The 267,756-nt window shown below is 41.1% G+C and overlaps 1 protein-coding gene across 2 annotated transcripts; it reads left to right on the top strand.

The window, feature by feature from the left end:
* The first annotated feature begins 52,505 nt into the window (after positions 1-52,505).
* On the top strand, positions 52,506-247,386 carry LOC128705227 (uncharacterized). 2 transcript variants are annotated; one of them, XM_070102046.1, is made up of 6 exons: positions 52,506-53,370; positions 116,237-119,788; positions 160,295-160,464; positions 197,984-198,128; positions 200,135-200,313; positions 246,077-247,386. In XM_070102046.1, exons 2-6 carry the CDS (start codon positions 116,916-116,918, stop codon positions 246,145-246,147), a joined length of 3,438 nt encoding a protein of 1,145 aa, XP_069958147.1. In that variant the 5' UTR covers positions 52,506-53,370; positions 116,237-116,915; the 3' UTR covers positions 246,148-247,386. The 2 variants fall into 2 exon arrangements, with proteins under 2 accessions (XP_069958147.1, XP_069958148.1); XM_070102047.1 differs by having other exon boundaries at positions 52,507-53,370; positions 200,135-200,326; positions 246,077-247,385.
* Positions 247,387-267,756: the final 20,370 nt, after the last annotated feature.

Genomic DNA, 267,756 nt, shown 5'->3' with positions numbered 1-267,756 from the left:
AGCAGGAGGCCAGGGTAAGGAGGGCAAAAAGATACAAAACATCCAGACCATTGGAAAACCTGGGTAGCCACAGCCACTCAAGAGGGAGATTTAAACAGATTAAACAACTATAGGCCAATATCAAACTTACCATTGCTATCCAAAATCTTTGAGAAACTCGTGCACAGGAGACTATATTCATTTATAACAGCACAAAACATACTCAACCCCTGCCAATTTGGATTCAGGAAAATGAAAGCACTAATGATGCAATTATAAAAATGCTATGGTATAAGAGGCCATGCGCTTGCATTTTTTTTATATAGTACAATAAATTGCTCAACTTATTATCTATAACAAATCAGATCTTACTCCCAAATCAATATTATATCATAATGACTATCTGTCAATTTAACTTTGTTTACCATTACTTAATTTAGTCCCTTATATATTTTTCTCCTTTATTTTAGCTTTATATAACAACCTTAGTTCACATATTCACAATTGTTAAAATAATCAAGGTGCTATTCTCAGGTGCTAAAGTGTAATAAGTTCATTATTTTTGACATTATATTCATTTATTTGATTACCACCTTATTTGTTCACCACAAATTATTTTATTCCCTTTTATATTGTCTCATTTATTTTAGCTTTAAAGAACTACCTTAGCTCATATTTTTACGTTTGTTAAAATAATTCAGGTGCTATTTTGTAGCTTTAGAATATTTACTTTGTCTTATACTTAATTCTAACTATAGATTCGCTATAAATCTTATGATAACAAGCATTGATCCTGATACCAATATACTATATACTACTCAGACCAACTAGAATGTATCACTAATACTTGCACGAGGGGTGAACATGATGCATGTTGCTACCAACAGTAACAAAACCTATAAGAGTTACAGAGACTAGTGTTTCCCTACTAGACCACATCTGGACCAACACCATATCCCCCTTAAGATCAGGCATAATCACAGATAATACCACAGACCACTACCCTACCTTCCTCATAACAAACCTTGGCAAATTTCCCCTAGCACTACTAAAGTCACTTTCAGACTTCACAATGAGGCAGCTATTAATAACTTCACAGCAGCAGTGACAAATATTGACTGGCACACTGAGCTAGAAATCTATACAGATATTGACGAATGTATTAATAATTTTCTAAAAAAGACTCAATACCTCTATAACAAGCACTGCCCTAAAAAAACTAAACAGATGACAGCTAAGAAACTGAACAGTCCCTGGCTAACACCCAGGATCCTCAAATCCATAAATACAAAGCACCTATACGAAAAACAGTACAGAATGGGCCACATAACCAGAGACCAAACAAAACGTTACTCGACAATCCTAACCAGCCTAATAAGAAGGGCTAAAAAATTGTATTATGAGAACATATTATCCAACGTACGAGGTCATATAAAAATGACCTGGAAAACCCAATCAGAAATTCTAGGAACAAAAAAAATGACACGAAATAGCGAAATTGTATTAACAAAACCAGATGAACCCCATCTCCCACCTACTGAAACAGCAAACAGACTCAATGATTCCTTCTCCACTATAGGAAAAAACCTTGCCAATAAAATCCCAAGCTAAGATACCCCACCCAATGACTACCTCACTGGTAACTACCCGAACACACTGTTTCTAGTTCCTACTAACCCAACTGAAGTCTCCCTTATTATCAACACACTATAAAACAAGACAGGAGATTTAAATACCTTACAACCCTTTATATACAAAAAGGTGTCACAGGTGCTATCACCAATCATTGCAACACTCTTTAACAAATCCATTGAATCCTCTACCTTCCCTACAGTTCTCAAAATAGCAAGGGTCACCCCGATCCATAAAGGAGACCACACAGACTTGAATAACTATAGGCCAATATCCAACTTACACCCTCTCTCTAAAATCTTTGAAAAATTAATTCATAAGCATAACTATTCTTACCTCATCTCCCACAACATACTCAACCCCTGTCAGTTTGGGTTCAGGCCTAATAAAAATACTAATGATGCTATTATTCACATGCTAGAACATATTTACACTGCAATAGAAAAAAAAGAAGTCCCACTTGGGATCTTCATTGACTTATGTAAAGCTTTTGATACAGTTGACCATGACTTGCTCCACATAAAATTGTCACACTATGGTATAAGAGGGCACTCCCTCAACTACCTAAAGTCATACCTCAGCAACAGAAGCCAATATGTGTACACAAATTGGGCAAACTCTTCTGCAGCCAATTACAGTTGGTGTCCCACAGGGAAGTGTCATAGGCCCTCTTCTCTTTCTCATATACATAAATGACCTACAAATGCATCGCACCTACTCAAACCCACACTATTTACAGATGACACTACTTACGTCTTCTCTCACCCGAGCCCAGTCATGCTAGCCAATACTGTAAATACCGAATTACAGAAAATGTAAACCTGGATGAGGACCAACAAACTTACTCTAAATATTGACAAAACCTACTTCATTCAGTTTGGTAACAGAGTTACAGATGTCCCTCTTAACATAATGATAAATGGATCACCTATCACAAAATTCACAGAGGGAAAATTCTTAGGAATCCACCTTGATAATAGACTCAAATTTCAAACACATATACAACAAATTTCCAAAAAAATTTCCAAGACCGTAGGCATTCTATCGAAGATACGGTACTATGTTCCACTGTCATCCCTCCTGGTCCTATATCACTCACTTATTTACCCCTATCTCACCTATGGAATTTGTGCATGGGGCTCAACAAAAATAAACCATCTCAGACCACTAATTACCCAACAAAAGGCTGCAATCAGAATGATAACAAATTCCCACTACAGGGAGCACACTCCACCAATATTCAAAACTCGAAACCTACTCACCATACAAAACATCAGTACTTATTACTGCACCTACTACATACATAAAACACTTAACTCTGATATAAACCCTCCCCTCAAACGTCTCCTCATCAACCTCAACAGAACACATGACCATAACACAAGGCACAGATCACTCTTTGATGTTCCTCGTGTCCATCTCATGCTATGCAAAAACTCAATGCACATAAAAGGCCCGAAAATCTGGAATTCATTACCTGTGAATATAAAAGAAACATTGTCTGTTTATAAATTCAAGTCTTTTCTCAAAAATCACTTACTCACCCACAACTAAATAAATACTGAAAAATTGTATCTCATAAATTGTATCTCATAAATGTTTCTCATTATTGTATCTCATAAATGTCAACCTGTGTCCCAATCAAACTTTGTTACTTTTTAACTTCACTACCTAACAGAATACTCCATTCTACTGATTACACAGCAACACAGTAAATGACCATATGACCTGTCTTTGTTATACTCATTTGTACTAAATTGTTATCTGTTTACAATAATTTTTGTACCACTGAATATATCATTGCTTAGTTAATCTTAAGTTAATTTTAAGCCTGCCCATAATGCTCTGCATACAAGGGGCTTTGGCATGCTGCACTTTAAAAATTGTATTCCTTGTGCTTCTCTGTATCATGTTCAAATTAATAATAAAATGAATAAATAAATAAATATTTCAAATCCTACCTTACTAATAGGTATCAGTATGTCACCATTAAAGACACAGCATCAGCAACACGGCCACTTGATACTGGAGTTCCGCAGGGAAGTGTCCTTGGTCCCCTGCTCTTCCTCATATACATCAATGATCTTCCAAACGTATCCCAACACCTGAACCCCATTCTCTTTGCTGACGACACGACTTATGTCATCTCTCTCCCTAATCTTACCACCCTCAACACCATTGTTAACGAGGAGCTGATCAAAATAACGACTTGGATGACAGCCAATAAACTTACGCTTGACACTGACAAAACCTACTATATTATGTTTGGTAGCAGAGCAGGAGTTGCGCAAATTAACATTAAGATCGACAACACTCTAATTGCCAGACATAATAAGGGCAAATTTCTAGGCCTATACCTCGACAACAACCTGAATTTCAGCACCCATATCCAAAACATAACCAAAAAAGTATCCAAAACGGTTGGGATCCTCTCCAAGATACGATACTACGAGCCGCAAAATGCCCTTCTCACACTATACCACTCACTTATTTATCCATACCTCACCTATGCTATTTGTGCTTGGGGATCAACTGCAGCAACACACCTAAAGCCAATAATAACCCAACAAAAAGCCGCAGTAAGAATAATCACTAAATCCCATCCCTGGCAACCCCCCCTCCCCCACTCTTCATAGATCTAAACTTACTCCCTGTTCAGTACATCCACACTTACTACTGTGCAATCTACATCTACAGGACCTTAAATTCCAATATTAACCTTGACCTAAAATGCTTTCTTGATAGTTGTGACAGAACTCACAGGCATAACACCAGACACAAACATCTCTATGACATTCCCCGTGTCCGACTAAACCTTTACAAAAATTCAATGTATGTCAAAGGCCCTAAAATCTGGAACACCCTACCTGAAAACTCTAGAACTGCAGACACATTCATCACCTTCAAAACTATCATTAGAAAGCATCTTATCTCCCTGATACACCCCGTCAACTAACTACACGAATACCACCTGGTGGTTCAAACTTTCACTCACTCACCCATTTGACCATAAACACAGAAATACCAATCTTAATCTTAAAATAGTGAATCCTAACTAGTCAAAAGTTGGCCTGTGATACTCCAATACTGAAACTATGTATTGTGCCAAAACAAAAGCATTCACATTGCTAAACTCACAAACTAGTATTTAGTCACTTAGCCATAATACCAACTTACCTCAAACTTTGTAATATTTTAAAGTTAAGAATTAATCTATGTCTGCCCGAAATGCCTAGCCATGCTAGGTGTTCTAGTGGCCCTCTCTGTAATCAGTATTTTACTACATGTAAACCACACAATAACCAAATTCTGTAAACTCAGCATTGTAATCCTTATAGAGAATAAACTTGATTTGATTTGATTTGATTTGAAGTTCAGTGACGATAACCGAGCCAATGTTTGACGAAAAAATGTTAAGATTTCCCAAAATTATGATAACCGATGACTACGAAATGTGGAGGTCCACTGTACGAGTAGTGTAATACTATTCTTATTGTTAATGAAGTCAGCAACAGGTTAGTCATCTGTTAGGCCAAGGTTGATGTTGAAGTCTTCTGCTACTAGTAGGTGGTCCTTATTCATTTGTGTATCTGTAATCAGTGTTTTTAGTAAGAGGCAACTAAAATACCAGGAGCATGGGGCCAGTAACCCCTTCTCCTGTATACATTACTAAAGTTAAAAAAAGAAACTTTTGTTTTTCTTTTTGGGCCACACTGCTTCAGTGGGATATGGTTGGTTTGTTGAAAGAAGTTTGCAAATATATATGTTCACCATATCATCATTGAAGGATATGGTGTTGCTGCATGATAGTTCATTGGAATAATAGATGGCAGTACCCCCACAATATGTTCTGGCCTGTAGTTGTGGATTGCTGTGTATCCTGGTAGTGTGTAGATGTCTGTTGTGTCTTGCTTAAGCCAGATTTCAGTAAGACTAATACAAGAGAAGTATGTCTTTAATGAATCAAAGAGTCTACCACCCACACATAAAACTGCCCACCACATCTTCCACATAAAACTGCCCACCACACCCTCCACATAAAACTGCCCACCACATCCTCCACATAAAACTGCCCACCACACCCTCCACATAAAACTGCCCACCACACCCTCCACATAAAACTGCCCACCACACCCTCCACATAAAACTGCCCACCACATCCTCCACATAAAACTGCCCACCACACCCTCCACATAAAACTGCCCACCACACCCTCCACATAAAACTGCCCACCACACCCTCCACATAAAACTGCCCACCACACCCTCCACATAAAACTGCCCACCACACCCTCCACATAAAGCTGCCCACCACATCCTCCACATAAAACTGCCCACCACACCCTCCACATAAAACTGCCCACCACACCCTCCACATAAAACTGCCCACCACACCCTCATAAAACTGCCCACCACACCCTCCACACCCTCCACATAAAACTGCCCACCACACCCTCCACATAAAACTGCCCACCACATCCTCCACATAAAACTGCCCACCACACCCTCCACATAAAACTGCCCACAACATCCTCCACATAAAACTACCCCCACACCCCCCACATAAAACTGCCCACCACACCCTCCACATAAAACTGCCCACCACACCCTCCACATAAAACTGCCCACCACACCCTCCACATAAAACTGCCCACCACACCCTCCACATAAAACTGCCCACCACATCCTCCACATAAAACTGCCCACCACACCCTCCACTTAAAACTGCCCACCACACCCTCCACTTAAAACTGCCCATCACATCCTCCACATAAAACTGCCCACCACACCCTCCACATAAAACTGCCGACCACACCCTCCACATAAAACTGCCCATCACACCCTCCACATAAAACTGCCCACCACACCCTCCATATAAAACTGCCCACCACACCCTCCAAATAAAACTGCCCACCACACCCTCCACATAAAACTGCCCACCACACCATCCACATAAAACTGCCCACCACATCCTCCACATAAAACTGCCCACCACATCCTCCATATAAAACTGCCCACCACATCCTCCACATAAAACTGCCCACCACACCCTCCACATAAAACTGCCCATCACATCCTCCACATAAAACTGCCCACCACATCCTCCACATAAAACTGCCCACCACATCCTCCACATAAAACTGCCCACCACATCCTCAATATAAAACTGCCCACCACACCCTCCACATAAAACTGCCCACCACATCCTCCACATAAAACTGCCCACCACTTCCTCCACATAAAACTGCCCACCACATCCTCCACATAAAACTGCCCACCACACCCTCCGCATAAAACTGCCCACCACACCCTCCACATGAAACTGCACACCACACCCTACACATAAAACTGCCCACCACACCCTCCACATAAAACTACCCACCACACCCCCACATAAAACTGCCCACCACACCCTCCACATAAAACTGCCCACCACACCCTCCACATAAAACTGCCCACCACACCCTCCACATAAAACTGCCCACCACACCCTCCACATAAAACTGCCCACCACACCCTCCACATAAAACTGCCCACCACACCCTCCACTTAAAAGTGACATCACATCCTCCATATAAAACTGCCCACCACATCCTACACATAAAACTGCCCACCACATCCTCCACATAAAACTGCCCACCACATCCTCAACATAAAACTGCCCACCACACCCTCCACATAAAACTGCCCACCACATCCTCCACATAAAACTGCCCACCACATTCTCCACATAAAACTGCCCACCACATACTCCACATAAAACTTCCCAACATATCCTCCACATAAAACTGCCCACCACACCCTCCTTGTAAAACTGCCCACCACACCCTCCACATAAAACTGCCCGCCACACCCTCCACATCAAACTGCCCACCACATCCTCCACATAAAACTGCCCACCACACCCTCCATATAAAACTGCCCACCACACCCTCCATATAAAACTAACCACCACATCCTCCACATAAAACTGCCCACCACACCCTCCATATAAAACTGCCCACAACATCCTCCACATAAAACTGCCCACTACACCCTCCATATAAAACTGCCCACCACATCCTCCACATAAAACTGCCCACCACACCCTCCATATAAAACTGCCCACCACACCCTCCATATAAAACTGCCCACCCCACCCTCCACATAAAACTGCTCACCACACCCTCCATATAAAACTGCCCATCACATCCTCCACATAAAACTGCCCACCACACCCTCCACATAAAACTGCCCACCACACCCTCCACATAAAACTGCCCATCACACCCTCCACATAAAACTGCCCACCACACCCTCCATATAAAACTGCCCACCACACCCTCCAAATAAAACTGCCCACCACACCCTCCACATAAAACTGCCCACCACACCATCCACATAAAACTGCCCACCACATCCTCCACATAAAACTGCCCACCACATCCTCCACATAAAACTGCCCACCACATCCTCCACATAAAACTGCCCACCACATCCTCCACATAAAACTGCCCACCACACCCTCCACATAAATCTGCCCATCACATCCTTCACATAAAACTGCCCACCACATCCTCCACATAAAACTGCCCACCACATCCTCCATATAAAACTGCCCACCACATCCTCAATATAAAACTGGCCACCACACCCTCCACATAAAACTGCCCACCACATCCTCCACATAAAACTGCCCACCACTTCCTCCACATAAATCTGCCCACCACATCCTCCACATAAAACTGCCCACCACACCCTCCGCATAAAACTGCCCACCACACCCTCCACATGAAACTGCCCACCACACCCTCCACATAAAACTGCCCACCACACCCTCCACATAAAACTACCCACCACATCCCCACATAAAACTGCCCACCACACACTCCACATAAAACTGCCCACCACACCCTCCACATAAAACTGCCCACCACACCCTCCACATAAAACTGCCCACCACACCCTCCACATAAAACTGCCCACCACACCCTCCACATAAAACTGCCATCACATCCTCCATATAAAACTGCCCACCACATCCTACACATAAAACTGCCCACCACATCCTCCACATAAAACAGCCCACCACATCCTCAACATAAAACTGCCCACCACACCCTCCACATAAAACTGCCCACCACATCCTCCACATAAAACTGTCCACCACATACTCCACATAAAACTGCCCACCACATACTCCACATAAAACTACCCATCATATCCTCCACATAAAACTGCCCACCACACCCTCCTTGTAAAACTGCCCACCACACCCTCCACATAAAACTGCCCGCCACACCCTCCACATAAAACTGCCCACCACATCCTCCACATAAAACTGCCCACCACACCCTCCATATAAAACTGCCCACCACACCCTCCACATAAAACTGCCCACCACACCCTCCATATAAAACTGCCCACCACATCCTCCACATAAAACTGCCCACCACACCCTCCATATAAAACTGCCCACAACATCCTCCACATAAAACTGCCCACTACACCCTCCATATAAAACTGGCCACCACATCCTCCACATAAAACTGCCCACCACACCCTCCATATAAAACTGCCCACCACACCCTCCATATAAAACTGCCCACCACACCCTCCACATAAAAGTGCCCACCACATCCTCCACATAAAACTGCCCACCACTTCCTCCACATAAAGCTGCCCACCACATCCTCCACATAAAACTGCCCACCACACCCTCCGCATAAAACTGCCCACCACACCCTCCACATGAAACTGCCCACCACACCCTCCACATAAAACTGCCCACCACACCCTCCACATAAAACTACCCACCACATCCCCACATAAAACTGCCCACCACACCCTCCACATAAAACTGCCCACCACACCCTCCACATAAAACTGCCCACCACACCCTCCACATAAAACTGCCCACCACACCCTCCACATAAAACTGCCCACCACACCCTCCACATAAAACTGCCCACCACACCCTCCACATAAAACTGCCATCACATCCTCCACATAAAACTGCCCACCACATCCTACACATAAAACTGCCCACCACATCCTCCACATAAAACTGCCCACCACATCCTCAACATAAAACTGCCCACCACACCCTCCACATAAAACTGCCCACCACATCCTCCACATAAAACTGTCCACCACATCCTCCACATAAAACTGCCCACCACATACTCCACATAAAACTACCCATCATATCCTCCACATAAAACTGCCCACCACACCCTCCTTGTAAAACTGCCCACCACACCCTCCACATAAAACTGCCCGCCACACCCTCCACATAAAACTGCCCACCACATCCTCCACATAAAACTGTCCTGGGAGACAGTAATGGTGAAGCTGGAGATGCTGTCCTGGGAGACAGTAATGGGGAAGCTGGAGATGCTGTCCTGGGAGACAGTAATGGTGAAGCTGGAGATTTTGTCCAGGTAGTCGGGAATTATACGCAGGAAGGAATACATATAAATGACCTCATAGGGGACAGGAGCCATAGTAGGGAAACAAGTGTAGTCAAAGATAAGATAAAACCAATATTGCAAACTAGAAATACCGCAGGAAATAGCAAACAAGAGGACTCCACTAGCAATAGTGAGGATATATTACAAAAACAAATGGTGGGAGCTCCATTGTTTGTGCTAGGGAGGATAGAAGTAAGACAGGGAAACATGCACCAACAGGGAATACAGTCACAGAAACCCAAGGCAAACGAAAACCAAGCCTGTGCACATACTATGCACTCGGTATCTGCTGGCATGGGAAATCTGGAAAAACAGATGGGACGTGCAACTATGACCACCCTAGGAAATGCCATGCCCATATGACAACAGGAAAATGCAAACTCCCTTCCTGTAAGCTTTTTCACCCTGAACTGTGTACCTCTTCAGTACAGTAAAGACTGTGCTATAACTTAAATTGCCAGGCATACCATCTAAAGGGGACAAAAAGATACAAAACATCCAGGCCATGGGAAAACCTGGGTAGCCACAGCCACTCAAGAGGGAGAGGTTTTTTAGTGCCAGGAAGGAAAAAAAAACTGGCAGGAAATGGCAGAAATCGTACACCAATTCCAGTCATTCCTGGAGTGGAACCACAGTCGATGGCCTCCACTCCAAACCAACAGATACAGATACTAATGCCGGAAAAAAATCCCCCCCCAGTACCAACAATACCACCAGTCCGATAACATTCTTCTTTGCAAATATACAGGGTCTAAAGCCAGCAACAAACAACAAAATACCTTTCATCCGTGGACTGCTTGCAGAGGCAAAGGCAATGTTCGCGGCTTTCACTGAGATCCACATAAAGGATCACTTGGACAACGAAATATGGATCCCAGGTTACAACCTATACAGATGTGACAGAGTGAACAGGCAAAAGGGGGGGGTTGGCCTGTACATTGCAGAGTCACTTGTTTGCACAGAACTGCTAAATGCCTCAAATGATGTAGTGGAAGTTTTAGCAGTAAAGGTCGAGAACCAAAACCTAGTCATTGTGATAGTCTACAAGCCTCCGGATGCAACATCCCAGCAATTCCAGGAACAGCTGTTAAAAATTGACCACTGTCTGGAAAACCTTCCAGCTCCTGCACCCAACATCTTGCTCCTGGGGGATTTCAACTTAAGGCACCTAAAATGGAGGAATATAGCAAATAATATTGTTGCAGTAATAACACCAGGAGGCAGCTCTGATGAAAACTCACACTCACGCGAGCTTTTAAATCTCTGCACAAAATTCAATTTAAACCAGCAAATAATAGAGCCTACTAGACTGGAGAATACACTAGACCTCCTCTTCACTAACAATGATGATCTGATAAGAAATATCACCATATCAAAAACAATATACTCAGATCACAACATAATTGAGGTTCAGTCATGTATGCGCGGAGCCCCAGACCGACATAATGAGATTAGTCACGAGGGAGCATTCACCAAATTCAACTTCAATAACAAAAACATAAAGTGGGACCAAGTAAACCAAGTCCTAACCGATATAAGCTGGGAAGATATACTAAGCAACACAGACCCCAACTTATGCCTAGAACAGATTAACTCGGTGGCACTCGATGTATGCACAAGGCTTATTCCTCTAAGAAAAAGGAGGAGTAGATGTAAAACAGAAAGAGACAGGCGCTCCCTTTACAGGCGATGGAAAAGAATAACAGAGCGGCTAAAAGAGGTCAATATATCTGAAATGCGTAGGGAGACACTGGTCAGAGAAATAGCAAGCATCGAACTTAAGCTAAAAGAATCCTTTAGGAGTCAGGAATCGCGGGAAGAACTAAAAGCCATAAATGAAATCGAAAGAAACCCAAAGTATTTCTTCTCCTATGCCAAATCAAAATCGAGAACAACGTCCAGTATTGGGCCCCTACTTAAACAAGATGGGTCCTACACAGATGACAGCAAGGAAATGAGTGAGCTACTCAAGTCCCAATATGACTCAGTTTTTAGCAAGCCGCTAACCAGACTGAGAGTCGAAGATCAAAATGAATTTTTTATGAGAGAGCCACAAAATTTGATTAACACAAGCCAATCCGATGTTATCCTGACGCCAAATGACTTCGAACAGGCGATAAATGACATGCCCATGCACTCTGCCCCAGGGCCAGACTCATGGAACTCTGTGTTCATCAAGAACTGCAAGAAGCCCCTATCACGAGCCTTTTCCATCCTATGGAGAGGGAGCATGGACACGGGGGTCGTCCCACAGTTACTAAAAACAACAGACATAGCCCCACTCCACAAAGGGGGCAGTAAAGCAACAGCAAAGAACTACAGACCAATAGCACTAACATCCCATATCATAAAAATCTTTGAAAGGGTCCTAAGAAGCAAGATCACCACCCATCTAGAAACCCATCAGTTACACAACCCAGGGCAACATGGGTTTAGAACAGGTCGCTCCTGTCTGTCTCAAATATTGGACCACTACGACAAGGTCCTAAATGCACTAGAAGACAAAAAGAATGCAGATGTAATATATACAGACTTTGCAAAAGCCTTCGACAAGTGTGACCATGGCGTAATAGCGCACAAAATGCGTGCTAAAGGAATAACAGGAAAAGTCGGTCGATGGATCTATAATTTCCTCACTAACAGAACACAGAGAGTAGTCGTCAACAGAGTAAAGTCCGAGGCAGCTACGGTGAAAAGCTCTGTTCCACAAGGCACAGTACTCGCTCCCATCTTGTTCCTCATCCTTATATCCGACATAGACAAGGATGTCAGCCACAGCACCGTGTCTTCCTTTGCAGATGACACCCGAATCTGCATGACAGTGTCTTCCATTGCAGACACTGCAAAGCTCCAGGCAGACATCAACCAAATCTTTCAGTGGGCTGCAGAAAACAATATGAAGTTCAACGATGAGAAATTTCAATTACTCAGATATGGTAAACATGAGGAAATTAAATCTTCATCAGAGTACAAAACAAATTCTGGCCACAAAATAGAGCGAAACACCAACGTCAAAGACCTGGGAGTGATCATGTCGGAGGATCTCACCTTCAAGGACCATAACATTGTATCAATCGCATCTGCTAGAAAAATGACAGGATGGATAATGAGAACCTTCAGAACTAGGGAGGCCAAGCCCATGATGACATTCTTCAGGTCACTTGTTCTATCTAGGCTGGAATATTGCTGCACACTAACAGCACCTTTCAAGGCAGGTGAAATTGCCGACCTAGAAAATGTACAGAGAACTTTCACGGCACGCATAACGGAGATAAAACACCTCAATTATTGGGAGCGCTTGAGGTTCCTAAACCTGTATTCCCTGGAACGCAGGAGGGAGAGATACATGATTATATACACCTGGAAAATCCTAGAGGGACTAGTACCGAACTTGCACACGAAAATCACTCACTACGAAAGCAAAAGACTTGGCAGACGATGCACCATCCCCCCAATGAAAAGCAGGGGTGTCACTAGCACGTTAAGAGACCATACAATAAGTGTCAGGGGCCCGAGACTGTTCAACTGCCTCCCAGCACACATAAGAGGGATTACCAACAGACCCCTGGCAGTCTTCAAGCTGGCACTGGACAAGCACCTAAAGTCAGTTCCGGATCAGCCGGGCTGTGGCTCGTATGTTGGTTTGCGTGCAGCCAGCAGCAACAGCCTGGTTGATCAGGCTCTGATCCACCAGGAGGCCTGGTCTCAGACCGGGCCGCGGGGGCGTTGACCCCCGGAACTCTCTCCAGGTAAACTCCAGGTAAACACCCTCCATATAAAACTGCCCACCACACTCTCCACATAAAACTGCCCACCACACCCTCCATATAAAACTGCCCACCACATCCTCCACATAAAACTGCCCACCACACCCTCCATATAAAACTGCCCACAACATCCTCCACATAAAACTGCCCACTACACCCTCCATATAAAACTGCCCACCACATCCTCCACATAAAACTGCCCACCACACCCTCCATATAAAACTGCCCACCACACCCTCCATATAAAACTGCCCACCACACCCTCCACATAAAACTGCCCACCACACCCTCCATATAAAACTGCTCACCACATCCTCCACATAAAACTGCCCACCACACCCTCCATATAAAACTGCCCACCACATACTCCACATAAAACTGCCCGCCACACCCTCCATATAAAACTGCCCACCACATCCTCCACATAAAACTGCCCACCACACCCTCCATATGAAACTGCCCACCACACCCTCCACATAAAACTGCCCACCACACCCTCCATATAAAACTGCCCACCACATCCTCCACATAAAACTGCCCACCACACCCTCCACATAAAACTGCCCACCACACCCTCCATATAAAACTGCCCACCACACCCTCCACATAAAACTGCCCACCACATGCTCCACATAAAACTGCCCACCACATCCTCCACATAAAACTGCCCACCACACCCTCCACATAAAACTGCCCACCACATCCTCCACATAAAACTGCCCACCACACCATCCACATAAAACTGCCCACCACACCCTCCACATAAAACTGCCCACCACATCCTCCACATAAAACTGCCCACCACATTCTCCACATAAAATTGCCCACCATACCCTCCATTTAAAACTGCCCACCACACCCTCCACATAAAACTGCCCACCACATCCTCCACATAAAACTGCCCAACACATCCTCCACATAAAACTGCCCACCACACCCTCCATATAAAACTGCCCACCACATACTCCACATAAAACTGCCCACCACACTCTCCATATAAAACTGCCCACCACATCCTCCACATAAAACTGCCCACCACACCCTCCATATGAAACTGCCCAACACACCCTCCACATAAAACTGCCCACCACGCCCTCCATATAAAACTGCCCACCACATCCTCCACATAAAACTGCCCACCACACCCTCCACATAAAACTGCCCACCACATCCTCCACATAAAACTGCCCACCACATCCTCCACATAAAACTTCCCACCACACCATTCACATAAAACTGCCCACCACACCCTCCACATAAAACTGCCCACCACATCCTCCACATAAAACTGCCCACCATATCCTCCACATAAAACTGCCCACCATACCCTCCATTTAAAACTGCCCACCACACCCTCCACATAAAACTGCCCACCACATCCTCCACATAAAACTGCCCACCACATCCTCCACATAAAACTGCCCACCACATCCTCCACATAAAACTGCCCACCACACCCTCCACATAAAACTGCCCACTACACCCTCCACATAAAACTGCCCACCACATCCTCCACATAAAACTGCCCACCACACCCTCCACATAAAACTGCCCACCACATCCTCCACATAAAACTGCCCACCACACCCTCCACATAAAACTGCCCACCACATCCTCCACATAAAACTGCCCACCACACCCTCCACATAAAACTGCCCACCACATCCTCCACATAAAACTGCCCACCACACCCAACATAAGAACATAAGAAAGGAGGAACACTGCAGGAGGCCTGCGGGCCCATACTTGGCAGGTCCTTTACAATTCATCCCACTAACAAAACATTTGCCCAACCCAATTTTCAATGCCACCCAAGAAATAAGCTCTGATGTGAAAGTCCCACTCAAATCCAACCCCTCCCACTCATGTACTTATCCAACCTAGATTTGAAACTACCCATCATCAATATACAGCGGCAGCGGCAACAGGAACCTTGTCCTCTATTTTTACTTCTACCTGAGGTTCCCAGCAGCCCAGTGATGACCTAATCAAGACCCGCATAACACTAACATGTGTGGATACCCTGAATGATATAAAGCAACTGCAGAAATCACCCAAAAGTTCACAAATTACCAACTAATAGGACTCGTTCTAGCAACTCCTACCCCGCTGCCACTGAAGTGATACTCCACAACATTCACCCAACACCCATCGCCTACTATTCACCCGAAGCCACAGCCAATGGACAAGGGTCAGAACAATAAAAGAAGATCCAGTAACCAGCTAAGGACTCCTAACATCAAAGGTGAGAGCAGTAATAACACGAGGAAAACTTGTGGTACTGCCAACCAGGACACAACCCTCATCACCCACCGACACCATCACAACACACGACAGACGACAACAAACATGGCCTCTGCTACAGTCCAAGATAACTCCTTCCCAGTATTTGATGTCTGTGAAGGCTTACTCAGCCCTGTAACAACTTCAGACAGTATTACTCAGGCTGGCTCCTCCTCAGGAAAATTAATGAATAGAAAAAGAAATAATAATTCACAAAGATAAACACTATTTATTAAATCAAACATAAAACAATAAAACATGAAAGGTATATCCTATTTGAAAGAAAAATGAAAAATGAAATGAATAAAATAACATTTGAACTCAACACTAATATCTACAATGGTGTCTGGTGTTGGTGACACTGTTGTTGAAACCGTAGCCGTTGCTGATGATAAGGGGGGGGGGTCGCAGGTGTTGGTGACCATCCACTGGCTAGTTCTTCACAGTATACCAGTGAGTATTCTATCCCGAAGACAGGAAAGCAGGTTCTTTACCGCTGCAATGCTGTGGAGTTACGTCCTGCAATTTCATACAGGTGCACAGGTACTTCAATACAAAATGGAGAAGTCTCTGGACGTTAGTCCTTCTCCTGTTCTACTCGTTGATTGCCAGGTGACCCTCTCTGACATCCAAGCTGGAAAGATAGACAGGTTACCCACTGCTTAAATAATCACTCTTCATGGTAGTGTACAATATTCAAAAGACGTGGTGATTATTACAACAGTCAACCTAGAGCAAGACTGAAAGGACTAAGTTTATTATTGGTCAAAAGTGAAGCTTTCAACCAATAAATCCACTAGAATACAAGGCAGGCATGTACTTACAGTAGAGTTGGGAGCTGTGAGTCTAGTGATTTACTGTTTAACCAGAGCCCCACACGTCACCTTTCGGGGGGGGGGAGAAGAGGGAGGGGAAGGGATAGCGGGAGCTAGACTGACCCTACCTTAACAAGTAGCCGGCAGACAAACTATCAATTTCAGGGAGGGGGAGAAAAGGCGGGAAAAACGGGAGATTGACTTACCCTACCTTAACTAGAAGCCGGCAGTGAAACTACTGATACTATATATATTCCCTCTACACCTATCTATTGAACTTTTCCCTCACACTCCCCCATGCCAAGACTTATAGTCAAGGAGTATAAGAAGAATAGGCGAGGAAAAAGTTCTAACATGTGGAAGTCGTGTAAGGCAACAAATCTTCTACTGACTGTCACGACTTAACCAGTCAGAGAAATAATTGGATGAACCATTGATATACACAATATGGAACTTAAAAGCCTGGAGTGCCAATGTCCACCTCAAGAGGCGACTGTTGGTTCCCTTAAAAGTTTCTAGGTATATCAAAGGTTTGTGGTCCGTTTCTAAAATGAATTCTTTTCCCAACAAATAAAATTTAAGTTTGGAGATACCCCACACAAGGGCTAAACATTCCTTTTCTATTGTGGAGTATCTTGTTTCTGCGGGAAGGAGTTTCCGGCTTAGGAAGCATACAGGGAAGGGAGTACCATCATGGTATTGTAGTAACACCGCACCTAAGCCAGTATTGGAGGCATCAGTTCTCAAACAAAATGTTTTATTAATATCTGGAATCTTAAGTATAGGGTCTTTCGAAAAGATACTTTTAATCTCATTAAACTTTTCCCGAGCTACGTCGGAAAGTTCAAGAGGTTCCTTCACAGACTTTTTAAGGAAGTCCGATAAGATGCCTGTAAGATCAGCAAGATTCGGGATAAACCGTGCATAAAAATTTACAGAACCAAGAAAGCTACGCATGAGTTTCTTGGTTTTGGGGAATTTAAATTCTAATAAAGCTTTGATCTTACTGGGGAGAGGCTGCAGAGAGTTATTAGAAAGTATCAGTCCAAGATATCTAATCTTGTTATACCCAAGGAAGCATTTCTTCGGCTTGGCAGTGAGGCCATGTGAGCGTAACCTACGCAAAACTGATGTTAATGTTTGGATATGTTCGCCCCACGTAGATGTCATTACGTAAATGTTATCAAAATAAACTGAAACATTTGGCATATTACCCAAGACCTTTCTCATCAGTCTCACGTAGGTAGCACAGGCAGTTACCAAACCGAAGGGCATAGTTCTATACTGCATCAGTCCTTGGTGTGTAGGAAAAGCGGTGTACTGCTTAGAAGAAGGATCTAACATTACTTGATGATATGCCTGCGCAATATCAATCTCTGAAAAGAAGGAAGCGTCATAAAATTTGTGTAGATCGCTATCTATTAAGGGCATAGGCTCAGCATCCCACCGAGTTATAGCATTAAGGCCTCTGAAGTCAATAGCAAGTCTATATGAATTATCCTCCTTCTTAACCATGACTACTGGTGAACAATATGAAGATACTGAAGGTTCAATGATCTTTAGTTTTAATAATTTGTCTACCTCTCGGTCAAATGCATCCCTAAGGTGAACTGGAACTGGGTATAATTTCCGTTTGATAGGATTGTCCGTCACTAAGTCAATCTTATGGACTACCGTGGAGGTAACACCTGGAATATCAGTAAAGACGTCTGAAAAGTTACTCACACATTGAAGTAGTTCATGTCTCTTATGGTCATCCAAAGATTCATTAATATTAATGTTGGTTGCATCCGAGTGGTCAAGAGTCACCAAGTCATGTAGTTCTTCATCATAGTCTAAGTTAGAGGTGTCAATTACGCACACTTTACATTCTTCAGTTGTCTTATCAAGTTCGTGTGGAAAAACTAAGTCAAAGTTGTTAAGGCAGTTAACCGAATTTCTTCGGTAATATTTCTTAAGGATGTTGATATGATAAAGCTTAGGTTTCCCCTTGACTTCTATGAGGTAGTCAACTTTCCCACAAATTTTTAATACTTTATATGGACCTTTCCATGCTACTAATAATTTATTTGACTTGATAGGCAAAAGTACAAGAACTTCATCCCCTACTTTAAAACTTCTCCTCTGACTTTTGGAGTCAAAATAGGTTTTGTACTGGTCCATTGACAAGCTTAGGTTTTTCGAAACTATGTCAGAGGTCTCCTCAAGTTTGGATCTAAGGTCAAGGAGAAACTGGTAAGAAGACTGAACCTCAGCATTTACCTCCTCATTAGTCCATAAGTCATGAAGGATGGACAGTGGACCTCTGGCCTGTCTACCATAGAGAAGTTCAAAAGGTGAAAACCCCAAAGAGTCACTGGGAACTTCCCTCATGGCAAACAAAGCACAGGGTAGGTAACGATGCCACTCCTTAGGTTTAAGGGAGCAAAGTTTCCTTAAAATGGACTTGAGAATCGAATGCTGGCGCTCAATCCTCCCATTACAGCTGGGATGATAGGGTGTGGTGAAGAGAGGCTTCACTCCCAGAAGTTGGTATAGATGTTGCATTAAGTCAGATGTGAATTGTGTCCCACGGTCAGACAAAATTTCTCTAGGGATGCCCACTCTGGAGAAGATGGACAAAAGGGCTTCAGCCACCTCTGTAGTAGTTATGGTCTTTAAGGGTATGGCTTCAGGGAAACTCGAAGCATAATCAACCAATGTTAATATATATCTATGTCCCCCAGATGAAAGTGGAGATAAAGGACCAACGATGTCAATAGCTACTCTTTCAAACGGTACCGTAAAGATAGGCATTTTGACCATAGGTACTCGCCTGGTACCTCGGGAGGATGACAGTTGGCAAACTTTACACGATCTACAATAGTTAGTGACATCTGAGGACATTTTAGGCCAAAAATAGGTTTCCCTAATTTTATTTAAAGTTTTACGATGCGAGAAATGTCCGGCCACTGGCAGGTCATGAGCCATTTTAAGAACAGTCTCTCTGCAATGACTTGGAACAACTAAGATGGAATAGTCTGTCTCATCTGAATTTAATTTGAATACTGACTTGTACAAGATACCTTTTATATATTCAAATTTATATGAAAAGTTTTTCCTTTGGATAACTTGATTTTGTTTAGCGGCATTATGGCAATTCTGAAGAGAAGGGCAATTACGTTGTAACTTGACAAAGGAGTCCTTCGATATGTCTAAAGGCTTAAAGTCAGGGAAAATCAAAGGATGGACAGTAGGAGAAGCCTGGGCTTTGGTCTGAGCCCTAGTCAAGACATTTATGGTATCGGAGGTGATATCTTCACTTTCATCTAACAAGTGAACTTGTGATCCTACTTCCTTGCTTTCTAGAGTAGCATCACTGGTTTTTAATCCCACATGAATCTCGCGAGACATTGTCTCATCTGAACTTTCGAGCGGCTTCTCTGACTCTACAGGAAGAGGATCTGAAACACTTATGTCCATCTTTGGTGCTGACAGGTCAAGCTCAGAAGGAAGAATGGCACCTTTTACATTACCTATTAGTACGGAGCAAGAAGTGATGGGAGCTAGTACGGCTTCAGACCAACCTGTGAACCATTTAGACCTAATGTAACAACGGATGGTAGGAAAAGTGTCTGTACGGCCCAAGTAGTCTGAAAGTATAGCAGAGGAATGAGTTTCTTTAAGATTAGGGAACAGCTTATCAGAAATGACTATACATGTGCATCCAGTGTCTCGTAAAATGGTAGATACATTAAGTCCATTAACTGTTCCTGAACAGAAGGGTGCTTGGTCATTACAGTCTTTAAAACATCTTCCAACTTTTTGGACTTTCTTAGAAGGACAATCTGGACGTTTATGTCCCTTAACACCACACAAATGACAAACAGGAATAAAAGAAGTCATTTTACTTTCCACTAGAGGCTTTGATTTCTTAAGGTCTGATGAACCCTTGCCCTTAGGGTTCGATCCCTTTAGGTCTTTATAGGAATTGTGTGCCTCAGCATACAGGTCAGCAGCCTCAGCAACTTCCTCAGCTTTAATCAGGTTACGTTCTCTGATGAATGTTCGTATCTGGTGGGGAAGAGCTGTCAGGAACTGGTCAGCAACCATGAAGTCTCGAAGAGATTCATAACTGTGATCAATTCCTGAACTCTCTATCCAAAAGTCGAACAAACGAAAGAGTGTTACCTGTAACTGTTGAAAGTTCTGGCCAGGCTGTAAGGTGGCATACCTGAAATCTTTCCTGTAAGAATTAGTGGTTTTTTGATATGCTTTAAGGATTGCCTTCTTTAGTAGGTTATAATTACATATGATATCCTGTGACAAAGTTGCATAGATATTCAAGGCTGTACCAGAAAATAACATTCCTAACCTGGTAGCCCAGGTGTCAGCAGGCCATTCACAGAGGGTAGCGGTATTTTCAAACCTGATAATGTATGAAGTTATGTCTTCCCCCTCTGTGAATGGAGGTAAATTAGGTGTTGGAATATGTGCACTAGCTGCATGATGTTCAATTACTCCTTCCTCTAATTGTTGTTGTGTAAAAGTTAACTTTTTATTCTCTAATTCAAGGCGAGATTTTTCGAGCTCGCGATCCTTTTCTCTCTCTATTAACTCGTGTTCTCTATCCTTTGCTCTTTCCTCAAGTTCTCTTAATTTAACTTGTTCTTCACGTACTCTAGCTCTTTCCTCACGATCAAGTCTATCACGCTCTTTTTGGTCTTCTCGCTCTCTTTCTAACTGTCTTTCTCGGATTTCTCTCTCAATTCTCTCTTTCTCCTTTTTCTCTTCTCTTTCGATTCTCTCTCTCTCCTTATTCTCTTCTCTTTCTATTCTCTCTCTCTCCTTTTCTTCTTCTCTTTCCCTTTCTAACTGTCTTTCTTCTCTCTCAATTCTCTCTCTTTCAAGTCTTTCCTGGATCTTAGCACTAATGAAAGATTCTAAATTTTTCCCTGTTATTCCTAACTTACTTCCAGCATTCATCCAAAACTGGTATTCATCCATGCTTGCAAGAATAACTTAAACTATCAGGGGAAATGAAACGGGTATTAAAGAAAACGGAGGGTTCAATTCCTGCTCCGCTCAAACTGTAAATAAACCAGAGGGCTCGATCCCTGCTTCAATTAAACAATATGTATTAACGAAAACGAAGGGTTCTATGCCGGCTCTGAGCAAACAGTAAGTAGAATGGGGTCCCTTGACCATCCAATCTTCTCACCAACAAATCAAGAGTGTCCTATGACAGTTCCCTTGATACAATAAAGAGCTCAATGAAACAAGTTGTCACTGGAAAATCTCGGGTCCCTAGAGTCTAATCCTCCAAAGTGTTTCAAGCTCCAAAAAGGTGGCAGAATTAAATATTATATCCTGCCTGACTTGACTTACAATAAATTGAGACTATAACAATCACCAAATCTTTCAAATACCTGTACTGTAGTCCTACCATAGAGAATGATTACTCATGGCTGGTGGTAACCGTCTGTGGTATGCGGCGTTGAAGTTCCAATGGTAGATTCGAGATGGAGTTGAATCTTGATTCAGTAGCGTTAATCCTGGCAAGGTCGCCACTTGTGAAGGCTTACTCAGCCCTGTAACAACTTCAGACAGTATTACTCAGGCTGGCTCCTCCTCAGGAAAATTAATGAATAGAAAAAGAAATAATAATTCACAAAGATAAACACTATTTATTAAATCAAACATAAAACAACAAAACATGAAAGGTATATCCTATTTGAAAGAAAAATGAAAAATGAAATGAATAAAATAACATTTGAACTCAACACTAATATCTACAATGGTGTCTGGTGTTGGTGACACTGTTGTTGAAACCGTAGCCGTTGCTGATGATAAGGGGGGGGGGGTCGCAGGTGTTGGTGACCATCCACTGGCTAGTTCTTCACAGTATACCAGTGAGTATTCTATCCCGAAGACAGGAAAGCAGGTTCTTTACCGCTGCAATGCTGTGGAGTTACGTCCTGCAATTTCATACAGGTGCACAGGTACTTCAATACAACCTGGAGAAGTCTCTGGACGTTAGTCCTTCTCCTGTTCTACTCGTTGATTGCCAGGTGACCCTCTCTGACATCCAAGCTGGAAAGATAGACAGGTTACCCACTGCTTAAATAATCACTCTTCATGGTAGTGTACAATATTCAAAAGACGTGGTGATTATTACAACAGTCAACCTAGAGCAAGACTGAAAGGACTAAGTTTATTATTGGTCAAAAGTGAAGCTTTCAACCAATAAATCCACTAGAATACAAGGCAGGCATGTACTTACAGTAGAGTTGGGAGCTGTGAGTCTAGTGATTTACTGTTTAACCAGAGCCCCACACGTCACCTTTCGGGGGGGGGGGGAGAAGAGGGAGGGGAAGGGATAGCGGGAGCTAGACTGACCCTACCTTAACAAGTAGCCGGCAGACAAACTATCAATTTCAGGGAGGGGGAGAAAAGGCGGGAAAAACGGGAGATTGACTTACCCTACCTTAACTAGAAGCCGGCAGTGAAACTACTGATACTATATATATTCCCTCTACACCTATCTATTGAACTTTTCCCTCACACTATTATTGCCCAATTTTACTTTAAACTATATTGATCAAACTTATTGTAAACTTCTTTTATTGACCATTTTTATTCCATACTTTTTTAACCTAGTATTTTCAACTACAACTTTTATATCATCCTGTCTACCATCTTACTAGCATATTATAACCAAGTCATTGCCATTTTTATTTTTATCATTTTTTTTATTATTATTTTGCTACCTTAATTTGTGTATTTTATCCTGTCAATTTAAATCTAATTATACTCTAATTCTTGTAAACAACTTATATAAGACCTTAGTGCAATTACAATTGAGAGTCTTGTTCCTTTATTATATTATTAGATTAATCACAGTTTTACTCTAGCTCATTCTAGCTCAATACATAGTCAATACCAAATTCACTATACTAGACCATAGTGCAATTACTAGTGAGAGACTGGTGCTATTTGTAATTTGTATTTTTATATTATTAGACTAAACCTAGTTGTACTATAGCTCTTTCTAGCTCAATACATAGTCAATACCAAATTCACTATATTAGACCATAGTGCAATTACTAGTGAGAGACTGGTGCTATTTTTAATTTGTATTTTTATATTATTAGATTAAATTCAGTTGTACCATAGCTCATTCTACCTCAAGACATAGTCAATACCAAATTCACTATATTAGACCATAGTGCAATTACTAGTGAGAGACTAGTGCTATTTTTAATTTGTACTTTTATATTATTAGATTAAACCTATTGTACTTTAGCTCACTCTAGCTCAAAACATAGACTCCACAAAAGTCATTATTAGACCTTAGTGCAATTACAAGTGAGAGTCTTGTTCTATTTTTAATTTGTATTTTTATATTACTAGTTTATACCTAGTTGTACTTTAGTTCATTCCAGCACAACACATAGACAACATCAACTTCATTATGTGTAGTAGTGACTATACCCTACATGACCAAAATACTCTAGCTATATACTTGTCCAAACTTCCTACCACTACAGATATCAGTAGTAGAACTCAACACACAACTCAGGATATAAATAACCATAATTTAAACCTAGAAGATGATTGATCACGTTGACCCTGATCTAAACCTCCATAATCTGACACCCAATCAAAACCTATTGGAAAGTAACTGCCTTTATTACACAGCATCACAAGCCACCACTATCCTAAACAATGCTAAAAGTCTATCAGTACTTAACTACAACATCAGGTCCTTAAGCAAACACTATGATGACCTCCTAGCACTCCTTGAATCACTAAAGACACCCTTCTCCTGCATTATTCTTACTGAGACCTGGCTTAAGCAGGACACAATAGATATCTACCCTCTACCAGGATACACAGCAATTCACAACTGCAGAACAAACCAAGTTGGGGGTGGTATTGCAATCTATTACTCTAACCAATTATCTTGTCTTAGCACCACTTGCTTTAGTGATGAATATGGGGAATACATTTTTGCTAATTTTACTGTAAAAAACCTTAAGACGCCTATAACAATCGGTGCCATTTACCGGATACCTCACACAAACATCCCAAATTTCAGTGAGAAATTAAAGTCACTAATAACAAACAGACAAATGAATAAGCACCACCTTCTCTTAGCTGGAGACTTCAACATCAACCTTGGCTTACTAGATGATCAGCCTGTAACTGATTTCATCAACAATATGAACAACACACTTCTCATACCAACAATAACTAAACCAACCAGGCTCACTGAGACAAGTGCAACCATAATAGACCACATATGGACCAATATACTAGCCCCCCTTAAATCAGGGATAATCACAGATAGCACTACAGACCACTACCCTACCTTCCTCCTGACAAACATTAGTAAACCACCACTTGAATACAACAAAGTCTCATTTAGACTCCATGACGAGGCCTCAGTAAGGAAGTTCACAGCTGACCTAGAGACTGTTGATTGGCCTACAGAATTCTCCAAGGCCAATGGTATTGATGACTGGACAGACATTTTTCTTAACAAATTACTTAGACTATACAACAAACATTGTCCTATAAAAACAAAACAGATCACAAACAAACGGCTTGGTTGCCCATGGCTAACCAGCACCATTCTGAAATCCATTGACAAGAAACACCAATATGAAAAGCAATATAGACAGGGCTTAATACACAAAGATACTCTTAAACACTATTCATCAGCTCTCACCAAAGTAATAAAAAAAGCCAAACAACTATACTACTCCAGTAGATTCACAGACACTAGAGGAGATATAAAAAAGACCTGGAAAACACTCTCTCAGATTCTAGGGACCCACAAACTGAGAAAAACCAAGAATATTGTCCTAACTAAACCTAATGAAACACCACTACATCCCACTGACACAGCTAACAAGATAAACGACTTCTTCTCAAACATAGGATCTAATCTCGCCAGTAAAATCCCACATACCAATGCCCATGCCGGGGACTACCTAGATGGAAATTTCCCTAATTCCTTCTATCTTGCACCAACTGAGCCCACGGAAGTCATTGAGATCATAAAGTCACTTAAAAATAACTCGGGGAATCTGTCTCATGTCCCACCATTACTGTACAAGCGAGCGGCCCATGTCCTTTCGCATGCTATTTCATTACTTTTTAACAAGTCAATAGAGACTAGCACCTTCCCGAAACTACTCAAGATGGCAAGGGTTACACCAATACATAAAGGTGGTGACCCTACAGACTTAAACAACTATAGGCCAATATCTAACTTACCATTGCTATCCAAAATCTTTGAGAAACTCGTGCACAGGAGACTGTATTCATTTATAACGGCTCAAAACATACTCAACCCCTGCCAGTTTGGATTCAGGAAAAATAAAAGCACTAATGATGCAATCATAAAAATGCTAGATCTGCTTTACACAGCATTGGAAAATAAGGAATATCCACTAGGAATTTTTATTGACCTAAGAAAAGCTTTTGACACAGTAGACCACGACATCCTACTCCACAAACTTGATCACTACGGTATAAGAGGCCATGCGCTTGCTTATTTCAAATCTTACATTACTAATAGGTATCAGTACGTCACCATTAAAGACACAGCATCAGCAACACGGCCACTTGATACTGGAGTTCCGCAGGGAAGTGTCCTTGGTCCCCTGCTCTTCCTCATATACATCAATGACCTTCCAAACGTATCCCAACACCTGAAACCCATTCTCTTTGCTGATGACACGACTTATGTCATCTCTCACCCTAATCTTGCCACCCTCAACACCATTGTGAATGAGGAGCTGATTAAAATATCGACTTGGATGACAGCCAATAAACTTACGCTTAACACTGACAAAACCTACTATATTATGTTTGGTAGCAGAGCAGGAGATGCACAAATTAACATTAAGATTGACAACACTCTAATTACCAGAAATAATGGGGGAAAATTCCTAGGCTTATACCTTGACAACAACCTGAATTTCAGCACCCATATCCAGCATATAGCCAAAAAAGTATCCAAAACGGTTGGGATCCTCTCCAAGATACGATACTACGTGCCGCAAAATGCCCTTCTCACACTATACCACTCACTTATTTATCCATACCTCACCTATGCTATTTGTGCTTGGGGATCAACTGCAGCAACACACCTAAAGCCAATAATAACCCAACAAAAAGCTGCAGTAAGAATAATCACTAAATCCCATCCCTGGCAACACCCCCCCCCACTCTTCATAGATCTAAACTTACTCCCAGTTCAGTACATCCACACTTACTACTGTGCAATCTATATCTACAGGGCCTTAAACTCTAATATCAACCTTGACCTAAAACGCTTTCTTGATAGTTGTGACAGAACCCACAGGCATAACACCAGACACAAACATCTCTACGACATTCCCCGTGTCCGACTAAACCTTTACAAAAATTCAATGTATGTCAAAGGCCCTAAAATCTGGAATACCCTACCTGAGAACTCTAGAACTGCAGACACATTCATCACCTTCAAAACTACCATTAGAAAACATCTTATCTCCCTGATACACCCCGTCAACTAACTACACGAATACCACCTGGTGGTTCACACTTACACTCACTCACTCATTTGACCATAAACAGAAATATTAATCTCAGTCTTAAAATAATGAATCCTGTGATACTCCAATACTGAAACTATGTACTGTGCCAAAACAAAAGCATTCACATTGCTAAACTCACAAACTAGTATTTAGTCACTTAGCCATAATACCAACTTACCTCATAATTTGTAATATTTTACAATTAAGAATAAAACTAAGTATGCCCGAAATGCCTAGCCATGCTAAGCGTTCTAGTGGTACACTCTGTAATCACAATTTTACTACATGTAAACCAAACAATAACCAAATTTCTGTAAACTCAGCATTGTAATCCTTATAGAGAATAAACTTTGAATTTGAATTTGAATTTGAAAGTCCCAGCCTCAATAACCCAACTAGGTAGACTGTTCCACTCATCAACTACCCTATTTCCAAACCAATACTTTCCTATGTCCTTTCTAAATCTAAACTTATCTAATTTAAATCCATTACTGCGGGTTCTCTCTTGGAGAGACATCCTCAAGACCCTATTAATATCCCCTTTATTAATACCTATCTTCCACTTATACACTTCGATCAGGTCTCCCCTCATTCTTCGTCTAACAAGTGAATGTAACTTAAGAGTCTTCAATCTTTCTTCATAAGGAAGATTTCTAATGCTATGTATTAATTTAGTCATCCTACGCTGAATGTTTTCTAACGAATTTATGTCCATTTTGTAATACGGAGACCAGAACTGAGCTGCATAATCTAGGTGAGGCCTTACTAATGATGTATAAAGCTGCAGTATGACCTCTGGACTTCTGTTGCTTACACTTCTTGATATAAATCCCAGTAATCTATTTGCCTTATTACGTACGCTTAGGCATTGCTGTCTTGGTTTAAGGTTGCTGCTCACCATAACCCCCAAGTCCTTTTCGCAATCTGTATGGCTAAGTTCTACATCATTTAACTTATAAGTACTAGGGTTATGGGCACTCCCAAGCTTCAGAACCTTGCTTTTATCTACATTGAACTGCATCTGCCACTTTTCTGACCAAGAATAGAGTTTGTTTAAATCCTCCTGAAGTTCCATAACATCTACGTTTGAATCAATTATCCTACCTATCTTTGTGTCATCGGCGAATTTGCTCATATCACTAGTAATTCCCTCATCAAGATCATTGATATATATTATAAACAACAACGGGCCCAAGACTGATCCCTGTGGAACGCCACTTGTTACAGATCCCCACTCGGATTTAACCCCATTTATGGACACTCTCTGCTTCCTGTCAGTGAGCCATGACTCGATCCACGAGAGCACTTTTCCCCCAATGCCATGAGCTGCCACTTTCTTTAACAGTCTATGGTGCGGAACTCTATCAAAAGCCTTACTAAAATCTAAGTAAATAATATCAAATTCTTTATTGCGGTCAACAGCCTCAAAAGCTTTACTGAAGAAAGTTAATAAATTAGTTAGACAAGACCGGCCTCTTGTGAATCCATGCTGAGTATCATTAATCAAGCTATGCTTATCGAGATGGCTTCTTATAATCTCGGCTATAATTGACTCTAGTAATTTGCCTACAATTGAGGTCAGGCTTATTGGGCGGTAATTTGACGGTAACGACTTGTCCCCTGTTTTAAAAATAGGAATTACATTAGCCATCTTCCACATATCAGACACTACACCTGTTTGAAGAGATAAATTAAAAATATTAGTTAATGGTTCACAGAGTTCCATTTTGCATTCCTTAAGAACCCTTGAAAAAACCTCATCAGGATCCGGCGACTTATTTTGCTTCAGTCTGTCTATCTGCTTCACAACCATCTCACTAGTGACTGTGATGTTACATAATTTATCTTCTTCTAGCCCACTGTAAAAATTAATTACTGGAATATTGTTAGTGTCTTCCTGTGTAAAAACTGAGAGAAAATAATTATTTAAAATCAAGCACATTTCATTCTCTTTGTCAGTAAGGTGCCCATAGTTATTTTTAAGGGGACCTATCTTATCTCTAACTTTTGTTCTATAGCCCTGGAAAAAACTTTTTGTGTTAGTTTTAGAATCCCTAGCAACTTTAATTTCATAGTCCCTTTTAGCTTTTCTTATCCCCTTTTTAATGTCCCTCTTAATGTCAATATACTGATTCATAAGATGACCCTCATCTCTTTTGATACGCCTATAAATTCCTTTCTTATGCCCTAGTAGATATTTGAGCCTATTATTCATCCATTTTGGGTCATTTCTATTTGATCTAATTTCTTTATATGGGATAAACGCTCTTTGAGCAGCATGTATAGTGTTCAGAAAACTGTCATATTGATAGCTCTCTTCGTTACCCCAGTCAACAGATGATGAGTGTTCTCTAAGCCCATCGTAATCTGCTAAGCGAAAATCTGGGACTGTTACTGAGTTATCGCTACTATCGTACTTCCATTCAATGCTAAATGTCATTGATTTGTGGTCGCTAGCACCCAGTTCCTCTGAAATTTCTAAATTATTAACAAGGGATTCATTGTTTGCCATAACTAAGTCAAGTAGGTTATTTCCCCTTGTAGGTTCTGTCACAAACTGCTTCAAAAAACAATCCTGAACTACTTCTAAGAAATCGTATGATTCTAAATTCCCAGTCAAGAAATTCCAATCAATATGACTAAAGTTAAAGTCTCCTAGAATTTTTTTTTTTTTATATTTTATTTAAAACAATACAATACATTAAATAGATAAAAGAACACATTATCAGGTCTTAAAGTACATTACTGATGCTTTATCTGCCAACAAATGTAATAAACTTTACATGGCCATATAATACCACATACAGATATAATTATACATCATGTAACAAAAATTATCTAATGAAAACACAAACAGTAACCAAAGTAAGGAGAGAATTGATACATACTTCCGTACTAACGACAACAGAAGTAAAACAAGATATTCTGTACTATGACTGAACGTCATAAGGTACAAACTCAAAAGGGCACAGTATGTTACATACCGTAGCCCTGCAAACTAAAACCCCCCTTCCCTAGACAGAACCCCCCCTTCCCTATACAGAACCCCCCTATCTGAAAAGTACAACATAAAATCAGACCCACAAGAGTGCACAATAAATTAAGTTAACCCTAACACATCTATAATGCATATCCAAAAGTATGAATCTTACGACACGTAAGAATATGAAGCATAAAACACAATGATACATCTGTTCCCTAAACTTGTAATGGTAAAGGATATAACTGCCTCACGGCTTACAAAACAAACTGCAAGTGCAATAAGTACATTATGTAAATATAGAACAGTTTGATTTCTAACATTGGTTAGAAAGTATTTCCTATAGTCAAATTACATTGACAAGATCCGTCCACATCATAATCACACGACAAACGATGCTGTACAATATAATGGTAATACACCTACACACAAAGTATTGACGATGGTTTTATACTCAGACACAACACATTATACATTATTAAAGAACTTGTCTAACTTGGTATATATACAAATGGCAAGCACACATGGGTAAGTATATAGACTGAATAATAACGTGTTAAAAAACCCACACACACAATAACACACACACACAAGCACACTCATACACGTCAACATAGACATAGGTATTAATGGATCGACGACGAAAACATCCAATTACATGCAATATCATATATTACATGTAATAGGAAAACACGTCTATACAAATACCAATGATTGGTATACAAGAATAAAAAGGGCATCACATTGGAGACATACATACAACATTGGAGACATATATACAACATTAGAGACATACATACAATTAAACGCAGCTGACCAGCCCGTAAGATTACCCACTGAACAAACACAAATTATCTCAAATCCTTTAACTCTAACGCTCTGTATGCAGACGGGAAATCTTCCTCCCATCTCCCCTCATATACTAACTGATTTCGACACTTAGTTCTAAGAATTGTTCCCGCTAAAACCCGGATTCTGCCATTACCTTCAACATGTCTCATAGCCCATGACACATATATATAATCGGCTACGACATACGACACTGCACGTTGTACACAGATGTCGACCCCACCCACATCAAAACTCAACGCCCTAATTACAGACAAACCTCCCCCCCCTACCATTCGTAAAACCCTGCTTAACCACGCACGTACTATACCTAAATTTTCACAGAAATACACAACGTGAAACGCTGATTCGTCCTCCCCGCACACTGAACAACTCCGGTCCTCCTCTACACGCCGATTAGACAACACCACCTTGGACGGCAGAATCCCGTGCAAAAATTTAAAAACCACTTCGCGCACTCGAGGAAGGAGATGTAACTGATGAACTCGCTTCCATATATCACACCACGCGTACATGGGGAACATTCCTTGAACTCTCACCTCAACTTTCACCATACCCACTCTTTCCAAAGTACTCAATTTAACGCTCCGCACGTCTCGCATGCACAGTAACACACGTAGCATCGTATCGCACTTGATTACATCTGCCCGTCTCCACCACCTGCGCAAGTCACGATACATTTCTGTTAAACCACCATGCCTGCCACCCAGTCGGAGAAAACGACGTTTCACGTAACAAGCAATGACTCGGTCTTTTAAAGGAACAAGACCTAACCCTCCTTGACGCATTGGTGTCTCTACCACCGCTCTTGTGAGCCAGTCGCACCCTGAACCCCACAGAAATCTATAAACTCTATTTAAAAGATGTTTGATATCCCCCTTTATTAGTGGATACAGCGCAGCAACGTGCCAAACTTTACTATAAAGAAGAACATTAATTACTATCGCTCGCTGGTGTAGGGTTAAATGTCGTGGCCTTAGACTATTTAAACGCCTCAAAACATTATTTACCACCCTCCCCGAATTACATGCCCTCGTCTCATCAACCTCTCTCATATACTGTATACCACATATAGTAACACAGTCAACCACCGTCCACGTCTCTACACCTACCTCCTCTCTCGCCCAATCTCCCAACTTCATAATCTTTGATTTTTCTTTATTAACTCGCATTCCTGTTGCTCTACCAAATATATCTACAAATCTTCCTACACAACTCAACTGCTCCCTCGTACGTACTAGGACAGTTGTATCATCTACATAACCTACTATGGCAGGTCGATCACTACTCGAACCCCACGACGAATCTACACCCCGCCCACAAACTGTCCAATAAAAAGGGTCCTGCATGCAAGCAAAGAGCATTTGAGACATAGGGCATCCCTGTCGAATGCCTCTATTCAATTTGACTAAGTCTCCTAACTTCCCATTAATTTGTACTCTAAACCCAGCACCATTATACAAAGAGCGGGCCCACATAATGATCTCATTACCAAACCCCTGCCATCTCATAAACTTCCACAGCACATCTCTTTCTACACTATCAAAAGCAGCTTGCCAATCTAAAGCCAAAACACCACCCCCGCCCCTCGTTCCACATTCCTCGACAAACTCCCTGATATGCCCATGACCATCATACATTGTCCTACCTGGCACGCCTAACTGACCCTTATGTATTACCTTGTCAAACACTTTCTTAATCCTATTCATTAAAATTTTTGCATATAATTTATAATCACTACACATTAGTGATATTGGTCGGTAATCCTTGAGTGATACGGGTATGTCACATTTTTTAACACCAAAACCGCCGTACTCTGAGACATACCTAAACGACCCCCCTCCTTCATCGCATTGAGTAAACGTACCAGAAAAGTCCGTATGACCTCCCAATGTTGAATATAAAATTCACATGGAATGCCATCAATACCTGGCGCCTTACCCTTGCACATTCCCTGCAAAGCCTCCCACACCTCAGCTTCAGTTATAGGCCCACCCATGAGAAAGCGATCATTATCATTCAACTCACATCGTACATTCTGCCCCAATTCCCGTATTGCATCCACGCTTACTTCTTTATTTAGCATTTTGATATTAAACCATTTATCAACGTAATAGCTTATTCCTTCAGTTGTTGTTACAACCTGACCCTCACTATACCCTTCAACGCCATCCTGAACCACTAAACTCACGATTTCGGTCGCCTTCCTCCTTTGTGTCTGACTACGTAAGACACAAGCGGACGGCTTATCACCCCACACAGCCTCCTCAGCTCCACTCGAAATACGCGCCCCATCAAAAACCGTATTTTTCAGCTTCTGGATGTGATCTTTTAGATTGTCAATCTCGTCCACAGGGTAAATTCCAGATACCTCCCCTTGCGCATAACAGTGCTGTAAAGAACCCTCCAGGTACCTCAAAAATCCATACTCCAATCGAGAGGCCTCCTTACCCCGATGTACATAAAAATCCTTAATGCGAGGCTTCATAACCTCGTCCCATTGTCGCACTAAATCACTACCTTCCAAGGAGTCTACTCCCATAGACGTCCATAAGTGCGTGAAGAGTGTCTTATCTTCATCACTTTGAAGTAAACGAGTATTTAATTTCCAATATCCTTTAAAACGAGTCGGGAGACCTCTCCAGTCGAGCTCTACGAGAACACCGCGATGGTCGGAGAAATACACATCTAACACACGCACTTTGGTTACAACTACGCGCCGAGACACATATACCCTGTCTAAGCGCGCAGCATAGTCCTTACGCACGAAAGTGTGCTCAATCCCTAAGTCACTGCTTCCACTTACATCCACCAACCCCAGCCCAGACAACAAATCACCCAAAATAATCGAACAATAACCCGCTCCCCTCGGTTCTACGTCTTTACGGCGCACCACACAGTTCCAGTCGCCACCAACTACTGTTATATCAGGCAGAGATCTCAAATAGTACACAAGAACGTCGTTAACAAAAGTATTTTTAATATTAACATCATGTTCAGCTGGCCCATATACTCCTACAAAACCCACCCGTTGAGTACCCCACTCACCTATGACGCGTACCACGCGACCCCCCCCCCTTCCTCCCAATGTTTCGTCACGAACGGGCTGGTCGCTTTTATTAACACAGCTACACCACCTTTCAAACGACTCGAGTGAGCCATATAAACATCATAACCATCTATCGCAAACGAACTTCCAACTTTATGGTTATGTTCTTGCACGAAACATACATCTACTGCAAAGCGATGCAACCACTCATGTACCTGCACTTGCCTTCTGTTATTTTTCATACCATTAACATTTATGGTTATACACCTAACTTTGCTAACGGTGGCTTTCCTCGAGGGACCACCACACCCCTTTTCCCTTTATGTTGACTAACGCCAAAGGCGCCACCTTTACCTTGTACATTCTTTGTTATATTACTCGCTGTCCTGGAACCACGCGACGCCCCACCCGTGACTTCCGACCACGTCTTCTTCCCCGAGCGCTGACCAGGGGTCAAGACATCGTCGGAGTCGGGCGGGGTAGCCGCACGCTTCCTAGAAACAGCATCCTCAACTTTATCAGGACCTGTAATGTTCTCCTTGTGAACTTCTACCGCAACAGTATGAACTCTCGGACCTTCTACCTCACTCACGTTAATTAACTGATCGACGTCCTTTAACTGTGATCTCTCCTCATCTGAACACTCCAATGCAGGCACACACGGCACAGAATCATACTCCTGCGAAGCTAAAAGGTCGCTCAATGTCGATACAATGTTAGCGTCCATGTCAGCATCCTCTCTTGCTTGAGGGCTCTCACGTCCACCATATTCTACCACATCGTGGTTGACCGTACCAGGTAGAGTCACGCAGGATGACTCCACGGGCATGGCCCGATCCACCTCATCACTCCACGATTTCAGGCGCGGTAAGTCCTCGATTACTTCATCTGCCAAATTCCGTCGAGGAGCCTCACCATCCGGACGATGACCACTTCCTGAGGGCGGCTGGCGCTTGACGCGTTGTGCAGCAATGTGGTCCAATGCTCCGCAAAGGCGACAAGTTCGTCTCTGACCAGGATACGTAACGTACACCTGGGTACGGAACTCCTCTAGGTTTATGTACGAAGGTATTGGTTGGCGCAGGGACATTTTTAACGTAAACGACCCTTCCTGTAAACCAGCAAAGCGGCCATCAGACCACCGACACATAGTAACCTGGTGGATCGTCCCATAGCATTTGAAGGCGTCACGTATGTCAACTTCGTTAGCCTCAAAAGGCACGTTTCGCACACGTACCCATGTATAGTAATGTGAAACGTCGTGCAACTTAACTGTGACTGCTGGGGTTACTTGCTTGCTAACATCCTGATACTGGTTGACAATCTGCTCGTAGATCTTGGTATCGCAAAACTTGACGAATATCCGTGATAGTCCATTTAGGGCAACGCCACACAGGGATTCACGCTGGATGCCATATACATCACAGATGATCATCGGCACCAACACATTAATCGATGAGCTGGGGATCGTGCCCTTTATAAGGTCAATACACACAGTATTAACTCTTCTTCGATAACCCGTCGCCATTGTTGTTGTCGTCTCAAAGCTCCTCCACCAGGTGTCGGGACTGAGGAGAGACAGCTGACGACCGCTCAGCACAGCGTCTGAGCAGGGAATGATCTCCTAGAATTACTACATTATCGTGCCTTGTGGCCCTAACAATTTCCTCCCATAGTAGTCTCCCCTGGTCCCTATCTAAATTTGGGGGATGGTATATCACACCTAAAATTAATTTTTCATGTCCCTCTGAAAATTCTATCCAAACAGACTCTGTATGTGTTACTTCAGACTTAATACCCGTTTTTATGCAACAGTTCAAGCGATCTCGGACATACAATGCCACCCCACCCCCCTTCCCGATACTTCTATCTACTTGGAACAATTTAAAACCCTGAATGTGACATTCTGCAGGCATGTCCCGACTTTTTGAATTAAACCACGTCTCAGTAATGGCAAATACATCTATGTTACCTGCACTAGCAACTAGTCTCAACTCGTCCATCTTATTCCTAGCACTGCGACTATTTGTGTAATAAATATTTAATGACCCTCCTATCTCTTTACCCTTCCTGCTCCTTTCTGTTATTCCACTAAACCTATTACTGTCATTGTCAATTAGTGCCACTGGCTTTCCAATATCCTCCTCCTTTTGCCTATTACTAGTTATCCTAGTACTCATGTTACTACCCTGCGACTTCACAGTTTTCCAGCCAAAACCCATACCACTAACTATTCCTAGTTTAAAGACCTAACAGCTCCCTCCACTGCGTTGGCCAGTGCTCCCACCCCACACCTAGACAAGTGAACCCCATCCCTGGCATACATGTCATTTCTGCCATAGAAGAGGTCCCAGTTGTCAATGAATGTTACCGCATTTTCCTTACAGTATTTGTCCAGCCAGCAATTGACACCAATTGCTCTGGACAACCATTCATTTCCAACTCCTCTCCTTGGCAAAATGCCACATATGACAGGTTTCCCACCCTTCTTCCTAATTATCTCAATTGCTGACCTATATCTGCTAATCAGGTCCTCACTCCTACGTCTGCCAACATCGTTGCCTCCAGCACTGAGACAGATAATAGGATTGCTCCCATTACCTCTCATGATGTCATCCAGACGGCTAACAATATCCTTCATCCCAGCCCCAGGAAAACATACTCTCTGCCTCCTACTCCTGTCCTTCAAACAGAATGCCCTATCCATGTACCTAATCTGGCTATCCCCAACAACAACAATTTATTTTATTAACGCATCGGCCGATTCCCACTAAGGAAGAGTGGCACGAAAAAGAAAAACTTTCATCACTCACTCCATCACTGTCCTGCCAGCAGCATACTTACACTACAGTTGTAAAACTGCAACTTTAACATCCCTCCTTCAGAGTACAGACACTGTACTTCCTATCTCCAGGACTCAAGTCTGGCCTGCCGGTTTCCCTGAATCCCTTCATAAATGTTACTTTGATCAAACTCCAACAACACATCAAGTATTAAAAATCATTTGTCTCCATTCACTCCCATCAAATATGCTCACGCATGCTTGCTGGAAGTCCAAGCCCCTTACACACAAAACCTTCTTTTCCCAATCCCTCCAACCTTTCCTAAGCCAACCTCTACCCCACCTTCCCTCCACTACAGATTTATGCACTCTCAAAGTCATTCTACTTCGCTCCATCCTCTCTACATGGACGAGCCACCTCAACAACCCCTCCTCAGCCCACTGGATAATAGTTTTGGTAATCCTGCACTTCCTCCTGATTTCCAAACTACGAATTCACTCCATTATATTCACACCACACATTGATCTCACACATGACATAACTGCCTCCAGCCTTCCCCTTGTTGCAACATTCATCACCCATGCTTCATACCCATATAAGAATGTTGGTATAACTATGCTCTCATACATTCCCCTCTTTGTTTCAATGGACAAAGTTCTTTGTCTCCACAGACTCTCATGTGCATCACTCGCCCTTTTCCCCTCATCAATTCTATGTTTCACCTCATCCTTCATAGACCCATCTGCTGACACGTCTACTCCTAAATATCTGAATACATTCACTTCCTCCATACTCTCTCCCTCCAATCTAATATCCAATCTTTCATGACCTAACGTTTTTGTTATCCTCATCCTCTTTCCTATATTCACTTTTAGTTTCCTTCTCTTACATACTCTACCAAATTCATCCACCAACCTCTGCAACTTCTCTTCAGAATCTCCCAAAAGCACAGTGTCATCAGCAAAGAGCAAGTGTGACAAGTCCCACTTTGTGTTAAATTCTTTATCTTATAACTCCACGCCTCTTGCCAAGACCCTCGCATTTACTTCTCTTACAACCCCATCTATAAATATATTAAACAACCACGGTGACATCACACATCCTTGTCTAAGGCCTACTTTTATTGGGAAATAATCTCCCTCTCCCCTACATTCTCTAACTTGAGCTTCACTATCCTCGTAAAAACTCTTAACAGCTTTCAGTAACTATCTTTTACTAGCTAGTACCAACTACCTCATATACTTTTTACTTTTTTAGCGGTATTAATTGCTCAAATTTTATATTACAAGTCAAATCTTACTACTAAATATTATAACATAGTTATTATCTTTCCATTGAACTTTTTTTACTACTTCTTATTTTAGTCCCTTTTATATTTTCTCCTAAAATAGTTCTCTACATACCAATACCATACTGTCCTTTATTCAGTAATTCCTTTACTCTTAGTTTTAATAATAATTAAGGTTCTATTACAGTTGCTAAAGTGCTTTACTTTCACTGTTTTAAAATTATACTCACTAGCTCCTTCATTTTAGCTCTAAATAACTACCTTAGTTCATATATTCACCTCTATAACATGCATTGCACTAAAAAACTAAACAACCAAACAGATCACTCTAAGTGATTGAACAGTTCCTGGCTAACATTCAGCATCCTCAAATCCATAAATATAAAGCACCAGTATGAAAAACAGTACAGAATGGGCCAAATAACCAGAGACCAAACAAGACGTTACTCATGGAACGCAGGCGGGAGAGATACATGATTATATACACCTGGAAAATCCTAGAGGGACTAGTACCGAACTTGCACACGAAAATCACTCACTACGAAAGCAAAAGACTTGGCAGACGATGCACCATCCCCCCAATGAAAAGCAGGGGTGTCACTAGCACGTTAAGAGACCATACAATAAGTGTCAGGGGTCCGAGACTGTTCAACTGCCTCCCAGCATACATAAGGGGGATTACCAACAGACCCCTGGCAGTCTTCAAGCTGGCACTGGACAAGCACCTAAAGTCGGTTCCTGACCAGCCGGGCTGTGGCTCGTACGTTGGTTTGCGTGCAGCCAGCAGCAACAGCCTGGTTGATCAGGCTCTGATCCACCAGGAGGCCTGGTCACAGACCGGGCCGCGGGGGCGTTGACCCCCGGAACTCTCTCCAGGTAAACTCCAGGTATCCAGCCTGATAAGAAGGGCAAAAAAATTGTATTATGAGAACAGATTACTTAACTTAAAGGTGATATGAAAAAGACCTAAGAACTAAAAAATTACCAGGAAACAGAACACTCAAACTACCAAAACCAGATAAACCCCAACTCCCACCGACTGAAACAGCAAACAGGCTCAATATTTTCTTCTCCTCCACAGGGAAAAACTTAGCGAGCAAAATCCCAAGCTCAAACGCCCCACCTAACGACTACCTCACTGGTACCTACCCGAACACACTATTCTAAGCTCCGACCAACCCAGCAGAAGTCTCACTTGTTATCAACACACAGGAGATTTAAATACCTTACCACCCTTTATATACAGAAAAACTTCACTAGTACTGTCACCAATCTGACACCCAACCAGTTGCGTGCCTCGTTGTGCTCAGGGGTTTTTCGTGTTTTCACGGTCGCTCTTACGTGCTAGAACTTTAATTTGTGTCATCAATCCTATACGATACATCCCTCTAGCGCCTGGAACAAATCTTGGGCGGAAAACATTATATACTGAGTCAAAAAAGGAGAATTAGTGTGCACTAGCAGAGTTTACTGCCAGAGGGGAATCATAGGCCTGTCCCGTGTGGAAAAAAAATAATAATTGAACTTTTCATGTCAGAGGAAAGAAAGTCTCCCTGATAACATTGAGTATACATAGTGTATAGTGTATACTACAGTGGCTCCCTAATATATTGATGATAAAGGCTAAAGTGTCATTTGAAAACAGGTGAATTTGTAAATGAAGTGATAAGCCTATAGAGGCAGGTGCCAGAAGTCGCCAGAACTTACCACAGGTCAGCTGTTTTTTAATAATCTTCCTGGCTTGCCAGTGTACTCGCATATAATCTAGTGATACCAGTGATTAGCAGAATACAGTGTTGTAGTAGCAACTAACCAGTATTATAATGGTACTTAGTGGAGTGGAGTGACTTTCATTAGTTTCTTTTTCTTGAAATACGAGACGTTACTGTGAATTTCATATAACCTGTAGTTACCAGCAGTCGCAATATACACAACGAGAAGCAATTATTACTACAGAAAAAGCGTCCTTCCTCCAAAATTTGCACCAGTCAACTATAGTGATAATATAGCATTTATTGTGGTGGAGACGGAAAAAAAAAAAAAAAAAAAAAAAAAAAAAAAAAAAAAAAAAAAAAAAAAAAAAAAAAAAAAAAAAAAAAAAAAAAAAAAAAAAAAAAAAAACAGAAAAGCCAGATACAGCGATTGATAAACAAGGAGGTGACCGTTCGTCATTGTAGGAGCTGCCAGATATCACCGGCTCTTCAACACGCAAGTTATACTTTTGTATCAGTCAAATCACATATTACTCGGGTAGATAATTTCCAGTAGATCCTTCATGTGTTAGCTCAAATCACCGACCAGTATGTTTTAAATAAGTGACCCACTGATCAGAGCAGATCGACTGGCCCGAACCCTTGCCTGGTCCGAACCCTTGACTGGTCCGAACCCGGGACTGGTTTCAAACAGTTTCGTTGGACAATAAAGCAGACTGTAAACGGATGGGGTTGTAGGCGCCCTATAAACACAAACATTAAAAATCAGGAACGTGACGGTAAGCTGTCCAATATACAAAAAGAGTTAGAAACAGAAATACAAATAGCTAGAGCTTCATTTAAGGTTATTAATAGAATTTTCAAGAGGTTGCTAGTAGAATTGCAGTAAATCAACCATTCAAATCATTATGAAGCCCTGTGTAGTCTGTGGTCAGTCAAACAAACGGGCTTCCACATGGATAAATTGTCATTTTTGTGGAAATTGGTGTCACGCCCCTTGTGCAGATATCCCAGAACTAGCTACAAGCAGTATTAAAACAGAGAAGTGTTTTTGGGTATGCTCAAATGAGGAAAAACTGTGGACTAAAATCACAAGGGTATTAAAAGAGGACAACATCAAAGCTGCTTTCATAGAAAACCTGGAAGCTTTCTACAACAGATGGGAACATAAAATGTCTGGGCTGAATGGTACTGCCCTTGATACTGGCCATGTAGTCATAAACTGTAAGGCTGGAGGTGATGTCCTGGTAGTCAGTAAATGTGGGGCTGATAGTGCTGTCCTGGGAGACAGTAATGGTGAAGCTGGAGGTGCTGTCCTGGGAGACAGTAATGGTGAAGCTGGAGGTGCTGTCCTGGGAGACAGTAATGGTGAAGCTGGAGGTGTCCTGGGAGACAGTAATGGTGAAGCTGGAGGTGCTGTCCTGGGAGACAGAAATGGTGAAGCTGGAGATACTGTCCTGGGAGACAGAAATGGTGAAGCTGGAGGTGCTGTCCTGGGAGACAAATGGTGAAGCTGGAGATACTGTCCTGGGAGACAGTAATGGTGAAGCTGGAGGTGCTGTCCTGGGAGACAGAAATGGTGAAGCTGGAGATACTGTCCTGGGAGACAGAAATGGTGAAGCTGGAGATATTGTCCAGGAAGTCGGGAATTATACGCAGGAAGGAATACATATAAATGACCTCATAGGGGACAGGAGCCATAGTAGGGAAACAAGTGTAGTCAAAGATAAGATAAAACCAATATTGCAAACTAGAAATACCGCAGGAAATAGCAAACAAGAGGACTCCAATAGCAATAGTGAGGATAAATTACCAAAAACAACTGGTGGGAGCTCCATTGTTGGTGCTAGGGAGGATTGAAGTAAGACAGGGAAACATGCACCAACAGGGAATACAGTCACAGAAACCCAAGGCAAGCGGAAACCAAGCCTGTGCACATACTATGCACTTGGTATCTGCTGGCATGGGAAATCTGGAAAAACAGATGGGACATGCAACTATGACCACCCTAGAAAATGCCATGCCCATATGAAAACAGGAAAATGCAAACTCCCTTCCTGTAAGCTTTTTCACCCTGAAATGTGTACCTCTTCAGTACAGGAAAGACTGTGCTATAACTTAAATTGCCAGGCATACCATCTAAAGGGGACAAAAAGATACAAAACATCCAGGCCAGGGGAAAACCTGGGTAGCCACAGCCACTCAAGAGGGAGAGGTTTTTTAGTGCCAGGAAGGAAAAAAAACTGGCAGGAAATGGCAGAAATCGTACACCAAATCCAGTCATTCCTGGAGTGGAACCACAGTCGATGGCCTCCACTCCAAACCAACAGATACAGATACTAATGCCGGAAAAAAAATCCCCCCCCAGTACCAACAATACCACCAGTCCGATAACATTCTTCTTTGCAAATATACAGGGTCTAAAGCCAGCTACAAACAACAAAATACCTTTCATCCGTGGACTGCTTGCAGAGGCAAAGGCAATGTTCGCGGCTTTCACTGAGACCCACATAAAGGATCACTTGGACAACGAAGTATGGATCCCAGGTTACAACCTATACAGATGTGACAGAGTGAACAGGCAAAAGGGGGGGGTTGGCCTGTACATTGCAGAGTCACTTGTTTGCACAGAACTGCTTAATGCCTCAAATGACGTAGTGGAAGTTTTAGCAGTAAAGGTCGAGAACCAAAACCTAGTCATTGTGGTAGTCTACAAGCCTCCGGATGCAACATCCCAGCAATTCCAGGAACAGCTGTTAAAAATTGACCACTGTCTGGAAAATCTTCCAGCTCCTGCACCCAACATCTTGCTCCTGGGGGATTTCAACTTAAGGCACCTAAAATGGAGGAATATAGCAAATAATATTGTTGCAGAAATAACACCAGGAGGCAGCTCTGATGAAAACTCACACTCACACGAGCTTTTAAATCTCTGCACAAAATTCAATTTAAACCAGCAAATAATAGAGCCTACAAGACTGGAGAATACACTAGACCTCATCTTCACTAACAATGATGATCTGATAAGAAATGTCACCATATCAAAAACAATATACTCAGATCACAACATAATTGAGGTTCAGACATGTATGCATGGAGCCCCAGACCGACAAAATGAGACTAGTCATGAGGGAGCATTCACCAAATTCAACTTCAATAACAAAAACATAAAGTGGGACCAAGTAAACCAAGTCCTAACCGATATAAGCTGGGAAGATATACTAAGCAACACAGACCCAAACTTATGCCTAGAACAGATTAACTCGGTGGCACTCGATGTATGCACAAGGCTTATTCCTCTAAGAAAAAGGAGGAGTAGATGTAAAATAGAAAGAGACAGGCGCTCCCTTTACAGGCGACGGAAAAGAATAACAGAGCGGCTAAAAGAGGTCAATATATCTGAAATGCGCAGGGAGACACTGGTCAGAGAAATAGCAAGCATCGAACTTAAGCTAAAAGAATCCTTTAGGAGTCAGGAATCGCGGGAAGAACTAAAAGCCATAAATGAAATCGAAAGAAACCCAAAGTATTTCTTCTCCTATGCCAAATCAAAATCGAGAACAACGTCCAGTATTGGGCCCCTACTTAAACAAGATGGGTCCTACACAGATGACAGCAAGGAAATGAGTGAGCTACTCAAGTCCCAATATGACTCAGTTTTTAGCAAGCCGCTAACCAGACTGAGAGTCGAAGACCAAAATGAATTTTTTATGAGAGAGCCACAAAATTTGACTAACACAAGCCTATCCGATGTTATCCTGACGCCAAATGACTTCGAACAGGCGATAAATGACATGCCCATGCACTCTGCCCCAGGGCCAGACTCATGGAACTCTGTGTTCATCAAGAACTGCAAGAAGCCCCTATCACGAGCCTTTTCCATCCTATGGAGAGGGAGCATGGACACGGGGGTCGTCCCTCAGTTACTAAAAACAACAGACATAGCCCCACTCCACAAAGGGGGCAGTAAAGCAACAGCAAAGAACTACAGACCAATAGCACTAACATCCCATATCATAAAAATCTTTGAAAGGGTCCTAAGAAGCAAGATCACCACCCATCTAGAAACCCATCAGTTACACAACCCAGGGCAACATGGGTTTAGAACAGGTCGCTCCTGTCTGTCTCAACTACTGGATCACTACGACAAGGTCCTAAATGCACTAGAAGACAAAAAGAATGCAGATGTAATATATACAGACTTTGCAAAAGCCTTCGACAAGTGTGACCATGGCGTAATAGCGCACAAAATGCGCGCTAAAGGAATAACAGGAAAAGTCGGTCGATGGATCTATAATTTCCTCACTAACAGAACACAGAGAGTAGTCGTCAACAGAGTAAAGTCCGAGGCAGCTACGGTGACAAGCTCTGTCCCACAAGGCACAGTACTAGCTCCCATCTTGTTCCTCATCCTCATATCCGACATAGACAAGGATGTCAGCCACAGCACCGTGTCTTCCTTTGCAGATGACACCCGAATCTGCATGACAGTGTCTTCCATTGCAGACACTGCAAGGCTCCAGGCGGACATCAACCAAATCTTTCAGTGGGCTGCAGAAAACAATATGAAGTTCAACGATGAGAAATTTCAATTACTCAGATATGGTAAACATGAGGAAATTAAATCTTCATCAGAGTACAAAACAAATTCTGGCCACAAAATAGAGCGAAACACCAACGTCAAAGACCTAGGAGTGATTATGTCGGAGGATCTCACCTTCAAGGACCATAACATTGTATCAATCGCATCTGCTAGAAAAATGACAGGATGGATAATGAGAACCTTCAAAACTAGGGAGGCCAAGCCCATGATGACACTCTTCAGGTCACTTGTTCTATCTAGGCTGGAATATTGCTGCACTCTAACAGCACCTTTCAAGGCAGGTGAAATTGCCGACCTAGAAAATGTACAGAGAACTTTCACGGCACGCATAACGGAGATAAAACACCTCAATTACTGGGAGCGCTTGAGGTTTCTAAACCTGTATTCCACCTTAGCAACAGAAGCCAATATGTGTACACAAATGGAGCAAACTTTTCCACACAACCAATTACACTTGGTGTCCCTCTTCTTTCTCATTTACATAAACGACCTACCAAATTCATCGCAACTACTCAAACCCACACTATCTGCAGATGATACAACATACGTCTTCTCTCACCCAAGCTCAGTCATACTAGCTAATACTGTAAATACTGAATTACAGAAAATATCTGCCTGGATGATGATTAACAAACTTACTCTGCAGTTCAGTTTGGGAACAGAACTACAGATGTTCCTCTTAACATAATGATAAACGGATCACCTATCACAAAACCCACAGAGGGAAAATTCTTAGGACTCCACCTCGGCCAAGACTAAAATTTCAAACACATGTACAACACGCTGAGGTCAGTGGTCAAGTGCGGTCATACCTGCCTAAGCTCTTGGGAGTTAGCGTGGGCTGTTACCAAGCACCAAGGCTTGTTGTAGTGTTTTAGAATCTCAGGTTCAAGTGTTGAAGAAGGAGATTCTACTTCTTCAGGAGGAAAATAGGAAGCTGAAGCTTCGCATAGATGAGTTTGGGAGTGAGTGTGAGAAGGATTTAGCTGGTAAGGAAGGAATGGTCGCCAGCAGTGATAGTGGCAGCAGCTTTAAGTGGCAAGTGGTTCACAGTTCAGGAAGAAGGAAGATGAGGAGAGTTAATGGAGAAGATGTGAAGGTAGGAAATTGATTCTCTGTTCTCCAAGACGAGTGTACTTCAGTGGTTAGTGAGATTGAAGGCACCACTGATTCCCCTGCTAATCAAGGTAAGAATATTTTTTTTAATAGTAGGCGATTCTCAGGTAAGACATATGTTTAAAAGACAATATTCCAAATAAAGTTGCTAGTAATGGCAAATCAATTGATCAACAAACAAAGAGAGATAGTAGAGGGCAACGAGTGACTAGCTCCCTTAAGGTTTACTATACAAATAGTAGGAGTCTAAGAAATAAGATCGATGAGCTAAGATTATTTGCAAGTGTAGGTACTATAGATATTATTGGTATAACAGAGACCTGGTTCAACCTGAAAGATAGAGAAATGCCTTCTGAATGCAACATACAGGGTTATAAACTATTCCACACTGATAGGGTCAACAGGAAGGGTGGTGGTGTGGCGACGTATGTCAGAGAAAATTTAAATTGTTGTCTTAGACATGATATAAGATTAGAAACATCGAACACAGAATCTGTTTGGCTACAGTTTCTCGAGGAACGTGACAAATTAATTTTGGGTGTGATTTATAGGCCCCCAAACCTTGATAGGGAGGGCAGTAAGCTGTTATGGGACGAAATTCATAAGGCATCTAGATATGAAAATGCTGTGATAATGGGAGATTTTAACTTTAGACAAATTGATTGGAACAATATGATAGGAAATCTTGAGTCTTGTGACTTTTGGATACGGTTCAGGAATGCTTTTTAGAACAGGTTGTGACAGAACCAACTAGAGGAAACAATCTGCTTGACTTGGTTCTTGCCAACAAAGATTCACTAATTAATAATCTTGAGGTTAGTGATGAACTTGGGGAAAGTGATCACAAATCACTTAGTTTCAATATATCATGGAATTACCCAGATAACTGCAATCAAATCTCTGTCCCAGATTTTCGCTTGGCCGACTTCATGGGACTGAAAAATTACTTGGGTGGGCTAAATTGGGATGTCCTGACTATGGGTCAGGTAGGTGATCTTGGTTGCCAAAATGACGTTTTTCAGAGCATAGTTCTAGCTGCCCAGACAACTTTTGTTCCAAGTAGGGAAATTAGATCTAACAAAAATAATCCCAAATGGATGAACAATAGATTAAAACATCTCATTGGTCAAAAGAGAGGCATATATAGGTGTATCAAAAGAGGGGATGGGCAGTTAAGAATTCAATATATTCAATTAAAGAGAGAAATAAAGAAAGGAATAAGAAAAGCAAAAAAGGATTATGAGGCTAAGGTCGCAAGGGATTCAAAGACTAACCCAAAAGGGTTCTTTCAGGTATACAGAAGTAAGACTAGGGACAAGATTGGCCCACTTAAGAGTAACTCTGGTCGGATCACTGACAGTGATAAGGATATGTGTGAAACTCTAAATACCTACTTCCTCTCAGTTTTCTCCCAGGAAAATACTAGCGATATTCCTGAAATAATAGATTACGTAGAACAGGATGATAATAAACTATGCACGATTGTGGTAACTAGTGACATGGTCCTCAGACAAATAGAGAAACTAAAACCTAACAAATCCCCGGGCCACTGACACTTATTGTATGGTCTCTTAACGTGCTAGTGACACCCCTGCTTTTCATTGGGGGGATGGTGCATCGTCTGCCAAGTCTTTTGCTTTCGTAGTGAGTGATTTTCGTGTGCAAGTTCGGTACTAGTCCCTCTAGGATTTTCCAGGTGTATATAATCATGTATCTCTCCTGCCTGCGTTCCAGGGAATACAGTTTCAGGAACCTCAAGCGCTCCCAGTAATTGAGGTGTTTTATCTCCGTTATGCGCGCCGTGAAGGTTCTCTGTACATTTTCTAGGTCAGCAATTTCACCTGCCTTGGAAGGTGCCGTTAGTGTGCAGCAATATTCCAGCCTAGATAGAACAAATGACCTGAAGAGTGTCATCATGGGCTTGGCCTCCCTAGTTTTGAAGGTTCTCATTATCCATCCTGTCATTTTTCTAGCAGATGCGATTGATACAATGTTATGGTCCTTGAAGGTGAGATCCTCCAACATGATCACTCCCAGGTCTTTGACGTTGGTGTTTCGCTCTATTTTGTGGCCGGAATTTGTTTTGTGCTCTGATGAAGATTTAATTTCCTCGTGTTTACCATATTTCAGTAATTGAAATTTCTCATCGTTGAACTTCATATTGTTTTCTGCAGCCCACTGAAAGATTCGGTTGATGTCCGCCTGGAGCCTTGCAGTGTCTGCAATGGAAGACACTGTCATGCAGATTCGGGTGTCATCTGCATAGGAAGACACGGTGCTGTGGCTGACATCCTTGTCTATGTCGGATATGAGGATGAGGAACAAGATGGGAGCGAGTACTGTGCCTTGTGGAACAGAGCTTTTCACCGTGACTGCCTCGGACTTTACTCTGTTGACGACTACTCTCTGTGTTCTGTTAGTGAGGAAATTATAGATCCATCGACCGACTTTTCCTGTTATTCCTTTAGCACGCATTTTGTGCGCTATTACGCCATGGTCACACTTGTCGAAGGCTTTTGCAAAGTCTGTATATATTACATCTGCATTCTTTTTATGTTCTAGTGCATTTAGGACCTTGTCGTAGTGATCCAATAGTTGAGACAGACAGGAGCGACCTGTTCTAAACCCATGTTGCCCTGGGTTGTGTAAATGATGGGTTTCTAGATGGGTGGTGATCTTGCTTCTTAGGACCCTTTCGAAGATTTTTATATGGGATGTTAGTGCTATTGGTCTGTAGTTCTCTGCTGTTGTGGAGTGGGGCTATGTCTGTTGTATTTAGTAACTGTGGGACGACCCCCACGTCCATGCTCCCTCTCCATAGGATGGAAAAGGCTCGTGATAGGGGCTTCTTGCAGCTCTTGATGAACACGGAGTTCCATGAGTCTGCCCCTGGGGCAGAGTGCATGGGCATGTCATTTATCGCCTGTTCGAAGTCATTTGGCGTCAGGATAACATCGGATAGGCTTGTGTTAACCAAATTTTGTGGCTCTCTCATAAAAAATTCATTTTGATCTTCGACTCTCAGTCTGGTTAGCGGCTTGCTAAAAATTGAGTCATATTGGGATTTGAGTAGCTCACTCATTTCCTTGCTGTCATCTGTGTAGGACCCATCTTGTTTAAGTAGGGGCCCAATACTGGACGTTGTTCTCGACTTTGATTTGGCATAGAAGAAATACTTTGGGTTTCTTTCTATTTCATTTATTGCTTTTAGTTCTTCCCGAGATTCCTGACTCCTATGAGATTAATTTAGCTTAAGTTCGATGCTTACTATTTCTGTGACCAGTGTCTCCCTACGCATTTCAGATATATTGACCTCTTTTAGCCGCTCTGTTATTCTTTTCCGTCGCCTGTAAAGGGAGCGCCTGTCTCTTTCTATTTTATAGCTACTCCTCCTTTTTCTTAGAGGAATAAGCCTTGTGCATACATCGAGTGCCACCAAGTTAATCTGTTCTAGGCATAAGTTGGGGTCTGTGTTGCTTAGTATATCTTCCCAGCTTATATCGGTTAGGACTTGGTTTACTTGGTCCCACTTTATGTTTTTGTTATTGAAGTTGAATTTGGTGAATGCTCCCTCGTGACTAGTCTCATTATGTCGGTCTGGGGCTCCATGCATACATGTCTGAACCTCAATTATGTTGTGATCTGAGTATATTGTTTTTGATATGGTGACATTTCTTATCAGATCATCATTGTTAGTGAAGATGAGGTCTAGTGTATTCTCCAGTCTAGTAGGCTCTATTATTTGCTGGTTTAAATTGAATTTTGTGCAGAGATTTACAAGCTCGTGTGAGTGTGAGTTTTCATCAGAGCTGCCTACTGGTGTTATTACTGCAACAATATTATTTGCTATATTCCTCCATTTTAGGTGCCTTAAGTTGAAATCCCCCAGGAGCAAGATGTTGGGTGCAGGAGCTGAAAGATTTTCCAGACAGTGGTCAATTTTTAACAGCTGTTCCTGGAATTGCTGGGATGTTGCATCCGGAGGCTTGTAGACTACCACAATGACTAGGTTTTGGTTCTCGACCTTTACTGCTAAAACTTCCACTACATCATTTGAGGCATTTAGCAGTTCTGTGCAAACAAGTGACTCTGCAATGTACAGGCCAACCCCTCCCCCCTTTTGCCTGTTCACTCTGTCACATCTGTATAGGTTGTAACCTGGGATCCATATTTCGTTGTCCAAGTGATCCTTTATGTGGGTCTCAGTGAAAGCCGCGAACATTGCCTTTGCCTCTGCAAGCAGTCCACGGATGAAAGGTATTTTGTTGTTTGTTGCTTGCTTTAGACCCTGTATATTTGCAAAGAAGAATGTCATCGGATTGGTGGTATTGTTGGTACTGGGGGGGATTTTTTTCCGGCATTAGTATCTGTATCTGTTGGTTTGGAGTGGTGGCCATCGACTGTGGTTCCACCCCAGGAATGACTGGATTTGGTGTACGATTTCTGCCATTTCCTGCCATTTTTTTTTCCTTCCTCGCACTAAAAAACCTCTCCCTCTTGAGTGGCTGTGGCTACCCAGGTTTTCCCATGGCCTGGATGTTTTGTATCTTTTTGTACCCTTTAGATGGTGTGCCTGGCAATTAAATTATAGCACAGTCTTTCCTGTACTGAAGAGGTACACATTTCAGGGTATTATTTCTATACCTACACCAATATACCTCTTTAGGTGACCTGCAGTATTTGTAACAATTAAATGATGAAATAGTGTTACGCAGCAGTACGATAACATAGCGGGATGAAGATGAGTTGGTGGCAGCATCCAAGGTCGACGGTGTTGCCAGTGTTTCACTCCATCTTAGTGACAACACTTCACTGGGAACACAACACAGCCTACACCTTGGTGACTCTACATCTCTACCGTTGAAGTAAACAGTGTAATATTCGAAAACAAATTGGATGAATTACTGTTGATGCAGTTCAGTGAATATTATCAGAGTTTGAAGGTCATCTGAGGAAACAACAAGGTACCCACAACACTGTGTAGGGTGACAGTGAACAGCAAGGTACCCACAACACTGTGTAGGGTGACAGTGAACAGCAAGGTACCCACAACACTGTGTAGGGTGACAGTGAACAGCAAGGTACCCACAACACTGTGTAGGGTGACAGTGAACAGCAAGGTACCCACACACTGTGTAGGGTGACATAGTGAACAGCAAGGTACCCACAACACTGTGTAGGTGACACGGTGAATAGCAAGGTACCCACAACACTGTGTACGGTGACACAGTGAATAGCAAGGTACCCACAACACTGTGTACGGTGACACAGTGAACAGCAAGGTACCCACAACACTGTGTACGGTGACACAGTGAACAGCAAGGTACCCACAACACTGTGTAGGGTGACATAGTGAACAGCAAGGTACCCACAACACTGTGTAGGTGACACGGTGAATAGCAAGGTACCCACAACACTGTGTACGGTGACACAGTGAACAGCAAGGTACCTACAACACTGTGTACGGTGACACAGTGAACAGCAAGGTACCCACAACACTGTGTAGGGTGACATAGTGAACAGCAAGGTACCCACAACACTGTGTAGGTGACACGGTGAATAGCAAGGTACCCACAACACTGTGTACGGTGACACAGTGAACAGCAAGGTACCTACAACACTGTGTACGGTGACACAGTGAACAGCAAGGTACCCACAACACTGTGTAGGGTGACATAGTGAACAGCAAGGTACCCACAACACTGTGTAGGTGACAAAGTGAACAGCAAGGTACCCACAACACTGTGTAGGGTGACAGTGAACAGCAAGGTACCCACAACACTGTGTTGGTGACACAGTGAACAGCAAGGTACCCACAACACTGTGTACGGTGACACAGTGAACAGCAAGGTACCCACAACACTGTGTACGGTGACACAGTGAACAGCAAGGTACCCACAACACTGTGTACGGTGACACAGTGAACAGCAAGGTACCCACAACACTGTGTAGGTGACACAGTGAACAGCAAGGTACCCACAACACTGTGTACGGTGACACAGTGAACAGCAAGGTACCCACAACACTGTGTACGGTGACACAGTGAACAGCAAGGTACCCACGACACTGTGTACGGTGACACAGTGAACAGCAAGGTACCCACAACACTGTGTAGGTGACACAGTGAACAGCAAGGTACCCACAACACTGTGTACAGTGACACAGTGAACAGCAAGGTACCCACAACACTGTGTACGGTGACGCAGTGAACAGCAAGGTACCCACAACACTGTGTACGGTGACACAGTGAACAGCAAGGTACCCACAACACTGTGTAGGGTGACACAGTGAACAGCAAGGTACCCACAACACTGTGTAGGGTGACATAGTGAACAGCAAGGTACCCACAACACTGTGTAGGGTGACACAGTGAACAGCAAGGTACCCACAACACTGTGTACGGTGACATAGTGAACAGCAAGGTACCCACAACACTGCGTCGGGTGACACAGTGAACAGCAAGGTACCCACAACACTGTGTACGGTGACACAGTGAACAGCAAGGTACCCACACACTGTGTAGGGTGACACAGTGAACAGCAAGGTACCCACAACACTGTGTACGGTGACACAGTGAACAGCAAGGTAACCACAACACCGTGTACGGTGACACAGTGAACAGCAAGGTACCCACAACACTGTGTAGGGTGACACAGTGAACAGCAAGGTACCCACAACACTGTGTACGGTGACACAGTGAACAGCAAGGTAACCACAACACCGTGTACGGTGACACAGTGAACAGCAAGGTACCCACAACACTGTGTAGGGTGACATAATGAACAGCAAGGTACCCACACACTGTGTAGGATGACACAGTGAACAGCAAGGTACCCACAACACTGTGTAGGATGACACAGTGAACAGCAAGTTACCCACACACTGTGTAGGTGACACAGTGAACAGCAAGGTACCCACAACACTGTGTAGGTGACACAGGGAACAGCAAGGTACCCACAACACTGTGTACGGTGACACAGTGAACAGCAAGGTACCCACAACACTGTGTAGGTGACACAGTGAACAGCAAGGTACCCACAACACTGTGTACGGTGACATAGTGAACAGCAAGGTACCCACACACTGTGTACGGTGACACAGTGAACAGCAAGGTACCCACAACACTGTGTACGGTGACATAGTGAACAGCAAGGTACCCACACACTGTGTAGGGTGACATAGTGAACAGCAAGGTACCCACACACTGTGTAGGGTGACATAGTGAACAGCAAGGTACCCACACACTGTGTAGGGTGACATAGTGAACAGCAAGGTACCCACACACTGTGTAGGGTGACATAGTGAACAGCAAGGTACCCACAACACTGTGTAGGGTGACACAGTGAACAGCAAGGTACCCACAACACTGTGTACGGTGACACAGTGAACAGCAAGGTACCCACAACACTGTGTACGGTGACACAGTGAACAACAAACTACTTGTTAAGAAACAATAAGCAGCAATATCCCACTGCTCGGATACTCAACATGGTAAGACATTAAATTTTAAACATAATTATTTTCTAAATTGATGCTAGTCATTTCAGGAAAAATCTGTCCTGGTCATATGTGAATTAAATACTTGCAAGTCTTTTCCTTAGTAATTACCAGAAATAAAATCTGCCATCATGAGTAAGTTTATTCAGGTATACACAAATACAGTTACAGAGATTATCATACATAGCATCATATATGTATAGTACCCAGGATAACACAAAAAAAGTCAGACACCGTGACCTACTTCCATTGGGGTCCTTTTACCTTATTATTATAATGTATAGGTGATAATATCTTATTATTATTCTATAAAGGAGAAAAGTGCATCAGATAACGTTAGAAAGCATCATTAAGTCATCAATAGTGTTAGGCAGTGGGTTTATGTATAGCTAGTTAGTTTAATATGTTTATTATGCACCCCATACCCATCCTGTGGGCGGTAGTCAAAAGATTACAGAGGTACATAATTGGTCCAGGGACTGGACTCCAAAGTTTTGATAGCTGAGCAAGTTACAGAGGTAATGAACTCACAATTTACAAAGGTAATGAACTCACAATTTACAAAGGCAATGAACTCCAGGTAGGTCTGGTCACAATCATGACAAGTTACAAAGGTATAGCTATAAGACGAAACTAACTACCCCAAGTATAGCTAAATATTTTATTAGTTAGACTTAAATTATGTTAACCGTTTTCTATACCAAAGGATAAATAGACTTGGATAATACTCAAGGGTACATACACCCAAATGTTCATGTCTCTTAAGGGGCACGTAAGTTCCCTCGTGTTCTAATAGCATGTTCATCTTTTCCCTATAATCTACCTTGTCCATAATTATCGTATTTGCTTTGTCTGTTTCGTAAGGTGAAGTCTAGGATCTTCCCTTAATTCATGGTATAACTTAACAAATCTTTGATTCTTAGACCTCTACAACACAACTGTTATTGCAACCCCGGAATGGGTCACAATGTATATAATGTATATTATCTGTTCATTTTATTATTATTATTATCACACTGGCCGATTCCCACCAAGGCAGGGTGGCCCGAAAAAGAAAAACTTTCACCATCATTCACTCCATCACTGTCTTGCCAGAAGGGTGCTTTACACCACAGTTTTTAAACTGCAACATTAACACCCCTCCTTCAGAGTGCAGGCACTGTACTTCCCATCTCCAGGACTCAAATCAGGCCTGCCGGTTTCCATGAACCCCTTCATAAATGTTACTTTGCTCACACTCCAACAGCACATCAAGTATTAAAAACCATTTGTCTCCATTCACTGCTATCAAACACGCTCACGCATGCCTGCTGGAAGTCCAAGCCCCTCGCACACAAAACCATCTTTACCCCCTCCCTCCAACCTTTCCTAGGCCGACCCCTACTCCGCCTTCCTTCCACTACAGACTGATACACTCTTGAAGTCACTCTGATTCGCTCCATTCTTTCTACATGTCAGAACCACCTCAACAGCCCTTCCACAGCCCTCTGGACAACAGTTTTGGTAATCCCGCACCTCCTCCTAACTTCCAAACTACGAATTCTCTGCATTATATTCACACCACACATTGCCCTCAGACATGACACCTCCACTGCCTCCAGCCTTCTCCTCGCTGCAACATTCATCACCCATGCTTCACACCCATATAAGAGCGTTGGTAAAACAATACTCTCATACATTCCCCTCTTTGCCTCCAAGGACAAAGTTCTTTGTCTCCACAGACTCCTAAGTGCACCACTCACCCTTTTCCCCTCATCAATTCTATGATTCACCTCATCTTTCATAGACCCATCCGCTGACATGTCCACTCCCAAATATCTGAATACATTCACCTCCTCCATACTCTCTCCCTCCAATCTGATATCCAATCTTTCATCACCTAATCTTTTTGTTATCCTCATAACCTTACTCTTTCCTGTATTCACTTTTAATTTTCTTCTTTTGCACACCCTACCAAATTCATCCACCAATCTCTGCAACTTCTCTTCAGAATCTCCCAAGAGCATGGTGTCATCAGCAAAGAGCAACTGTGACAACTCCCAATTTATGTGTGATTCTTTATCTTTTAACTCCACGCATCTTGACAAGACCCTCGCATTTACTTCTCTTACAACCCCATCTATAAATATATTAAACAACCACGGTGACTTTACACATCCTTGTCTAAGGCCTACTTTTACTGGGAAATAATCTCCCTCTTTCCTACATACTCTAACTTGAGCCTCACTATCCTCGTAAAAACTCTTCACTGCTTTCAGTAACCTACCTCCTACACCATACACCTGCAACATCTGCCACATTGCCCCCCTGTCCACCCTGTCATACGCCTTTTCCAAATCCATAAATGCCACAAAGACCTCTTTAGCCTTATCTAAATACTGTTCACTTATATGTTTCACTGTAAACACCTGGTCCACACACCCCCTACCTTTCCTAAAGCCTCCTTGTTCATCTGCTATCCTATTCTCCATCTTACTCTTAATTCTTTCAATAATAACTCTACCATACACTTTACCAGGTACACTCAACAGACTTATCCCCCTATAATTTTTGCACTCTCTTTTGTCCCCTTTGCCTTTATACAAAGGAACTATGCAAATCCAGTCATTCCTGGAGTGGAACCACAGTCGATGGCCTCCACTCCAAACCAACAGATACAGATACTAATGCCGGAAAAAAAATCCCCCCCCAGTACCAACAATACCACCAGTCCGATGACATTCTTCTTTGCAAATATACAGGGTCTAAAGCCAGCAACAAACAACAAAATGCCTTTCATCCATGGACTGCTTGCAGAGGCAAAGGCAATGTTCGCGGCTTTCACTGAGACCCACATAAAGGATCACTTGGACAATGAAATATGGATCCCAGGTTACAACCTATACAGATGTGACAGAGTGAACAGGCAAAAGGGGGGGGGTTGGCCTGTACATTGCAGAGTCACTTGTTTGCACAGAACTGCTAAATGCCTCAAATGATGTAGTGGAAGTTTTAGCAGTAAAGGTCGAGAACCAAAACCTAGCCATTGTGGTAGTCTACAAGCCTCCGGATGCAACATCCCATCAATTCCAGGAACAGCTGTTAAAAATTGACCACTGTCTGGAAAATCTTCCAGCTCCTGCACCCAACATCTTGCTCCTGGGGGATTTCAACTTAAGGCACCTAAAATGGAGGAATATAGCAAATAATATTGTTGCAGTAATAATACCAGGAGGCAGCTCTGATGAAAACTCACACTCACACGAGCTTTTAAATCTCTGCACAAAATTCAATTTAAACCAGCAAATAATAGAGCCTACTAGACTAGAGAATACACTAGACCTCATCTTCACTAACAATGATGATCTGATAAGAAATGTCACCATATCAAAAACAATATACTCAGATCACAACATAATTGAGGTTCAGACATGTATGCATGGAGCCCCAGACCGACATAATGAGACTAGTCACGAGGTAGCATTCACCAAATTCAACTTCAATAACAAAAACACAAAGTGGGACCAAGTAAACCAAGTCCTAACCGATATAAGCTGGGAAAATATACTAAGCAACACAGACCCCAACGTATGCCTAGAACAGATTAACTTGGTGGCACTCGATGTATGCACAAGGCTTATTCCTCTAAGAAAAAGGAGGAGTAGATGTAAAATAGAAAGAGACAGGCGCTCCCTTTACAGGCGACGGAAAAGAATAACAGAGCGGCTAAAAGAGGTCAATATATCTGAAATGCGTAAGGAGACACTGGTCAGAGAAATAGCAAGCATCGAACTCAAGCTAAAGGAATCTTATAGGAGTCAGGAATCGTGGGAAGAACTAAAAGCCATAAATGAAATCGAAAGAAACCCAAAGTATTTCTTCTCCTATGCCAAATCAAAGTCGAGAACAACATCCAGTATTGGGCCCCTACTTAAACAAGATGGGTCCTACACAGATGACAGCAAGGAAATGAGTGAGCTACTCAAGTCCCAATATGACTCAGTTTTTAGCAAGCCGCTAACCAGACTGAGAGTCGAAGATCAAAACGAATTTTTTATGAGAAAGCCACAAAATTTGGTTAACACAAGCCTATCTGATGTTATCCTGACGCCAAATGACTTCGAACAGGCGATAAATGACATGCCCATGCACTCTGCCCCAGGGCCAGACTCATGGAACTCCGTGTTCATCAAGAACTGCAAGAAGCCCCTATCACGAGCCTTTTCCATCCTATGGAGAGGGAGCATGGACACGGGGGTCGTCCCACAGTTACTAAAAACAACAGACATAGTCCCACTCCACAAAGGGGGCAGTAAAGCAACAGCAAAGAACTACAGACCGATAGCACTAACATCCCATATCATAAAAATCTTTGAAAGGGTCCTAAGAAGCAAGATCACCACCCATCTAGAAACCCACCAGTTACACAACCCAGGGCAACATGGGTTTAGAACAGGTCGCTCCTGTCTGTCTCAACTATTGGATCACTACGACAAGGTCCTAAATGCACTAGAAGATAAAAAGAATGCAGATGTAATATATACAGACTTTGCAAAAGCCTTCGACAAGTGTGACCATGGCGTAATAGCGCACAAAATGCGTGCTAAAGGGATAACAGGAAAAGTCGGTCGATGGATCTATAATTTCCTCACTAACAGAACACAGAGAGTAGTCGTCAACAGAGTAAAGTCCGAGGCAGCTACGGTGAAAAGCTCTGTTCCACAAGGCACAGTACTCGCTCCCATCTTGTTCCTCATCCTCATATCCGACATAGACAAGGATGTCAGCCACAGCACTGTGTCTTCCTTTGCAGATGACACCCGAATCTGCACGACAGTGTCTTCCATTGCAGACACTGCAAGGCTCCAGGCGGACATCAACCGAATCTTTCAGTGGGCTGCAGAAAACAATATGAAGTTCAACGATGAGAAATTTCAATTACTCAGATATGGTAAACACGAGGAAATTAAATCTTCATCAGAGTATAAAACAAATTCTGGGCACAAAATAGAGCGAAACACCAACGTCAAAGACCTGGGAGTGATCATGTCGGAGGATCTCACCTTCAAGGACCATAACATTGTATCAATCGCATCTGCTAGAAAAATGACAGGATGGATAATGAGAACCTTCGAAACTAGGGAGGCCAAGCCCATGATGACACTCTTCAGGTCACTTGTTCTATCTAGGCTGGAATATTGCTGCACACTAACAGCACCTTTCAAGGCAGGTGAAATTGCTGACCTAGAAAATGTACAGAGAACCTTCACGGTGCGCATAACGGAGACAAAGCACCTCAATTACTGGGAGCGCTTGAGGTTCCTGAACCTGTATTCCCTGGAACGCAGGCGAGAGAGATACATGATTATATACACCTAGAAAATCCTAGAGGGACTAGTACCGAACTTGCACACGAAAATCACTCACTACGAAAGCAAAAGACTTGGCAGACGATGCAACATCCCCGCAATGAAAAGCAGGGGTGTCACTAGCACGTTAATAGACCATACAATAAGTGTCAGGGGCCCGAGACTGTTCAATTGCCTCCCAGCATACATAAGGGGGATTACCAACAGACCCCTGGCAGTCTTCAACCTGGCACTGGACAAGCACCTAAAGTCGGTTCCTGATCAGCCGGGCTGTGGCTCATATGTTTTTTTGCGTGCAGCCAGCAGCAACAGAATGGTTGATCAGGTTCTGATCCACCAGGAGGCCTGGTCACAGACTGGGCCGCGGGGGCGTTGAACCCCGGAACTCTCTCCAGGTAAACTCCAGGTAATGGTCTCTGCCAATCCGTAGGTACCTTATCTTCTTCCATACATTTATTAAATAATTGCACCAACCACTCCAAAACTATATCCCCACCTGCTTTTAACATTTCTATCTTTATCCCATCAATCCCGGCTGCCTTACCCCCTTTCATTTTACCTACTGCCTCACAAACTTCCCCCACACTCACAACTGGCTCTTCCTCACTCCTACAAGATGTTATTCCTCCTTGCCCTATACACGAAATTACAGCTTCCCTATCTTCATCAACATTTAACAATTCCTCAAAATATTCCCTCCATCTTCCCAATACCTCTAACTCTCCATTTAATAACTCTCCTCTCCTATTTTTAACTGACAAATCCATTTGTTCTCTAGGCTTCCTTAACTTGTTAATCTCACTCCAAAACTTTTTCTTATTTTCAACAAAATTTGTTGATAACATCTCGCCCACTCTCCCATTTGCTCTCTTTTTACATTGCTTCACCACTCTCTTAACCTCTCTCTTTTTCTCCATATACTCTTTTCTCCTTGCATCACTTATGCTTTGTAAAAACTTCTCATATTTACCTGGAGTTTACCTGGAGAGAGTTCCGGGGGTCAACGCCCCCGCGGCCCGGTCTGAGACCAGGCCTCCTGGTGGATCAGAGCCTGACTTTTTCTAACTTTTTCTCCCTTACTTCTCTCTTTACATCTTCATTCCACCAATCGCTCCTCTTCCCTCCTGCACCCACTTTCCTGTAACCACAAACTTCTGCTGAACACTCTAACACTATATTTTTAAGCCTACCCCATACATCTTCGACCCCATTGCCTATGCTCTCATTAGCCCATCTATCCTCCAATAGCTATTTATATCTTACCCTAAATGCCTCCTCTTTTAGTTTATAAACCTTCAGCCGGGCTGTGGCTCGTACGTTGGTTTGCGTGCAGCCAGCAGCAACAGCCTGGTTGATCAGGCGCTGATCCACCAGGAGGCCTGGTCACAGACCGGGCCGCGGGGGCGTTGACCCCCGAAACTCTCTCCAGGTAAACTCCAGGTAAACGTACCTCTCTCTTCCCTGATGCTTCTATTCTCCTTGTATCCTATCTACCTTTTACTCTCAGTGTAGCTACAACTAGAAAGTGATCTGATATATCTGTGGCCCCACTATAACATGTACATCCTGAAGTCTACTCAACAATCTTTTATCTACCAATACATAATCCAACAAACTACTGTCATTTCGCCCTACATCATATCTTGTATACTTATTTATCCTCTTTTTCTTAAAATATGTATTACCTATAACTAAACCCCTTTCTATACAAAGTTCAATCAAAGGGCTCCCATTATCATTTACACCTGGCACCCCAAACTTACCTACCACACCCTCTCTCCTACTTTAGCATTCAGGTCCCCTACCACAATTACTCTCTCACTTGGTTCAAAGGCTCCTATACATTCACTTAACATCTCCCAAAATCTCTCTCTCTCCTCTACATTCCTCTCTTCTCCAGGTGCATACACGCTTATTATGACCTACTTTTTGCATCCAACATTTACTTTAATCCACGTAATTCTTGAATTTACACATTCATATTCTCTTTTCTCCTTCCATAACTGATCCTTCAACATTACTGCTACCCCTTCCTTTGCTCTAACTCTCTCAGATACTCCAGATTTAATCCCATTTATTCCCCCTCACTGAAAATCCCCTACCCCCTTTAGCTTTGTTTTGCTTAGGGCCAGGACATCCAACTTCTTTTCATTCATAACGTCAGGAATCATCTGTTTCTTGTCATCTGTTTCTGTCATCTGTTCATATAATTTGATATTGCTTATATTTGCAATATATTGCTTTATATTATTGCAATATATTGCTTTATATTATTATTTGACTTAATTATATTATTAGGTAGGATGTAACATTTATATATTATTCAGTGCTCATAGTTCGAGTGTTAAGTAGCTGACAGCATTGTCTAACTATTGCTCTGCTTGTTTCCCTGCCGGCTTCTCTGTAGTTGCAGGGCAGCAGCAGTCCACGGAGAGTCTCGTGATCAGGGGGTGATCACACCTCACCAGGAGTGAAAGTCGACCTGGCCTGCGCTGACGGATTGTTGGTTTCATGTGCCTTCCAACAACATGGCTTCTCCAGCTCTCCCTTGCTGGGCCTTGTTGGAAGATCGTCTCTGTTGCTTTCTTGTTATTGGTTCTGTGTAACTCTGTTCACAGAACATAGTCTAAACTTAGTGATTTTTGACATTGTACTGAGGTTTTGTGTCTCATAGACACTCTGAGCAACTCAGGTCCTGAGCTGTAGCTTCTGACCTAATTTGTACTGGTATCCGTGTACTGTCACAGTCGGGGATATTTCTAATGCTGAACTTAGATTCAGTAGTATGGGAGTTTTGTGACTTTTGTGGAGGATCTGCAGATGGTCCCTACTTAGTGTTGTTATATTATCTCCTTGTTCCTGATTCTGTGTTGCTGTTGCTTGTTATATTGCTGTTCGGCTTAACAGTCGTTTTATTGTTCAAGCAAGCTGTTCTGATTGCCAGGTTGGTCAAGAAGTTAGTTTATGTGAGGACTTTTAGTCAGTCACTGGTTAAGTCTAGTCGAGTCTTTAGACATAGCGAACTACTTAGTGCACTTACACACATACACACAAACTTATACATATTTGTATTATGTTATTAAATGCTAACAATGTACCAGACGGTACTTAAAAACCGTAAAGGTGTGATATGTGCCGTCAGCACAATACTACTGTACACGAGAGAAGTGTAGGAACTTGTATCCTATATTATATTCAATTGACTACTATAATTTACTTTGATATTATACGCCTAGACGACTTTATTGTTATTAATAAACTTGTTAAATTTTAATTTCTTTAGTTAGTAGCCTACCAGTTGTAATCCTGAAGAACAATTGAATCTTACTAAATTCTAATGGATAATTAGACCAGCATACTAACTACTTGTTACAAAAACCCAGTAACAGGCTTCATGCTAGAAGGGCAGTTCTTTCTAGTATTCACTGGAGATCTCTATCATTATTAGATATCGCATTTTTTGTAACAACTGTCATCAAAGATTTATTAAGTTATACCATGAATTGAGGAAAGATCCTAGACTTCACCTTACGAAGCAGACAAAGCAAATACGATAATTATGGACAAGGTAGATTAAAGGGAAAAGATGAACATGTTATTAGAAGATGGGGGAACTTACCCAGGGCAAGATTACCACATAGGCAAACTAGGCATTTGCCTAGGGCCCCGCACATTTGGGGGCCCCATGGTCCAAGGGGTTCAGGGGCTCATCCAAGACTGTGCACATGGTGCAAGTGCAAAGGGGTCCCTACCTAAAAAGTTCAAGTGTTTGGAGAGTAAAATTGATTTTCAAAAATTAATCAAAACAAAAATAAATAATGAAATAAAATAAAATAAAAATAAATAAACCTAACCATAGATGGCAACACTCAACACGCCTTTGTTTACATCAGAACAGCTGTGTTTTCCCGCTAATGGGTGAGTATGGGAGATTCCTCTACAATTTTCTGTAGTAATTACACGTTATCTAGACTTGTACTGTGACAAATTAACTGAAGTGTTGTTGATAGACATTGATGTGTATGGATAAATGTTTGTTTTCGCCTCTAAATGTTAAGGGAGGTACCTGGTAGGGTTACTTGACCAGTAAAGACGCATTGACCAGTAAAGACGCATGGACCAGTAAAGACGCATTTTTGGTAAAAATACTATAAGGAAAACCCTAAAAACGCAAACTGATTTCTGTTTGTAGGTTTTAAAAGCACTTTGTCCTGTCTTTAAATCTTTGTAATTTCAATAACAGATCTCAATTGATTGATGTTCTACATCACTTCCGTCGCAAATGCTTAGTTTTCAAGTTGCGACGGAAGTGATGTAGAACATCAATTAATTTACTACATATTTCCCCAGAAACACATAAGCCACATCAGAAAATCGTTGGTTGGGTGAAACTGAAAATTGTCCCTGCATTCTTTAATTCTCATGTCCTTATCTATGGTGGTAGGCCATATATCATGCAAAACATAATGATTAGTTTAGTTATGAAAATGGCAATGTAAATACCATTGTGCATTGTTCTTGGACTCAGTATGATTTCTGTTTAAGTAAATTGGAGATCAAGGAGGATGAATTAGTAAAATATTCGTAGCCCAAATCACTAACCTAATCTATGGTAAAAGTTCTGTATATGACTCCTTTCTGGTAATGTTTTGAATTTTTAGATGCGCAGCCAGAGGAAAGGGGGCTACAAGGGCCATATCCCCCCAATTGACAGAAAAAAAAATTAATAATAATTAAAAAAATAATAATAATTGATAATGAAAAATTTGTATTTGCATGATTACAGACAGTGATACATCCTCATTATGGCATCTCGTGAACGTGATGTTGGACGTTCTTATGTGAGTGGGTCACAGAAAAGAAAGAAGAAAATTCAAGAAGAACAGAAAAAGAAAGATGTAGGAAGCTGCAGAAAGATCACAGACATGCTCACGAAAACAGTTTCTGATGTTACCAGTACAGTTGAATCTGCAGATACGTCAGATCATACAGGAAGCCCTCCCTCCATTATTTCTCAGCCAGCATCTACTTCTTTTGTGTCTCCTCTCTGTCTCAACGGACATTTCATCCACAGGATTTGTCTTAAAAGATCCTGCCTTATGGCTATATGTAATCCCAGATTCTCTACGTAATGCTTTCATTGCAGAAAACTTCAGTCAAACTCTGAACATTGACTTTAGGAAATCAGCAAGGATTTATGATGATGGAAGTCGTCGTTGTTTAAAGTCATCTATGTTTTATAGGAAGCTTGCAAATTCAGAAACTGTGAAAAGCTCATGGATGGTATACTCTGAAAGCTCAGGAAAAGTGTACTGTTCAGCATGCAAGCTATTTTCTACCAAAGAAAATACCTTCACACAGTGGTTCAATGACTGGAAAAATTCCAAGCGTTTCGAGGAACATGAAAACAGCACCACTCACAGGAGATGCATTTTAGCCAGAGTATTTCGTGCACAGAAAAAAGGCTTATTGGATTCTCATTTGGGAAATCAAACTGAAAAAGAGTGCACTTGTTGGAGAAAAGTTCTAGAAAGAGTTGTTGCTGTTGTAAAATTCTTAGCTCTAAGAGGACTTGCTTTCCGTGGAGAAAATGAGATTTTTGGTTCGGAAAACAATGGCAATTTCCTAGGGATCATAGAACTGTTAGCACAGTTCGATCCATTCTTAGTAAATCATGTGTCACGCCTTGGGAATGCAGGAAGAGGCACTGTATCTTACATGTCATCTACTATATGCAATGAATTTATTGAACTGATGACTAGGAAGGTCCTCAATAACATCATAGCAGCTGTGAAAACTGCAAAATACTTTGCAATAAGTGTAGATTCAACACCAGATATTTCACATACAGATCAATTGACATTCATTGTTCGCTTTGTCGACTCCAGTGGTAAGCCTGTAGACCGCTTTATAAAATTCATTCCTCTTTCAGGCCATGATGGAGAAACAATGATGAATGTAGTACTGGATACTCTGCTTGAACATGATCTCTCTATTATGGATTGCCGTGGCCAGAGCTACGACAATGCAAGTAACATGTCGGGTAAATATAATGGATTGCAAGCCCGTATCAAGCAAATCAACCCACTTGCTGAATATGTGCCCTGCTCAGCACATTCTCTTAATCTTGTTGGGTCATGTGCTGCGGAGTGTTGTGTCGCTGCAGTTTCATTTTTTGGACTTTTACAAGCACTCTTTAATTTTTTCTCTGCTTCAACGCATCGGTGGAATATACTCAAGTCAACCATTCATGGAGATGTCATCAAATCATTATCAACAACAAGGTGGTCAGCGCAGCATGATGCAACACATGCTTTGAAAGACAGCTTTGCTGAAATACGTTCTGCTTTGATCCAAATAGCAGAGGATGAAGACCAGACAGCAACTACAAGAAGCGAAGCAGCCAGCTTAGCATAATTAGCCTTACTCTGTGTGCTTTGGGACTGCATACTGGAATGGTTAAATGCCACGACCAAGACACTTCAGAAAATTGAAATTGAAATGGCTACTTGTGCTAACCTCTATGCAGGCTTAGTGGAACTTGTAAGCTCATTTCGCAATGATGAAGCTTTTGAAATGTTTGAAGAGAAAGCTAAACTGCTGGTGAAAGACTACAGTTACCGGGCTGATCATCAGCGGTCAAGGAAGAGGAAACGCAATTTTGAAGAGCCAGACAATGAAATTGTGTTGCTACCAAGGCAGAAATGTAAGACAGCTACATACTTCGTCATTCTGGATTCACTGATTACAGAATTGGTGAAAAGAAAAGAAATCTACCAGAATTTCAATGGCAAGTTTGGATTTCTGTTCAAAATTACTACTATGCCAGATGCAGAATTGAGAGAAGCTGCATTAAAGTTGCAACAACACCTTTCAGCAGATGTTCAGGACACATTTGTTGAAGAAATAGTTCATTTTTTCTGGGTATATGAATCAGATTAAAGCTCCACCTGAAAAATGTTCGCTTTCAGCTGCTTTGAAACATTTAAGAAATGCAGGTATCTCAGAAACCTTCCCTAATGTTGACATAGTGTATCGCCTTTACCTAACACTTCCAGCTACTAACTGTGGAGGAGAACGTTCATTTTCTGTTTTGAAAAGAGTGAAAAATCAGCTCCGTTCAACAATGAGCCAAGACAAATTGTGTAACCTAACCTTGTTGACCATTGAGTCTGATCTAACAAGAAATATTGATTTTCAGAATATAATTGATGATTTTGCCAATATGAAATCCAGAAAAAAGTTTATTTAAGAAGTGCCTGTGAATATAAACAATTCTTTACTTTCTTGAGTTTATATGATTTGATAGTCTTATGCATGATGCAATGATAACAATAATGGTCAGTGATTTATAAAGGGAATAATAGTGCTGTAGTGGTTATGCTGAATATAATAGGTACATGATGTCACTACTTTAATAGCCTAATCTAGTAATACTATGCTGTCTTGAGTTTATTCTCTTTAAAATGCGTGATTTAACAAGGCTGTTGGTAAATGGTTTTGGTTGTCTTGATGTACTTTCCCTATTAAATTTAATCTAAATAGCCAGAATGTATTTAATTAGACCTTAAACAGGCTCACACCGACCCTCCCCCCTTCCACACCCCCAAGCTGGAAGGGGTCGCTTTGCTTACCCGTAACTCAAAGGGGCCCCACCAATCTGAATAGCCTAGGGCCCGGAGACTTCTTAATCCGGCCCTGAACTTACCTGTCTCTTAAACTATACTGACCAAGTGTTGTGTGATTGTTCACACACAGGATATTTGTACCCAGAGCTTCATGTACCTCAGCATATATATGTACCGAACATTAACATTAATCACTATTTTAGGAATTAAAAGTATTCTTTGATGGTGTATAGGTGACATGCAGTCCTAATGACTAAATGAGGAGACGATAAGACTTAATCTCATTAACCAGCCAAGCAGATTAGTCAACGTAACGTGATTACCAAACTGGGGACCAAAGCTACGTTGTTTGACATGCCTAAAACTAGTCCAGGTGAATACAGAAAATAAATATACTGACACGCAATATCATACACAGTACCATACAGACACATGCAAAGTAATGGAGAAGATTATCAGAAGAAGAGTGGTGAAGCACCTAGATAGGAATGAGCTTATCAACGACAGCCAGCATGGGTTCAGGAACGGAAAATCATGTCACACACCTACTGGAGTTCTATGACAGGGTGACAGAAGTAAGACAAGAGAGAGAGGGGTGGGTAGATTGCATTTTCTTGGACTGTAAGAAAGCGTTTGACATAGTTCCACACATGAGATTAGTGAAAAAGCTGGAGGACCACGGAGGGATAACAGGGAAGGCACTACAGTGGATCAGGGAATACCTGTCAGGAAGACACGGTGCGTGGTGAGGTGTCAGAGTTGGCACCTGTAATGAGCAGGGTTCCACAGGGGTCAGTCTTAAGACCGGTGTTGTGTCTGGTATTTGTGAATGACATGAAGGAAGGAATAGACTCCGAAATGTCCCTGTCTGCAGATGATGTAAAGTTGATGAGAAGAATTCAATTGGATGACTTACAAAGGGATCTGGAGAGGTTGCAGACATGGTCCAGCAACTGGCTCCTGGAGTTCAACCCCATCAAATGCAAAGTCATGAAGACTGGGGAAGGGCAAAGAAGACTGCACATGGAGTACAGTCTAAGGGGCCAGGGACTTCAAACCTCACTCAACGAAAAGGATCTAGGGGTGAGCATAACACCGGGCACATCTCCGGAGGCGCACATCAACCAAATAACTGCTGCAGCATATGGGCGCCTAGCAAACCTAAGAACAGCATTCCGACATCTTAATAAGGACTCGTTCAGGACCCTGTACACTGTGTACGTCAGGCCCATATTGGAGTATGCAGCACCAGTTTGGAACCCACACCTTGCTAAGAATGTAAGGAGGCTAGAGAAAGTGCAAAGATTTGAAACAAGACTAGTCCCGGAGCTAAGGGGTATGTCCTACGGGGAAAGATTAAGGGATATCGACCTGACGACACTGGAGGACAGGACTGATAGGGGGGATATGATAAAGACTTGTAAAATACTGAGAGGAATCGACAAGGTGGACAGAGACAGGATGTTCCATGGCGTAATAGCGCACAAAATGCGTGCTAAAGGAATAACAGGAAAAGTCGGTCGATGGATCTATAATTTCCTCACTAACAGAACACAGAGAGTAGTCGTCAACAGAGTAAAGTCCGAGGCAGCTACGGTGAAAAGCTCTGTTCCACAAGGCACAGTACTCGCTCCCATCTTGTTCCTCATCCTTATATCCGACATAGACAAGGATGTCAGCCACAGCACCGTGTCTTCCTTTGCAGATGACACCCGAATCTGCATGACAGTGTCTTCCATTGCAGACACTGCAAAGCTCCAGGCAGACATCAACCAAATCTTTCAGTGGGCTGCAGAAAACAATATGAAGTTCAACGATGAGAAATTTCAATTACTCAGATATGGTAAACATGAGGAAATTAAATCTTCATCAGAGTACAAAACAAATTCTGGCCACAAATAGAGCGAAACACCAACGTCAAAGACCTGGGAGTGATCATGTCGGAGGATCTCACCTTCAAGGACCATAACATTGTATCAATCGCATCTGCTAGAAAAATGACAGGATGGATAATGAGAACCTTCAAAACTAGGGAGGCCAAGCCCATGATGACACTCTTCAGGTCACTTGTTCTATCTAGGCTAGAATATTGCTGCACACTAACAGCACCTTTCAAGGCAGGTGAAATTGCCGACCTAGAAAATGTACAGAGAACTTTCACGGCACGCATAATGGAGATAAAACACCTCAATTATTGGGAGCGCTTGAGGTTCCTAAACCTGTATTCCCTGGAACGCAGGAGGGAAAGATACATGATTATATACACCTGGAAAATCCTAGAGGGACTAGTACCGAACTTGCACACGAAAATCACTCACTACGAAAGCAAAAGACTTGGCAGACGATGCACCATCCCCCCAATGAAAAGCAGGGGTGTCACTAGCACGTTAAGAGACCATACAATAAGTGTCAGGGGCCCGAGACTGTTCAACTGCCTCCCAGCACACATAAGGGGGATTACCAACAGACCCCTGGCAGTCTTCAAGCTGGCACTGGACAAGCACCTAAAGTCAGTTCCGGATCAGCCGGGCTGTGGCTCGTACGTTGGTTTGCGTGCAGCCAGCAGCAACAGCCTGGTTGATCAGGCTCTGATCCACCAGGAGGCCTGGTCTCAGACCGGGCCGCGGGGGCGTTGACCCCTGGAACTCTCTCCAGGTAAACTCCAGGATGGGACACAGCAACAAGGGGTCACAGTTGGAATCTGAAGAATCAGACGAATCACAGGGATGTTAGGAAGTATTTTTTCATACACAGAGTTGTCAGGAATTGTAATAGTCTGGGAAGTGATGTAGTAGAGGCAGGATCCATACATAGCTTTAAGAAGAGGTATGATGAAGCTCATGGAGCGGGAAGAGTGACCAAGTAGCGGCCAGTGAAGAGGCAGGGCCAGGAGTTATGTCTCGACCCCTGCAACCACAGCTAGGCGAGTATACACACACACAGTGAAGAGGCGGGGCCAGGAGCTATGACTCGACCCCTGCAACCACAAATAGGTGAGTACGCCACACACACACACACACACACACACACACACACACACACACACACACACACACACACACACACACACACACACGCACGCACGCACAAACAAACATGAAGCATAGAGCAGGGAGAGTGACCCAGTAGCAACCAGTGAAGAGGCAGGGCCAGGAGCTGTGACTCGACCCCTGCAACCACAGCTAGGTGAGTACATAGGGAATCCCTCAGATATACTTACCGTTAAATATTCTGTATAATACTCTGTATGTGAATTATATGTAAAGGAGACAGGGAATGCATCTCCTCCGAGTGCTTCCAGGAGAGCGGAGTAACCAAGTCTCTGCAGAAGGTCTAATCAAAATTATAATGTTTATTTCCTTGTAAAGTTTAAAATGTGTGGTTTACATGTTATAAGATATTAATTACAAAGAAGGTCACTAGCATACCTAGTCCTTTCAGGCAGACTAATATTAATTTTTACTCTAAACTGATAAGATAAGATAAGATTTCGTTCGGACTTTTAACCCCGGAGGGTTAGCCACCCAGGATAACCCAGGAAAGTCAGTGCGTCATCGAGGACTGTCTAACTTATTTCCATTGTGGTCCTTAATCTTGTCCCCCAGGATGCGACCCACACCAGTCGACTAACACCCAGGTACCTATTTGCTGCTAGGTGAACAGGACAACAGGTGTAAGGAAAGGTGTCGAAATGTTTCCACCCGCCGGGAATCGAACCCGGGCCCTCCGTGTGTGAAGCGGGAGCTTTAGCCACCAGGCCACCGGATATGGAGCAGTATATTTGAACATACATTATTACATACATACATAATTATGGTCCAGCAACTGGCTCCTGGAATTCAACCCCATCAAATGCAAAAGAAGAGGCCTGAGCTTGCTACCACCTGCAGCTCATAAGACTGCCATCCCCACGAGCCCCTATGGGGCGGGACAGATGGCAGACCAGAGGCCTAGCTTCTCCCTACGAGCCCCGTGAAGGGCGGGGAATGTGGCTAGGCCTGGGGACAGTTGGTCCCAAAGATGAGGGGTTACTTGTACCTCCTCCCATGGGAGACTTACGTCTCGAGACACTCCCCACATAGGGAGCCAAGGCCGGGTCACCACTACTTGGAAAAGATCCGGGCAGGGAGAATACCGACGAAAAAAAAAATTATATACATACCTAATTAGGCACATTTATAATTAGATTTAAAATAGTTAAGTAGTACAAATACTGTAATAATATTACAAATGGTAAATTTAGTAATGGGATGGATTTATCTTGTTGTGATTGAACATTAAAATATTGTTTCAGACTACGGAACAATGCTCTTCTCCAGACTGAGGGACTGACCACCTCAAAACTTCAAGGGTGATGGACTGATTACATCGTCTTCAAGTCTCTTCTGCTTCTATCAACTTTTCTGTACTCGACTGAAGAAGCCTACTGTGTAGGCGAAACGTTTCGAAATAAAGATACCTAACTGTTGCATATGTGTCTTACCTAACACATCTTGTCGTGATACACTGTTTTTATTAAAGCTCATATACTGGAAGATTATCTTAGGCAAACTTAGGTCTAACTTAAGATTTAAGATTAAGATTTAAGATTAAGCTATTTTAGGAATTTCATGTTTACAGTGATTTGGGTAAATATAAATTAGGAGGGAATTACAGATAACGAGAGTAAGACTATATTGTTTTAGAGGTGTTCATGATGCAATAAGAGAATTGGGTGGTTTTCCTATATAGTTAGCTGATAGTGGGATGTGTTTAATGGTAGTTTTGAAAGTGGTGGTTGAGTCTGCGGTTCTAGAGTTTTAAGGCGGGAGTTTCAGATTTTAGGTCCTTTTATGTACATCGAGTTTTTATAGAGGTTTAGTTGGACACAGGGAATGTCATAGAGATTTTTGTGTCTGGTATTGTGTCTATGTGTCCTGGAGTTTACCAGGAGAGAGCTCCGGTGTTCAACGCCCCCGCGGCCCGGTCTGTGATCAGAACTCATGGTGGATCAAGGCCTGACCAACCAGGCTGTTACTGCTGGCCGTACGCAATTCAGCTTACGAATCACAGCCCGGCTGGTCAGGTAATGACTTCAGATGTTTGTCCAGTGCCTGCTTGAAAACAACCAGTAAGAGATAAGATCAGAGATAAGACCATAAAACATCAGAGATAAGGTAAGATATAAGATTTTTTTCGGATTTTTAGCCCTGGAGGGTTACCACCCAGGATAACCCAAGCAAGTCAGTGCGTCATCGACGACTGTCTGTCTTATTTCCATTGGGGTCCTCAATCTTGTCCCCCAGGATGCGACCCACAACAGTCGACTGACACCCAGGTATCTATTTGCTGCTAGGTGAACATGACAACAGGTGTAAGGAAAAACGTCGAAATGTTTCCACCACGTCAGGAAGCGAACCCGGGCCCTCCTTGTGTAAAGCGAGAGCTTTAGCCACTAGGCCACTTATGTATGCTGGGAAGCAGTTGAATAGTCTTGTACCCCTAACACTTATTGTGTTGTCTCTTAACGTGCTAGTGGCACCCCTGCTTTTCATTGGGGGGATGTTGCATCGTCTGCCGAGTCTTACGCTTTCGTTGTGAGTGATTTTCGTGTACAAGTTTGGTACTAGTCCCTTTAGGATTTTCCAAGTGTATATAATCATGTAACTCTCACGCCTGCGTTCTAGAGAACTTCAAGTGTTCCCAGCAATTGAGGTGTTTTATCTAACTATGTGTGCCGTGAAGGTTCTCTGTACATTTTCTAGGTCAGCAATTTCACCTGCCTTGAAAGTTGCTGTTAGTGTGCAGCAATATTCCAGCCTTGATAGAACAAGTGACCTGAAGAGTGTCATCATGGGCTTGGCATCCCTAGTTTTGAAGGTTCTCATTATCCATCCTGTCATTTTTCTAGCAGATGCGATTGATACAATGTTATGGTCCTTGAAGGTGAGATCCTCCGACATGATCACTCCCAGGTCTTTGACGTTAGTTTTTTGCTCTGTTGTGTGGTTGGAATTTGTTTTATCCTCCAATGAAATTTTAATTTCCTCACGTTTACCATATCAGTGTAGTTGAAATTTCTCATCATTGAACTTCATATTCTGCAGCCCATTTAAAGATTTGGTTGATGTCTGCCTGGAGCCTTGCAGTGTCTTCAATGGAAGACACTGCCATGCAGATTCAGGTGTCATCTGCAAAGTAAGACACGGTGCTGTGGCTAATATCCCTGTCTGTGTCCGATGTGAGGATGAGGAACAAGATGGGAGTGAGTATTGTGCCTTGTGGAACAGAGCTTTTCACGGTAGCCGTCTCAGACTTTACTCTGTTGACTACTCCTCTTTGTGTTCTATTTGTCAGGAAATTATAGATCCAGCTTTTCCTGTTATTCCTTTAGCACGCATTTTGTGCGCTATTACACCATGGTCACACTTGTCGAAGGCTTTTTGAAAGTCTGTATATATTACATCTGCATTCTTTTTGTCTTCTAGAGCATCCAGGACCTTGTCGTAGTGGTCCAGTAGTTGCGACAGACAGGAGCGACCTGCTCTGAAACCATGCTGTCCTGGGTTATGTAACTGATTTGTATCTAGATGGGTGACGATCTTGCTTCTTAGGACCCTTTCAAAGATTTTTATGATATGGGATGTTAGTGCTATTGGTCTGTAGTTCTTTGCTATTGCTTTACTGCCCCCTCTGTGGAGTGGGGCTATGTCTGTTGTTTTTTGTAACTGTGAGATGACCACAGTGCCCATGCTTCCACTCCATAGGATGTTAAAAGCATGTGATAGGGGCTTAATGCAGTTCTTGATGAACACGGAGTTTCATGAGTCTGGCCCTGGAGCAGAGTACATCGGCATGTCATTTATCGTTGCCTTCACCTGTAAAGGGATCTCCTTTCTCTTTCTAGTTTACATCTCCTCTTCCTTTTTCTTAAAGGAATATGCCTTGAGCATACATCGAGTGCCACAGAGTTAATCTGTTCTAGGCATAGGCTGGGATCTGTGTTGCTTAGTCTATCTTCCCAGCTTATATCATCTAGGACTTGGTTTACTTGGTCTCACTTTATGTTCTTGTTATTGAAGCTGAATTTGGTGAAGGCTCCCTCGTGACTGATCACATTTTATCAGTCTGGGGCTCCACGCATACATGTCTGAACCTCAATTATGTTGTGATCTGAGTATATCGTATTTGATATGGTGACATTTCGTATCAGATCATCATTGATAGTGAAGATGAGGTCCAGTGTGTTCTCTAATCTTGTAGGCTCTATTATTTGTTGGTTTAAGGTGAATTTTGTGCTGAGATTTTAAAGCTCGTGTGTGTGTGTGTGTTTGTGTTCATCTGAGCTGCTTCCTGGTTTCATCTCTGCAACAATATTATTTGCTATATTCCTCCATGTTAGGTGCTTTAAGTTGAAATCCTCCAGGAGCAAGATGTTGGGGGCAGGAGCTGGAAGTTTTTCCAGACAGAGGTCAATTTTCAAAAGCTGTTCCTGGAATTGTTGAGACGTTGCATCTGGAGGCTTGTATACAACTACAATGACCAGATTTTGGTTCACGATCTTTGCTGCTTAAAACTTCAACTACGGATTCGGGTGGATTAAAATGGTTTCGTTGGAAATAAAGCCAAACCGAAAGAACTGTTACAAAAAATATAAATACAACAAATAGTTATAATACAGATAGACAGATCTACTGTTAAGGTGATTATTAGAAAAACGATATAAAGTGATCCAAGAACTGGATTCTTCCAGTTTCTCTAGATTCGGGAGGACTCTAACGGATTTCGCTGGATTAAGGCGAATTCAAACGATTTTTGTGGAAATAAACCTGGATTCGGGCGGATTCAAACGGTTTCGTTGGAAATAAAGCCAAATGGGAAGATCTGTTAAAAAAATATAAATGCATCGGGGAATTATAGACTAGCTAGCTAGCTAGCTGTCCAGTATTGTAAGAGGACCACTACCATGAAGATCTGTGTAGTCTGCAGAAAGGGTAAATGACGAAGACAGGCCTGGATTGCTTGCAATCTGTGTGGTCAATGGTCCCATAGTATATGCAGGGATTTTTAAACTAGTGACCACACTTGACATAAATTCAAATGTTTTTGGGTTTGCCCAAACGAGATACACCTGTATGAGGAAATGACATCCATATTACAAGACAAGAATACCAATAAAACATCCTTGAAAGATATGTCAGCATGGTATGACAGCTGGGAAAAAAGATGGGTGGTAGGGCTGTCTTGGACAGTGCTCCTGAGGGGGCTAGAGTTGCCCTGGAGGACAGTGCTGAGGGCGCTAGTGTTGTTCTGGAGGAAAGTGCTCCTGAGGGTGCTATTGCTGTCCTGGAGGACAGTGCTGAGGGTGCTAGTGTTGTCCTGGAGGATCAAAATGGGATGACGCCTCAGGGAATAGTGTCGACACACTACCAGCAAAACCTGGTGGAAGCACTGATGTCCATACAGAGGTAAAATATATTGAGAAACAGAAAAAAAGCACCAGCAGTGAATGCAGCTACAATGAATTCTAGCAAACAGAAGTACAATCTATGTAAATTCTATGCCTTGGGTATCTGCAGGCACGGTATATCTGGTAAAAGAGGAGGAACATGTACCTTTGACCATCAAAAGAAAATGCCACACCTACATGACAACTTATTTCACCCAGAAATGTGTCACTCATAAATCCATGAAAGAAAATGCTACAATGCATACTGCGGCACATCATCTAAAGGGGACTAGAAGACAGACCAGCCAGACTATGGGAAACAAAAGAGAGGAAACTCAACCTCTCCAGGGACAGAGCTTTTTATGGCCAAAAGGGAAAAAAGACTGGCAAGAAATGACAATAGTCCTACACCACCTGAAAACACTTCTGGAGCGGAGGCACGGACATTGGCCTCTACCCCAGAACAACAGATATTAGAGTCAGTAAATAAAACGCCCCTAAATTCCACCAATACGACATTTGTCTTTGCAAACACACAGGGTCTAAAGCCATCAAAAAACAACAAAATTCCTTACATCAAGGGACTGCTCACGGAGTCAAATGCAATGTTTGCAGCATACACAGAGACCCACATAAAAGATCATTATGACAACGAAATATGGATCTCAGGTTATAACCTATTCTGATGCGACAACTAAACAGGCAACAAGGGGGGGGGGGGGGTTGGCCTGTATGTCACAGAGTCGCTCATTTGCACAGAACTACTAAACACCTCAAATGATGTAGTTGAAGTTTTGGCGGTAAAGATAAAACCCACCTTGTCATTGTGGTAGTACCTGGAGTTTACCTGGAGAGAGTTTCGGGGGTCAACGCCCCCGAGGCCCGGTCTGTGACCAGGCCTCCTGGTGGATCAGCGCCTGATCAACCAGGCTGTTGCTGCTGGCTGCACGCAAACCAACGTACGAGCCACAGCCCGGCTGATCAGGAACTGACTTTAGGTGCTTGTCCAGTGCCAGCTTGAAGGCTGCCAGGGGTCTGTTGGTAATCCCCCTTATGTGTGCTGGGAGGCAGTTGAACAGTCTCGGGCCCCTGACACTTATTGTATGGTCTCTTAACGTGCTAGTGACACCCCTGCTTTTCATTGGGGGGATGGTGCATCGTCTGCCAAGTCTTTTGCTTTCGTAGTGAGTGATTTTCGTGTGCAAGTTCGGTACTAGTCCCTCTAGGATTTTCCAGGTGTATATAATCATGTATCTCTCCCTCCTGCGTTCCAGGGAATACAGGTTTAGAAACCTCAAGCGCTCCCAGTAATTGAGGTGTTTTATCTCCGTTATGCGCGCCGTGAAAGTTCTCTGTACATTTTCTAGGTCGGCAATTTCACCTGCCTTGAAAGGTGCTGTTAGAGTGCAGCAATATTCCAGCCTAGATAGAACAAGTGACCTGAAGAGTGTCATCATGGGCTTGGCCTCCCTAGTTTTGAAGGTTCTCATTATCCATCCTGTCATTTTTCTAGCAGATGCGATTGATACAATGTTATGGTCCTTGAAGGTGAGATCCTCCGACATAATCACTCCCAGGTCTTTGACGTTGGTGTTTCGCTCTATTTTGTGGCCAGAATTTGTTTTGTACTCTGATGAAGATTTAATTTCCTCATGTTTACCATATCTGAGTAATTGAAATTTCTCATCGTTGAACTTCATATTGTTTTCTGCAGCCCACTGAAAGATTTGGTTGATGTCCGCCTGGAGCCTTGCAGTGTCTGCAATGGAAGACACTGTCATGCAGATTCGGGTGTCATCTGCAAAGGAAGACACGGTGCTGTGGCTGACATCCTTGTCTATGTCGGATATGAGGATGAGGAACAAGATGGGAGCTAGTACTGTGCCTTGTGGAACAGAGCTTTTCACCGTAGCTGCCTCGGACTTTACTCTGTTGACGACTACTCTCTGTGTTCTGTTAGTGAGGAAATTATAGATCCATCGACCGACTTTTCCTGTTATTCCTTTAGCGCGCATTTTGTGCGCTATTACGCCATGGTCACACTTGTCGAAGGCTTTTGCAAAGTCTGTATATATTACATCTGCATTCTTTTTGTCTTCTAGTGCATTTAGGACCTTGTCGTAGTGATCCAGTAGCTGAGACAGACAGGAGCGACCTGTTCTAAACCCATGTTGCCCTGGGTTGTGTAACTGATGGGTTTCTAGATGGGTGGTGATCTTGCTTCTTAGGACCCTTTCAAAGATTTTTATGATATGGGATGTTAGTGCTATTGGTCTGTAGTTCTTTGCTGTTGCTTTACTGCCCCCTTTGTGGAGTGGGGCTATGTCTGTTGTTTTTAGTAACTGAGGGACGACCCCCGTGTCCATGCTCCCTCTCCATAGGATGGAAAAGGCTCGTGATAGGGGCTTCTTGCAGTTCTTGATGAACACAGAGTTCCATGAGTCTGGCCCTGGGGCAGAGTGCATGGGCATGTCATTTATCGCCTGTTCGAAGTCATTTGGCGTCAGGATAACATCGGATAGGCTTGTGTTAATCAAATTTTGTGGCTCTCTCATAAAAAAATTCATTTTGATCTTCGACTCTCAGTCTGGTTAGCGGCTTGCTAAAAACTGAGTCATATTGGGACTTGAGTAGCTCACTCATTTCCTTGCTGTCATCTGTGTAGGACCCATCTTGTTTAAGTAGGGGCCCAATACTGGGCGTTGTTCTCGATTTTGATTTGGCATAGGAGAAGAAATACTTTGGGTTTCTTTCGATTTCATTTATAGATTTTAGTTCTTCCCGCGATTCCTGACTCCTAAAGGATTCTTTTAGCTTAAGTTCGATGCTTGCTATTTCTCTGACCAGTGTCTCCCTGCGCATTTCAGATATATTGACCTCTTTTAGCCGCTCTGTTATTCTTTTCTGTCGCCTGTAAAGGGAGCGCCTGTCTCTTTCTATTTTACATCTACTCCTCCTTTTTCTTAGAGGAATAAGCCTTGTGCATACATCGAGTGCCACCGAGTTAATCTGTTCTAGGCATAAGTTTGGGTCTGTGTTGCTTAGTATATCTTCCCAGCTTATATCGGTTAGGACTTGGTTTACTTGGTCCCACTTTATGTTTTTGTTATTGAAGTTGAATTTGGTGAATGCTCCCTCGTGACTAGTCTCATTTTGTCGGTCTGGGGCTCCTCGCATACATGTCTGAACCTCAATTATGTTGTGATCTGAGTATATTGTTTTTGATATGGTGACATTTCTTATCAGATCATCATTGTTAGTGAATATGAGGTCTAGTGTATTCTCCAGTCTAGTAGGCTCTATTATTTGCTGGTTTAAATTGAATTTTGTGCAGAGATTTAAAAGCTCGTGTGAGTGTGAGTTTTCATCAGAGCTGCCTCCTGGTGTTATTACTGCAACAATATTATTTGCTATATTCCTCCATTTTAGGTGCCTTAAGTTGAAATCCCCCAGGAGCAAGATGTTGGGTGCAGGAGCTGGAAGATTTTCCAGACAGTGGTCAATTTTTAACAGCTGTTCCTGGAATTGCTGGGATGTTGCATCCGGAGGCTTGTAGACTACCACAATGACTAGGTTTTGGTTCTCGACCTTTACTGCTAAAACTTCCACTACGTCATTTGAGGCATTAAGCAGTTCTGTGCAAACAAGTGACTCTGCAATGTACAGGCCAACCCCCCCCCTTTTGCCTGTTCACTCTGTCACATCTGTATAGGTTGTAACCTGGGATCCATATTTCATTGTCCAAGTGATCCTTTATGTGGGTCTCAGTGAAAGCCGCGAACATTGCCTTTGCCTCTGCAAGCAGTCCACGGATGAAAGGTATTTTGTTGTTTGTTGCTGGCTTTAGACCCTGTATATTTGCAAAGAAGAATGTTATCGGACTGGTGGTATTGTTGGTACTGGGGGGGGATTTTTTTTCCGGCATTAGTATCTGTATCTGTTGGTTTGGAGTGGAGGCCATCGACTGTGGTTCCACTCCAGGAATGACTGGATTTGGTGTACGATTTCTGCCATTTCCTGCCAGTTTTTTTTCCTTCCTGGCACTAAAAAACCTCTCCCTCTTGAGTGGCTGTGGTTACCCAGGTTTTCCCATGGCCTGGATGTTTTGTATCTTTTTGTCCCCTTTAGATGGTATGCCTGGCAATTTAAGTTATAGCACAGTCTTTCCTGTACTGAAGAGGTACACATTTCAGGGTGAAAAAGCTTACAGGAAGGGAGTTTGCATTTTCCTGTTGTCATATGGGCATGGCATTTTCTAGGGTGGTCATAGTTGCACGTCCCATCTGTTTTTCCAGATTTCCCATGCCAGCAGATACCAAGTGCATAGTATGTGCACAGGCTTGGTTTCCGCTTGCCTTGGGTTTCTGTGACTGTATTCCTTGTTGGTGCATGTTTCCCTGTCTTACTTCTATCCTCCCTAGCACCAACAATGGAGCTCCCACCAGTTGTTTTTGGTAATTTATCCTCACTATTGCTATTGGAGTCCTCATGTTTGCTATTTCCTGCGGTATTTCTAGTTTGCAATATTGGTTTTATCTTATCTTTGACTACACTTGTTTCCCTACTATGGCTCCTATCCCCTATGTGGTCATTTATATGTATTCCTTCCTGCGTATAATTCCCGACTACCTGGACAAAATCTCCAGCTTCATCATTACTGTCTCCCAGGACAGTATCTCCAGCTTCACCATTTCTGTCTCCCAGGACAGCACCTCCAGCTTCACCATTACTGTCTCCCAGGACAGCACCTCCAGCTTCACCATTACTGTCTCCCAGGACAGCACCTCCAGCTTTACTATTACTGTCTCCCAGGACATCACCTCCAGCCTTACAGTTTGTGACTACATGGCCAGTATCAAGGGCAGTACCATTCAGCCCAGACTTTTTATGTTCCCATCTGTTGTAGAAAGCTTCCAGGTTTTCTATGAAAGCAGCTTTGATGTTGTCCTCTTTTAATACCCTTGTGATTTTAGTCCACAGATTTTCCTCATTTGGGCATACCCAGAAACACTTCTCTGTTTTAATACTGCTTGTAGCTAGTTCTGGGATATCTGCACAAGGGGCGTGACACCAATTTCCACAAAAATGACAATTTATCCATGTGGAGGCCCGTTTGTTTGACTGACCACAGACTACACACAGCTTCATAATGATTTGAATGGTTGATTTACTGCAATTCTACTAGCAACCTCTTGAATATTATATTAATAACCTTAAATGAAGCTCTAGCTATTTGTATTTCTGTTTCTAACTCTTTTTGTATATTGGACAGCTTACCGTCACGTTCCTGATTTTTAATGTTTGTGTTTATAAGGGCGCCTACAACCCCATCCGTTTACAGTCTGCTTTATTGTCCAACGAAACTGTTTGAAACCAGTCCCAGGTTCGGACCAGTCAAGGGTTCGGACCAGTCAAGGGTTCGGACCAGTCAAGGGTTCGGACCAGTCAAGGGTTTGGACCAGTCGATCTGCTCTGATCAGTGGGTCACTTATTTAAAACATACTGGTCGGTGATTTGAGCTAACACATGAAGGATCTACTGGAAATTATCTACCCGAGTAATATGTGATTTGACTGATACAAAAGTATAACTTGCGTGTTGAAGAGCCGGTGATATCTGGCAGCTCCTACAATGACGAACGGTCACCTCCTTGTTTATCAATCGCTGTATCTGGCTTTTCTATTTTTTTTTTTCCGTCTCCACCGCAATAAATGCTATATTATCACTATAGTTGACTGGTGCAAATTTTGGAGGAAGGACGCTTTTTCTGTAGTAATAATTGCTTCTCGTTGTGTATAATGCGACCGCTGGTAACTACAGGTTATATGAAATTCACAGTAACGTCTCGTATTTCAAGAAAAGAAACTAATGAAAGTCACTCCACTCCACTAAGTACCATTATAATACTGGTTAGTTGCTACTACAACACTGTATTCTGCTATTCACTGGTATCACTAGATTATATGCGAGTACACTAGCAGGCCAGGAAGATTATTAAAAACAGCTGACCTGTGGTAAGTTTCTGGCGACTTCTGGCACCTTCCTCTATAGGCTTATCCCTTCATTTACAAATTCACCTGTTTTCAAATGACACTTTAGCCTTTATCATCAATATACTAGGGAGCCACTGTAGTATACACTATACACTATGTATACTCAATGATATCAGGGAGACTTTCTTTCCTCTGACATGAAAAGTTCAATTATTATTATTTTTTTCCACACGGGACATAGGCCTATGATTCCCCTCTGGCAGTAAACTCTGCTACGCATTGCACACTAATTCTCCTTTTTTGACTCAGTATATAATGTTTTCCGCCCAAGATTGGTTCCAGGAGCTAGAGGGATGTATCGTATAGGATTGATGACACAAATTAAAGTTCTAGCACGTAAGAGCGACCGTGAAAACACGAGAAAACCCGGAGCACAACGAGGCACGCTGACACGCTGGCACGCTGTCGATGAATGTCGATGAATGTATACAAGCCTCCAGATGCAACTTCCCAGCAATTCCAGGAGCAGCTTGAGAGAATTGACCACTGCTTAGATAATCTCCCAACTCTGCCCCAAACATCTTACTACTAGGAGATTTCAACCTGAGACACCTAAAATGGAGGAGTATAGCAAACAATGTTTTAGCAGAGATCACCCCGGGAGGCAGCTATGATGAAAATTTACACACACACGAACTATTAAATCTCTGCAAGAAATTCACCTTAAACCAGTAAATAGTAGAGCCTACAAGACTAGAAAATATGCTGGATCTCATCTTCACTAACACTGATGATCTCATAGGTAATATAACTTTATCAAAGACAATTCACTCAGATCACAACATAATAGAGGTACAGACATGTATGCCCAGGGCTCTGGACCAGCAAAATGTGAGCAGTCATCAAGGTATCTTCACGAAATTCAATTTCAATAACAAAAACATACAATGGGATCAAGTAAACCATGTCTTGAATGAAACAAGCTGGGAAGATATCCAAAGCAACACGGACCCGAACATCTGCCTTGAAAAAATGAATTCTGTGGTTCTTGAGATCTTCTCAAGACACATTCCATTAAGAAAAAGAATGAGAAGATGTAAACTAGAAAGAGAGAGATGTTCCCTATACAGACGAAGGCGATGAGTCGCAGAATTGCTGAATGGGGTCAATATATTTGAATTACGAAGGGAAGCACTCGTCTCTTATAGGAGACAGGAAGAACTAAAAGCCATAAAGGAATTTGAAAAAAATACTTATTCTCTTATGCCAGATCTAAGGAAAAAACAACATCCAGTATTGGGCCCCTGCTTAGGTGGGATGGGACATACACAGATGAAAGCCAAGAAATGAGTGAGATACTTAAGTCCCAATATGACTCAGTGTTCAGCGATCCACTGCCCACTCTAAGGGTCAACAATCCAAATGAATTCTTTATGAATGAAACCCAAAATCTGGTCATCCCAAAACTCTCGGATATTAAAACTCCACAAAATTTTCAAGAGACAATTAATGACTTGCCCATGCGCTCTGCCCCAGGCTCAGACTCGTGGAATTCCATGTTCATCAAGAACTGCAAGAAGACCCTATCGCGTGCCTTCAGCATTTTATGGAGAGGGAGCATGGACACAGGGGTCATCCCACACACACTAAAAACAACAGACATAGCCCCACTCCACAAAGGTGGCAGTAAAGCAATTGCAAAGAACTGCAGACCGATAGTACTAACATCCCATATCATAAAAATCTTTGAGAGGGTTCTAAGATGCAAGATTGCCAACCACCTAGATACCCATCAATTATTCAACCCGGGGCAACACGGGTTTGGAGCAGGTCGCTCCTGCCTGTCCCAGCCACTGGACCACTATGACAAGGTCCTGGATGCTGTAGAAGATAAACAAAATATAGGTGTAGTATACACAGACTTTGAAAAAGCTTTCGACAAGTGTGACCATGGTGTAACAGCACACAAAATGCGGGATAAAGGAATAACGGGAAAAGTTGGTAGATGGATCTACAACTTCCTGACAAATAGAACACAAAGAGTAATAGTAAACAGAGTAAAGTCCCAGGCAGCCACGGTAAAAAGCTCTGTTCCACAAGGCACAGTACTCGCTCCCATTCTATTCCTCATCCTCATTTCTGACATAGACGGAGATGTAAGCCATAGCTCCGTGTCTTCCTTTGCTGATGACACATGAATCACTATAACAGTGACCTCCATTGAAGACACTGCGAGACTCAAAGTGGACATCAACCAAACCTTAGAATGAGTCACTCAAAACAATATGAAGTTCAACAAGGAGAAATTTCATCTACTCAGATACGGAAAACTTGAAGAAATTAAAAATGTGTCAGAGTATACCACAAATTCTAACCATACAATAGAGTGGAAAAGTAGTGTGAAGGACCTGGGAGTGATAATGTCAGAGAATCTCGCCTTCAAAGACCACAACAATGTATCTACCTCATCTGCTAGGAAAATGATATGATGGATAATGAGAACCTTCAAAACTAGGGATGCCAAGCCTATGATAATTCTCTTCAAATCGCTTGTGCTCTCTAGGCTGGAATACTGCTGTACACTAATGGCCCCTTCAATGCTGGCGACATTGCAGACCCGGAGATTGTACAAAGAACTTTCATGGTACACATAAGTACGATAAGGCACCTAAACTACTGGGAACGGTTGAAGGTCCTTGATCTGTATTCCCTCGAATGCAGGCGAGGGAGGTACATGATAATATACACTTGGAAGGTCCTTGAGGGATTGGTGCCAAACCTGCACACGAAAATCACTCCATATGAAAGCAAAAGACTCGGCAGGAGATGCAACATTCCCCGGATGAAAAGCAGGGGTGCCACGAGTACACTGAGAGACAACACAATAAATGTCTGGAGCCCAAGATTGTTCAATTGCCTCTCAGCATACATAAGGGGGATTACCAATAGACCCCTGGCTGCCTTCAAGAAGGCACTGGACAGGCACCTAAAGTCAATACCTGACCAACCGGGCTGTGGTTCATACGTCAGCTTGCGTGCGGTCAGCAGTAACAGCCTGGTTGATTAGACCTTGATTCACCATGAGACCTGGTCTCAGACAGGGCTGTGGGGGCGTTGACCCCCGAAACCTTCTCCAGGTTAACTCCAGGTAAACACAATTTGAGGCATTTAGTAGTTCACACTTTTGTCAACATAAACAATATTTTTCAACTACTTACAATAATTAACCTGCTGCTAACAAGCCATGATGGAGAAACAATGATGAATGTAGTACTGGATACTCTGCTTGAACATGATCTCTCTATTATGGATTGCCGTGGCCAGAGCTAAGACAGTGCAAGTACAGTGGACCCCCGCATAATGATCACCTCCCAATGCGACCAATTATTTCATCTAAACACAAGAATTATACTTAGTGTCATCATCCAGTACAATGAAAGTGTTGTAAGTGGCAGATATACTGGAGAAACTGTGTCAACAATGTGGTAATGGTGACTACATTGTTGTGAATTCTTCCTGAATGTCCAGACTTTAAGATGACCACATTATTCTGACAATTACAACTACACCTTCAACAACCAGTGAACATAAGTCAACTTACTATAATACTGTACTGATGTTAATATAACACCGTACATGTATTATCAACATGTTTTACACTAAAATTTATTACCTCTTTACAGCTTAATAGCTTACATACACATTCTAAGTATTGAGTTTTATTAAAGTCTGTAAATTATTTTGTAATATATTTTTTATAGTCTTAAAAAATCAGTAATTTATCAACCATTATGAAGTAATAACAATTACAACTACACCTTCAACAACCAGTGAACATAAGTCAACTTACTATAATACTGTACTGATGTTAATATAACACCGTACATGTATTATCAACATGTTTTACACTAAAATTTATTACCTCTTTACAGCTTAATAGCTTACATACATATTTGTTTATTGTCTTTATAAAATCTAAGTATTGAGTTTTATTAAAGTCTGTAAATTATTTTGTAATATATTTTTTATAGTCTTAATATATCATCTGTTAATTTCTTCCATTAATGACTGTGGGTAAGATATTATATCATCTATATTGTCCTCTCTACTTCAAGTATTTTATCTTCCATTAATGACTGTGGGTAAGATATTATATCATCTATATTGTCCTCTCTACTTCAAGTATTTTATCTTCCATTAATGACTGTGGGTAAGATATTATATCATCTATATTGTCCTCTCTACTTCAAGTATTTTATCTTCCATTAATGACTGTGGGTAAGATATTATATCATCTATATTGTCCTCTCTACTTCAAGTATTTTATCTTCCATTAATGACTGTGGGTAAGATATTTTATCATCTATATTGTCCTCTCTACTTCAAGTATTTTATCTTCACATTTTCCTTCCATCTTCCTCATTATTGGTAGATGTCTTTACTAACTTACTGACAACATAGAAATTTTTTTTTATTATATTTTCCTACATATATTTCAGTAGTGTTTTTATTATTATCTTTAAGTTTACCTTCCTCAGAAGTGTTCTATAGTTAACACGTAAACTGTCTACATCCCTCATATTATAACACCTTCAGTACCAATACGTTTTTCAAATTATTAAAATTATTTTGTCATCTGAAAGGATAAAGAATCTTTTGTAAAGGTAATAATGATGCCAAAAAAATCAAATTATGCAGTCTAGATGTTTGGCAAAATAACAGGAATTTCCTTTAATTTGGTGCTTGTTTTAGGCCAGTTTCAGTGCTCAGATATTTTGCTAGTATATCTTCCTCACTACAAATTTACTGCAAAAATTTGTTCATTTGACTGTTAAAAGTTCCCCTCTTAAGGACTTTGAATTTGGAATTTTGCCAATTTTACAATATTTAAAACAAATTTTGGTTTAAAAGCACTGCAGGGGTTCCTGCCTCTAAAGTACCTTTCCACTTTATCAATAATAATACCTCGAGGCTTCTCATATACAACACTTGGTTTTCATTATTCCTTCATTACACACAAAAATTCTTTGTTTTATTTGTCTTGGATCATAATTACCTAAAATGATCATTTCTGTCATTTTTAAGGTCTATTTCTCCCATTTTTTTCCTGATTTAGGTAATTTTCTAGTTTTCCTGTTGGTGCTATAAATAGTCTAAAACAAACCAAAAATAGACTAAAATTTTTATTTTAATTGAAACACAGAGATAAAGGTTAGCTGTTACCATAATGCCCTGTGTGGCAGGATTATTTTTATACTGTGCACACTCACCACACTAACACATTTTCTTATGTCTAGACAAAACTTGTTGCTCGGCATATTTGAGGCATCTGTGAATTAAAAATGGTAGTAGTGAACACTGCTATGATGTGTAATATGCAGATATTAAAGGTGTGTACTATTGTTAATGTATACATTTTTGATAGGTGCTGTTATTTATATAGTTACCAATGATGTGTCCAGCTAGTATTGTATACCCTCATGTTGATGTTTTAATGTATTATCTCATGATGTGTGTGATAGTTGATGAATACACTCATGTTGATGCAGTTTACTCTTACAAACAAAGAGTAGGCCTATGTCCCGTGTGGAAAAAAATAATAATAATTGAACTTTTCATGTCAGAGGAAAGAAAGTCTCCCTGATATCATTGAGTATACATAGTGTATAGTGTATACTACAGTGGCTCCCTAGTATATTGTTGATAAAGGCTAAAGTGTCATTTGAAAACAGGTGAATTTGTAAATGAAGGGATAAGCCTATAGAGGAAGGTGCCAGAAGTCGCCAGAAACTTACCACAGGTCAGCTGTTTTTAATAATCTTCCTGGCCTGCTAGTGTACTCGCATATAATCTAGTGATACCAGTGAATAGCAGAATACAGTGTTGTAGTAGCAACTAACCAGTATTATAATGGTACTTAGTGGAGTGGAGTGACTTTCATTAGTTTCTTTTCTTGAAATACGAGACGTTACTGTGAATTTCATATAACCTGTAGTTACCAGCGGTCGCATTATACACAACGAGAAGCAATTATTACTACAGAAAAAGCGTCCTTCCTCCAAAATTTGCACCAGTCAACTATAGTGATAATATAGCATTTATTGCGGTGGAGACGGAAAAAAAAAAAAAAAATAGAAAAGCCAGATACAGCGATTGATAAACAAGGTGACCGTTCGTCATTGTAGGAGCTGCCAGATATCACCGGCTCTTCAACACGCAAGTTATACTTTTGTATCAGTCAAATCACATATTACTCGGGTAGATAATTTCCAGTAGATCCTTCATGTGTTAGCTCAAATCACCGACCAGTATGTTTTAAATAAGTGACCCACTGATCAGAGCAGATCGACTGGTCCAAACCCTTGACTGGTCCGAACCCTTGACTGGTCCGAACCCTTGACTGGTCCGAACCCTTGACTGGTCCGAACCCGGGACTGGTTTCAAACAGTTTCGTTGGACAATAAAGCAGACTGTAAACGGATGGGGTTGTAGGCGCCCTTATAAACACAAACATTAAAAATCAGGAACGTGACGGTAAGCTGTCCAATATACAAAAAGAGTTAGAAACAGAAATACAAATAGCTAGAGCTTCATTTAAGGTTATTAATATAATATTCAAGAGGTTGCTAGTAGAATTGCAGTAAATCAACCATTCAAATCATTATGAAGCTGTGTGTAGTCTGTGGTCAGTCAAACAAACGGGCCTCCACATGGATAAATTGTCATTTTTGTGGAAATTGGTGTCACGCCCCTTGTGCAGATATCCCAGAACTAGCTACAAGCAGTATTAAAACAGAGAAGTGTTTCTGGGTATGCCCAAATGAGGAAAATCTGTGGACTAAAATCACAAGGGTATTAAAAGAGGACAACATCAAAGCTGCTTTCATAGAAAACCTGGAAGCTTTCTACAACAGATGGGAACATAAAAAGTCTGGGCTGAATGGTACTGCCCTTGATACTGGCCATGTAGTCACAAACTGTAAGGCTGGAGGTGATGTCCTGGGAGACAGTAATAGTAAAGCTGGAGGTGCTGTCCTGGGAGACAGTAATGGTGAAGCTGGAGGTGCTGTCCTGGGAGACAGTAATGGTGAAGCTGGAGGTGCTGTCCTGGGAGACAGTAATGGTGAAGCTGGAGGTGCTGTCCTGGGAGACAGTAATGGTGAAGCTGGAGATACTGTCCTGGGAGACAGTAATGATGAAGCTGGAGATTTTGTCCAGGTAGTCGGGAATTATACGCAGGAAGGAATACATATAAATGACCACATAGGGGATAGGAGCCATAGTAGGGAAACAAGTGTAGTCAAAGATAAGATAAAACCAATATTGCAAACTAGAAATACCGCAGGAAATAGCAAACAAGAGGACTCCAATAGCAATAGTGAGGATAAATTACCAAAAACAACTGGTGGGAGCTCCATTGTTGGTGCTAGGGAGGATAGAAGTAAGACAGGGAAACATGCACCAACAGGGAATACAGTCACAGAAACCCAAGGCAAGCGGAAACCAAGCCTGTGCACATACTATGCACTTGGTATCTGCTGGCATGGGAAATCTGGAAAAACAGATGGGACGTGCAACTATGACCACCCTAGAAAATGCCATGCCCATATGACAACAGGAAAATGCAAACTCCCTTCCTGTAAGCTTTTTCACCCTGAAATGTGTACCTCTTCAGTACAGGAAAGACTGTGCTATAACTTAAATTGCCAGGCATACCATCTAAAGGGGACAAAAAGATACAAAACATCCAGGCCATGGGAAAACCTGGGTAGCCACAGCCACTCAAGAGGGAGAGGTTTTTTAGTGCCAGGAAGGAAAAAAAACTGGCAGGAAATGGCAGAAATCGTACACCAAATCCAGTCATTCCTGGAGTGGAACCACAGTCGATGGCCTCCACTCCAAACCAACAGATACAGATACTAATGCCGGAAAAAAAATCCCCCCCCAGTACCAACAATACCACCAGTCCGATAACATTCTTCTTTGCAAATATACAGGGTCTAAAGCCAGCAACAAACAACAAAATACCTTTCATCCGTGGACTGCTTGCAGAGGCAAAGGCAATGTTCGCGGCTTTCACTGAGACCCACATAAAGGATCACTTGGACAATGAAATATGGATCCCAGGTTACAACCTATACAGATGTGACAGAGTGAACAGGCAAAAGGGGGGGGTTGGCCTGTACATTGCAGAGTCACTTGTTTGCACAGAACTGCTTAATGCCTCAAATGACGTAGTGGAAGTTTTAGCAGTAAAGGTCGAGAACCAAAACCTAGTCATTGTGGTAGTCTACAAGCCTCCGGATGCAACATCCCAGCAATTCCAGGAACAGCTGTTAAAAATTGACCACTGTCTGGAAAATCTTCCAGCTCCTGCACCCAACATCTTGCTCCTGGGGGATTTCAACTTAAGGCACCTAAAATGGAGGAATATAGCAAATAATATTGTTGCAGTAATAACACCAGGAGGCAGCTCTGATGAAAACTCACACTCACACGAGCTTTTAAATCTCTGCACAAAATTCAATTTAAACCAGCAAATAATAGAGCCTACTAGACTGGAGAATACACTAGACCTCATATTCACTAACAATGATGATCTGATAAGAAATGTCACCATATCAAAAACAATATACTCAGATCACAACATAATTGAGGTTCAGACATGTATGCGAGGAGCCCCAGACCGACAAAATGAGACTAGTCACGAGGGAGCATTCACCAAATTCAACTTCAATAACAAAAACATAAAGTGGGACCAAGTAAACCAAGTCCTAACCGATATAAGCTGGGAAGATATACTAAGCAACACAGACCCAAACTTATGCCTAGAACAGATTAACTCGGTGGCACTCGATGTATGCACAAGGCTTATTCCTCTAAGAAAAAGGAGGAGTAGATGTAAAATAGAAAGAGACAGGCGCTCCCTTTACAGGCGACGGAAAAGAATAACAGAGCGGCTAAAAGAGGTCAATATATCTGAAATGCGCAGGGAGACACTGGTCAGAGAAATAGCAAGCATCGAACTTAAGCTAAAAGAATCCTTTAGGAGTCAGGAATCGCGGGAAGAACTAAAAGCTATAAATGAAATCGAAAGAAACCCAAAGTATTTCTTCTCCTATGCCAAATCAAAATCGAGAACAACGCCCAGTATTGGGCCCCTACTTAAACAAGATGGGTCCTACACAGATGACAGCAAGGAAATGAGTGAGCTACTCAAGTCCCAATATGACTCAGTTTTTAGCAAGCCGCTAACCAGACTGAGAGTCGAAGATCAAAATGAATTTTTTATGAGAGAGCCACAAAATTTGATTAACACAAGCCTATCCGATGTTATCCTGACGCCAAATGACTTCGAACAGGCGATAAATGACATGCCCATGCACTCTGCCCCAGGGCCAGACTCATGGAACTCTGTGTTCATCAAGAACTGCAAGAAGCCCCTATCACGAGCCTTTTCCATCCTATGGAGAGGGAGCATGGACACGGGGGTCGTCCCTCAGTTACTAAAAACAACAGACATAGCCCCACTCCACAAAGGGGGCAGTAAAGCAACAGCAAAGAACTACAGACCAATAGCACTAACATCCCATATCATAAAAATCTTTGAAAGGGTCCTAAGAAGCAAGATCACCACCCATCTAGAAACCCATCAGTTACACAACCCAGGGCAACATGGGTTTAGAACAGGTCGCTCCTGTCTGTCTCAGCTACTGGATCACTACGACAAGGTCCTAAATGCACTAGAAGACAAAAAGAATGCAGATGTAATATATACAGACTTTGCAAAAGCCTTCGACAAGTGTGACCATGGCGTAATAGCGCACAAAATGCGCGCTAAAGGAATAACAGGAAAAGTCGGTCGATGGATCTATAATTTCCTCACTAACAGAACACAGAGAGTAGTCGTCAACAGAGTAAAGTCCGAGGCAGCTACGGTGAAAAGCTCTGTTCCACAAGGCACAGTACTAGCTCCCATCTTGTTTCTCATCCTCATATCCGACATAGACAAGGATGTCAGCCACAGCACCGTGTCTTCCTTTGCAGATGACACCCGAATCTGCATGACAGTGTCTTCCATTGCAGACACTGCAAGGCTCCAGGCGGACATCAACCAAATCTTTCAGTGGGCTGCAGAAAACAATATGAAGTTCAACGATGAGAAATTTCAATTACTCAGATATGGTAAACATGAGGAAATTAAATCTTCATCAGAGTACAAAACAAATTCTGGCCACGAAATAGAGCGAAACACCAACGTCAAAGACCTGGGAGTGATTATGTCGGAGGATCTCACCTTCAAGGACCATAACATTGTATCAATCGCATCTGCTAGAAAAATGACAGGATGGATAATGAGAACCTTCAAAACTAGGGAGGCCAAGCCCATGATGACACTCTTCAGGTCACTTGTTCTATCTAGGCTGGAATATTGCTGCACTCTAACAGCACCTTTCAAGGCAGGTGAAATTGCCGACCTAGAAAATGTACAGAGAACTTTCACGGCGCGCATAACGGAGATAAAACACCTCAATTACTGGGAGCGCTTGAGGTTTCTAAACCTGTATTCCCTGGAACGCAGGAGGGAGAGATACATGATTATATACACCTGGAAAATCCTAGAGGGACTAGTACCGAACTTGCACACGAAAATCACTCACTACGAAAGCAAAAGACTTGGCAGACGATGCACCATCCCCCCAATGAAAAGCAGGGGTGTCACTAGCACGTTAAGAGACCATACAATAAGTGTCAGGGGCCCGAGACTGTTCAACTGCCTCCCAGCACACATAAGGGGGATTACCAACAGACCCCTGGCAGTCTTCAAGCAGGCACTGGACAAGCACCTAAAGTCAGTTCCTGATCAGCCGGGCTGTGGCTCGTACGTTGGTTTGCGTGCAGCCAGCAGCAACAGCCTGGTTGATCAGGCGCTGATCCACCAGGAGGCCTGGTCACAGACCGGGCCGCGGGGGCGTTGACCCCCGAAACTCTCTCCAGGTAAACTCCAGGTAAAGGCCTTCGAAGAGTGGGGAGGGGTGTTGTCTAGCACTGGATTGCTTGATGATTCTAACTGTGGCTTTTTGGTGGGTTATTATTGACTTTAGGTGAGTTGCTGCTGTTGATCCCCAAACACAAATATCATAGGTGAGGTAGGGGTAGACGGGTGTATAGTACAGTGTGAGCAGGGCTGATTGTGGTACGTAGTTTTGTTTAATTGTATTTGAAACAGCGATTAATGCTGATTCTAGGCACTTGCGTCTGCGGAAATTAGTTTCTTTGATCACTAATTGGGTGTCCCTGAATTTCAAAGAAACTAATTTCCACAGATGCAAGTGCCTAGAATCAGCACTAATCGCTGTTTCGAATGCAATTAAACAAAACAAAGGCAGCTTCACCATCTCCGAAGTCTTAGCAAGAATCCTCCTGAAAACAGTAAACCCTGCCATCACATAGTCTCTCCTGTTATACTACACAAAGCACATTACAGAGAGTGAACACTGAAACAGGCCTTCTCTATCCAGTCTATATTTGTCTAGCCTATTTTTATGTTACACAAGTAATAGCTTTTATATCCTTTTACTCATGTACGAGTTAATTGCTCTACCATATTGTATTACTACTACTACTACAACTTATGTCACAATTACTACTACTACTACCACTAGTATTGCACCTCACTCTGAGCCTATATATACCCACTGTGTCCATGTACTGTTTGTAACGGCTTGACAAAGCTCCTGGAGAGTGAAACGTTGCCACAATGAAATGTCACATTAGTTGCACTTGTGTCCTTTTACTTTACACATTGTCGGTAATTCTACCAACATTATTACAGCCATGTCCTAAATGAAACAAGCTGGGAAGATATCCTAAACAACACAGACCTGAACCTTTGCCTATAAAAAATAAATCCTATGGTTCTTGAGATCTGCTCAAGACAAATTCCATTAAGAAATAGAAAGAGAAGATGTAAACTAGAAAGAGAGAGATGTTACCTACACAGACGAAGGCAAAGAATCAAAGAGCTGCTGAGAGGGGTCAATATATCTGAAATACGAAGGGAGGCACTAGTCAATGAAATAGCAAATATCGAACTTAAGCTGATAGAATCTTAGAGGAGACAAGAATAACAGGAAGAACTGAAAGCCATTAAGGAAATTGAAAACAAAAAACAAAATACTTCTTCTATTATGTCAAATCTAGGGGGAAAACAACATCCAATATTGGGCCTTTGCTCAAGAGGGATGGGACATACACAAACGACAGCCAGGAAATGAGTGAGATACTAAAGTCTCAATACGACTCAGTGTTCAGTGAGATGCTGCCCAGACTGCGGGTCGACAATCCAAATGAATTCTTAATGAACACGACCAAAAATTTTGTCATCTCAAAAACCTCTGATATTATCTTAATTCCACAAAACTCTGAAAAGGCAATAAATGACATACCCCTGCACTCTACCCAAATCCCAGACGCATGGAACTCCGTGTTCATCAAGAACTGCAAGAAGTCCCTGTCACGTGCCTTCAGCATTCTATGGAAAGGGAGTATGGACACAGGGGTCATCCCACACTATCTAGAAACAACAGACATAGCCCCACTCTACAAAGGTGGCAGTAAAGCAATTGCAAGGAACTGAAGACTGAAAGCACTAGCATCCCATATCATCAAAAGTCTTTGAAAGAGTTCTAAGAAACAAGATCGCCAGCCACCTAGATACTCATCAATTACTCAACCCAGGGCAGTGGCTAACGCGACGGTCTGGGGTTTCGAGACTCTCTGATCGCGGGTTCTATTCCCGCCCGTGGTATGGTTTGTTTGCAATCATGTCATTACGATTTCGTGAGTCATGTTGACGGCTTTGAGGGGACTTGAGCTAGAGTTCGTCACAGCCACGCTAGCTGGAGATTCGTCTGTAAAAACTTGCATTGTTGTCACAGTGGTGCCTATGCTAACCTTCCTATGGTGTAAAAATATACCTAGTTGGATGAATCTTATTGTAGCTAGCTGGTCCAGTGGCTAACGCGACGGTCTGGAGTTTTGAGACTCTATGACCGCGGGTTTTATCCCTCCCATGGAATGGTTTAGTTATTTGTTGGTTTTCTGTAAACTTTAAATTAAAATAATTGTTACCCTTATTAATTTATACATGGAATTTTTTGAAACAAGATTGTTTAAGAAAATCCTTCCTAACAGAGCTAAGTCGATGATGATATTTTGTGTCTTATGCCTAAGAATGTAGATATAAACAATTTCCTTGTTAAATTAAATAGCTTAGCCCATTCTATAAACTTTACTGTTGAGTTAAAAGCAAAGAACTCATTGCCTTTCCTAAATGTTTTAATTATTAATTATGGGTAACAATGATTTTAAATTTAAAAGTTACAGAAAACCTACAAATAACTGTTCCTATGTACACTATTATTCTTCACATCAAGAGTTAAACTGTCTGTTTTCTCATCAATGTTTTTGGGAGCTTTATGTATTTGTAGTCCAGAGTTCATAGATGAAGAAATATCCAAAATTTATGAAACAGCTAATTATCTAAAATACCTAAGAAAGTTAATTGATAAATCCTTAAAATAGTTACTAATACTTTTTACAATTCAAAAATGGACAAACATCCTAATTCAACTAAAAATATGTTGGTTGTCCCTTACCATGAAAATTTGGTTGATACGCCTTCTATATTTAAGAATTTTAATGTTAAAGTTGAATTAAAAAATCTTGATACAGTTAAAAGACTTTTGATATAAAATCCCCCCAAAGTGCTGATGGATGTGTCTATAAGATTTCTTGTAAAGTATATGATAAATTTTATTACGGTTAAACTGGTAAAAGTCTTGAACTTAAGTTAAAACAACATAAATACAGCATTAGAACTGGACAAGATTCCAATGCTGTGTTTATTAATGTGAGAGATTTTAACTATTCAGTTGATTATCAAAAGGTTGAGAAAGTTTATATCAAGCAAGTTCATAGTCGACTGGAATATAATAGAATCATGTTTCTTGAAAAGTATTTTTGAAAATAATATGAATATTTCTTTTGGTTTATATAAATTGGATTCTTCTATAATTAGTAAAACCTGGGACTAATTTAAGATGCATTAGACAATTTTTTGGGTAGAATATAAGCTGTGTTTCAGTTATCACTGACTACCTACCTACATCATCATAAAAAGTCAGGTGTTTATGGATTAGATAGATTTAGATTTTGCCACCGAAGTGGCTAGTTTATTGTGCACCCCATATCCATCCTGTGGACGGTAGCGTGAGAGCATATGGATACACAAAAGGCCTAGGAACTAGGCCCCCAAAGGGTTAACAGGAATACATATGGATTTATATCTACATATCTATAGTTCACTTATCTGTTACAAGCAAATTTAGGAAATTTGCTTAGTATATCTGGTATCTTATTTTCATTAATAAGATATCTTGACATGTCACATAGGTTATTATACTGTCTGTCTCTGTATTCCTCAATAAGTGGACAATTAAGCACATAGTGTTCAAGAGAATGACCATATGCCTGATCACATAATTTACATTTAGTTTGATCATCATGTGTGTGTCTCCCAAACTGCCAGAAGTACTTGTAACCAAGCCTAAGCCTGGCCACTACAACATCAGTCAGTCTGTTCACATTGCAAGTTGCTCCATAAACATACTTATCTACGTTCATGTTATCATAGTGGGTTATAGATCTACTCAGGCTTCTAACTGCATTCCTATAACAATCATTTTCATTATTTACTTCTCTCCTAATATTATTCCTAATGCTAGACACAGTTATACCAAAGTTATATTCTACATTCTCCTTCTCGATACTCTTCTTGGCTAACATATCAACTTTATCATGAAGGAGTAATCCAATGTGTGATGGGATCCATAGCAATTGTACATTAATTCCTTTGTCCCTAATTTTTGAGTATCTATACCTGGCTTCCCCAATGAGCATGTTGTTGGAGTCATTATATGAGCCAAGAGCCTTCAATGATGACATAGAATCAGTAATGATGATAGAGTCAAGCTCAGTGTCATAGGTTAGCTTTAGCGCCATTAGGATTGCAAACAATTCAGTTTGCAGTGTAGATGCCCAGTTGTTAATTCTTATGCCTAACTCAACAAATTTATTATCGTTCTTAACTAGGGAGGTGGCAACAAGAGCAGATGCAGCCCTGCCAGAAGACTCCTGTTTAGATCCATCAGTGTATATAACTTGTGATAACTTGTTACTACCAGCTAGGTGAGAAATTTCTTCTTGAGCAGTTGCTCTAACAAGAGATTTAAGGAAGGGATTACTAGCAATGAGCTTCTTGGGAGGAACTTGTAGGTATGTGATATTAAATGAACACATCTTCCATGGAGGGGTGAAATGCTCTTGTTGCCTACAGTGATACAGTTCATGCAGGTTATAAAACTTAATGCAATTGCACGTTTTCACAATCCATTTAGATCTGTGTGTATTTACCTCTAGACACTTGGTAAGATTCACTGTGACAGTGTCTGGTTCGTTTCTCAACATTCTAATACCGAGTACAGTGTTAATTTCAACAATCCTATCACTGATACTAGAAATACCAAGCTCCTTCCTCATGTTAAGAACTTTTGTAGATCTGGGACAGCCAAGAATAATCCTGAGAGCTTCATTTTAGCGGGGAGTAAATGATAAACTTCTTCAGAGGCTTCTTACTTTATTTGTTAAGACGTGGTGGGTACACAGGCTTGTGTGTTTGAGCCCATGGCCCGGGCAGGGCCATCCCACGAGAGAGAGCTAGGAGTAGGCCTTGTGTCTTCCTGCTAGGCCGCTGTGTGAGTGAGAGTGAGGCAAGGGCAGGCAGGCTGAAGTGGCAATGCCTATAGGTGGCAGCACCAGCATGGCGCGAAATATGAACTAAGCTGGCAGACAGCATGGGCTGTCTGTGCAGACAGTACAGGCTGTCTACGTACGCTCGGCCACCTACCGCGCGTTGTCCCGACGCGACAATACTGGTGGTAAAAGAAACTCATTCTCTCTCGCGTAGGAACAGGGCACAGAACACAAAATAAAAACATATATATACATATGGACATGGAAAAAAACTTCCTACAGGGAGGGAAGAAAAAAACATGTGGGGTGTGCTAAACATCGTGGTCAAAGGCAGTGAGCATCGAAGTGCATCACTGCACGCCTTCCTGCATCTGGACAGATACTGCAACACGGGAGACATCGCTGCGGCTGAGCTGTGACGTAACAGGGTACGGTCTCCTCTGGAATGGTGAAGCAGACATCGTAGGAGTCACTGCAGGTTTCACTCAACCTGGGGCACGACATGTTGGTGCCCTCGAGTGAGGCATCAACAAAACTCGGCAACTGGGCAGGACTTCTGGCAAGCGACTCAGGAGGACACTTCTCGACTGGTACTGTCGCTGGGCTGTCACTGCCGGCGAGCGTGGAGTGAGTTGTGGAGCGAGTCGTGGCAGAGACGACTGGGCGAAACATCTGGGAGTCGTAACATCATACACCAGACTGCAGTGAGAGAGCTAGCAGTCAAAGTGACATCTTCTTTGTGCAGGCTGCTCACTGAAGCTTGTGACACGAGGCTAACACAGTGCCTGCCGACAGGGCTAACTGCGGCTTGACGAGGGTCATTCTCTCGGCAGTTGGAGTTATAGCAGAGGTTAGTCTAAGCGTCCCCAGACTTGTTTCTCTACATATAACTGCATTCTGAAGGTCTGGAGGTGAAGTGAAGCAAATCTCGAAAGGAATCGTAGCAGGTACGATTCTGCAGAACATCACGAGCGATGAGCATAAAAGCTTTCTGTACAAGAGGGCTCAGTCACTCGGGGCTGCTCTGCAGAATCGTGTAGTCTTGTCCTTATATGCCTTCCTGTTAACCTTTCATATTTATAGTTCCTTGATAATGTGAGAAGTCACGAAAGCGCTTGGAATTTAGGGATTTTTTCACAGTGGTTGTTCTGCATATATATATATATATATATATATATATATATATATATATATATATATATATATATATATATATATATATATATATATATATATATATATATAATGTTTCACTGTAAACACCTGGTCCACACACCCCCTACCTTTCCTAAAGCCTCCTTGTTCATCTGCTATCCTATTCTCCGTCTTACTCTTAATTCTTTCAATTATAAATCTACCATACACTTTACCAGGTACACTCAACAGACTTATCCCCCTATAATTTTTGCACTCTCTTTTATCCCCTTTGCCTTTATACAAAGGAACTATACATGCTCTCTGCCAATCCCTAGGTACCTTACCCTCTTCCATACATATAAGTGAACAGTATTTAGATAAGGCTAAAGAGGTCTTTGTGGCATTTATGGATTTGGAAAAGGCGTATGACAGGGTGGATAGGGGGGCAATGTGGCAGATGTTGCAAGTGTATGGTGTAGGAGGTAGGTTACTGAAAGCGGTGAAGAGTTTTTACGAGGATAGTGAGGCTCAAGTTAGAGTATGTAGGAAAGAGGGAAATTTTTTCCCAGTAAAAGTAGGCCTTAGACAAGGATGTGTGATGTCACCGTGGTTGTTTAATATATTTATAGATGGGGTTGTAAGAGAAGTAAATGCGAGGGTCTTGGCAAGAGGCGTGGAGTTAAAAGATAAAGAATCACACACAAAGTGGGAGTTGTCACAGCTGCTCTTTGCTGATGACACTGTGCTCTTGGGAGATTCTGAAGAGAAGTTGCAGAGATTGGTGGATGAATTTGGTAGGGTGTGCAAAAGAAGAAAATTAAAGGTGAATACAGGAAAGAGTAAGGTTATGAGGATAACAAAAAGATTAGGTGATGAAAGATTGAATATCAGATTGGAGGGAGAGAGTATGGAGGAGGTGAACGTATTCAGATATTTGGGAGTGGACGTGTCAGCGGATGGGTCTATGAAAGATGAGGTGAATCATAGAATTGATGAGGGAAAAAGAGTGAGTGGTGCACTTAGGAGTCTGTGGAGACAAAGAACTTTGTCCTTGGAGGCAAAGAGGGGAATGTATGAGAGTATAGTTTTACCAACGCTCTTATATGGGTGTGAAGCGTGGGTGATGAATGTTGCAGCGAGGAGAAGGCTGGAGGCAGTGGAGATGTCATGTCTGAGGGCAATGTGTGGTGTGAATATAATGCAGAGAATTCGTAGTTTGGAAGTTAGGAGGAGGTGCGGGATTACCAAAACTGTTGTCCAGAGGGCTGAGGAAGGGTTGTTGAGGTGGTTCGGACATGTAGAGAGAATGGAGCGAAACAGAATGACTTCAAGAGTGTATCAGTCTGTAGTGGAAGGAAGGCGGGGTAGGGGTCGGCCTAGGAAAGGTTGGAGGGAGGGGGTAAAGGAGGTTTTGTGTGCGAGGGGCTTGGACTTCCAGGAGGCATGCATGAGCGTGTTTGATAGGAGTGAATGGAGACAAATGGTTTTTAGTACTTGACGTGCTGTTGGAGTGTGAGCAAAGTAACATTTATGAAGGGATTCAGGGAAACCGGCAGGCCGGACTTGAGTCCTGGAGATGGGAAGTACAGTGCCTGCACTCTGAAGGAGGGGTGTTAATGTTGCAGTTTAAAAACTGTAGTGTAAAGCACCCTTCTGGCAAGACAGTGATGGAGTGAATGATGGTGAAAGTTTTTCTTTTTCGGGCCACCCTGCCTTGGTGGGAATCGGCCAGTGTGATAATAAAATATATATATATATATATATATATATATATATATATATATATATATATATATATATATATATATATATATATATATATATATATATATATATATATATATATATTCTATATATATATATGTATATATATATCTATATATATATATATATATATATATATATATTTATATATATATATATATATATATATATATATATATATATATATAGAATAGCTTGGGGGTGAGTTGTGCAAGGGACCTATCCAAGTTGGCTCGCCGCGTGTCACGTGTTTAATTAACCGTTGTGGGATCTGATAGTGAGGTGCTGGCCGGACCCCTTATATAGCTTCCTTGGATGCTTCACTTTCATAGTTCCTTGATAATGTGAGTAGTCACGAAAGCGCTTGGAATTTCTCTATTCTTTCAGAGTGGTTGTTTTGCATATATATATATATATATCTATATATATATATATATATATACATGCATATATATATATATATATATATATATGTATATATATATATATATATATATATATATATATATATATATATATATATATATATATATATATATATATATATATATATATATATATATATATATATATATATATATATATATATATATATATATATATATATATATATATATATATATATATATATATATATATATATATATAGAACAGGATGATATTAAACTATGTACGATAGCGGTAACTAGTGACATGGTCCTCAGACAAATAGAGAAACTAAAACCTAACAAATCCCCAGGTCCTGATGAACTGTTTGCAAGGGTGTTAAAGGAATGTAAAGAGGAACTTAGCAAACCTTTGGCTAATCTTTTTAACATATCACTACAAACTGGCATAGTGCCTGATAAGTGGGAAATGGCAAATGTAATACCTATTTACAAGGCAGGTGACAGGTCCTTGGCTTCGAACTATAGACTAATAAGCCTTACCTCCACAGTGGGAAAATTTATGGAATCAATAATTGCCGAAGCAATTCGTAGCCATCTTGATAGGCACAGATTGATTAATGATTCTCAACACGGTTTTACAAAGGGGCGTTCCTGTCTTACGAATTTACTAACTTTTTTCACTAAGGTGTTTGAGGAGGTAGATCATGGTAAGGAATATGATATTGTGTATATGGACTTCAGTAAGGCTTTCGATAGAGTTCCACACCAGAGGCTATTGAGGAAACTTAGGGCACACGGAATAGGAGAAATTTTTTCCTGGGTAGAGGCATGGCTGACAAATAGACAGCAGAGAGTTTGGATAAATGGGGAGAAATCAGAATGGGGGCACGTCACAAGCGGTGTTCTTCAGGGGTCAGTGTTGGGCCAGTTGTTCACAATTTACATAAACGACATAGATGAGGGAATAAATAGCGACATAAGCAAATTTGCTGATGACACCAAAATAGGCCGTCCAGTTCATGCTAATGAGGACATTAGAGCACTCCAGGATGATTTGAATAGACTGACGCAATGGTCGGAGAAGTGGCAGATGCAGTTTAATATTGACAAATGCAAAGTTCTAAATGTTGAACAGTTAAATAACCATGCCATGCATAAACTAAATAATGTAGATCTTAATACTACCGATTGCGAAAAGGATTTAGGAGTTCTGGTTAGCAGCAATCTAAAACCAAGACAACAGTGCATTAGTGTTTGCAATAAAGCTAACAGAATTCTTGGCTTCATATCTAGTAGTATAAATAATAGAAGTCCTCAGGTTGTGCATCAACTCTATATATCCTTGGTTAGGCCTCATTTAGACTATGCTGCTCAGTTCTGGTCACCGTATTACAGAATGGATATAAATGTTCTGGAAAACGTACAAAGGAGGATGACAAAGATGATCCCATGTATCAGAAATCTTTCCTATGAGGATAGACTGAGGGCCCTGAATCTGCACTCTCTCGAAAGGCGTAGAATTAGGGGAGATATGATCGAGGTGTATAAATGGAAAACAGGAATAAATAAAGGGGATGTAAATAGTGTGCTGAAAATTTCCAGCCAAGACAGGACTCGCAGCAATGGTTTCAAGTTGGAAAAATTCAGATTCAGGAAGGATATAGGAAAGCACTGGTTTGGTAATAGAGTTGTGGATGAGTGGAACAAGCTCCCGAGTACAGTTATTGAGGCTAAAACGTTGTGTATTTTTAAAAATAGGTTAGATAAATACATGAGTGTGTGTGGGTGGGTGTGAGTTGGACCTGACTAGCTTTGCTGCTGGGTCTGGTACAGTGCTCCATTCTTGAGTGAGCATGACCAGACTGGGTGGGTCATTGGGATAATCCGGGGGGTGGGTCATTGGTCTAATCCGGGGGGACACATGGACTTGCTCCGCATGGGTCAGTAGGCCTGTTGCAGTGTTCCTTCTTTCTTATGTTCTTATGTTCTTAATCATGTCAGCTCTGCAATCACCCAGCAGGGTGGCTGCAGCTCAGATAATTCTCTATAAGGATTACAATGCTGAGTTTACAGAATTTGGTTATTGTGTGGTTTACATGTAGTAAAATAATAATTACAGAGTGTACCACTAGAACACCTAGCATGGCTAGGCATTTCGGGCAGACTTAAATTAAATCTTAAGTTTAAAATATTACAAAATTATGAGGTAAGTTGGTATTATGGCTAAGTGACTAAATACTAGTTTGTGAGTTTAGCAATGTGAATGCTTTTGTTTTGGCACTATACATAGTTTCAGTATTGGAGTATCACAGGCCAACTTATGGCTAGTTAAGATTCATTATTTTGAGATTGAGATTGATATTTCTGTTTATGGTGTAAGTGTTAACCACCAGGTGGTATTAGTGTAATTAGTAGACAGGGTGTATCAACCAAATAATTGGTTGAACCATTGATATACACAATATGGAACTTAAAAGCCTGGAATGCCAATGTCCACCTCAAGAGGCGACTGTTGGTTCCCTTAAAAATTTCTAGGTATATCAAAGGTTTGTGGTCCGTTTTTAAAATGATTTTTTTTCCCAGCAAATAAAATTCAAGCTTTGAGATACCCCACACAAGGGCCAAACATTTCTTTTCTATGGTGGAGTATCTCGTTTCTGCGGGAAGGAGTTTCCGGCTTAGGAAGCATACAGGGAAGGGAGTACCATTATGGTATTGTAGTAGCACCGCACCTAAGCCAGTATTGGAGGCATCAGTTCTTAAACAAAATGTTTTATTAATATCTGGAATCTTAAGTATAGGGTCTTTCGAAAAGATACTTTTAATCTCATTAAACTTTTCCCGAGCTACGTCGGAAAGTTCAAGAGGTTCCTTCACAGACTTTTTAAGGAAGTCGGATAAGATGCCTGTAAGATCAGTAAGGTTCGGGATAAATCGTGCATAAAAATTTACAGAACCAAGAAAGCTATGCATGAGCTTCTTGGTTTTGGGGAATTTAAATTCTAATAAAGCTTTGATCTTACTGGGGAGAGGCTGTAAAGAGTTATTACAAAGTATCAGTCCAAGATATCTAATCTTGTTATACACAAGGAAGCATTTCTTCGGCTTGGCAGTGAGGCCATGTGAGCGTAACCTACATAAAACTGATGTTAATGTTTGGATACGTTCACCCCACGTGGATGTCATTACGTAAATGTTATCAAAATAAACTGAAACATTTGGCATATTACCCAAAACCTTTCTCATCAGTCTCACGTAGGTAGCACAGGCAGTTACCAAATCGAAGGGCATAGTTCTGTACTGCATCAGTCCTTTGTGGGTAGGAAAAGCGGTGTACTGCTTAGAAGAAGGATCTAACATTACTTGATGATATGCCTGCACAATATCAATCTCTGAAAAGAAGGCAGCGTCATAAAATTTGTGTAGATCGCTATCTATTAAGGGCATAGGCTCAGCATCCCACCGAGTTATAGCATTAAGGCCTCTGAAGTCAACAGCAAGTCTATATGAATTATCCTCCTTCTTAACCATGACTACTTGTGAGCAATATGCAGATACTGAAGGTTCAATGATCTTTAGTTTTAATAATTTGTCTACCTCTCGGTCAAATGCATCCCTAAGGTGAACTGGAACTGGGTATAATTTCCGTTTGATCGGATTGTCCGTCAATAAGTCAATCTTATGGACTACCGTGGAGGTAACACCTGGAATATCAGTAAAGACGTCTGAAAAGTTACTCACACATTGAAGTTGTTCATGTCTCTTATGGTCATCCAAAGATTCATTAATATTAATGTTGGTTGCGCCCGAGTGGTCAAGAGTCACCAAGTCATGTAGTTCTTCATCATAGTCTAAGTTAGAGGTGTCAATTACGCACACCTTACATTCTTCAGTTGTCTTATCAAGTTCATGTGGAAAAACTAAGTCAAAGTTATTAAGGCAGTTAACCGAATTTCTTCGGTAATATTTCTTAAGGATGTTGATATGATAAAGCTTAGGTTTCCCCTTGACTTCTATGAGGTAGTCAACTTTCCCCATGCTACTAATAATTTATTTGACTTGATAGGCAAAAGTACCAGAACGTCATCCCCTACTTTAAAACTTCTCCTCTGACTTTTGGAATCAAAATAGGTTTTGTACTGGTCCATTGACAAGCTTAAGTTTCTCGAAACTATGTCAGAGGTCTCCTCAAGTTTGGATCTAAGGTCAAGGAGAAATTGGTAAGAAGACTGAACCTCAGCATTTACCTCCTCATTAGTCCATAAGTCATGAAGGATGGATAATGGACCTCTGGCCTGTCTACCATAGAGAAGTTCAAAAGGTGAAAACCCCAAAGAGTCACTGGGAACTTCCGTCATGGGAAACAAAGCACAGGGTAGGTAACGATGCCACTCCTTAGGTTTAAGGGAGCACAGTTTCCTTAACAAAGGAGTCTTTCGATATATCTAAAGGCTTAAAGTCAGGGAAAATCAAAGGATGGACAGTAGGAGTAGCCTGGGCTTTGGTCTGAGCCCTAGTCAAGACATTTATGGTGTCGGAGGTGATATCTTCACTTTCATCTAACAAGTGAACCGGTGATCCTACCTCACTTTCGAGAGTAGCATCACTGGTTTTTAATCCCACATGAGTCTCACGAGACATTGTCTCATCTGAACTTTCGAGGGGCTTCTCTGGCTCTACAAGAAGAGGATCTGAAACACTTATGTCCATCTTTGGTGATGAAAGGTCAACCTCAGAAGGAGGAATGGCACCTTTTACATTATCTATTAGTACGGAGCAAGAAGTGATGGGAGCTAGTACGGCTTCATTCCAACCTGTGAACCATTTAGATCTATTGTAGCAACGGATGGTAGGAAAAGTGTCTGTACGGCCCAAGTAGTCTGAAAGTATAGCAGAGGAATGAGTTTCTTTAAGATTAGGGAACAGCTTATCAGAAATGACTATACATGTGCATCCAGTGTCTCGTAAAATGGTAGATACATTAAGTCCATTAACTGTTCCTGAACAGAAGGGTGCTTGGTCAATACAGTCTTTGAAACATCTTCCAACTTTTTGGACCTTCTTAGAAGGACAATCTGGACGTTTATGTCCCTTAACACCACACAAATGACAAACAGGAATAAAAGAAGTCACTTTACTTTCCACTAGAGGCTTTGATTTCTTAAGGTCTGATGAACCCTTGCCCTTAGGGTTCGATTCCTTTAGGTCTTTATAGGAATTGTGAGCCTCAGCATACAAGTCGGCGGCCTCAGCAACTTCCTCAGCTTTAATCAGGTTATGTTCTCTAATGAATGTTCTTATCTGGTGGGGAAGAGCTGTCAGGAACTGGTCAGCAACCATGAAGTCTCTAAGAGATTCATAACTGTGATCAATTCCTGAACTCTCTATCCAAAAGTCGAACAAACGAAAGAGTGTTACCTGTAACTGCTGAAAGTTCTGGCCAAGCTGTAAGGTGGCAAACCTGAAATCTTTCCTGTAAGAATTAGTGGTTTTTTGATATGCTTTAAGGATTGCCTTCTTCAGTAGGTTATAATTACATATGATATCCTGCAACAAAGTTGCATAGATATTCAAGGCTGTACCAGAAAATAACATTCCTAACCTGGTAGCCCAGGTGTCAGCAGGCCATTCACAGAGTGTAGCAGTATTTTCAAACCTGATAATGTATGAAGTTATGTCGTCCCCCTCCGTGAAGGGAGGTAAATTAGGTGTTGGAATATGTGCACTGCACGTTGTTACATTACTCCTCCCTCTAATTGTTGTTGTGTAAAAGTTAACTTTTTATTCTCTAATTCAAGGCGAGCTTTTTCGAGCTCGCGATCCTTTTCTCTCTCTATTAACTCAAGTTCTCTAGCTTTTTCCTCACGTTCTCTAGCTTTTTCCTCATGTTCTCTAGCTCTTTCCTCAACTTCTCTATCCTTTGCTCTTTCCTCAAGTTCTCTTAATTTAACTTGTTCCTCACGTAGCTCTCTCCTCACGATCAAGTCTATCACGTTCCTTTTTGTCTTCTCTCTCTCTTTCTAACTGTCTATCTTGGTTTTCTCTTTCAATTCAATCTCTCTCCTTTTTATCCTCTCTTTCTCTTTCTAACTGTCTTTCTTGATTCTCTCTCTCTATTCTTTCTCTCTCCTTATTCTCTTCTCTTTTGATTCTCTCTCTCTCTCTTTCAAGTCTTTCCTGGATCTTAGCACTAATGAAAGATTCTAAATTTTTCCCTGTTATTCCTAACTTTCTTCCAGCATTCATCCAAAACTGGTATTCCCCTATACTTGCAAGAATAACTTAAACTATCAGGGGTAATGAAACGGGTATTAAAGAAAAAAGAGGGTTCAATTCCTGCTCCGCTCAAACTGCAAATAAACCAGAGGGATCGATCCCTGCTTCAATTAAGCAATATGTATTAATTAAAACGAAGGGTTCTATGCCTGCTCCAAGCAAACAGTAAGTAGAATGGGGTCCCTTGACCATCCAATCTTCTCACCAACAAATCAAGAGTGTCCTACGACAGTTCCCTTGATAAAATAAAGAGCTCAATGAAACAAATTGTGACTGGAAAATCTCGGGTCCCTAGAGTCTAATCCTCCAAAGTGTTTCAAGCTCACGTACAATTAGGTGGCAGAATTAAATATTATATCCTGCCTGACTTGACTTACAATAAATTGAGACTATAACAATCACCAAATCTTTTAAATACTTGTACCGTAGTCCTACCATAGAGAATGATTACTCATGGCTGGTGGTAACCGTCTGTGGTATGCAGCGTTGAAGTTCCAATGGTAGATTTGAGATGGAGTTGAATCTTGATTCAGTCGAGTTGATCCTGGCAAGGTCGCCACTTGTGAAGGCTTACTCAGCCCTGTAACAACTTCAGTTAGTATTACCAAGGCTGGCTCCTCCTCAGGAAAATTAATAAATAGAAAAAGAAATAATAACAGACAATGATAAACACTTTATTATTTAGAAACGTAAAATGTAAAACAATAAAACATGAATGGTATCCTAATTAAAAGAAAAATGAAAAATGAAATGAAAAAAATTACATTTGAACTCAACGCTAATATAGGTATATCGTGGTAATGGGGTGTCAGGTGTTGGTGACACTGAGTGTTGTTGAAATCGCAGCCGTTGCTGATGTGGGGAGGGTAGCAGGTGTTGGTGACCACCACTGGCTCATTCTTCACCAAGTATTGCCGTGTGTAATTACTTCAGATGACAGGAAAACAGGTTTGTTGCCACTGCTATGATGAGGGGTTAGGTCCTGTGTTGGCTTACATAACAGGTAAGTAGACTAAACATGGGACGTCTCAGGACGTTAGTCCGTCTCCTTCTATTCTTTTCGTTGGTTGGCAGGTGACCCTCTCTCTCATTCCAAGCTGTAAAGAGAGACAGATTACCCACCATTTAAGAAATCACTCTCCATGATAACTACAATACCTAAAAGATGTGGTGATTATTAAAACATTTAACAGATAAAGACTGAAAGGACTAAGTTAATTATTGGTCAAAAGTGAAGCTTTCAAGCAATAAGTCCACTAAAATATGATCAGGCATGTACTTACGGTAGTGTTGGGAGCTGTGAGTCGAGTGATTTACTGTTTGACTGGAGCCCCACACGTCACCTTTCGGGGGGGGGGGGGGAGGGAGGGGAAGGGATAGCGGGAGCTAGACTGACCCTACCTTAACAAGCAGCCGGCAATCAAACTATCACTTTCGGGAAGGGGGAAAAAGGGGGGGGGAATAGCTGGAGCTGGACTTACCCTACCTTAACAAGTAGCCAGCAATGAAACTATTGTTACTATACACTCCCTCGCTACTCCTATCTATTGAACTTTTCCCTCACAAGCGGGCAGTGGAGAACAACATGACGTTCAATGGTGATAAGTTCCAGCTGCTTAGATATGGAAAGAATGAAGAACTCAAAAGGAGCACTATATGCAAAACTCAAGAGGGTCACCAAATAGAACTTAAAGAACACATAAAGGACCTAGGAATAATTATGTCAGCGGACCTTTAAGAACATAAGAACATAAGAATGGAGGAACACTGCCGAAGGCCTACTGGCCCATGAGTGGCAGGTCCTTATCAAAATGACCTCTACCTAAAGCTACCCAAGAATTAACTCCCGTACCCAATGACACCAATCAAACCTAGCCCCTCCCACTCATATAATTGTCCAGTCTCTTCTTAAAGCTACCCAAGGTCCTAGCCTCTATCACCCCACTGGGAAGACTGTTCCACGCATCTACAACTCTGTTAGAGAACCAGTACTTACCTATGTCCTTTCTAAATCTAAATTTATCCAACTTAAATCCATTATTTCTGGTTCTTACCTGGTTCGACACCCTCAGTACTTTATTAATATCTCCCTTGTTTATGCCCATCATCCACTTATACACTTCAATACATCTCCCCTCATTCTACGCATCTCCAGAGAGTGGAGATTTAAGGCTTTAAGTCTATCTTCATACGGGAGGTTCCTTACACAGTAAATCATTTTAGTCATTCTTCTCTGTATGTTCTCTAATGAGTCTATATCCATCCTGTAGTAAGGGGACCAAAACTGAGCAGCATAATCTAAATGAGGCCTCACTAGTGATGTACAGAGCTGTAAAATAACTTTTGGGCTTCTGTTACTCATACTTCTTGAGATAAATCCAAGTAATCTGTTGGCCTTGTTGCGCACACTAAGGCACTGCTGTCTTGGCTTTAGATTTCTGCTCACCATGACTCCCAAGTCCTTTTCACATTCTGTATGATCAAGCTCTACTTCACCTAGATTATAGCTTCGAGGGTAATTTTCATTACCAAGGGCAAGTACCTTACACTTATCCACATTGAACTTCATCTGCCATTTTTCAGACCAGGACATTAATTTGTCCAAATCGTCCTGGAGTTCATTGATATCCTCCTCAGAGTGAATTATACGGCCTATCTTTGTATCATCAGCAAACTTACTCATGTCACTCGTAATCCCTTCATCAAGGTCATTAATGTAAATTATGAACAAGAGAGGGCCTAAAACTGATCCTTGTGGAACGCCACTAGTGACTAATCCCCATTCAAGATTGAGACACTTATGCAGCATATGGGAATCTTTATTCAGGAAACGTTTCGCCACACAGTGGCTTCATCAGTCCAATACAAAGAGGAAGGCGTAAGGAGAGGAGGAGAATGAGGTAATCAGTCCCTCAACCTGGAGTCGATGTGTTCAGTCCATCAATCTTGTAGAATGTCACATTCTACAAGATTGATGGACTGAACACATCGACTCCAGGTTGAGGGACTGATTACCTCATTCTCCTCCTCTCCTTACGCCTTCCTCTTTGTATTGGACTGATGAAGCCACTGTGTGGCGAAACGTTTCCTGAATAAAGATTCCCATATGCTGCATAAGTGTCTCAATCTTCAACTTGTCGGTTTTTCAAACCATTCATCACAATCCCCATTCAGATTTCACTCCATTAATGGTAACTCTCTGCTTTCTATTGGTAAGCCATGCCTCAATCCATGCTAGAACTTTACCTCCTATACCATGAGCTGCCACTTTTCTTAAGAGTCTCTTGTGAGGTACTCTATCGAAGGCTTTACTAAAATCCAAATAAACAATATCATATTCCTTATCACTGTCAAGTGCCTCAAATGTTCTGTTGAAGAACGTCAGTAAGTTTGTCAGACAGGAACGACCTCTCGTGAATCCATGCTGAGATTCATTTATCAAGTTATGCTCTTCAAGGTGACTTCTAATAATGTCAGCTATAATTGATTCTAATAATAAAGACCATAACAAGACAAAGATCACGACAGCCAGGAAGATCACTGGGTGGGTACTGAGAACTTTCTAAACAAGAGATATAATGCCGATGATGACACTCTTCAAATCTCCAGCGCTCCCTCACTTAGAATATTGTTCAGTGCTGACGGTCCCGTTCAAAGCAGGAGAAATATCTGAGCTGGAACAAATATAGAGATAGTTTATGGCTCACACTGAGCCAGTAAAGCACCTAAACTACTGGGAACGCCTGCAAGTCTTGAACATGTATTCATTGGAGCAGAGGAGATAATATATACCTGGAAGGTACTCGAGGGCTTGGTCCCAAATCTGCACAATGCCATAACAACATACTGGAGTGAGAGATATGGGAGGAAGTGTAAAATAAACCCAGTGAGGAGCAGGGGTGCGGTGGGGAAAATAAGGGAACACTGTATCAACATGCGGGGTCCCAGACATAAGAACATAAGAAAGCTGGAACACTGCAACAGGCCTACTGACCCATGCGGAGCAGGTCCATGTCCCCCAGGATTAACCCAATGACCCCCCGGATTAGCCCAATGACCCACCCAGTCTGGTCACCTCCACTCAAGGAAGGAGCACGGTGCCAGACCCAGCAGCACAAGCTAGTCAGGTCCAACTCACACCCACCCACACCCACTCATATATTTATCTAACCTATTTTTAAAAATACACAACGTTTTAGCCTGAATAACTGTACTCGGGAGTTTATTCGTATCATCCTATATCCTTCCTGAATCTGAATTTTTCCAGCTTGAAACCATTGTTGCGAGTCCTGTCTTGGCTGGAAATTTTCGGCACGCTATTTGCATCCCCTTTATTTATTCCTGTTTTCCGTTTATACACCTCGATCATATCCCCCCTAATTCTACGCCTTTCGAGAGAGTGCAGATTCAGGGCACTCAGTCTATCCTCATAGGGAAGATTTCTGATACATGGGATCATCTTTGTCATCTTCCTTTGTACGTTTTCCAGAGCATTTATATCCATTCTTTAATACAGTGACCAGAACTGAGCAGCATAGTCTAAATGAAGCCTAACCAAGGATATATAGAGTTGAAGAGCAACCTGAGGACTTCTATTATTTATACTTCTAGATATGAAGCCAAGAATTCTGTTAGCTTTATTGTGAACACTAATGCACTGTTGTCTTGGTTTTAGATTACTGCTAAGCAGAACTCCTAAATCCTTTTTGCAATCAGTAGTATTAAGATCTACATTATTAAGTTTATATGTGGCATGGTTATTTAACTGTCCAACATTTAGAACTTTGCATTTGTCAATATTAAACTGCATCTGCCACTTCTCCGACCATTGCATCAGTCTATTCAAATCAACCTGGAGTGCTCTAGTGTCCTCATTAGAATGAATTGGATGGCCTATTTTGGTGTCATCAGCAAATTTGCTTATGTCGCTATTTATTCCCTCATCTATGTCGTTTATGTAAATTGTGAACAACAACGGGCCCAACGCTGACCCCTGAGAAACACCGCTTGTGACGTGCCCCCATTCTGATTTCTCCCCATTTATGCAAACTCTCTGCTGCCTATTTGTCAGCCATGCCTCTACCCAGGAAAAATTTCTCCTCCTATTCTGTGTGCCTTAAGTTTCCTCAATAGCCTCTGGTGTGGAACTCTATCGAAAGCCTTACTGAAGTCCATATACACAATATCATATTCATTACCATGATCTACCTCCTCAAACACCTTAGTGAAAAAAGTTAGTAAATTCGCAAGACAGGAACGCCCATTTGTAAAACCGTATTGAGATTTATTTATCAATCTGTACCTATGAAGATGGCTATGAATTGCTTCGGCAATTATTGATTGCATAAATTTTCCCACTATGGAGGTAAGGCTTGTTGGTCTATAGTTCGAAGCCAAGGACCTGCCTTATAAATAGGTATTACATTTGCCATTTCCCATTTATCAGGCACTATGCCAGTTTGTAGTGATATGTTAAAAAGATTAGCCAAAGGTAAGCTAAGTTCCTCTTTACATTCCTTTAACACCATTACCTGGAGTTTACCTGGAGAGAGTTCCGGGGGTCAACGCCCCCGCGGCCCGGTCTGAGACCAGGCCTCCTGGTGGATCAGAGCCTGATCAACCAGGCTGTTGCTGCTGGCTGCACGCAAACCAACAAACGAGCCACAGCCCGGTTGATCCGGAACTGACTTTAGGTGCTTGTCCAGTGCCAGCTTGAAGACTGCCAGGGGTCTGTTGGTAATCCCCCTTATGTGTGCTGGGAGGCAGTTGAACAGTCTCGGGCCCCTGACACTTATTGTATGGTCTCTCAACGTGCTAGTGACACCCCTGCTTTTCATTGGGGGGATGGTGCATCGTCTGCCAAGTCTTTTGCTTTCGTAGTGGGTGATTTTCGTGTGCAAGTTCGGTACTAGTCCCTCTAGGATTTTCCAGGTGTATATAATCATGTATCTCTCCCTCCTGCGTTCCAGGGAATACAGGTTTAGGAACCTCAAGCGCTCCCAATAATTGAGGTGTTTTATCTCCGTTATGCGCGCCGTGAAAGTTCTCTGTACATTTTCTAGGTCGGCAATTTCACCTGCCTTGAAAGGTGCTGTTAGTGTGCAGCAATATTCCAGTTAGTTCATAAGGACTTGGGGATTTGTTAGGTTTTAGTTTCTCTATTTGTCTGAGGACCATGTCACTAGTTACCGCAATCGTACATAATTTATTATCATCCTGTTCTACATAATCTATTATTTCAGGAATATCACTAGTATTTTCCTGGGTGAAAACTGAGAGGAAGTAGGTATTGAGTATTTCACACATATCCTTATCACCGTCAGTGATCTGACCAGAGTTACTCTTGTCCCTAATCTTACTTTTGTATAACTGAAAGAACCCTTTTGGGTTAGTCTTTGAATCCCTTTCGGCCTTAACCTCATAATCCCATTTTGCTTTTCTTATTCGTTTTTTTATTTCTCTCTTTAGCTGAATGTATTGATTTCTTAACTTCCCATCCCCTCTTTTGATACGCCTATGTATGCCTTTCTTTTGAGCAATGAGATGTTTTAATCTATTGTTCATCCATTTGGGATAATTTTTGTTAGATCTTATTTCCCTACTCGGAACAAAAGTTGTCTGGGCAGCTAGAATTATGCTCTAGCTGATCACCTACCTTACCCATAGTCAGGACATCCCAATTTAGCCCACTCAGGTAATTTTTCAGTCCCATGAAGTCGGCCAAGCGAAAATCTGGGACAGAGATTTGATTGCAATTATCTGGGTAATTCCATTACATATTGAAACTAAGTGATTTGTGATCACTTTCCCCAAGTTCATCATTAACCTCAAGATTTTTAATTAGTGAATCTTTGTTGGCAAAAACCAAGTCAAGCAGATTGTTTCCTCTAGTTGGTTCTGTCACAACCTGTTCTAAAAGGCAATCTTGAACTGTATCAAGAAAGTCACTAGACTCAAAATTTCCTGTCATATTGTTCCAATCAATTTGTCTAAAGTTAAAATCTCCCATTATCACAACATTTTCATATCTAGATGCCTTATGAATTTCTTCCCATAACAGCTTACTGCACTCCCTATCAAGGTTTGGGGGCCTATAAATCACTCCCAAAATTAATTTGTCGAGTCCCTCAAGAAACTTTAGCCAAACCGATTCTGTGTTCGATGTTTCTAATCTTATGTTATGTCTATGACAACAATTTAAATTTTCTCTGACATACATCGCTACTCCACCACCCTTCCTGTTGACCTTATCAGTGTGGAATAGTTTATAATCCTCTATGTTGCATTCAGAAGACATTTCTCTATCTTTCAGGTTGAACCAGGTCTCTTTTATACCAATAATATCTGTATTACCTTCACTTGCAAGTAATCTTAGCTCATCTATCTTATTTCTTAAACTCCTACTATTTGTATAGTATATGTTAAGGGAGCTAGTCACTCGTTGCCCTCTACTATCTCTCTTTGTTTGTTGATCAATTAATTTGCCATTACTAGCAACTTTATTTTGAATATTGTCTTTTAAAGATATCCCTGAGGTATCCCGGTAATAACTACTGTTTTTAACCCTAATACTGCAGCCTGATTGTTTCCCACAAACGCCCATACCTCTACAATCTATCTGTTTAAATTCCTAGACAAGTCATCAATTACCCTCTCTATCGAATTGGCTAATGCAACCACTCCATCCCCAGAGAGATGAACCCCATCCCTTGCATACATATCACGTTTGCCAAAGAATAGGTCCCAGTTATCAATGAATGGGATTGCAAGTTCCTTGCAGTACCTGTCTACCCAGCAATTTATACCAATTGCCCTAGACATCCATTCATTGCTCACTCCCTTTCTAGGCAAGATGCTACATATGACTGGGATCCCTCCCTTAGACGTAACTACTTCTATGGCTGACCTGTACTTATCCAGCAGCTCCTCTCTCTTGCCCTTCCCAATGTCATTACCCCCAGCACTAAGACAGATAATGGGCTTGTTCCCATTACCTGCCATAATATTGTCCAACCTGCTGACTATGTCGCCAACACCAGCTCCAGGAAGACACACTCTCTGTCTGACCTTTCTGTCTCTGTTACAAAATGCACGGTCCATATAATTTACCTGATAATCGCCTACTATTAAAATATCCTTACCTTGATTAGCATGGGAATCAGTGGTACCTTCAACCTCACTAACCACTGAAGTACCCTCGTACACTCGTCTTGGAGAACAGAGAATCGATTTCGTACCTTCACATCTTCTCTATTAACTCTCCTCATGTTCCTTCTTCCTGAACTGTGAACCACTTGCCACTTAAATCTGCTGCCACTATCACTGCTGGTGACCATTCCTTCCTTACCAGCTAAATCCTTCTCACACTCACTCCCCAACTCATCTATGCGAAGCTTCAGCTTCCTATTTTCCTCCTGAAAAAGTAGAATCTCCTTGTTCAACACTTGAACCTGAGATTCTAAAGCACTACAACAAGTCATGGTGCTTGGTAACAGCCCACGCTAACTCCCAAGACCTTAGGCAGGTATGACCGCACGTGACCACTGACCTCAGCGTACTGACCAGCGAACATACTATTCAACATCTTACCCGAAGATATCAGAAACACTGCTGGGACAAGTGTTGAAGCCTTCAAGAGGAAACTGGACAAGTATCTTCACCAGGTACCGGATCAACCAGGCTGTGATGGATATGTGGGGCAGTGGGCCTCCAGCAGCAACAGCCTGGTTGATCAGGCAAGCACCAGACGAGCCTAGCCTATGGCCGGGCTGAGAGCAGATAAACTCTCGAGATTGTTCAAATATATATCTAAGGTATACATAGCAGTATATGTGTAGAGAGCCTAGGATAACCCAGAAAAGTCAGAGTGACTTATTTCCATTGGGGTCCTTTATAATATTTGACATAATATATGAGACATTGTTAAGTCCGTTCCGCGAACTTCGATATTTTAGTAAGTTAGGTCTGCTGCCGGTATAACTCACTCAGCTGCTGCTGCAAATAGGTATCGTAATGTGATAGGTGCTCTAGGTAGGGTGCTGCAATACAGGCTGCAACCTGAGCGATACAGCATCTGTAGTAAGGAAGTAGATATGTGGGTTCATTTAGGCATGGGGGCACATGTGCCATCATGCTAGGATAGTCAAAAAGTAATGTAGAGTGATCTTTTGAGGGCTTAACCCATCTAGGTAGTGTGGTACAAGATACACGTAGTACATATAGGTGGTTGCAACATCTAGGTACTGTGGTACAAGATACACGTAGTACATATAGGTGGTTGCAACATCTAGGTACTGTGGTACAAGATACACGTAGTACATATAGGTGGTTGCAACATCTAGGTAGTGTGGTACAAGATACACGTAGTACATAAAGGTGGTTGCAACATGGTGATTGCAACTAGTTTAGTGCTTTAATGAATCAGGTTGTTGGTAATATTATAATGGTGATGTTAATATTAATGATATTAAGGGGTGATAGTTGATAATAATGATAGGAATGGCATTAAAATTAAGAATATCCTAGTTAATATAAGAAACGTCCAGCGTGAGCTGGGCGCCAAGGCATTGGACCAGTGTGGTGCGGATGGTGAAACACTGCATACCTTGTTCCAAGGTTCGTAGGTTCGAGTCTCCTACGGCCAGAGATCAGAGTTTATATATTTACATACATACATACATATATATATATATATATATATATATATATATATATATATATATATATATATATATATATATATATATATATGGGGAAGTGGAACAGAATTCTTCCTCCGTAAGCCATGCGTGTTGTAAGAGGCGACTAAAATGCCGGGAGCAAGGGGCTAGTAACCCCTTCTCCTGTATATATTACTAAATGTAAAAGGAGAAACTTTCGTTTTTCCTTTTGGGCCACCCCGCCTCGGTGGGATACGGCCGGTGTGTTGGAAGAATATATAAACAGTGATCCCTGGCCGTAGGAGACTCGAACCTACGAACCTTGGAACAAGGTATTATATATATATATATAATATTCGTAATAATATACATGCCACATACACTTGCATTATTGTTACTCTGATTTATGTAATTTATTTCAGACAAGAAGAGAGAAGTTAGAGCCTGAAGAGCCAACATCAAGTGAAATGTTGTGACACAACATCAGGAGCTCTATAGTGTCTGTGGAGCCAACATCAAGTGTTATGTTGTGACACAACATCAGGAGCTCTACAGTGTCTGTGTAGCCAACATCAAGTGTTATGTTGTGACACAACATCAGGAGCTCTATAGTGTCTGTGGAGCCAACATCAAGTGTTATGTTGTGACACAACATCAGGAGCTCTAGAGTGTCTGTGTAGCCAACATCAAGTGTTATGTTGTGACACAACATCAGGAGCTCTACAGTGTCTGTGTAGCCAACATCAAGTGTTATGTTGTGACACAACATCAGGAGCTCTACAGTGTCTGTGTAGCCAACATCAAGTGTTATGTTGTGACACAACATCAGGAGCTCTACAGTGTCTGTGTAGCCAACATCAAGTGTTATGTTGTGACACAACATCAGGAGCTCTATAGTGTCTGTGGAGCCAACATCAAGTGTTATGTTGTGACACAACATCAGGAGCTCTACAGTGTCTGTGTAGCCAACATCAAGTGTTATGTTGTGACACAACATCAGGAGCTCTACAGTGTCTGTGTAGCCAACATCAAGTGTTATGTTGTGACACAACATCAGGAACATCATCACTGCCGTATCTTACACCTTACATGTGTTAATACATGATGGATGATTCATCCAAGGAAGATCTTAATGGCTATAGACTTGTCAAGGTTATTACATTCTGTGGCAGGAAAGTCTTGTATAAGATTTTCCTCTGTGGAACCCAGGATAAACTACCTAACATGACGCTGAAGGATTACTTGATATCCTTACAAAGAGAAAATGTACTAAAAATTTTTAACAACACACAAAATAGAATGATTGATAAGAATACAGATGGATCATTGTTTGATGTGTCACTGCTCTATCTTAGCATCAAAGTAGCGTGTAAGGATGTGGCTCCATACAATGATCAAGTATGGTTTACTCCCAGTGCAGAAATGGAGTACTACATTACAGCTATAAAGAACATGAGGAATGATTTTCTTCACGGTCAACTTACATTTACCGATGAAGACTATTTTAAACATATGAAAAAACTACGAGAGGTGTTAACTGGGTGCCTTAAGACATCTGGAGAGAGGTACGGGCTGGACGACACTCAAGTGGTCAAAGATATCATGCAGATGGATGATGACCTTGACCGCATCATGAATGAAATTCTTGGAGAAGATGATATATTAACATATTGTAGTGATGAAATGAAAAGTCTTATGATTAATGACAGTTGTCATAAACTTAAGGAGATTTTCCAAAGCCTCAGCTATGTATACCCTGTGTCTTTTATCACTAATGACTTGCAACTTAAAGTAGATCAAATTTTTGTCGAGTTAGAAGTCACACAGGGCAAACGTGGAGGTGAAGGTGAGCACATAGACCATCGAGACCTTCTGAGACTTATTCAGACCACAGCAGCACCATCATCTACGAGCAATGACTCACAACAACAGTACCAGACTACAGCAGCACCATCATCTACATGTAGTGACTCTCAACAACAGTACCAGACCACAGCAGCACCATCATCTACAAGTATTGACTCTCAACAACAGTACCAGACCACAGCAGCACCATCATCTACAAGTATTGACTCACAACAACAGTACCAGACTACAGCAGCACCATCATCTACAAGTACTGACTCACAACAACAGTACCAGACCACAGCAGCACCATCATCTACAAGTACTGACTCACAACAACAGTACCAGACCACAGCAGCACCATCATCTACAAGTATTGACTCACAACAACAGTACCAGACTACAGCAGCACCATCATCTACAAGTACTGACTCACAACAACAGTACCAGACCACAGCAGCACCATCATCTACAAGTATTGACTCACAACAACACATAACTTCAACACGACCTCAAATACTTTTGCTTGAAGGTTTGGCTGGCAGTGGTAAAACAACTCTAACAAAGTTAATAATAGATGAATGGATTAAGGATGGTCGAGGTAATATCTATGGCTTAGATAATTACGAACTTTTACTGTGGGTACAGTGCAGAGACCCCACAATGACCTCCTACCAGGAACTTTTGGAGCGGCTGATCCCAGATGTGTCCATAAAATTCAGGAAAATTCTTCCGAGATTAATGAAGCTTTGCAAGCTCCTAATTATAGTTGACGGCCTTGATGAAGACAATCAAAACTCGAGAAATCTAATCAACAGTTTATTGCATGAATTTAACTATTGTTCTCATATTGCTTTTCTGTGCACTTCACGACCTGAAAAAGTTGATAACTTTAGGAAAACGATCCCTAAAGAGTACAGTGTGAAACACGCTCTACTACATGGCATATATAAAGAAAAGTTGGTGAAATTCGTGCATCTGAATCACCAGCAGATAACCAAACAAACTGGAAATAACAGAAACACTGAAGAACTTGTAAGAAAGGTGAAAGACCTTAAAGGACTTGATGAACACTTAAGACTACCAATGAATCTGATTGTTATGATATACATCTGGGACCATGACCCTGACAAGCTTAATTTAACATCCGTCACTCACACGGAACTTTATCATAACATCCACGACCTTTGTAAAGAGAGGTTGATAGAGAGGCTGCTCAGCCATGACGATACAAAGAATGTGGATGTCAGGGATTTAAAAAGTAAGGTTAACCAAATTTTGATTAATATTTACAAGACAGCACTCGAGAGCCTTGCATGTGATCAGTTAACTCTTGAAGTGGAAACTGTAGATAATTTGATAACAGCTTGTAAGCAATTGTGTTTACCTCATAAAGAAGTGTTGTCTGCATTCCTTTGTTTAAGGCCAACATGGACGTTCCAAGGAATCAAGGAACGGTACTCAACTCCCCACAAGGGAATACAAGATTACTTTGCTGCTCTGTACATTGTGAGGAATCTTATTAATAACTCGCATTATTCTACATCCACAATAACCCCAGCAACACCTGCCACACGTGTTGGTATTTTGAGAGTGTTGAAACAGAGCGTCAGATCTGTTGGAGGAACTTCAACTGTCAGTATTAAGAAAGTGTTGAAACAAACCGTCAGATCAGCCAATGTAGACATGAGTAAGTACCAAAATGTTCTGGTACATGTGGCTGGGCTGCTGTACCTATTACTGGAGCAAATACCAAAGGCACCTGCAAGGGAAGTGGCTAATCTCCTACGCAAGTCTGGCATGAAAGACAATGAAGACTGGCTCTCCCTCCTTGAGAACACTAAGATTTCTCCAGTTACTGCCAAAGAAATATCTCCTTTCTTCAATATAGAACAAACAATTAACGTGAAAGATAATCGTGTGAGAAGCTACACAGCTCTCCTACCACACCTCAGGTCGTGCGAGGTGATGATTGATATCCAGGGTGACCCTGGTGTTCTGCCTGACCTGCCTGACCTCCTGGGTGCCCTCACCAACCACCACTGCACATACCTGAGACTACAGCACCACTACTATCATGCTGAGACAACCATCACTTCTGACAACCTCCTACAAGTTTTACAATCTCGGTGAGTTGTTACTGTTAACGTTAATGATGTTAGTATATATGTTAACATCATCTTTGTTATAATACCATTGTTGATGATGTTAACTTTGTTGCAAGTGTTAACATTGTTGTAGATGCTAACATTCTTGTGTTAACATTGGCGTGGGTGTTAATATTGTTGTAGGTGCTAACTTTCTTGTGTTAACATTGGCGTGGGTGTTAACATTGTTGTAGATGCTAACATTCTTGTGTTAACATTGGCGTGGGTGTTAATATTGTTGTAGGTGCTAACATTCTTGCGTTAACATTGGTGTGGGTGTTAACATTGTTGTAGATGCTAACATTATTGTGTCAACATTGATGTGGGCATTAACACTGTTATAGGTGCTAATATTCTTGTGTTAACATTGGTGTGAAAGTTAACATTGTTGTAGGTGCTAACATTCTTGTGTTAACATTGGTGTGAAAGTTAACATTGTTGTAGGTGCTAACATTCTTGTGTTAACGTTGGTGTGGGTGTTAACATTGTTGTAGCTTTTAACATTTTTGAAGGAGCTGGCACTATTGTAAGTGAAAATATCGTGTTAACACTGCTTCGGATGATAACATTGTGTTAACATTGCTTCAGGTGATAATATTGTGTTAACACAGCTTCTGTAGTAGATGACATTGTAGGGGCACCACTGCAGTAGATGTTAACATTGTTGTAGGTGTTAACGTTGTGTTAAAATAGTTGCAGGTGATAATATTTTTGTAATAACACTGTTTTAGGTGTTAACTTTGCTGTTGGTATAAACCTTGTTAAAGGTGCTAACATTATTGCAGGTGTTAACAATATTGCAGGTGTTAACATTATTACAGGTGTTTGTCAGCATAGTTGCTGATCCCTGTGTTATATAGCATAGCATACAGTATCATCCATGTGCTTTAGATAGGAGATCCCTTTTAGGCCTGTGACTTTGTGTGAAGTCACGGTATGCACATGTGTACGGTCGTACCTCTGCCTCCCTCTCAGTCGGTGTGTAGACCTAGACAGGCTAAGACAGGCAGAGGCTGGTCTCCACGTTCATCATCACAGTCTGACAATATATGTTACCATCCAACAAGTGTGTCTACCTTCAACCCTCGATATCTCCATTTAAGAACCCCTATGACAAATGGTGGCAGCGGTGTGGGCGTAAAATTGATAATTACACTGATGTACGGAGATTTCTTTCGACCAGCAAGACGGCCATTTCGTGTCACCAGTAGGCTGACCTAGCCAGCCTGCTACCTCAAGTCAGCTACTCTCCCAAGCTCCTACCAGCTTCTACAGCATTCACTGGTCAGTCTCTTTGTATTAGTGTTTATCTGCTTATTTGCATCACTCCCGAGGGGTTGACCTGAGTTTGCAAAATAAGCAAGCTTCCAGTCTGTGGTGAGGGAGCCTAGTTGAGCCTAGTCTACCCCATCTAGTTCCTTTGCCTGCCAAGCCAGCTTCCACCACTGCTGTGCTCATTGTGTGAAGTTATCAAGCTATTCTGTCTTACCCCAGTACTCAAGCAAGCCACGTGAGTAGTCTTCATCGCTTGTGATTCAAGCTCCAAGCAATTCTGAGTGCTCTTTTTCATCCTTGTGGTGTTGTGATATTTCGTGGGTGTATTTTAAGCTAGCCAGCTTAGAATGTCTTCGTGGCAGTGTGGCTGTCCTCAGTGAGGCTTATGCCATTCAACCCACAGGACCAACCACCCACTCACCACGTGTGTCTCACCATTGCCCGGTCTTAGCCCTGTTTACCCACAAACCCAACCACACTCACTGTGTTGTGGTACTCACTCATCCTCCACCAGTGTTTTGGCGCACTACTAAGGGTTATAGCACCATATTTTAAGGACCACATAGGGGGTCAAGAGCTAGAGTGTGCCTTCGACAGTGGCGCCACCGTTAAAAGCCTCCTGTGTGAGTTCATCGTCGATGTAAGCGCAATTCTACAATCACATGTGCAGAGGACAGCAGCAAGACGACGTAAACAATCCTCCAACCTTCCACCATCAACCTTATTCTACACCAAGTCGTTACAGCGATAATTAATATTTTTTTTCATAGAGACATTTGCGAGTGTTGAGACATTTCTTTTGTGTTTCCAGTGATTTTTTTCTTAGTGACACTCAGTGACTCTCGATCAGACTCAGTGTTTGTTTTGCAATAATATTTTATTTAATCTCTTTAATTCAGTGTTAATTTCTGTGCATTATCTTATGTCTGTTGTGTTGTGTGTCTTTTTATACACTTGAAGTAAGTACTTAGTGTTTTCCTTTGTTGTGTGTGCAACATATGAGCAGTATAGAATTTGTTTCCACTTCAGAATCACCTAGTGTTCTCAGTATTCCAGTGAAGTATTTCAGTAATTTATCAGCTTTATTCTGCATCACAACTCAGTGTTGTCTCAGTTATATATATTCTGCATCACAACTCAGTGTTGTCTGTTATATTTTTTTTTCTTCCCAGCATTTGTGTATTCTTGTTTTGTTCCCTGTGTGTTGAACATTCTTGTGTTCATATTCTTTCATTTAGCCAGTGTCTAATTTGTCTTATTTCCACAGACAATAGTGCCATTATTTTGTACAAGCAAGAAATCATTTTTACAAAATTTTTCACATATCAAGTTTCATTGCAAGAAAATTCTAGTATTGTGTTTATGTTGATGTGTTGTGTTCTGCATCACTGTAAGTGTTCAAGCTTTTTGTTCTGTGTTTTAGCACCTATTATTTTTCATGTTTCATTGAACAAATTCACTCTTAGTGCAATTTTTAAGTTCTTCTTTTAGAGTAAATTGTTCTTTTGCTTGTTAATTAAGTGTTTCTTGAGTGCAGTTAAAAGTTAAAGTGTTCATTCCTTGATATATTTCTTTTCTTGTGTGTGTAATAATTTTTTTTTTATTATTGCACATTGACTCATTTTGCAATAATTCTTGTGCAAATATTGTGTTGCCATTAAAGTTTTCTTGCAGAAATTTTATGCAGTACTTATTGATTAGCAATTGTTATTTTGCAACATTGCTACAGTTTATTTCAGTGCAGTTTCTTATGCTCTGTTCTGTGCATAATATTTGATTCTTTGTGTGCCATTTTATTTTATTTCACTGAATTGTGTCTCAGTTTTATTTTTGCACAAGTTTTATTGAGACCATTTTATCATTTTATTGTGTATTTCCCTATTGCATTGAAAGTAAAGACAACTCACTGTGCCATTCATTCAATTTAAAGTATAAGTTGAGCAAATTAGATTTGAGTAAAGTACAAGTTCTCTTGATTTTCAAAGTGTTATTTGTTCAGTTGCATATTTTTCTTGTGTGAGTTTTTTGCTTACTGTGTGACCTGTCAATTTTTAATTACTTATGCAGAATAGTTAAGCATTTTTTCCCCATTTAAATTCATTGTGTTGTGTGTTCCTCAGCTACATTTTCTTTTGTTTCTCTAAATTCTTGTTTTACATTTTTGCAAATATGTCTCAAGTTTTCTCAAGTGATGCGTCAGCACATGCTGCTAGTACAACCATTAATGCGTCAGCCCAAAATTCGAGTAACTCCTTATCAAACAATAGATATACTCAGACTTCTAGCCTGCGTAATTTCAGTCGTGATCCGTATGATGCTATGCTTTTCAATGGTAATCCAGACAACCTTGAAGGTTGGTTTACCGCAGTTAGAGCCAGAGCTGATGCTTCAGTTGATGGTCTTCCATCTGAGAGTTGTTTGATCAGTATCGGAAAGGAGAGTCTAGCCCGTTCTCCAGCAGCCTCACATGTATTTAACTTTATTCGTATGAAGGACTTTCAAGATCTAACCAGGTGGCAAGATTATGAACAGTTAATTTGCAATTATCTTGAACCGGTGCGAGAAACCGATCCGTTCGTTGTTCTCAAAGAATTAGTTTGCACAGCTCCGAGACCAGAAGAGTCATTAGATGAGTTTGCTCTTCGTCTTAATAACCTAATGTCCTCATTCGTTAAAGCAGGTCAAAATTCAAAGTACCTTAAAGATAACGATAAACCAGCCCTTGATAGGTTTGCCAAATTAGCTGCATTTGGAGTTATTAAACAACTAATGCCACCGACATCTATGTATATATACAATTCAAGTCCACTAGATGCTACTATGGGACCGCTTGCAGCTCTAATCCATGTACGAAATTTGTGTCCCGAGGGAACCTTCCCTTATCGTAAGTCTATGCCAAACACCTTGTCCACTCCTGTACTTCCTCTAGTTTGTGCTACTACCAAAACTCCCAACCTTAATCACTCGCGTCCATCATCCAAAGCAAGTGTTAAGAGCCATCATTCCCATAGCACCCGTAGTATGTACAGTACCCACAGTCAAAGAGCTTGCTGCAATTGTGGTTACCATGGCCATATTGCTATTAATTGTCATGATAGTCACCCTAAGAAGCGTCGTACTGATGATGAGTACCAGTCAGATCTTCCCTACTGTACTTATAGAATTCATGGACATGACACATCTGAGTGCAACGCTCTCTACAACCTGCAGTACTCTAGATCTTTCCGTGGCCGTTCCAACCGCAGAGCCAGGAGAGGAAACAGACGTCGTGGTTCACAAACTAACCAGAACCAGGCTCATTCTTCCAGTTCAGGGGAATCCGAGCACCCAAGTCTACTCGTCCAGTCGTAGGTGATAACGAGTACACCTGACCAGTGGGTCAGTGCTATTTCAACAGTGGAGACCTCATCCACTCCACTGGATCAATCTATCCCACCAGTTGAGGAGAAAGACTTAGCTCCCACTGATTTTCCAGACTAAGTCCAGCACTTGTTGACGCTGTTGAACAAATGTCGTAAAGACATTGCCTTACCAGGTGAGAAGATGGGTATAACGAACTTATTGTCCCATCGTATTCCACTTGAACCAAGTGCTAGACCTATTTATATACCTGCGTACAGAATGCCCCATTCCCAAGTTGCTGTCGCAGAGGAACTGATCAATCAAATGCTCAATGATAGTTATTGCACGTAGCAATTCACCCTGGAATGCGCCCTTGATCCTAGTGCCTAAGAAGGACGGCACTTGGCGCCCGGTGATTGACTTTAGGAAGTTAAATGCGAAAACCATTCCAGATCGCTTCCCACTTCCTGTACTAGGTGACCTTTTACGAAATATCGGAGATAACAAAGTCTTCTCAACCCTGGACTTGTTACAAGGGTTTTGGCAAGTCCCTCTTCACGAGGACAGCCAAGAGTTAACTGCATTCTCCACTCCCACAGGTCATTATCACTTCCTCCGTGTGGCGTTTGGATTACGATCGTCTCCTATCATGTTCTCTAGACTCATGACCAACATCTTTAGAGGTCTTATAGGTAAAGCACTTATGGTGTACTTAGACGACGTAATCGTCATGTCCGAAGACGTGGACACACACTTGAAAAGACTTGATATAGTACTTGGCAAGCTTGAAGAAGCCAATTTAAAGATCAAACTGTCCAAATGTCAATTTTTCAGATCAGAAATTAAGTTTCTTGGTCACGTAGTCACTCCTAGAGGGGTTACGACTGATCAAAGTAAAGTAACTGCAGTACTAAATTTTCCAACTCCCAAAACTGCTGATGCCGTAAGATCCTTTGTGGGCTTAGCAGGTTTTTATAGATCTTTCATTGCCAATTTTTCTTCCATAGCTGCTCCGCTAACTGAATTGCTTAAGAAAGATGCTCCTTTCGTTTGGACCTTCCGTCAAGAAAGAGCATTCCAAACTCTAAAAGAAAAGTTAACAGCTGCTCCAATTTTGAAATTCCCAGATTTTTCTAAGCCCTTCTATCTGACAACTGATGCTAGTTCAATTGGCATAGGTGCAGTACTAGCTCAGAAGACTGATGGCAAGTACAACGCAGTTGCATTTGCTAGCCGAGTCCTTAAGAAGGCTGAACGTAATTATACAGTAATGGAGCAAGAAGCTTTAGCAATAGTATGGTCTTTAAAGCACTTCCGAGACATTATTTACCAGTACCCTGTTCATGTCTTGACAGACCATGCACCACTGATACCTTTATTCCAGAACAAACAGCCTACTGGAAGGTTAGCCAGATGGACCTTGACTATCCATGAGTTCAATCCCACTTTTGAACATTTACCTGGCAAGTCGAATGTAGTCGCAGATGCTTTATTGCAACACGTTAGTGTAGTTACTGCAGATCTTCCATTTACTGTCGAGGATGTCAAAAATGCCCAAAAAACAGATCCCATGTGGTCTGGTGTGATTCGATTCCTGCTCCAGGAAGATCTTATTCTTACTGTGAAGCCACCAGCACCCATTAGTGACTTTGTAATGAGCCAAGAATTACTGTATCGAACAGCCGAGTTGGGTACTCCAAGTAGAAGAGTTTACCAGTTAGTAATTCCACAGTCACTAGTGAACGTAGCCCTGCAGCTAGTTCATGATGCACCAGGTGTTGCACACCCTGGTATGGATCGTTCTGTGAAACAAGCCAGAATGAAATACTTTTGGCCACGTATGGCAACTGACATTTCCGAGTTTGTTAAGAAATGTAGTGTCTGTATGCAACATAAAGGAAATGTCAATGGTCCTAATCCAATCCAAGTGTACCCAACCACTAGCTAACCGTGGGAAAGAGTTGCCCTTGACTTTTTAACCAATTTTAAATGTTCCCTCCAAGGCAACAAACATCTGTGTGTTATGGTAGACCATTTCACCAGATATTGTGAGTTAGTTCCTATTGCAGATAAGACTGCAGAGACAGTAGCTAAAGCGTTTAAAGAACGCATTATCTGCAGGCATACCACCCCTAAGTCCTTAGTAACAGATAATGGAGGTGAATTCTGTAATGAGATTCTTGAAAATTTGTGTACTTTATACAAGATCTCTAAATCCACCATTGTTCCTCATCATCCTGCCAGCAATGGGTTAGCCGAACGAACCAATAGGAAAGTACTTGATGTCCTGAGAGCCACTATCAACCCCAGTAGTGAAACTTGGGATGAAGTCATACCAGATGTCCAATGTGCCATAAATTCTGCTTACAGTGCTTCCATAGGTGATACTCCACATTATGCATTGTATGGTGTAGACAAGCGTTTACCCTATGAGTTGTTATATTCCACTCCAAAACCTAATTACAACCCTGATGATTTCATAGCAACTCGTACCAGCATGGCTCAGTGTTTTTAGAAGAATCCGTGAAACACTTCACAAATCAACAGCAGAATTTACTAGAGTAACTAATAGCCGTGCTAAGCCATCAAAAGTCAAAGTAGGTTCAAGAGTAATGCTGACAAATTTCAACAAAACATCCGAAATGCCTAAGCTCGATCAAAAGTTTGTAGGACCTTATCGAGTTGTAGAACATATCTCTGGTAATAAGTATAAGGTTAGAGAAATTAGTACTGGTAAGTACAAAGAATCGCATTTAGATCATATGAAATTAGTATGCGATGTTGATGATATTGCTACCCAGACTAATGTGACAGATGCTGAAAATCCTCTTGACTCTGTACCCTCTACCTCAAATACTCAGTCAGATAACCAACCTGAATGTCGTTACTCCTTGCGTACTCGACAAGTAATGAGAAACCCACAAGTATCTTTTGTAGATACTCGTTCAGATCTCCCTCAGTCAAGGCATGTGTTAGCCATTGCAGAGGAATTCGATCCTCCCAGAGATGATAACCATTCTGCATATGTAAACCTCACCCTCGCAGAATTGGGTTTAAATGTACATACTCTGTATGACTAGATGTCCGAGATGAAGTAAATTGTCAACTGTTTGTTATTAACTAATTAGTTTTTCAGAATTTTTTTTTTCGTGTTCACGTTCCCTCCGTATTCTGAGAATTGACAGTAATAGTCTGAGTGCACCAGATGCCTTTGCTGTTAATTTCACCTTGTATATATATATTTATAATTCCTCAGAATCCGTAGAGTGCATGAATACAGATCGATTGATCAATTCCATCCATATTGTATAATGATTTGTTCTTCTTGTAATGCATTACGTTAAAAATCATTATGTTAAAAGTGATTACGTTAACATCCACTACGTGAAACTCATTTTGTTAACATCTATTATGATACCATCCACTAATTCTAAGTTATATATGAATTTGTTATTGTATAGAATCAGCCCAGAACCACCTGCCTGTTCAGCCTATAGATAGTAGTGTATGTCGAGACGACATACGTAACATGACCGAGCTGTGAGCATAGTTGCTGATCCCTGTGTTATATAGCATAGCATATAGTATCATCCATGTGCTTTAGATAGGAGATCCCTTTTAGGCCTGTGACTTTGTGTGATGTCACGGGATGCGCATGTGTACGGTCGTACCTCTGCCTCCCTCTCAGTCGGCGTGTAGACCTAGACAGGCTAAGACAGGCAGAGGCTGGGCTCCACGTTCATCATCACAGTCTGACAATATATGTTACCATCCAACAAGTGTGTCTACCTTCAACCCTCGATATCTCCATTTAAGAACCCCTAGGACATGTTAACATTGCTGTAGATGTAAAAAAATTGTTAGCATTGGCATTGCTGCTAGTATTAACATTGTTGCATGTGTTAACATTGTAGTGGAGTTATCATCACTGTAAGTGTTAACATTGTTGTAGGCACTAACATTGTCGTTGGAGTTAACATTGTTGTTGGTGCAAACATTGTTGTAAGTGTTAAACTTTGAGGTAGATGTTAATATTGCTGCAGGTGTTACAATACTGTTAGAGTTAACAATGTCGTAGCCATTGTCATTGTCACTGTTAACCACGTAGAAGGTGGTAATGTTGTGTTAATTGTTTTATGTGTTAATATTGTTTCTAGTGTTAACATTGTTGATAGCGTTAGGATTATTTTTCGTGTTAACATTTTTAATAGTGTTAACATTGTTGTATTAACATTATTGTTTGTGTTAACTCTGTCGTGAATTTATCCATTGTTGAAGCTGTTAATGTGGGAGAGTTTACCAGGTAAGTATACTTTCCAACATAAACTGAAATATAATTAGCTTCTGTGATGACCCAGGCTTCTTGCAGCCGAAGTCAAGAAGTCTCCTTAGCTTGAGTCATGTTAGCCCCACCTCTGAGCTTGAGTCATGGTAGCCCCACCTCTGAGCTTGAGTCATGGTAGCCCCACCTCTGAGCTTGAGTCATGGTAGCCCCACCTCTGAGCTTGAGTCATGGTGGCCCCACCTCTGAGCTTGAGTCATGGTAGCCCCACCTCTGAGTTTGAGTCATGGTAGCCCCACCTCTGAGCTTTAGTCATGGTAGCCCCACCTCTGAGCTTTATTCATGGTGGCCCCACCTCTGAGTTTGAGTCATGGTAGCCCCACCTCTGAGCTTTAGTCATGGTAGCCCCACCTCTGAGTTTGAGTCATGGTAGCCCCACCTCTGAGTTTGAGTCATGGGAGCCCCACCTCTGAGGTTTAGTCATGGCAGCCCCACCTCTGAGCTTGAGTCATGGTAGCCCCACCTCTGAGTTTGAGTCATGGTAGCCCCACATCTGAGCCTGAGTCATGGTAGCCCCACCTCTGAGCTTGAGTCATGGTAGCCCCACCTCTGAGTTTGAGTCATGGTAGCCCCACCTCTGAGTTTGAGTCATGGTAGCCCCACCTCTGAGTTTGAGTTATGGTAGCCCCACCTCTGAGCTTTAGTTATGGCAGCCCCACCTCTGAGCTTGAGTCATGGTAGCCCCACCTCTGAGTTTGAGTCATGGTAGCCCCACATCTGAGCTTTAGTCATGGTAGCCCCACCTCTGAGCTTGAGTCATGGTAGCCCCACCTCTGAGTTTGAGTCATGGTAGCCCCACATCTGAGCTTGAGTCATGGTAGCCCCACATCTGAGTTTGAGTCATGGTAGCCCCACCTCTGAGCTTTAGTCATGGTAGCCCCACCTCTGAGCTTGAGTCATGGTAGCCCCACCTCTGAGTTTGAGCCATGGTAGCCCCACCTCTGAGCTTGAGTCATGGTAGCCCCACCTCTGAGTTTGAGTCATGGTAGCCCCACCTCTGAGTTTGAGTCATGGTAGCCCCACCTCTATGCATGAGTCATGGTAGCCCAGCCTTTGAGCTTGAGTCATGGTAGCCCAACCTCTGAGCTTCAGTCATGGTAGAACCACCTCTGAGCTTGAGTCATGGTAGCCCCACATTTGAGCTTGAGTCATGGTAGCCCCACCTCTGAGCTTTAGTCATGGTAGCCCCACCTCTGAGCTTGAGTCATGGTAGCCCCACCTCTGAGTTTGAGCCATGGTAGCCCCACCTCTGAGCTTGAGTCATGGTAGCCCCACCTCTGAGTTTGAGTCATGGTAGCCCCACCTCTGAGTTTGAGTCATGGTAGCCCCACCTCTATGCATGAGTCATGGTAGCCCAGCCTTTGAGCTTGAGTCATGGTAGCCCAACCTCTGAGCTTCAGTCATGGTAGAACCACCTCTGAGCTTGAGTCATGGTAGCCCCACATTTGAGCTTGAGTCATGGTAGCCCCACCTCTGAGCTTCAGTTATCGTAGCCCCACCTCTGAGCCTGAGTCATGGTAGCCCCACCTCTGAGTTTGAGTCATGGTAGCCCCACCTCTGAGCCTGAGTCATGGTAACCCCACCTCTGAGTTTGAGTCATGGTAGCCCCACCTCTGAGCTCGAATCGTTATAGCCTCACCTCTGAGCTTGAGTCATAGTAGCCCCACCTCTGAGCTTGTGTCATGGTAGCCACACCTCTGAGCTTGAGTCATGACAGCCGCACCTCTGAGCTTGAGTCATGGTAGCCCCACCTCTGAGCTTAAGTCATGGTAACCCCATCTCTGAGCTTGAGTCATGGTAACCCCATCTCTGAGCTTGAGTCATGGTAACCCCACCTCTGAGCTTGAGTCATGGTAGCCCCACCTTTGAGCTTGAGTCATGGTAGCCCCACCTCTGAGCATGAGTCATGGTAGCCCAGCCTTTGAGCTTGAGTCATGGTAGCCCCACCTCTGAGCTTCAGTCATGGTAGAACCACCTCTGAGCTTGAGTCATGGTAGCTCCACCTTTGAGCTTGAGTCATGGTAACCCCACCTCTGAGCTTGAGTCATGGTAGCCCCACATTTGAGCTTGAGTCAGGGTAGCCCCACCTCTGAGCTTGAGTCATCGTAGCCCCACCTCTGAGCTTGAGTCATGGTAACCCCACCTCTGAGTTTGAGTCATGGTAGCCCCACCTCTGAGCTCGAATCGTTGTAGCCCCACCTCTGAGCTTGAGTCATGGTAACCCCACCTCTGAGTTTGAGTCATGGTAGCCCCACCTCTGAGCTCGAATCGTTGTAGCCCCACCTCTGAGCTTGAGTCATGGTAGCCCCACCTCTGAGCTTGAGTCATGGTAGCCACACCTCTGAGCTTGAGTCATGGTAGCCGCACCTCTGAGCTTGAGTCATGGTAGCCCCACCTCTGAGCTTAAGTCATGGTAACCCCACCTCTGAGCTTGAGTCATGGTGGCCCCACCTCTGAACTTGAGTCATGGTAACCCCACCTCTGAGCTTGAATCATGGTAGCCCCACCTCTGAACTTGAGTCCTGGTAGCCCCACCTCTGAACTTGAGTCATGGTAGCCCCTCCTCTGAGCTTGAGTCATGGTAGCCCCACCTCTGAACTTGAGTCATGGTAACCCCACCTCTGAACTTGAGTCATGGTAACCCCACCTCTGAGCTTGAGTCATGGTAGCCCCACCTCTGAACTTGAGTCATGGTAACCCCACCTCTGAACTTGAGTCATGGTAGCCTCACCTCTGAACTTGAGTCATGGTAGCCCCACCTCTGAACTTGAGTCATGGTAGCCCCACCTCTGAACTTGAGTCATGGTAACCCCACCTCTGAGCTTGAGTCATGGTAGCCCCACCTCTGAACTTGAGTCATGGTAACCCCACCTCTGAGCTTGAGTCATGGTAGCCCCACCTCTGAACTTGAGTCATGGTAGCCCCACCTCTGAACTTGAGTCATGGTAGCCCCACCTCTGAACTTGAGTCATGGTAGCCCCACCTCTGAACTTGAATCATGGTAGCCCCACCTCTGAACTTGAGTCATGGTAGCCCCACCTCTGAACTTGAATCATGGTAGCCCCACCTCTGAGCAGTAGAATGAAGAGTTTTGTGGATAACTTTCATCTAACAGTCTAGAATAGGTCAGCTGTGATCACCTTGTATCTACCTATGCACTGCAGTGCATTTTGGTGGATACAAGTGAGAGTAGGATTTACCTTGTTCGTGTAACATGAGCCTGTGGCGTTGACTGTACCACGGAGGCAGAGAATGTTGTCTTTTGGATGAACGCAGAGGTGTCACCTGGGGAATGTTGCTCTTGTGTCCGTCACAGCACGTCGGAAATGTTTGTTGTAGTCACTTGCAATACCAGTTACACGTCATTCAATACCATCACTTGTTCATAGTTTTGTGGAATTATCCGCCACAGGAAGAACACTGGTACGCATTAACACTACGTGATTAGTTGTACCAATAATTTCCTGACTCATATAAGGGCAATTGTCCAACTTTCCAAGTTTCCTGAGATTATCAGAATGAACAAGAGTCATGAACGCACTGGTCACTTCTGTCGCTTTGTCTTTTAACGATTAGGAGGCAACACCCTCATGACACACTTCCTACGTTCCTTGAAGCAATCTGAGGACCGCCCGCCTCGTCGCCCTTCTCCTCCTCGTCCCCACAAAGGATATGCTGAACTCAGCTTTATTACTCTTCCTTGCTACACATTGCAACAGTATTCAATACAACAAGATAGATTTCTTGTTATCTAGCTATTGACTACAATTCCAATAAGTTCCAACTTGTAGATAAAGTGGAGCGCAGGTTTTCCCTTAATTTTCCTAAGGAAAAAAGAGTAATTGCTTTTCTTTAACTCTCACTGTATAGTTGCAACCAGAACACTAGCAAGGAGAGGAAAGTGTGCCTCATGACGCTGGTACAAACATGTGGGTTCAATCAAGTTATTGCGAGGAAGAGCACACTAGCCCTTTCCAGGAAGGCTAAGCCCCTCAGAGGGCTGAAGGGGGCTGAGAGATACCCCCTATACTGGAGAATTTTCTTCACACTAGGGGAGGGCGAAAGCTCTCTTAACATATGATTTTCTCACTCGACACCACTGCTGACTGTCTTTTCTTAACAACTTTAGTCTGTGGGATTTCTGAAGAATCTAAGTTTATTTTCAACACTGTAATTCTAATGGCACTAGTTTATCTATTGTCTGCTTATTCACTACATCTTTGTTTAAAACTGTAACTGTCCTGATGGTTCCATTTGCATCAGGATATATGGTCACTATTTTCCAAGAGGCCACTGGGACCTCGGACCATCATTGTCAATAATCACTATGTCACCAGGTCTTAAGGACGTAGAATTTTCAGGAACACCAGCTCCATATAAGTGTTCTCTCAATAAGGTGAGATAGTCTTCTCGCCAAATTTTCTCCCAACGTTCAATCACTTTATTAAGGTGTTTGAATTTATGTTTGAGTCGCTGAGGCTCGAGGCAAGTAGGATCCTCCATGATTTCAGCATTCATGGGAGGAACTGGTACAAACCTTTTGCCATGGAGTAAATTAGCTAAACAAAACTCATGGACCCTGATTGATTATAGTTATTAAGATAATTTCGTTTTATATTAAAACCGAGTGATATGTGATCACTTTCTCCAAGCTCTTTATTAACTTCGAGATTGTTATTGATTGTTTATTAGCAAGAACAAAGCTAACCAGGTTATTTCCTCTAGTTGCTTCCGTCACAAACTGTCTTAAAAAACAACCCTGGATCGTGTCGATGAAGTCGGTACACTCACGATTTCCGTTAATTTGCTGTAATTAATCTGGATGAGGTTAAGATATTCCATTTACTCAACATTTTCCTTATCTAGATGCCTAAGATATGTCGTTCTATAGAAGTTTACCATGTTGCCTTTCTAGGTTTGGGAACCTCTATATCACAAAAAAAAAAGTTAGCTTTTCACGTCTTTCAAGAAAATGCAGAAAAACTGATCCAGTGTCTACCACTTTTTCTTTTATATCTTGTCTAAAGCAACATACAGTGTCACCTTCCAGCTGACCCTGTCACTGAGGAATAATTTTTAGCAGTGTTTGACGCATTCGTAAATCATTCTGTCAGACTGGACTAGGTCTGTGCTCTAGCACAGTAGACCTGAAGGTCTACTATGTTAGAACACTAAATGCAGAGTAGACCTGAAGGTCTACTATGTTAGAACACTAAATGCACAGTAGACCTGAAGGTCTACTATGTTAGAACACTAAATGCAGAGTAGACCTGAAGGTCTACTATGCTAGAACACTAAATGCACAGTAGACCTGAAGGTCTACTATGTTAGAACACTAAATGCAGAGTAGACCTGAAGGTCTACTATGCTAGAACACTAAATGCACAGTAGACCTGAAGGTCTACTATGTTAGAACACTAAATGCATAGTAGACCTGAAGGTCTACTATGCTAGAACACTAAATGCACAGTAGACCTGAAGGTCTACTATGTTAGAACACTAAATGCATAGTAGACCTGAAGGTCTACTATGCTAGAACACTAAATGCACAGTAGACCTGAAGGTCTACTATGTTAGAACACTAAATGCACAGTAGACCTGAAGGTCTACTATGTTAGAACACTAAATGCACAGTAGACCTGAAGGTCTACTATGTTAGAACACTAAATGCAGAGTAGACCTGAAGGTCTACTATGTTAGAACACTAAATGCAGAGTAGACCTGAAGGTCTACCATGTTAGAACACTAAATGCAGAGTAGACCTGAAGGTCAGCTGTGCGGTCCTCTACTCTCTCTCATTATTTGTTAACCAATTTATTTGCTTTATTTACGAACTATGTGATTAACAATGTCTTTAAAACTTATCCCTGAATTACTTTAGAAATGTTTGCAGCTTTTATCCAACCATCTGCAATCTGTTTTCCAGACACCCATACATACTTCTATCATCTATCAGTTTATTTCACTGAGTGATATAAGACAGTAATATGGCCTGGAGTTTACCTGGAGAGGGTTTCGGGGGTCAACGCCCCCGGGGCCCGGTCTGAAAGCAGGCCTTGCGGTAGATCAGGATCTGATCAACCAAGCTGTTACTGCTGGGCACACGCAAACTGACGTACGAACCACAGCCCGGCTTGTAAGGTACTGACTTAAGGTGCCTGTCCAGTGCCTTCTTGAAGACCGCCAGGGGTTTATATGTAATCCCCCTTATGTATGCTTGGGCCCCTTACACTTACTGTGTTGTTTCTTAGTGTACTCGTGGTGCCCCTGCTTCTCAGTGAGGGAATGCTGCACCTTTTGCAGAGTCTTTTGCTATCATAGGGAACGATTTTTCAGTGGAAGTTCGGTACTAATCCTTCTAGGATTTCCAGGTGTATATTATCATGTATCTCTCGCCTGCGTTCCAGGAAATACAAATCAAGGGACATCAACCGTTCCCAGTAATTTAGGTACTTTAAAGTACGCTAAGGTCAGTGGTCACGTGTGGTCATACATGCCTAAGCTCTTGGGAGTTAGCGTGGGCTGTTACCAAGCACCATGACTTGTTGTAGTGTTTTAGAATCTCAGGTTCAAGTGTTGAAGAAGGAGATTCTACTTCTTCAGGAGGAAAATAGGAAGCTGAAGCTTCGCATAGATGAGTTTGGGAGTTAGTGTGAGAAGGATTTAGCTGGTAAGGAAGGAATGGTCACCAGCAGTGATAGTGGCAGCCGCTTTAAGTGGCAAGTGGTTCACAGTTCAGGAAGAAGGAAGATGAGGAGAGTTAATGGAGAAGATGTGAAGGTAGGAAATCGATTCTCTGTTCTCCAAGACGAGTGTACTTCAGTGGCTAGTGAGGCCGAAGGCACCAGTGATTTCCCTGCTAATCAAGGTAAGAATATTTTAATAGTAGGCAATTCTCAGGTAAGACATATGGACCGTGCATTTTGTAACAGAGACAGAAAGGTCAGACAGAGAGTGTGCCTTCCTGGAGCTGGTGTTGGTGACATAGTCAGCAGGTAGGATAATATTATGGCAGGTAATGGGAACAAGCCCATTATCTGTCTTAGCACTGGGGGTAATGACATTGGGAAGGGCACGAGAGAGGAGCTGCTGGATAAGTACAGGTCAGCCATAGAAGTAGTTAGGTCTAAGGGAGGGATCCCAGTCATATGTAGCATTTTGCCTAGAAAGGGAGTGAGCAATGAATGGATGTCTAGGGCAATTGGTATAAATTGCTGGCTAGACAGGTACTGCAAGGAACTTGCAATCCCATTCATTGATAACTGGGACCTATTCTTTGGCAAACGTGATATGTATGCAAGGGATGGGGTTTATCTCTCTGAGGATGGAGTGGTTGCATTAGCCAATTCAATTGAGAGGGTAATTGATGACTTGTCTTGGAATTTAAACTGATAGATTATAGAGGTATGGGTGTTTGTGGGAAACAATCAGGCTGCAGCATTAGGGTTAAAAACAGCTATTATTACCGGGATACCTCAGGGATATGTTTAAAAGACAATATTCCAAATAAAGTTGCTAGTAATGGCAAATCAATTGATCAACAAACAAAGAGAGATAGTAGAGGGCAACGAGTGACTAGCTCCCTTAAGGTTTACTATACAAATAGTAGGAGTCTAAGAAATAAGATAGATGAGCTAAGATTACTTGCAAGTGTAGGTAATATAGATATTATTGGTATAACAGAGACCTGGTTCAACCTGAAAGATAGAGAAATGCCTTCTGAATGCAACATACAGGGTTATAAACTATTCCACACTGATAGGGTCAACAGGAAGGGTGGTGGTGTGGCGATGTATGTCAGAAAAAAATTAAATTGTTGTCTTAGACATGATATAAGATTAGAAACATCGAACACAGAATCTGTTTGGCTACAGTTTCTCGAGGGACGTGACAAATTAATTTTAGGTGTGATTTATAGGCCCTCAAACCTTGATAGGGAGGGCAGTAAGCTGTTATGGGACGAAATTCATAAGGCATCTAGATATGAAAATGTTGTGATAATGGGAGATTTTAATTTTAGACAAATTGATTGGAACAATATGGCAGGAAATCTTGAGTCTAGTGACTTTCTTGATACGGTTCAGGATTGCTTTTTAGAACAGGTTGTGACAGAACCAACTAGAGGAAACAATCTGCTTGACTTGGTTCTTGCCAACAAAGATTCACTAATTAATAATCTTGAGGTTAATGATGAACTTGGGGAAAGTGATCACAAATCACTTAGTTTCAATATGTAATGGAATTACCCAGATAACTGCAATCAAATCTCTGTCCCAGATTTTTGCTTGGCCGACTTCATGGGACTGAAAAATTACATGAGTGGGCTAAATTGGGATGTCCTGACTGTGGGTCGCCAATATGACGTTTTTCAGAGCATAGTTCTAGCTGCCCAGACAACTTTTGTTCCGAGTAGGGAAATAAGATCTAACAAAAATGATCCTAAATGATGAGATAGGATAAGATTTCGTTCGGATTTTTAACCCCGGAGGGTTAGCCACCCAGGATAACCCAAGAAAGTCAGTGCGTCATCGAGGACTGTCTAACTTATTTCCATTGGGGTCCTCAATCTTGTCCCCCAGGATGCGAACCACACCAGTCGACTAACACCCAGGTACCTATTTGCTGCTAGGTGAACAGGACAACAGCTGTAAGGAAACGCGTCGAAATATTTCCACCCGCCGGGAATCGAACCCGGGCCCTCCGTGAGTGAAGCGAGAGCTTTAGCCATCAGGCCACCGGGCCACCTTACATCTTATTGGTCAAAAGAGAGGCATATGTAGGCGTATCAAAAGAGGGGATGGGCAGTTAAGAAATCAATATATTCAATTAAAGAGAGAAATAAAGAAAGGAATAAGAAAAGCAAAAAAGGATTATGAGGCTAAGGCCACAAGGGATTCAAAGACTAACCCAAAAGGGTTCTTTCAGGTATACAGAAGTAAGATTAGGGACAAGACTGGTCCACTTAAGAGTAACTCTGGTCAGATCACTGACAGTGATAAGGATATGTGTGAAACTCTAAATACCTACTTCTTCTCAGTTTTCTCCCAGGAAAATACTAGCGATATTCCTGAAATAGATTACGTAGAACAGGATGATAATAAACTATGTATGATTGCGGTAACTAGTGTCATGGTCCTCAGACAAATAGAGAAACTAAAACCTAACAAATCCCCAGGTCCTGATGAACTGTTTGCAAGGGTGTTAAAGGAATGTAAAGAGGAACTTAGCATACCTTTGGCTAATCTTTTTAACATATCACTACAAACTGGCATAGTGCCTGATAAGTGAAAAATGGCAAATGTAATTCCTATTTACAAGGCAGGTGACAGGTTCTTCGCTTCGAACTATAGACCAATAAGCCTTACCTCCATAGTGGGAAAGTTTATGGAATCAATAATTGCCGAAGCAATTCGTAGCCATCTTGATAGGCACAGACTGATAAATAAATCTCAACACGGTTTTACAAAGGGGCGTTCCTGTCTTACGAATTTACTAACTTTTTTCACTAAGGTGTTTGAGGAGGTAGATCATGGTAATGAATATGATATTGTGTATGTGGACTTCAGTAAGGCTTTCGATAGAGTTCCACACCAGAGGCTATTGAGGAAACGTAAGGCACATGGAATAGGATGAGAAATTTTTTCCTGGGTAGAGGAATGGCTGACAAATAGACAGCAGAGGGTTTGCATAAATGGGGAGAAATCAGAATGGGGGCACGTCACAAGCGGTGTTTCTCAGGGGTCAGTGTTGGGCCCGTTGTTGTTCACAATTTACATAAACGACATAGATGAGGGAGTAAATAGCGACATAAGTAAATTTGCTGATGACACCAAAATAGGCCGTCCAATTCATTCTAATGAGGACACTAAAGCACTCCAGGATGATTTGAATAGACTGATGCAATGGTCGGAGAAGTGGCAGATGCAGTTTAATATTGACAAATGCAATGTTCTAAATGTTGGACAGTTAAATAACCATGCCACATATAAACTAAATAATGTAGATCTAAATACTACTGATTGCGAAAAGGATTTAAGAGTTCTGGTTAGTAGTAATCTAAAGCCAATACAACAGTGCATTAGTGTTCACAATAAAGCTAACGGAATTCTTGGCTTCATATCTAGAAGTATAAATAATAGAAGTCCTCAGGTTCTTCTTCAACTCTATATATCCTTGGTTAGGCCTCATTTAGACTATGCTGCTCAGTTCTGGTCACCATATTACAGAATGGGTATAAATGCTCTTGAAAAGATACAGAGGATGATGACAAAGATGATCCCATGTATCAGAAATTTTCCCTATGAGGATAGACTGAAGGCCCTGAATCTGCACTCTCTCGAAAGGCGTAGAATTACGGGGGGATATGATCGAGGTGTATAAATGGAAAACAGTAATTAATAAAGGGGATGTAAATAGCGTGCTGAAAATTTCCAGCCAAGACAGGACTCGCAGCAATGGTTTCTAGTTGGAAAAATTCAGATTCAGGAAGGATATAGGAAAGCACTGGTTTGGTAATAAGAACATAAGAACATAAGAAAGAAGGAACATTGCAACAGGCCTACTGACCCATGCGGAGCAGGTCCATGTCCCCCAGAATTAGACCAATGACCTACCCCCCGGATTATCCCAATGACCCACCCAGTCTGGTCATCCCCACTCAAAGACGGAGCACTGTACCAGACCCAGCAGCACAAGCTAGTCAGGTCCAACTCACACCCACTCACACCCACTCATGTATTTATCTAACCTATTTTTAAAACTACACAACTTTTAGCCTCACTAACTGTACTCTGCAGCTTGTTCCACTCATCCACACCTCTACTACCAAACCAGTGCTTTCCTATATCCTTCCTGAATCTGAATTTTTCCAACTTGAGACCATTGCTACGAGTCCTGTCTTGGCTGGAAATTTTCACAACTCTATTTACATCCCCTTTATTTATTCCTGTTTTCCATTTATACACCTCGATCATATCCCCCCTAATTCTACGCATTCCGAGAGAGTGCAGATTCAGGGCCCCCAGTCTATCCTCATAGGGAAGATTTCTGATACATGGGATCATCTTTGTCATCCTCCTTTGTACGTTTTCCAGAGCATTTATATCCATTCTGTAATACGGTGACCAGAATTGAGCAGCATAGTCTAAATGAGGCCTAACCAAGGATATATAGAGTTGAAGAACAACCTGAGGACTTCTATTATTTATACTTCTAGATATGAAGCCAAGAATTCTGTTAGCTTTAGTGCGAACACTAATGCACTGTTGTCTTGATTTAGATTACTGCTAACCAGAACTCCTAAATCCTTTTCGCAATCGGTAGTATTAATATCTACATTATTTAGTTTATATGTGGCATGGTTATTTAACTGTCCAACATTTAGAACTTTGCATTTGTCAATATTAAACTGCATCTGCCACTTCTCCGACCATTGCATCAGTCTATTCAAATCATCCTGGAGTGCTCTAGTGTCCTCATTAGAATGAATTGGACGGCCTATTTTGGTGTCATCAGCAAATTTGCTTATTTTTTTTTTTATTATCACACCGGCCGATTCCCACCAAAGCAGGGTGGCCCGAAAAAGAAAAACTTTCACCATCATTCACTCCATCACTGTCTTGCCAGAAGGGTGCTTTACACTACAGTTTTTAAACTGCAACATTAACACCCCTCCTTCAGAGTGCAGGCACTGTACTTCCCATCTCCAGGACTCAAGTCCGGCCTGCCGGTTTCCCTGAATCCCTTCATAAATGTTACTTTGCTCACACTCCAACAGCACGTCAAGTATTAAAAACCATTTGTCTCCATTCACTCCTATCAAACACGCTCACGCATGCCTGCTGGAAGTCCAAGCCCCTCGCACACAAAACCTCCTTTACCCCCTCCCTCCAACCCTTCCTAGGCCGACCCCTACCCCGCCTTCCTTCCACTACAGACTGATACACTCTTGAAGTCATTCTGTTTCGCTCCATTCTCTCTACATGTCCGAACCACCTCAACAACCCTTCCTCAGCCCTCTGGACAACAGTTTTGGTAATCCCGCACCTCCTCCTAACTTCCAAACTACGAATTCTCTGCATTATATTCACACCACACATTGCCCTCAGACATGACATCTCCACTGCCTCCAGCCTTCTCCTCGCTGCAACATTCATCACCCACGCTTCACACCCATATAAGAGCGTTGGTAAAACTATACTCTCATACATTCCCCTCTTTGCCTCCAAGGACAAAGTTCTTTGTCTCCACAGACTCCTAAGTGCACCACTCACTCTTTTTCCCTCATCAATTCTATGATTCACCTCATCTTTCATAGACCCATCCGCTGACACGTCCACTCCCAAATATCTGAATACGTTCACCTCCTCCATACTCTCTCCCTCCAATCTGATATTCAATCTTTCATCACCTAATCTTTTTGTTATCCTCATAACCTTACTCTTTCCTGTATTCACCTTTAATTTTCTTCTTTTGCACACCCTACCAAATTCATCCACCAATCTCTGCAACTTCTCTTCAGAATCTCCCAAGAGCACAGTGTCATCAGCAAAGAGCAGCTGTGACAACTCCCACTTTGTGTGTGATTCTTTATCTTTTAACTCCACGCCTCTTGCCAAGACCCTCGCATTTACTTCTCTTACAACCCCATCTATAAATATATTAAACAACCACGGTGACATCACACATCCTTGTCTAAGGCCTACTTTTACTGGGAAAAAATTTCCTTCTTTCCTACATACTCTAACTTGAGCCTCACTATCCTCGTAAAAACTCTTCACTGCTTTCAGTAACCTACCTCCTACACCATACACTTGCAACATCTGCCACATTGCCCCCCTATCCACCCTGTCATACGCCTTTTCCAAATCCATAAATGCCACAAAGACCTCTTTAGCCTTATCTAAATACTGTTCACTTATATGTTTCACTGTAAACACCTGGTCCACACACCCCCTACCTTTCCTAAAGCCTCCTTGTTCATCTGCTATCCTATTCTCCGTCTTACTCTTAATTCTTTCAATTATAACTCTACCATACACTTTACCAGGTACACTCAACAGACTTATCCCCCTATAATTTTTGCACTCTCTTTTATCCCCTTTGCCTTTATACAAAGGAACTATGCATGCTCTCTGCCAATCCCTAGGTACCTTACCCTCTTCCATACATTTATTAAATAATTGCACCAACCACTCCAAAACTATATCCCCACCTGCTTTTAACATTTCTATCTTTATCCCATCAATCCCGGCTGCCTTACCCCCTTTCATTTTACCTACTGCCTCACGAACTTCCCCCACACTCACAACTGGCTCTTCCTCACTCCTACAAGATGTTATTCCTCCTTGCTTATGTCGCTATTTATTCCCTCATGTATGTCGTTTATGTAAATTGTGAACTACAACTGGCCCAACCCTGACCCCTGAGGAACACCGCTTGTGACGTGCCCCCATTCTGATTTCTCCCCATTTATGCAAACTCTCTGCTGTCTATTTGTCAGCCATGCCTATACCCAGGAAAAAATTTCTCCTATTCCGTGTGCCTTAAGTTTCCTCAGTAGCCTCTGGTGTGGAACTCTATCGAAAGCCTTACTGAAGTCCATATACACAATATCATATTCATTACCATGATCTACCTCCTCAAACATCTTAGTGAAAAAAGTTAGTAAATTCGTAAGACAGGAACGCCCCTTTGTAAAACCGTGTTGAGATTCATTAATCAATCTGTGCCTGTCAAGATGACTACGAATTGCTTCGGCAATTATTGATTCCATAAATTTTCCCACTATGGAGGTAAGGCTTATTGATCTATAGTTCGAACCCAAGGACCTGTCACCTGCCTTGTAAATAGTTATTACATTTGCCATTTTCCACTTATCAGGCACTATGCCAGTTTGTAGTGATATGTTAAAAAGATTAGCCAAAGGTATGCTATGTTTCTCTTTACATTCCTTTAACACCCTTGCAAACAGTTCATCAGGACCTGGGGATTTGTTAGGTTTTAGTTTCTCTATTTGTCTGAGGACCATGTCACTAGTTACCGCAATCGTACATAGTTTATTATCATCCTGTTCTACGTAATCTATTATTTCAGGAATATCACTAGTATTTTCCTGGGTGAAAACTGAGAGGAAGTAGGTATTTAGAATTTCACACATATCCTTATCACTGTCAGTGATCCGACCGGAGTTACTCTTAAGTGGGCCAATCTTGTTCCTAATCTTACTTCTGTATACCTGAAAGAACCCTTTTGGGTTAGTCTCTGAATCCCTTGCGACCTTAACCTCATAATCCCTTTTTGCTTTTCTCATTCTTTTTTTTTATTTCTCTCTTTAATTGAATATATTGATTTCTCAACTGCCCATCCCCTCTTTTGATACGCCTATATATGCATCTCTTTTGACCAATGAGATGTTTTAATCTACTGTTCATCCATTTGGGATCATTTTTGTTAGATCTTATTTCCCTACTCGGAACAAAAGTTGTCTGGGCAGGTAGAACTATGCTCTGAAAAACGTCATATTGGCAACCAAGATCACCTACCTGACCCATAGTCAGGACATCCCAATTTCGCCCACCCAAGTAATTTTTCAGTCCCATGAAGTCGGCCAAGCGAAAATCTGGGACAGAAATTTGATTGCAGTTATCTGGGTAATTCCATTACATATTGAAACTAAGTGATTTGTGATCACTTTCCCCAAGCTCATCATTAACCTCAAGATTATTAATTAGTGAATCTTTGTTGGCAAGAACCAAGTCAAGCAGATTGTTTCCTCTAGTTGGTTCTGTCACAACCTGTTCTAGAAAAGCAATCCTGAACCGTATCAAGAAAGTCACTAGACTCAAGATTTCCTGTCATATTGTTCCAATCAATTTGTCTAAAGTTAAAATCTCCCATTATCACAACATTTTCATATCTAGATGCCTTATGAATTTCGTCTCATAACAGCTTACTGCCCTCCCTATCAAGGTTTGGGGGACTATAAATCACACCCAAAATTAATTTTCACGTCCCTCGAGAAACTGTAGCCAAACCGATTCTGTGTTCGATGTTTCTAATCTTATATCATGTATAAGACAACAATTTAAATTTTCTCTGACATACATCGCCACACCACCACCCTTCCTGTTGACCCTATCAATGTGGAATAGTTTATAACCCTGTATGTTGCATTCACAATGCTTTTCTCTATCTTTCAGGTTGAACCAGGTCTCTGTTATACCAATAATTTCTATATTACCTACACTTGCAAGTAATTTTAGCTCATCTATCTTATTTCTTAGACTCCTACTATTTGTACAGTAAACCTTAAGGGAGCTAGTCACTCGTTGCCCTCTACTATCTCTCTTTGTTTGTTGATCAATTGATTTGCCATTACTAGCAACTTTATTTGGAATATTGTCTTTTAAACATATCCCTGAGGTATCCCGGTAATAACTGCTGTTTTTAACCCTAATGCTGCAGCCTGATTGCTTCCCACAAACACCCATACCTCTATAATCTATCAGTTTAAATTCCTAGACAAGTCATCAATTACCTTCTCAACTGAATTGGCTAATGCAACCACTCCATCCCCAGAGAAATGAACCCCATCCCATGCATTCATATCATGTTTGCCAAGGAATAGGTCCCAGTTATCAATGAATGGGTTTGCAAGTTCCTTGCAGTACCTGTCTAGCCAGCAATTTATACCAATTGCCCTAGACATCCATTCACTGCCCACTCTCTTTCTAGGCAAAATGCTACATATGACTGGGATCCCTCCCTTAAACCTAACTACTTCTATGGCTGACCTGTACTTATCCAGCAGCTCCTCTCTCGTGCCCTTCCCAGTGTCATTACCTTCAGTGCTAAGGCAGATAATTGGCTTGTTCCCATTACCTGCCATAATATTATCCAACCTGCTGACTATGTCACCAACACCAGCTCCAGGAAGACACACTCTTTGTCTGACCTTTCTGTCTCTATTACGAAATGCACGGTCCATATATCTTACCTGAGAATTGCCTACTATTAAAATATTATTACCTTGATTAGCAGGGGAATCCGTGGTACCTTCAACCTCACTAACCACTGAAGTACACTCGTCTTGAAGAAGAGAGAATCGATTTCCTACCTTCACATCTTCTCTATTAACTCTCCTCGTCTTCCTTCTTCCTGAACTGTGAACCACTTGCCACTTAAAGCGGCTGCCACTATCACTGCTGGTGACCATTCCTTCCTTACCAGCTAAATCCTTCTCACACTCACTCCCAAACTCATCTATGCGAAGTTTCAGTCTCGTATTTTCCTCCTGAAGAAGTAGAATCTCCTTCTTCAACACTTGAACCTGAGATTCTAAAACACTACAACAAGTCATGGTGCTTGGTAACAGCCCACGCTAACTCCCAAGAGCTTGGCAGGTATGACCGCACTTGACCGCACTTGTGGATGAGTTGAGCAAACTCCCGAGTACAGTTATTGAGGCTAAAACGTTGTGTAGTTTTAAAAATAGGTTAGATAAATACATGAGTGGGTATGGGTGGTTGTGAGTTGGACCTGACTAGCTTGTGTTGCTGGGTCTGGTGCAGTGCTCCATCCTTGAGTTTAGGTGACCAGACTGGGTAGGTCATTGGGCTAATCCGTGGGGGGGGGGTCATTGGTCTTATCCGGGGGGAGACATAGACCTGCTCCGCATGGGTCAGTAGGCCTGTTGCAGTGTTCCTTCTTTCTTATGTTCTTATGTACTTATGCGGGCCGTAAAACTTCTCTGTACCTGACCAACGAAATCGTAATGACACGATTGAAAATAATATACCTAATTGGATGAATCTTGTTGTAGCCAGCTGCTCCAGTGGCTAATGCATCGGTCTGGAGTTTTATAAGATAAGATAAGATAAGATTTCGTTCGGATTTTTAACCCCGGAGGGTTAGCCACCCAGCATAACCTAAGAAAGTCAGTGCGTCATCGAGGACTGTCTAACTTATTTCCATTGGGGTCCTTAATCTTGTCCCCCAGGATGCGACCCACACCAGTCGACTAACACCCAGGTACCTATTTGCTGCTAGGTGAACAGGACAACAGGTGTAAAGAAACGTGTCGAAATGTTTCCACCCGCCGGGAATCGAACGCGGGCCCTCCGTGTGTGAAGCAGGAGCTTTAGCAACCAGGCCACTCTCTGATCGCTGGTTCTAACCCCACCCATGGTATGGTTTGTTCTCTGTACATTCTCCAGGTCAGCAATTTCGCCTGCCATGAAGGGGACAGTCAATGCACAACAATATATCTCTACCATATTGTATTACTTTTGTCACTACCACTACTACTACTACTACTACTACTACCACTAGTGAACATCGAAATGGTACCTCACTAGTATTCACCTCACTCTGAGCCTTTATATACCCTCTGTGTCCATGTATTGTTTGTAATGGCTTGATAAAGCTCCTGGAGAGCGAAACGTTGCCACAATAAATGTCACATTAGTTGCACTTGTGTCCTTTTACTTTACAACAATATTTCAGCCTAGAGAGCACAAGCAATTTGAATACAATCATTTGCTTGGCATCCCTAGTTTTGAAGGTTATCGTTATTCATCATATATTTATAACAGGTGAGAAAGATAAATTATTCTGGTCTTTGAAGGTGAGATCCTCTGACATTATCACTCCCAGATCTTTCACATTAATTTTTCGCTCTGTTGTGTGGTTAGAATTAGTTTTATACTCTGATAAAGTTTTAATTTCCTCAAGTTTTTTTTGTATCTGAGTAGTTAAAATTCCTCTTCATTGAACTTCATATTGTTTTCTGCAGCCCGTCTAAAGATTTGGTTGATATCTGCTAGGAGTCTAGCAGTATCTTCGATGGAGGGCACTATCATGGCAATTCAAGTGCCGACTGCATAGAAAAACACAGAGCTACGTCTTACATCTCTGTCTATGTCAGATATGAGGATGAGGAATAGGATGGGGGCGAGCACTGTGCCTGGCGGAACAGAGCTTTTTACTGTAGCCGCCTTACACTCTACTCTGTGTTTTTTCTTACATTTTGTGTTGTATTTGTTAGGAAGTTTTAGATCCATCTGCCAACTTTTCCTGTTATTCCTTTATCACTCATTTTGTGTTATAATACGTATTAGATCGTCGATTTTGGCGAAGATGAGGTCCAGTGTACTTTCTAGTCTTATATGCAATGTTATTTGCTGGTTTAAGGTGAATCTGGTGCAGATATTTAATAGCTCGTATGTGTGTGAATTTTCATCTAAGCTGCCTCCTGGAGTGATTTCTGTTAAAACATTAATCGATGCACTCCTCCATTTTAAGTGTCTGAAGTTGAAATCCCCCAGTAACAGGATGTTTGGGGAAGGAGTTGGGAGATTTTCCAGACAATGGAACTGCAACTTTCAGTGTGCAACTTTGACCACCCCAGGAAATTCCGTGCCCATATGACAACAGGAGAATGCAACCTTCTTTCCTGTAAGCGTTTCCACCCTGAAATGTGTCACACTTCAATTCAGGAGAGACAAAACTGTAACTTATATTGCCAGGCACACCACCTAAAGGGGACAAGAAAATACAAAACATCCAGACCATGGAAAAACCTGGGTAGTTACAACCACTCCAGAGAGAGAGTTTTTTTTTTTTTGCGGTAGGAAGGGTGAAAAGCTGACAGGAAATGACAGAAATCGTTCATTAACTCCGATCATTTCTGGAGTGGAATCACAGTCGATGGCTTCCACTCCAAAACAACAGATATTAGTGCCGAAAAGAAAAAGACCGTCCATACCACCAATCTGACGACATTCATCTTTTCAAATATACTGGATCTAAAGCCAGCAGGGAACAACAAAATACTTTTCATCCATGGATTACTTACTGAGTCAAATGCAATGTTCACAGTTTTCACAGAGACCCACAAAAAGAATCACTTTGATAATGAAACATGGATCCCAGGTTATAACTTGCACAGATGCGACAGAGTGAACAGGCAAAAGGGATGGGGGGGTTGGCCTGTATATCACAGAGCCACTTATATGCTCAGAACTACTAAATGCCACAAATGATGTAGTTGGAGATTTGGGAGTAAAGATCGAGAACCAAAACCTGGTCATTGTGGTTGTATAGAAGCCTCCGGATGCAACTTTCCAACAATTTCAGGAACAGCTTGTGAAAATTGATCACTGTCTAGAAAATCTTCCAGCTCCTGCCCTCAACATCTTGCTCCTGGGGGATTTCAACCTAAGGGGCCTAAAATGGAGGAATGTCGGAAATAATGCTGTAGCAGAGATAACACCAGGAGGCAGCTCAGATGATAACTTGCATACACAGGAGCTTTTAAATGTCGTTTCCAAATTCATCTTAAACCAGCAAATAATAGAGCCTACAAAACTGGAGAATACGCTGGACCTTATCTTCACTAACAATGACGATCTGATACGAAATATCAATACCATATCAAAAACAATGTACTCAGATCACAACATACTAGAGGTACAGACACGTATATGTGTGGAGCCCCAGACCAACAAAATGTGATCAGTCACGAAGGAGCCTTCACCAAATTCAACTTGAATAACAAAAACATAAGATGGGCCCAAGCAAACCAGGTCTTAAGTGATATAAACTGGGAATATAGCCTAAGCAACAAGGATCCAAAACAAAGTCTAGAAAAAATTAACTCTTTGGCACTCAAGGTATGCTCAAGGCATATTCCTTTAAGAATAAGGAGAAGAAGCCGTAAACTAGAAAGAGAAAGGCACTCCCAATACAAGCAAAGGTAAAGAATAACAAAGCAGCTAAAAGAGGCCAATATATCTGTTATATGTAGGGAGACACTGGTCAGAGAAATAGCAAACATCGAACTAAAGTTAAAGGAATCTTATAGGAGCCAAGATACGCGGGAAGACCTAAAAGCCATAAATGAACTTGAAAGAGACCCAAAATATTTTTTTTATTATGCCAAATCAAAGTCGAAAACAACATCCAGTATTGGGCCCCTAGTTAAACAAGATGGGACCTACACAGATGACAGGAAAGAAATACGTGAGCTACTCAAGTCTCAGTATGACTCAGTTTTTAGGAAGCCGCTAACCAGACTGAGAGTCGATGACCTAAATTAATTTTTTATGAAGAAGTCAGAGAATTTGGTTGACTCGAACCTATCTGATATGATCCTGACGAAAAATGACTTCGAAAAGGCGATGAATGACATGCCCATGCACTCTGCCCCAGGTCCAGACTCATGGAACTCAGCGTTAATCAAGAACTGCAAGAGATCCCAATCTTGTGCTTTTAACATCCTATGGAGAAGAAGCATGGACACAGGGGTACTCGCTAAAAGCAACAGCATTGACCCAATTCACAAAGGGGGCAGTAAAGCAATAGCAAAGATCTACAGACCGATAGCACTAACATCCCATATCATACAAATCCTTGAAAAGGTTCTGAAAAGCAAGATCACGACCCATTTAGATGCCCATCAATTACACAACCCAGGGCAACATGGGTTTAGAGCAGGTCGCTTCTGCCTGTCCCAACTACTGGATCACAATGACAAGGTCCTGGATGCACTGAAGACAAACAGAATGCAAATGTAAGGTACACAGGCTTTGCAAAAGCCTTCGACAAGTGTGACCATGGTGTAATAGCGCACAAAATGCGTGCTAAAGGAATAACAGGATAAGTTGGTAGATGTATTTATAATTTCCTCACAAATAGAATACAAAGAGTAGTAGTCAACAGAGTAAAGTCTGAGTCAGCTACGGTGAAAAGTTCTGTTCCACGAGGCAGCATACAGTGTAACACTACACTTGGTCACCTCCACTTGGTGTAATACACAGTGTAACACTACACTTTGTCACCACCACTTGGTGTAATATACAGTGTAACACTGTACTTGGTCACTACCACATGGTGTAATATACAGTGTAACACTGTACTTGGTCACTACCACATGGTGTAATATACAGTGTAACACTGTACTTGGTCACTACCACATGGTGTAATATACAGTGTAACACTGTACTTGGTCACTACCACATGGTGTAATATACAGTGTAACACTGTACTTGGTCACTACCACATGGTGTAATATACAGTGTAACACTGTACTTGGTCGCTACCACATGGTGTAATATACAGTGTAACACTGTACTTGGTCACTACCACATGGTGTAATATACAGTGTAACACTGTACTTGGTCACTACCACATGGTGTAATATACAGTGTAACACTGTACTTGGTCACTACCACATGGTGTAATATACAGTGTAACACTGTACTTGGTCACTACCACATGGTGTAATATACAGTGTAACACAGTACTTGGTCACTACCACATGGTGTAATATACAGTGTAACACTGTACTTGGTCACTACCACATGGTGTAATATACAGTGTAACACTGTACTTGGTCACTACCACATGGTGTAATATACAGTGTAACACTGTACTTGGTCGCTACCACATGGTGTAATATACAGTGTAACACTGTACTTGGTCGCTACCACATGGTGTAATATACAGTGTAACACTGTACTTGGTCACTACCACATGGTGTAATATACAGTGTAACACTGTACTTGGTCACTACCACATGGTGTAATATACAGTGTAACACTGTACTTGGTCACTACCACATGGTGTAATATACAGTGTAACACTGTACTTGGTCACTACCACATGGTGTAATATACAGTGTAACACTGTACTTGGTCACTACCACATGGTGTAATGTACAGTGTAACACTGTACTTGGTCACTACCACATGGTGTAATATACAGTGTAACACTGTACTTGGTCGCTACCACATGGTGTAATATACAGTGTAACACTGTACTTGGTCGCTACCACATGGTGTAATATACAGTGTAACACTGTACTTGGTCACTACCACATGGTGTAATATACAGTGTAACACTGTACTTGGTCACTACCACATGGTGTAATATGCAGTGTAACACTGTACTTGGTCACTACCACATGGTGTAATATACAGTGTAACACTGTACTTGGCCACTTCCACATGGTGTAATATACAGTGTAACACTGTACTTGGTCACTACCATATGGTGTAATATACAGTGTAACACTGTACTTGGTCGCTACCACATGGTGTAATATACAGTGTAACACTGTACTTGGTCACTACCACATGGTGTAATATACAGTGTAACACTGTACTTGGTCACTACAACATGGTGTAATATACAGTGTAACACTGTACTTGGTCGCTACCACATGGTGTAATATACAGTGTAACACTGTACTTGGCCACTTCCACATGGTGTAATATACAGTGTAACACTGTACTTGGCCACTTCCACATGGTGTAATATACAGTGTAACACTGTACTTGGTCACTACCATATGGTGTAATATACAGTGTAACACTGTACTTGGTCACTACCACATGGTGTAATATACAGTGTAACACTGTACTTGGTCACTACCACATGGTGTAATATGCAGTGTAACACTGTACTTGGTCGCTACCACATGGTGTAATATACAGTGTAACACTGTACTTGGTCACTACCACATGGTGTAATATACAGTGTAACACTGTACTTGGTCACTACCACATGGTGTAATATACAGTGTAACACTGTACTTGGTCACTACCACATGGTGTAATATACAGTGTAACACTGTACTTGGTCACTACCACATGGTGTAATATACAGTGTAACACTGTACTTGGTCACTACCACATGGTGTATATACAGTGTAACACTGTACTTGGTCATATACAGTGTAACACTGTACTTGGTCACTACCACATGGTGTAATATACAGTGTAACACTGTACTTGGTCACTACCACATGGTGTAATATACAGTGTAACACTGTACTTGGTCACTACCACATGGTGTAATATACAGTGTAACACTGTACTTGGTCACTACCACATGGTGTAATATACAGTGTAACACTGTACTTGGTCACTACCACATGGTGTAATATACAGTGTAACACTGTACTTGGTCACTACCACATGGTGTAATATACAGTGTAACACTGTACTTGGTCACTACCACATGGTGTAATATACAGTGTAACACTGTACTTGGTCACTACCACATGGTGTAATATACAGTGTAACACTGTACTTGGTCACTACCACATGGTGTAATATACAGTGTAACACTGTACTTGGTCACTACCACATGGTGTAATATACAGTGTAACACTGTACTTGGTCACTACCACATGGTGTAATATACAGTGTAACACTGTACTTGGTCACTACCACATGGTGTAATATACAGTGTAACACTGTACTTGGTCACTACCACATGGTGTAATATACAGTGTAACACTGTACTTGGTCACTACCACATGGTGTAATATACAGTGTAACACTGTACTTGGTCACTACCACATGGTGTAATATACAGTGTAACACTGTACTTGGTCACTACCACATGGTGTAATATACAGTGTAACACTGTACTTGGTCACTACCACATGGTGTAATATACAGTGTAACACTGTACTTGGTCACTACCACATGGTGTAATATACAGTGTAACACTGTACTTGGTCACTACCACATGGTGTAATATACAGTGTAACACTGTACTTGGTCACTACCACATGGTGTAATATACAGTGTAACACTGTACTTGGTCACTACCACATGGTGTAATATACAGTGTAACACTGTACTTGGTCACTACCACATGGTGTAATATACAGTGTAACACTGTACTTGGTCACTACCACATGGTGTAATATACAGTGTAACACTGTACTTGGTCACTACCACATGGTGTAATATACAGTGTAACACTGTACTTGGTCACTACCACATGGTGTAATATACAGTGTAACACTGTACTTGGTCACTACCACATGGTGTAATATACAGTGTAACACTGTACTTGGTCACTACCACATGGTGTAATATACAGTGTAACACTGTACTTGGTCACTACCACATGGTGTAATATACAGTGTAACACTGTACTTGGTCACTACCACATGGTGTAATATACAGTGTAACACTGTACTTGGTCACTACCACATGGTGTAATATACAGTGTAACACTGTACTTGGTCACTACCACATGGTGTAATATACAGTGTAACACTGTACTTGGTCACTACCACATGGTGTAATATACAGTGTAACACTGTACTTGGTCACTACCACATGGTGTAATATACAGTGTAACACTTGTACTTGGTCACTACCACATGGTGTAATATACAGGGTAACACTGTACTTGGTCACTACCACATGGTGTAATATACAGTGTAACACTGTACTTGGTCACTACCACATGGTGTAATATACAGTGTAACACTGTACTTGGTCACTACCACATGGTGTAATATACAGTGTAACACTGTACTTGGTCACTACCACATGGTGTAATATACAGTGTAACACTGTACTTGGTCACTACCACATGGTGTAATATACAGTGTAACACTGTACTTGGTCACTACCACATGGTGTAATATACAGTGTAACACTGTACTTGGTCACTACCACATGGTGTAATATACAGTGTAACACTGTACTTGGTCGCTACCACATGGTGTAATATACAGTGTAACACTGTACTTGGTCACTTCCACATGGTGTAATATACAGTGTAACACTGTACTTGGTCACTACCACATGGTGTAATATACAGTGTAACACTGTACTTGGTCGCTACCACATGGTGTAATATACAGTGTAACACTGTACTTGGTCACTTCCACATGGTGTAATATACAGTGTAACACTGTACTTGGTCACTACCACATGGTGTAATATACAGTGTAACACTGTACTTGGTCACTACCACATGGTGTAATATACAGTGTAACACTGTACTTGGTCACTACCACATGGTGTAATATACAGTGTAACACTGTACTTGGTCACTACCACATGGTGTAATATACAGTGTAACACTGTACTTGGTCACTACCACATGGTGTAATATACAGTGTAACACTGTACTTGGTCACTACCACATGGTGTAATATACAGTGTAACACTGTACTTGGTCACTACCACATGGTGTAATATACAGTGTAACACTGTACTTGGTCACTACCACATGGTGTAATATACAGTGTAACACTGTACTTGGTCACTACCACATGGTGTAATATACAGTGTAACACTGTACTTGGTCACTACCACATGGTGTAATATACAGTGTAACACTGTACTTGGTCACTACCACATGGTGTAATATACAGTGTAACACTGTACTTGGTCACTACCACATGGTGTAATATACAGTGTAACACTGTACTTGGTCACTACCACATGGTGTAATATACAGTGTAACACTGTACTTGGTCACTACCACATGGTGTAATATACAGTGTAACACTGTACTTGGTCGCTACCACATGGTGTAATATACAGTGTAACACTGTACTTGGTCACTACCACATGGTGTAATATACAGTGTAACACTGTACTTGGTCACTACCACATGGTGTAATATACAGTGTAACACTGTACTTGGTCACTACCACATGGTGTAATATACAGTGTAACACTGTACTTGGTCGCTACCACATGGTGTAATATACAGTGTAACACTGTACTTGGTCACTACCACATGGTGTAATATACAGTGTAACACTGTACTTGGTCACTACCACATGGTGTAATATACAGTGTAACACTGTACTTGGTCGCTACCACATGGTGTAATATACAGTGTAACACTGTACTTGGTCACTACCACATGGTGTAATATACAGTGTAACACTGTACTTGGTCGCTACCACATGGTGTAATATACAGTGTAACACTGTACTTGGTCACTACCACATGGTGTAATATACAGTGTAACACTGTACTTGGTCACTACCACATGGTGTAATATACAGTGTAACACTGTACTTGGTCACTACCACATGGTGTAATATACAGTGTAACACTGTACTTGGTCACTACCACATGGTGTAATATACAGTGTAACACTGTACTTGGTCACTACCACATGGTGTAATATACAGTGTAACACTGTACTTGGTCGCTACCACATGGTGTAATATACAGTGTAACACTGTACTTGGTCACTACCACATGGTGTAATATACAGTGTAACACTGTACTTGGTCACTACCACATGGTGTAATATACAGTGTAACACTGTACTTGGTCGCTACCACATGGTGTAATATACAGTGTAACACTGTACTTGGTCACTACCACATGGTGTAATATACAGTGTAACACTGTACTTGGTCACTACCACATGGTGTAATATACAGTGTAACACTGTACTTGGTCACTTCCACATGGTGTAATATACAGTGTAACACTGTACTTGGTCACTACCACATGGTGTAATATACAGTGTAACACTGTACTTGGTTCGCTACCACATGGTGTAATATACAGTGTAACACTGTACTTGGTCACTACCACATGGTGTAATATACAGTGTAACACTGTACTTGGTCACTACCACATGGTGTAATATACAGTGTAACACTGTACTTGGTCACTACCACATGGTGTAATATACAGTGTAACACTGTACTTGGTCACTACCACATGGTGTAATATACAGTGTAACACTGTACTTGGTCACTACCACATGGTGTAATATACAGTGTAACACTGTACTTGGTCACTACCACATGGTGTAATATACAGTGTAACACTGTACTTGGTCACTACCACATGGTGTAATATACAGTGTAACACTGTACTTGGTCACTACCACATGGTGTAATATACAGTGTAACACTGTACTTGGTCACTACCACATGGTGTAATATACAGTGTAACACTGTACTTGGTCACTACCACATGGTGTAATATACAGTGTAACACTGTACTTGGTCACTACCACATGGTGTAATATACAGTGTAACACTGTACTTGGTCACTACCACATGGTGTAATATACAGTGTAACACTGTACTTGGTCACTACCACATGGTGTAATATACAGTGTAACACTGTACTTGGTCACTACCACATGGTGTAATATACAGTGTAACACTGTACTTGGTCACTACCACATGGTGTAATATACAGTGTAACACTGTACTTGGTCACTACCACATGGTGTAATATACAGTGTAACACTGTACTTGGTCACTACCACATGGTGTAATATACAGTGTAACACTGTACTTGGTCACTACCACATGGTGTAATATACAGTGTAACACTGTACTTGGTCACTACCACATGGTGTAATATACAGTGTAACACTGTACTTGGTCACTACCACATGGTGTAATATACAGTGTAACACTGTACTTGGTCACTACCACATGGTGTAATATACAGTGTAACACTGTACTTGGTCACTACCACATGGTGTAATATACAGTGTAACACTGTACTTGGTCACTACCACATGGTGTAATATACAGTGTAACACTGTACTTGGTCACTACCACATGGTGTAATATACAGTGTAACACTGTACTTGGTCACTACCACATGGTGTAATATACAGTGTAACACTGTACTTGGTCACTACCACATGGTGTAATATACAGTGTAACACTGTACTTGGTCGCTACCACATGGTGTAATATACAGTGTAACACTGTACTTGGTCACTACCACATGGTGTAATATACAGTGTAACACTGTACTTGGTCACTACCACATGGTGTAATATGCAGTGTAACACTGTACTTGGTCACTGTACCACATGGTGTAATATACAGTGTAACACTGTACTTGGTCACTACCACATGGTGTAATATACAGTGTAACACTGTACTTGGTCACTACCACATGGTGTAATATACAGTGTAACACTGTACTTGGTCACTACCACATGGTGTAATATACAGTGTAACACTGTACTTGGTCACTACCACATGGTGTAATATACAGTGTAACACTGTACTTGGTCACTACCACATGGTGTAATATACAGTGTAACACTGTACTTGGTCACTACCACATGGTGTAATATACAGTGTAACACTGTACTTGGTCACTACCACATGGTGTAATATACAGTGTAACACTGTACTTGGTCACTACCACATGGTGTAATATACAGTGTAACACTGTACTTGGTCACTACCACATGGTGTAATATACAGTGTAACACTGTACTTGGTCACTACCACATGGTGTAATATACAGTGTAACACTGTACTTGGTCACTACCACATGGTGTAATATACAGTGTAACACTGTACTTGGTCACTACCACATGGTGTAATATACAGTGTAACACTGTACTTGGTCACTACCACATGGTGTAATATACAGTGTAACACTGTACTTGGTCACTACCACATGGTGTAATATACAGTGTAACACTGTACTTGGTCACTACCACATGGTGTAATATACAGTGTAACACTGTACTTGGTCACTACCACATGGTGTAATATACAGTGTAACACTGTACTTGGTCACTACCACATGGTGTAATATACAGTGTAACACTGTACTTGGTCACTACCACATGGTGTAATATACAGTGTAACACTGTACTTGGTCACTACCACATGGTGTAATATACAGTGTAACACTGTACTTGGTCACTACCACATGGTGTAATATACAGTGTAACACTGTACTTGGTCACTACCACATGGTGTAATATACAGTGTAACACTGTACTTGGTCACTACCACATGGTGTAATATACAGTGTAACACTGTACTTGGTCACTACCACATGGTGTAATATACAGTGTAACACTGTACTTGGTCACTACCACATGGTGTAATATACAGTGTAACACTGTACTTGGTCACTACCACATGGTGTAATATACAGTGTAACACTGTACTTGGTCACTACCACATGGTGTAATATACAGTGTAACACTGTACTTGGTCACTACCACATGGTGTAATATACAGTGTAACACTGTACTTGGTCACTACCACATGGTGTAATATACAGTGTAACACTGTACTTGGTCACTACCACATGGTGTAATATACAGTGTAACACTGTACTTGGTCACTACCACATGGTGTAATATACAGTGTAACACTGTACTTGGTCACTACCACATGGTGTAATATACAGTGTAACACTGTACTTGGTCACTACCACATGGTGTAATATACAGTGTAACACTGTACTTGGTCACTACCACATGGTGTAATATACAGTGTAACACTGTACTTGGTCACTACCACATGGTGTAATATACAGTGTAACACTGTACTTGGTCACTACCACATGGTGTGATATACAGTGTAACACTGTACTTGGTCACTACCACATGGTGTAATATACAGTGTAACACTGTACTTGGTCACTACCACATGGTGTAATATACAGTGTAACACTGTACTTGGTCACTACCACATGGTGTAATATACAGTGTAACACTGTACTTGGTCACTACCACATGGTGTAATATACAGTGTAACACTGTACTTGGTCACTACCACATGGTGTAATATACAGTGTAACACTGTACTTGGTCGCTACCACATGGTGTAATATACAGTGTAACACTGTACTTGGTCACTACCACATGGTGTAATATACAGTGTAACACTGTACTTGGTCACTACCACATGGTGTAATATACAGTGTAACACTGTACTTGGTCACTACCACATGGTGTAATATACAGTGTAACACTGTACTTGGTCGCTACCACATGGTGTAATATACAGTGTAACACTGTACTTGGTCACTACCACATGGTGTAATATACAGTGTAACACTGTACTTGGTCACTACCACATGGTGTAATATACAGTGTAACACTGTACTTGGTCACTACCACATGGTGTAATATAAATAATGTGACACTTTGTTAACATAACTTGTAATAATATACTTTGTAATGCTGAACTTGGTCATCGCCATTTATTGTAATATTTATTATAGCACACCTGTCTGTCTCAACTATTGGACCACTACGACAAGGTCCTAAATGCACTAGAAGACAAAAAGAATGCAGATGTAATATATACAGACTTTGCAAAAGCCTTCGACAAGTGTGACCATGGCGTAATAGCGCACAAAATGCGTGCTAAAGGAATAACAGGAAAAGTTGGTCGATGGACCTATAATTTCCTCACTAACAGAACACAGAGAGTAGTCGTCAACAGAGTAAAGTCCGAGGCAGCTACGGTGAAAAGCTCTGTTCCACAAGGCACAGTTATCGCTCCCATCTTGTTCCTCATCCTCATATCTGACATAGACAAGGATGTCAGCCACAGCACCGTGTCTTCCTTTACAGATGACACCCGAATCTGCATGACAGTGTCTTCCATTGCAGACACTGCAAGGCTCCAGGCGGACATCAACCAAATCTTTCAGTGGGCTGCAGAAAACAATATGAAGTTCAACGATGAGAAATTTCAATTGCTCCTATATGGTAAACACGAGGAAATTAAAAGTTCATCACAGTACAAAACAAATTCTGGCCACAAAATAGAGCGAAAAACCACCGTCAAAGACCTGGGAGTGAACATGTCGGAGGATCTCACCTTCAAGGACCATAACATTGTATCAATCGCATCTGCTAGAAAAATGACAGGATGGATAATGAGAACCTTCAAAACTAGGGAGGCCAAGCCCATGATGACACTCTTCAGGTCACTTGTTCTATCTAGGCTGGAATATTGCTGCACACTAACAGCACCTTTCAAGGCAAGTGAAATTGCTGACCTAGAAAATGTGCAGAGAACCTTCACGGCGCGCATAACGGAGATAAAACTCCTCAATTACTGGGAGCGCTTGAGGTTCCTAAACCTGTATTCCTTGGAACGCTGGCGGGAGAGATACATGATTATATACACCTGGAAAATCCTAGAGGGACTAGTACCGAACTTGCACACGAAAATTACCCACAACGAAAGCAAAGGACTCGGCAGACGATGTAACATTCCCCCAATGAAAAGCAGGGGTGTCACTAGCACGTTAAGAGACAATACAATAAGTGTCAGGGGCCCGAGACTGTTCAACTGCCTCCCAGCATACATAAGGGGAATCACCAATAGACCCCTGGCTGTCTTCAAGAAGGCACTGGACAAGCACCTAAAGTCGGTACCTGACGAGCCGGGCTGTGGCTCGTACTTTGGATTGCGTGCAGCCAGCAGTAACAGCCTGGTTGATCAGGCTTTGATCCACCATGCAGCCTGGTCACAGATCGGGCCGCGGGGGCGTTGACCCCCGGAACTCTCTCCAGGTAAACTGGACATAGTCACTTCTGCTGGTGTTGTTGGCAGGTAGCTCATGGCCTGGTTGGCAAAGCTGTCACTTCACACGGTGAGGGTCCGGGTTCGATTCCCGGCAAGAGTGGAAATATTGGGCGTGCTTCCTTACACTGGTTGTCTATGTTCACCCGTTAGTAAAACTGGTATCTAGAAGTTAGTGGACTGGTGTGGGTCGCATCCTGGGACAAAATTTACCTAATTTGCCCGAGAAGCTCTGCATAACAAGGGTCTGTCTATATAGTAGTACGTCATTGGTGTCAGCTCGGCCTGTATACCTGGTACATGTACTTGTAGAGATATATAATATTCTCGGTCAGCATAAACTTGGTGTAATATACTGTGTTGCTCTGCATGTGGCTTTTAAGATTCATGTGTTCATTAACGTTTTATTCTGATACAGGAATCACCTGGAGGTGTTCCGGGGTTACCTTACTGGTACAACAACACTTGAGGATTGTACCAAGCTGAGGCGCCTACACCTGGCTGTGGTGAGTGACGACCATGCTCGCTGCCTCCTTCCACAGCTACACCACACTGTAACTTCTGCACTACCTCAGCTTGAGTGGCTCAGTGAGTGTTCCTCTGTTTTGTGTCTTACTGTGTGTAATAAAGCAAGTGAGAGTGCTAGTTTTGGATTGTGTATTACCTCCTTGCGTGACAGTGCTATTGAGGGTACTAGCGGAGGTTGATGTGGTGGTACTGTGGAGGTGCACCACCACTAGCACTGGCGGCGCTAGTGGTAATATAGTGGAGGCACCAGTGATTGTGTTGGTGTTTGTATTAGGGGTGGTAAAAGTGTAAGTGATTCTGGGAGTGCTACAGACGTATAACAAAACTAGCGCTACAGGCGCTAGTGTTGGTGCTAGTGGAGGTCCTTCTGATGGTGCTAGTTGACTGTGTACTGTCTCTTGGTGTGGCAGTATTATTAGTGTTGTTTGTGGAGGTGCTTGAAGTGGTACTATGGAGGTACACCACCATTAGCACTGGTGGTGCTATTGGTGGTGTTAGTGGAATACCTAGTGATTGTGCATATGATTGTATGAGTGGTGCACCACCACAAACAGTTTTGGTGCTCGTGGTGACTTTATTAGAGGCACTCATGGTGATGCTAGTGGAGGTACTCATGGTGATGCTAGTGGAGGAACTCATGGTGATGCTAGTGGAGGTACTCATGGTGATGCTAGTGGAGGTACTCATGGTGATGCTAGTGGAGGTACTCATGGTGATGCTACTAGAGGTACTCATGGTGATGCTAGTGGAAGCACTCATGATGATGCTAGTGGAGGAACTCATGGTGATGCTAGTGGAGGTACTCATGGTGATGCTAGTGGAGGTACTCATGGTGATGCTAGTGGAGGTACTCATGGTGATGCTACTGGAGGTACTCATGGTGATGCTAGTGGAAGCACTCATGATGATGCTAGTGGAGGAACTCATGGTGATACTAGTGGAGGTACTCATGGTGATGCTAGTGGAGGTACTCATGGTGATGCTAGTGGAGGTACTCATGGTGATGCTAGTGGAGGTACTCATGGTGATGCTACTGGAGGTACTCATGGTGATGCTAGTGGAAGCACTCATGATGATGCTAGTGGAGGTACTCATGGTGATGTTAGTGGAAGTAATCATGTTGATGCTAGTGGAGGTACTCATGGTGATGCTAGTGGAGGAACTCATGGTGATGCTAGTGGAGGTACTCATGGTGATGCTAGTGGAGGTACTCATGGTGATGCTACTGGAGGTAATCATGGTGATGCTAGTGGAAGCACTCATAGTGATGCTACTGGAGGTACTCATGGTGATGCTAGTGGAAGCACTCATGATGATGTTAGTGGAGGTACTCATGGTGATGCTAGTGGAGGTACTCATGGTGATGCTAGTGGAAGTAATCATGTTGATGCTAGTGGAGGTACTCATGGTGATGCTAGTGGAGGTACTCATGGTGATGCTACTGGAGCTACTCATGGTGATACTAGTGGAAGCACTCATGATGATGCTAGTGGAGGTACTCATGGTGATGCTAGTGGAGGTACTCATGGTGATGCTAGTGGAAGTAATCATGTTGATGCTAGTGGAGGTACTCATGGTGATGCTAGTGGAGGCAGTCGTGGTGGTGCTAGTCGAGATACTCATGGTGATGCTAGTGGAGGTACTCATGGTGATGCTAGTGGAGGCACTCATGGTGATGCTAGTGGAGGTACTCATGGTGATGCTAGTGGAGGTACTCATGGTGATGCTAGTGGAGGCACTCATGGTGATGCTAGTGGAGGTACTCATGGTGATGCTAGTGGAGGTACTCATGGTGATGCTAGTGGAGGTACTCATGGTGATGCTAGTGGAGGTACTCATGGTGATGCTAGTGGAGGTACTCATGGTGATGCTAGTGGAGGTACTCATTGTGATGCTAGTGGAGGTACTCATGGTGATGCTAGTGGAGGTGCTCAGGGTGATACTAGTGGGAGCACTCATGGTGATGCTAGTGGTAGCACTCATTGTGATGCTAGTGGTAGCACTCATTGTGATGCTAGTGGAGGTACTCATGATGAGGCTAGTGGTAGCACTCATGGTGATGCTAGTGGAGGTACTCATGGTGATGCTAGTGGAAGCACTCATGGTGTTGCTAGTGGAGGTACTCATGGTGATGCTAGTGGAGGTACTCAGGGTGATACTAGTGGAAGCACTCATGGTGATGCTAGTGGAAGCATTCATATCGATGCTAGTGGAGGTACTCATGGTGATGCTAGTGGAGGTACTCATGGTGATGCTAGTGGAGGTACTCAGGGTGATACTAGTGGAAGCACTCATGGTGATGCTAGTGGAAGCACTCATGGTGATGCTAGTGGAGGTACTCATGGTGATGCTAGTGGAGGTACTCATGGTGATGCTAGTGGAGGTACTCATGGTGATGCTAGTGGAGGTACTCATGGTGATGCTAGTGGAGGTACTCAGGGTGATACTAGTGGTAGCACTCATGGTGATGCTAGTGGTAGCACTCATGGTGATGCTAGTGGAAGCACTCATGGTGATGCTAGTGGAAGCACTCATGGTGATGCTAGTGGAAGCACTCATGGTGATGCTAGTGGTAGCACTCATGGTGATGCTAGTGGAGGTACTCAGGGTGATGCTAGTGGTAGCACTCATGGTGATACTAGTGGAAGCACTCATTGTGATGCTAGAGGAAGCACTCATGGTGATGCTAGTGGATGTACTCATGGTGATGCTAGTAGAAGCACTCATGGTGATGCTAGTGGTAGCACTCATGGTGTTGCTAGTGGATGTACTCATGTTTATACTAGTGGAAGCACTCATGGTGATGCTAGTGGAGGTACTCATGGTGATACTAGTGGAAGCACTCATGGTGATGCTAGTGGAAGCACTCATGGTGATGCTAGTGGAAGCACTCATGGTGATGCTAGTGGAGGTACTCATGGTGATACTAGTGGACGCCCTCATGGTGATGCGAGTGGAGGTACTCATGGTGATGCTAGTGGAAGCACTCATGGTGATGCTAGTGGAAGCACTCATGGTGATGCTAGTGGAAGCACTCATGGTGATGCTAGTGGAAGCACTCATGGTGATGCTAGTGGAGGTACTCATGGTGATGCTAGTGGAGGTACTCATGGTGATGCTAGTGGTAGCACTCATGGTGATGCTAGTGGAGGTACTCATGTTGATACTAGTGGAAGCACTCATGGTGATGCTAGTGGAAGCACTCATGGTGATGCTAGTGGAGGTACTCATGGTGATGCTAGTGGAAGCACTCATGGTGATGCTAGTGGAGGTACTCATGTTGATACTAGTGGAAGCACTCATGGTGATGCTAGTGGAAGCACTCATGGTGATGCTAGTGGAAGCACTCATGGTGATACTAGTGGAAGCACTCATGGTGATGCTAGTGGAGGTACTCATGGTGATGCTAGTGGAAGCGCTCATGGTGATGCTAGTGGAGGTACTCATCGTGGTACTAGTGGAAGCACTCATGGTGATGCTAGTGGAGGTACTCATGGTGATGCTAGTGGAGGTACTCATGGTGATGCTAGTGGTAGCACTCATTGTGATGCTACTGGAGGTACTCGTGGTGATGCTAGTGGAAGCACTCATGGTGCTGCTAGTGGAGGTACTCATGGTGATGCTAGTGGAAGCACTCATGGTGATGCTAGTGGAAGCACTCATGGTGATGCTAGTGGAAGCACTCATGGTGATGCTAGTGGAGGTACTCATGGTGATGCTAGTGGAAGCACTCATGGTGATGCTAGTAGAAGCACTCATGGTGATGCTAGTGGAAGCACTCATGGTGATGCTAGTGGAGGTACTCATGGTGATGCTAGTGGAAGCACTCATGGTGATGCTAGTGGAAGCACTCATGGTGATGCTAGTGGAAGCACTCATGGTGATGCTAGTGGAGGTATTCATGGTGATGCTAGTGGAAGCACTCATGGTGATGCTAGTGGAAGCACTCATGGTGATGCTAGTGGATGCACTCATGGTGATGCTAGTGGAGGTACTCATGGTGATGCTAGTGGAGGTACTCATGGTGATGCTAGTGGAGGTACTCATGATGATGCTAGTGGAGGTACTCATGATGATTCTAGTGGAGGTACTCATGGTGATACTAGTGGAAGCACTCATGGTAATGCTAGTGGAAGCACTCATAGTGATGCTAGAGGAGGTACTCATGGTGATGCTATTGGAGGTACTCATAGTGATACTAGTGGAAGCACTCATGGTGATGCTAGTGGAAGCACTCATGGTGATGCTAGTGGTAGCACTCATGGTGATGCTAGTGGTAGCACTCATGGTGATGCTAGTGGAGGTACTCATGGTGATGCTAGTGCTAGCACTCATGATGATGCTAGTGGAGGTACTCATGGTGATGCTAGTGGTAGCACTCATGGTGATGCTAGTGGAAGCACTCATGATGATGCTAGTGGAGGTACTCATGGCGATGCTAGTGGTAGCACTCATGGTGATGCTAGTGGAGGTACTCATGGTGATGCTAATGGAAGCACTCATGGTGATGCTAGTGGAAGCACTCATTGTGATGCTAGTGGAGGTACTCATGGTCATGCTAGTGGAGGTACTGATGATGATGCTAGTGGAAGCACTCATGGTGATGCTAGTGGAAGCACTCATGGTGATGCTAGTGGAGGTACTCATGGTGATGCTAGTGGAAGCACTCATGGTGATGCTAGTGGAAGCACTCATGGTGATGCTAGTGGAAGCACTCATGGTGATGCTAGTGGAAGCACTCATGGTGATGCTAGTGGTAGCACTCATAGTGATGCTAGTGGAAGCACTCATGGTGATGATAGTGGAGGTACTCATGTTGATGCTAGTGGAGGTACTCATGGTGATGCTAGTGAAAGCACTCATGGTGATGCTAGTGGAAGCACTCATGGTGATGCTAGTGGTAGCACTCATGGTGATGCTAGTGGAAGCACTTATGGTGATGCTAGTGGAGGTACTCATGGTGATGCTAGTGGTAGCACTCATGATGATGCTAGTGGATATACTCATGGTGATGCTAGTGGTAGCACTCATGGTGATGCTAGTGGAAGCACTCATGATGATGCTAGTGGTAGCACTCATGGTGATGCTAGTGGAAGCACTCATGATGATGCTAGTGGAGGTACTCATGGTGATGCTAGTGGTAGCACTCATTGTGATGCTAGTGGAGGTACTCATGGTGATGCTAGTGTAAGCACTCATGGTGATGCTAGTGGAAGCACTCATGGTGATGATAGTGGAGGTACTCATGGTGATGCTGGTGGAGGTACTCATGGTGATGCTAGTGGAAGCACTCATGGTGATGCTAGTGGAAGCACTCATGGTGATGCTAGTGGAGGTACTCATGGTGATGCTAGTGGAAGCACTCATGGTGATGCTAGTGGAAGCATTCATCGTGATGCTAGTGGAAGCACTCATGGTGATGCTAGTGGAAGCACTCATGGTGATGCTAGTGGAAGTACTCATGGTGATGCTAGTGGTAGCACTCATGGTGATGCTAGTGGAAGCACTCATGGTGATGCTAGTGGTAGCACTCATGGTGATGCTAGTGGAAGCACTCATTGTGATGCTAGTGGAAGCACTCATGGTGATGCTAGTGGAAGCACTCATGGTGATGCTAATGGAGGCACTCATGGTGATGCTAGTGGAAGCACTCGTGGTGATGCTTGTGGTAGCACTCATGGTGATGCTAGTGGAAACACTCATGGTGATGCTAGTGGAAGCACTCGTGGTGATGCTAGTGGTAGCACTCATGGTGATGCTAGTGGTAGCACTCCTGGTGATGCTAGTGGAGGTGCTCATGGTGATGCTAGTGGAGGTACTCATGGTGATGCTAGTGGAAGCACTCATGGTGATGCTAGTGGAAGCACTCGTGGTGATGCTAGTGGTAGCACACATGGTGATGCTAGTGGAAGCACTCATGGTGATGCTAGTGGAAGCACTCATGATGATGCTAGTGGTAGCACTCATGGTGATGCTAGTGGAAGCACTCATGATGATGCTAGTGGAGGTACTCATGGTGATGCTAGTGGTAGCACGCATGGTGATGCTAGTGCAGGTACTCATGGTGATGCTAGTGGAAGCACTCATGGTGATGCTAGTTGAAGCACTCATGGTGATGCTAGTGGAGGTACTCATGGTCATGCTAGTGGAGGTACTCATGATGATGCTAGTGGAAGCACTCATGGTGATGCTAGTGGAAGCACTCATGGTGATGCTAGTGGAGGTACTCTTGGTGATGCTAGTGGAAGCACTCATGGTGATGCTAGTGGAAGCACTCATGGTGATGCTAGTGGAAGCACTCATGGTGATGCTAGTGGAAGCACTCATGGTGATGCTAGTGGTAGCACTCATGGTGATGCTAGTGGAAGCACTCATGGTGATGATAGTGGAGGTACTCATGTTGATGCTAGTGGAGGTACTCATGGTGATGCTAGTGAAAGCACTCATGGTGATGCTAGTGGAAGCACTCATGGTGATGCTAGTGGTAGCACTCATGGTGATGCTAGTGGTAGCACTTATGGTGATGCTAGTGGAGGTACTCATGGTGATGCTAGTGGTAGCACTCATGATGATGCTAGTGGATCTACTCATGGTGATGCTAGTGGTAGCACTCATGGTGATGCTAGTGGAAGCACTCATGATGATGCTAGTGGAGGTACTCATGGTGATGCTAGTGGTAGCACTCATTGTGATGCTAGTGGAGGTACTCATGGTGATGCTAGTGGAAGCACTCATGGTGATGCTAGTGGAAGCACTCATGGTGATGCTAGTGGAGGTACTCATGGTGATGCTAGTGGAGGTACTCATGGTGATGCTAGTGGAAGCACTCATGGTGATGCTAGTGGAAGCACTCATGGTGATGCTAGTGGAGGTACTCATGGTGATGCTAGTGGAAGCACTCATGGTGATGCTAGTGGAAGCATTCATCGTGATGCTAGTGGAAGCACTCATGGTGATGCTAGTGAAAGCACTCATGGTGATGCTAGTGGAAGTACTCATGGTGATGCTAGTGGTAGCACTCATGGTGATGCTAGTGGAAGCACTCATGGTGATGCTAGTGGTAGCACTCATGGTGATGCTAGTGGAAGCACTCATTGTGATGCTAGTGGAAGCACTCATGGTGATGCTAGTGGAAGCACTCATGGTGATGCTAATGGAGGCACTCATGGTGATGCTAGTGGAAGCACTCGTGGTGATGCTTGTGGTAGCACTCATGGTGATGCTAGTGGAAACACTCATGGTGATGCTAGTGGAAGCACTCGTGGTGATGCTAGTGGTAGCACTCATAGTGATGCTAGTGGTAGCACTCCTGGTGATGCTAGTGGAGGTGCTCATGGTGATGCTAGTGGAGGTACTCATGGTGATGCTAGTGGAAGCACTCATGGTGATGCTAGTGGAAGCACTCGTGGTGATGCTAGTGGTAGCACACATGGTGATGCTAGTGGAAGCACTCATGGTGATGCTAGTGGAAGCACTCATGATGATGCTAGTGGTAGCACTCATGGTGATGGTAGTGGAAGCACCCATGGTGATGCTAGTGGAGGTACTCATGGTGATGCTAGTGGAGGTACTCCTGGTGATGCTAGTGGAGGCACTCATGATGATGCTAGTGGAGGTACTCATGGTGATGCTAGTGGAGGTACTCATGGTGATGCTAGAGGAGGCACTCATGGTGATGCTAGTGGAAGCACTCATGGTGATGCTAGTGGAGGTACTCAGGGTGATACTAGTGGAAGGACTCATGGTGATGCTAATGGTAGCACTCATGGTGATGCTAGTGGAAGCAATCATGGTGATGCTAGTGGAGGTACTCATGGTGATGCTAGTGGAGGTACTCATGGTGATGCTAGTGGTAGCACTCATGGTGATGCTAGTGGTAGCACTCATGGTGATGCTAGTGGTAGCACTTATGGTGATGCTAGTGGAGGTACTCATGGTGATGCTAGTGGTAGCACTCATGATGATACTAGTGGATATACTCATGGTGATGCTAGTGGTAGCACTCATGGTGATGCTAGTGGAAGCACTCATGATGATGCTAGTGGAGGTACTCATGGTGATGCTAGTGGTAGCACTCATGGTGATGCTAGTGGAGGTACTCATGGTGATGCTAGTGGAAGCACTCATGGTGATGCTAGTGGAAGCACTCATGGTGATGCTAGTGGAGGTACTCATGTTGAAGCTAGTGGAGGTACTCATGGTGATGCTAGTGGTAGCACTCATGGTGATGCTAGTGGTAGCACTCATGGTGATGCTAGTGGTAGCACTTATGGTGATGCTAGTGGAGGTACTCATGGTGATGCTAGTGGTAGCACTCATGATGATGCTAGTGGATATACTCATGGTGATGCTAGTGGAAGCACCCATGGTGATGCTAGTGGAAGCACTCATGGTGATGCTAGTGGAAGCACTCATGGTGATGCTAGTGGAAGCACTCATGGTGATGCTAGTGGTAGCACTCATGGTGATGCTAGTGGAAGCACTCATGGTGATGATAGTGGAGGTACTCATGTTGATGCTAGTGGAGGTACTCATGGTGAAGCTAGTGAAAGCACTCATTGTGATGCTAGTGGAAGCACTCATGGTGATGCTAGTGGTAGCACTCATGGTGATGCTAGTGGAAGCACTTATGTTGATGCTAGTGGAGGTACTCATGGTGATGCTAGTGGTAGCTCTCATGATGATGCTAGTGGATATACTCATGGTGATGCTAGTGGTAGCACTCATGGTGATGCTAGTGGAAGCACTCATGATGATGCTAGTGGTAGCACTCATGGTGATGCTAGTGGAAGCACTCATGATGATGCTAGTGGAGGTACTCATGGTGATGCTAGTGGTAGCACTCATTGTGATGCTAGTGGAGGTACTCATGGTGATGCTAGTGGAAGCACTCATGGTGATGCTAGTGGAGGTACTCATGGTGATGCTAGTGGAGGTACTCATGGTGATGCTAGTGGTAGCACTCATGGTGATGCTAGTGGAGGTACTCATGTTGATACTAGTGGAAGCACTCATGGTGATGCTAGTGGAAGCACTCATGGTGATGCTAGTGGAGGTACTCATGGTGATGCTAGTGGAAGCACTCATGGTGATGCTAGTGGAGGTACTCATGTTGATACTAGTGGAAGCACTCATGGTGACGCTAGTGGAAGCACTCATGGTGATGCTAGTGGAAGCACTCATGGTGATACTAGTGGAAGCACTCATGGTGATGCTAGTGGAGGTACTCATGGTGATGCTAGTGGAAGCGCTCATGGTGATGCTAGTGGAGGTACTCATCGTGGTACTAGTGGAAGCACTCATGGTGATGCTAGTGGAGGTACTCATGGTGATGCTAGTGGTAGCACTCATGGTGATGCTAGTGGAAGCACTCATGGTGATGCTAGTGGAGGTACTCGTGGTTATGCTAGTGGAAGCACTCATGGTGATGCTAGTGGAGGTACTCATGGTGATGCTAGTGGAAGCACTCATGGTGATGCTAGTGGAAGCACTCATGGTGATGCTAGTGGAAGCACTCATGGTGATGCTAGTGGAGGTACTCATGGTGATGCTAGTGGAAGCACTCATGGTGATGCTAGTAGAAGCACTCATGGTGATGCTAGTGGAAGCACTCATGGTGATGCTAGTGGAGGTACTCATGGTGATGCTAGTGGAAGCACTCATGGTGATGCTAGTGGAAGCACTCATGGTGATGCTAGTGGAAGCACTCATGGTGATGCTAGTGAAGGTATTCATGGTGATGCTAGTGGAAGCACTCATGGTGATGCTAGTGGAAGCACTCATGGTGATGCTAGTGGATGCACTCATGGTGATGCTAGTGGAGGTACTCATGGTGATGCTAGTGGAGGTACTCATGGTGATGCTAGTGGAGGTACTCATGATGATGCTAGTGGAGGTACTCATGATGATTCTAGTGGAGGTACTCATGGTGATACTAGTGGAAGCACTCATGGTAATGCTAGTGGAAGCACTCATAGTGATGCTAGAGGAGGTACTCATGGTGATGCTAGTGGAGGTACTCATAGTGATACTAGTGGAAGCACTCATGGTGATGCTAGTGGAAGCACTCATGGTGATGCTAGTGGTAGCACTCATGGTGATGCTAGTGGTAGCACTGATGGTGATGCTAGTCGAGGTACTCATGGTGATGCTAGTGGTAGCACTCATGGTGATGCTAGTGGAGGTACTCATGGTGATGCTAGTGGTAGCACTCATGGTGATGCTAGTGGAAGCACTCATGATGATGCTAGTGGAGGTACTCATGGTGATGCTAGTGGTAGCACTCATGGTGATGCTAGTGCAGGTACTCATGGTGATGCTAGTGGAAGCACTCATGGTGATGCTAGTGGAAGCACTCATGGTCATGCTAGTGGAGGTACTCATGGTCATGCTAGTGGAGGTACTCATGATGATGCTAGTGGAAGCACTCATGGTGATGCTAGTGGAAGCACTCATGGTGATGCTAGTGGAGGTACTCATGGTGATGCTAGTGGAAGCACTCATGGTGATGCTAGTGGAAGCACTCATGGTGATGCTAGTGGAAGCACTCATGGTGATGCTAGTGGAAGCACTCATGGTGATGCTAGTGGTAGCACTCATAGTGATGCTAGTGGAAGCACTCATGGTGATGATAGTGGAGGTACTCATGTTGATGCTAGTGGAGGTACTCATGGTGATGCTAGTGAAAGCACTCATGGTGATGCTAGTGGAAGCACTCATGGTGATGCTAGTGGTAGCACTCATGGTGATGCTAGTGGAAGCACTTATGGTGATGCTAGTGGAGGTACTCATGGTGATGCTAGTGGTAGCACTCATGATGATGCTAGTGGATATACTCATGGTGATGCTAGTGGTAGCACTCATGGTGATGCTAGTGGAAGCACTCATGATGATGCTAGTGGTAGCACTCATGGTGATGCTAGTGGAAGCACTCATGATGATGCTAGTGGAGGTACTCATGGTGATGCTAGTGGTAGCACTCATTGTGATGCTAGTGGAGGTACTCATGGTGATGCTAGTGTAAGCACTCATGGTGATGCTAGTGGAAGCACTCATGGTGATGATAGTGGAGGTACTCATGGTGATGCTGGTGGAGGTACTCATGGTGATGCTAGTGGAAGCACTCATGGTGATGCTAGTGGAAGCACTCATGGTGATGCTAGTGGAGGTACTCATGGTGATGCTAGTGGAAGCACTCATGGTGATGCTAGTGGAAGCATTCATCGTGATGCTAGTGGAAGCACTCATGGTGATGCTAGTGGAAGCACTCATGGTGATGCTAGTGGAAGTACTCATGGTGATGCTAGTGGTAGCACTCATGGTGATGCTAGTGGAAGCACTCATGGTGATGCTAGTGGTAGCACTCATGGTGATGCTAGTGGAAGCACTCATTGTGATGCTAGTGGAAGCACTCATGGTGATGCTAGTGGAAGCACTCATGGTGATGCTAATGGAGGCACTCATGGTGATGCTAGTGGAAGCACTCGTGGTGATGCTTGTGGTAGCACTCATGGTGATGCTAGTGGAAACACTCATGGTGATGCTAGTGGAAGCACTCGTGGTGATGCTAGTGGTAGCACTCATGGTGATGCTAGTGGTAGCACTCCTGGTGATGCTAGTGGAGGTGCTCATGGTGATGCTAGTGGAGGTACTCATGGTGATGCTAGTGGAAGCACTCATGGTGATGCTAGTGGAAGCACTCGTGGTGATGCTAGTGGTAGCACACATGGTGATGCTAGTGGAAGCACTCATGGTGATGCTAGTGGAAGCACTCATGATGATGCTAGTGGTAGCACTCATGGTGATGCTAGTGGAAGCACTCATGATGATGGTAGTGGAGGTACTCATGGTGATGCTAGTGGTAGCACGCATGGTGATGCTAGTGCAGGTACTCATGGTGATGCTAGTGGAAGCGCTCATGGTGATGCTAGTTGAAGCACTCATGGTGATGCTAGTGGAGGTACTCATGGTCATGCTAGTGGAGGTACTCATGATGATGCTAGTGGAAGCACTCATGGTGATGCTAGTGGAAGCACTCATGGTGATGCTAGTGGAGGTACTCTTGGTGATGCTAGTGGAAGCACTCATGGTGATGCTAGTGGAAGCACTCATGGTGATGCTAGTGGAAGCACTCATGGTGATGCTAGTGGAAGCACTCATGGTGATGCTAGTGGTAGCACTCATGGTGATGCTAGTGGAAGCACTCATGGTGATGATAGTGGAGGTACTCATGTTGATGCTAGTGGAGGTACTCATGGTGATGCTAGTGAAAGCACTCATGGTGATGCTAGTGGAAGCACTCATGGTGATGCTAGTGGTAGCACTCATGGTGATGCTAGTGGTAGCATTTATGGTGATGCTAGTGGAGGTACTCATGGTGATGCTAGTGGTAGCACTCATGATGATGCTAGTGGATATACTCATGGTGATGCTAGTGGTAGCACTCATGGTGATGCTAGTGGAAGCACTCATGATGATGCTAGTGGAGGTACTCATGGTGATGCTAGTGGTAGCACTCATTGTGATGCTAGTGGAGGTACTCATGGTGATGCTAGTGGAAACACTCATGGTGATGCTAGTGGAAGCACTCATGGTGATGATAGTGGAGGTACTCATGGTGATGCTAGTGGAGGTACTCATGGTGATGCTAGTGGAAACACTCATGGTGATGCTAGTGGAAGCACTCATGGTGATGCTAGTGGAGGTACTCATGGTGATGCTAGTGGAAGCACTCATGGTGATGCTAGTGGAAGCATTCATCGTGATGCTAGTGGAAGCACTCATGGTGATGCTAGTGAAAGCACTCATGGTGATGCTAGTGGAAGTACTCATGGTGATGCTAGTGGTAGCACTCATGGTGATGCTAGTGGAAGCACTCATGGTGATGCTAGTGGTAGCACTCATGGTGATGCTAGTGGAAGCACTCATTGTGATGCTAGTGGAAGCACTCATGGTGATGCTAGTGGAAGCACTCATGGTGATGCTAATGGAGGCACTCATGGTGATGCTAGTGGAAGCACTCGTGGTGATGCTTGTGGTAGCACTCATGGTGATGCTAGTGGAAACACTCATGGTGATGCTAGTGGAAGCACTCGTGGTGATGCTAGTGGTAGCACTCATGGTGATGCTAGTGGTAGCACTCCTGGTGATGCTAGTGGAGGTGCTCATGGTGATGCTAGTGGAGGTACTCATGGTGATGCTAGTGGAAGCACTCATGGTGATGCTAGTGGAAGCACTCGTGGTGATGCTAGTGGTAGCACACATGGTGATGCTAGTGGAAGCACTCATGGTGATGCTAGTGGAAGCACTCGTGGTGATGCTAGTGGTAGCACACATGGTGATGCTAGTGGAAGCACTCATGGTGATGCTAGTGGAAGCACTCATGATGATGCTAGTGGTAGCACTCATGGTGATGCTAGTGGAAGCACCCATGGTGATGCTAGTGGAGGTACTCATGGTGATGCTAGTGGAGGTACTCCTGGTGATGCTAGTGGAGGCACTCATGATGATGCTAGTGGAGGTACTCATGGTGATGCTAGTGGAGGTACTCATGGTGATGCTAGAGGAGGCACTCATGGTGATGCTAGTGGAAGCACTCATGGTGATGCTAGTGGAGGTACTCAGGGTGATACTAGTGGAAGCACTCATGGTGATGCTAATGGTAGCACTCATGGTGATGCTAGTGGAAGCAATCATGGTGATGCTAGTGGAGGTACTCATGGTGATGCTAGTGGAGGTACTCATGGTGATGCTAGTGGTAGCACTCATGGTGATGCTAGTGGTAGCACTCATGGTGATGCTAGTGGTAGCACTCATGATGATGCTAGTGGATATACTCATGGTGATGCTAGTGGTAGCACTTATGGTGATGCTAGTGGAGGTACTCATGGTGATGCTAGTGGTAGCACTCATGATGATGCTAGTGGATATACTCATGGTGATGCTAGTGGTAGCACTCATGGTGATGCTAGTGGAAGCACTCATGATGATGCTAGTGGAGGTACTCATGGTGATGCTAGTGGTAGCACTCATGGTGATGCTAGTGGAGGTACTCATGGTGATGCTAGTGGAAGCACTCATGGTGATGCTAGTGGAAGCACTCATGGTGATGCTAGTGGAGGTACTCATGTTGAAGCTAGTGGAGGTACTCATGGTGATGCTAGTGGTAGCACTCATGGTGATGCTAGTGGTAGCACTCATGGTGATGCTAGTGGTAGCACTTATGGTGATGCTAGTGGAGGTACTCATGGTGATGCTAGTGGTAGCACTCATGATGATGCTAGTGGATATACTCATGGTGATGCTAGTGGAAGCACTCATGGTGATGCTAGTGGAAGCACTCATGGTGATGCTAGTGGAAGCACTCATGGTGATGCTAGTGGAGGTACTCATGGTGATGCTAGTGGAAGCACTCATGGTGATGCTAGTGGAAGCACTCATGGTGATGCTAGTGGAGGTACTCATGTTGAAGCTAGTGGAGGTACTCATGGTGATGCTAGTGGTAGCACTCATGGTGATGCTAGTGGTAGCACTCATGGTGATGCTAGTGGTAGCACTTATGGTGATGCTAGTGGAGGTACTCATGGTGATGCTAGTGGTAGCACTCATGATGATGCTAGTGGAGGTACTCATGGTGATGCTAGTGGTAGCACTCATGATGATGCTAGTGGAAGCACTCATGGTGATGCTAGTGGTAGCACTCATGGTGATGCTAGTGGTAGCACTTATGGTGATGCTAGTGGATATACTCATGGTGATGCTAGTGGAAGCACTCATGGTGATGCTAGTGGAAGCACTCATGGTGATGCTAGTGGAAGCACTCATGGTGATGCTAGTGGAAGCACTCATGGTGATGCTAGTGGAAGCACTCATGGTGATGCTAGTGGTAGCACTTATGGTGATGCTAGTGGATATACTCATGGTGATGCTAGTGGAAGCACTCATGGTGATGCTAGTGGAAGCACTCATGGTGATGCTAGTGGAAGCACTCATGGTGATGCTAGTGGAAGCACTCATGGTGATGCTAGTGGAAGCACTCATGGTGATGCTAGTGGAAGCACTCATGGTGATGCTAGTGGAAGCACTCATGGTGATGCTAGTGGAAGCACTCATGGTGATGCTAGTGGAAGCACTCATGGTGATTATTACAAAAAAGTAATTTTTAAAAGATGATAAGATTTACTTCTTTTGTAATAAAGAGTTCGGGATACATAAATACACACATTAATAAATTAATCTTTAATATATATAAAAATCAACTATCTTTGGTCTAGAGGTATTTGAACTATGATATTTGTACATGTTACTATAATAAATTATAATTAGCATCTAACTAAAATATAATTAATAACCCTACACAGGGTACAACTCTTGACACTACTGTCACTATATATATATATCTCTATGCTAAAACAATAAATTATAAATAACATTTTTATAATAATAAATTACAATCAACTGCCTCTCACGACACGAAGTCAGTCACACGACACTGTTCAGTGTACACTACAACCAGGCCATCTTCAGTGTCCCACGACACCCTTTTCATCTCAGTGTTCCACTACGGTCCTGTGCATATCTCAGTGTTCCACTCCATCGTACGTCCCTCAGTGTCACACTACGGTCCTGGCCCAGTTCAGTGTAACACTCCAACCTTTTCTTCATGTAATGTCCCACTAAACAGCATCTGACGACTCCGGCCCACAGTTGATCAACGTAGACGGTGAGTCCACAGACATCACCGGTAGTCCAGTAAATCCTCTCCAAAGGCGGTTGACACACCGCTAGCCGAACACCATGCTGCAAGCTCACTGAATGCGGCCGTCAAGTAACTGAGGCCAACAGACTCAGTGAGCTGCGGTGAGCGGTTCTTCTAACGCCAGTAGATAGGTACGATTCGGTGGTCAGGTACCTACTGCATAGACGTGTACCCTGAGGAGTTCAGGTACTTAATGTTGAAGCCAGTGGACGTGTACCCTTCGGTGGTCAGGTACCTACTGCTTAGGTGTGTACAGCGAGGCGCTCAGGTACATAATATTTCTAAAGCCAGTAGACGTGTACCCTTCGGTGGTCAGGTACCTACTGCTTAGGTGTGTACAGCGAGGCGCTCTGGTACATACTGTTACTAAAGCCAGTAGACGTGTACCCTTCGGTGGTCAGGTACCTACTGCTTAGGTGTGTACAGCGAGGCGCTCTGGTACATACTGTTACTAAAGCCAGTAGACGTGTACCCTTCGGTGGTCAGGTACCTACTGCTTAGGTGTGTACCGTGAGGCACTCAGGCTCTTACTGCTCTAAGGCCGGCTCAGCAGCCCCCACATTGGGTTTGATGACGCACCCAGTGGTACTGCCGGCCGGCAGGTTAACTATTTAACCGCTAGTTTGGCAGGGGCCGCAACAGTGATGCTAGTGGTAGCACTCATGGTGATGCTAGTGGAAGCACTTATGTTGATGCTAGTGGAGGTACTCATGGTGATGCTAGTGGTAGCTCTCATGATGATGCTAGTGGATATACTCATGGTGATGCTAGTGGTAGCACTCATGGTGATGCTAGTGGAAGCACTCATGATGATGCTAGTGGTAGCACTCATGGTGATGCTAGTGGAAGCACTCATGATGATGCTAGTGGAGGTACTCATGGTGATGCTAGTGGTAGCACTCATTGTGATGCTAGTGGAGGTACTCATGGTGATGCTAGTGGAAGCACTCATGGTGATGCTAGTGGAAGCACTCATGGTGATGATAGTGGAGGTACTCATGGTGATGCTAGTGGAGGTACTCATGGTGATGCTAGTGGAAACACTCATGGTGATGCTAGTGGAAGCACTCATGGTGATGCTAGTGGAGGTACTCATGGTGATGCTAGTGGAAGCACTCATGGTGATGCTAGTGGAAGCATTCATCGTGATGCTAGTGGAAGCACTCATGGTGATGCTAGTGGAAGCACTCATGGTGATGCTAGTGGAAGTACTCATGGTGATGCTAGTGGTAGCACTCATGGTGATGCTAGTGGAAGCACTCATGGTGATGCTAGTGGTAGCACTCATGGTGATGCTAGTGGAAGCACTCATTGTGATGCTAGTGGAAGCACTCATGGTGATGCTAGTGGAAGCACTCATGGTGATGCTAATGGAGGCACTCATGGTGATGCTAGTGGAAGCACTCGTGGTGATGCTTGTGGTAGCACTCATGGTGATGCTAGTCGAAACACTCATGGTGATGCTAGTGGAAGCACTCGTGGTGATGCTAGTGCTAGCACTCATGGTGATGCTAGTGGTAGCACTCCTGGTGATGCTAGTGGAGGTGCTCATGGTGATGCTAGTGGAGGTACTCATGGTGATGCTAGTGGAAGCACTCATGGTGATGCTAGTGGAAGCACTCGTGGTGATGCTAGTGGTAGCACACATGGTGATGCTAGTGGAAGCACTCATGGTGATGCTAGTGGAAGCACTCATGATGATGCTAGTGGTAGCACTCATGGTGATGCTAGTGGAAGCACTCATGATGATGCTAGTGGAGGTACTCATGGTGATGCTAGTGGTAGCACTCATGGTGATGCTAGTGCAGGTACTCATGGTGATGCTAGTGGAAGCACTCATGGTGATGCTAGTGGAAGCACTCATGGTGATGCTAGTGGAGGTACTCATGGTCATGCTAGTGGAGGTACTCATGATGATGCTAGTGGAAGCACTCATGGTGATGCTAGTGGAAGCACTCATGGTGATGCTAGTGGAGGTACTCTTGGTGATGCTAGTGGAAGCACTCATGGTGATGCTAGTGGAAGCACTCATGGTGATGCTAGTGGAAGCACTCATGGTGATGCTAGTGGAAGCACTCATGGTGATGCTAGTGGTAGCACTCATGGTGATGCTAGTGGAAGCACTCATGGTGATGATAGTGGAGGTACTCATGTTGATGCTAGTGGAGGTACTCATGGTGATGCTAGTGAAAGCACTCATGGTGATGCTAGTGGAAGCACTCATGGTGATGCTAGTGGTAGCACTCATGGTGATGCTAGTGGTAGCACTTATGGTGATGCTAGTGGAGGTACTCATGGTGATGCTAGTGGTAGCACTCATGATGATGCTAGTGGATATACTCATGGTGATGCTAGTGGTAGCACTCATGGTGATGCTAGTGGAAGCACTCATGATGATGCTAGTGGAGGTACTCATGGTGATGCTAGTGGTAGCACTCATTGTGATGCTAGTGGAGGTACTCATGGTGATGCTAGTGGAAGCACTCATGGTGATGCTAGTGGAAGCACTCATGGTGATGATAGTGGAGGTACTCATGGTGATGCTAGTGGAGGTACTCATGGTGATGCTAGTGGAAACACTCATGGTGATGCTAGTGGAAGCACTCATGGTGATGCTAGTGGAGGTACTCATGGTGATGCTAGTGGAAGCACTCATGGTGATGCTAGTGGAAGCATTCATCGTGATGCTAGTGAAAGCACTCATGGTGATGCTAGTGAAAGCACTCATGGTGATGCTAGTGGAAGTACTCATGGTGATGCTAGTGGTAGCACTCATGGTGATGCTAGTGGAAGCACTCATGGTGATGCTAGTGGTAGCACTCATGGTGATGCTAGTGGAAGCACTCATTGTGATACTAGTGGAAGCACTCATGGTGATGCTAATGGAGGCACTCATGGTGATGCTAGTGGAAGCACTCGTGGTGATGCTTGTGGTAGCACTCATGGTGATGCTAGTGGAAACACTCATGGTGATGCTAGTGGAAGCACTCGTGGTGATGCTAGTGGTAACACTCATGGTGATGCTAGTGGAGGTGCTCATGGTGATGCTAGTGGAGGTATTCATGGTGATGCTAGTGGAAGCACTCATGGTGATGCTAGTGGAAGCACTCGTGGTGATGCTAGTGGTAGCACACATGGTGATGCTAGTGGAAGCACTCATGGTGATGCTAGTGGAAGCACTCATGATGATGCTAGTGGTAGCACTCATGGTGATGCTAGTGGAAGCACCCATGGTGATGCTAGTGGAGGTACTCATGGTGATGCTAGTGGAGGTACTCCTGGTGATGCTAGTGGAGGCACTCATGATGATGCTAGTGGAGGTACTCATGGTGATGCTAGTGGAGGTACTCATGGTGATGCTAGAGGAAGCACTCATGGTGATGCTAGTGGAAGCACTCATGGTGATGCTAGTGGAGGTACTCAGGGTGATACTAGTGGAAGCACTCATGGTGATGCTAATGGTAGCACTCATGGTGATGCTAGTGGAAGCAATCATGGTGATGCTAGTGGAGGTACTCATGGTGATGCTAGTGGAGGTACTCATGGTGATGCTAGTGGTAGCACTCATGGTGATGCTAGTGGTAGCACTCATGGTGATGCTAGTGGTAGCACTTATGGTGATGCTAGTGGAGGTACTCATGGTGATGCTAGTGGTAGCACTCATGATGATGCTAGTGGATATACTCATGGTGATGCTAGTGGTAGCACTCATGGTGATGCTAGTGGAAGCACTCATGATGATGCTAGTGGAGGTACTCATGGTGATGCTAGTGGTAGCACTCATGGTGATGCTAGTGGAGGTACTCATGGTGATGCTAGTGGAAGCACTCATGGTGATGCTAGTGGAAGCACTCATGGTTATGCTAGTGGAGGTACTCATGTTGATGCTAGTGGAGGTACTCATGGTGATGCTAGTGGTAGCACTCATGGTGATGCTAGTGGTAGCACTCATGGTGATGCTAGTGGTAGCACTTATGGTGATGCTAGTGGAGGTACTCATGGTGATGCTAGTGGTAGCACTCATGATGATGCTAGTGGATATACTCATGGTGATGCTAGTGGAAGCACTCATGGTGATGCTAGTGGAAGCACTCATGGTGATGCTAGTGGAGGTACTCATGGTGATGCTAGTGGAAGCACTCATGGTGATGCTAGTGGAAGCACTCATCGTGATGCTAGTGGAAGCACTCATGGTGATGCTAGTGGAAGCACTCATGGTGATGCTAGTGGTCTCAGTAGTAGTAACCAGTTACCAGTAACCACGGTGCCAGTTGACTCACGACTAACCGTCTCTGCCTGAGTCACTGTCTATTCATATTGAGCTGACCTGACAGTATTCAAAGACCCTCTCACATATGGGTACGTGGGCGGCCGGTCAGTCAGTGTTACGAGTGGGAGCAAGGAGGCAGGTCACGGCTGTAAGGGCGCAACCCACCTTATCTGTAATTATACGTACTACCAGCCTACGTGAGTATTTCTTACCTAATCCACGTGTCGAACTCCCACATGATAAATGGTGATAGCGGTGTGGAGCGTGGATTTACGTTTTTAAGGGTAATTCAAGACGTTAGAAGGCTGTTTGTGAGTAGCGGCAGGGTCAAAGGTGAACCGTCACCCACCAGCACTACCCTCACTCACCACCTCCAGCCTGCAAGCCTGTTGCAGCCGTTTCAAGCTTCCTGGCTTAGTTCGTGTGCTAATTGCTTCAATCTCCGAGGGGTTGACCCGGATTTTGCAATTAAGCCAGTCAGTAAGCCAGACTGTGGAAGTGAACGCCAGTCAGCCTATCATCCAGCCTGTCTCCTGTCATCCAACTGCTCCTCCGTGCTTTGTGCATCGTTACACGTCTTCCAGCCAGCCATTCTCGTGGGGTAAGCCAGTCAGCCAACCCAGCTTCTAACCCAGCTGAGAGAGAGAAGTAAGCCACGCAGTAAGAAGTAAGCCAAGTTCCTCTCAAGTATAGTCTATATCGCTTTGTGCTCCCTGTTGGATGCTAAGAGTGGTTTTCACCATTCCTGTGGCATAGAGTGGCTTATCAAGCCACCTTCGTGGGTAGAGTGGGGTGCGCGGCAGTGCCCCAGCGAGAGTCTCACCCACCATACTCTCTCCCTCCACACACTATCCACCCACCACCAGACACCTCATCTACCTGTGGTTGTTTGCACCCTTGTACCGGGTCCTACTACTGTTTTGGCTCACATAATTGGTCAAGAGATTGTAAGTGAGCGCCACCGATAAAATCCAATTATGGGGGTTCACCGAGTGAGCGCATTTCTTCCAACAACAGTGGGTGTAGGAGGCGTCAGTCACCGCGCAGGACAACCTATAACCTACCCTCATCACCAGTAATCACCCGACTACTACAGACTTCAGTGATACTTTAGAGACATTTTTCTAGCATTTAAAGACATTTGCGTGTGTGAGACATTTATAGTAAATTGCTTGTGTACTCTAAACCTTGTGTTTTCAGTGTAAACGCAGTATTTCTTTGACTCATTATTTTTATAATATTTTTCAGTGTTTTCGCTTATCTTATATTTTTTTTTATCTGTGTTTTTTTTTTCTTTATGCTACTCCTGTCTCTAGTAAGTATTATTGTGTAGTGTACCAGTCAGTCACTCTGTATGAAGTGATTCATTTTTTTTATTGTATTCTTTCAGCATTGTATTCTCCAGTAATTGTCATTGTATTTCATGCAGTGATATTCACCCCAGTATACCAAATTATCCATTTATTTCTATGTGTGTCTTTTTCGTATGCCAGCAGTGTCTCATTCCTCTAATTTTTTCGCAGACTGTGTACCATTATTTTTGCCAGCAAATTTTTGTCGTATCAGTCACAGCAAGATTTTGTTGTATTGTCGTATCAGTCACAGCAAGATTTTGTTGTAAGAATATATTATAATAATGAAGTGTGCCCCGCCACTGTAAGTGTTAATTTACCCGTTTTGTTCCTTTGTTTTATTTTATTCATATTTTTATATTTCGTGAACAAATTCACTCTTGATGCAATTTCAATTACTTTTAACGTAAAGTGTTTTCCTTACTCTGTTTGAGTAAATTGTTTTGTCTAATTTACAATTAAGAGTTAAAGTGTTCAATCAGTTTTTTTCTTCATAATTTTATTTCATTATTTTACCTGAGTTTTCCCAGTGACACTATTACTGCAGTGATTATTTCTACACTTTATTTTGTTGCACTTGTTCTGCAGTGAATTATTTTCTTTTATTAATATTTTTATGAATTATATTTTAATTTTGTCTATGCATTCTTAGAAAATACTTAAATTTCCCAGTTAACAATTTAGTATTTTTATTTTATACTTTTACATTGATTTAAAATTTTATTAATTATTTCTTTATTAGCAAGAGTAAAGACAGCTCATTTTGCATTTAATTCAGTCTCCAGTAATATTTTTACTTGTATATTTCAATGTAAAATTTTTCTTGACCTTGAGTTGTCCTTCCTCTTGCAGTGTATCTTAAACATTTTTTTTATTCCTTCTGCAGAATTCGTTGCATATCTTTTATTTCAATTCTAGCATTTTATATCATTTTTATTGTTCATTATTTTTGCCTTATTTGTTCTTGTGCTATTTTGCCATTATGTCTCATATACCATCAAGTGATACTTTAGTGAATGTCGACACTCCGACCTCTCAGGCTACTGTTGCCCCTGTCATCAGTCCTCACAGTTTCTTAGCGACTGACAGACCGACCCAGACACCGAGATACTATAGTTATACTCGTGATTCCCTTGATGCGTTACCTTTATTCAATGGCCATGTACATAGTCTTGAAGCATGGTTTGCAGCCATTCGTTCTCGTGCTAGTGCTCTAGTTGAAGGTCCTCCTTCAGAGGAAAGTCTTATCAGACTTGCTAAAGAAGCTCTTTATCGATCCCCTGCTGCTGTTCACGTTGTTGATCTCCTTGATATGCGCGACTTCAGGAATCTTACTAAGTGGTCACAATATGAGGAACTGATTCGTTCTTTCCTTGTCCCAGTAAAAACAGCTGATCCATATGTCGTTCTTAGGGAACTAGTGAATGCTACACCCATGAGTAATGAATCGTTGAGTGCATTTGCTGTTAGATTAGACAAACTTTTATCATCATTTATCAATGCTGTCCAATCATCATCTTTTGTCCCTGACAAGGATAAACCATCCACAGCATCGTTTGCTAAATTGGCAGCTTTTGGAGCAATTAAAGAACTAATGCCACCTGCTTCTGTGTGTGCTTATGAGGCTCATCCTCCAACTGTGACGATGGAACCACTTACAGCCTTAAATCATGTACGTTCCTTGTGCCCCCAGGGTACTTTCCCTTGTATCAAAAGTAATGTCACACATATGCCTCAGTCTGCACCACCTCTTGTTTGCGCCACAGAGACAAATAATGGTCGTCAACCATCTCAGAGATCACCAAGAACCAGTGTACAGAGTCGTTATACACCTCGTAGTATTCATAGTACATTCAGTAACCATAGTCGGCGGAATTGTTACAACTGTGGTTTCCGTGGCCATATTGCAATTAATTGTCCTGATAGTTACCCTAAGAGACGTCGTACTGATGATGAGTACCCAGATCTTCCCTACTGTACTTATCATAGAATACATGGACATGACACATCTGAGTGCAATGCTCTCTATAACCTTCAGTACTCTAGGTCTTTCTTTGGCCGTTCCAACCGCAGAACCCGTAGAGGAAACAGATATCGTGGTTCTCAAAATAACCAGAACCAGGCTCATTCTTCCAATTCTCAAACTAACCAGAACCAGGCTCGTTCTTCCAATTCGGGGGAATTCGAGCACCCCAGTCAAACCGTCCCATGGTGACAGTAGGTGATAATGAGTACACCATCCCCGTTCACAATTCCTTTGAAGCCTTAAGCAGTCTCGAGAATGACAACCCTGCTGATGATGTTGCTTCACATGTCTCTGACGTAGATGATTTTGGGGATGAAGTAGAACAAGTCTTTTCTGATGACAATCCACCTTTTTGTTTGCACATAACTTCCAATGCAACCATAGGCCCTATAGTGCAAGCATCTGTTTATAATGCGCCCGTTCATTTGTTCATGGACTCTGGTGCGCAAGTCAATATTATTAGGTCTAGTTTGTTTAAGGATAAGCAGTTACGACATGTCCTTCTCGTAGAACCGACTCATGTGTCCTCCCTTAGTGGAGTATCTGGTTCTCACCTGCGTGTCCGAGGTCGGACTTCCCTAACCTTTTCTATCCAAGGTAGAGACTTCACTGTTTCCTTCCTTGTTGTCGACCAGATTACTTTCCCTGGTGACCTTCTACTGGGATTTGCTTCCATGCGAGACTTACGCATTGTGCTCGACCCTTATCGATGGCATGCCCAAATTGACGACTTGATCGTTCCATTCTGGGGTTACCAGCTTGGATCAGAAATCTGTTATACTGCTGCAGAGTATGATGTACGGATTAAGTCCTTACAAGCTAATGCATTCTCCAGTAGCGTACCCAAGCGGTCAGGCACTGGTAATTCTGTCACTCCCATCAGTGTTCCACCTATACCTTCAGACTTGCAGGATAGTCCGATGCCTCAAGTGTCCGAGGACACTCAGATTGCCTTGAGTGCACAACCTATCCCTGCAATGACTGCTAGTTCGAGTAGTAGTTTCTCCACAGGGGACGCCTTGTCGGAAAACAATTACTTGCAACTAGTAAGGGCATCTCTTGTTGATGTCACATGCCGTCTGCAGAAAGACGTCTCTGTTGCGGCTAGTGCCCTCACTAGAGTGTCTGTTCTTGTTCCTAGTGTTCCAGATGGTGATAACGTCCTAGTTGACAGTGATTCTTGCAAAGTAAAAGGTCTATTTGTTGAACCATCCTTACATGTTGTACGAGATAGTAAGATCCATTTCTACCTGGCCAACACTTCTGGTCACAGTGTTCGCCTCAGAGCAAATACCAATCTTGTTGACCTTGTTCACTATCCTTACCCTGTTCAGGTAGAGGATGAGTTGTCACCTGACCAGTGGGTTGGTGCTATTTCTGCCGGGGAGACCTCATCCACTTCACTGGATCAATCTGTTCCACCAGTTGAGGAGAAAGACTTAGCTCCCACTGACTTCCCAGATGAAGTCAAGCGTTTGTTGACTCTGTTGAACAAACGTCGTAAAGCCATTGCTTTACCAGGTGAGAAGATGGGTATAACGAACTTATTGTCCCATCGTATTCCACTTGAACCTGGTACTAGACCTATCTATATACCTGCGTACAGAATGCCTCATTCACAAGTTGCTGTCGCAGAAGAATTGATCAATCAAATGCTTGATGATGGAGTTATTGCACCTAGCAATTCACCTTGGAATGCACCCTTGATACTAGTACCTAAGAAGGATGGTACTTGGCGCCCAGTAATTGACTTTAGGAAGTTAAACGCGAAAACCATTCCAGATCGCTTTCCACTCCCTGTACTGGGTGATCTTTTACGTAATATCGGAGATAACAAAGTCTTTTCAACCCTAGATTTGTTACAAGGGTTTTGGCAAGTCCCTCTTCACGAGGACAGCCAAGAGCTAACTGCATTCTCCACTCCTACAGGTCATTATCACTTCCTCCGTATGGCGTTTGGATTACGATCTTCCCCTATCACGTTCTCAAGGCTCATGACTAATATCTTTAGAGGTCTCATAGGTAATGCACTTATGGTGTACTTAGATGACGTAATCGTCATGTCTAAAGATGTGGATACACACTTGAAAAGACTTGATGTAGTACTTGGTAAGCTTGAAGAAGGCAATTTAAAGATCAAACTGTCTAAATGTCAATTTTTCAGATCAGAAATTAAGTTTCTTGGTCACGTAGTCACTCCTAGAGGGGTTACGACTGACCAAAGTAAAGTAACTGCAGTACTAAATTTTCCAACTCCCAAAACTGCTGATGCCGTAAGATCCTTTGTGGGCTTAGCAGGTTTTTATAGATCTTTCATTGCCAATTTTTCTTCCATAGCTGCTCCTCTAACTGAGTTGCTTAAGAAAGATGCTCCTTTTGTTTGGACCTTCCGTCAAGAAAGAGCATTCCAAACTCTCAAAGAAAAGCTAACATCTGCTCCAATTTTGAAATTTCCAGATTTTTCTAAGCCCTTCTATCTGACAACTGATGCTAGTTCAATTGGCATAGGTGCCGTACTAGCTCAGAAGACCGATGGCAAGTACAACGCAGTTGCATTTGCTAGCCGAGTCCTTACGAAGGCTGAACGTAATTATACAGTAACTGAGCAAGAAGCTTTAGCAATAGTATGGTCTTTAAAGCACTTCCAAGACATTATTTATCAGTACTCTGTTCATGTCTTGACAGACCATGCTCCACTGATACCCTTATTCCAGAACAAACAACCTACTGGAAGGTTAGCCAGATGGACCTTGACTATCCAAGAGTTCAATCCCACCTTTGAGCATTTACCTGGCAAGTCAAATGTAGTCGCAGATGCCTTATCGCGACATGTTAGTATAGTAACTGCAGACCCTCCATTTAGTGCTGAAGATGTAAAGAATGCTCAACGAACAGATCCCATGTGGTCTGGTGTGATTCGATTCCTGCTCCAGGAAGATCTTATTCTGACTGTGAAGCCACCAGCACCCATCAGTGACTTTGTCATGAACCAAGAATTACTGTATCGAACAGCCGAGTTGGATACTCCTAGCAGAAGAGTATACCAGTTAGTAATTCCACAGTCACTAGTGAATGTAGCCTTACAGCTAGTTCACGATGTACCAGGTGTTGCACACCCTGGTATGGATCGTTCAGTAAAACAAGCCAGATTGAAATACTTTTGGCCTCGTATGGCAACTGATATTTCTGAGTATGTTAAGAAATGTAGTGTCTGCATGCAACATAAAGGCAATGCTAATGGTCCTAATCCAATCCAAGTGTATCCAACTACTAGCGAACCGTGGGAAAGAGTTGCGCTAGATTTGTTAACTAATTTCCAATGTTCCCTCCAAGGCAACAAACATCTGTGTGTTATGGTAGACCATTTCACCAGATATTGTGAGTTAGTTCCTATTGCAGATAAGACTGCCGAGACAGTAGCTAAAGCGTTTAAAGAACGCATTATCTGCAGGCATACCACCCCTAAGTCACTAGTAACAGATAATGGAGGTGAATTCTGTAATGAGATTCTTGAAAATTTGTGTACCTTGTACAAGATCTCTAAATCCACCATTGTTCCTCATCATCCTGCCAGCAATGGGTTAGCGGAACGAACCAATAAGAAAGTACTTGATGTCTTGAGAGCCACTATCAATCCCAACAGTGAAACTTGGGATGAAGTTATACCTGATGTGCAGTGTGCTATAAATTCTGCTTACAATGTTTCTATAGGTGACACTCCACATTATGCATTGTACGGTGTATATAAACGTTTGCCTTATGAGTTGTTATATTCTAATCCGAAACCAAATTACAACCCTGATGATTTCATAGCAACTCGTACCGGCTTAGCTCAAAGTGTTTTTAGAAGAATCCGTGAAACACTTCATAAATCAACAGCTGAATTTACAAGAGTCGCAAACACTCGAGCAAAGCCATCCAAAATCAAAGTAGGTTCGAGAGTTATGCTGATTAACTTTAACAAAACGTCTGCAATGCCAAAGCTTGATCAAAAGTTTGTTGGTCCTTATCGAGTAGTTGAACATATCACTGGTAATAAGTATAAGGTTAGAGAGATTAGTACTGGTCAGTATAAAGAATCGCATTTGGATCATATGAAGTTAGTATGTGATGATAATGATGTTCCAACCCAGACTAATGTGACAGACTCTGACAATCCTCCTGATCCTGTACTCTCTTCCTATGATACTCAGTCAGATGATCAACCTGAATGTCGTTATTCCCTACGTACACGACAGGTATTGAGAAATCCTCAAGTATCATTTGTAACTTCTAATTCAGATTTGCCTCAAATACAGCATGAGTTAGCCAATGCTACAGAGTTTGATCCTCCCAGAGATGACACCCATTCTGCATATGTCAATCTCACCCTAGCAGAGTTGGGGTTAAATGTAAATAACCTGTATAGATGAATAATTACAGTATCAACTTATCAGTATTCAAGAATTTTTTTTTTTGTGTTCATGTTCTCTCCGCGTTCTGAGAGTTAACAGTCTAGATTTGAGTGCACCGAATCTGCCTTTCTGTTAAACACTCTTTCTTTGTATATATTCCTTCCTCAGAATCCGTAGATCACATGAATACAGATCGATCGATGAAAATTTTTTTTTTATCACTTGTAATCTCAACGTTGAGTTCGTTGTTCATTTGTTGAGTTTTAAGTTGTACTATGGTATACCTTGTATTGCATTACAGTTTCAGTCACGTAAGCTTCCATTCAAATGTTCTACTTATGTATGTTATAATGTTTAATTGTTGTGTACTTTGACATTGTATAGAATCAGCCCAAGCCGTATACCTGCCATCTCTAGTTTGTATTAGTTGTATGTCGGGACGACATACGTTAGCGTCGCCGAGCTCTCAGTAGTAGTAACCAGTTACCAGTAACCACGGTGCCAGTTGACTCACGACTAACCGTCCCTGCCTGAGTCACTGTCTATTCATATTGAGCTGACCTGACAGTATTCAAAGACCCTCTCACATATGGGTACGTGGGCGGCCGGTCAGTCAGAGTTACGAGTGGGAGCAAGGAGGCAGGTCACGGCTGTAAGGGCGCAACCCACCTTATCTGTAATTATACGTACTACCAGCCTACGTGAGTATTTCTTACCTAATCCACGTGTCGAACTCCCACATGATAGTGGAAGTACTCATGGTGATGCTAGTGGTAGCACTCATGTTGATGCTAGTGGAAGCACTCATTGTGATGCTAGTGGAAACACTCATGGTGATGCTAGTGGAAGCACTCATGGTGATGCTATTGGAGGCACTCATGGTGATGCTAGTGGAAGCACTCGTGGTGATGCTTGTGGTAGCACTCATGGTGATGCTAGTGGAAGCACTCATGGTGATGCTAGTGGAAGCACTCGTGGTGATGCTAGTGGTAGCACTCATGGTGATGCTAGTGGTAGCACTCCTGGTGATGCTAGTGGAGGTACTCATGGTGATGCTAGTGGAAGCACTCATGGTGATGCTAGTGGAAGCACTCGTGGTGATGCTAGTGGTAGCACACATGGTGATGCTAGTGGAAGCACTCATGGTGATGCTAGTGGAAGCACTCATGATGATGCTAGTGGTAGCACTCATGGTGATGCTAGTGGAAGCACTCATGGTGATGCTAGTGGAGGTACTCATGGTGATGCTAGTGGAGGTAATCCTGGTGATGCTAGTGGAGGCACTCATGGTGATGCTAGTGGAGGTACTCATGGTCATGCTAGTGGAGGTACTCATGATGATGCTAGTGGAAGCACTCATGGTGATGCTAGTGGAAGCACTCATGTTGATGCTAGTGGAGGTACTCATTATGATGCTAGTGGAAGCACTCATGGTGATGCTAGTGGAAGCACTCATGGTGATGCTAGTGGAAGCACTCATGGTGATGCTAGTGGAAGCACTCATGGTGATGCTAGTGGTAGCACTCATGGTGATGCTAGTGGAAGCACTCATGGTGATGATAGTGGAGGTACTCATGGTGATGCTAGTGGAGGTACTCATGGTGATGCTAGTGAAAGCACTCATAGTGATGCTAGTGGAAGCACTCATGGAGATGCTAGTGGTAGCATTCATGGTGATGCTAGTGGTAGCACTTATTGTGATGCTAGTGGAGGTACTCATGGTGATGCTAGTGGTAGCACTCATGATGATGCTAGTGGATATACTCATGGTGATGCTAGTGGTAGCACTCATGGTGATGCTAGTGGAAGCACTCATGATGATGCTAGTGGAGGTACTCATGGTGATGCTAGTGGTAGCACTCATTGTGATGCTAGTGGAGGTACTCATGGTGATGCTAGTGGAAGCACTCATGGTGATGCTAGTGGAAGCACTCATGGTGATGATAGTGGAGGTACTCATGGTGATGCTAGTGGAGGTACTCATGGTGATGCTAGTGGAAACACTCATGGTGATGCTAGTGGAAGCACTCATGGTGATGCTAGTGGAGGTACTCATGGTGATGCTAGTGGAAGCACTCATGGTGATGCTAGTGGAAGCATTCATCGTGATGCTAGTGGAAGCACTCATGGTGATGCTAGTGGAAGCACTCATGGTGATGCTAGTGGAAGTACTCATGGTGATGCTAGTGGTAGCACTCATGGTGATGCTAGTGGAAGCACTCATGGTGATGCTAGTGGTAGCACTCATGGTGATGCTAGTGGAAGCACTCATTGTGATGCTAGTGGAAGCACTCATGGTGATGCTAGTGGAAGCACTCATGGTGATGCTAATGGAGGCACTCATGGTGATGCTAGTGGAAGCACTCGTGGTGATGCTTGTGGTAGCACTCATGGTGATGCTAGTGGAAGCACTCATAGTGATGCTAGTGGAAGCACTCGTGGTGATGCTAGTGGTAGCACTCATGGTGATGCTAGTGGTAGCAATCCTGGTGATGCTAGTGGAGGTGCTCATGGTGATGCTAGTGGAGGTACTCACGGTGATGCTAGTGGAAGCACTCATGGTGATGCTAGTGGAAGCACTCGTGGTGATGCTAGTGGTAGCACACATGGTGATGCTAGTGGAAGCACTCATGGTGATGCTAGTGGAAGCACTCATGATGATGCTAGTGGTAGCACTCATGGTGAAGCTAGTGGAAGCACTCATGGTGATGCTAGTGGAGGTACTCATGGTGATGCTAGTGGAGGTACTCCTCGTGATGCTAGTGGAGGCACTCATGATGATGCTAGTGGAGGTACTCATGGTGATGCTAGTGGAGGTACTCATGATGATGCTAGAGGAAGCACTCATGGTGATGCTAGTGGAAGCACTCATGGTGATGCTAGTGGAGGTACTCAGGGTGATACTAGTGGAAGCACTCATGGTGATGCTAATGGTAGCACTCATGGTGATGCTAGTGGAAGCAATCATGGTGATGCTAGTGGAGGTACTCATGGTGATGCTAGTGGAGGTACTCATGGTGATGCTAGTGGTAGCACTCATGGTGATGCTAGTGGTAGCACTGATGGTGATGCTAGTGGTAGCACTTATGGTGATGCTAGTGGAGGTACTCATGGTGATGCTAGTGGTAGCACTCATGATGATGCTAGTGGATATACTCATGGTGATGCTAGTGGTAGCACTCATGGTGATGCTAGTGGAAGCACTCATGATGATGCTAGTGGAGGTACTCATGGCGATGCTAGTGGTAGCACTCATGGTGATGCTAGTGGAGGTACTCATGGTGATGCTAGTGGAAGCACTCATGGTGATGCTAGTGGAAGCACTCATGGTGATGCTAGTGGAGGTACTCATGTTGATGCTAGTGGAGGTACTCATGGTGATGCTAGTGGAAACACTCATGGTTATGCTAGTGGAAGCACTCATGGTGATGCTAGTGGAGGTACTCATGGTGATGCTAGTGGAAGCACTCATGGTGATGCTAGTGGAAGCACTCATCATGATGCTAGTGGAAGCACTCATGGTGATGCTAGTGGAAGCACTCATGGTGATGCTAGTGGAAGTACTCATGGTGATGCTAGTGGTAGCACTCATGTTGATGCTAGTGGAAGCACTCATTGTGATGCTAGTGGAAGCACTCATGGTGATGCTAGTGGAAGCACTCATGGTGATGCTATTGGAGGCACTCATGGTGATGCTAGTGGAAGCACTCGTGGTGATGCTTGTGGTAGCACTCATGGTGATGCTAGTGGAGGTGCTCATGGTGATGCTAGTGGAGGTACTCACGGTGATGCTAGTGGAAGCACTCATGGTGATGCTAGTGGAAGCACTCGTGGTGATGCTAGTGGTAGCACACATGGTGATGCTAGTGGAAGCACTCATGGTGATGCTAGTGGAAGCACTCATGATGATGCTAGTGGTAGCACTCATGGTGATGCTAGTGGAAGCACTCATGGTGATGCTAGTGGAGGTACTCATGGTGATGCTAGTGGAGGTACTCCTCTTGATGCTAGTGGAGGCACTCATGATGATGTTAGTGGAGGTACTCATGGTGATGCTAGTGGAGGTACTCATGGTGATGCTAGAGGAAGCACTCATGGTGATGCTAGTGGAAGCACTCATGGTGATGCTAGCGGAGGTACTCAGGGAGATGCTAGTGGAAGCACTCATGGTGATGCTAATGGTAGCACTCATGGTGATGCTAGTGGAAGCAATCATGGTGATGCTAGTGGAGGTACTCATGGTGATGCTAGTGGAGGTACTCATGGTGATGCTAGTGGTAGCACTCATGGTGATGCTAGTGGTAGCACTCATGACGATGCTAGTGGTAGCACTTATGGTGATGCTAGTGGAGGTACTCATGGTGATGCTAGTGGTAGCACTCATGATGATGCTAGTGGATATACTCATGGTGATGCTAGTGGTAGCACTCATGGTGATGCTAGTGGAAGCACTCATGATGATGCTAGTGGAGGTACTCATGGTGATGCTAGTGGTAGCACTCATGTTGATGCTAGTGGAGGTACTCATGGTGATGCTAGTGGAAGCACTCATGGTGATGCTAGTGGAAGCACTCATGGTGATGCTAGTGGAGGTACTCATGTTGATGCTAGTGGAGGTACTCATGGTGATGCTAGTGGAAACACTCATGGTGATGCTAGTGGAAGCACTCATGGTGATGCTAGTGGAGGTACTCATGGTGATGCTAGTGGAAGCACTCATGGTGATGCTAGTGGAAGCACTCATGGTGATGCTAGTGGAAGCACTCATGGTGATGCTAGTGGAAGCACTCATGGTGATGCTAGTGGAAGTACTCATGGTGATGCTAGTGGTAGCACTCATGTTGATGCTAGTGGAAGCACTCATTGTGATGCTAGTGGAAGCACTCATTATGATGCTAGTGGAAGCACTCATGCTGATGCTATTGGAGGCACTCATGGTGATGCTAGTGGAAGCACTCGTGGTGATGCTTGTGGTAGCACTCATGGTGATGCTAGTGGAAGCACTCATGGTGATGCTAGTGGAAGCACTCGTGGTGATGCTAGTGGTAGCACTCATGGTGATGCTAGTGGTAGCACTCATGGTGATGCTAGCGGAAGCACCCGTGGTGATGCTAGTGGTAGCACACATGGTGATGCTAGTGGAAGCACTCATGGTGATGCTAGTGGAAGCACTCATGATGATGCTAGTGGTAGCACTCATGGTGATGCTTGTGGTAGCACTCATGGTGATGCTAGTGGAAGCACTCATGGTGATACTAGTGGAAGCACTCGTGGTGATGCTAGTAGTAGCACTCATGGTGATGCTAGTGGTAGCACTCCTGGTGATGCTAGTGGAGGTACTCATGGTGATGCTAGTGGAAGCACTCATGGTGATGCCAGTGGAGGTACTCATGGTGATGCTAGTGGAGGTACTCCTGGTGATGCTAGTGGAGGCACTCATGGTGATGCTAGTGGAGGTACTCATGGTGATGCTAGAGGAAGCACTCATGGTGATGCTAGTGGAAGCACTCATGGTGATGCTAGTGGAGGTACTCATGGTGATGCTAGAGGAAGCACTCATGGTGATGCTAGTGGAAGCGCTCATGGTGATGCTAGTGGAGGTACTCAGGGTGATACTAGTGGAAGCACTCATGGTGATGCTAATGGTAGCACTCATGGTGATGCTAGTGGAAGCACTCATGGTGATGCTAGTGGAGGTACTCATGGTGATGCTAGTGGAGATACTCATGGTTATGTTAGTGGAGGCACTCATTTTGATGCTAGTGGAGGTACTCATGGTGATGCTAGTGGAGGTACTCATGGTGATGCTAGTGGAAGCACTCACTCTGATGCTAGTGGAAGCACTCATGGTGATGCTAGTGGAAGCACTCATGGTGATGCTAGTTGTAGCACTCATGGTGATGCTAGTGGAGGCACTCATGGTGATGCTAGTGGAGGTACTCAGGTTGATGCTAGTGGATGTACTCAGGGTGATGCTAGTGGAGGCACTCATGGTGATGCTAGTGGAGGTACTCATGGTGATGCTAGTGGTAGCACTCATGGTGATGCTAGTGGTAGCACTCATGGTGATGCTAGTGGAGGTACTCATGATGATGCTAGTGGAGGTACTCATGGTGATGCTAGTGGAGGTACTCATGGTGATGCTAGTGATAGCACTCATGGTGATGCTAGTGGAGGTACTCATGGTGATGCTAGTGGAGGTACTCATGGTGATGCTAGTGGAAGCACTCATGGTGATGCTAGTGGAGGTACTCAGGGTGATGCTAGTGGAAGCACTCATGGTGATGCTAGTGGAGGTACTCATGGTGATGCTTGTGGAGGCACTCATGGTGATGCTAGTGGTAGCACTCATGGTGATGCTAGTGGAGGCACTCATGGTGATGCTAGTGAAAGCCCCCATGGTGATGCTAGTGGAGGTACTCATGGTGATGCTAGTGGAGGTACTCATATTGATGCTAGTAGAGGTACTCATGATGATGCTAGTGGAAGCACTGATGGTGATGCTAGTGGAAGCACTCATGGTGATGCTAGTGGAAGCACTCATGGTGATGCTAGTGGAAGCACTTATGGTGATGCTATTGGAAGCACTCATGGTGATGCTAGTGGATGCACTCATGGTGATGCTAGTGGAGGCACTCATGGTGATGCTAGTGGAAGCACTCATGGTGATGCTAGTGGAGGTACTCATGGTGATGCTAGTGGAAACACTCATTGTGATGCTAGTGGAGGCACTCATGATGATGCTAGTGGAAGTACTCATAGTGATGCTAGTGGAGGTACTCATGGTGATGCTAGTGGAAGCACTCATGGTGATGCTAGTGGAGACACTCATGATGATGCTAGTGGAAGCACTCATGATGATGCTAGTGGAGGTACTCATGGTGATGCTAGTGGAGGTACTCATGGGGATGCTAGTGGAGGTACTCATGGTGATGCAAGTGGAAGCACTCATGGTGTTGCTAGTGTAGGTACTCATGGTGATGCTAGTGGTTGCACTCATGGTGATGCTAGTGGTAGCACTCATGGTGATGCTAGTGGAGGTACTCATGATGATGCTAGTGGAAGTACTCATGGTGATGCTAGTGGAGGTACTCATGGTGATGCTAGTGGTAGCACTCATGGTGATGCTAGTGGTAGCACTCATGGTGATGCTAGTGGTAGCACTCATGGTGATGCTAGTGGAGGTATTCATGGTGATGCTTGTGGTAGCACTCATTGTGTTGCTAGTGGAGGTACTCATGGTGATGCTAGTGGTAGCACTCATGGTGTTGCTAGTGGAGGTACTCATGGTGATGCTAGTGGAGGTACTCATGGTGATGCTAGTGGTAGCACTCATGGTGATTCTAGTGGAGGTACTCATGGTGATGCTAGTGGAGGTACTCATGGTGATGCTAGTGGAGGTACTCATGGTGATGCTAGTGGAGGTACTCATGGTGATGCCCACCCTGTCTACCTTGCCCACCCTGTCTACCTTGCCCACTCTGTCTACCTTGCCCACCCTCTCTACCGTGTTCACCCTGTCTACCTTGCCCACCCTGTCTACCTTGTCCACCATGTCTACCGTGCTCACCCTGTCTACCGTGCCCACCCTGTCTACATTGCCCACCCTGTCTACATTGCCCACCCTGTCTACCTTGTCCACCATGTCTACCTTGCCCACCCTGTCTACCTTGTCCACCCTGTCTACCTTGCCCACCCTGTCTACCTTGCCCACCCTGTCTACCGTGCCCACCCTGTCTACCTTGCCCACCTGTCTACCTTGCCCACCTGTCTACCGTGCCCACCCTGTCTACCTTGCCCACCCTGTCTACCGTGCCCACCCTGTCTACCTTGCCCACCCTGTCTACCTTGCCCACCCTGTCTACCGTGCCCACCCTGTCTAACTTGCCCACCCTGTCTACCTTGTCCACCCTGTCTACTGTGCCCACCCTGTCTACCTTGCCCACCCTGTCTACCGTGCCCACCCTGTCTACCTTGCCCACCTGTCTACCTTGCCCACCCTGTCTACCGTGCCCACCCTGTCTACCTTGCCCACCCTGTCTACCTTTCAACCATGTCTATCTTTCTCTTTCTAGTTTACATCTTCTCGACATGGCTCACGAAGTCGTAATGACACGATTGCAAACAAACAATAAAACAATACCATGGGCGGGGATAGAACCCGCGGTCAGAGAGCCTCAAAACTCCAGACCGTCGTGTTAGCCACTGGACTAGCTAGCCACAATAAGATTCGTCCAACTAGGTATATTTCTACACCATAGGAAGGTTAGCATGGGCACCACTGTGACCACAAATGTTGTTATATTGGTGGAATTTAGGGTTTTTTATTTGCTGGCTCTAATATCTGTTGTTGTGGAGTGGAGGCCAATGTCCGTGCCTCTGTTCCAGAAGTGTTTTCAGTTGGTGTAGGATTACAGTCATTTCTTGCCAGTCTTTTTTCCCTCTTGGCCCTAAAAAAAACTGTCCCTTGAGGAGTTGTGGCTCCCCTCTTTTGTTTCCATAGTCTGGCTTGTCTGTGTCTTCTTGTCCCCTTTAGATGTGCCTGGCAGTATGCGTTGTAGTCTTTTCTTTCATGGATTGATGAGTGACACATTTTTGGGTGAATTAAGTTACAGGAGGGGAAGTTGCACTCTCCTGTTGTCATGTGAGTGTGGTATTTTTTGGGATAATTCAATGTTGCATGTCCCACCTGTTTTACCAGATACAGTACACTGTGCCTGCATATATCAAAGGCATATATCAAAGGCATAGACTGGACTTCTGTTTGCTAGGATTCATTGTAGCTGCATTCACTGCTGGTGTATTTTTTCTGTTTCCTTCCTCTCACCCCTGTATGGACATCAGTGTTTCTACCAGGTTTCGCTATTAATGTGTCGACACTATTTCCTGAGAGATCATCCACTTTTGTTAGATTTCCAGCAGTATCGCTATTTTGTACCTCTGAACTGAATAGCGTTGTGTTTAGTTGTTTCGTCACCAGGGCCAATGTCTCCTTTTGGTTCACTGTCCTCCAGGACAACACTAGCACCCTCAGGACCACTGTTCCCCAGGACAACACTAGCACCCTCAGGACCACTGTTCTCCAGGACAACACTAGCACCCTCAGGACCACTGTTCTCCAGGACAACACTAGCACCCTCAGGACCACTGTTCTCCAGGACAACACTCGCACCCTCCAGAGCACAGTCGTCCAAGACAGCCCCATCCCTACCACCCATCGTATTTTCCCAGCTGTCATACCATGCTGACATCTCTTTCAAGAAGGATCTTTTATTGGTGTTCTTGTCTTTTAATATAGATGTAATTTCATCATACAGGTGGATCTCGTTTGGGCAGACCCAAAAGCATCTCTCTGAGATTATGTCAAGTGTGGTCACTGGTTTAAAATCTCTGCATATACCATGGGACCATTGACCACAGAGACTGCAAGCAATCCAGGCTTGTTTTCGTCCCTTACCTTTTCTGCAGACTACAAAGATCTTCATGTTAATGTGACTAGAGACACAGTGGTGTAGATGTTATTGTAACTAGACACACGATGGCTGGTGGTGTAGACACGGAGAATCTGTAAAAATCTAATGGTAAAGTTATTGGTGTAGGTGGGACGAGTCATGGTGGGGGTGATGACAGAATATTGAATCAGTACAGGGATGATATTTATGGTGTGGGTGTGATGAGAGAAATGGTTATGGTTAACACAGTATAGTGAATAACTGATATTCATGGTGTTTGTGATGTGATGAAAAAATAGTGGTGACCGAGTTTGGTGTATCACTACAGGTGTGAGAGTAGCAGCATCTGTGTCACCAGCAGCGTTGATGTCACTACCCAGTACACAGAGAGTGGCGCTGGAGTTGACCGGTGTGAGTGACACTATAGTGAGTCACGCCTGTGATGTAGCCCAGGAGCTACAACCACCAGGAGGGTGAGTCTTTAACTGTTGTTCTTGTGTACCCTTAATTGTTGGTGTGAGTGATACTGGTGTGAGTGATACTGGTGTGACACCGGTGCGAGTGGTGGTGTACAGGAGCTAGAACTATCATGAAGGTGATCCATTTGCTTCTATTCTTGTGTTTCTCTATTGTCGGTGGTGTTCATAGTGATGGTGGAGGTAGTGTTGATAGTGATGGTGGTAAGAACAATGATGGTGGTAGAAGATGTGTTGAGAACAATGGTGGTGATGGTCTTTGGAGTAATGGTAGCCGTGATGTTGGTAAATGGAGTGACAGTGATGGTGGTTGAGGAAGCAGTGATGGTGGATGTTTTGGTGAGAACAGTTATGATTAGGACAGTGATTGTGGTGGTGTTCGTAAGAGCAGTGAACGCGGAGGTGATGGTGATAGTGAGCAATTGTGGTGGTGAGAGCAATTGTGGTGGTGGTGAGAGCAGTGATGGCGGTGGTTATAGAAGTGATGGTATTGACAGGAATGATAGTAGATAGAGCAGTGATGGTGGTGGTGTGAGCAACGATGGTGGTGGTGTGAGCAACGATGGTGGTGGTGTGAGCAATGATGGTGGTGTTGAGAAGGAGCAGGTAACTACGGGTGTTCAGCAGATATACATGTAATTACAGGTGAGTCACCAACAACATAGACAGGTAGCAACATATGTGTCATTATCAACATAAACAGGTAACTAGATTTATGTATATTATAATACAATTCTGGCAATCAAGCTATATATCTAGGGGAATTATATATCTAGGGGAATTATATATCTAGGGGAATTATATATCTAGGGGAATTATATATCTAGGGGAATTATATATCTAGGGGAATTATATATCTAGGGGAATTATATATCTAGGGGAATTATATATCTAGGGGAATTATATATCTAGGGGAATTATATATCTAGGGGAATTATATATCTAGGGGAATTATATATCTAGGGGAATTATATATCTAGGGGAATTATATATCTAGGGGAATTATATATCTAGGGGAATTATATATCTAGGGGAATTATATATCTAGGGGAATTATATATCTAGGGGAATTATATATCTAGGGGAATTATATATCTAGGGGAATTATATATCTAGGGGAATTATATATCTAGGGGAATCAGAACCAAATACTCGGCCTGTTAATTGTTATCTTAATAATTATCCCATTACCAGAACTGTAATAAGAATATTATCCCGGAGTACAAAACACATATTTAATAAATCTTTACTAGTAAATTTTTAATAAAATAAGAGCATTCTTTGGTACAACATAAGAGTATATTCTTTGGTGTTATTTCTCTTTGGTACAGAATTATCACATTTACGAGGAAACAATGTCACAAACATGACTCTATCCTTCACCAACATAGTTCAACTATCTACTGACACAAAAGATTACAAATTTCACACACGACACCTGTGTCATAACCTATCTTTTCTTCAGTGTTATACGACATTATTACAGCACTACCGTCTTTCAGTGTCACGACACCCCTTCCTCCGCGTTATAACACTCCTCTTCTGTGTCACACGACATCCTTTCTTCCCTTGTCCGACACTAACATTTCTGTCAGTGACACCGTCGTGGAATAAGGCCATACTGTCCAGCCGATACTAAGTCCAACTGATGCCAAGCTAGCACGAAACTAAGTCCAGTCGTTGTGCCAGCAGGAAACTAGTCAAGTTGATGTACTTATTGAGGCCGTCAGGTAACTCTGAGGCCGTCGAACTGTGGACTCAGTGAAGCCGTGGTGAACACTGATGAGGCCGGTTCATCAGCTCCAACATTGAGTGTGTTGACGTCACACAGGGCACTGCACCCGGTAACACTCGATTAGCAGCACCCAAGTGATCAGCCAATCACCTTTCCTTTTATCTCTTTCTGGGATCGCAACAGTGTCATTATCAACATACAGACAGGTAACAACATATGTCATTATCAACATATACGCAGGTAACTACATATGTGTCATTCTCAACAGGTACTGGGTGATCTGGTGCCGTCCCAGCACAGTGACAGAGGAGGGCATCCAAGACATGATCAGTAGCCTGCATCACCACACTGTTAATGTGGTGTATGGGTTAACAGTGCTCACCAGCGCCACCATCACACAACAACAACAGCACCAGCTGGTCACCATGGCTCAAACAACCCTCAACTGTGAGTTAACAATGTGAGTGTCATCTTCCCTTTCATGGTAGTTGCTACTGCTGCCTTCATGGTAGTTGCTCTTGATGCCTTAATGGTAATTGCTTTCATTGCAGCTGCTGCCTTCTTCATAGTTGCAGCTATCTTCATGGTAGTTGTTGTTACTACTCTCGTCGCATTTGCTACTTCTGCCTTCATACCAGCTTCTGCTACCTTCACGGTAGCTGCTGCTATGGCTTTTGAAATAGCTGCTACTACTGCTTTTGTAACAGCTCGTACTGCTGCCATTTTGGTAGTTGCTGCTGCCTTCATGCCAGTTGCTGCTGCTGCCTTTATGGTAGCTCCTGCTCCTTCTTTAATGATAGTTGCAACTGCAGTCTTAATGATAATGCCTATGGAAAATACTGTATATTCTCCAAAAATGCAGTGTATTTTGTATGTAAATTGATGAAATATACTGTAGGTAATAAAAATTAATTTGTAAATAAATAACCAGCGAAATGGGTGAGCGTCGCTGGGGAGGAGTCGTCATTGTTTTGAACTGGGCTGAAGGCACGCGAGTGAAATGTGCATAAATTTCGTCGCTCTGAAGGTTAAATTGTGGTTGAAACCTCCCAAATAGGAGCAGAAATTGTTGAATTTGCAGTCCTGCATAACGTGAGCATTAGGCGAGTGGACAGGACAGTCCAGGAACCCCAGCTAAGTTGATGTTCATTTATGTTGAAATTCTGGCCAGTATTTTCTTCATATTTAGGCAGGGGTTTGTGTATGATACACCAAGTAATCTCCAGACAAATTGGTGAGTCTTATTATTATAAATTCTCTTTCAATGTATATGCATTCATATTTTAAATTTAATATACAGTCCACATATTTACAATAATGTTCATCAGAATTCCTGGTAATGTATAATTAATTTGAAATTAATATAGGTCCAGAGTGACTTGTGGAGATATGACAGTAGGTATCGAGGGAGGACATTTTTGCGACCTAGGTGTCCTAAAATTCCTATATGTCTCTGTAACCTTGATAAAGAATAATTATCTTTGTTACTTTTAAAAATTACTGGTATGTATCTAATGAGATTCATCCAAGTAAATTTAATTTTCCACACAGTAGCCTGTTGGTCCTTGATCGAACTGGATGTAATTAGTGAAGTCATTAATTAGTGAATTAATTACTTAATAATTATATGTGAAATGACAGAAGGAGGCGGATGTTAGGTCCACAAATTTACTTAATTGTGTAATGGATTATAATTATTACAATACTAATTTTGCTAAGCTCAAGTGAAGCTAAGATTTATATTAATGTATATTTAAAATTTATATTGTAATTTCCTTACATGAGTAATTGCTAAGCTCAAGTGTAGCTAAGATTATATTAATGTATATTTAAAGTTTACATTATAATTTCCTTACATGTAATTGCTAAGCTAAAGTAGCTAGGATTTATTCAAGGTAATTTGTAATATTTGCCTTTATGAAGTGCATAATTAAGTACATAATCAGTGTTACTAAATAAGTTGAATTTAATACATTGCATCATGGGTGAAAATGAGGAAATTAATGTAGATGACAAACACATGGAATTTAGAGCAAAAAAAGCATCATTACAGACTAGAAAGGGTCATGTAACAAAGGCATATAATAAATGTTTGAAATTAATGAATCAGGAAACTGTGAATACTTATGATTTAAAATTGTATTTAGATGCTTTAGGGAATAGATATGATTCATACAAATTATATTATAAAAAAATATGAAGGAGATTTGTTAGTAAATTGTGGAGATGAGACAGAAATGGATCTTATGATTAATCAGTATTATGAATTAGAAGAAAAAATTCTTTCTTGTAAAAGTCAGGTTTTGAATAAATTAAAAAGTGTAAACCAGGCAATTAATCAATCTATTCCAACAAATAAGATGTCTTTGCCAAAACTCCCAGAATTATGTTTACCTGTATTTAATCCTGGAGAAAATTAGGAGGAGTTTTGGTAAATTTTTAAAGCAGCTGTGCATGACAGGAGTGACCTAGCATTTGTAACTAAATTATTTTACCTCAAAGGACAGGTAAGAGGAGATGCTCACATACTCATACAAGCCTTTCCCAATGTAGATGACTCTTACAAAGAAGCAGTTGACTTGTTGAAAGTCACTTATGGTAATATAGAACAAAGTAGGTTGGATCTAGTGAATATCATTGTTAATTTAAAATCTCCAGATCACACTTACAAAGGTTTACAGCAGTTTAGAGTTAAACTGGAGAGCACTCTCAAAACTTTAAGTAATAAATATAATCTGAAGGAATCAGACTGGTTATTGAGTGCCATGATACAGAATAAATTAAGCTGTAAAACAGTTGAATGACTCTCGAACAAGTATCACAAAGGTTATTTTGGTCTGGAGGAAATAAGACTAGGTCTACAAGAATTAATTGTTTAGTTGCAGACCAGCCAACCAACTCATTTTAAAGATTCAACAATAATAACTCTGAGGTATCTGTCAAGTTACACAAAGGGAAAAATTATCCCAATGTTAATAATCAAAATTCATCTCCTAAGAAGAGTTGCATAGGTACATATCAAGTAGCAGGAATCAGAAATAATGATTCTCCACAAGGTAAGAAGAATAAGTACCCTCCTAAGAGTAGCCCAGTTAATAAGAAACCAGTCAAAGAAAAGAGAGATTGTCTTTTCTGCAAGGGTACTCATTTTTCTAAGAATTGCAATGCATACAATTCATGGAATGATAAAGCTGAAAGATTGGAGGAACTTGACAGATGTATCAGGTGTTTAGGTAATCACAATCTAAAGGATTGTTATGCCAAATTAAACAACTGTTATCAATGTGACAAAGGAAGACACCATATAGTCATATGTAAGGGTCTATATGATAATGTTGATAATAATGTTGACAATCTTGACACAACAGTAGCTAATGTAAAAATTGCTGCTAATGTTAATAATGATGGTTTTGCTGAAGTAGCCTTACCTGTGTTACAGGTAAAAATTGATGATTAAAGGCATAAATAAAAAAATGTAACTGCATTATTAGACCAGGGATCACAACATACTTTCATACAACGTAAATATCTTGATGGGATGAAAGTACAAATGGGAGATCCCACAACTCTAAAATTATCTGGTTTTCTCTCAGATAAAAGAGCTCAATTGTATGACATTGTTTATGTAACTGTCAGGTTGGGCAATGAGAAAAAACGTGTTAATGCAGTAATTGTAGATAGACTCCCAGAAAAAATATCTACAATAGAGCTTAGTAAAGCTACAGAAAAACTTTCACATAATGTAAATTTAGCACCTTCTGGTGTTAATGATGATTCTGTAGGCCCATTAAATATTTTGATAGGTAGTGACTATTATGCCTCCTTTGTAAAGGGTATGGTAAAGAAATGTGGTGTCACCCTTTTGAAGACTGCAGGAGGCCATGTAATGTATGGTAGGATTCCTCGTAATAATAATTCATGACTAAAGGAAACTATAAATACTATCACTGTGTGTCTTACTCATGAAATCGTGCCCCAGTATAATTCTTCCATAGAGGATGGTGTTGAGCCAGTGCATAAATTGTGGGAATTAGACAGCATTGGAATAAATGTAAATGAAGAAAGTCCAGACGATTCTTTTACTCAGGAGCAATACCTGAGAGATGTAAAATTTGAATCTGGACAATACTGGGTACGACTTCCGTGGAGACTGAACCATCCAGAATTGCCCACTAATTACAGAATGGCATAGGGACAATTAAAGGCTCAGCTCCGCGAACTGAGTAAGACACCAGAATTGTTGACTGCCTATAATGACATAATTACTGAACAATTAATTAATAAATTTATAGAAGAGGTACCTATTAAGCAAGCCAAAATTTATGGTCACTATTTACCACATCACGGAGTGAAGGAGGATTCTAAGACCACTCCTCTGAGGATTGTGTTTAATTGTAGTGCCAGGAGTAACAAAAATGTACCTAGTTTAAATGAGTGTTTGATGACAGGTCCGTCGTTGACGGAAAAATTAGGAGATATCTTATTAAATTTCAGAGTGAAGAATTATGCCTTTACTGCTGACGTAAGTAAAGCTTTCCTAAGAGTGGGTTTACAAGAGGCTGACCGGGATTGTACCTGCTTCTTATGGCCTGAGAATCCTAGTGACCCACTTAGCCCTCTGAAAACCTTTTGCTTTAGGAGCGTATTATTTGGTGCTACATCCAGTCCGTTCCTACTTCAAGCGACGATAAATGCACACCTTAAACGTATGGGAAGTCCATTGAGTAAAGTAATGAGCAAACAATTTTATGTGGACAATTTCCTGGGTGTGATGTCAACTGAAGAGGAACTGTTAATGACTTATGGAGAGGCTAATAAAATAATGCAAAGTGCAAATATGCCTCTGAGGGAATGGAATAGTAATTCGTCCAAATTAAAGGACAAAATAAGTAAAGATTCCCTTGGAGATGAAGTACCAAAATGTAGTAATGTATTGGGTTTAACTTGGGATACTGAGAGAGATTTGTTAATGCCGAAACCTAATAATTACAGTACGCCCAATAAATTAACTAAGAAAGTTTTGCTTGCTGAAGTTTCCAAATGTCTTGATCCACTAGGTTTAGTGTCACCCCTTACTATAAGAGGGAAATTATTAATACAAGAGGCATGGAAGCTTAAATGTGCTTGGGATGAAACTCTACCTGAGGAATTCATTAACAGGTGGGATGAGTTAATTAGTGATCATGAAAAAATTTCAATGTTGGAGTTCCCACGCCAGGTGGCCAATCCAAATGGGAAAAATATACTCTACATTTTTTGCGATGCTTCAAAATTGGCAAATGGAGCAGTTGCTTACCTTCAATGTAATAGTGTTATTTCTCTTATTATGTTTAAGGCTAAAGTGCCTCCAATTAAATCACGTACCTTACCTCAGTTGGAATTAACAGCCATTTATGTAGGTGTCAAATTAGCTAATTATATAAGAAATAAGTTGCAGGAGATAAATATTAGCGACACTGTAATTTGGTCGGATAATGAGGTATCCTTACAATGGATTCGTAATGGAAACAGTAAAATTGTGTACGTACAAAACAGAGTCGCTGAAATTAATCAGATGCAAGAGAAGTATAATAGTTTGGGTCGGCATATGTTAACATTTAATCATATACCTGGTGAGGAGAATCCAGCTGATTTCTTGTTTCAAGGTTAACCTTATGCTAAATTTGTACTGCTGTATCATGGTTTAAATGACCGAGCTGGTTGGCAAATAAAGCTAATTGGCCTGTACAAAAGACATATATTACTCCTGTTGAAATTACTGTGACCACCACTCCAATAGTTTGTCCTTCCTTAGCCATTGATATAAATAGGTATTCTTCTTTACCCAAACTAATCAATGTAACTAAGTTGGTGTTTAAATTTCTAAACAAGATGAATATTTCATATAAGTTTTCACATCCTCTTGAATACTGGATGCAGAGGGTACGAGAAGAAATCTATGGAAATGAAATTGAATTGATGATGGAAAGAAAAGTTGTGAAAGGTTCCATAATAGAGAAATTAGGGCTGTATTTAGAGAACAATGTAATTAGGAGCAGAGGAAGGTTACAAAATGCTGAATTGGGTGATTATGTTAAACACCCTATCTTACTGCCCAAAACCCATCATCTAACAAATTTAATTCCTTTAAATGCCCATAAAAATCTAATGCATGGTGGGGTACAAGATACCTTAAATTGTATTAGGGAAACTTTCTGGATTCCACAAGGACGGCAAAGTGTAAAAAGAGTGATTAAATCTTGTGTAATATGTCGCCGTGTGGATGCCAGATCCTATATGTACCCAGGTCCTCCACCTTTGCCAAAGGAGCAATTTGAGTCGTTTAGCAGGCAGTGTTTTAAAAATTGGGGTTGGAGAGTTGAAGGAGGAGGTCTTGCTTCTCCAGGAGGAGATTAGGAGGCTGAAGGTCCACCTCAATAGGTCTGGGAGAGAGTGTGAGGTGGCTGGAGTTGTGGGGAATGAGGCTTCTAGCAGCGAGGTGCAGTCTGTCTCTCGCTGTGAGGAGGCTGTAGTTGGGGTGGCAGCAACGGCTACCAGCAGTGAGGTGCAGCCCAGCACCTGCTACAAGTGGCGAGTAGTTCACAGTAATGGAAGGCGCATCAGAGTAAGGAAAGTTAAGAGTGAAGATCTGAAGGTAGGAAATCGCTTCTCTGTTCTTCAGGATGAATGTACTTCAGTGGCCAGTGAAGGTAAGGGTACTACTGCCCCTGCTAATGGAGGTAAGCGCATTCTTGTGGTTGGTGACTCTCAGGTAAGATACATTGACCGTGCTTTTTGTAATAGGAATAAGAAGATGAGAGATAGAGTGTGCTTCCCTGGAGCTGGTGTTGGGGACATTGTCAACAGGCTGGATAATATCATGTCAGGTAATGGGAGCAAGCCCATTATCTGTCTCAGTGCTGGTGGAAATGATATTGGGAAGGGTAGGAGAGAAGAGCTGCTAGATAAGTACAGGTCAGCTATAGATTTCATTAAGTCTAAGGGAGGGATCCCAATCATATGTAGCATCTTGCCTAGAAGGGGAGTAGGAAATGAATGGTTGTCTAGGGCAATTGGTGTAAATTGCTGGCTAGACAGATACTGCAAGGAACATGCAATCCCATTCATTGACAACTGGAACAACTTTTATGGCAAACATGATATGTATGCAAGGGATGGGGTACATCTCTCTGGGGCTGGGGTGGTAGCACTTGCAGACTCGATTGAGAAGGCCATTGGTGAAATGCCTATGATTTTAAACTGATGGAAGATAGAGGTATGGGTGTGTGTGGGAAACAAGCAGGTTGCAACACTTGGGTTGGAAACAGTAAATGTATAAAAGGCATTCAGCATGAAGTTATAATTAAAGACAATAGATCAGGTCAGCAAACAAAGGGGGACAGCAGAGGGCAGCAAGGGACTAGCTCCCTTAAGGTTTACTATACTAATAGCAGGAGTGTAAGAAATAAGATAGATGAGCTAAGATTAATTGCAAGTGCAGGAGACATAGATATTATTGCTATAACAGAGACCTGGCTCAATCTGAAAGATAGAGAGATGCCCTCTGAATGTCACATACAAGGCTATAAATTATTCCACACTGACAGGGTCAACAGGAAAGGTGGTGGAGTAGCGATGTATGTCAGAGACAATTTAAATTGTTGTGTTAGACAAGATATTAAATTAGAAGCGTCAGCCACTGAATCTGTTTGGTTACAGCTTCTCGAGGGCCGAGAAAAACTAATTTTGGGTGTGATTTACAGGGCCCCAAATCTTGATAGGGAGTGCAGTAAACTTCTATGGGACGAAATTCGTAAGGCATCTACATACGAAAATGTTGTGCTAATGGGAGATTTCAACTATAGACAGATTGACTGGAGCAATTTGACAGGAAATTTAGAGTCAGGTGACTTTCTTGATACGATCCAGGATTGTTTTTTAAAACAGTTTGTGACAGAGCCAACTAGGGGAAATAACCTCCTTGACTTGGTTCTTGCCAGTAGGGAAACACTAATTAATAATCTTGAGGTTAATGATGAGCTTGGGGAAAGTGATCACAAATCACTCAGTTTTAATATATCATGGAATTCCCCTAATAATGGCAATCAAGTCTCCGTCCCTGACTTTCGCTTGGCTGATTTCATAGGACTGAAAAATTACTTAGGTGGGCTGAACTGGAATGACCTGACTAAGGGTCAGGTAGGTGGTGATGGTTGCCGATATGATGCTTTCCAGGGCATAGTTCTAGCTGCTCAGTCAAATTATGTTCCAAATAGGGAAATCAGATCAAACAAAAATGATCCTAAATGGATGAACAATAGATTAAAATATCTGATTGGTCAAAAGAGAGGCATATATAGGCAAATCAAAAGAGGAGAGGGGCAATTGAGAAATCGATATATTCAGTTAAAGAGAGAAATAAAAAAGGGAATTAGAAAAGCAAAAAGAGATTATGAGGTTAAAGTTGCAAGAGAATCGAAGACTAACCCAAAAGGATTCTTTCAGGTATACAGAAGTAAGATCAGGGACAAGATAGGCCCACTCAAAAGTTCCTCGGGTCAGCTCACTGACAGTGATAAGGAAATGTGTAGAATTTTTAACACATACTTCCTCTCAGTTTTTACACAGGAGGATACCAGCGATATTCCAGTAATGATAAATTATGTAGAACAGGGCGATAATAAACTGTGTACTATTAGGGTCACAAGTGACATGGTCCTTAGGCAAATAGATAAATTAAAACCTAACAAATCCCCAGGCCCTGATGAACTGTATGCAAGGGTTCTAAAGGAATGTAAAGAGGAGCTTAGCACACCTTTGGCTAATCTTTTCAACATATCACTACAAACTGGCATGGTGCCAGATAAGTGGAAAATGGCAAATGTGATACCTATTTTCAAAACAGGTGACAGGTCCTTAGCTTCGAACTATAGACCAATAAGCCTAACCTCCATAGTGGGAAAATTTATGGAATCAATAATTGCCGAGGCAGTTCGTAGCCACCTTGAAAAGCATAAATTAATCAACGAATCTCAGCATGGTTTTACAAAGGGGCGTTCCTGCCTTACGAATTTATTAACTTTTTTCACTAAGGTATTTGAGGAGGTAGATCATGGTAATGAATATGATATTGTGTATATGGACTTCAGTAAGGCTTTTGACAGGGTCCCACATCAGAGACTATTGAGGAAAATTAAAGCACATGGAATAGGAGGAGAAATTTTTTCCTGGATAGAGGCATGGTTGACAAATAGGCAGCAGAGAGTTTGCATAAATGGGGAGAAATCAGAGTGGGGAAGTGTCACGAGCGGTGTTCCACAGGGGTCAGTGTTGGGCCCCCTGCTGTTCACAATCTACATAAACGACATAGATGAGGGCATAAAGAGCGACATCGGCAAGTTTGCCGATGACACCAAAATAGGCCGTCGAATTCATTCTGACGAGGACATTCGAGCACTCCAGGAAGATTTGAATAGACTGATGCAGTGGTCGGAGAAGTGGCAGATGCAGTTTAATATAGACAAATGCAAAGTTCTAAATGTTGGACAGGACAATAATCATGCCACATATAAACTAAATAATGTAGATCTTAATATTACGGATTGCGAAAAAGATTTAGGAGTTCTGGTTAGCAGTAATCTGAAACCAAGACAACAGTGCATAAGTGTTCGCAATAAAGCTAATAGAATCCTTGGCTTCATATCAAGAAGCATAAATAATAGGAGTCCTCAGGTTGTTCTTCAACTCTATACATCCTTGGTTAGGCCTCATTTAGATTATGCTGCACAGTTTTGGTCACCTTATTACAGAATGGATATAAATTCTCTGGAAAATGTACAAAGGAGGATGACAAAGTTGATCCCATGTATCAGAAACCTTCCCTATGAGGATAGACTAAGGGCCCTGAATCTGCACTCTCTAGAAAGACGTAGAATTAGGGGGGATATGATTGAGGTGTATAAATGGAAGACAGGAATAAATAAAGGGGATGTAAATAGTGTGCTGAAAATATCTAGCCTAGACAGGACTCGCAGCAATGGTTTTAAGTTGGAAAAATTCAGATTCAGGAAGGATATAGGAAAGTACTGGTTTGGTAATAGAGTTGTGGATGAGTGGAACAAACTCCCAAGTACCGTTATAGAGGCCAGAACGTTGTGTAGCTTTAAAAATAGGTTGGATAAATACATGAGTGGATGTGGGTGGGTGTGAGTTAGACCTGATAGCTTGTGCTACCAGGTCGGTTGCCGTGTTCCTCCCTTAAGTCAATGTGACCTGACCTGACTAGGTTGGGTGCATTGGCTTAAGCCGGTAGGAGACTTGGACCTGCCTCGCATGGGCCAGTAGGCCTTCTGCAGTGTTCCTTCGTTCTTATGTTCTTATGTTCTTATGAACTCTGCCTGGCTGCAGTGTGGAACATACTGTATATTCTCCAAAAATACAGTGTATTTTGTATGTAAATTGATGGAATATATTGTAAGTAATAAAAACTAATTTGTAAATAAATAAAGAACCAGCAAAATGGGTGAGCATCGCTGGGGAGGAGTCGCCATTGTTTTGAACTGGGCTGAAGGCACACGAGTGAAATGTGCATAAATTTCGTCGCTCTGGAGGTTAAATTGTGGTAGAAACCTCCCAAATAGGAGCAGAAATTGTTGGATTTGCAGTTCTGCATAACGTGAGCATTAGGCGAGTGGACAGGACAGTCCAGGAACCCCAGCTAAGTTGATGTCCATTTATGTTGAAATTCTGGCCAGTATTTTCTTCATATTTAGACATGTAATCTCCAGACAAATTGGTGAGTCTTATTATTATAAATTCTCCTTCAATGTATATGTATACATATTTTAAATTTAATATACAGTCCACATATTTACAATAATGTTTACCAGAATTCCTGGTAATGTATATTTCATTTGAAATTAATATAGGTCCAGAGTGACTTGTGGAGATATGACAATAGGTATCGAGGGAGGACATTTTTGCGACCTAGGTGTCCTAAAATTCCTATACGTCACTGTAACCTTGATAAAGAATAATTATCTTTGTTACTTTTAAAAATTACTGGTATGTATCTAATGAGATTCATCCAAGTAAATTTAAATTTCCACAATGCCTGCTGCCTGCACAGTACTTGTTGCTGTTGCCTTCATGGTAATTGTTACCTCGCCATTGTGATAGCTGCTGCTTTCATGGTAGTTGTTACAGCTGCCTTTGTGATAGCTGCTGCTGCCTTCTTGGTAGTTGTTACCGCTGCCTTCGTGAGGGCTACTGCTGCTGCCTTCAAGATGCATGTTGCTGCTGCTGCTTCTGCTACTTTCATGATACCTACTGTTTCTGCTGCTGCCTACATTTTAACTGCACCTGAGTTCATGGTAGTTGCTACTGCTGTCTTCATGGCGGCTGCTGTAGCTGAATTCAACTTATAAGCTGTTGATTCTTTCATGATAGCTGCCACCTCTGCTGTCTTAATGGTAGCCTTCATTGTAGCTGCTACCGAATTTATTATAGTTGCTGCTTCAGCTTTAATGGTTGCTGCTGCTTCTTCCTTCAGGGCAGCTGCTGTTGCAACCATCATGGTAACTACTGCTGATACCTTCAGAGCAACTTATGCTGCTGTCATCATGGTAGCTGCTGTTGCGCTTTTAATTTTGCTGCTACTGCTACCTTCATGGTAGCTGCTGATTATGCCTTAATGGTTGCTTCTGTAGCCTCCATCAAAGTAGGTGCTTCTACTTTTGTGGTAGCTGTTACTGCTGCCTTTGTGGCAGTTGCCGCTGCCTCCATGGTAGTTACTGGCTATGTCTTCAAGGTATCTGTTGCTTCCGCCTTCTTGGTAGCGGCTGTTACTGCCTTCTCTACTCATTTTGTTGTTACATTCATGGTAGCTGCTACTGCCTTCAAAGTAACTCCTGCAGCTTTCATGGTAGTTGTTCCTGACTTCATTATTGCTCCCGCTGCTGCTTCATTCATATTAGCTGGTAGCTTCTACTGTAGATAATGGCAGCTGCTATTGCTGTCTAATGGTTTTTAATGTTGCTTAATTATGACTACTAATGAGCTCATTGTAATGGCTACAATGCTGCCTGTATGGTAGTGCTGCTGCCTGTATGGTAATGCTGCTGCCTGTATGGTAGTGCTGCTGCCTGTATGGTAGTGCTGCTACCTGTATGGTAGTGCTGCTGCCTGTATGGTAGTGCTGCTGCCTCTATGGTAGTGCTGCTGCCTCTATGGTGATAGTGCTGCTGCCTCTATGGTAGTGCTGCTGCCTCTGTGGCAGTGCTGCTATTTTCATGACATCTGCTGCTGATGTGATGATTGTTGGAGGTGGTGCCATCAGGGTGACTGCTGCTGCTGCCTTCAAGTTATATTTTGCTGCTGTTTTTAACATAGCTGCTGCCACTCCTGCCTTACGGTTATGACGGACACAGGTGATGTCTGGTGGGCCTGTAGCACCTGTTTGTAAACAAGTCAGCAAACTGAGCTAGGGAAAAGGATAAAGGAAAACAGCAGATATAAAATTTTAATCCGTTTATTCCTTCACCTAAACTCTATGTAGTTAGTTACACCATTTACAGAGAAAATTTAGATGGTATGAGCAGGCAAGAGCCACTGTAAGAACAGTCTTCGTCCAGCCTGTCTAGTCTACTCCACGAGTTGAAGACATCACTTCACAGAGTTGGCGGGCTTTCACGTGATTGGCTGATGAACCAGCAATTATGATAACAATGGGGGCCCCGACTGGTCGGGATGGCATGTGACATACGTCAAATAGTAATGTATTCATCGCATGTCACGTGTCCACACCAAAAATGGCTATAATATCCAGGAAAGGCATCTCTCAATGTGTAGTGAACCACCATGGAATAGAACGTAACTAATCAGATCACCATTCCTCTCAACCAGCTAGCCCAGGAGACAGTGCTCAACCCAAAGAGGGACTTTAATGCCAAGCACCAACCCTACACTGAGACAGTAGATACTTGGGCTAGCATAGGTCCAACACACTTGCATTTTATACTTCATATAAATTATTAATAATTAGACCATATGGGTAAAAAGAAGCTTAGCTTCCCATATACCTATCACACAGAACAAACAATAACACATCCTATTAATAGAGCCCTAGAGAGAGTCTGATATGTTATCCTTACCAGCAATCAAAGTATTCTTATTTCTCACAGAGGTGAGGTAGGTCAGTATTGTGGTCGCTATACACTTGAACCACATGCTGAGACGAGGATAAGAATATATCGAAATATTCAGAAACAAGGATCAGCAACAAGATCTCTTGAACAGTCGCACTGACAGGATTTGAGCTTGACAGAGAAACAGGCAACTGGATGTAGATGCCCCTCACTAGAAGCTGGAAGTATTACTGCACTACTCCAGTCTCATACGCTCCAACGTGTAGGAAAAAAAATGTTTTGCGTAATCTGGAGATATGAATATGAGAGACGCGCATAAACTCATTATTAAAGGCCTCTTGACAAGTACAGGACCAAATAAACCTAATTTTATTACTGGCAAGAGAGGCTAGGAAGACCACATGTCTGAAAACTTATAGCAAAATTGACAACAAACACCAGTCATTCTCAGAAATTGTTGAAAGGATTTCTCATTTTGAGGAACAGGATCATTTTGTATTGCTGAAACCTTTGCAAACTTGAGTGCCACTTTACCAGTGGCACTCAAAGTAGTGGTAGACTGTCCAAAAGATGACTTACTAGAATTGATGGTTAACTTGTATATCCTGAAAGTATCAAAGAATCATTTAGATGAATATTGACCCTACCTATCAGTCACGAGGGAGCCTTCACCAAATTCAACTTCAAGAACATAAAGTGGGACCAAGTAAATCAAGTCCTGAACGATATAAGCTGGGAAGATGGACTAAGCAACACAGACCCCAACAGATTAACTCTGTGGCACTCGATGTATGCTCAAGGCTTATTCCTTTAAGAAAAAGGAGTAGATGTAAAATAGAAAGGCGAAGGAAAAGAATAACAGAGCGGCTAAAATAGGCCAATATATCTGAAATGCGTAGGGAGACACTGGTCAGAGAAATAACAAACATCGAACTTAAGCTAAAAGAATCTTAAAGGAGTCAAGAATCGCGGGAAGAACCAAAAGCCATAAATGAAATCGAAAGAAACCCAAAGTATTTCTTTTCTTACACCAAATCAAAGTCGAGAACAACATCCAGTATTGGGCCCATACTTAAACAAGATGGGTCCTACACAGATGACAGCAAGGAAATGAGTGAGCTACTCAAGTCTCAAAATGACTTCGACTGAGAGTCGAAGATCAAAATGAATTTTTTATGAGAGAGCCTCAGAATTTGGTTAACACAAGCCTATCTGATGTTATCCTGACGCCAAATGACTTCGAACAGGCAATAAATGACATGCCCATGCACTCTGCCCCAGGGCAGAGTGACATGGGCATGTCACATGACACTGTTTATATAACTGTCAGTTCGGGCAATGAGAAAAAACGTATTAGTGCAGTAATTGTAGATAGACTTCCAGAGAAAATATCTACAATAGGGCTTAGTAAAGCTGCAGAAAGACTTTCACATAATGCAAATTTAACACCTTCTGATGTAAACGATGTTTCTGTAGGCGCAATATATATTTTGATAGGTAGTGACTATTATGCCTCCTTTGTAAAGGGTATTAATAAATTTATAGAAGAGGTACCTCCTGAGCAATCCAAAATTTATGGTCACTATTTGCCACATCACAGAGTGAAGAAGGATTCTAAGACCACTCCTCCGAGGATTGTGTTTAATTGTAGTGCCAGGAGTAACAAAAATGTACCTAGTTTAAATGACTATTTGATGACAGGTCCGTCGTTGATGGAAAAATTGGGAGATATCTTATTAAATTTCAGGGTGAAAAACTATTCCTTTATGGCTGATCTAAGTAAAGCTTTCCTAATAGTGGATTTACAAGAGGCTGACCGGGATTGTACCCTTTTGCTTTAGGAGCGTATTATTTGGTGCTACATCCAGTCTGTTCCTACTTCAAGCGACGATAAATGCACACCTTAAACGTATGGAAAGTCCATTGAGTAAAGTAATGAGCAAACAATTTTATGTGGACAATTTCCTGGGTGTGACGTCAACTGAAGAGAAACTATTAATGACTTATGGAGAGGCTAATAAAATAATGCAAAGTGCAAATATGCCTCTGAGGGAATGGGATACTAATTCGTCCAAATTAAAGGACAAAATAAGTAAAGATTACTCTGGAGATGAAGTACCAAAATGTAGTAATGTATTGGGATTAACTTGGGATACTGAGAGAGATTTGTTAATGTAAAAACCTAATAATTACAGTATGCTCAATAAATTAACTAAGAGAATCTTGCTTGCTGAAGTTTCCAAATGTTTTGATCCACTAGGTTTAGTGTCACCCCTTACTATAAGAGGGAAATTGTTAATACAAGAAGCATGGAAGCTTAAATGTGTTTGGGGTGAAATTCTACCTGAGGAATTCATTAACAGGTGGGATGAATTAATTGGTGATTATGAAAAAAATCCAATGTTGGAGTTCACATGCCAGGTGGCCAATCCAAATGGGAAAAATGTACTCCACATTTTTTGTGATGCTTCAAAATTGGCATATGGAGCAGTTTCTTACCTTCAATGTAATAGTGTTATTTCTCTTGTTTTGTCTAAGGCTAAAGTGTCTCCAATTAAATCACGTACCTTACCTCAGTTGGAATTAACAGCCATTTATGTAGGTGTCAAATTAGCTAATTATATAAGAAATAAGTTGCAGGAGATAAATATTAGCGACACTGTAATTTGGTCTGACAATGAGGTATCCTTACAATGGATTCGTAATGGAAACAGTAAAATTGTGTACGTACAAAACAGAGTAGCTGAAATTAATCAGGTGCAAGAGAAGTATAATAGTTTGGGTCAGCATATGTTAACATTTAATCATATACCTGGTGAGGAGAGTCCAGCTGATTTCTTGTCTCGAGGTTTTACCTTATGCAAAATTTGTAAATGCTGTATCATGGTTTAAATGACCGAGCTGGTTGGTAAATAAAGCTAATTGGCCTGTACAAAAGGCATATTGTTGAAATTACTGTGACCACCGCTCCAATAGTTTGTCCTTCCTTAGCCATTGATATAAATAGGTATTCTTCTTTACCCAAACTAATCAATGTAACTAAGTTGGTGTTTAAATTTCTAAACAAGATGAACATCTCATATAAGTTTTCACATCCTCTTGAATATTGGATAAAAAATCTTGTGTAATATGTTGCCATGTGGACGACAGATCCTATATCTACCCAGGTCCTCCACCATTGCCAAAGGAGCATTTACACTTAGAGAAACCATTTGATGTAACAGGTGTAGACTATAGTGGTCCAATAATTTTAACAGGTACTTCAGATGGTGTTCCACTGAAAATGTATGTTTGTTTGTTTACTTGTACTGCTACTAGGGCAGTTCATTTAGAAGTGGCACAGGACTTGTCTGCAGAACAGTTTATACAGCTGTTTCAAAAATTTGCAGCTAGGAGATCCTGTCCGAGATTGATGATTTCGGATAATGCCACAAATTTTGTAGCAGGTGCTCAACACTTGATAGAATTAAATATGAGTAACGATGTTCAATCTCTGTTAACCCAACGAGTGTGTACCTGGAAATTTATTACTCCTAGAGCCCCTTGGCAGGAAAAGCTGTATGAAAGACTGATTGGCACAGTGAATAGGTGTCTCCATAAAGTACTACACAGGAAGAGAATTAATTTGGAGGAATTCCATGCAGTGTTAGTGGAGGCGGAGAATCATATAAATAATAGGCCTCTCTCGTACATGAGTGATACACCTGATGCAGATGTATTAACACCTTCTCACCTAATATGTGGAAGGAAATTGGAAGCTGCCCCTGTCTATAGAGATAATCCGGAAGAAAGTGATGAAGATTACAATGATGCAGCAGTGTTGTGTAATAAATTTAAAATGTTAAATAAAGTAATTGATCATTGGTCTAATGTGTGGCGTAAGGAATATCTTCTTACACTACGTGAACACTTTTATGGTGCGACAGAGGCAGTAAATCGACAAAACATTCAACCAGGTGACATTGTGGCCTCTGGGCAAAGTATTGACATTGTACCCAGATGCATAAAGTGTTGTCCGGAATGCCAAAGTGTTGTGTCATGGCCAAGAAAGTTTATGCACGATTAATAAATTGATTCCCTTGGAATTAAATGGTATTCAATCGAATGTAAATGAAAATCTAAGGGAAAGTGACACGAGTGATATTGAAGATAACGCTGACCAAATGATGCAGGAAGATGAAACTGTAGTGAGACCTACTAGAAAAATAGCCACTTAAGCCAGAACTGGCTGGAATCATCTTCTAGAGGAAGGAGTAATTTGAGTCGTTTAGCAATGAACTCTGCCCGGCCGCAGTGTGGAAAATACTGTATATTTTCCGAAAATACAGTGTATTTTGCATGTAAATTGATGGAATATATTGTAGTTAATAAAAATTAATTTGTAAATAAATAAAAAACCAGCAAGAGTGGTGAGCGTCGCTGAGGAAAGGGGGTTGCCATTTTTTTTGAACTGGGCAAGAGAAACTTAATGGAAATCGGAAGAATTTTCGTTGTTCTAGAGGTTAAATTGTGTTTAAAACCTCTCAAATAGGAGCCAAAATTGTTGGATTTGCAGTCTTGCAGAACATGAGAATTAGGTGACTGGACAGGATTTCGTAATTAGATGGAAACGGATAAAATTACCCCAGTTTTGTGATGTCTATATTTATGTTGAAATTCTGGCCAGTATTTTCTTCATATTTTAGACAGGAGTTTGTGTACGACACACCAAGTAATCTCCAGACAAATTGGTGAGTGTTATTATTATAAATTCCCCTTCAGTGTATATGTAGTCATTTATTAAATTTAACATACCATCCTCATATTTATATTAATGTTGTACCAGAATTCCTGGTGATGTATATTTCATTTGAAATTACTATAGGTCCAGAGTAACTTGTGGAGATATGAGTGGAGTAGGTATCGAAGGAGCACATTATTTGCCACCTAGGATGTCCTAAAATTCCTACATGGCTCTGTAACCTAGATAAAGAATATATATCTTTGTTACCTTTATAAAATTACTAGTATGTGTCTAATGAGATTCATCCAGGTAATTTTAATTTTCCATACCTCCCTCCCCCTTTCCTTCCCTACATCAAACACCATCTACACACACACACTCACTCCTGAAAAGACATAAGCTCTTCTTTCTGTGGTAAAAAAAAAAATGGGTTACCAAAGATCATGATGGAAAACCAGGGGTCTGGTGGATGAACCTGGGAGGAAAGATTGGGAGGTGGAGCTCACGAAAAGGGAGGAAGAGTGGGGAAGGAAGCTAGAAGCTCTTGGCAAAAAAATGGAAGAGAGAGTAGCTGCGGAGAGCAGGAAATGAGAGCTACAAGCCTTAGCAGCAGAAGCTAAGATACAGTGCTTAGAAGAGTAACTAAAAATCTGAAACATCCAAAAGTACCAAAGGACAGTTCAGCCATGACTTCAGGAACTTCTGTATCAGTCACAGATGAGGGGACTGAAGGGACTAAAGGAGCTATACAGTATGTGAAGGCCTTATCAGGCCCATGTGGGTTCCAGGACAAAATAAGTAGCACATCAAGAAAAAATGAGGGGACTACAAACAACGAAGGAACTAAGCTATATGCAGAGACTAACACCCAATTGCAGTGGCCAGGAACAGCTGCTCAGGAAAGGCAGACCACTGAGCCCAGGGACATCAGCCAGGCATGAGATTGAAGGAAAGAGCACTTCAATGGAAGGAACTAAGTCACCTCAGGGAATGCAGAAGGAGTTACAGTGGGAAGATGAAAGGGAGAGATCAGTTTTTGTCTACGGGCTCCAGGATGTTGAGGGAGAAACCTATGAGGCAAGAAAACAGGAGGAGAAAAAAACGATTGAAAGTATCATGAAAGCAATAGGTGAAAACGACATGATACAGCTGATAATTTCAAAGAATTGGGTGGTTTGCAAGAGGAAGAAAACGGCCAGTCAGGGTTGAGATATTGAGGACATCACATATGAGAGGCCCCTTGGATCTAGTGATCATGTAGTTCTAAGCTTTCAATACATAGTGGAGTTACTATTGGAGAGGGTGACAAGAGTTGAATGAGAAAAGCCAAATTATAAAAGAGGGGACTACACAGGTATGAGGGACTTCATGCAGGAGGTTCAGTGGGACAGAGAATTGGTAGGAAAGTCAGTAAACGATATGACGAACTATGTAACAACAAAATGCAAGGATGCAGAGGAAAGGTTTGTTCGCAAGGGCAACAGAAATAATGGGAAGACCAGAAGAAGACCTTGGTTTACCCGAAGGCGAAGAACCCAGGAAAATAAAGAGATTAGTAGAAGAGCCAGAAACGAGAATGCGCAGGTACGGAGGGAGACGCAGCAACAGTACAGAAACAGCATAGCATTGAAAGTCAAGTCTGACCCGAAACTGTGTATAGCCACATTAGGAGGAAGACAACAGTCAAAGACCAGGTAATCTGGCTGAGGAAAGAAGGTGGGAAACTCAACACGAGATTTAAAGACATATTTACAGTAGAGACAGGAAGGACTCTGGGAAGACAGAACAAGGGATATACCAATAAGTGTTGGATTAAATACACACAACTGAGGAGGAGGTGAGGAAGCTGCTAAGTAGCCTTGATACCTCAAAGGCGGTGGGACCGGACAACATCTCTCGAAACTGGGCAAGTACCTGAGGTATGGAAGACGGCAAATGTAGTCCCATTTTTAAGAAAGGAGACGGAAACGAGGCACTGAACTATAGACCTGTGTCATTGACGTGTATAGTATGCAAAGTCATGGAGAAGATTATCAGGAGGAGAGTGGTGGAGCACCTGAAATGGAACAAGATTATAAACGACAACCAGCACGGATTCATGGAAGGCAAATCCTGTGTCACAAACCTTCTGGAGATTTATGACAAAATAACAGAAGTAGGCCACAAGAGAGAGGGAGGGTAGGTTGATTGCATCTTCTTGGACTGCAAGAAGACCTTCGACGCAGTTCCTCGCAAGAGATTAGTGTAGAAGCTAGAGGATCAGGCGTGTATAAGAGGAAGGGCGCTGCAGTTTGGAACACGAGCCAAATAAGTAAAACTTTCGATTTTGGGTTAAATGGCAACGCTCGTCTTGCCGAATGCGGCAATCGAAAATTTGTGTATGCAATAATTTTGCCAAAGTAATTCTGAATCTATCGAAAAACATATATTTTATTGTGTTTGTGTGTTTACATAAAATATGAACATTTTATACCGACAATTGTTATTATGTGTCTTACCTAACATTACATAAAATATATTTAGTTGGATTAGGCTAAATTAACTTGCTCTTGTTATAATAAGGTTAATTAAGTTTCCTAAGGATCTTTCGGTACAAAACCATTAATTTTATATTAATATAAATTAAAAAAAATATATCTTTAAATTTATAAGAGAAAATTTTAGAAAGACTTAATTCTAAATGAGTAATTTTCTAATTGACCAGTTTTACTTATTCGGAACGATAGATAGATAGATAGATAGATAGATAGATAAATTGCTGAACAGAAGTCAAGTGGCACTAAATTCACAGACTAGAATACAAGTAGCTACTTAATTTTTCACTAAGAAGACGTATTGGTAATATATTCATCATTAAGAAGACGTATTGGTAATATATTCATCATTAAGAAGACATATTGGTAATATATTTATCATTAAGAAGACATATTGGTAATATATTTATCATTAAGAAGACGTATTGGGAATATATTCATCATTAAGAAGACGTATTGGTAATATATTCATCATTAAGAAGACATATTGGTAATATATTCATCATTAAGAAGACATATTGGTAATATATTCATCATTAAGAAGACGTATTGGTAATATATTCATCATTAAGAAGACGTATTGGTAATATATTCATCATTAAGAAGACATATTGGTAATATATTCATCATTAAGAAGACGTATTGGTAATATATTCATCATCACAAATACATTTAGTTTATAAGTTCGCCATAAAAACACAAGTAACTACTGTATTAACTTGTAGATACAAAATATACATTATAAGAGATTGGAAGCCACAATATTACACATTACAGGTATCACTTATTAATATTACACATTACAGGTATCACTTATTAATATTACACATTACAGGTGTCACTTATTAATATTACACATTACAGGTATCACTTATTAATATTACACATTACAGGTATCACTTATTAATATTACACATTACAGGTGTCACTTATTAATATTACACATTACAGGTATCACTTATTAATATTACACATTACAGGTATCACTTATTAATATTACACATTACAGGTATCACTTATTAATATTACAGATTACAGGTATCACTTATTAATATTACACATTACAGGTATCACTTATTAATATTACACATTACAGGTATCACTTATTAATATTACACATTACAGGTATCACTTATTAATATTACACATTACAGGTATCACTTATTAATATTACACATTACAGGTATCACTTATTAATATTACACATTACAGGTATCACTTATTAATATTACACATTACAGGTATCACTTATTGATATTACAGATTACAGGTATCACTTATTAATATTACAGATTACAGGTATCACTTATTAATATTACAGATTACAGGTATCACTTATTAATATTACACATTACAGGTATCACTTATTAATATTACACATTACAGGTATCACTTATTGATATTACAGATTACAGGTATCACTTATTAATATTACAGATTACAGGTATCACTTATTAATATTACAGATTACAGGTATCACTTATTAATATTACACATTACAGGTATCACTTATTAATATTACACATTACAGGTATCACTTATTAATATTACACATTACAGGTATCACTTATTAATATTACACATTACAGGTATCACTTATTAATATTACACATTACAGGTATCACTTATTAATATTACACATTACAGGTATCACTTATTAATATTACACATTACAGGTATCACTTATTAATATTACACATTACAGGTATCACTTATTAATATTACACATTACAGGTATCACTTATTAATATTACACATTACTGGTATCACTTATTAATATTACACATTACAGGTATCACTTATTAATATTACACATTACAGGTATCACTTATTAATATTACACATTACAAGTATCACTTATTAATATTACACATTACAGGTATCACTTATTAATATTACACATTACAGGTATCACTTATTAATATTACACATTACTGGTATCACTTATTAATATTACACATTACAGGTATCACTTATTAATATTACACATTACAGGTATCACTTATTAATATTACACATTACAGGTATCACTTATTAATATTACACATTACTGGTATCACTTATTAATATTACACATTACAGGTATCACTTATTAATATTACACATTACAGGTGTCACTTATTAATATTACACATTACAGGTATCACTTATTAATATTACACATTACAGGTATCACTTATTAATATTACACATTACAGGTATCACTTATTAATATTACACATTACAGGTATCACTTATTAATATTACACATTACAGGTATCACTTATTAATATTACACATTACAGGTATCACTTATTAATATTACACATTACAGGTATCACTTATTAATATTACACATTACAGGTATTACAATATTACACATTACAGGTATCACTTATTAATATTACACATTACAGGTATCACTTATTAATATTACACATTACAGGTATCACTTATTAATATTACACATTACAGGTATCACTTATTGATATTACACATTACAGGTATCACTTATTAATATTACACATTACAGGTATCACTTATTAATATTACACATTAGAGGTATCACTTATCAATATTACACATTACAGGTATCACTTATTAATATTACACATTACAGGTATCACTTATTAATATTACACATTACAGGTATCACTTATTAATATTACACATTACAGGTATCACTTATTAATATTACACATTACAGGTATCACTTACTAATATTACACATTACAGGTATCACTTATTAATATTACACATTACAGGTATCACTTATTAATATTACACATTACAGGTATCACTTATTAATATTACACATTACAGGTGTCACTTATTAATATTACACATTACAGGTATCACTTATTAATATTACACATTACAGGTATCAATATTACACATTACAGGTATTAATATTACACATTACAGGTATCACTTATTAATATTACAGATTACAGGTATCACTTATTAATATTACACATTACAGGTGTCACTTATTAATATTACACATTACAGGTATCACTTATTAATATTACACATTACAGGTATCACTTATTAATATTACACATTACAGGTATCACTTATTAATATTACATATTACAGGTATCACTTATTAATATTACACATTACAGGTATCACTTATTAATATTACACATTACAGGTATCACTTATTAACATTACACATTACAGGTATCACTTATTAATATTACACATTACAGGTATCACTTATTAATATTACAGATTACAGGTATCACTTATTAATATTACACATTACAGGTGTCACTTATTAATATTACACTTTACAGGTATCACTTATTAATATTACACATTACAGGTGTCACTTATTAATATTACACTTTACAGGTATCACTTATTAATATTACACATTACAGGTATCACTTATTAATATTACACTTTACAGGTATCACTTATTAATATTACACATTACAGGTATCACTTATTAATATTACACATTACAGGTGTCACTTATTAATATTACACTTTACAGGTATCACTTATTAATATTACACATTACAGGTGTCACTTACTAATATTACACTTTACAGGTATCACTTATTAATATTACACATTACAGGTATCACTTATTAATATTACACTTTACAGGTATCACTTATTAATATTACACTTTACAGGTATCACATATTAATATTACACATTACAGGTATCACTTATTAATATTACACTTTACAGGTATCACTTATTAATATTACAGATTACAGGTATCACTTACTAATATTACACATTACAGGTATCACTTATTAATATTACAGATTACAGGTATCACTTATTAATATTACACATTACAGGTATCACTTATTAATATTACACATTACAGGTATCACTTATTAATATTACACATTACAGGTATCACTTATTAATATTACACATTACAGGTATCACTTACTAATATTACACATTACAGGTATCACTTATTAATATTACACATTACAGGTATCACTTATTAATATTACATATTACAGGTATCACTTATTAATATTACACATTACAGGTATCACTTATTAATATTACACATTACAGGTATCACTTATTAATATTACACATTACAGGTATCACTTATTAATATTACAGATTACAGGTATCACTTATTAATATTACACATTACAGGTGTCACTTATTAATATTACACTTTACAGGTATCACTTATTAATATTACACATTACAGGTGTCACTTATTAATATTACACTTTACAGGTATCACTTATTAATATTACACATTACAGGTATCACTTATTAATATTACACTTTACAGGTATCACTTATTAATATTACACATTACAGGTATCACTTATTAATATTACACATTACTGGTGTCACTTATTAATATTACACTTTACAGGTATCACTTATTAATATTACACATTACAGGTGTCACTTATTAATATTACACTTTACAGGTATCACTTATTAATATTACACATTACAGGTATCACTTATTAATATTACACTTTACAGGTATCACTTATTAATATTACACTTTACAGGTATCACATATTAATATTACACATTACAGGTATCACTTATTAATATTACACTTTACAGGTATCACTTATTAATATTACACACATTACAGGTATCACTTATTAATATTACACATTACAGGTATCACTTACTAATATTACACATTACAGGTATCACTTATTAATATTACACATTACAGGTATCACTTATTAATATTACACATTACAGGTATCACTTATTAATATTACACATTACAGGTATCACTTATTAATATTACACATTACAGGTATCACTTATTAATATTACACATTACAGGTATCACTTATTAATATTACACATAATATCACTTACACATTACAGGTATCACTTATTAATATTACACATTACAGGTATCACTTATTAATATTACACATTACAGGTATCACTTATTAATATTACACATTACAGGTATCACTTATTAATATTACACATTACAGGTATCACTTATTAATATTACACATTACAGGTATCACTTATTAATATTACACATTACAGGTATCACTTATTAATATTACACATTACAGGTATCACTTATTAATATTACACATTACAGGTATCACTTATTAATATTACACATTACAGGTATCACTTATTAATATTACACATTACAGGCATCACTTATTAATATTACACATTACAGGTATCACTTATTAATATTACACATTACAGGTATCACTTATTAATATTACACATTACAGGTATCACTTATTAATATTACACATTATTAATCTTAGGTATCACTTATTAATATTACACATTACAGGTATCACTTATTAATATTACACATTACAGGTATCACTTATTAATATTACACATTACAGGTATCACTTATTAATATTACACATTACAGGTATCACTTATTAATATTACACATTACAGGTATCACTTATTAATATTACACATTACAGGTATCACTTATTAATATTACACATTACAGGTATCACTTATTAATATTACACATTACAGGTATCACTTATTAATATTACACATTACAGGTATCACTTATTAATATTACACATTACAGGTATCACTTATTAATATTACACATTACAGGTATCACTTATTAATATTACACATTACAGGTATCACTTACTAATATTACACATTACAGGTATCACTTATTAATATTACACATTACAGGTATCACTTATTAATATTACACATTACAGGTATCACTTACAGGTTCACTTATAATATACACATTACAGGTATCACTTATTAATATTACACATTACAGGTATCACTTATTAATATTACACATTACAGGTATCACTTATTAATATTACACATTACAGGTATCACTTATAATATTACACATTACAGGTATCACTTATTAATATTACACATTACAGGTATCACTTATTAATATTACACATTACAGGTATCACTTATTAATATTACACATTACAGGTATCACTTATTAATATTACACATTACAGGTATCACTTATTAATATTACACATTACAGGTATCACTTATTAATATTACACATTACAGGTATCACTTATTAATATTACACATTACAGGTATCACTTATTAATATTACACATTACAGGTATCACTTATTAATATTACACATTACAGGTATCACTTATTAATATTACACATTACAGGTATCACTTATTAATATTACACATTACACTTACAGGTATCAATATTACACATTACAGGTATCACTTATTAATATTACAGATTACAGGTTCACAGGTATCACTTATTAATATTACACATTACAGGTATCACTTATTAATATTACACATTACAGGTATCACTTATTAATATTACACATTACAGGTATCACTTATTAATATTACACATTACTGGTATCACTTATTAATATTACACATTACAGGTATCACTTATTAATATTACACATTACAGGTATCACTTATTAATATTACAGATTACAGGTATCACTTATTAATATTACACATTACAGGTATCACTTATTAATATTACACATTACAGGTATCACTTATTAATATTACACATTACAGGTATCACTTATTAATATTACACATTACAGGTATCACTTATTAATATTACACATTACAGGTATCACTTATTAATATTACACATTACAGGTATCACTTATTAATATTACACATTACAGGTATCACTTATTAATATTACACATTACAGGTATCACTTATTAATATTACACATTACAGGTATCACTTATTAATATTACACATTACAGGTATCACTTATTAATATTACACATTACAGGTATCACTTATTAATATTACACATTACAGGTATCACTTATTAATATTACACATTACAGGTATCACTTATTAATATTACACATTACAGGTATCACTTATTAATATTACACATTACAGGTATCACTTATTAATATTACACATTACAGGTATCACTTATTAATACACATTACACACTTATTAATATTACACATTACAGGTATCACTTACTAATATTACACATTACAGTTAACACTTATTAATATTACACATTACAGGTATCACTTATTAATATTACACATTACAGGTATCACTTATTAATATTACACATTACAGGTATCACTTATTAATATTACACATTACAGGTATCACGTATTACTTATTAATATTACAGATTACAGGTATCACTTATTAATATTACACATTACAGGTATCACTTATTAATATTACACATTACAGGTATCACTTATTAATATTACACATTACAGGTATCACTTATTAATATTACACTTTACAGGTATCACTTATTAATATTACACATTACAGGTATCACTTATTAATATTACACATTACAGGTATCACTTATTAATATTACACATTACAGGTATCACTTATTAATATTACACATTACAGGTATCACTTATTAATATTACACATTACAGGTATCACTTATTAATATTACACATTACAGGTATCACTTATTAATATTACACATTACAGGTATCACTTATTAATATTACACATTACAGGTATCACTTATTAATATTACACATTACAGGTATCACTTATTAATATTACACATTACAGGTATCACTTATTAATATTACACATTACAGGTATCACTTATTAATATTACACATTACAGGTATCACTTATTAATATTACACATTACAGGTATCACTTATTAATATTACACATTACAGGTATCACTTATTAATATTACACATTACAGGTATCACTTATTAATATTACACATTACAGGTATCACTTATTAATATTACACATTACAGGTATCACTTATTAATATTACACATTACAGGTATCACTTATTAATATTACACATTACAGGTATCACTTATTAATATTACACATTACAGGTATCACTTATTAATATTACACATTACAGGTATCACTTATTAATATTACACATTACAGGTATCACTTATTAATATTACACATTACAGGTATCACTTATTAATATTACACATTACAGGTATCACTTATTAATATTACACATTACAGGTATCACTTATTAATATTACACATTACAGGTATCACTTATTAATATTACACATTACAGGTATCACTTATTAATATTACACATTACAGGTATCACTTATTAATATTACACATTACAGGTATCACTTATTAATATTACACATTACAGGTATCACTTATTAATATTACACATTACAGGTATCACTTATTAATATTACACATTACAGGTATCACTTATTAATATTACACATTACAGGTATCACTTATTAATATTACACATTACAGGTATCACTTATTAATATTACACATTACAGGTATCACTTATTAATATTACACATTACAGGTATCACTTATTAATATTACACATTACAGGTATCACTTATTAATATTACACATTACAGGTATCACTTATTAATATTACACACTTATTAATATTACACATTACAGGTTCACTTATTAATATTACACATTACAGGTATCACTTATTAATATTACACATTACAGGTATCACTTATTAATATTACACATTACAGGTATCACTTATTAATATTACACATTACAGGTATCACTTATTAATATTACACATTACAGGTATCACTTATTAATATTACACATTACAGGTATCACTTATTAATATTACACATTACAGGTATCACTTATTAATATTACACATTACAGGTATCACTTATTAATATTACACATTACAGGTATCACTTATTAATATTACACATTACAGGTATCACTTATTAATATTACACATTACAGGTATCACTTATTAATATTACACATTACAGGTATCACTTATTAATATTACACATTACAGGTATCACTTATTAATATTACACATTACAGGTATCACTTATTAATATTACACATTACAGGTATCACTTATTAATATTACACATTACAGGTATCACTTATTAATATTACACATTACAGGTATCACTTATTAATATTACACATTACAGGTATCACTTATTAATATTACACATTACAGGTATCACTTATTAATATTACACATTACAGGTATCACTTATTAATATTACACATTACAGGTATCACTTATTAATATTACACATTACAGGTATCACTTATTAATATTACACATTACAGGTATCACTTATTAATATTACACATTACAGGTATCACTTATTAATATTACACATTACAGGTATCACTTATTAATATTACACATTACAGGTATCACTTATTAATATTACACATTACAGGTATCACTTATTAATATTACACATTACAGGTATCACTTATTAATATTACACATTACAGGTATCACTTATTAATATTACACATTACAGGTATCACTTATTAATATTACACATTACAGGTATCACTTATTAATATTACACATTACAGGTATCACTTATTAATATTACACATTACAGGTATCACTTATTAATATTACACATTACAGGTATCACTTATTAATATTACACATTACAGGTATCACTTATTAATATTACACATTACAGGTATCACTTATTAATATTACACATTACAGGTATCACTTATTAATATTACACATTACAGGTATCACTTATTAATATTACACATTACAGGTATCACTTATTAATATTACACATTACAGGTATCACTTATTAATATTACACATTACAGGTACCACACATTATATAATAATATACACATTACAGGTATCACTTATTAATATTACACACAGGTTACAGGTATCACTTATTAATATTACACATTACAGGTATCACTTATTTACATATTACACATTACAGGTATCACTTACAGGTATAATATTACACATTACAGGTATCACTTATTAATATTACACATTACAGGTATCACTTATTAATATTACACATTACAGGTATCACTTATTAATATTACACATTACAGGTATCACTTATTAATATTACACATTACAGGTATCACTTATTAATATTACACATATCACTTATTAATATTACACATTACAGGTATCACTTATTAATATTACACATTACAGGTATCACTTATTAATATTACACATTACAGGTATCACTTATTAATATTACACATTACAGGTATCACTTATTAATATTACACAGGTATACAGGTATCACTTATTAATATTACACATTACAGGTATCACTTATTAATATTACACATATCACTTATTAATATTACACATTACAGGTATCACTTATTAATATTACACATTACAGGTATCACTTATTAATATTACACATTACAGGTATCACTTATTAATATTACACATTACAGGTTCACATTAATATTACACATTACAGGTATCACTTATTAATATTACACATTACAGGTATCACTTAGTAATATTACACATTACAGGTATCACTTATTAATATTACACATTACAGGTATCACTTATTAATATTACACATTACAGGTATCACTTATTAATATTACACATTACAGGTATCACTTATTAATATTACACATTACAGGTATCACTTATTAATATTACACATTACAGGTATCACTTATTGATATTACACTTACAGGTATCACTTATTAATATTACACATTACAGGTATCACTTATTAATATTACATTACAGGTATCACTTATTAATATTACACATTACAGGTATCACTTATTAATATTACACATTACAGGTATCACTTATTAATATTACACATTACAGGTATCACTTATTAATATTACACATTACAGGTATCACTTATTAATATTACACATTACAGGTATCACTTATTAATATTACACATTACAGGTATCACTTATTAATATTACACATTACAGGTATCACTTATTAATATTACTCATTACAGGTGTCACTTATTAATATTACACTAATTACATATCACTTATTAATATTACACATTACAGGTATCACTTATTAATATTACACATTACAGGTATCACTTATTAATATTACACATTACAGGTATCACTTATTAATATTACACATTACAGGTATCACTTACTAATATTACACATTACAGGTATCACTTATTAATATTACACATTACAGGTATCACTTATTAATATTACACATTACAGGTATCACTTATTAATATTACACATTACAGGTATCACTTATTAATATTACACATTACAGGTATCACTTATTAATATTACACATTACAGGTATCACTTATTAATATTACACATTACAGGTATCACTTATTAATATTACACATTACAGGTATCACTTATTAATATTACACATTACAGGTATGACTTATTAATATTACACATTACAGGTATCACTTATCAATATTACACATTACAGGTATCACTTATTAATATTACACATTACAGGTATCACTTATTAATATTACACATTACAGGTATCACTTATTAATATTACACATTACAGGTATCACTTATTAATATTACACATTACAGGTATCACTTATTAATATTACACATTACAGGTATCACTTATTAATATTACACATTACAGGTATCACTTATTAACTTATTAATATTACACATTACAGGTTACACATTACAGGTATCACTTATTAATATTACACATTACAGGTATCACTTATTAATATTACACATTACAGGTATCACTTATTAATATTACACATTACAGGTATCACTTATTAATATTACACATTACAGGTATCACTTATTAATATTACACATTACAGGTATCACTTATTAATATTACACATTACAGGTATCACTTATTAATATTACACATTACAGGTATCACTTATTAATATTACACATTACAGGTATCACTTATTAATATTACACATTACAGGTATCACTTATTAATATTACACATTACAGGTATCACTTATTAATATTACACATTACAGGTATCACTTATTAATATTACACATTACAGGTATCACTTATTAATATTACACATTACAGGTATCACTTATTAATATTACACATTACAGGTATCACTTATTAATATTACACATTACAGGTATCACTTATTAATATTACACATTACAGGTATCACTTATTAATATTACACATTACAGGTATCACTTATTAATATTACACATTACAGGTATCACTTATTAATATTACACTTACAGGTATCACTTATTAATATTACACATTACAGGTATTATTAATATTACACTTACAGGTTCACTTATTAATATTACACATTACAGGTATCACTTATTAATATTACACATTACAGGTATCACTTATTAATATTACACATTACAGGTATCACTTATTAATATTACACATTACAGGTATCACTTATTAATATTACACATTACAGGTATCACTTATTAATATTACACATTACAGGTATCACTTATTAATATTACACATTACAGGTATCACTTATTAATATTACACATTACAGGTATCACTTATTAATATTACACATTACAGGTATCACTTATTAATATTACACATTACAGGTATCACTTATTAATATTACACATTACAGGTATCACTTATTAATATTACACATTACAGGTATCACTTATTAATATTACACATTACAGGTATCACTTATTAATATTACACATTACAGGTATCACTTATTAATATTACACATTACAGGTATCACTTATTAATATTACACATTACAGGTATCACTTATTAATATTACACATTACAGGTATCACTTATTAATATTACACATTACAGGTATCACTTATTAATATTACACATTACAGGTATCACTTATTAATATTACACATTACAGGTATCACTTATTAATATTACACATTACAGGTATCACTTATTAATATTACACATTACAGGTATCACTTATTAATATTACACATTACAGGTATCACTTATTAATATTACACATTACAGGTATCACTTATTAATATTACACATTACAGGTATCACTTATTAATATTACACATTACAGGTATCACTTATTAATATTACACATTACAGGTATCACTTATTAATATTACACATTACAGGTATCACTTATTAATATTACACATTACAGGTATCACTTATTAATATTACACATTACACTTATTAATATTACACATTACAGGTATCACTTATTAATATTACACATTACAGGTATCACTTATTAATATTACACTTTACAGTATCACTTATTAATATTACACATTACAGGTATCACTTATTAATATTACACATTACAGGTATCACTTATTAATATTACACATTACAGGTATCACTTATTAATATTACACATTACAGGTATCACTTATTAATATTACACATTACAGGTATCACTTATTAATATTACACATTACAGGTATCACTTATTAATATTACACATTACAGGTATCACTTATTAATATTACACATTACAGGTATCACTTATTAATATTACACATTACAGGTATCACTTATTAATATTACACATTACAGGTATCACTTATTAATATTACACATTACAGGTATCACTTATTAATATTACACATTACAGGTATCACTTATTAATATTACACATTACAGGTATCACTTATTAATATTACACATTACAGGTATCACTTATTAATATTACACATTACAGGTATCACTTATTAATATTACACATTACAGGTATCACTTATTAATATTACACATTACAGGTATCACTTATTAATATTACACATTACAGGTATCACTTATTAATATTACACATTACAGGTATCACTTATTAATATTACACATTACAGGTATCACTTATTAATATTACACATTACAGGTATCACTTATTAATATTACACATTACAGGTATCACTTATTAATATTACACATTACAGGTATCACTTATTAATATTACACATTACAGGTATCACTTATTAATATTACACATTACAGGTATCACTTATTAATATTACACATTACAGGTATCACTTATTAATATTACACATTACAGGTATCACTTATTAATATTACACATTACAGGTATCACTTATTAATATTACACATTACAGGTATCACTTATTAATATTACACATTACAGGTATCACTTATTAATATTACACATTACAGGTATCACTTATTAATATTACACATTACAGGTATCACTTATTAATATTACACATTACAGGTATCACTTATTAATATTACACATTACAGGTATCACTTATTAATATTACACATTACAGGTATCACTTATTAGTATTACACATTACAGGTATCACTTATTAATATTACACTTACAGGTATCACTTTATATTACACATTACAGGTATCACTTATTAATATTACACATTACAGGTCACTTATTAATATTATACATTACAGGTATCACTTATTAATATTACACATTACAGGTATCACTTATTAATATTACACATTACAGGTATCACTTATTAATATTACACATTACAGGTATCACTTATTAATATTACACATTACAGGTATCACTTATTAATATTACACATTACAGGTTACAGGTATCACTTATTAATATTACACATTACAGGTATCACTTATTAATATTACACATTACAGGTATCACTTATTAATATTACACATTACAGGTATCACTTATTAATATTACACATTACAGGTATCACTTATTAATATTACACATTACAGGTATCACTTATTACACATTACAGGTTACATTAATATTACATTACAGGTATCACTTATTAATATTACACATTACAGGTATCACTTATTAATATTACACATTACATTAATATTACACATTACAGGTATCACTTATTAATATTACACATTACAGTCACTTATTAATATTACACACAGGTTCACTTATTAATATTACACATTACAGGTATCACTTATTAATATTACACACAGGTATCACTTATTAATATTACACATTACAGGTATCACTTATTAATATTACACATTACAGGTATCACTTATTAATATTACACATTACAGGTATCACTTATTAATATTACACATTACAGGTATCACTTATTAATATTACACATTACAGGTATCACTTATTAATATTACACATTACAGGTATCACTTATTAATATTACACATTACAGGTATCACTTATTAATATTACACATTACAGGTATCACTTATTAATATTACACATTACAGGTATCACTTATTAATATTACACATTACAGGTATCACTTATTAATATTACACATTACAGGTATCACTTATTAATATTACACATTACAGGTATCACTTATTAATATTACACATTACAGGTATCACTTATTAATATTACACATTACAGGTATCACTTATTAATATTACACATTACAGGTATCACTTATTAATATTACACATTACAGGTATCACTTATTAATATTACACATTACAGGTATCACTTATTAATATTACACATTACAGGTATCACTTATTAATATTACACATTACAGGTATCACTTATTAATATTACACATTACAGGTTCACTTATTAATATTACACATTACAGGTATCACTTATTAATATTACACATTACAGGTATCACTTATTAATATTACACATTACAGGTATCACTTATTAATATTACACATTACAGGTATCACATTATTAATATTACACATTACAGGTATCACTTATTAATATTACACTTACAGGTATCACTTATTAATATTACACATTACAGGTATCACTTATTAATATTACACATTACAGGTATCACTTATTAATATTACAGATTACAGGTATCACTTATTAATATTACACATTACAGGTATCACTTATTAATATTACACATTACAGGTATCACTTATTAATATTACACATTACAGGTATCACTTATTAATATTACACATTACAGGTATCACTTATTAATATTACACATTACTTAGGTATCACTTATTAATATTACACATTACAGGTATCACTTATTAATATTACACATTACAGGTATCACTTATTAATATTACACATTACAGGTATCACTTATTAATATTACACATTACAGGTATCACTTATTAATATTACACATTACAGGTATCACTTATTAATATTACACATTACAGGTATCACTTATTAATATTACACATTACAGGTATCACTTATTAATATTACACATTACAGGTATCACTTATTAATATTACACATTACAGGTATCACTTATTAATATTACACATTACAGGTATCACTTATTAATATTACACATTACAGGTATCACTTATTAATATTACACATTACAGGTATCACTTATTAATATTACACATTACAGGTATCACTTATTAATATTACACATTACAGGTATCACTTATTAATATTACACATTACAGGTATCACTTATTAATATTACACATTACAGGTACCACTTATTAATATTACACTTACAGGTATCACTTATTAATATTACACATTACAGGTATCACTTATTAATATTACACACAGGTATCACTTATTAATATTACACATTACAGGTATCACTTATTAATATTACACATTACAGGTATCACTTATTAATATTACACATTACAGGTATCACTTATTAATATTACACATTACAGGTATCACTTATTAATATTACACATTACAGGTATCACTTATTAATATTACACATTACAGGTATCACTTATTAATATTACACATTACAGGTATCACTTATTAATATTACACATTACAGGTATCACTTATTAATATTACACATTACAGGTATCACTTATTAATATTACACATTACAGGTATCACTTATTAATATTACAAATTACAGGTATCACTTATTAATATTACACATTACAGGTATCACTTATTAATATTACACATTACAGGTATCACTTATTAATATTACACATTACAGGTATCACTTATTAATATTACACATTACAGGTATCACTTATTAATATTACACATTACAGGTATCACTTATTAATATTACACATTACAGGTATCACTTATTAATATTACACATTACAGGTATCACTTATTAATATTACACATTACAGGTATCACTTATTAATATTTACAGGTATCACTTACACATTACAGGTATCACTTATTAATATTACACATTACAGGTATCACTTATTAATATTACACATTACAGGTATCACTTATTAATATTACACATTACAGGTATCACTTATTAATATTACACATTACAGGTATCACTTATTAATATTACACAGGTTCACTTAGGTATCACTTATTAATATTACACATTACAGGTATCACTTATTAATATTACACATTACAGGTATCACTTATTAATATTACACATTACAGGTATCACTTATTAATATTACACATTACAGGTATCACTTATTAATATTACACATTACAGGTATCACTTATTAATATTACACATTACAGGTATCACTTATTAATATTACACATATCACTTATTAATATTTCACATTACAGGTATCACTTATTAATATTACACATTACAGGTATCACTTATTAATATTACACATTACAGGTATCACTTATTAATATTACACATTACAGGTATCACTTATTAATATTACACATTACAGGTATCACTTATTAATATTACACATTACAGGTATCACTTATTAATATTACACATTACAGGTATCACTTATTAATATTACACATTACAGGTATCACTTATTAATATTACACATTACAGGTATCACTTATTAATATTACACATTACAGGTATCACTTATTAATATTACACATTACAGGTATCACTTATTAATATTACACATTACAGGTATCACTTATTAATATTACACATTACAGGTATCACTTATTAATATTACACATTACAGGTATCACTTATTAATATTACACATTACAGGTATCACTTATTAATATTACACATTACAGGTATCACTTATTAATATTACACATTACAGGTATCACTTATTAATATTACACATTACAGGTATCACTTATTAATATTACACATTACAGGTATCACTTATTAATATTACACATTACAGGTATCACTTATTAATATTACACATTACAGGTATCACTTATTAATATTACACATTACAGGTATCACTTATTAATATTACACATTACAGGTATCACTTATTAATATTACACATTACAGGTATCACTTATTAATATTACAGATTACAGGTATCACTTATTAATATTACACATTACAGGTATCACTTATTAATATTACACATTACAGGTATCACTTATTAATATTACACATTACAGGTATCACTTATTAATATTACACATTACAGGTATCACTTATTAATATTACACATTACAGGTATCACTTATTAATATTACACATTACAGGTATCACTTATTAATATTACACATTACAGGTATCACTTATTAATATTACACATTACAGGTATCACTTATTAATATTACACATTACAGGTATCACTTATTAATATTACACATTACAGGTATCACTTATTAATATTACACATTACAGGTATCACTTATTAATATTACACATTACAGGTATCACTTATTAATATTACACATTACAGGTATCACTTATTAATATTACACATTACAGGTATCACTTATTAATATTACACATTACAGGTATCACTTATTAATATTACACATTACAGGTATCACTTATTAATATTACACATTACAGGTATCACTTATTAATATTACACATTACAGGTATCACTTATTAATATTACACATTACAGGTATCACTTATTAATATTACACATTACAGGTATCACTTATTAATATTACACATTACAGGTATCACTTATTAATATTACACATTACAGGTATCACTTATTAATATTACACATTACAGGTATCACTTATTAATATTACACATTACAGGTATCACTTATTAATATTACACATTACAGGTATCACTTATTAATATTACACATTACAGGTATCACTTATTAATATTACACATTACAGGTATCACTTATTAATATTACACATTACAGGTATCACTTATTAATATTACACATTACAGGTATCACTTATTAATATTACACATTACAGGTATCACTTATTAATATTACACATTACAGGTATCACTTATTAATATTACACATTACAGGTATCACTTATTAATATTACACATTACAGGTATCACTTATTAATATTACACATTACAGGTATCACTTATTAATATTACACATTACAGGTATCACTTATTAATATTACACATTACAGGTATCACTTATTAATATTACACATTACAGGTATCACTTATTAATATTACACATTACAGGTATCACTTATTAATATTACACATTACAGGTATCACTTATTAATATTACACATTACAGGTATCACTTATTAATATTACACATTACAGGTATCACTTATTAATATTACACATTACAGGTATCACTTATTAATATTACACATTACAGGTATCACTTATTAATATTACACATTACAGGTATCACTTATTAATATTACACATTACAGGTATCACTTATTAATATTACACATTACAGGTATCACTTATTAATATTACACATTACAGGTATCACTTATTAATATTACACATTACAGGTATCACTTATTAATATTACACACAGGTTACAGGTATCACTTATTAATATTACACATTACAGGTATCACTTATTAATATTACACATTACAGGTATCACTTATTAATATTACACATTACAGGTATCACTTATTAATATTACACATTACAGGTATCACTTATTAATATTACACATTACAGGTATCACTTATTAATATTACACATTACAGGTATCACTTATTAATATTACATATTACAGGTATCACTTATTAATATTACACATTACAGGTATCACTTATTAATATTACACATTACAGGTATCACTTATTAATATTACACTTACAGGTATCACTTATTAATATTACACATTACAGGTACTTATTAATATTACACTTACAGGTATCACTTATTAATATTACACATTACAGGTATCACTTATTAATATTACACATTACAGGTATCACTTATTAATATTACACATTACATGTATCACTTATTAATATTACACATTACAGGTATCACTTATTAATATTACACTTTACAGGTATCACTTATTAATATTACACATTACAGGTATCACTTATTAATATTACACTTACAGGTATCACTTATTAATATTACACATTACAGGTATCACTTATTAATATTACACACAGGTTACAGGTATCACTTATTAATATTACACATTACAGGTATCACTTATTAATATTACACATTACAGGTATCACTTATTAATATTACACATTACAGGTATCACTTATTAATGTTACACATTACAAGTATCACTTATTAATCTTACACATTACAGGTATCACTTATTAATATTACACATTACAGGTATCACTTATTAATATTACACATTACAGGTATCACTTATTAATATTACACATTACAGGTATCACTTATTAATATTACACATTACAGGTATCACTTATTAATATTACACATTACAGGTATCACTTATTAATATTACACATTACAGGTATCACTTATTAATATTACACATTACAGGTATCACTTATTAATATTACACATTACAGGTATCACATTAATATTACACTTTACAGGTATCACTTATTAATATTACACATTACAGGTATCACTTATTAATATTACACATTACAGGTATCACTTATTAATATTACACATTACAGGTATCACTTATTATTGTTACACATTACAGGTATCACTTATTAATATTACACATTACAGGTATCACTTATTAATATTACACATTACAGGTATCACTTATTAATATTACACATTACAGGTATCACTTATTAATATTACACATTACAGGTATCACTTATTAATATTACACATTACAGGTATCACTTATTAATATTACACATTACAGGTATCACTTATTAATATTACACATTACAGGTATCACTTATTAATATTACACATTACAGGTATCACTTATTAATATTACACATTACAGGTATCACTTATTAATATTACACATTACAGGTATCACTTATTAATATTACACATTACAGGTATCACTTATTAATATTACACATTACAGGTATCACTTATTAATATTACACATTACAGGTATCACTTATTAATATTACACATTACAGGTATCACTTATTAATATTACACATTACAGGTATCACTTATTAATATTACACATTACAGGTATCACTTATTAATATTACACATTACAGGTATCACTTATTAATATTACACATTACAGGTATCACTTATTAATATTACACATTACAGGTATCACTTATTAATATTACACATTACAGGTATCACTTATTAATATTACACATTACAGGTATCACTTATTAATATTACACATTACAGGTATCACTTATTAATATTACACATTACAGGTATCACTTATTAATATTACACATTACAGGTATCACTTATTAATATTACACATTACAGGTATCACTTATTAATATTACACATTACAGGTATCACTTATTAATATTACACACAGGTACAGGTATCACTTATTAATATTACACATTACAGGTATCACTTATTAATATTACACATTACTGGTATCACTTATTAATATTACACATTACAGGTATCACTTATTAATATTACACATTACAGGTATCACTTATTAATATTACACGTTACAGTTATCACTTATTAATTAATATTACACATTACAGGTGTCACTTATTAATATTACACAATACAGGTATCACTTATTAATATTACACATTACAGGTATCACTTATTAATATTACACATTACAGGTATCACTTATTAATATTACACATTACAGGTATCACTTATTAATATTACAGGTATCACTTATTAATATTACACATTACAGGTATCACTTATTAATATTACACATTACAGGTATCACTTATTAATATTACACATTACAGGTATCACTTATTAATATTACACATTACAGGTATCACTTATTAATATTACACATTACAGGTATCACTTATTAATATTACACGTTACAGTTATCACTTATTAATTAATATTACACATTACAGGTATCACTTATTAATATTACACATTACAGGTATCACTTATTAATATTACACATTACAGGTATCACTTATTAATATTACACATTACAGGTATCACTTATTAATATTACACATTACAGGTATCACTTATTAATATTACACATTACAGGTGTCACTTATTAATATTACACTTTACAGGTATCACTTATTAATATTACACATTACAGGTATCACTTATTAATATTACACTTTACAGGTATCACTTATTAGTATTACACATTACTTATTAATATTACACATTACAGGTATCACTTATTAATATTACACATTACATGTATCACTTATTAATATTACACATTACAGGTATCACTTATTAATATTACACTTTACAGGTATCACTTATTAATATTACACATTACAGGTATCACTTATTAATATTACACATTACAGGTATCACTTATTAATATTACACATTACAGGTATCACTTATTAATATTACACATTACAGGTATCACTTATTAATATTACACATTACAGGTATCACTTATTAATATTACACATTACAGGTATCACTTATTATTGTTACACATTACAGGTATCACTTATTAATATTACACATTACAGGTATCACTATATATTACACATTACAGGTATCACTTATTAATATTACATTACAGGTATCACTTATTAATATTACACATTACAGGTATCACTTATTAATATTACACATTACAGGTATCACTTATTAATATTACACATATATCACTTATTAATATTACACATTACAGGTATCACTTATTAATATTACACATTACAGGTATCACTTATTAATATTACACATTACAGGTATCACTTATTAATATTACACATTACAGGTATCACTTATTAATATTACACATTACAGGTATCACTTATTAATATTACACATTACAGGTATCACTTATTAATATTACACATTACAGGTATCACTTATTAATATTACAGATTACAGGTATCACTTATTAATATTACACATTACAGGTATCACTTATTAATATTACACATTACAGGTATCACTTATTAATATTACACATTACAGGTATCACTTATTAATATTACACATTACAGGTATCACTTATTAATATTACACATTACAGGTATCACTTATTAATATTACACATTACAGGTATCACTTATTAATATTACACATTACAGGTATCACTTATTAATATTACACATTACAGGTATCACTTATTAATATTACACATTACAGGTATCACTTATTAATATTACACATTACAGGTATCACTTATTAATATTACACATTACAGGTATCACTTATTAATATTACACATTACAGGTATCACTTATTAATATTACACATTACAGGTATCACTTATTAATATTACACATTACAGGTATCACTTATTAATATTACACATTACAGGTATCACTTATTAATATTACACATTACAGGTATCACTTATTAATATTACACATTACAGGTATCACTTATTAATATTACACATTATTAATATTACACATTACAGGTATCACACTTACAGGTATCACTTATTAATATTACACATTACAGGTATCACTTATTAATATTACACATTACAGGTATCACTTATTAATATTACACATTACAGGTATCACAGGTATCACTTATTAATATTACACATTACAGGTATCACTTATTAATATTACACATTACAGGTATCACTTATTAATATTACACTTTACAGGTATCACTTATTAATATTACAGGTATCACTTATTAATATTACACATTACAGGTATCACTTATTAATATTACAGATTACAGGTATCACTTATTAATATTACACATTACAGGTATCACTTATTAATATTACACATTACAGGTATCACTTATTAATATTACACATTACAGGTATCACTTATTAATATTACACACAGGAATCACTTATTAATATTACACATTACAGGTATCACTTATTAATATTACACATTACAGGTATCACTTATTAATATTACACATTACGGGTATCACTTATTAATATTACACATTACAGGTATCACTTATTAATATTACACTTTACAGGTATCACTTATTAATATTACACATTACAGGTATCACTTATTAATATTACACACAGGTATCACTTATTAATATTACACATTACAGGTATCACTTATTAATATTACACATTACAGGTATCACTTATTAATATTACACATTACAGGTATCACTTATTAACACATTACAGGTTCACTTATTAATATTACACATTACAGGTATCACTTATTAATATTACACATTACAGGTATCACTTATTAATATTACACATTACAGGTATCACTTATTAATATTACACATTACAGGTATCACTTATTAATATTACACATTACAGGTATCACTTATTAATATTACACATTACAGGTATCACTTATTAATATTACACATTACAGGTATCACTTATTAATATTACACATTACAGGTACTTATTAATATTACACATTACAGGTATCACTTATTAATATTACACATTACAGGTATCACTTATTAATATTACACATTACAGGTATCACTTATTAATATTACACATTACAGGTATCACTTATTAATATTACACATTACAGGTATCACTTATTAATATTACACATTACAGGTATCACTTATTAATATTACACATTACAGGGTATCACTTATTAATATTACACATTACAGGTATCACTTATTAATATTACACATTACATCACTTATTAATATTACACATTACAGGTATCACTTATTAATATTACACATTACAGGTATCACTTATTAATATTACACATTACAGGTATCACTTATTAATATTACACATTACAGGTATCACTTATTAATATTACACATTACAGGTATCACTTATTAATATTACACATTACAGGTATCACTTATTAATATTACACATTACAGGTATCACTTATTAATATTACACATTACAGGTATCACTTATTAATATTACGCATTACAGGTATCACTTATTAATATTAAACATTACAGGTATCACTTATTAATATTACACATTACAGGTATCACTTATTAATATTACACATTACAGGTATCACTTACACATTACAGGTATCACTTATTAATATTACACATTACAGGTATCACTTATTAATATTACACATTACAGGTATCACTTATTAATATTACACATTACAGGTATCACTTATTAATATTACACATTACAGGTATCACTTATTAATATTACACATTACAGGTATCACTTATTAATATTACACATTACAGGTATCACTTATTAATATTACACATTACAGGTATCACTTATTAATATTACACATTACAGGTATCACTTATTAATATTACACATTACAGTTATCACTTATTAATATTACACATTACAGGTGTCACTTATTAATATTACACATTACAGGTATCACTTATTAATATTACACATTACTGGTATCACTTATTAATATTACACATTACAGGTATCACTTATTAATATTACACATTACAGGTATCACTTATTAATATTACACATTACAGGTATCACTTATTAATATTACACATTACAGGTATCACTTATTAATATTACACATTACAGGTATCACTTATTAATATTACACATTACAGTTATCACTTATTAATATTACACATTACAGGTATCACTTATTAATATTACACATTACAGGTATCACTTATTAATATTACACATTACTGGTATCACTTATTAATATTACACATTACAGGTATCACTTATTAATATTACACATTACAGGTATCACTTATTAATATTACACATTACAGGTATCACTTATTAATATTACACATTACAGGTATCACTTATTAATATTACACATTACTGGTATCACTTATTAATATTACACATTACAGGTATCACTTATTAATATTACACATTACAGGTATCACTTATTAATATTACACATTACAGGTATCTCTTATTAATATTACACATTACAGGTATCACTTATTAATATTATACATTACAGGTATCACTTATTAATATTACACATTACAGGAAGCTGCTGTATTTTCTTTTGTTTTTAGAAATGAATAAAAATTTTGCGCAGTAACCTTTATTTTCAGCTGAATTGTTTTGTAAAGTCTCCTCTGAATTATGAATTTTAATTACTTTTATTTTTTTCAGATACGCCAACTCAAATGAATCAGATGAATTGGAAAAATCTTCTTGAAGTAAATGAAGAATCAGATGAGTAGGAGGAACTTACTAAGCTGAAGATGGATGAGTCTTGAAGGGACAGCAACTCAAGTTTAACTTGTCTTGGTCTGGAAACTTGGATATCTTGTCCTCACCAAGAAATATGGAAATTTGGATAATTATCCTGACTGGAAAGTCTGGATAACTTATCCTGAGTAGTTAGCCGCATGAATAAATTGTCCTGACCACAAAGTTTGGACAACTTGACCTGCCTATTCAACCTGAAGTAGTCTTAACCAGGAACCTGCATAACTCGTCCTGGATAAGAAACCTGGATTACTAGTACTGAAGAGGAACCTTGAAGGTAGTGTCCTGATTACGAAACCTGGATAAATTTTCCTGACTATGTGACCTGGATAAATTGAACTGACCAGAAATTCTGAATAACTTACCCGGACCAGTGTGCTTGGATAACTTATCTAGTCCAGTAAGCCTGGATATCTTTTCTAGTCCAGTAAGCCTGGAAAACATATCCAGACATGTAAGCCTCGATAATTATCATATCAAGAATCCCAGATATTTTGATATCTTGTCCTGACCAGTAAGTCTGGATAACATTTTCTGAAGCGTAAGTCTGCGTATCATGTTCATCCAGCAGGCTTATATGAGCATGTTAGGTGTCTGCTGGAAGTGAGAAGTACCTTGCCAACTCTTGAAGGAGTGAAGGGGATGCTGCAGTGTGGAGTGTCATCTCAACAGTGATGTTAGCTCACTTCTGGCATGTCAGTGAGTGACAGTGAAAGTGGCATACCGGCTTGACTGGAGAACTTTTAAATAGCAGTAACCCTGAATATTTTTTTCTGGATAATTTAACCATTAAATTATAATCAAAGAATGTGATTTTTTTCTGGGAATGACTCTTATTGTTGAAAATTAATGTTTTAGTAAGTTGCTGAGGCTAGTGTGTGACATCTCTCACTTGAGCCTGGTGTGTGACATCTCTCACTTGAGGCTGGTGAGTGACATCCCTTTCACTTGAGGCAGGTGTGTGACATCCCTCTCACTTGAGGCTGGAGTGTGACATCTCTCTCACTTGAGACTGGTATGTGAAATTCCTCTCACTTGAGGCTGGTCTGTGACATCCCTCACATAAAGCTGGTGTGTGACATCTCTCACTTGAAGCTGGTGTGTGACATCTCTCACTTGAGGCTGGTGTGTGACATCCCTCTCACTTGAGGCTGGTGTGTGACATCCCTCGCTTGAGGCTGGTTACCTGGAGGTTACCTGGAGGTTATTCCTGGGATCAACGCCCCCGCGGCCCGGTCCATGACCAGGCCTCCCGATGGATCAGGGCCTGATCAACTAGGCTGTTACTGCTGGCCGCACGCAGTCCAACGTACGAGCCACAGCCCGGCTGATCCGGCACTGACTTTAGGTATCTGTCCAGCTCTCTCTTGAAGGCAGCCAGGGGTTTATTGGCAATTCCCCTAATGCTTGATGGGAGGCTGTTAAACAGTTTTGGGCCCCGGACACTTATGATGTTTTCTCTTAGTGTACCAATGGCGCCCCTACTTTTTATTGGGGGCATTTTGCATCGCCTGCCCAGTCTTTTACTTTCGTAGGGAGTGATTTCTGTGTGCAGATTTGGGACCATTCCTTCCAAGATTTTCCAAGTGTAGATTATGATATATCTCTCCCTCCTGCGTTCCAACGAGCACAAGTCAAGTGCTTCCAAGCGTTCCCAGTAGTTAAGGTGCTTGACAGAACTTATACGTGCAGTAAAGGATCTCTGTACACTCTCTAGATCTGCGATTTCACCTGCTTTGAATGGAGATGTTAATGTACAGCAGTATTCTAGCCTAGAGAGAACAATTGATTTGAAAAGGATCATCATGGGCTTGGCATCTCTCGTTTTGAAAGTTCTCATTATCCATCCTATCATTTTCTTTGCACGTGCGATCGTGGCACTGTTGTGATCATTGAAAGTGAGATCCTCAGACATTACTACTCCCAGGTCCCTTACATTATTTTTCCGCTCTATTGTATGGCCGGAGTCAGTAGTATACTCTGTTCTAGTTATTATCTCTTCCAGTTTTCCATAACGGAGTAGTTGGAATTTGTCCTCATTGAACATCATATTGTTGACCGTTGCCCACTGGAAAACTTTGTTTATATCTTCTTGGAGGTTAACCGCGTCCTCAGCAGATGACAGCCTCATGCAGATCCTAGTATCATCCGCAAAGGATGATGCGGTACTGTGGTGTATATCTCTGTTTATGTCTGATATGAGGATAAGGAATAAGATGGGGGCGAGTACTGTGCCTTGTGGAACAGAGCTCTTCACTATTGCAGCCTCCGATTTAACTCTGTTGACCACTACTCTTTGTGTTCGATTTGTTAGGAAGTTGAAGATCCATCTCCCCACTTTCCCAGTTATTCATTTAGCACGTATTTTATGGGCTATTACACCATGATCGCATTTGTCAAATGCTTTTGCAAAGTCTGTGTATAATACATCTGCATTCTGATTTTCTTCCAGTGCATCCAAGGCCATGTCATAGTGATCCAGTAGTTGTGAGAGGCAGGGGCGACCTGCCCTGAACCCATGTTGCCCTGGATTGTGCAGATTTTGGGAATCCAGGTGATTTGCAATCCTGCTTCTTAACACTCTTTCAAAGATTTTTATGATGTGGGACGTCAGAGCTATTGGTCTATAGTTCTTAGCTAATGCTTTGCTGCCACCTTTATGGAGTGGGGCTATATCCGTTGTTTTAAGTGGCTGCAATTTCACCCATGTCCAAGCTCCTCCTCCATAGTGTACTTAGGGCACGCGAGAGGGGTTTCTTGCAGTTCTTAATGAAAACAGAGTTCCACGAGTCTGGGCCCGGGGCTGAGTGCATAGGCATGTTGTCAATGGCTTTTTCGAAATCTATCGGAGTTAGGGTAATGTCGGAAATCTGGCATACATTTATGGAGTTTTGAGGCTCATTCATGAAGAAATCATTTGGGTCGTCGATCCTCAGACCGATTAGTGGTTCACTAAACACAGAGTCGTACTGGGATTTCAATATTTCACTCATTTTCTTGTTGTCATCTGTGTAAGTCCCATCCTGTCTGAGTAAGAGCCCGATACTAGATGTGGTATTTGCCTTGTTTTTGGCATATGAAAAGAAATATTTTGAATTTCTTTCAATTTCACTAATAGCTTTAAGCTCCTCCTGCCTCTCCTGGTTCCTGTAAGAGTCATTTAGCTTAAGTTCGATAGTTTCCACTTCCCTGGTCAGCGCCTCCTTTCGTGTATCAGATATTCTAGCACTCCTGAGGAGCTCAGTGACTCTTCGTCGTCTTCTGTAGAGGGAGCGTCTTTTTCTCTCCAGTTTACTCCTGCTCTTCTTTCTTAGGGGAATATACCTAGAACATGCTTCGGCTACCAGGAAGTTGATCCTTTCAAGGCACTGGTTTGGATCCATGTCATTTAAGACATCTTCCCAACATGTTTCGTTTAGGACATGGTTTACCTGGTCCCAGTTGATGTTCTTGTTGTTGAAGTTGTATTTTGTGAAGACACCTTCACAGGTACATGCATTCTGATGATCAGTACCCCTATGCATGTACGTCTGGACTTCGATTAGATTGTGATCAGAATTAGTTGTTTTTGATATTCTTATGTCTCTTATCAGGTCCTCATTATTTGTGAAGATAAGGTCAAGTGTGTTTTCTAGTCTTGTTGGCTCCACTATCTGCTGGCTTAAGGAGTGTTTTTCGCAGAGACTTAGTAGCTCATGTGTGTGTGACCTTTCATCTGCGCTACCTCCGGGGATTGTTTCAGCTATAACATTATTTGCTACATTCTTCCATTTTGTATGCCTTAGGTTGAAATCACCAAGCAGTAAGATGTTTGGGGATGGAGCTGGAAGGTTTTCCAAACAGTAATCGATTTTCAGTAGCTGTTCCTTGAACTGTTGTGAGGTTGCATCTGGTGGCTTGTGTACAACCACAATGACTAGGATTTGGTTCTCGATCTTTATTGATAGAACTTCAACTACCTCATTTGTGGTGTTCAGCAACTCCGTGCAGATAAGGGACTCTTTGACATACAGGCCAACCCCCCCTTGTTGCCTGTTTTTTCTGTCGCATCTAAAAAGGTTGTAACCACTTATCCATATTTCACTGTCAAAGTGATCTTTTGTGTGAGTCTCTGTGAAGGCTGCAAACATTGCATTAGACTCCTTTAGAAGTCCACTGATAAAAGGCTTAAGGCCCTGGTGTGTGACATTTCTCACTTGAGGTTGGTGTGTGACATCCTTCACTTGAGGCTTGTGCGTGACATCCCTCACTTGAGGCTGTTGTGTAACATCCCTCACTTGAGGCTGTTGTATGACATCCCTCATCTGAGGCTGGTGTGTGACATCCCTCTCACTTGTGGCTGGTGTGTGACATCCCTCTCACTTGAGGCTGGTGAGTGACATCCCTCTCACTTGAGGCTGGTGTGTGACATCCTTCTCTTGAGGCTGGTGTGTGACATCTCTCTCACTTGAGGCTGGAGTGTGACATTCCTCTCAATTGAGTCTGGTGTGTCACATCCCTCATTGGAGGCTGGTGTGTGAAATCCCACACTGGAGGCTGGTGTGTGACATCTCTCACTGGAGGCTGGTGTGTGACATCCATCTCATTGAGGCTCGTGTGTGACATCCCTAACTTGAGGCTAGTGCGTGTGACATCCCTCACTTGAGGCTGATGTGTGACATCTATCACTTGAGGCTGGTGTGTGACATCCCTCACTCGAGGCTTGTGTGTGACATCTCTCACTTAAGGCTGGTGTGTGACATCTCTCGCTTGAGGTTGGTGTGTGACATCCCTCACTTCAGGCTTGTGTGTGACATCCCTAACTTGACCCTGGTGTGTGACATCCCTCACATGAGGCTGTTGTGTGACATCTCTCACTTGAGGCTGGTGTGTGACATCTCTCACTTGAGGCTAGTGTGTGACATCCCTCTCTCTTGAGGCTGGTGAATGACATCCCTCGCTTGAGGCTGGTTTGTGACATCTCTCACTTGAGGCTGGTGTGTGACATCCCTCACTTGAGGTTGGTGTGTGACATCCCTCACTTGAGGCCGTTGTTTGTCATCCCTCATTTGATGCTGGTTAGTGACATCCCTCTCACTTGAAACTGGTGTGTGACATCCCTCCCACATGAGGCTGTTGTGAAACATCTCTCTCACTTGAGGGTGGTGTGTCACATCCCTCACTTGAGGCTGGTGTGTCACATCCCTCTCACTAGAGGCTGGTGTTTGACATCCCTCTCACTTGAGGCTGGTGTGTGAAATCCCTCTCACTTGAGGCTGGTGTGTGACATCCCAATCACTTGAATCTGTTGTGTGACATCCTTCTCTTGAGGCTGGAGTGTGGCATCTCTCACTTGAGGCTGGTGTGTGACATACCTCTCACTTGAGGCTGGTGTGTGACATCCATCGCTTGAAGCTGGTGTGTGACATCTCTCAATTGAGGCTGTTGTATGACATCCCTCACTTTAGGCTTGTGTGTAACATCCCTCACTTGAGGTTCGTGTGTGATATCCCTCTCACTTGAGGCTGGTGTGTGACATCCTTCTCTTGAGGCTGGTGTGTGACATCTCTCTCTTGAGGCTGGTGTGAGACATCCTTCTCACTTGAGTCTGGAGTGTGACATCCCTCTCACTTGAGGCCGGTGTGTTACATCCCTCATTGGAGGCTGGTGTGAGACATCCCACACTGGAGGCTGGTGTGTAACATCTCTCTCACTAGAAGCTGGTGTGTGACATCCCTCTCACTTGAGGCTGGTGTGTGACATCCCTCTCACTTGATGCTGGTGTGTGACATCCCTCTCACTTGAGGCTGGTGTGTCACATCCCTCTCACTAGAAGCTGGTGTGTGACATCCCTCTCACTTGAGGCTGGTGTGTGACATCCCTCTCACTTGATGCTGGTGTGTGACATCCCTATCACTTGAGGCTGTTTTGTGACATCCTCCTCTTGAGGCTGGTGTGTGACATCTCTCACTTGAGGCTGGTGTGTGACATCCCTCGCTTGAGGCTTGTGTGTGACATCCCTCACTTGAGGCTGTTGTGTGACATCCCTCATTTGAGGCTGGTTTGTGACATCCCTCTCACTTGAGGCTCGTGTGTGACATCCCTCTCACTTGAGGCTGGTATGTGACATCCCTCTCACTTGAGGCTGTTGTGTGACATCTCTCTCACTTGAGGCTGGTGTGTCACATCACTCACTAGAGGCTGGTGTGTGACATCCATCTCACTTGAGGCTGGTGTGTGGCATCCCTCTCACTTGAAGATGGTGTGTGATTTCCCTCTCACTTGATGCTGTTGTGTGACATCCCTCACTTGAGGCTGGTGTGCGACATCCCTCTCACTTGAGGCTGCTGTGTGACATCCTCCTTGAGGCTGGTGTGTGACATCCCTCTCACTTGATGCTGGTGTGTGACATTCCTCTCACTTGATGCTGGTGTGTAACATCCCCCTCACTTGAGGCTGGTGTGTGACATCCCTCTCACTTGAGGCTGGTGCATGATATCCCTCTCACTTGAGGCTGGTGTGTGACATCCCTCACTTGAGGCTGGTGTGTGACATCCCTCTCACTTGATGCTGATGGGTGACATCCCTATCACTTGAGGCTGTTTTGTGACATCCTCCTCTTGAGGCTGGTGTGTGACATCTCTCACTTGAGGCTTGTGGGTGACATCTCTCACTTGAGGCTGGTGTGTGACATCCCTCACTTGAGGCTTGTGTGTGACATCCCTCACTTGAGGCTGTTATGTGACATCCCTCATTTGAGGCTGGTTTGTGACATCCCTCTCACTTGGGGCTAGTGTATGACATCCCTTTCACTTGAGGCTGGTGTGTGACATCCCTCTCACTTGAGGCTGGTGTGTGACATCCCTCTCACTTGAGGCTGCTGTGTGACATCCTCCTTGAGGCTGGTGTGTGACATCCCTCTCACTTGATGCTGGTGTGTGACATTCCTCTCACTTGATGCTGGTGTGTAACATCCCCCTCACTTGAGGCTGGTGTGTGACATCCCTCTCACTTGAGGCTGGTGCATGATATCCCTCTCACTTGAGGCTGGTGTGTGACATCCCTCACTTGAGGCTGGTGTGTGACATCCCTCTCACTTGAGGCTGGTGTGTGACATCCCTCTCACTTGGGGCTAGTGTATGACATCCCTTTCACTTGAGGCTGGTGTGTGACATCCCTCTCACTTGAGGCTGGTGTGTGACATCCCTCACTGGAAGCTGGTGTGTGACGTCCCTCACTGGAGGCTGTTGTGTGACATCTCTCACTGGAGGCTGGTGTGTGACATTCATCTCACTTGAGGCTGGTGCGTGACATCCCTCAATTGAGGCTTGGTGTGACATCTCTCCCTTGAGGCTGGTGTGTGACATCTCTCACTTGAGGCTGGTGTGTGACATCCTTCTCACTTGAGGCTAGTGTGTGATATCCCTCACTTTAGGCTGGTGTGTGCCATCCCTCTAACTTGAGGCTGGTGTGTGACATCCCTCTCTCTTGAGGCTGGTGTGTGACATCCCTCTCACTTGAGGCTGGTGTGTGGCATCCCTCTCACTTGAGGCTGTTGTGTGACATCCTTCTCTTGAGGCTGTTGTGTGACATCTCTCACTTGAGACTGGTGTGTGACATCCCTCTCACTTGAGGCTGATGTGTGATATCCCTCAATTGAGGTTTGTGTGTGACATCCCTCACTTGAGGCTGTTGTGTGACATCCCTCGTTTGAGGCTGATGTGTGACATCCCCCTCACTTGAGGCTCGTGTGTGACATCCCTCTCACTTGAGGCTGGTGTGTGACATCCCTCTCACTTGAGGCTGGTGTGAGACATTCCTCTCGCTTGAGACTGTGTGTGATATCCCTCTCACTTGAGGCTGTTGCGTGACATCCCTCACTTGATGATGGTGTGTGACATCCCTCTCACTTGAGGCTGTTGTGTGACATCCTTCTCTTGAGGCTGTTGTGTGACATCTCTCACTTGAGACTTGTGTGTGACATCCCTCTCACTTGAGTCTGGTGTGTGACATACCTCACTTGAGGCTGGTGTGTGACATCTCTCACTTGAGGCTGATGTGTGATATCCCTCAATTGAGGTTTGTGTGTGACATCCCTCACTTGAGGCTGTTGTGTGACATCCCTCGTTTGAGGCTGATGTGTGACATCCCCCTCACTTGAGGCTCGTGTGTGACATCCCTCTCACTTGAGGCTGGTGTGTGACATCCCTCTCACTTGAGGCTGGTGTGAGACATTCCTCTCGCTTGAGACTGTGTGTGATATCCCTCTCACTTGAGGCTGTTGCGTGACATCCCTCACTTGATGATGGTGTGTGACATCCCTCTCACTTGAGGCTATTTTGTGACATCCTTCTCATTTGAGGCTGGTGTGTGACATCCCTCTCAGTTGAAGCTGGTGTGTGACATCCCTCTTTCTTGAATCTGGAGTGTGACATTGCTCTCACTTGAGGCTGGTGTATGACGTCCCTTTCACTTGAGGCTGGTGTGTGACATCCTTCTCATTTGGTATTTCGTGTGACATCCCTCTCACTTAAGGCTCGTGTATGACATCCCTCTGATTTGAGGCTTCTGTGTGACATCCCTCTCACTTGAGGCTGGTGTGTGACATCCCTTACTTGAGGCTGGTGTGTGGCATCTCTCTCACTTGAAGCTCTTGTGTAACATCCCTCTCACTTGGGGCTGGTGTATGACATCCCTCTAACTTGAGGCTGGAGTATGATATCCCTCTTACTTGAGGCTGATATGTCACATCCCTCACTTGAGGGTGGAGTGAGGCATCCCTCACTTGAGACTGGTGTGTGACATCCCTCTCTCTTGAGGCTGGTGTGTGACATCCCTCTCACTTGAGATTGATGTGTGACATCCCTCACTGGAGGCTGGTGTGACATCCCTCACTGGAGGCTGGTGTGTGACATCCCTAACTTCAGGCCGGTGTGTGACATCCCTCTCACTTGAGGCTGGTGTATGACATCCTTCTCACTTGAGGCTGGTATGCCATTTCCCTCTCACTTGAGGCTGGTGTGAGACATCCCTCTCACTCGAGGCTAGTGTGTGACATCCCTCTCACTTTAGGCTGGTGTGAGGCATCCCTCACTGGAGGCTGGTGTGTGACATTCCTCACTTGAGACTGTTGTATGACATCCCTCATTTGAGGCTGTTGTGTGACATCCCTCTTACTTGAGGCTGGTGTGTGACATCCCTCTCACTTGAGGCTGGTGCGTGACATCCCCCTCATCTGAGGCTGGTGTGTGACATCCCTCTCAATTGAGGCTGGTGTGTGGCATCCTTCTCATGAGGCAGGTGTGTGACATCTCTTACTTGAGGCTGATGTGTGACATCCCTCTCACTTGAGGCTGGTGTGTGGCATCCCTCTTACTTGAGGCTGGTGTGTGACATCCCTCTCACTTGAGGCTGTTGTGTGACATCTCTCTCACTTGAGGCTGGTGTGTCACATCACTCACTAGAGGCTGGTGTATGACATCTATCTCACTTGAGGCTGGTGTGTGGCATCCCTCTTACTTGAAGATGGTAAGCTGTCCAATTAGTTAGAAATAGAAATACAAATAGCTAGAGCTTCATTAAGGAGGTTATTAATAGAGTATTCAAGAGGTTGCTAGTAGAATTACAGTAAATCAACCACTCAAATCATTATGAAGCTCTGTATAGTCTGCAGTCAATCAAACAAATGGGCTTCCACATGGATAAATTGTCATTTTTGTGGAAATTGGTGTCACACCCCTTGTGCAGATATCCAAGAACTAGCTACAAGCAGTATTAAAACAGGGAAGTGTTTTTGGGTATGCCAAAATGAGGAAAATCTGTGGACTAAAATCACAAGGGTATTAAAAGAGGTCAACATCAAAGCTGCTTTCATAGACAACCTGGAAGCTTTCTACAACAGATGGGAACATAAAAAGTCTGGGCTGAATGGTACTCCCCTTGATACTGGCCATGTAGCCAGAAACTGTAAGGCTGGAGGTGATGTCCTGGTAGTCAGTAAATGTGGGGCCGATAGTGCTGTCCTGGGAGACAGTGGTGGTGAAGCTGGAGGTGCTGTCCTGGGAGACAGTAATGGTGAAGCTGGAGGTGCTGTCCTGGGAGACAGTGATGGTGAAGCTGGAGATGCTGTCCTGGGAGACAGTAATGGTGAAGCTGGAGGTGCTGTCCTGGGAGACAGTAATGGTGAAGCTGGAGGTGCTGTCCTGGGAGACAGTGATGGTGAAGCTGGAGGTGCTGTCCTGGGAGACAGTAATGGTGAAGCTGGAGGTGCTGTCCTGGGAGACAGTGATGGTGAAGCTGGAGATGCTGTCCTGGGAGACAGTAATGGTGAAGCTGGAGATGCTGTCCTGGGAGACAGTAATGGTGAAGCTGGAGATTTTGTCCAGGTAGTCGGGAATTATACGCAGGAAGGAATACATATAAATGACCTCATAGGGGACAGGAGCCGTAGTGGGGAAACAAGTGTAGTCAAAGATAAGATAAAACCAATATTGCAAACTAGAAATACCACAGGAAATAGCAAACAAGAGGACTCCACTAGCTATAGTGAGGATATATTACCAAAAACAACTGGTGGGACCTCCATTGTTGGTGCTAGGGAGGATAGGAATAAGACAGGGAAATATGCACCAACAGGGAATACAGTCACAGAAACCCAAGGCAAACGGAAACCAAGCCTGTGCACATACTATGCACTTGGTATCTGCAGACATGGGAAATCTGGAAAAACAGACGGGACGTGCAACTATGACCACCCTAGAAAATGCAATGCCCATATGACAACAGGAAAATGCAAACTCCCTTCCTGTAAGCTTTTTCACCCTGAAATGTGTACCTCTTCAGTACAGGAAAGACTGTGCTATAACTTAAATTGCCAGGCACACCATCTAAAGGGGACAAAAAGATACAAAACATCCAGGCCATGGGAAAACCTGGGTAGCCACAGCCACTCAAGAGGGAGAGGTTTTTTTAGTGCCAGGAAGGAAAAAAAACTGGCAGGAAATGGCAGAAATCGTACACCAAATCCAGTCATTCCTGGAGTAGAACCACAGTCGATGGCCTCCACTCCATACCAACAGATACAGATACTAATGCCGGAAAAAAAATCCCCCCCCCCAGTACCAACAATACCACCAGTCCGATGACATTCTTCTTTGCAAATATACAGGGTCTAAAGCCAGCAACAAACAACAAAATACCTTTCATCCGTGGACTGCTTGCAGAGGCAAAGGCAATGTTCGCGGGTTTCACTGAGACTCACATAAAGGATCACTTGGACAACGAAATATGGATCCCAGGTTACAACCTATACAGATGTGACAGAGTGAACAGGCAAAAGGGGGGGGGGGTTGGCCTGTACATTGCAGAGTCACTTGTTTGCACAGAACTGCTAAATGCCTCAAATGATGTAGTGGAAGTTTTAGCAGTGAAGGTCATTGTGGTAGTCTACAAGCCTCCGGATGCAACATCCCAGCAATTCCAGGAACAGCTGTTAAAAATTGACCACTGTCTGGAAAATCTTCCAGCTCCTGCACCCAACATCTTGCTCCTGGGGGATTTCAACTTAAGGCACCTAAAATGGAGGAATATAGCAAACAATATTGTTGCAGTAATAACACCAGGAGGCAGCTCTGATGAAAACTCACACTCACACGAGCTTTTAAATCTCTGCACAAAATTCAATTTAAACCAGCAAATAATAGAGCCTACTAGACTGGAGAATACACTAGACCTCATCTTCACTAACAATGATGATCTGATAAGAAATGTCACCATATCAAAAACAATATACTCAGATCACAACATAATTGAGGTACAGACATGTATGCGTGGAGCCCCAGACCGACATAATGAGACTAGTCAAGAGGGAGCATTCACCAAATTTAACTTCAATAACAAAAACATAAACGAGCCTTTTCCATCCTATGGAGAGGGATCATGGACACGGGGGTTGTCCCACAGTTACTAAAAACAACAGACATAGCCCCACTCCACAAAGGGGGCAGTAAAGCAACAGCAAAGAACTACAGACCGATAGCACTAACATCCCATATCATAAAAATCTTTGAAAGGGTCCTAAGAAGCAAGATCACCACCCATCTAGAAACCCATCAGTTACACAACCCAGGGCAACATGGGTTTAGAACAGGTCGCTCCTGTCTGTCTCAACTATTGGATCACTACGACAAGGTTCTAAATGCACTAGAAGATAAAAATAATGCTGATGTAATATATACAGACTTTGCAAAAGCCTTCGACAAGTGTGACCATGGCGTAATAGCGCGCAAAATGCGTGCTGAAGGGATAACAGGAAAAGTCGGTCGATGGATCTATAATTTCCTTACTAAGAGAACACAGAGAGTAGTCGTCAACAGAGTAAAGTCCGAGGCAGCTACGGTGAAAAGCTCTGTTCCACAAGGCACAGTACTCGCTCCCATCTTGTTCCTCATCCTCATATCCTACATAGACAAGGATGTCAGCCACAGCACCGTGTCTTCCTTTGCAGATGACACCCGAATCTGCATGACAGTGTCTTCCACTGCAAGGCTCCAGGCGGACATCAACCGAATCTTTCAGTGGGCTGCAGAAAACAATATGAAGTTCAACGATGAGAAATTTCAATTACTCAGATATGGTAAACACGAGGAAATTAAATCTTCATCAGAGTACAAAACAAATTCTGGCCACAAAATAGAGCGAAACACCAACGTCAAAGACCTGGGAGTGATCATGTCGGAGGATCTGACCTTCAAGGACCATAACATTGTATCAATCGCATCTGCTAGAAAAATGACAGGATGGATAATGAGAACCTTCAAAACTAGGGAGGCCAAGCCCATGATGACAATCTTCAGGTCACTTGTTCTATCTAGGCTGGAATATTGCTGCACACTAACAGCACCTTTCAAGGCAGGTGAAATTGCTGACCTAGAAAATGTACAGAGAACCTTCACGGCGCGCATAACGGAGATAAAACACCTCAATTACTGGGAGCGCTTGAGGTTCCTGAACCTGTATTCCCTGGAACGCAGGCGGGAGAGATACATGATTATATACACCTGGAAAATCCTAGAGGGACTAGTACCGAACTTGCACACGAAAATCACTCACTACGAAAGCAAAAGACTTGGCAGACGATGCAACATCCCCCAATGAAAAGCAGGGGTGTCACTAGCACGTTAAGAGACCATACAATAAGTGTCAGGGGCCCGAGACTGTTCAACTGCCTCCCAGCACACATAAGGGGGATTACCAACAGATCCCTGGCAGTCTTCAAGCTGGCACTGGACAAGCACCTAAAGTCGGTTCCTGACCAGCCGGACTGTGGCTCGTACGTTGGTTTGCGTGCAGCCAGCAGCAACAGCCTGGTTGATCAGGCTCTGATCCACCCTGAGGCCTGGTCACAGACCGGGCCGCGGGGGCGTTGACCCCCGGAACTCTCTCCAGGTAAACTCCAGGTGTGTGATATCCCTCTCACTTGAGGCTGTTGTGTGACATCCCTCACTTGAGGCTGCAGTGTGACATCCCTGTTACTTGAGGGTGGTGTGTGACATTCCTCTCACTTAATGCTGGTGTGTGACATCCCTCTCACTTAATGCTGGTGTGTGACATCTCTCTCACTTAATGCTGGTGTGTGACATTCCTCTCACTTGAGGCTGGTGTGTGACATCCCTCTCACTTGAGGCTGGTGTGTGACATCCCTCTCACTTAATGCTGGTGTGTGACATCCCTCTCACTTAATGCTGGTGTGTGACATTCCTCTCACTTAATGCTGGTGTGTGACATCCCTCTCACTTAATGCTGGTGTGTGACATTCCTCTCACTTGAGGCTGGTGTGTGACATCCCTCTCACTTGAGGCTGGTGTGTGACATTCCTCTCACTTGAGGCTGGTGTGTGACATTCCTCTCACTTGAGGCTGGTGTGTGACATCCCTCTCACTTGAGGCTGGTGTGTGACATTCCTCTCACTTGAGGCTGGTGTGTGACATCCCTCTCACTTGAGGCTGGTGTGTGACATCCCTCACTTGAGGTTGGTGTGTGACATCCCTCTCACTTGAGGCTGGTGTGTGACATCCCTCTCACTTGAGGCTGGTGTGTGACATTCCTCTCACTTGAGGCTGGTGTGTGACATCCCTCACTTGAGGCTGGTGTGTGACATCCCTCACTTGAGGTTGGTGTATGACATCCCTCTCACTTGAGGCTGGTGTGTGACATTCCTCTCACTTGAGGCTGGTGTGTGACATTCCTCTCACTTGAGGCTGGTGTGTGACATCCCTCACTTGAGGCTGGTGTGTGACATCCCTCACTTGAGGTTGGTGTGTGACATCCCTCTCACTTGAGGCTGGTGTGTGACATTCCTCTCACTTGAGGCTGGTGTGTGACATCCCTCTCACTTGAGGCTGGTGTGTGACATTCCTCTCACTTGAGGCTGGTGTGTGACATCCCTCACTTGAGGTTGGTGTGTGACATCCCTCACTTGAGGTTGGTGTGTGACATCCCTCTCACTTGAGGCTAGTGTGTGACATCCCTCTCACTTGAGGCTGGTGCATGATATCCCTCTCACTTGAGGCTGGTGTGTGACATCCCTCACTTGAGGCTGGTGTGTGACATCCCTCTCACTTGAGGCTGGTGCATGATATCCCTCTCACTTGAGGCTGGTGTGTGACATCCCTCTCACTTGAGGCTGGTGCATGATATCCCTCTCACTTGAGGCTGGTGTGTGACATCCCTCACTTGAGGCTGGTGTGTGACGTCCCTCACTTGAGGCTGGTGTGTGACATTCCTCTCACTTGAGGCTGGTGTGTGACATCCCTCACTTGAGGCTGGTGTGTGACGTCCCTCACTTGAGGCTGGTGTGTGACATCCCTCACTTGAGGCTGGTGTGTGACGTCCCTCACTTGAGGCTGGTGTGTGACATCCCTCACTTGAGGCTGGTGTGTGACATCCCTCACTTGAGGCTGGTGTGTGACATCCCTCACTTGAGGCTGGTGTGTGACATCCCTCACTTGAGGCTGGTGTGTGACATCCCTCACTTGAGGCTGGTGTGTGACATCCCTCACTTGAGGCTGGTGTGTGACATCCCTCACTTGAGGCTGGTGTGTGACATCCCTCACTTGAGGCTGGTGTGTGACATCCCTCTCACTTGAGGCTGGTGTGTGACATCCCTCACTTGAGGCTGGTGTGTGACATCCCTCACTTGAGGCTGGTGTGTGACATCCCTCACTTGAGGCTGGTGTGTGACATCCCTCACTTGAGGCTGGTGTGTGACGTCCCTCACACTTGACGAGGTGATTGGTTGTTAATTACTGTTAATGACAGCAGCTGGAAGTTAATTAGCAGCTAGTGTTGGTGAACGCCGTTAGGGTTTAGGTAATGTTTTTAAATGCTTCGTCAAGCTCAGCAAAAGCTGAACTAAATATAAAGTGTGAAAGAAGTGAAAAGCTTGAAAGAAATACTGAAGAAACTGTGAAAGAAATTTTTAAGGCGAAGGTTGAAGGAGACTCTTTGTTGGGACTCACAAAGGGGACTTATAAAAGGGAACTTACAAAGGTGGACTTGCAGAAGGGGACTTATAAAAGGGGACTTACAAAGGTGGACTTGCTGAAGGGGACTTATAAAAGGGGATTAACAAAGGTGGACTTGCGGAAGGGGACTTATAAAAGGGGACTTACAAAGGGGGACTTGCAGAAGGGGACTTATAAAAGGGGACTTACAAAGGTGGACTTGCAGAAGGGGACTTATAAAAGGGGACTTACAAAGGGGGACTTGCAGAAGGGGACTTATAAAAGGGGATTTACAAAGGTGGACTTGCAGAAGGTGACTTATAAAAGGGGACTTACAAAGGTGGACTTGGACTTACAAAGGTGGACTTGCAGAAGGGGACTTATAAAAGGGGACTTACAAAGGTGGACTTGCAGAAGGGGACTTATAAAAGGGGACTTACAAAGGGGGACTTGCAGAAGGGGACTTATAAAAGGGGACTTACAAAGGGGGACTTGCATAAGGGGACTTATAAAAGGGGACTTACAAAAGGGGACTTGCAGAAGGGGACTTATAAAATGGGACTTACAAAGGAGGACTTGCAGAAGGGAACTTATAAAAGGGGACTTACAAAGGGGGACTTGCAGGAGGTGACTTATAAAAGGGGACTTACAAAGAGGGGCTTGCAGAAGAGGACTTATAAAAGGGGACTTACAAAGGGGGACTTGCAGAAGGGGACTTATAATAGAGGACTTACGACGGGAGACTTGCAGAAGGTGACTTATGAAAGGGAACTTACAAAGGGGGACTTGCAGAAGGGGGCTTATAAAAGGGAACATACAAAGGGGGGCTTGCAGAAGGGGACTTATAAAAGGGAACATACAAAGGGGGACTTGCAGAAGGGGGCTTATAAAAGGGAACATACAAAGGGGGACTTGCAGAAGGGGGCTTATAAAAGAGGACTTACAAAGGGGGACTTGCAGAAGGGGGGCTTATAAAAGGTAACATACAAAGGGGGGCTTGCAGATGGGGACTTATACAAGGGGACTTACAAAGGGGGACTTGCAGAAGGGGGCTTATAAAAGGGAACATACAAAGGGGGACTTGCAGAAGGGGGCTTATAGAAGAGGACTTACAAAGGGGGACTTGCAGAAGGGTGGCTTATAAAAGGTAACATACAAAGGGGGGCTTGCAGAAGGGGACTTATAAAAGGGGACTTACAAAGGGGGACTTGCAGAAGGGGACTTATAAAAGGGAACATACAAAGGGGGGCTTGCAGAAGGGGGCTTATAAAAGAGGACTTACAAAGGGGGACTTGCAGAAGGGGGCTTATAAAAGCAAACTTAGAAAAAGGAGACCTTCAAAAAAAGGACTCACAAAAAATGGGTCACTAAAAGGCCCTGTATAAGAGGCCTTCTTGAAGGGACTAGAAAAGAAGACCTTTTGTCATCTCAAATAAAGGTCCTCTTCAGAAGGGAGACCACCCTACAGGTGACCTCTGGATGGGACCTTGTCGTTACTAAGACTCACCAGAGAGGTCTTCCTGCGGTTTTGAAGACGGTGCAAGGTCTTTGGGACCCGCCACCACACAGGTCTGGGACAACAGATATAGAATGGTAAACAACACATGTCTCTCTTCATCCTTCTCTTCTTCCTGCTTCTCCTCCTCCTCCTCCTCTTCCACTTCTTACTCCCACATCCTATCCAGTCCTCTCCATCCTTATCTCTTCTTCAATTCGACTCTTCTCTCATAATCTCCTGAGAGATTCTCACACCTAATCCCCCCAGATCCCCCTCCCCTTCCCATTACCTCCAGAATCCCCCATAATTCCCAGTCCCCCCCCCCATTAGGTTGCGTATCGCAGCGTTATGCGTAATGAGATCCAGGTCATTATACTTTTAGACTAGCTGCGTCATTCCTATCATCATCATTATTATGTCCTCTCCTCTCTCTCTTTCTCTCTCTCTCTCTCTCTCTCTCTCTCTCTCTCTCTCTCTCTCTTTTACACAGGGTTTGACAAGGTTAAGGATCCCTAGCTTTATTGACAAGCTATTTACAGGTTAAGGATTCCTAACTTTATTGGCAAGCTAAGAGCTGTTACCTACATCAGCTCATTTGAAAGCATTTTTATTGTTATGAGACATACAAGTAGGGAACAGGATGAAGTTGGAGCCATCTGTGGGCCAGCATTGTCATTTGATCAACTGACTTTATCTCGTTGACATCATTATGCTGTACGAATGTGTTCCATACTCGAGTCATCCTGGGTATATATGATCTCAGATGGAGTGATGTTCTGGAGAAGGGTACAGCCAGAGTAAAGTTGCTGCTTTCTGCCCGTCTTGTGGTATAGAAACTTGTTTCACGCTGTCCTCGAAGTGGATCCAAGTGTGGTACTTTAACAATATTGGCCTTGTACATAACACTAAGGCCAACCACATCCCTCCTGTGTTGAAGGCTCTGCTGAAATGACAGATCTATCCAGGATGGGTCCAGGCGAGAAATCAGACGTCTTGCTCTGTTCTCCACTCTGTCAAGCAGTCGCAGATGAGAGGGGGGGGGGGCAGGCAAACCAAGAAAGTGGAGCATACTCAAGGTGTGAGCGTACTTGTGCCTCGTACGAAATCTTGCAACCCCTACTGTCAAGCAGATGCGAGATACGGCGAAATGCTGTAAGCTTCCTGGCTGCCTTGCTTGCTAGATTTACAACATGGTTCTTCATGGTTAGTTTGGAGCCAAATTTCACCCCAAGGATATCAACTTCTTCTCCAGGTGCCAACACCCTCCCATTCATCCTTACTACTGCACCAGCATTACCATCATGGTGCCTAGAGACGATCATCATTTGCGTGTTCTCAGGTGCAAATGTTACTTGCCATCTATTTCCCCAAGCTGATACAGCTCTTAGCTGGTGATTGATGTCGCTTAGAGCAGCTGGCATTTCTTCTCTTGGATAAGTGAATGTCATTGTACAGTCATCTGCATATGCATGTGATTCTGGGATGAGATGAAGAAGGTCGTTGAAGTAGACATTCCATAACAATGGTCCCAGCACGCTTCCTTGTGGAACACTTGCCCCAATAGGATGTCTTGCTGATTCCATTCCATTGAGAACTACGCTTAGAGATCTACCATGAAGGTAATCACTGAGGAGACATAACGTAGAGCCTGCAATTCCCAGTGTTTGAAGTTTTGTTAAGAGGCCCTGGTGCCACACCCGGTGGAAAGCGCCAGCAATGTCCAGTGCTACCACACAGCTGACTTTGGATTCATCCAGTGACTGGTGCCACTTAGCGGAGAGGTTTAACAACAGATCAGCAGAAGAGTAACCTTTCCTGAAGCCATATTGACGATCACAAAGTAGTGAGTGGTAGTCAAAAAACTCTGTCAATTGTCTTGAAATTATTGTCTCAAGGATCTTACCAGTGATTGAAAAGAGTGACACTGGTCTGTAGTTGCTGATTTCTGCTCTGCTCTTCTTTTTGTGAACAGGGACTACATTTGCCTCTTTCCATAGAGAGGGCCATTTACACTGTACTAGGCAGTGCTGAAAGATGCGAGTTAGAGGTGCTGCTAGCTGGTCTGCACATCTTCTCAACAATCTTGGGCTCAACTTGTCTGGGCCCACAGCCTTTTCTTGGTCGAGCGATTTAAGAAGGAAATGCACCTCCTCCTGCATTATTGTCACCACTGACAGTTTTGACACAGTTCTTGCAGCTAGCCAAGGAGGGTCCCTTGCTGGATCAGGAACTTGCATTTTGGTAGCAAAGTGTTCAGCAAAGAGGTCCGCCTTCTCTTGACTACTAGTAGAGGTGGTCCCATCCTGTCGATTTAGAGGTGGAATGAGTTCATCAGGCAGATAATCTTGTTTGTCCTTGACCAGGGACCACCAGGTTTTGGAGCCTACCCTACCTGATGCTAGCTTTCTTTTAGTGTCTACCTCCCATTTAGCAATGGCCCACTTTTGAACGTCACCCATATGCCTACAGGCTTGCCTGTGCAAGTTCCTGTTATAGGTGGTAGGATGTCTCTTATACCTTCGCCATGCTTTGTACTTAGAAGTAGCAGCCTTTCTACAACGAAAGTCAAACCAAGGCTGATCTGTCGGCTTCGTCACTTATTGCCGGTGAGGAATGTGTTCTTGTTGTAGATTAAGGATGTGTCCAGTGAAGGCTTTCACTTGGTTGTCAACATCCCCTTGGAGAAGAGCATTCCAATCGGTGGTGGCGAGCTCAGAGCAAAGGGCTGGCCAATTACCTCTTTCCCATAGCCAGGTTGTGCGTGTGGACTCCTCACCTCGTTCCGTTGGGATCTTAAGTGTCGTAAAAACAGCCTTGTGGTCAGACGATCCAACGTAGCCGAGGGGTTGACAAGTGACTATAACCTTCTGCCAGATCACTCACTACTGGGTCAAGGGAGGAGCCAGAGATGTGAGTAGGGAAATCAACAAAGTTTCTCATGTCAAATACTGCAAGAAGGTCATCAAAGTCCCTCTGTATAAGGTGCTGGTTGAGGTCACCAACAATTATGATACGTTGACAGTTGTGTTGTAGCAGAAGGGAGTCAATATTTTCCATTAGGAAGTTGATGGGGTCTGCATGTTGCCACTGAGGTCTGTACATTGCACATGCTAGTACAGAGGTACTAGTGTTTATGTTGCCACTGAGGTCTGTACATTGCACATGCTAGTAAAGAGGTACTAGTGTTTATGTTGCCACTGAGGTCTGTACATTGCACATGCTAAATATCTGATTGGTCAAAAGAGAGGCATATATAGGCAAATCAAAAGAGGAGAGGGGCAATTGAGAAATCGATATATTCAGTTAAAGAGAGAAATAAAAAAGGGAATTAGAAAAGCAAAAAGAGATTATGAGGTTAAAGTTGCAAGAGAATCGTAGACTAACCCAAAAGGATTCTTTCAGGTATACAGAAGTAAGATCAGGGACAAGATAGGCCCACTCAAAAGTTCCTCGGGTCAGCTCACTGACAGTGATAAGGAAATGTGTAGAATTTTTAACACATACTTCCTCTCAGTTTTTACACAGGAGGATACCAGCGATATTCCAGTAATGATAAATTATGTAGAACAGGACGATAATAAACTGTGCACTATTAGGGTCACAAGTGACATGGTCCTTAGGCAAATAGATAAATTAAAACCTAACAAATCCCCAGGCCCTGATGAACTGTATGCAAGGGTTCTAAAGGAATGTAAAAAGGAGCTTAGCACACCTTTGGCTAATCTTTTCAACATATCACTACAAACTGGCATGGTGCCAGATAAGTGGAAAATGGCAAATGTGATACCTATTTTCAAAACAGGTGACAGGTCCTTAGCTTCGAACTATAGACCAATAAGCCTAACCTCCATAGTGGGAAAATTTATGGAATCAATAATTGCCGAGGCAGTTCGTAGCCACCTTGAAAAGCATAAATTAATCAACGAATCTCAGCATGGTTTTACAAAGGGGCGTTCCTGCCTTACGAATTTATTAACTTTTTTCACTAAGGTATTTGAGGAGGTAGATCATGGTAATGAATATGATATTGTGTATATGGACTTCAGTAAGGCTTTTGACAGGGTCCCACATCAGAGACTATTGAGGAAAATTAAAGCACATGGAATAGGAGGAGAGATTTTTTCCTGGATAGAGGCATGGTTGACAAATAGGCAGCAGAGAGTTTGCATAAATGGGGAGAAATCAGAGTGGGGAAGCGTCACGAGCGGTGTTCCACAGGGGTCAGTGTTGGGCCCCCTGCTGTTCACAATCTACATAAACGACATAGATGAGGGCATAAAGAGCGACATCGGCAAGTTTGCCGATGACACCAAAATAGGCCGTCGAATTCATTCTGACGAGGACATTCGAGCACTCCAGGAAGATTTTGAATAGACTGATGCAGTGGTCGGAGAAGTGGCAGATGCAGTTTAATATAGACAAATGCAAAGTTCTAAATGTTGGACAGGACAATAACCATGCCACATATAAACTAAATAATGTAGATCTTAATATTACGGATTGCGAAAAAGATTTAGGAGTTCTGGTTAGCAGTAATCTGAAACCAAGACAACAGTGCATAAGTGTTCGCAATAAAGCTAATAGAATCCTTGGCTTCATAT

Source organism: Cherax quadricarinatus, chromosome 79, assembly GCF_038502225.1.
Source record: "Cherax quadricarinatus isolate ZL_2023a chromosome 79, ASM3850222v1, whole genome shotgun sequence".
Classification (NCBI taxonomy): Eukaryota; Metazoa; Arthropoda; class Malacostraca; order Decapoda; family Parastacidae; genus Cherax; species Cherax quadricarinatus.
This window is presented reverse-complemented; position numbering and strand designations above follow the sequence as displayed.

Excerpts from the sequence above, each read along its gene's own strand:
- LOC128705227 (XM_070102046.1), top strand. The coding sequence starts at position 116,916 with ATGATGGATGATTCATCCAAGGAAGATCTTAATGGCTATAGACTTGTC. Across the intron at positions 119,789-160,294 it reads CTACAAGTTTTACAATCTCG|GAATCACCTGGAGGTGTTCC; the intron begins GTGAGTTGTTAC and ends ATTCTGATACAG. Across the intron at positions 200,314-246,076 it reads GGCTCAAACAACCCTCAACT|ATACGCCAACTCAAATGAAT; the intron begins GTGAGTTAACAA and ends TATTTTTTTCAG.